General features: G+C 44.4%; 4 protein-coding genes, 1 long non-coding RNA gene, 1 other non-coding gene and 5 pseudogenes across 8 annotated transcripts; 6 read left to right on the top strand and 5 right to left on the bottom strand.

The window, feature by feature from the left end:
- Positions 1-11,199: 11,199 nt before the first annotated feature.
- CLPB (caseinolytic mitochondrial matrix peptidase chaperone subunit B) lies at positions 11,200-172,568 on the bottom strand. 3 transcript variants are annotated; one of them, XM_036325093.1, is made up of 17 exons: positions 172,085-172,487; positions 168,338-168,389; positions 135,013-135,099; positions 118,527-118,630; positions 111,668-111,757; positions 87,372-87,500; positions 54,634-54,731; positions 40,801-40,915; positions 31,193-31,270; positions 29,733-29,788; positions 23,490-23,534; positions 22,974-23,135; positions 15,879-16,035; positions 15,050-15,123; positions 14,779-14,898; positions 14,490-14,594; positions 11,200-14,077 (listed from the first exon to the last, which is right to left on the bottom strand). In XM_036325093.1, exons 1-17 carry the CDS (start codon positions 172,485-172,487, stop codon positions 13,829-13,831), a joined length of 2,124 nt encoding a protein of 707 aa, XP_036180986.1. In that variant the 3' UTR covers positions 11,200-13,828. The 3 variants fall into 3 exon arrangements, with proteins under 3 accessions (XP_036180986.1, XP_036180987.1, XP_036180988.1); XM_036325094.1 differs by lacking the exon at positions 31,193-31,270 and having other exon boundaries at positions 172,085-172,568; XM_036325095.1 differs by lacking the exon at positions 111,668-111,757 and having other exon boundaries at positions 13,829-14,077.
- On the top strand, positions 69,079-69,189 carry LOC118665613 (annotated as a pseudogene).
- LOC118664694 (small nuclear ribonucleoprotein E-like) lies at positions 76,159-76,616 on the bottom strand. Its single transcript, XM_036325096.1, has one exon. It carries the CDS (start codon positions 76,532-76,534, stop codon positions 76,256-76,258), a length of 279 nt encoding a protein of 92 aa, XP_036180989.1. The 5' UTR covers positions 76,535-76,616; the 3' UTR covers positions 76,159-76,255.
- On the top strand, positions 93,165-93,873 carry LOC118664084 (annotated as a pseudogene).
- LOC118664696 lies at positions 133,615-144,650 on the top strand. Its single transcript, XR_004970390.1, has 3 exons — positions 133,615-133,726; positions 140,541-140,613; positions 144,583-144,650. It is a non-coding gene; the product is annotated as an uncharacterized LOC118664696 (long non-coding RNA).
- A 1,064-nt stretch (positions 172,569-173,632) lies between the features above and the next one.
- LOC118665649 lies at positions 173,633-173,739 on the top strand. Its single transcript, XR_004970726.1, has one exon. It is a non-coding gene; the product is annotated as a U6 spliceosomal RNA (small nuclear RNA).
- Positions 173,740-186,177: 12,438 nt separating this feature from the next.
- Positions 186,178-186,389, bottom strand: LOC118664691 (annotated as a pseudogene).
- A 19,468-nt stretch (positions 186,390-205,857) lies between these two features.
- LOC118664690 lies at positions 205,858-206,676 on the top strand (annotated as a pseudogene).
- A 659-nt stretch (positions 206,677-207,335) lies between these two features.
- Positions 207,336-212,155, top strand: LOC118664687 (T-cell ecto-ADP-ribosyltransferase 2-like). Its single transcript, XM_036325092.1, has 4 exons — positions 207,336-207,404; positions 208,357-208,437; positions 208,779-209,478; positions 211,760-212,155. Exons 2-4 carry the CDS (start codon positions 208,375-208,377, stop codon positions 211,834-211,836), a joined length of 840 nt encoding a protein of 279 aa, XP_036180985.1. The 5' UTR covers positions 207,336-207,404; positions 208,357-208,374; the 3' UTR covers positions 211,837-212,155.
- An 8,334-nt stretch (positions 212,156-220,489) lies between these two features.
- Positions 220,490-223,472, bottom strand: LOC118664282 (annotated as a pseudogene).
- Positions 223,473-233,447: 9,975 nt separating this feature from the next.
- LOC118664272 (UL16-binding protein 6-like) lies at positions 233,448-247,512 on the bottom strand. Its single transcript, XM_036324228.1, has 3 exons — positions 247,508-247,512; positions 245,153-245,307; positions 233,448-234,055 (listed from the first exon to the last, which is right to left on the bottom strand). The coding sequence occupies exons 1-3, from the start codon at positions 247,510-247,512 to the stop codon at positions 233,538-233,540; spliced, it is 678 nt and encodes a 225-aa protein (XP_036180121.1). The 3' UTR covers positions 233,448-233,537.
- Positions 247,513-247,844: the final 332 nt, after the last annotated feature.

The raw sequence follows: 247,844 nt of genomic DNA, 5'->3' as shown, positions 1-247,844 counted from the left end.
ACTAACTTAAGACAAAATAGAGAGTTAGGGTCTCTTACTCAAGTTCCAGGCCTGCGTTAGTTCACAGAGTTCCTTGAATGAAGGCAGGTTCACTTGAGGAAGGATAAATGTTAATATATTCCTTTCAAGCTTCCCCAACGGGACCTGTAGTCATTTTCCAGGGCAATTATGTTTCCCAAAAAGATATGTTGAAGTCCTTGCCCCAGGTACCTGTGAAATAGAGACCTTATTTGAAAATAGGTTCTTTGCAGATTATACTGGATTATTATAGGCCCTAACCCAATGACTGGAGTCCTTATAAGAAGAGGGAAATTAGGCCATGGACACACAGAGAAAACACCATGTGAGGATGGAGGCAGAGGTGGGAGTGATGCAACTGCAAGACAAAGAATGTCAAGGATTACTGGTAGCCTCAGCGGGTCGAAGAGAGGAATGGAATAGAGTCTCCCTTAAGAGCCTCCAGAAGAAACCAACCCTGCCAACACCTTGACTTTGGACGTGTTTTCTAGACCATGAGAATACATTTCCATTGTTTGAAGTCACCTAGTTTGTAGTACTTCGATACGGCAGCCCTAATAGAATAACTGTGCCCTTGGGGATTGTTGACATTGGCTCTAATGCCCGAGTTGTAGTTGGTACAGTGGAGGCTTATGGAGTTAAGTGATAGACTTTTTGATTCCAATTGACCTCACAGTACAGTCCTTAAACCCATTTCCCCATGATTTCTCCAGTTTTGGATTATATAATTAGACTAGGAATATTCAACAAGTGGCAGAATATGACTCTAATCCACAGAATGGGACTATTATGGTTGAAAAGGCTTCCTTACTAACAGAATTACAAACAAAACCAATGTATTGCTGGGGGAAATGCAAGACTAGCATAACCATCAAAGAGCTGAAAATTCAGAGGAGGTGATTCCTGTTACCAACTTAACTCATCTGTCTGGCTCATGCATAAGTCAGAAGGGTTGGAGAATGACAGTGGATTATTGAAAGGTTAAGACATGTGATGACTCCAATGATACTGCTGTTCCAGAGAGAGTAAAACAAGTGTCTGCCACCTATAATAAAGTTAACTTGCAAATGTTTTTTCTTTATTTCAATAAGCAAAGAAAGCCAGAGGTAGTCTTGTTTAACCTGGCAAGGGCAGAAGTACACCTACATCATTTTGCCTCAGGACCATGTTAACTCTCTGCCTCTGTGCCACAATTTATTCCACAGGGACTTTGATAATCTTAGCATACCATAAGTCATTAACACAGTCCCATTATCTACACTAATAAAAGAGAAAAATGGTAATTGGTGTACGGCGCTACCCTTTTCATTGGCTAATCAGGGCTATATGCAAATTAACTGCCAACTGAGATGGCAGTTAACTGCCAACAAAGATGGCAGCTAATTTGCATATGTAGGCACAATGCAGGGAGGCGAAAGGGAAAGCAGGAAGAAGCCCCCTGCCGCTGACAGTGATCGGAAAACCAGGGGGGAGCTAAGAGGTAGGGGGCAGGGCAAAGGCGGCCCTGGGGCCGCCTTTGCCCTTCCCCCCAGCCATGATCGGAGAATCAGGTGCCCTTGCCGCCCTGGCCAGTGATAGCAGGAAGTAGGGGTGGAGCCAGCGATGGGAGCTGGGCACAGTCGAAGCTGGCAGTCCCGGGAGCTAGGGGTCCCTTGCCTGGGCCTAAAGCGGAGCCCACGATTGTGGGGCCGCTGCCACTGCGGGTCCCCGCTGCCCGGGCTGGACGCCTCTGCCAGAGGCGTTAGGCCTGGGCAGGGGCAGAGCCTGCAACCACGGGGAGCTGGGGATCCCCTGCCCAGGCCTGACACCTCTGCCGGAGGCCTCAGGCCTGGTCAAGGGGCCAATCCGGTGATTGGTGATCGGAGCGTGATGAGGGTCAACTCCTCTGGCTGAGGCATCAGGCCTGGGCGGGGGGCGGAGCCGGGGATTGGAGGGATATGATGGTCCCCTTGCCCAGGCCTGAAGCCTGGGTCAGAGGCGTCAGGCTTGGGCGGGGGGTGGAGCAAGCGATCAGAGGGAGATGGGGGTCCCCTGCCCAGGCATGATTCCTGGGCCAGAGGCCTCAGGCCTGGGCGGGGGTCAGAGCCAGTGATCGGGGGGAAATGGGGGTCCCCTGTCCAAGCCTGACACCTCTGGCGGAGGCGTCAGGCCTGGGCAAGGGGCCGATCAGGCGATCGGAGGGTGATGGGGGTCGACGCCTCTGGCCAAGGCATCAGGCCTGGGCAAGGGGCCGATCCTGCGATTGGAGGGTGATGGGGGTCAACTCCTGAGGGCTCCCAGTATGTGAGAGGGGGCAGGCTGAGCTGAGGGACACTCCCCCCCCCCACCCAGTGCACGAATTTCGTGCACCGGGCCCCTAGTAATTATGATAAAATGCTGACAAAACCTAAAAAGCAGGAAGTATCAGGTACCCTGAATATCTTAGTCAGTTGGCCTGGTCAATGTTTGGGATTTTAGCCATTCTGGTATGTGTGCAGCGGTATCTCGTTGTCTTAGTTCATAATTCCCTTATTACATATGATGTGGAGCATCTTTTCATATGCTTATTTTCCATCTATATATCTTCTTTGGTGAGGGATATGTTTAGATCTTTAGTCTATTTTAAAATCAGGTTTTCTTGTTGAGTTTTAAGCGTACTGCATGAAAAATTCTTATTATATAGGATAGTTTCTTCCCATTACAGTAACTTTGCATCCAGCTGGCTTTTCCTGGCAATTAAATATCCTATATAATAAAAGCCTAATATGCTAAGTGTCCAGTCATCTCTTCAACCAAAGCGTAATATGCTAATGATATGCTAAGGCCGCTCAACTGCTTGCTATGACGTGCACCGACCACCAGGGTGCAGATGTTCTGACTGGTAGGTTAGTTTACTGCTGGGTTCTGGCTGATTGGGACTGAGAGAGACGGGCTGGACACACTCTGGAGCCCTCCTGGGCTGGCCAACTTTCCGCATCCCTCCTTGGCCCCAATCGTGCACTGGTGGGGTCCCTTGGCCTAGCCTGTGCCCTATTGCAATCCGGGACCCCTCAGGGGATGTCAGAAAGCTGGTTTCGGCCTGATCCTGCAGGCTAAGCTGAGGGACACCACTGGTGCATGAATTCGTGCACTGGGCCTCTAGTCAGGGATAAAAACCAAACCATAAATTATGCCATAGGAAGTTTATTGAGTAATTTGCTTTTCCAGCAAACACTTGGTAAACATCTATGTCTAAGTATGCCCAGGTAACCAGTTTTGTAATTTTAACTGTTAAAATATGACTTTTTTTGATACAGCTCTATTAGAATGTAGTTAAACTTGTTTTGTTGTTTTTAGAGCAGCTTTAGGTTCACAGCAAAACTGAGTGGAAAGTATAGAGCTCCCATAATCATCCCACACCCTCCCTAATATCAACATCAGCATCAAAGAGGTACATTTATTTCAATTTGATGAACCAATATTGACATCATTATCAACTGAAGTCCATAATTTACAGTAGGGTTCACTCTGCTCTGTGTTGTACATTCCATGGATTTTGACAAATGTATGACACATACCTACTATTATCTGTTGTACAGAATGGTTTCCCTGCCCCCCAAATCCTCTGTGCTCCACCTATACATCTGTACCCCATCAGGCTCCTGGCAACTGCTGTTATCTTACTGTCTTCATAGTTTTGCCTTTTCCAGAATCATACAGTTGGAATCCTATAGAATGTAGCCCTTTCAGATTGGCTTCTTTCACTTAGTAATAGGAATTTACAGTCTCTCCATGTCTTTTCACGGTTTGATAGCTCATTTCTTTGTAGCACTGCATAATATTCCATTGTCTGGATGCACCACCATTTGCTTATTGAACAATATCTAGGCTGTTTCCAATTGTGAATAAAGCTGCTCTATAAATATTTGTATGCAGGTGTTTGTGTGAATGTGAATTTTCAACATATTTGGGTAAATACCAAAGAGCATGCTTGCAGATCAGATGGTAAATGTTTAGTGCTCTAAGAAACTGACTGTCAAACTGTTTTCCAAAATGGCTATATTATCTTGCATTCCCACCAGCAACGAATGAAGAGTTCCTGTTGTTCCATGTCCTCGCCAGCATTTGTGTTGTCAGTGTTTTGGGAGTTTGGCCTTTCCAGTAGGTGTGCAGTGGTATCTCACTGTTGTTTTAGTTTGCAATTCCCTAATGACATATGATGTTAAAAGCATCTTTTCATATGCTTATTACCATCTGTATCTCTTCTTTGAAGAGGTATCCGTTCAAATCTTTTGCCCATTTTGTAATCTGGCTGTTCTTTTTCTTATCGTTGAGTTTTAAGAGTTCTTTGTATATTTTGGATACCAGTCCTTTATCAGACATGTGTTTTACAAATATTTTCTTCCAGTCCTGGATTGTCTTCTCATTCTCTTAACATTATCTTCAATACATTAAAAAAGTAACTACTTTCTAAAAGATTTTTTCTTTAAATTGAGATATAAAAATGTGTACAATTCAGTGGTTGCACAAAGTTGTATAACCAGTACTCTGTACTTCCAGAACATTTTCATTATTCCAGAAAGAACCTCCCGACCCATTATCAGTCATTCCCACTTCCTTCTTCCCCCAGTCTGTGGCAACCACTAATCTTCTCTCTTCCTGTATGGATTTACGAATCTGGACATTTTCATACAAATGAAATTACAATATGTGCTCTTTGGTAATTGGCTTCTTTCACTCAGCATGTTTTCAGGGTTCATCCATGTTGTTCATGAATCAGTATTCCCCTTCTTTTTATGGCTGAATAATATTCCATTGTATGGATATACCATATTTTGTGTATTTATTCCTCAGTCTGATGAACATTTGAGTTGTTTCCACTTTATTTTTTTAAACCATTTGTGTAGCAAGTTTTTGTGTGGATGTATGTTTTCATGTCCTCAGGTATATACTTAGGAGTGCAATTATATGTCCGTTGCTGAGACATAAGGAAACTGTTTAATCTTTTCAGGAACTGCTAGACTCTTTTCCAAAGTGTTGCATCATTTTACATTCCCACATTCTCCACATCCTCACTAATACTTATGTCTTTTTTTTTTTTTTAAATTGATTTTTAGAGAGAGGAAAAGAAACATCAATGTGAGAGAAACATTGATCAGCTGCCTCCTGCATGCCCCCTACTGGGGTTTGAACCTTGAAATCCAGGCATGTGCCCTGACAAGGAATCAAACCAGCAACCTTTTGGTGCATGGGACAATGTCCAATCAACTGAGCCACACTGGCCAGGGCTTACTGTCTATCTTTTTTATTATAGCCATTCTATTGGGTGTGTAGTGATATCTCATTGTGATTTGATTTGCATTTCCCTGTTGGCTAACTGATGGCTTACTGGCCATTTGTATATCTTCTTTGGAGAAATGTTTATTCAGAGATTTTCCCCTTTTTAAAATTAGGTTGTTTTTTTATTGTCAACTTGTAAGATTCTTTACTCTGGATACTAGACTGGCCAGAGGAAGATGGGGGTTTTGGAGGAAGTGCACTTACTGTTGTTAAGATTTAGGATATGACCACGACATAGGTGACTGAAGTGGACAGGGACAGAGAAATAGTAGAGCAGGGTGTTGGATAAGTCATTTGTGGAAAGTTGAAGCCACAGGAATGATGACGTGTTAGGGAAGAGAGAAAGTGATACGAGACTATAAAATCTTTCTTGAATGAGTGACAGTCACTGATAGAGCATCAAAAGAGCTGAAGAATCAAACTGCTGACTTTTTTTTTTTTTTTTAAAGTGGAAAGTAAGAGAATCACAGAGAAGCAGTGGGGGACTCTCTTCCTGGGTCTGACCATAAAAGCAGCATTGCATTATGCACAATGGTTTGGGGTGACATCTGATTTATATAAAACTGAATAGTTCCAGGTATAAACTCCCTTTCTACCTCAAATATGAAAATATTGAATATGGAACCAAGAAAAAGAAAGTTCGACACAGCTGGGCTTGAAACAAAAATATGGGAAATCCCAAGGTGCCAGACATGAATGGGAACCCCAAAAGTTAGGGTGTGTGTTGACGGCAGCTAAATTTACTTATCTCTAGTTTGCATACTATCAAGATGAGATTATAGTTACTGACAGTAGTACCTTGTATCTGCAGAGTCTATATCCAGAAAACAACAGCTCCATATGGGTTCACCTAACATTGTACTGTAACATGACTTTAATTTTATTAAATTAAAAATGCTGTTGAGTCTAATTGGGTTTGCATTGAACTATATATCAATTCAAAGATTGACACTGTAATGATATTGTCATCTTTTCCAAGAACCTGGTATGTCTTTTCATTCTTCAGATCTTGTTTTATGCCCTTCAATATGATTTTCTTTGTTAAAGTTATTAAGTATTACATAATTTTGAATAGGTAACACATTAATAGGATTCAAAATTTAATAGTGTAAAAATGAATTCAGTGAATTTTCCCTTCCATTGCTATCCCCTCTCTACCCAACTCTCCTCTCTTCCAGAGGCACTTTATGTATATATGAGCAAATATATATACCTATTTGTTACAATTATTATGAATGGAATACTTTCTTTTGTACTGTTTCTGGTTGATTATTGCTAGGATAGAAAAAAGCTACTGATTTTTATGTAGTTATCTTTTATTTAGATACCTACAACATTTCCTTAGTAATTCTAATAAGTTTTACTGTAGTCTTTTGGATTTCCTAAATATAATTTATTATTTTCCAATATTTATACCAATTAGATTTTTTTTTTTACCAATTAGATTTCTTAGCTAATTGCTTTTACATGCATTTTCAAAGCAATGTTGAATCTTGTCTTATTTCAGACTTTAACAGAATTAGCTTTAGTATTTATAGTTAAGGATAATGTTTGCTGTTGTTTTTAAAAAATATTTTTATTGACTTTAGAGAGGAAGAGAAAGGGGGATAGAAACATCAATGATGAGCCCTAGTTGGATTGATTCAGTGGACAGAGGGTCAGCCCAAAAACTGAAGGGTCCTGGGTTCAATTCTGGTCAAGGGCATGTACTTTAGTTTGCCTCCTGCACGTACTTCCGGTCGGGGCTCGCGCAGGAGGTAATCAATCTGATGTATCTCTCTCACATTTATGTTTCTCTCTCTCTGTCTCTCCTGATCCCTTCCACTCTCTCTAAAAATCAATGGAAAAATATCCTCAGGTGAGGATTAAAAAAAAATTAAAAAAGAAAAAATATATGGAATATTTTTTCATATTTTCCCATGGTTTGAAGCAGTTTACATATTAATTAAAAACTGCAAATTATCTATTTTTTTTGGTGTTCACTTTGTGATAATTAATTGAACTGTATACTTGTGATCTATGCACTTTTCCATATATATCAATAAAAAAGTTTAAAATAAGAAGACAAAAAGGATAAAATTTTAATCACCTTTCCAATTTCTTCTTTGGTAATTTGTCCATTCAAACAATACCTTGGGCCAGTGTTTGCTAGAAAATTATCTGTTTGCCCTGTTTTACATTTGTTGCCATAGAACACTCCTACAATTATTTAAAATTCTTCCATATATATATATGGTTATGTCTGATTTCTCATTCCTAATCCTGTTTTATTCTTTTGTTCTTTTCCCCTTTATTAGGCTAAGACAGTTTTATCTATTTTACTGGTGTTTTCAAAGAATCATTTTTCTATTTATCTTTTATTATTACTTATAGTTTCCTACTTCATTAACTTCAGGTTTTATCTTTATTACTCTATTTCCTATATTATTGTGGTTTAAATGTTTTTTTTCTAAATTTCTAAAACTATCACTACACAGCTTTGAGCTTTTCTTTTTTTTTTTTTTTTTTTTTTTTTTTTTTTTTTTTAATTAAATCTTTATTGTTCAGATTATTACATTTGTTCCTCTTTTTTTTCCCCCATAACTCCCCTCCTCCCAGTTCCCGCCCCACCCTCCGCCCTCACTCCCCACCCACTGTCCTCATCCATAGGTGCACGATTTTTGTCCGGTCTCTTCCCGCATCTCCCACACCCCTTTCCCCCCCAGGAATAGTCAGTCCATTCCCTTTCTATGTCCCTGATTCTATTATAATCAACAGTTCATTCTGTTCATCAGATTATTTATTCACTTGATTCTTAGATTCACTTGTTGATAAATGCATATTCGTTGTTCATAATTTGTATCTTTACCTTTTTCTTCCTCTTCCTCTTCTTAAAGGATACCTTTCAGCATTTCATATAATCCTGGTTTGGTGGTGATGAACTCCTTTAGCGTTTCCTTATCTGTGAAGCTCTTTATCTGACCTTCAATTCTGAATGATAGCTTTGCTGGATAAAGTAATCTTGGTTGTAGGTTCTTGGTATTCATCACTTTGAATATTTCTTGCCACTCCTTTCTGGCCTGCAAAGTTTCTGTTGAGAAATCAGCTGACAGTCGTATGGGTATTCCCTTGTAGGTAACTAAGTTTCTTTCTCTTGCTGTTTTTAAGATTCTCTCTTTATCTTTTGCTCTTGGCATTTTAATGATGATGTGTCTTGGTGTGGTCCTCTTTGGATTCCTTTTGTTTGGGGTTCTCCGCGCTTCTTGGACCTGTAAGTCCATTTCTTTCACCAGGTGGGGGAAGTTTTCTGTCATTATTTCTTCAAATAGGTTTTCAATATCTTGCTCTCTCTCATCTTCTGGCACCCCTATAATTCTGATGTTGGTACGCTTGAAGCTGTCCCAGAGGCTCCTTACACTATGCTCGCATTTTTGGATTCTTTTTTCATTTTGCTTTTCCGGTTGGGTGTTTTTTGCTTCCTCGCATTTCAAATCATTGACTTGATTCTTGCGCTCCTCTGGTCTGCTGTCTGGAGTCTGTATAATATTCGTTATTTCAGTCCGTGTATGCTTAATTTCTAGTTGGTTCCCCAATATAAGATCGAGGGTCTTATTAGTTTTCTTGTAGATCTCATTAAGTTTATCGGCAGCTTCTAAACAGTTCTTGAGAGACCTTAAAAGTGTGGTTCTGAACTCTATATCTTCCATTGACAATTTTGTCCTGTTTCTTTGTCTCCGCATTTTGTTATGCTTCCTTGGTGCACCCCCTAGTGGTCTTTGTTCGCAGTCTTATAGTTAAATCTTGATTGTTGTAGCTAATTCCAGGGAGGGTTTGACCTCCAGGCCAAGTGGCTATGAGAATCAGCTGTGTCAGCAGTGAGAGAACTTCTGTCCTCTAGGGAGGTGCTAATCTAGCCTTTGCCTGAGGCTATCCGGTCGCACAGGATCAACAGGGTGGGCCGGAGAGAGCAGTTATGGCGGCTCTCAGTCCTGTCCCCAGGGGCTCTGCCTCTCTGAGTCCCAGCACCCGCTGCAAAGCTCAGAGAGAAAGCTGCACTCGCTCTGACCGAAGTCAGACAGTCCCGCTTCTCCCGTTTGAGTCTGGGTCGCTAAAGACTCGCCCGGATCTGGAGCTCAGAGTCTGCGACTCCCTCCCGATTGAAAACGCCAACCGCGCCCTCCGCCGCCAGCCCGCTCGCGCACTCCACACCTCAGAATTTGCCTTCAGCACTGCGCCTCCTCTGAGTGTCCGTATGCGTTTCTCTTTCCTCCTAGTTGTAGGACTTCCACTCAGCCAGCGTTCCTGTGGTTCTGGGTGATGTCCCTTCCGTTTTTTGGTTTCACTTTTGAAGTAGTTGTTCAAAGCAGCAAACTCCGGCGTTAACCTATGCCGCCATCTTGGTTCCGAGCTTTTCTTTTTTGAATAAAGGTGCTGGTGTTACATTTTCATCTCCCAGTCCAGCCTTATGCATTTCAGGATAGTCAATAAGGCAGGGGTCCTCAAACTACGGCCCGCGGGCCACATGCAAATACAAATATTGTATTTGTTCCTGTTTTGTTTTTTTACTTCAAAATAAGATACGTGCAGTGTGCATAGGAATTTGTTCATAGTTTTTTTTTAAACTATAGTCCGGCCCTCCAACGGTCTGAGGGACAGTGAACTGGACCCTGTTTAAAAAGTTTGAGGACCCCTGCAAATAAGGTATCTGGGTCTTAATTTGCCCCATTTGTTCTGGGGGTCCATCCTGGCAAGTCCTACTGCCTGGCCACAAGCACATGCCAAATAATTGTGTGCTCAGTGAACAAATAACACTGTTCTGTCCTGCAACCTACTATAAGACCTGTGCCTGCCACAGGGTCCACCATTCGCCCAAATACCTGGAGCATCCATCACATGCTGACACTGTGCCAGGGGCTATGAATAGGACAGTGAGCTGAACAACTAGTGTCTGCCCTCTTGGACCTCACATTCTGGTGACAAAGAGACATAAGACAAGTAAGGGAGCTGAATACTGCATAGGATGCCAAGGAAGCATAAGATAGGGTCCAACATCACCAAGGAGGTCTAACTAAGAATCCCTAGAAGTGTTACTTAAGTTCCTCAGAAACTGAGGGTCTACTCCAGCCGTGGGCAAACTACGGCCCGCGGGCCGGATCCGGCCCGTTTGGAATGAAAAAAACTAAAAAAAAAAAAAAAGACCGTACCCTTTTATGTAATGATGTTTACTTTGAATTTATATTAGTTCACACAAACACTCCATCCATGCTTTTGTTCTGGCCCTCCGGTCCAGTTTAAGAACCCATTGTGGTCCTCGAGTCAAAAAGTTTGCCCACCCCTGGTCTACTCTGTCCCCGATCCTCTTTTCAGAAAGGTGGCCATTGGGTTTTCTTGTATAAAAGTTACCTGGTTTTGCCCTAGCCAGTTTGGCTTAGTGGATAGAGCATTGGCCTGTGGACTGAAGGGTCCCGGGTTCGATTCTGGTCAAGGGCATGTACCTCACTCGGTTGCAGGCTCTATCCCTAGTAGGGGCCATGCAGGAGGCAGTCAACTGATGATGTTCCTCTCTCATCGATGTTTCCATCTCTCTATCCTTCTCCCTTCCTCTCTCTCTAAAAATAAATAAAAACATTTTAAAAGTTACTTGATTTTGAGTTATATGCCTGCTGCTCATGGCCATAGTTCATTGAACCAAGGGACTGACAGTCAAGCAAAATAATTTTATCTAACACAAAACAGAATGAAAAGAGAAGAAACAGAGATAGCAGGAGAGGAAAAGCAGAATAAGAATAGTAAAGTCATAATAATGGCAGTCACAAACTATGTGATATTGGATTGGAACTGTAGGTATCAATATGAATTCATGTTTTTTAAATAATATACAGATACAGAGACATGGCAATAAAATCAGATGTGTGTGATGCATGTGTTAACATACATACATTTATTTCATAGTTCTGTGTGCTGAAAGGGCCTAGAAGCGACGACACTCCAGTAGCAATGAATACACCTAATGCCCAGATCTTGGTTTTTAAGTATCATTCTCGAATAAAAGGAACCAGGTGCTGCTTGGAGAAATGGCTGATGTTAGGGCTGGGACAAGAAAAATATGAGTGAACTTGAAATATCTTGTGGTGCCAGAAAGTAAGGAAGTGCTAAAAAAAAAAAAAAAAAAAAAAAAAATGATGGGGGCAATGCTGAAACAACACAGGATCCAACTTTACAGAGTTCAATGGCCAAATCTAGGCCTAAAAGAGCAACAAAAGAAACTTTGTATTAGATTATAAACCATAGAAAAAAACAAATATCTATTAGTTTATACTGTTATAAATTATTGAATAAATGGGAGGAAAGAGACAGCTCTTCCTTATAGTAGAATGCCAATTAATAAATATATTAATAAGGAAATATATTAATAAGGAAACAGGAAGTCATCATTAGGCAAATAGAACATTAATACTTGCTGTAAGCAAGAACCATCGATGGGCCCTGCTGGCATGGCCGAATGTCGACCCATGAACCAGGTCACAGTTCGATTCTGGTCAGGGCACATGCTTGGGTTGCGGGCTCAATCCCCAGTGTAAGGCATGCAGGAGGCAGCTGATCAGTGATTCTCTCTCATGATTGACGTTTCTATCTCTTTCTCCCTCTCCCTTCCTCTCTGAAATCAATAAAAATATATTTAAACAATAAGAAACATCAATGGATGCTAAAATCAGGAGGGAAAATTCTAAGGGTAAATAAGGCATTTGCATGGCTTCAAAGTATCCCCTCAGAACACCCTTCCTAATTTCAAAAGAGAATCTGTAATTTTACAGTGGAGAAACTTGATGCATACCACCTCAGCCATGTGATCAAAGTTAACTTTATCCCCTGCTGGAAGGCACTGAGAAGGGCGCACTCTTCCTGGGGTCCTTGTCTTGCCAAAAATGTAGACCCTCAATCTAATCATGTGAAAACAGTAGATTAACCAAATTGAGGGACATTCCTCAAAATAACTGACCTGGACATTTCAAAAGTGTCAAGGTCATGAAAGTCAAAGAAAGACAGAGGAACTATCATAGGTCGAAATAGATGAAGGAAACATGACAACAAAATGCAAGGCAGGACCCTGAACATGCCTTAGATCCTGAACCAGAAAAAGAACATCAGTAGCAGAATTGGAAAAATTTGAATGTCCACAGATTAGTTAGTAGAACTGTATCAATGTTAATTTCCTGATTTTAATAATTATACCATGGTTTTATAAGATCTTAATATTAGGAGAAGCTAGGTGAAGGTTATACATTAATTCTATTATTTTTGCAACTTTCTGTAATTCTAAAAATATTTTAAGGAAGGGAAAAAAAAAGGACAGCAGTCACTGAGGTAGGGAGCAGCAGACATAGCTCCTTGAGGGGCTAGATAATGATTGTTAGAGCTCACATCCTGGCTTATGACTGTCTTCTACCCACCATATTGTTATGACATTCTTCCATCACACGAGGGACTTTGCTTCCTGCCCCCATTTTCTGCTTCCTGAAAGAGACGCGCTAACACCAAAGGAGGGTTCCAAACGGCCCTGCAGGGAGAGGGTGACCACCAATGGGGACGCAGATGATGCCCAAGGACACAGCAGGCCTTGCTGTGCTCCGCTAAGCTGAGGCTGAAACAAAGGGGACAGTTTGCAGCCCTTCTGCTTAGTGCCTAACATGCAGACTGCACGGGGGAGCTGTTTATTCCAGGCTAACTTAGCTGGGACAGCAGTGTAGATAGGGCTGAGGCAGACCCCATGATCTCTAGCTTTTCCCCTAGAGCTCCCTAGGGTCTATGTTGTTAGTCTCCTGAAGGAGGTCTCAGAGAGTTGAGCTTACTTGGATCATTTGGCATTAGAGTCCCAGAGCAGGCCAGTGTGGTGACCCAGTCAGCCTTCCTCCTAGAAGTGCTCTACATCGGCTAGTTCCAAGGCTGGAAAAACCTGGTCTGGCCTGACCCCAGAACACAGGGTGAGAAGGAACAGTAGCTATGATATGGCAGTGGAAGGGGGAAGGGTTCTAAGGGTCCCTTTCCCTTGGAATTTTAGGGCATGGAAAAGAGGTAGTTACAGCCTCAACTGAAGAACCTCTGTGCCTGAGCCTCTGTACTCTTTCTCCACGCTCTGTGGAGACATTCTGAGGGCCAGCAGAGGGTGGCAGGTCATAGTCTGCCCCTGTCTTCTTCCAGCCAGATCTGTTCTTAGCTGCCATACTCTGAGCTTCCAGAGAACACGATCAAGTTCCAGAGACTATGGGGCATGGAGATCATGCTGAAGGACAGAGATAAGGGACCTCCTCTCCTCTCTGCTTGAAGGAGGTGCAGGGGCAGCTCCTCCTGGAGACTGTTAGCAAGCTTTGGACCCACAACAAAGGGGGCAGGGGAGGGGTCTTGCAGGGGCTGTGAGGAGGTAAGAGGCTGGGGGGAGAGGAGTAGGAGGTATGAGGGGAAGGTAGGTCAGTTGTCATGCCACAGCTGAGGGGCCTTTATTGGACGTTGAGGGCACTAGGCAGGTAGGTAGATGCTAGAGGGTGTGGCACACCTTCTCAGGGTGTAGTGGTGCCCGGATGTCCAGTTTGTGGGTCTTGCTGTCCTTATCGATGATCTCCAACCGCAGTGTGGGTGAGCGCTTCTCAGCCTGGGGTGAGGGCAGATCAGGGCTCTTGAGTAGCTGCTTGTCTGAGTCCTCCACAGTGATACGCAGAGTACAGCCCCCTGGCAGCAGGTCCTGTTCATAGGCGGCTGCCAACTGGTTCACCACACGGCGTTCTACCTGCAGGTCGCAGGTGAAGTGGTCGTCACTGCTGAGGCCTGGGCAGGCCTGTGGCCTGAGCCTGAAGGTCAGGCTCTATCGCTTACTATTGTGCCTTTGCTTGGCATGAAGGCCAGCCTCTATCATTACTGCTAGGACAAGCACTTATGCTGAGCTTCAGTTTTCTCATCTGCAAAGGGCTAACACCACAGCTTGCAGGATTGTGCTAAAAACTCAATGTCAGTTTCTAAGGTTCCCAATACAGTTCCCCATCCCTGTAGGGGTTACCCTCCAAAACAGGGTTTGACTTGATCATCCTGTGTTTTTTATTCCATAAGGGCATCTGTTCTGGGTAGGAACAATTCCAGGCTGGGAGCCCAGGGACTGGGTCTAGGGGTACCGGGGAGGGAAGTGTGGAGGCACCTGTGCTCACCTCATGCTTGATGGAGCGGGCGCCATAGTGCACATTGTAGCCATCAACCAACACGTCTGCCACCTCTCGGTCCCAGAGCAGTGTGATATTGTGCCTTTGCTTGGCCTGAGAAAGGTCCGACAGGAGTATGTCTGCATGTGGCCGAGGGCTTTCCATCTCTCATGCCTGAGGCCTGTGCCTGTGAGAGACTATGTGCCCCAGGGCCACTGGCCACATACCACCTTTTGGGAGGTGGTGCTCCCAGTGGGAAGATATCCCATCCCAACCCATGGGCAGTCCCCACTCTTACTCTCTTGGCCCAGAAGTTCAGTTCCTTGTTGACTAGCTGGATGAGCTCCGAGTGGCAGAAGGGGAGGAAGTAGACGATTTCATTGATTCGTCCCAAAAACTCATCCCTCCGGAAGTGAGCCTGCAGAGCCAGATAAGGAGTGAGGTCAGTGACAGAGATGGGGGTAAAGGCAATTACTGGACTCCAGTGGAGAAGATATGGGGGCTTCCATAGCTTAGGCCAAGGGGATCCCCCACCCAAGGCTCCAGTGGGAAGGACAAAGGCCTCTTACTTTCAGGATGGGCCGAATCACGTTCTCTTTGAAATTCTTTGATATGGTGATCTTGTCACTAATTTGGACATCCCCTGTAGAAACAGAATCATAAACTGACTACTCCCCACACCCAGGGGCTTTGGGAGATGTGCCAGCCCCTTGACCTCGTCCATGAAAAGAGCCCCGGTCCTGTCCCTGATGAGCTGTGTGATCCTGGTCAATGCCTCAGGCTCTCTGGGCCTTGGCCTGGTCTTCTTACTTGAACAGTGAGAGGACTGGTCTGGGTGCTTTCTGAGGCCCTACCAGCTCTTATGTACCACAAAGCCTGGGGTTCTTACCGTGAAAGTTGTGTGACAAAGGGAGGGAAGAAGAGAGTCAGGATCAAGATTTTAGTTTTGACTTAGAAGAAGGGGGGCAGGAGGGTTCAATTCCAAATGGAAAGGTGACTTCTGTCTGGTACACTCTTCCTTTCCAGCACTCTCCAGCCTACCTACCCAGGAAGGCTCCTCGGCTGAAAAAGTTTGTGTCCATCTCCATAGTTTCTGTTAACTAAGGGTCCCTTCAGTTCCCCAAGACCCTGGCCTCTTCCTGGTCCTTCACCTGGGGTGCTCCATCCATTCCTCTGTCTGGGACCCTCCTGTCACCTGAGACCTGGGGCTTTATAGAGGAAGTAAGGGCATTGTCTGTCTCCCTCTATATCTGGTATGGTGCTTGGAATCTGGTCACTGCCAGCTACCAGGATCCTCACCAAGGCCTAGGACCCCAATGCCATCCTTGCCCCCAAGAGATGTGCTGGTGATCTGGGCACTTGCCCAGTTGCCTAGATAGCCCAGGCTATGTGCCATACCAAGGTTCTCGGCGATACGGTTACGGCTCATCTCCAAAGCTTCCTGCCTCAGCTGCAGTGCGTGCTGTGCGATCTCATCACTGGCCACATTGGAGGTCATAATGAAGATGGCGTCCTTGCAGTCGATGGTTTTCCCTTTTCCATCTGTCAGCCGGCCCTGGGAATGAACAGTGACTGTACAGTTAGGGAGCTACAAGACCGAGCACCTCTTCCAGGAGGTCTCTCCAGAACCCATGTCTCCCCTACCCCTGGCAGAGTCAGCTGCTTGCTCCCTGGATTCTCTGAGCACTGTTCTCGCCCTCGGTTGCAGTGCTCACTACCCTGGGCTGCAACTGCTTCACGTACTGAGCACCTGCAGTGAGACGCCATTTGCTGTGTCAACAGTCAGGGTACCTAATTATCCCTGGCACCCAGAAGTCAGCTTGATTTCACATGCACCCATCCAACACACTGTTCTGGAAGCCCACTCTAGTCCAGGCTCTGTGTTGGGGCACTGGGGACCCACTGAGCCTTTGACATGCTCCCAGTCTAGAGGAGTGACACTTAGGAAACCAGTAATGACAAGTCAGTGCATTAAGTGTCATCACAGGGAAAGCCCAAGTTGCTGTAGTTCAGAGGAGGGTATTTCACTGGGCCACTGTGAAGATGAGATATGGTCATACTGAAGAATATTCCTTAGTTAACCAAGCCGTGCAAATTTATTTTTCACTTTACCCACATCTGTCTTTATTAAAACTGTGCAAATGTTGTGAAATGTTATTACTGTAGCAAACACATATATATTTGTTGAATCAAAATGAATAGAAACAGAGAGGAATAGAAAATAATGTTCTTCCTTTAACCAACATGGGAAGTTTCCTTGGAATCTTTCTTTCTAGAAGTGACATAAAAGAGAGCATCTGTACTGGAGACAGATGCACCAAGGAAAGAGAAAAGGAGCAACATCAGAGGAAGAGACAGAAGAATAAGGAAAGTATCGGTCATTTAGTTCAAGGGCAAGGAGCTCCACCCACTCAGCAAACCTCACATCTATCACCGTAAGCAGCACTTTGCAGTAGAACAAAAGCAATGATCAGGATCTCACTGAGAGGCACTGATGGGCATTTCTGCCATAGGGACCTGCTTAATGTTTCCTGTGTACTATTGCACTCCACCCACCAGAAGCTCCAAGAAGGCAGAGGCTGGATCTTGTTCTCGCTGGGTCCTAGAACAGTGTTTGGTGCATAGTTAAGTGTTCAGTGCCTGTGTGTGAAATGCCTGAATCCTCACAACCCCTACAGAGCAACTGAGGCTCAGGGAGGTTAGGTAACTCATTCAAGGTCTCACATTAGTAAACTCTACAGCTGAGGCTCAAACTATGTGATCACAGAGACACGCCCTTCCTTCTGCACCAGTCTACTGAGGTCATACGAACAGTGCTGGATAAATGAGGCTCCATGAAATTTTCTTTCCCTAAGTAAAATTTTCTCAGAATTCTGCCAAATTTAGTTTGCATCCTTTGATCCTTGCTGGAGAGAAACAACTGAGACAAGTGTGGGAAGAAGGAGACCTGCCTGGGATTTCCTCTGGGTTACAGACAGAACGTAGCTCCTACCAGGCCAGATAACATGACTCAAGAGGACAGACAGGTCTGTGGGCTCCTGCCTGACCCAGCCTCAGCTGGAAACCAATCCTCAAGCATTTTCCTTTCCCTGTTGCCCTGACTCAAAGTCAGCCCCTGCTTCTAAAACCAAAGCAATGGTGCCCTAGCTGGTTTGGCTTAATGGATAGAGTGTCAGCATGTGAACTGAAAGGTCCCAGGTTTGATGCCTGGGTTTCAGGCTCAATCCCCAGAAGGGGGCGTGCAGGAGGCAGCCGATCAATGATTTTCTCTCATCACTGATGTTTCTATTATCTCTTTCTCTCTCCTTTCCTCTCTGAAATTACTAAAAAATAGAAAATCTACACTAATAAAAGAGAAACATGGTAATTGGCGTATGACCGCTACCCTTTTCATCGGCTAATCAGGGTGATATGCAAATTAACTGCCAACTAAGATGGCGGTTAACCGCCAACAAAGATGGCGGTTAATTTGCATATGTAGGCACAATGCAGGGAGGCGAAAGGGAAAGCAGGAAGAAGCCCCCTGCCACTGACAGTGATCGGAAACCCAGGGGGGAGCTAAGAGCCGGGGGGCAGGGCAAAGGCGGGCCTGGGGGCCACCTTTGCCCTGCCCCCCAGCCATGATCGGAGAATTGGGAGCCTTTGCCGCCCTGGCCAGTGATAGTAGGAAGTAGGGGTGGAGCCAGCGATGGGAGCTGGGCACGGTCGAAGCTGGCAGTCCCGGGAGCTAGGGGTCCCTTGCCTGGGCCTAGAGCGGAGCCTGTGATAGCGGGGCTGCTGCAGCTGCGGGTCCCCGCTGCCCGGGACGGACGCCTCAGCCAGAGGCGTTAGGCCTGGGCAGGGGCAGACCCTGCAACTGCGGGGAGCTGGGGGTCCCCTGCCCAGGCCTAATGCCTCAGCCAGAGGCGTTAGGCCTGGGCAGGGGCAGAGCGGGAGATCGCGGGGAGTTGGGAGTCCCCTGCCCAGGCCTAATGCCTTGGCCAGAGGCGTTAGGCCTGGGCAGGGGCAGAGTGGGAGATCGCGGGGAGCTGGGGGTCCCCTGCCCAGGCCTGACACCTCTGCCAGAGGCCTTAGGCCTGGGCAAGGGGCCGATCCGGTGATCGGCGATCAGAGGGTGATGAGGGTCAACTCCTCTGGCTGAGGCATCAGGCCTGGGCGGGGGGCGGAGCCAGCAATCGGAGTGGGCTGGGGGTCCCCTGCCCAGGCCTGAATCCTGGGCCAGAGGCATCAGGCCTGGGCTGGGGGCAGAACCAGTGATGGGGGGAAATGAGGGTCCCCTGCCCAGGCCTGACATCTGGCAGAGGCGTCAGGCTTGGGCAAGGGGCTGATCCTGTGATTGGAGAGTGATGGGGGTCAACGCCTGTGGGTTCCCAGTATGTGAGAGGGGGCAGGCTGGGCTGAGGGACACTCCCCCCCCCCTAGTGCACGAATTTCGTGCACCGGGCCCCTAGTAATAAAATAAAATAGAAATATTAAAAAACAAAAACAAAGAACCCCAAAGCAATGGTCCTCATAGGCAATATGGGAAGGAATGTGCATTGCCTGAGCACCTATTGCATGCTGGCCATGGTATTGGGTGCTTTTCAGCCTCACTTTACACTAGCCCTTGGAACAGGCCTCTCAGAAAGTGTTATTTCCAAGGGGGTCTATTCAAAAGGGGCCTTGTGATCTAAGTCCCTGCTCACTCTCCTGTCCCTGCCTTTGGATGGGACAAGGGGAAGGCAAGGGAACAAATGGATATTCTTGAGCTTTTGCCATTAGTTTTATTGCTTATAGGTTATAATACGAGAGAATCCACTCCTTAGTGGGGACCAGGTCTGCATGAGTATGTGACATGCCCAGGTGCATGCATACGACACTATATGTTCACAGTCATTCCTGAGGACTGAGTGCACACACTGCTGCACTGGCCAGAGCAATAACCAGCGATGATTTCATTCTGAGATCAAAGCTGTGCTCATAACTGGGCCTGAAGATGGGTCCCAGGTGGATCAGGGGAGCAGGTGCAGTGTATGACTGACCCAAGGGTGACTTCATGTCTCTGTCCTCAGAGTCCTTGGCAATAAAGATGTGTCCCAAAGAGGGAGCTGTCACTGTCCCACCTTTCAGCAATGACTGGAACGCTCACACCCTGGGTGGGGTATGAATGCTCATCCCAGGGCTCCAGGGGTGGTTTTTCCACTGCTTGTCTCTTTGAAGGGAGGAGCAGAGGGTGGGCTTTTTGAGGGCCAGTCTCTTCCTGGGACTGTGGCTCTGTGCCATAGGGGTCACGTGGGATGTGACCAGATTAGTCCTGCTTGGTGCTTTGAAGAGAACAATAAATTCTGCTTTTCTAGGCCCAGGCTTGGGAGAACTGGCAGGGTAGGAATGGGGGGTTTCCCTCATGCCCCCAGACTGGATTAGGTGCCCTTACAACTCACAGCACTTGCTTCTCGTAGTGCAGCACTCATCATAGTTCCCTGAACTGCCTTTTGTTGCTCGTCTCCCCCACTCATTCATGAATACCGAGGCAGGGACTGTGTTTGATCTGTGTCCCTTCTGCCCCATAATGAACCACAGTCTCTTGTTTTGCTCTATCAATTCCCCCTTTGACTCTTCCTGGTAGGTGCAGGCTCTGTTTTAGCCCTTTCCTCTTCTCTGCACACTGTATTCTCCCTAGTTGAGAGATCTCATCCCTTCCCTTAGTTTCCATTACCCTGTCTGTGCTGGACTATTCCTGAATCTCTATGTCTAGTACATACCTCTCCTATGCTCCAGACCAGCGGTTAACAACTGGTGGTCCGTGGACCACTGGTGGACTGTGAGGTCCGAAAGGTTGGTGACCGCTGGTTTAAGGAAACCTTTGGAGCAATGGTCGCCAACTGGTGGTCCGTGAGGTCCAAAAGGTTGGCAACCACTGCTCCAAACCTCTCCAACTGATGAATGACCACTTAGACATCTCTATCTGGCTGTTCCTCAGGCATTGCCTTTTAACAGTACTAAACTCAGCTCTCCACCTTCCTCTCCAATTTACAGCTCATTTTCCTGCATTTCCTGCCTCAGATGATAGTAGCAGCAGCAGTCCAGTCATCCAGGCCAGAAATCCAGCCACTGATCTCCTTAGCTCCGCCTTCTCTCTTCCCATCCAATCACTGAGCCCTGCACAGTGACCTCCTGGTAATTCTCCCCATCCCAGGGTCCTGCTTTAGACAGGCCTCCCAGCTCTGAACTCTTCAATAGTCTCCTCGCTGCCCCCTTCTTCTTTCCTTCCTCTCACAGCTATCAATAAGAACTTCATAAAGTGAAAACCTGACCATGTTTCTCTCTTGCTTAAAGTTTTTAAAGGCTCCCTATGATCCACCAAATAAAACTATGTTCCTTTGCCTGGCATTTTAACTGGCCCCAGTCTATCTAACCCACCTCATGTCTACTATTCTGTTCTCACTTTCCTCTGCAGTCAAGCAGTATGAACTGCCGGTCCCTGGGTATAGCAGGCTGCCTCATGCTCCCTATGCTTCTGCACATCTGATGTCTGCTGCTGGCCCTTCTCACCTATGTTCATCTGGCAAACACTTATTCATCCTTAGAAGGTTTGCTTAATCACGTTAGTCACAAAGCATTTCCCGTGATGTTGTGGGCTCTGGCAATGGTTGGAGTAGGACAAGGTCCCTGTCCTCAAGGGGCACAATGCATATATCTGGCTAAGCAAACTCGGATGGCAGCTTTGGTCAATGGCACCAAGGGCATAAATATCAGAAACTGCAGTGGGCTAGTAGAGGCTGCAGAAAGGAATTATCAACTCCCAAAAGGCCGTTGTGGAGTGACAGCAGGGGAGGGGTGGACAGGGTTTCCATGTGGGGCCAATTGTATTTCAGTCTGCAGTTGCCTTCTGTCTTTCTGGGCCAAGGAGGCCATCAGAGGTACCTCTCCAGGGATGGCAGAGGCCAAACCGGCTGCTGGATTCTCCCTTCCTGTGAATGCTTCACTGCTGATCTACCTCTTTCTTTCGGTCCCAGTGGCATGGAAGTTATTATTTAAGCTGCAGGAACTGAACTGCTTGGGTTCGAACCTGGATTCCCTCTTTCCAGCTGTGTGACCATGGGTGAATTACTTATCTCACTTTACTTCAGTTTCCCCATTTGTTACATGGAGGCAGTAATAATATCTATCTTCCTAAGGTTGTTGGGAGGATTAAAGGAATTGATACATGTACATTTTCAGAACAGTGCCTGGCATACAAAGTACAAAAATATCAACTATTATCACATGTCCTTTCCACCTGTCTACCAGGCAGGGAGCTCCTGGAGGGCAGGTTTGGTGCACAGCTGACTATCTGAATCCCATTGAGTCTGGAACAGAGCAGAAGGTTTTAGGGCACAGGCATAACTGAATTTGTGACATTTGAAGGACTGGTCTTCATTCAACAGCAGAAGTCTGGGGATAGGGAGTAGCTGAGAAGCTAGGAAGACCTCAACAAAACTCGGGCAGGGGCAAGGATGCTAGGCCAGGTGGGGAAGGTGGTGGGAAGCTGTGGGGACATTTGAATGTGGGTCTTCTTGACTTGGTACCTGATCTACTATTTGGTCCAGGGGGAGTTCCTTCATGTACCTCATCTAGTGCAGTTGTGACAGGGGAAGCAAAACTCTTTCCTGTTTCCCTAGGGCTAAGTAGAAAAGGTGGGTAGAACTCCATGTGGCAACATGCTGGCTAATAGAGCTTACGTGAGGGAGAAGAGAAGGCTCATCCTGGTCTGCAGTCCCTGGAAAAGGTGGAGGTCATCCCCTTCAGATAAGCTCTCCCTCAAGGTAAGGAGCGGTACAGAGGGGAGAACTGGGGCTCTAGGGTCAGATGTATTTGCAGCTCAATCCTGGCTCCTCCACACAGTAGCTCTGTGGCCTTGGGCAAGTCATTTATAACTGCTGAACCTCGATTTCTTCATCTGTGAAAACTGAGATTGTTTCTACCTTGCATGGCTATTGTGATGATTAGTGATACCATCTGTAAAGTCTTTAGCACAGCCTGGTATATAGAATGTGCTGAATAAAAGGGCTTCTTCTTCTCATTTAGAATTTACTCCACGTGTATGTGTGCATGTGTGTGTGTGTGTGTGTGTGTGTGTGTGTGTGTGTGTAGTGGGAGGGAGATGCTGTCTCATTTGTGATGAGCCTGGAGCTCCTTGGAAGAGGTCCATGAGCCAGAAAGGTTCTTGAGCTTACTTTGGATTCAGCCTTCCTGTATGTCACATGAGGTTCCTGATGCCTGAAGATGAAACAGCTGGAACTACAAGTTCAGGTCTTTCTCTCCTGGCACCTCTGCCCCATTCTGTTTCTCTGGAAGGTAGCCTGGGCCTTCGTCCAGAGAGGGAGTGAAACCACATCTGCTAAGTGCCCAAATGTACACATGGGGGAGCAGCAAGATGAGGAATGATCTGACAGGCCTCTAGGCCCTTGGTTCCTACTGCTCATAGACCCTCATACCTAAGGGTGTCCCTTCCTCCATTCCGGCCCATTTCACCTCATCAAACAGCTGTAGCATGATGGTAAGCACATCTGGATGGGCCTTGTCCACCTCGTCAAAGAGCACCACGGCATTGGGGCATTGTTTCAGCTTCTTGGTCAGCTGGCCACCCTCCTCGTGGCCGATGTAGCCTGGTGGGGACCCAATAAACTTGGCCACCTAGGGGAAGGAAGGAAACATGTTACAAAGGCCTTTCCATGCTTTGAGTTTCCAATTTGGGGCAAGCATAAGAAGATGGCTTTACATACAATGTTAAGACTGCCTATCTCAACAAGGAGTGTCAGGCTGAATCCTGGGGTGGCAGGAATCCTGCTATGATGGGAGAGCAAATAGATCTTTCCTATGCTTGTTCTTCAGAGCAAATCTTATGCAAATAGGCCAGTGACCCTGCTGTACACATATGTCCTCAAAGGACAAATCCCAAGGCTGCTGGAATTATCTCAGGCTCAAATGACAAGCCACATCAAAATTCTCAGCCCTGCAAACCACACTTCACCGAGGACTCTCACTCACCTCATGCCGCTCCTGGAACTCAGACATGTCCAGCCTGATGAAGCCCTGTGTGGAAACAAGCACGAGTCCAATCGGCAGGAAGGCAAATACCCACAAGCTTTCAGACCACACCAACTCAGGACCTTCCATCCCATTCTTGTATGTTCTTTCTGGCTCCTTGCCTCTTTTTCTGTCCACTCAGTCCCTACATGATTCCATTCCTTACCATAACGAACCAAGTCATGTCCCTGTCCTTCTAAATTGGGCCCAGAATGTCTCCTTTCTCAGGCAGGCCTCTACTGGTCTGATTACCACATCATCCACCCAACCTCCCGTTCTGCCATCCATTCCACATTTCCTGAAGGCATCCGTGTGTGCTGAGCACTGGAACTACAACAGTTTAAACAAGACTTGGTCTCTGTCCTTGAGGGGCACCCGTTGAGTAGGGTGGGCAGACATGGACAAAGTCAGTCACAATCAGCGTGGATCATGATGACATGGAGGGGAGCGACCAGAGGGCTGCATGGTGCCCTCACATTTGCCAGTCATTGTAGGCACATGCCCTTTTAGTTTACTTTTCTTTTAAACAAATAAACCTTTTTATTTATTTACATTTCTTTATTTCATCTAAAGGCACCCATAATGTAGCTTGCAGCCTTTCTCTCACCACTGCTGGGCTAGGGGTGATTTCCAAGGAAGTGGTCCCCTGGGGTGAGGCCTGACCATGATTAGCCCTGGAAGAGAACACTGGGTAGTGTGGCATTTGTGAGCCAACACAGGCAGAGAACACACCCCTTTTCATGAAGACTTTAGGGAGTTATAAAGGCATTCATGGGTGCCGTCCATCCACCCATACAGGGTACCCCACTCTCTCCCCAGGCTCCTCTCTTGCTGGCACATGCTCCTGTCTGAGAGAGCACACTCATTAACCTCATGTCTCTTGAGAGCTGGGGATGACGGGTGCCAAGGCCCTGGGAGGGTGGTAGCTATATTTGAAATGCAGGCCTATTCTAGCTCAGTCTTTGGTCTCAAATTCACTCAGTGATGTACTTCTAGTTTTTTCTCTGTCCTGTCACTCTGTACCCAAGGTACGGGGTGGCAGAAAGAGCCCCAGGCTGGCAGCCAGGGGCCTGCTTCTAGTCTCAGTCCTGCCACTATCTGTGTGGCCTTAGGTACACTGCCTCCCCTTTCTGTGCTATAGTTTTTCCTGTGTAACACAGACCCTGTTTCCTCTCCTAGTCTTGCCAGGGGCCTGAGGAGAGGACCTAACCCAGAGGCGGGAAAGGCCTGGGAGAGTTATTAAGGTCATGTGGGGGTGATCCCTGCTATCTAAGCACATGGGACTTAGCCAGCAAGCATTTTCAGAAGGCCCAGACAGCTCAGCCAAGAGAAACAGGCTTCAGGAAGGGTGGGAAGATGGACATGGGGAAGCTGGGAGTGCTGCCCAGAGGGAGCAATGGGCCGGAAGCCATGAGATGGGTATCTGATAATAGCTCACAGTCATTTACTATGGGTGCTTACTATGTGCCTGGCAAGTTATAAAGGGCTCATAACATTTTCAAGTCTGTGAGGTAAGCACTATTATCATCCCCATCTTACAGATGATAAAACTGAGTCACAGATTTAAGTAACTTGCCCAAGGTTACTCAAGCTTGACAATTTGGCTCCAAGTTTACACCCTTAGCCATTTATTCTACTGCCTCATATTTCTGGCTCTGTCAATCAGTTGGGCTGTTGGCAGTCTTCATCTGAAGGGTTCTGAGTTTTGTGCCCAGATATCAATGTCCCAGGATACTGGGAGTATAGACTAGGGCAGGGGTGGGCAAACTTTTTGACTTGAGGGTCACAATGGGTTCTTAAACTGGACTGGAGGGCCGGAACAAAAGCATGGATGGAGTGTTTGTGTGAACTAATATAAATTCAAAGTAAACATCATTTCATAAAAGGGTACGGTCTTTTTTTTCAATAGTTTTATTCATTTCAAACGGGCCGTAGTTTGCCCATGGCTGGACTAGGGCTTACTTATGTCAAGTGATCTGGATTCTACTAAATTGTTAAGTAAATTTGAACAAGCCTCAGGGCTTGATTTTCTTGATTGAAATAATTTTGGTTTCATATGAGCTTAGCTTAGGGTTATCTAGAAGTGAGGCAAGGATAATGACAGTAATATCCAACCTGTATTGATTGCTTACCAGGTGCTAAGAATGTTGTTTATCATTTTATTTCATCTCATTAACATTCATAATAATCCAATGAGATAGGCACCATTTTAAAACCCATTTTGCAGATGAGAAAACTGATGTAAACTGAGATCCTGGCCAACTCCACAGAGCAGTTTAGAATTGGGATTTGAACACAGGCAGCTGGACTCAGATTCATGCTCTGACCCCTTTGTCATTCTGCCCTATAACTGCACATCTTTACGGCTCCACCACTCTATTTCAGGATGAGATCACAGAAAAGCATTAAGGTTTTTTCTCTCTCAAGGATTATTAACCCTAATAATGGGAGTTAATAAAGCTGCTCAGTTTGGGAGGCATAGTAGACGCTAATGAAAAAATAAGCTCATGGATCTGATAAAAAATTATAAAAATGTGCGAACAATGCCTTGCGAGGCAGCCAGGTCTAGAGCTATGAGTGACTTTTTATAAATGAGGCAACTAAGGATCTGAAAGCCAGAACTTGAATTCAAGTCACCGACTCCTAAGCCAGTGCTCATTTCATTTTGTTAGGCCACTTTAACACTGGACCCTATAGTGACACTTCCTACACACCACTCGTTGGATTCTGGAGGTATCAGATAGCTTAGGGTCCAGGGCTCTTGGATTTTGAAGGTCTCAAACATGCCTATTACCTGGCCATAGAATGTCTATGCTAAATGCAGAATCTGTAATCAGGGGTTCTGCAGAAGCACTACCTGTGATTTAAAAATAAAACACAAGAATATGATAGGATTCTCATGCCTCTCATCTCCCTATGCATCATAGGGACAAACTGAAAAGTTTACACTTTAGCCTCCTATTGCACGTGAGAACAATGATATTGAGAGAAGAGCTGAGAGACTGGCCCTGGCCAGTGTTGCTCGGTGGTTAAAGCATTAGCCTGTGTACCAAAGGGTAGCAGGTTTGATTCCCAGTCAAGGGCACATACCTGGGTTACAGGTTCAATCCCTGACCCAAATCGGGGCATGTGCAGGAGGCGGCCAATAGATCTGTCTTTCTCACATTGATGTCCACCCCTCCTCCTACTCTCTCTAAAAACATCATAGGGGCCAGGCTGGTGTGGCTCAGTAGTTGGGCATTGACCTATGAACTAGGAGGTCACGGTTCAATTCTTAGGCCACACGCCGGGTTTCCAGCTTGATCCCTGGTGGGGGTGTGCAGGAGGCAACCAATCAATAATTCTCTCTCATCATTGATGTTTCTCTCTCTCCCTCTCTTTCCTCTCTGAAATTTAAAAAAAAAAAAAATATATATGTATATATATAAATATATTTTTAAAATATATTTTATTGATTTTTTTTACAGAGAGGAAGGGAGAGGGATAGAGAGTTAGAAACATGAGAGAGAAACATTGATCAGCTGCCTCCTGCACCCCATCCCCGCCACCCCCCGGGGATGTGCCTGCAACCAAGGTACATGCCCTTGACTGGAATCAAACCCGGGACCTTTCAGTCCGCAGGCTGACGCTCTATCCACTGAGCCAAACCGGTTAGGGCAAAAAATATATATATTTTAAAAAATCATAGGGAAAAATACCCTCAGGTGAGGATTAACAAATAAACAAACAGAGTTGAGAGACTGGATTCTGATTTTACTTCTTCCTTTAACAACTGATCTTGGACAGACCCCTTAATGCTATAGGTCAGTTTTTGCATCTGAAAAGTGGGTCTGATTTAGCATCTATGCTGTTTTCCTCATAAGATCAAATAAGACAGTCAATAGGGGACTGATGTGGAAAATATGAGGTGATGAATAAATACAAGACAAGGGAACAGGCATTTACTATGTGCTAGAGCCTGAGCTCATTTGATGCTCTGACAACCTCAGACAAAATACTAGACAGTCTCACTCTGAGACAAGAGAGCTGAATTGTATAGGGATAAAGTAACCTGACAAAACAGAATTGGAACCTGTGCCAAGAAATGACTGGCTCCAGAACCTGGACCACCCAGCCCACTGCCTCCAAGGGGTGATGGCGTTACTTCAGTCTCCTGGGTGAGGCATGCGTTGAACGTGCCATCAGAACACCCTGCACTGTTGCAAACATGCCTCCAACTGAAGTGATGCTCCAAGTGAAAAATGACTTGCATCATCAGTCTTTCCACAAGCCCCCTCGCCTTTCTACACCAGCAAGTCAGCAGATACTTTCCTTCTACTTCCACTGTGTATGAAGACACATTAAGACAGCTCGGATAAGGAGATTATAATTTGTAATTAAATATTAACCTTTCTGACAGTATTAAAATTAAAACACTCAGAATTCTTCATCCCTAATCAGGTGGTTCCTGCCTGTAACTGCATCTTCCCTAATAGTCTTGCTAGTTTATGGCCCTTTCCAGAGTGCTAATTGTTTCAATCGCTGCCAACCTGATGAATTGTCTTAAAAATGCTATTTCAGTTGGAGCACACTAGCATGTCATGTGCTGCGTCTTGCCTGCCTGCCTGTCAAGTGGGTCCGCTCTGGGTTTGGCTGAGGCAAAGCATAGCTACTAGCAGAGGCAGGGAGGCTTAGAAGGCTTCAGCCAGTTATTAGGTAGAAGGAGGCCATGGATGCAGCTCAGGACACAGCCTGAGTTACCTTGTTTCTGTGGCTGCCAGGCCCTCAGGAAGGTGGCAAAGGGGCAACTAGGTCAGAAGCAGGACAGGAGGTGCCCAGGGCTCTGCTGCTGGGGTAGTTTGGCTGGCAAGGTCTGAGCAATTCTTATCACTTCAGCTGGGGAGGCGTTCCACAGAAATGAAGCAAGGGCACCTGGGGTCGTGGGCACCCACCAGTGGTGGGCAGGGGGACCTTAGCCTCCACACTGGGAAGGCTGGTAGAAGAAAGGAGGTTTGGCCTTCATTAAAATGTTCCTGCAGTCTCCAAGAATCGCTCTCTCTGGCATTTCTCTCTGCATGAACGTACTGCCTGTCAGCACAGAAAGTCAAACTGAGCAGGCCTGGGAAGCCAGAGTCTGAATGAGTAAGGGATGCGGTGGTCCTCTCCTGTGGAGAATCCAGGGCTGGGGAAAGGGGATTGTGACAACCCCACAGCTGAGACATAAGAAATCTGATTTGCCCTGGCCAGTATGGCTCAGTGGGTTGGACGTCATCCCATGCACGGAAAAACTGCTGGTTCCATTTCTGGTCAAGGCACAGGATGAGGTTGCAGGCTTAATCTCCAGTAGGGGGAGTGCAGGAGGCAGCGGCCGATGTTCTGCTTTCACATTGATGTTTCTCTCTCTTTCTCTCCCTTATTCTCTGTAAAAATCAATAAAAAACCTTAAAAAAAAAATTCTTAAAAAAGAAAAAAAAAGAAATCCTATCTAAAAGCTCATGTGGGATGGAGAGAAGCAATAAGACACCCCCTTGTTCCTACTTGTTTTCTCCTACAGGCCCCAGGACTCCCTCTGGCGTGGCCTTGATGCACAGTAATGGTATGTTTCTACAGCTGTTTCCTTCTCCAGACCGAGTTCCTCAGGGCAGGGAAAATGTCAAAATTAACGCTTTTTTTAAGGAACTAGTATAATACCTGGCACAGAGTAGATGCTTGAAAATATTGTATGGATGAATCTCACTGGGTTCTCCCATGTGCCCCAAGAGTCAGGGCAGGGCAAGGAGTAGTCTTTTTATTTCATAGATGAAGAAACTGAGGTATAAAAAAGTTGGATCACTTGCCCAAATTCCTGGAGCAATTGGTGGCTGAGTTGGGGCCAGAGGTGAGGCCTGCTTCACATTCCAGAGCCCCTTTTTTTTTTTTTTTTTTTTTTTTAGAAAATCCTCACCTGAGAATATGCTTATTAATTTTAGAGAGAGGGGAAGGGAGGGGGGGGGAAGAGAGAAAGAGAGAGAGAGAGAGAGAGAGAGAGAGAGAGAGAGAGAGAGAGAAGGAGCGAGAGAGAACCGTATATGGGAAGACACTCCGACCAACTGAGTCACACCGGCCAGGACCAGAGCCTATCTCTGATTGGCTATTGTCAGATTCAGGGAGTCTAGGGTTTTTTGGGCTAGCAGGAGTGACAAGGTCTCAAAGGCCTGAAGATCAGGCCTAGGTCCCAGTCCTTACCTTTTTGGCATCTTTGTGCATGTATTTGGCTGTCTGCTTGGCCAGCTCTGTTTTTCCTAGTAAGAAAGAAGGGAGAGGAATTGGGTTAGGACCAGATAACTATCTCCTGGAATGAAATGTTAGAAAAGTATGGACACTGAAAATCATATGTTTTATGGATGGAAATGTTGACCCTTGGAGAGGGTCAGTGACTCTTACAAAGTCACCAAGGGAATTAAAGGTGAATGAAGCTGGGACCAGAATCAAAGTGTGAATTGCACCTTGATTTTCCAGTGGATGAGGACTGAGGCTTTTTCTCTAGAGCAACATCCTAAGAGTGGGAGGTTGACTCTTATAATTCAGAGCCAACTCGTCCTTTGAAGCTCAGCACAAACCTTGCTCCTCCAGGAGCACCCTGCCTCCTGGCTCACTGCACTGCATGTTCTCTAGACACCCATGATCTTGCCAGCAGGCCTGGAGCCACCGACCAACTAGAGGTAGGGAGGGCACCTCTCCTTAGCTTCACAGACTTTGTAATATAAAGAAAGAATGACACTACCCAAGTGGTGGCTCTGAAGGGCCATTTGGTAGGATGGTCAAGCCTTTGGAAGTCACTGTCTAGATAGAAAGTCAAGTTCTATAGCAGTGGTTCTCAACCTTCTGGCCCTTTAAATACAGTTCCTCATGTTGTGATCCAACCATAAAATTATTTTCGTTGCTACTTCATAACTGTAATGTTGCTACTGTTATGAATCGTAATGTAAATATCTGATATGCAGGATGGTCTTAGGCGACCCCTGTGAAAGGGTCGTTCGACTGCTGAAGGGGTCGCGACCCACAGGTTGAGAACCACTGTTCTATAGTATCGTGGTGAGGTGGTGGTAACCTTTTTTGGACCCTATATCTGAGGGAGATGTAAGCCCACAAAAATGCTGAGGGAAAGAGGCGGCAGTGGCAACAAAATGCATGAAATTCCCCAAGTCAATGCAGAAGGTAGTGGAGCTAGGGAGTAAGGGGTGAGAATGCCTTAGCCTAACTGGCTAGAAAAATACCCAACCCGTTTTACTGTATCCAATTTTGCTATGCACCTAGCACTGTATTGGTCCTCGGGGACTTTCTTTAGCTTCCTAGCAGGTTATGTCTCAGGTTATATTGAATAAGATTGATGTGCTGGGCAGTGAAGCTGGTTTAATTGTACCCAAAGGCCAGCCTCAGGGGATGTAGAGTGGTTGGAGCAGGGCTACCAGGCCCCACAGAGCCTGGCCCTCCAGGTGAATTAGGCCCCGCACCCTAGCTTCCAAAGGGAGGGGCATCCTTCCAGCTATTCCTGCTGTGACAGATGACCCTCTTGTGGGCTCTGTAATTTGGAGGCAGTTGTATGGGGAGCTGGAGTTGAACTAGAGGTGGGTGGCCTGACCCTGGCCCACAGCAGCTGAGGCTCCCTCAGTTCCTCTCCCCCCTGGCTGATCTGCTCCCATTACCTATTCCAGATGATCCCAAGAAGAGGAAGACCAGAGGGTGTTCTTCGTCATACCAGCCATTCTCCTTCCTCCGGATCGCTAGGGCCAACACACAAGACAGGGGACGGGGAGGGAGGCAGATAAATCAATGACACAAAAGGCAGGATAATTATCACTAAGTATACAATATGTTTTACTGCTCTGCGCCCACTCAAAGTCCTCACTACCATTAGTGCTGCCTAATCTGATTAGCTGGCAAGGCCCCTAGAGATACCTAATCAGGTTAGCATGGATTTGGAAAGCTGCCCAGAGCAGATTTCGGATAAAGTTTTCCAGGATGAGCACTCAGCGTTGCCAGGGAAACTGAAAGGCGGGTGAATGGAGGTGAGGGGGCTGGGGTTGGTGACGGAGAATTTGAGAGGAACTTTAGCTCTCAGCTGGTTACCCATCTATAACCACTGGTGGGAGACTCGCCTGCCTCCAGTGCAAATGGGAGAGGCAGGAGCCCACAGCAGGCCCCTGGGGATCTGGGGTGTGAGCTCTGGACTCTTTCCCATTTGGGAAAACCAAGGTCTGGTCTGCTGTCTGGAAATACAGTCAAACGCACTTTCTGGAAGCCAGTTAAGTAGTGGAGCTCAGGGCATGAAAGGGTGAGCCATCTGGTTAACATCTCCACTAACCATGGCCTCCAGGGGTTTGGGGTGGGACAGAGATGGGGGGAATGGAATAGATCTGTACCAGGTTCCCTAGGGGCGCAGCTCTGCTAGAACCAGACCTGACCTCTCCTCTCCAGGAGGAAGTATTTAAGGGTAAGGAAATTACATGCCCAAGTATAGAGTGGGAGAATCAGACTCAGAAGTATCCTCAAGTATAAAAGCAGGAGGCAGAACTATCAGAGGATGAACAATTATTGAACAGACTATCTACTAGGCACAGTTGGAAAAAATCAACATTTTATTACTCAAAACCTACATAAAGAATTTCCAAGAGGAAATTATCAGCTCTATTATTCTCAACAGGAAACTGAGGTAAGAGAGAAAGAGATCTGCCTATGGTACACAACTAGATTACTAGTTGACTGGCAGAGATGGAAGACTTGCTTCTCTCTCTTAAACTGGTCCTTTTGCGTCACATAGAGCTGCTTAAAGAAGCAAGCATCACTTTGGGTTACATTAATGGTTACATGGCAGTCAGAGCAGGAGGGGATAGAGTGCTATGCAATGTCAAGGTCAGTTTGCAGATGGAACAGCATGTATGGTCTGGTCCCCAGAGAGACAGGGGGAGATTAGCAAAGGGATATATGTCAGAGGACAAGGCCCAGAATCTAAGTCAACTGAAAAAAGAGTTGATGGCTTTAGGGATGTGTCTGCCAGTCTTGAGGTGTAAAGATCCTAAATACTATATGTATGGTATGTATGATCCATATGGTTGGGTTTCAAAGAAGAGACTGCAGAAGCCAAGGAAGGCTTTTGGAAGAAGTGGGACTGATGATGTACCATGGAGGCTGGGTAGGATCTGGAGAGCAAAGGTGGCCAGCATGACAGAAGTGGAGACAGGAACACACATGAGCAGCAGTGGGTGGGGTCAGATTACAAAGGTCTCAAATACTAGGAGCTCAGGTCCATGCTGTGGTCTTTCTTTCTTTTTACTTTTTCTTTTTTTTTTTCTGTGGTCTTTTTCATGTCAATCTCTAATGCTGCTACTTCAAATACTTTCTAGTTCTGGCCTCAGCAGAAACAGGTGGAAACTGTGTGACTTATGGAAATCAGACTAACCACTTTGCCTGCCTGGGAGATGCTCCCTGAAAAATCCCGAGGGGCCCGAGAAAACACCATCCGACCTCTCCCCTGGGCTGGGTCCAAGGCATCACTAAACTAACTGGCCCCATGTTCTGTAAGGCCTGGCTCTCCAGGGACCCCAGAGCCTCACAGGTACCTGAAGGCTGAGGATGAAGGGGAGGAGTCCAAGCTTGGCTGAGAGGGAGTCCCCAAGTGTCCTGAATAAAACAAGAACCCAGGGGTGGGGCTATTTGGAGAGGTAGAGATATTATAAAATGGCAAGGCTAGACTTTTGCAAACACTAGGTGTTGATGTCTGTTGGGGTGGTGGTGAAAGGGATCATCTGAAAGGAGTCAAATTCTTCTAAAAAATGGCTGAACTGAGAATCTAGGTTGAAAAGAAGCTGAGCATAAACTGGGTTCAGGCTTCATGAGGTATCTGGAGAGGAAGAAGTGTCCAGGTATGACTTAGGTGGCCTGGGGCTCCCCAGGTGTCATGCACCTGAGGTTCTGATCTGGACTTCTTTCAGGGAAGCTGTCCAGCCCGCCGAGAACTGCACACTACAGGGCGATGCAGTTCTAACACACCGAGGAGAATGTGCAATTGGATTGTGCCTGCGGCCTTCTTTCCTCCTTCTTTTCTAATAATGCACCTGGGAGAAAGCTCTTTATAATGCCAGGCAGACCCCTGCACAGCTGTCACTGGTCAATTCTGCCAGACCCAGGGCATGAGTCTGGGGTGGACTTGATCTGGGCCTCCTGTGAAACAGGAGAAATGCCAACCATTAAACAATTACAACTCTGGATATTTCTAATAATATCTGAAGAGAAAAACGGCCAAGCAGATGGTGTCCGACAGAATGAAAAATGGAAGCAGCTAGGAAGGACTGAGGAAGGTGGGCGCCAGGAGGTGTGGTAGGCAGGGTGGCTGAGGACAAGGCTGGGACAGACAGAGACCTGAACAGGCCCATGTAGGATGCGGCCATAGGTACTGGCACTCTCACTGTGAACCAGCGAAGGCAGCATCTCACTCTGCCAACACTTCATGATCTTTAAAGAACTTCTGTAGACAACTTCATTTGAGCCTCCTTATGAACCTATGAGGCAGGCAAAGCAGGGAACTCTATAGATGAGTTAATATGTACAAAGAAGTTACACAGGTAAATAAATGAAGACCTTGGGCTTTACCCCCAGCTCTGGCTATCTTTTGAGGAGTTGAGGGAAAGCAGTTGGCTTGCCTCAGCCACAGCATCTCCTCATACCCTTGCCTCACCTGGAAAACTGTCTGGCTCGAGCAGCCATTCAACACAGGGTTTCATGAGCCTCTGTCCCCTGACCTCTGCTCCTGGGCATGAGATGATGCCAGGGTCCCCTTTATTGGCTGGTCTCATCCCTGCAAGCAGGACCAGTGCCAGTGCCTCCTTGCTGGGTTCTTCCTACCAGATCACCTGCTCCTGGCCATGTCCACTACTACTGGACCCTCTTAAAACTTACCTGCAACAACTCTTTTTGATGAACTCCACCCACCCACATTGGCCACCTTACTCCTAGGGTCTGTATTCTCTGATCTGTGTTCATCTAGGGCAGCAGTTCTCAACCTGTGGGTCGCGACCCCTTTGGCGGTCGAATGACCCTTTCACAGGGGTCGCCTAAGACCATCCTGCATATTAGATATTTACATTACGATTCATAACAGTAGCAACATTACAGTGATGAAGTAGCAACGAAAATAATTTTATGGTTCACAACATGAGGAACTGTATTTAAAGGGCCAGAAGGTTGAGAACCACTGATCTATGGGGTGGCAGGTGGAGAAGGTAGGAGTTACAGGAACTAGTTTGGAGCCTTGACTCTGCCACTTAACTAGTTGATTGACTTTGAGTAAAACAGTCCCTTAAAGCCTCATTTTTTTTTAAAATCTATAAAATGGGAATACAATACATAGTCAACCCCACACGAAAATTAAACAAGTTAATGATTATGAAAGCATTCTGTAAATTGCAAGAAGTGGAATAAGAGTAAAAATAATGGTAGTCATAGCGCAGCAGCGGAAGTAGCCACTACAGCTTTAGTATTTTATAGATATCTCTTTCCTCCTTAGAATAAGGAGAAGCAGGTATTATCTCCATTTTGCAGAAGAGGAGAATGGGCTCAGAGAGGGGCAGTGTAAGGGGTTTCATTACCTGTGCCTTCATATCCAGGGGTAGGGTGTGCTCCAATCTCACTGTGCATTCCATGGGAGCAGTACCAGGAGTCACATTTCCAAAGGGATGTTTGGGAATAGCCTAACAGTGGCATAATGCTTGAGGACTAAACAAATTAATCCTTGCTCTTTCTGGAGCTACAAGAGGGAAAGAATAGGTACTTTATGCCCACTTTACATAGAAGAGTGAGCTTGGATCTAAGAGTCTCCTATGGCTTCAAGTAGTTATTACTACCCCTGGGTGAAAAGGCTCCTGCTCTCTTCTTAATCCCTCTCTGGGAGCTTATCCATTTGTTCAGAAAATAAACTCTGCGATGGGTGCTGGGGCACCTACAAAGAAACCTAAAATAAGGTCTGTGTCTTTTTTTGTTTTGTAAATTCTCAACTGAGGATACCCGCCTCCCGACCCCTCCCCATTGATTTTTAGAGAGAGAGAAAGGAAGGGGGAGAGAGAGACACACATGGATGTGAGAGACACACATCGATTGGTTGCCTCCTGCATGTGCCCGGAACAGGGCTAAGGATCGAACTTACAACCCAGGTACATGCCCTTGACTGGGAATCAAACCCACGACCCTTCAGTGAGCAGCTGACACTCTAACCGCTGAGTGTGGAGGTGGAACTATAAGCAGTTTCTAAAGTAGTCACTACCACCCCACAGCTCAGAAATGACCTGGATAGTTCTCAATTCAGAAATAGGACTCCAAGGGAGGCCCCAGGGCTTGGGCAGATTATGTTTTGGATTAGTCAAAGAGGGAAGTGAAGCATGAGATAGGAGGGTGCACCTACTGTGTGCCAAGTGGCTGATGCTGAGATTCTGAGTTCTGGCCCAGCCTCAGCACAGAAGAGCAGTTGGGATAGTAGTGCTTCCCTGAGAGAGTTCAAGGGCTTCAGAGTCAACTGCGACCAAGTGCAATAGGTACTGGGGACAGGCATCCGGAAAGAGGGAGCTACAGGGAAGCTTCCAAGTGTGCTGGCTCATCTGCTGCCCAGAGAAGGCTGTTCAGAGCAAGTTTGGGGAATAGCATGACCACCGGAGGGGTTGAAGGTCAAGTAGTATGGGTGTTGTAATGAACTATTTCACCACAGTCACATTCCCAGTATGCTTGTGAACTACTAGAGAGCAGGTGTACAGCTTCTCCTTTCTCAAAGCACGTCACAGAGATGGACAAAGGGCCATATCAAATTAATTAATTCAACAAACTGCACTAAGCATCTACTTTGAACAGGGTGCTGTGCCAGAAATTGTGAAAACAAAAACAATTCAGCCATGGTCTCTGCCTTCAGAAGTCTACAGTCTATTATTGCTCCTGAACTGAGTAAAAGCCAGCCAGAGTGTGGGAGAGAGGCAGGGCTGGGGTGGGGAAAGAACCAAAAGAAAAGGAATTCCACACAGATGGCAGCATCAACAAATGAAGGCAGATCAACAAAGCATGTGCAGGAAAGCAAAAGCGGCTAGGGTGGCTGGTGGCATCACTGGTGGATGCAGGGCAAAGTGGGGCAACAGCAGGGGTGGGTCTTGTGTGCTGGGCTAGGGCAACAAGGGCCACTCAAGGGTTTTAAACAGGGGGGTTTGTTACAAAGCTCACTCCAGCTGCGAAGAAGCAATTATACTGGAAGAAAAGGAAGCAGAGAGGCCAGTGAGGCAGCTACTGTGTGGTTCAAATGCTGAGCTGGAGCAGTGGTATTAAGAACAGAGGAGAGAGGCCAGATTTAAGATGCATGTAAGAGGCAGAATGATAGAACTTAATATTTGATGAGGGAGGGAGGGGCCAACAAAACATCTAAGTTTTTATTTAGGCGGTGCTTTTACTGAGACAGGAACACAGGAAGTGGGCAGGTTGAAGGAGGGGAGCAGAGTCTAGCGCTGAATGTGCTGAACAGACAGCTAGTTGCCTTTCTGAAGAGGATGGTGGGAAACAGAGGCTCTGGAACTCCCAGGAGGTCTGCCCGATAGGGCATCCCCACCTACCCCATGACCAGGAACAGCTCTGGATTCTGGAAGGAAAGCCTTGCTTTCAATGCGAAGCCTCTGGCTTATGGTATGTAGGTTGGCCCTGCTTTGGCTCCAGTGACCCAAGAAGACCAGAGAGGCCACAGGGGCCTGGTCTGTGGGGCTGGTGCGTTATCTCCACCATTTGTAAGGTGGTAACTGCGCGCCAGCCTTGCTAGAAAAGCCCTGCAGCTGGGGATCACACTGATAAATTCACTGTATTACTTTGCACAAATCAATATCCCAGCACTTACCAGGGGTTGATGTGACCGAAATTGGTTTCAGCCAATTCGAGAGGGTAATAAATGGCCATTTATCAAATCAATTCATTCTGCGGCACTTCTCTGGCTGCCCATCCTCATGGTACCCCTGGGTGCCAGGGTCCACCCAGCTAGTCCCTAGCACACATCTGACACTAGCCTAAAGGACCAGTGAGGCCTGGCCTAGCCTCTACATCTGCCTCCCATTCTTGTACCTCCTTCAGTCTAGAGGTCCTGAGGCACTGGCTGCTGCCTGCCTACCACAAACCCTGACCCAGAGAGTGCCTCAGGCTCCACCTGGGTGGGTAGCTGGGCATTATCTGGCCATTATCAGTGTGATCCCCAGCTTTAGGGCTTCTAGCAAGGTGCGCACATAGTTACTGCCTTACAAATGGAGGTGATGATGGCTTACCAGCCCCAGAGCCCAGGATCCAATTGCCTCTGGCCTTTCCGGAGTCAGTAGGACCATGACAGGGTCAACTTACATACCACAGGATAAGGAGCAGGGCCTCCCTGATCTGAGGCAGATTTTAGGTGACAGAATGGAGCTTTGGATAGAAGAAAGCACTGAGGGCAGACATTCTAATAGCCCTTGGGAGGTGGGAAGCTGAATCATCTACTCTTGCTTGGGTCCACTCAAGGGGAGGCAGAGGGGTGGGCAGCAGAGGTCTGTAGGACTAGGGAACGACACCAGTCTGGGGCTGGGACTAAGGGTCAGTCCCAGCTTGAAGGAAACAGCTGTGGGCCTGACCTACAGAGCACAGTGCCCATCCCTAGACGGTCAACATCTTAAGGACAGGGACTAGGTTTTTATTCAGTGCTGCCTGGCACACTGGAAAGAGCTTTAGAATCAGGCCGTCTGGATCTGCTCCCCAGGACACAGGCGAGGAAACTGATGCTCAGAGAAGCAAAGTGACTGGCCTGAGTGACACAGCTGGTAACTGCTGACCTTGCTATTCAAGCCCAGGTTGGTTGAAGTCTTCCCATCTCTCTCTCTCTCTTTTTTTTTTTTTTTAGTATTTGTATTGATTTCAGAGAGGAAGGGAGAAGGAGAGATAGAAACATCAATGAGGAGAGAGAATCACTGGTTGGCTGCCTCCTGCCTGCCTCCTGCTGGGGATCTATCCTGCAACCCGGGCATGTGCCCTGACCGGGAAATGAACTTTGATCTCCTGGGTCGTAGGCTGACACTTACCCACTGAGCCACACCGGTAGTGCGAAGTCTTCCTATCTCAATGTCCTTCTCCTCTCCCCCCAACTCTTACTTCTGGGAGCTTCATATCTTATAGGCTTGAGAAGCAAGAGGTCAGAGGAGCAGGCAGCATGCTGGTAAAGGGCCGTGTCAGAAGCAGAGGGAAAATACTATGATGGCAGTGGCAGTTCTGGCCCAAATGCACAGGAGACTCCAGCAGGAGATGCTCTCTTAGATCTCTGCCCAGGTAATCTATCTCTCCATGGGCTAATCCTTGTCTCTCCAAACCCTGAGAGCTCCCAGCATCTCCCGTCCTGCCACTTCAGACACAATGTTGACAAAGAAGTGGGAGGTTGCCACCTCTAAGGTGGTAGCTGAAGGTGGAGGGCAGCTTGGTGAGGTTTGGGCCTGAGCAGTGGGGCCTTGTATATTCAAAAACTCTTTCCCTGGCTCCTGTGTCAGCAGGAAGCCTTCTGACCTCTAGTTGTGAGGCAGCTCTGATCATTGGGACACCCTTTTTTTTTTAAAGGTAACTTTATTATTATTTTTTTAAAAAAATGTTTTTATTGATTTCAGAGAGAAAGGGAGAGGGAGAAACATCAATGATGATTGCCCTAGCCAGTTTGGCTCAGTGGATAGATCACTGGCCCACTGACTAAAGGGTCCCAGGTTTGATTCCGCTCAAGGGCACATGCCCAGGTTGTGGGCTCAATCTCCTGTAGGGGGCGTTCAGGAGGCAGCCAATCAATGATTCTCTCATCATTGATGCTTCTATCTTTCTCTCCCTCTCCCTTCCTCTCAAAAATCAATAAAAAAAATATATAAAAAGAAACATCAATGATGAGAGAGAACCATTGATGGCTGCCTCCTGCAGGCCCCCTACTGGGGATTGAGCTGCAACCTGGGCATATGCCCTGACTAGGAATCGAACCTTGGACCTATTGGCTCATGTGTTGATGCTTAACCATTGAGCAACACTGGCCAGGCAGTAGACACTTTTATCTGCTGATCAGGTCAGGCCCCTGACGAGGGGCTCATGGCAGCTACATGAGTCCCACTGGTATATGTGAGAATGATGAAGATCAGGCTGGGCTCTGTGTGTCACAGGGACAACCACCTTCACTTTTCAATTACTCCTCTAATTGGTTTCCTAGCACTGAAAATGCCACCCTAGAATATCCCAGAGGAGCACCACAAGTTCAGCCTGATGTCTCCTTTCTCAGTGAGAAGAACCTGGTACTTTCTTTGGCAGTTGCTGCCAACAAATACTTGGAGAGAAGAGGCAGCAACACATGAGTGGGACTGACTGAAACAGAGCAGAGCAGAGTTTTTTAAACTTGAGCTGAGCATCAGAATTACCAGCAGGGACTGTTAAAACATGGGTTGCTATGCTCCATTCCCAGTTTCTGATTCCATAGGTCTGGGGTGAGGCCTGAGATCTGCATTTCTCACAAGGTCCCAGAGGATGTTGATGATACTGATTTAGAGACCATGCTTTGAGAGCCTGCCTTTGGGGATGTCCCCTTTTCTAAGCTGGGCATGGGTTCTGCTGCCCTTGCTGCCTTCGAGATCACCCTCAGGGAGTCATGTATCTGGGTCAGAAAACAATGGAGAGGCCACCATCTTTAGCAGACCCTAGTCCTATATTTCTTTCCAGTGGGTTCGGCATGGGCAGGAGGGCTATTAGATTAGGGGTTATACCAGTGGGTAGTCTGGCTCCCAGGGGTCAAAGTATGGGACATAAGACTTCTGAGGTGAAGAAGAAAGCACTCAAGACTTGTTCAGGATGTTTTATCTACAACTGAGGCAGTGGCAAAAGACGAAAGTTCTGGTTCTGGCTCAGCTGCTACATTACTAGTGATGGACAAGCTCTCATTCCTCTCTAGGTCTGTTTCCTCACCTGAAAAGTGGGGGCATGGGGAACAGTGGACCAGATGAAGGTCAGAGTTAAGTTGTAAACACAGGAAAAGCAGCCTTGAGCAATTATTTAAGTGCTCTGTGTCTCAGCTTCCCAATCTGTAAAATGGGGACTTAATGGTACCAACCTCACAGGAAGGGAGGATTAAATGACAGAACACATGCAAAGAGCTTATTACAATGCCTGGCACATAGAAAGTATGTCGAAAAGTGTTAAGTTATAATATGCAATATGGTTATGGTGACATCAGGATGTACACTTCATTGCCAGCATCTTCCATGCTCACCTGCACCCACTGTGGCAATGGCACTCTCCTGGCCAATGATGTGCTCCTTCAGCCGCTGCTCCAGTGGGAATCGGCGCCGCTCCTCAGCTTCACGCTTCCGCTGCTTCTCCTGGTACTGTGGGGAGAGAGCAAGGTGCTCAGGAGTCCGGGCCCAGCAGCATCCTAGTTTTATTCTATCCCTGACCTAGGGGATAAAACACAGGCCTGGCTCCCCAGGGGTCAGGATTCACAGCCCTGGCTCATGACCCCTGGAGGCCCAGTCCTCCCTCAGTCCTCTCATTCTACCCCTCACCCCATCTCCTTACCTCAGGTGGCCACTGCTCAGAGTGCTGGCTAACTCTGCTAGTAAAATAAGTACTACTACTAAATTAAACCTTGACTCTGAAGTCTGACAAAAGACCTGGGTTTGAATGCTAGATTTATCACTGACAAAATATGCTTATCACCTGAAGCAAGTTACTTCACCTCAGTTTTATCTATTAATGAGGGATTAAACATGATGATATATACAATGTGCCTAGCATCATGGCCGGCATGTAGCAAGGCTCAGCAAGTATTCTTTCCACTTACTCTCTTGAAAACCTTTTTGGTTTTCAAACCAGAGCTATGAACACCCTCCACTTCAATGATACTGCATTTCGCATTTCTTTCTTTCTTTTTTTTTTAAATATATTTTTTTATTGATTTTTTACAGAGAGGAAGGGAGAGAGATAGACAGCTAGAAACATCGATGAGAGAGAAACATCGATCAGCTGCCTCCTGCACATCTCCTACTGGGGATATGACCGCAACCCAGGTACATGCCCTTGACCGAAATCGAACCTGGGACCTTTCAGTCCGCAGGCCAACGCTCTATCCACTGAGCCAAACCGGTTTCGGCGATACTGCATTTCAATTAAACACAATTATCCAGCAATTGCTATGTGCTGGGCCCCATGATGGGAAGGTGGGGCGGGGAGAAGGAAGAGAACTGTGCTCTGCCCCCTGGGAGGTTCTAGTGATGCTGAATATTTGGCATGTGCTGGCCCTGGGCGTGGTCCATCTCAGTAAAGGCAGAAGCTCCTGAGCTTGGTCACACTGCGAGGAAGAAGAGGAGAGCAAGGACTTGCCCTCAAGGAGCTCAAAGGCGGGCCGGGGAGGTGAGGCAGGGTCTGTGCACAAATATTGCTCAGGCAGAACCATCCAATTTCCTCACAGTTCTAAAGCATGCATGCCCATTCCTAGCCCTGTGCCTATCACTACCACCTCCTCCACCACCACCCCCAAAAAACAAAAAAAACCTCCAACTACTTGAAAACAAGTTTGTTGTATAAGCCTGTATTCTAAAATCAGTGATGAGCTCCCTGAGGGAAGGCACTATTTTTCACTATTTCTAGCACAAGTCCTGGCACAGTAGAGGCATCTAGTGAATGACTGCAAAAATGAATTGAACCCGCCTCTCCCAGGCCTTCACCACACTATTGTCTGTGTCCATGGGGTATGCATACATGACAATATAAAGAGGACCTAACAGCTAGACTGGGTGGTGTAGGAGTACAGAAAAAGAAGTGAAGGATACACAAAGTATGGAACATTTTTTTGGGTGTAGGCTTCCTGGGAGACGGGAAGCTTGCAGAAGCTGGAGTAGTGGGCTAGGTGGAAGTTGTGGGACTCTATGGAGACCAGCGGGGAAGGGCGAGTGCATGGGTACCATGAGAAAGCACTTATGGCAGCTGGGGGCAGGGGAAGAAAGCAGGTCTTGGAGTAGAGAATTCAGGAGGCTCTCTTTCCCTCAGACCTCTAAACACTGACAGATTTCCAGAAAGCATGCTGCCAAGGTAAGGCCCTGTCACAAAAGTTGTGGTTGCAGATTGCTCTTGCGGGCAGAGTGGATGAAAAATACCTGCTGCTTGGGCAGTGTTTTCCTGTTACGGTAGTGACCTTGACAGAAGTTAAAAAAAATAAATAGCAAACAATCCAATTTTGGTTGTTGCTATCAGTCTGTAACTGAAAGCTCCCATCAGTCCTGGGGTTTCATGTGGAGCAATAATTCGGCGCCGATCCCAGTGGAGCGACGCTTGCCGGTTGGAATCCAGAGTGTCACTGTGCAGCTCCCTCAGGCGCCACATACATCACCTGGCTCTGACGACTCCAGTCATATATCTGCCTCCTCCTCCTCCTCCCTGCCCACCCAGTCCCTCTCAGCACGCGGTCCACTAGGCTAGAAGGCTCTGATGGTGAGAAATACACAGGCCGGCTGGTACAGCTCCAGCTGGTGCACTGGCCGGCTTACAGTCAGTCAGGCAGACCATGGAAGGAGCTCGAAGCGATGGAAACTGGTCTCCACTGGTTTGTTGGGTGTTTTCTCACTTCTCCTCAGTGATGGGTATCCCCACCTCTAGGCCTTTTGCTCACTCTGCTCCCTCACCACAGAAGTCTCTCCACTCACACCCACCTCCAAGTGCCTTGGTGATCTCAGCTTCAATACTGTATTGTCTAAGAACCCTCTTGTAAGACTTCCTGCCTGCCGCAGGCCCTGTGGAGCACTTATTTGACTGCCCGTTTCTCTCTTTTCTAATCCATAAAGTTCTTAGTGACAAAGACTAAGTTGTATTCTTCTCTATAGCTCCAGCACCTAGCACAGGGCCGGGCTCACAGAAAGAGTCAATACATGTTGCCAACTAATGAGACAGCAACCATTTGTGGACTAGCTTCTGCATGCCAGGCACTGTACTCAGTGTTTTATACACAGCATCATATTTTTGTTTCCTCTATTTTATTCTTTAAAAAATTTATCTTTATTGTTGAAAGTATTACAGATATGCCTTTTCCCCCCATTGATCCCTGCCACCCCACCCCCGCCCCTCCCAGGCCTTCACCACACTATTGTCTGTGTCCATGGGGTATGCATACATACACATATAAGTTCCTCAGTTAATCTCTCCCCATCCCCACCCTCACCTTCCCTCTGAGATCTGTCAGCCTGTTCCATGCTTCTATGTCTCTGGATCAATTTTGTTTATCAGTTTATTTTGTTCATTAGATTCCATATGAGTGAGATCATGTGATACTTATCTTTCTCTGACTGGTTTATTTTGTTTAGTATAATCCTCTTCAGGTCCCTCTATGCTGTCTCAAAGGGTAAGAGATCCTTTCTTTTTTACAGCTGCATAATATTCCCTGGTGTCAATAGCACAGCTTTTTAAAATCCACTCATCTACTGATGGGCACTTGGGCTAAGATTTACAATCTTAGCTATTGTAAACTGTGCTGCTATGAACATAGGGGTGCATATATTCATTCTTCTTTTTTTTAAAAAAAGTATTTTCTTTATTGATTTCAGAGAGGAAGGGAGAGGGAGAGAGAGATAGAAACATCAATGATGAGAGAGAATCATTGATCAATTGACTCCTGCACACTCCCTACTGGGGATTGAGCATGCAACCCAGGCATGTGCCCTGACTGGAAATGAACCTGGGACCCTTCAGCCTGCAGGTCAACACTCTATCCACTGAGCCAAACTAGCCAGGGCTCTTCTTTTTTTGTTAATCCTCACCTGAGGATAGTTTTCGATTGATTTTAGAGAGTGGAAGGGGGAGGGAGGGAAGGAGAAAGAGAGAAAGAGAAACATCAGTGTGAGAGAGACACACTGGTTGGTTGCCTCCTACATGCACCCTTGCACCCTGACTGGGGATCGAGCCTGCAACTAAGGTAAGTGCCCTTGACAGGAATTGAACCTGGGACCTTTCAGCAAGCCGATGCTGTATCCACTGAGCCAAATTGGCTAGGGCCATATATTCTTTCTGATTGGTCATAGCATCATATTTAATCCTTACAGTTGTCCCCATCTGAAGTTTGGCTCCTCCTTTGGCTCACAGTGGCGCAAGGCATGTGGCGCAAAGAAACTTTGCTCCAGGCAGACCTGAATTCAAACCTCACCTCACCTACCTACTAGCTAGCTGACCCTGGGGCAGTTAATTTACCTCCTTGAATTTTATTTTCCTCATTTATAACATGGTGCTGGTATTCATACCTAACTTGCAGGATCCTTGGGGATGTTGGTGGAGATTAAATGAGATAGTGTATACAAAGCACCTGGCAGAGTCTCTGGCACACAGTGAATGTGTATGTGGAAGTGGTATGTAAGAGACTCAAGGGGAGGAGAGCACAGTAGCTGGCCCTTGGAAGGCCTTTGATAAATGCTACTTCTCCTTCACTGCATTTTGATAACTAATTATGTAACCCAGTGCCATTTATTTATTTATTTGAACTCTTTATTTACCAAAACTCTTTAAAATAATGTAATCTGTGTGGAGCTCCATACATAAAGAGAATGGTTGCTCTGGCTCAAGTAGAAGCCAGGAGCTAAGTCCACTTGGATGCCCCCACTGCCCTGGAAGTGGCCCCTGACTCCTTCCCCTAGGAGCCCGACAGGGCAAAGTCCCAACAACAACAGGGGTCCGAGGACACCTACTATATGGCTCATCTCTGCCTATCAGTTTTCGTTACGTGGTACAGAATTCCTCCATTGATCTGTGGGGCCTCAGAGAACATATCTTTTTCCTTTGCTGCATGCCAAGCCTAACATGACTTTGTCACCACTTTGTTGATTTGGGTACACTGTTCATGGCCTCCTTGTCTTCTCCAGGGAAACATTTCTACTTCCTGTAACTCTTCTTCAGAGTCATGATTTTAGGCTATCTTAGAATTCCTGTTATTTTCTTGGGCAAGGAGAAAGGGTCCTTAACTTCTACGGGGGTCAGAGTGGGGAAAAGTTACACTGTGATTTGGGTGGTTTCTCAGGAGCTTTCCAGATAGTCCTGGGAAAGAGTTAACCTACAGCCTAAATCTAAGCATGTCTCAATTCTCCACCAGCCTGGTGGAGATATATGAACTCCTAAATATCTATTCAGAAAAACTTTTGAAAATGCAGAATTTTGGATAAAAATGTACAGGATACTGAGATTAAACCAGATAGGTTACAGATTCATTCTCTTTTCCTAATGCTTAGCACAGGCTTTGTATAAAAAAATGTACTGAATGAATGACTTGTTAACTATATGAGCCCAGGCTTGTGAAAAGCTAGCCAGTGGAAGAACCTAGGAAAGGAAAATACTTGGTTTGCATATACTCTTCTTGGGAAAGAGGAGAGAGGGGAAAAGGCACTTGGGAAGGGTTCCATAAATAGGGACTACTATTGTTCTTGGCTTTTTGAGGAAATGGGGAGGAAGGGACTAAGGTCAAGGCCGTGCTTTGACAGGGCTCCACAAGAGAAGATAAGTAGGTGACCCAGCCTACAGAAGCAGAGGGTACTGGGCTGAGAGGCACTAGGAAGAAGCCACCCAGGAGCGCAGGAGTGGGGGAGTGATCATCTTCTTAATAAAAGCCATATGCAATTAGCTTCAGAAGCCCTCACCTGGAGCCAGAAGCAACCAGCTCCCTATGCTGCATCTTGGCTGGATATTTGCTGCCACTGGTTTCCATCACTCTTGATTTAACATGGCACCCCTCCTGGCTGTGAGTGCATTTACAGGAAAGGGCTGGGAGGCCGAGGCAAAGCCTAGTTGGGCTCGCTCAGAGGTGGGGAGTGTTACAGGGAGAGGGGGTATGTCAGGCACCATTACTGTTGGACATCCCTTAGAGAAAAGGTCTGATAATGAACCTGGCAGTGTGTTCACTGAGAGGGTAGCTGGGGCGGGGGTGGCAGGCATAATGAGACTCTGGGCAAGAATGGGATAGGTATGGTGGAGGGAAGAGAAGAGAGGCCAAGCTGCAGTTTGCCGCTCATGAGAGTTCAGGGCCACAGAACATACTGGCTGCTCACAGACTCAGATATGCCCTATCCTCCTGGCTCCTTGACTCCAACACCAGCTCACATCATAGCTATGCCCATCACAGAGAGTTGGGTGGGGAGGTCAACAAAAGGGACCAAGGGGCAACAGATGAGACTAGGGAGGGTGATGATGTAAAGAACCCTGAGTGGGAGGAATGACGACAAGGTGAACTCAGGGGATCCAACAAAGGAGCCTAAGGGATGCACAGCAGATGAAAGGAGACGGGAATGAAAGTTTCTTGAACTGGCTCATAAAGGACACATTCCTGGAGAGGAAGACTGGGCACAGAGCAGGCATCAGTCCCATCAGACTTGGTCATCACTACCATCAGTATCTCGGACTCCATTCTCCTCTCTTCCAGACCATCCTCCTGTTGCTGCCAGAGCAATAGTAACATGTAAATCGGGTCATATCACTCCTCTGCAAATAGCTGGGTTGATCCAGAGACAAGACTGGTGAGAGAAGGTTAAAAGGGGCAAGTGAGAAAATGAGTTGTGTTCTTCTCAGTGCATCAAACCAGGAGGCACCTGATACTCTGTATCCTATAACTGGTGACGTTAACTTTGATCACTTGGTGTGGTTGGTGCCAGGTTTCTCCTCTATCATTTTTCCCTTTGTAATTAATAAGTATCTTGTGGGGTAAAAATCTGAGGCAATGTAAATATTCTGTTATTCCTCAAACTTCCATTCACTAGTTTTAGCATCCATTGGTGATCTTGCCTGACTTGGGACCAGCTGTTCTAACCTTGCAGCCCTATGAAGTTCAGAGGATTTCATCCCTCAAAAAAAAAAAAAAAAAAAAAAAAAAAAAAAAAAAAAAAAAAAGGAGGTAAAGTAAATTAAAGCAAGGTTCCACTGGTAGCAAATAATAGAGACAGAACACTAACGGTTGTAGCCTGACTCCAGCTCCTGCACTTTCATCCTGGAGATAAGACCTGTTCCCTGCCTTCAGGGAGTTCAGAGTCTATTCAGGGAAATGAGACTTAAAACACAAATTTCCTACCTCTACTTTTAACACAGGACTTCCTAATGAATTTATTGAAAACAAACACCAGACGGTATTCTTGCCAAAAATGCATAATCTGAGTTAATTATAAGGAAACCTTAGATAAACCCTAATTGAGGGACAGCCTACAAAATAATCGGTTTGTACTTGTTAGAATGTCAAAGTAATGAAAGACTGAGGAACCGTTCCAGATCAAAGAAGACTAAAGAGACACTGACAACTGAATCCAACTTGGGACCCAGGATTTTCTTTTCTTTACATATGTTTTTATTGATTTTGGAGAGATAGAAACATCAATGAGAGAGAAACATCGACTGGCTGCTTCCTCTATGCCCCCTACTGGGGATTGAGCCTGCAACCCAGGCATGTGCCCAGATCAGGAATTGAACCGGTGACCTTTCGGTTCATGGGTCAATACTCAACCACTGAGCCACACCAGCTAGGCAAATTTTATTTTCTTGTAAAGAGAATTATTGGAACAACTGGAGAAATCTGAATAATATCTGTAGAGTAGTTGGGATCAATATAATGCTCTGATTCTGAGGCTTGTACTGAGGTTATGTAAGAAAATGTACTTGTTTTTTTTTTTGTTTTTTTTTTAATTAATATATTTTATTGATTCTTTACAGAGAGGAAGGGAGAGAGATAGAGAGTTAGAAACATCGATGAGAGAGAATCATCGATCAGCTGCCTCCTGCACATCTCCCACTGGGGATATGCCCGCAACCCAGGTACATGCCCTTGACCGGAATCGAACCTGGGACCTCTCAGTCCGCAGGCCGATGCTCTATCCACTGAGCCAAACCGGTTTCGGCTACTTGTTTTTTTGAAAATTCATATAAGTATTTAAGGATAAAGGGGCTTAAAATGTATTATTTACTCTCAAATGATTCAGAAAAGAGATATAGCTCTCTCTATATATTTATGCATATTTAAGTAATAAAGCAAGTGTAATAAATGTTAATGATTGGTAATCTGCATGAAGTATTATAGTAAGTCATTGTACTCTTTTTTTGAAATCATGTAAAAATAAAAGAAAAAGAGCCCAGTATAATTTTACCCTTGGGGAATGGGGAGTACTGGAAGGGAGTAGAAAGTGAGCTTCTGCGTGCTTGTAATAGTTTATTTCTTGACTATTACACTAATATTATGGGTACCTTATACGAGTATATTTCAATAAAAAGTTTTTAAGAAGTTAAAAACAAAGGAAGGACAAAGCCTGTCCCCATAAAGCAAAGCACTGTCTGGCCCATAGTAAACCTGTAATGAAGGTCAGATAGTGTTTTCATCCCCACAGGACTAAGCACAGGGCCAGGCACCAGCACTCAAAGTGAGATGCGTAGCAGGGAGCAAGCTGGAAAAGGAAGGGAAGAAATCCCTTTTCACCCTAAACCAGAAGGAACATAACCCTCCTACCCTCCTGCATACCTCACCCCTTCCCTCCTGGAAAGCTTTCTTCAGCTCTGATGGGAGCACCCAGGCTCGAAGCCTTGAATGGGGGGCCCAGGGGAGCATTGCATCCCAAGCTACCCCTGAAGCAAATGAAAAAATATAGACATAGGAAATGTGCTTGTGCTTCTGTCACTGGGATATGCAAATAAAATATATATGATAGGTCTATCTGCCTAATATTCCTGCCAATTCATTCTCTGGGTGTGATTAAAATGAGCAATAAATTCCTCGTGAGTCTCGGTGGAGTGAGGATCTGGGAGTAGAGATGCGGGCTGGCACCAGCACGTCCCCCTCAGCTGAATATTCATCATGGAATAGCTCCCCATATTTTTGTTTTATCTGCCATCATGTGCACAGAGATATATTTCTACCTCTCCTTCGTCACTTAGTTAAGACATGAAAATGGTCTACGCTTTAAGTATTAAACTCTCCATCTAGTGCAGGGGTGGGGAACCTTTTTTCTCCCAAGGGCCATTTGGATATTTAAACATCATTTGTGGGCCATACAAAATTATTAACTTAAAAATCAGCCTGCTGTATTTGGTCAAACATTTAATTAACTCACCCCTAATGCCTTGGCAGGGCCAGACCAAATGATTTTGCAGGCTGGATGTTCCCCACCCCTGATCTAGTGAGATCACAGGCTACCTTCTCTATGAAGCCTGACATGCTCATTCTGCCTGGAGGAGACCCATGCTTTCTTGGAGCCCCACAAAATCTGTGTAGACCCCCTCCCCTAAGGCATAAATCAGTCTGTGGGTATTAGAGCTGGGAGTTCCCGCCTCTCCCCATGTTCCTCACATGGCCCACTCAGGGGACAGGAGCTGGGCTTCATCTACCTCTGGATCTTCTTGGGGGTCCCAAAGAGGCCAAGAGAACTAAGTAAACTAACAGTGAGGAGTAACTCATTTGGACCAATTAAGGTCACAGAAATTTTAGATAAGCAACACCTTTTGAAAGGCAGAATAAAAAAAAAAATAGGCTAATGGATAATTTTAAAATAGGAAAGTCATCAAGAAATAACATTAAGTGAAAAAAGCAAGATCCCAAATGAGGAACTAGATCATAACTCAAACACCTTGAGAGTCACGTAGAAAATATACATATTTGACAGACAAGCACATACAATAGGGAATGGGAAGGCCTGTGGCTAGAGAGTCCACACTCCAACCTCTAAAGCAGTGGTTCTCAACCTTCTGGCCCTTTAAATACAGTTCCTCATGCTGTGACCCAACCATAAAATTATTTTCGTTGCTACTTCATAACTGTAATGTTGCTACTGTTATGAATCGTAATGTAAATATCTGATATGCAGGATGGTCTGAGGTGACCCCTGCGAAAGGGTCATTCGACCGCCAAAGGGGCCACGACCCACAGGTTGAGAACTGCTGCTCTAAAGCATTACATTGACATTTAAAAAAATTCTAGCTGGCAAAATAAAATATGGCTGCCAGTTTGAGATCCTTGGTATATACAAAAAGTCCACCTATATAAATATATATAGGTATGGTCCAGAAAAGGTATAGTATCATAAGAGGAAATCTCTTATTTATATTTCAATAATTATTTGTAACAACTTGATTTTCTCTAAGTCACCTGCTTGCTTTCTTTCAGCTTCAGTTTCCCATCTGTAAAATGGAATAATAAGAGCTGCTTCATATATTTGTTATAGGGTTAGAAAAAATATATATTAGAGCACCTGGCATAGTGCCTGGATACATTGATAAATGGTACTCACTATTATTAAAAATAATTTAAAATATTAATAATGGTTACAAATAGGTAGAAGGACTAGAATGCTTTTAATTGAAATTTAGCTAGTTGACATCTCTTCCAGGAGGCCTCCCTTGGTCTCCCAGGCAGGATCAGAGGCCACCTCTGGGTTTTCAGTGGTGTCATGGTTCGCTTGCCTGTCTCTTTGTCAGACTGTGAGCTCCTTCAGTGTTTCACCATCTGTCTTCTTCCCACATAGCCCAGAGCGTGGCATGCAGATGTCACTTATAAATATGTACCGAATTATTATTATTATTTTTTTAAAATATATTTTATTGATTTTTTACAGAGAGGAAGGGAGAGAGATAGTTAGAAACATCGATGAGAGAGAAACATCGATCAGCTGCCTCCTGCACATCTCCTACTGGGGATGTGCCCGCAACCCAGGTACATGCCCTTGACCGGTATCGAACCTGGGACCTCTCAGTCCGCAGGCCGACGCTCTATCCACTGAGCCAAACCGTTCCGGCAGAATTATTTAATTCTCTTATTTTACCTTTCTAATTTTCTATGATGGGACAGATAGCTTTTATAATTCACATTTTCTGTAAGGAGCCCATATTTGACTACACAGTGGTAGGTGAAGGTGGAAGAGGCTGAGCTGGGTGGCAGAGGATACTGGATGGATAGAAGAGGAGTAAGATAAGGTCAGAGTGGTGGTAACTCATGTTTAGACAAAGAGCCAGGAGATGCAGTCTCAGGCTGGAGCCTCAGCAAGCTCTAGGCCTGAGTCATTACGTTACAAATATAGGGCCTGAACTCAGGAGCAGATGCTGCTCTTACTGGCAGAGGGAGACAGAACCCAGGTCTAACGTAGTGCTCTTCCCCAGAAACTCTGCCTCACAGTTTTGAAGAGGTAGTTTTTGCAGCTTGGAGGAAAAAACCAGAGCAGAAAGAATGGGTGACCACATAGATGCTAAGCAACTGAGAGAAAGACAATGATGCCGACATCCAGGGAGAGCTGAAGGCTAGTTCAGCTGGTTAGGATCTGATTGGAGAGCAGAGCAATCAGGTGGAAATGTTGAGCGGACAGCTAGACATTCCAGATGTAGGAAGTCCGGACCGGATGAAGGGATCAAGTACAGAGAGGTGACAAAAAACAGTCTTCCAGTTGAGAGGCTGCAGAAGCCGAGGGCTGGCTCTAAATGGTTGTCTAGCCTCTACCGGGCAGCTCTGTTAGGGAGCTCCTCTTTGCAGCTGCCACCCACTAAGCTTGGCTCTGTCCTAGCTTTGCTGCTGAATGAATCTCCTCCCCTCCCACCCACAGCCGTTCCCGTGCCTAAGTGCAATCTGTCTTCAGGGCCAGATGACCCTATTGCCTTCAGCATTTTTTCAGGCAGTTCCTCTTGCCCCCTTACTGCCCTCCTTACAGAGACTCTAAGAACTCAGTCTACTCAGAAGGTAGTGTCTGCAGTTGCTCTCTGTGGTCCAGAAGAGTCTGATTGGCAGAGCAATGCAACTGCCATTTGTTAACTGCCTTGTGGCTGACATCAAGCCATTTCTTGGTCAGCCAAATTCTGTTAAGAGTGCCTCAGCAGCTCTAACCCGTCCACATATGCTGGCACCAAGCGGCCCATTCTCTTGCCTTACATGACCAGAACAGAGCCTGACCTGTATCACATCACCTGACAAATAATTTGTATTCTTAGCCAAGTGCAGTGCTTGCTCTCAGGGGACAATAATTAGGCCTGAAAGGGGAAATTATGACTGGGACGTAGTCCCCAAGGTTATCTGAAACATGCTTAGGGATTTCCTTAAGGCACATGGGAAAGCTGACTTGACTTCAGGGGCTGCTCCTAGGGGTAGGAAATCTGAACAAAGGGAAGGAAGCATTTGCTCTATGGAATTTCTGCTCTTTGCTGGTCCCAAGTGCCCCTTGGAATGTGCCGTGAAAGCCAGTCCACCTTCCTAACTCCTCTCATTCTCCGGAGGGAACATTGCAAGATGGTCTCCTAAGGATTCCAAGGAGATAAGCTGTGGTTAATGCTGGTTACCAAGTATTTCCAGTTCTCCCCCTTCTAGGCACATGGTAAGTTCACTCTTGTCTCCTTTCGATTGGGCAGGAACATGGGATTAGTATGTCCAGTGAGTTGTGAGTGGAAGTAGAGGGTCCTATTTCCAGACTGTGCATTTAGCTGCAGTGCAAGATCTTCCAGAAAATTCTTTTCCCATGCAATCAGCATCGTTCCACAGGATGGATGCTCTGCACTCGGGTCCCTGAGTGCCTGTAATGAGCAGAGCACATACTCCCTCCCCCCTCTCCTCCCGACCCACAATGAACATGCAGTGTGAGGCAAAAATAAATCTTTGTTCTTTTAGACAACTGAAATTTGGGGTTGTTACAACAGCATATGTTTATCCTGACTGGCAGACAGACAATCGTATATTGAATGGAACTTTAAAAACAATTTATTCCAATGTTTTCATTTCACAGAGGTAAACCAAGCTTTAGTGAGGGAAAGTGCTAGCCCAAGGTCACCCAGTCAGTAAGTGATGGAGCTGGGATCACAGCCTACATCCTGTCTCAGTGCAGTGACCTAAGTGCTTTTTCTCAAGGCAGAGAGTATTTGCCACTAGGTGGGACCTGCTACACTGAATCATCTCAGGGCACTTTGCCAACAAGAGACTCCATGATGCTGGAAAGAGCATAAGACAGGGTCAGGAACCAGGTCTTCCAGTTCCAGTCCGGTCACTAAACTTACTTTGTCCAAGTCTATTAATTTCAGTTTTGATGCTAACTTACTCTGGGACCAAAGGCAAGCCACATCACACCCCTGGGCTCCAATTTCTCTAGAAGTAAAATGAGTCATTTGATTTCAGAGTTTAAAATGTTTGCCCCACAGCAGAGCCTCCAAGGAGGCTGCTCAGGAGGGGAGGGATAGGCCAGGAAAGGAGTAGGTCTGCCTCTCTTTCAACCAGAACAGCTCTATTTTCCTCTGACTTATTTGGTTTGGCTTTGGCATGATTTCCCATCACTGGACTTGATGATTTCTGAGGTCCCTGCCAACTCTGAGATTTGTGATTCCAGTTCTTGGATTGTGCCAAGTAGTTCCTAAGCTACAGCTTGGTGGCTGGGAAGAGTCTTTATTTTATTTTATTTTTTTAAAAATATATTTTATTGATTTTTTTACAGAGAAGAAGGGAGAGGGACAGAGAGTCAGAAACATTGATGAGAGAGAAACATCGATCAGCTGCCTCCTGCACACCCCTCACTGGGGATGTGCCCGCAACCAAGGTACATGCCCTTGACTGGAATCGAATCGGGGACCTTTCAGTCCGCAGGCCGATGCTCTATCCACTGAGCCAAACTGGTTACGGCTGGGAAGAGTCTTTAGGGAGTTAGAAAGTTTGGGTGAGAGGATGAAATTAAGATGAAGGTTTGCGGGGAGGTCTCAGACTGTATATGGTTCTCTAGAGTGTGTGTGAAGAGGAGGGTCAGAGAATGGTTCTAGAGGAGGGGTAAGGAGAGGATTGCCTGATGAGGCTATAGAGTACATGAGGCCTGGGCTGAAGGGTTTGTCTCACTAGCTCCCCTCCCATGAAGAGGAACGAGGAGGTCCGTCATCTCAAAAATTAAATTTGATGGTTAATCCTCAGAAGCAAAAAGTGGTTCAGGCTTCTTCCTGGTTACAATAGGAACAGTTTCCTATTCTTGATGAGACTAGGGGTTGGATTTGTTTTCAACAGACAATAATCACCTAAGGAAGTGTGAAGCCTGACATAATTTAATGAGTGAAAGATTAAATGCCTCAGAGTGCCCACAGGCCTTCTCCTTTCTCTGAGACTTACCTTGGCCTCAGAAGTCCTTAGAAGCTTCATCACTTCCCCTTCTCGGGCATAGTCCAAGGGTGTGTGTCCCATTTCATTCCTCTGTAGGGGGTTGGCTCCTGGCAGGAGGAGGAGAAAGAGGTTGTCAGAGGTGGTCAGAAGCTCTGTGAGCAATCAGTGAGATTGAACCCTGATTTTATTGTCAGGAATGCCTGTGGAAATGTAGAGCAACAAAAACTTAAGACACTGTAGAATGGTGGGAAGAACATGTCAAGTTCCTCTGAGAGGAGAGTTCTTAGCCTTCTCTGACACAGAGGTCAGAGTATTGGGGCTCCCACGTGTACAGAAACATACCACACACACTACTACACATACAGATGTGTTACACACAGGTGTAACACACAGGTGTGCTGTGCACATACAAATACACCAACTGAATATGCCAACAAATGTACCAAACATATAGATTACTTTACCCCAATGGCCTTAGTCATTAAAATACTCCCATTATGTCCTAGTTGGGTAGCTCAGCTGGTTAGAGTATCGTCCTGATAGACCAAGGTTGCGGGTTCAATCCCTGGTCAGGGTACATACGAAGAAGCAACCAATGAATGCATAAATAAGTGGAACAAAACAATGTTTCTCTCTGAAAATCAATAAATAAAATCCTCATGTTATCCAACACATTCATATACAGATGAATAGTCATTCACAAAAATCATGTAAAAGGGTTCCTTTCTAGAGCACAGGATGTCCCAAAAAACAATTAAAAGGCTCCCTTCTTTCTGCTCTCTGCTCCCCCGCTCCCCCTTTTTTTTTTTTTTTTTTTTTAATATATTTTATTGATTTTTTACAGAGAGGAAGGGAGAGAGATAGAGAGTTAGAAACATCAATGAGAGAGAAACATCGATCAGCTGCCTCCTGCACATCTCCTACTGGGGATGTGCCCGCAACCCAGGTACATGCCCTTGACCGGAATCGAACCTGAGACCTTTCAGTCCGTAGGCCGACGCTCTATCCACTGAGCCAAACCGGTTTCGGCCCGCTCCCCTTTTTTAAACGTTTTACTTTTTAGGTTGTATTTATTTTATATTTTATTGACTTTTAGAGAGAGGAAGGGAGAAGGATAAAGGGATAGAAACCTTGATGAGATGCCCACGCTGGTTTGGCTCAGTAAATAGAGAATCAGGCTGCGGACTAAAGGGTCCCAGGTTTGATTCTGGTTAAGGGCACATACCTAGGTTGCAGGTTCGATCCCTGTCCCTGGTCAGAGTGCATGCAGGAGGCAGCTAATCGATGTCTCTTCCCACATCAAGGTATCTCTCTCTCTGTCTCCTCCCTCCCTCCCATTCTCCAAAAATCAATGGGAAAATCCTCGGGTGAGGATTTTTTTAAAAAAGAAAAGAAACTTTGATGAGATGAGAAACATCACTGATCCCCACTGGGGATGGAGCCTGAAACCTGGGCATGTGCCCTGACTGGAAATCGAACCAATGACATCTTGGTTCCTGGGTCGATGCTCAATAGGTGAGCCACACCAGCTGGTGGGCCTCTCTCTCTCTCTCAATGCTCTTTTCTCTCTGGCATTTCCTGCCTGCCAGAGTCAGCAGAGTCCTCTGGAAGGGTGTGGCCATCCCCAGCAACCTGGCTGTGCCAGCCCAGGTTCAGTTCGAGACTCTTACCAATACTAGCTGTTGGTGAGTGTGTGCTTATAGGCAAGCTTCCTTCCAATCATTAGTTCCTGTGATTTGAAGACAAAGTATGACAAAAAGAAGCTGCTTGCCTGGGGCCATCCATCTACCTTCTCCCTCTTTTAAGTGCCAGCAGCTGTCAAACCTGTATACAGTGTTTACTGTGTGCAAGGCTTGGCAGTTATGGAGGAAAGGCAACTCCACCCCGAGGCTGTCAGAAGCTCTTTTCCAAAGCCCAGGTCTGAGCACCTTACTCTCCTCTTCAAAAACTGTTCATTCCATTCAATTTGGCAAACTTTAAATGAGTGGGGCTTGGGGACACAGAAGAATCACTGGCCCTGCTCCAAAGGCACTCCTCTCAAGGCAGGAAGAGAGAAACATGAGAAGAAAGCTGTGCCTTGAGCACAGCAGATGGTTAAGAACTATGTGTTAAATGGAACATTCCTTGATCTTTCTTGGTAGGGAAGTGTTGTCTAAGAAGTAAAGAAAGGTTAAGACGCAGTCTCTGCCATAAGAATGGAACTGGCTGGCTGGGGACACTAAATACCCAGGTAAGGCTGTCAGTGTGTACTGCCACTGTTTGTTAAAAATCACCCTTTCTCGCCGAAACCGGTTTGGCTCAGTGGATAGAGCGTCGGCCTGCGGACTGAAGGGTCCCGGGTTCGATTCCGGTCAAGGGCATGTGCCTGGGTTGCGGGCATATCCCCAGTGGGGGATGTGCGGGAGGCAGCTGATCGACGTTTCTCTCTCATCGATGTTTCTAGCTCTCTATCTCTCTCCCTTCCTCTCTGTAAAAAATCAATAAAATATATTAAAAAAAAAATCACCCTTTCTCAATCCCAGACTGTGGAAACATTTATATCATAATATAAAACCATTCCTATGGAAGCTCTCTGCTTCTTAAAATCCTATGTACTTATTAGCAACAGCAAACATTTATTAAGCATTTACATGTGGCTGTCTGCCTGGGCTGCAGAGGAAGAGGTTTAGAGGAAGAGGGGAAAGGGGCAGAGTGCAGGAAGTAAAATCCAGGCCAAGGAAACTTATTATCAATAACACAATTAATACTTTTATACACAATCCTATTTTCTAATAGGAATTGTTACAGAATATTCATAATTTTAAACTGAGATATAATTCACATACATTTTTAAAGTATACAATTCAGTGATTTGAAATATATTTACGAAGTTGTAAAACCATTACCACTATCTAATTCCAGATCATTTTCATTATCTCAAAAATAAACCTCGTAATCATTATCAAAGGCTACCCCCTTCTCCCCATCTCCCTCATCCCCAACAAACAGTGTCTACTGTCTCTATAGGTTTGCCCATACTTGATCTTTCATATAAATAGAATCATACAATGTGTGGCCTCTGTATCTGGTTTCTTTCACTTAGCATAATGTTTTCAAGGTCCATCCATGTTGTAGCATGTATTACTCACGCTACCACATGAATGTAGTATGTACTCCATTCCTTTTTATACCTGAATAATATTCCACTGTGTGTATGTACCACATTTTGCTTATCCATTCACTAGCCAATGGACATCTGGGTTGTTTCCCCCTTTTAGCCATTATGAATGCTGCTATGAACATCTGTGTACAAAGTCTTTACATGGATATATGTTTTTATGTCTTTTGGATACATATCTAGAAGTGGTAATAATAGCCGCTGGTATTTACTAAGCACTTACTGTATGCCAGGCACTGTGCTCTGCACTTTATATATATTATATCATTTAATCCTAACAACCATCCTGAGGGTTAGAAATTAAAATGCTAAAGACATGGAAACTGGGTACAGAGAACTGAAATAGGTCACAAAGTTGGTTATTTCCTTAGTCCAGGAGTCAAACCCCCTCCAGAATTTTTTTTTTTTAACTCCAATTCTCCACTCTGCCATCTGGGCGGCCAGGACACATCCCTGCTGAAAAATCCTTCAGTGGCTTTTCACTCCTTACAGGATAAAGTACAGCCTTCCTAGTGAGGAGAGTGTTTTCGGCAGCCTCAAGGGGAGGCTCTGTCACTAGATATGGGCTGGAGTGGAAGGGTGATGAGGGAGAGGCCGAGAAGAAAAAGACAAGAGGGGCAAAGAGAAGAGAAATGGAAGAGGGGGAAAAAATGGGAAAGAGAAGGGGAGAGGGAAAGAAAGACAAGGGGAGAGAGGAAGACAGTGGGAGAACTGAGGGTGAGATTAACCGCTTCAAACAAGTGCTGTCAGTGATCTATATTTGCTTACAGAATGAAAAATGTGAGCCATAAACATTGGCCACCGAGTAATTTCTAGTAGAGCGGTGTCACTTCTCATAGAGAATGGGATGGGGACAGGTAGGACATCCCTGCACCTGGGCCGCCGGCACAGAGATGCCTTTGAAAGCGGTGCTGGGCCTGTCCCTAGACCAGGAAGCTCTCAGCCAGGCTCCACCCCAGCCACTTCCGAGGAGGGAAGCCAGTAGAGTTTCCCCAAGGTTCTGGAGCCTCAGGGTAGTGCGTCTGCTCCCACTTTAGGAAGGCTGAGGCAGGGGCACCATGGATAATGTCCATCTAATATTAGCCCCCAGCCCCCACACCCTTGCTCTGATGCTCTGACTTGACTAATTGCTGTAATAATTGATAGAACCTGACTTCTACAACTGATCGATTTCACCTTCACGACCAACGGCCACAAACCATTACACTCCAATAAATAACCACGTTGGGCCTCACCCGCCTGCCCTCTCTGGGGGCATCAGGATGGCCCGTGCCCTGGCCTGACCTCCCCTTGCCTCCCACCCAGGGCCTCTCCAGGCTGAGCAGCTGGTCTAGAGGGTCAGGCCTCTGGGAGCAAGTGAAAGGGCTGGATGGAGGTGGGGAGTGCTAATCGCAGGCCATCCGTCACCTCCCACTGGCTGTCTGGGGTTGGGGCCAACACCTGGAGCACCCCAGGCAGTCTAGTGCAGGACCCCCTCCCCTCCCCTCCCCGCTCTAGATTAGTGTGTCCCAGCTTATAATATTTGATAAATAGCAGACTGGCTTCTTGGCAGCACTGCTGCGGCTGCGCTGCCCGCTACAGCTGTGGAAGGTCACTCATTGGGGAAATATGTTTCTGTCAGTGGTATTGAAAAAAGTTTAGTGGAGTGACAGGCCTCAATTTTTCAAATTTTATTAACTCCATCCTCTTAACCATTTGTCTTGAATTCCTTCAGATTCTGGGGGATCTGTCAATAGGGCTTGAGCCAGAAAGGTAGGGTGTGGTGTGGGTGCTCATGGGTCCTGGCTGGCAGGGTGACTGGCTTGGGTCTTATCACCCAGGGCAGGGTAAGGCAGTGGAAATTGTGTGAGTGAGAGAGAAGGCTGGCCCGCTGGGGCCCAGCAAGCCCAGTGCTCTTCTCTGGCACAGCACCTGCCTTTGATTTGACACAATCACAGACTTCCCAAGAGGAAAAAGACATTAATAGTGAGCTCTCCCAGCTCCGTAAGAAGTGACTCCCCTCTTACATCCAAACAGGTGGTCACCTGGCTTCCCTGAATGTGCCTAGAACCAAGTTCCAAGCTCATGGTCCTTCAAGGAGTTTCTCCACTAAACTAAGGGTATATCCTTTTCATATGAGCCCTAACCTCTCTCTCCAGCCCCACTCCCACCTTGGTCTTCCTGTAAATACCTATTCATTTTTTAAGACCCAGTCAGGTTTCTCCTCCAGGAAAGTTTCCTTGTCTTCCTACTACCCCAGGTTTGGAACCATCCTTTGTGCTTCCATGGGCCCTTCTGCCTCTATCTTACTGCACTAATCATGCTGTGTTAAAATTGTCTGTCTGCAACCAAGACTTGGAGCTCTCAGAAGCTAGGGACCATGTCTGATCCACTGCTTATCCTTGCTACCCAGCACATAACAGGATTCCGTAACATTTACCAAACCAATGGACTTTTTATAGGTGTTATCTTCTGAGGCCACACACAACATGGCTGTTCTTTCTGCCCCAGAAAAGCTTTCTGACTGCAAGTGTGTGACCATGCCAAAATCCCCAGTCTCTTTACTGGTCCTAGATACCTCTCTGCCTGGGTGGCAGATTAGGTCAGGTTAGACCAGCCGTGGGCAAACTACGGCCCGCGGGCCAGATCCGGCCCTGTTTGAAATGAATAAAACTATTGAAAAAAAAGACCATACCCTTTTATGTAATGATGTTTACTTTGAATTTATATTAGTTCACACAAACACTCCATCCATGCTTTTGTTCCGGTCCTCCGGCCCAGTTTAAGAACCCATTGTGGCCCTCGAGTCAAAAAGTTTGCCCACCCCTGGGTTAGACTCTAACATTCTTGATGCTCTGTGGGTGGGAAATGGTTGGAGAGAGAGGCCCACTTGCCCTTCCTGACAAGAGTGGTGAAATTGGCGGGGGGCGGGGGGGGGGGGGGCACGGGGTGGGGGAAGAGGAAGGTTTCACATCTTCTTAGTGCTAAGCTGGGGGCAGGGTGGGAGAGGAGGCCTGCTACGCCCTCCTCCCTTGACACTACCCTATCCAGGCCCTCTGTCTACCTCTGTGAATATCAAAGATGATAATCTGTATAAGAGGGCTTTAAAAACACACACAACAGAAACTGCCTTATACAAATATCTTAGGCCATTATTATCAATAATATTGACATACTCACCCCCCACAGCTTTGTTATCTCCTCCCTGACTCTGTCCTCCCACCCCACGGTTCTAATGCAGTTTCCACGACTCACCTGCCCCTACATGCAGCTGGCTCCCAGCCCTATAAAAGAGGACTGGGCAGGGAGCCGGTGGGGGTAGGGTCACTACTCCCTGGCTGTGTGATCTAGGGTATTGCTTCTCTTCTCTGGTGGTAATGATTGCTGCCCTGCCCACCTCTAGGGGTTTCCTTTGGACTGAATAAGATAAAAAGCTCAAAAATGATTGAAAAAAAAGGATCGTATGGGCTGTACAATGTCCTTTGTAATCACCCACTCTCCCTTTCTATTTTGACTGCTAGCTCCTTTACCACCTTCATTCTGATTTTCACTATTTCAACAATCTGCTTACTATCTCCAATTAGATGTTTTTATTGAATATAAGGGAAATCTTTCCTATGATTAGAGGTGCAGAGCAAGCTATTCTTTTTGGTTGTGAGCTCTCATCAAGGAAGCAGTCAGAGTCAATAACCCACCACATCAGAGAAGCCATGCACCTGCCCTGTCCTCACACTGTTGTTTGGGCTACCCCTCATGCCTGGAACCCCATCCCCTGTCTCCTGATTACGTATTCTTCAAGGGCCCCTCTCTGAGAAGCCTCCCCCATGCCTTCAGCTCTCAGTGTTCTACATCTGTCCCTGGGCTCCTGTTGTCCTTCCTGTTACTTCCCTTTCCTGGGAATTCATCCCAGTTTATAGTTAGTCTATACGTTAGCTCCTCAGGTCAGAGACGGACCAATTTCCCTCTGTATTCCCAGAGTCTGAAGGTGAGAGAGAAGAGCTCTGACCATAATGCTGCAAGAAGCACAGCAGAACTGGGAATATTGGGAACTGGGAAGCCCAGTGTCCTGATGGCTTATCCTGAACTTTTATCATAGACCACACCACTGAGCAGTCTTAATATATGTACACACAGGTACATGTGCACCTGTACCAAGTCATGCCTCATGGTAACCAATAACCTTTACTGGGCAGTTTATGTGCCATACCCTGTGCCAACTACTTCCATGCATTTAATTCTTAATTTGGTGAACAAAGGTATTATTTTTTCCACTTTACAGATGATTTAACTGAGTCTGGGAGAAAAGTAAGGTGAAAGGAAATGGGCTAACATTTGTTGGGTATAGGCTTTTATTTTTTTTAAATATACTTTATTGATTTTTTATAGAGAGGAAGGGAGAAAGATAGAGAGTTAGAAACATCAATCAGCTGCCTCCTGCACAGCCCCTACTGGGGATGTGCCCACAACCAAGGTACATGCCCTTGACCGGAATCGAATCTGGGACCCTTGAGTCGGCAGGCCGATGCTCTATCCACTGAACCAAACTGGTTAGGGCATGGGTATAAGGCTTTTATACACAGTGTCTGAATTATTCATCATACAAAGACTCTGAGAAAATAGAGGTTCAAAGACCTTAAATAATTTGCCCACAGTCACACAGCAAATAAGTAGCAAAGCTGAGATTTAAAGCAGGAATTTATTATACTATTCTTTTTGTAGATGCTTGGAATTTTACATAATAAAAAGTTGTTTGCTTTTTAAAAAGAAGCCAGGTCTGGCTTTCCACTACATAATGCTATCTTCCAAAGGCTTAATGACTCAAAAAGAGGGGAAAATAATCTTTATCTTCCAGGGTGCTCAGATGCTCCAAAGCCAAGATAGGGGGGTTTCTAGAGGTAATTTTGGGATAGACAGTAGAAAGGGTACAAAATGGAACTCCTTTTCCTCCCATCAGAGCTTCCCTTTCTGGGGCCAGATGAATTGTGACCCACATATATTGAACTCTCAGAAAGTCACCCAAAGTCCTAACTCTCCAATGGACATAGTAGGGTAGGATCAATTGCCTCCAGGTAGGCAGATTTCTAAAGTTCATGGAACAGAGAGCTACTGCCTCCTGGCTGGATCCAGTCATCTCATAAAAACCCACTGAACACTGAGGCTGGGCCAGGAGCTGGATACACTGTGGAATCAGACTGGTTCTTGCCCTTGAGCAGAGCCCAGACTGGTGGGAAACAGACAGGGACAAACAATGATAAAACAGTGTGATGTAGGGGGACAAGAAGATAAGGATGATGACCCACCACTACCATAAGAGAGCCACAGATTGTGTAGTTGAGGAGATGGGAAATCATAGCATTACCTGGAGAAGAGCAGAAGCAAGCACTAAGACAAAAAGACTGGGGACGCCTGGGGCAGGGAAGGTTAAAGACCAAAGTCATAGAGTCTATGGAAGAGCATGAACTAGAACCCATGCCTTCCAATCCAGGGCTCTTCCCATCCATCTGCACTGTCCTGGGCCACCCTTCCGAGCTTTCAGTTCCAGTGCTGACCTGAGGACTGGGCTACACTGGGCTATTACTGTTCTCTTCAGTGGTGCCAAACTCCCCTTTGCCCACCACTCAGACCCTACATTCTGCAAAGCCCAGCTCCAATTCCCATACCTTTAAGTTCTTTTAGACCACACCTGTCTATATGGATCAATTCCTCCTTTGAACCACTAAAGCACTTATATGACAACACACTTTTCATACATATGTGTCTTGTCTCCAGAATCAGAGTGTGACTAAAGATGCTTTGTGAATGCCTAGGAAAGGAAATGGTGATGATGACTAGGCATCAGGATGGTTTTACAGAAACCAAGTCATGTCAGACTAAACTCATTTCCTTTGTTTATCAGGATTACCCATTGGCGCAATCAGGTGCAGTTAGGGCAAATGTGGGCTTCATCAGACATTTCATGGAATGTCTCAGGACAACCCTGAAAACACGATGGAGAAAAGTGAGCTGGATGCTAGGACAGTGTGAAGGGTGAGTGAGTGACTAGTGGACTAACCAGACCTGGGGCCAGGGTAGGGAGCAGGTGGAGGGAACAGCAGGGGGAGTAGAGGCAGTGGCAGTGGGGTGTAGTGACTGACAGACCAGAGGTGATCTGGAAGGAAGTTTCCAGTGGCAACAAATACGCTTGGTCCTGTTTAGCTTGTTTATCCCTGACACAGATTTTCACAGTGATGTTCTGTTCCATATGATCTGCAGATATCAGATTAAGGTGGGAAGGGTACCAAGTAAACCTGGTGGAAGATTGACATTAAAAGCTGAAACCAATGAGATGAAAATTAATGGAGATAAATGGGCTTTGGAAGAGAGACAAAGTAAAGATTGTTTTGGGAAGAGTGATCAAGATAGAAAAGAGTTTAGAGCCATGTGAGAACAATGGCTTAAGGAACTGGAGCTGCAGGCTGGAGAAAAGATAGCTCAGGAGAACATGACTGCATTTTCAGGTACTCGAAGAGCCAATGGAATGTGGAATAGGGATTAGATTCATTCTACATTAAGCTCAATGATAAAATTAAGACCCTGGGAGGCAGATTTTGGTGGAATGTAAGAAATTTCTAACCATGAGAACATCCAAAGATAGCAGCTCAGCAACCTCAGGAACAAATGAATGCCCCAGCACTGAGTGGACGATCACTTGGTAGGTCTGCTACTTATACATCAGAGGTTTTCCAAGATTATTAATTTGTGTTTGTTCATTCATTCAAAGATACCTTTTGAGATCCCGCTATGCATCTGGTACCGTGCTAGGAGCTAGGGATTAAAAAAAAAAAAGAAGACACTGTTCCTGCTCTTGAGTAGCTCCTGATCCTGCTGGGAGGAGATGGAAAAGTTTATTTCAAGGCCTGTACCTTGATTACAGGCCTCAGCACAGAGAAGGTTGGCTTCAGTTTAGGTTAAAGCATTCTTGTGGAAATTCAAACATATATTTGGCTATTAAAGGCCATAAAGAGTTTAATCAAAGCCAAATTACGTGTTTAAACCAACGATTGGCTGTGGGGATAGAAGTGTACACTGAAACACAGTTTGTGATTTTTTTGTGCATGATATTTTGCTCTGTCTGAATTTGGTCTTTGGCTGGGACTTGTAAGACAATCTGTAGGTACATAAACAAGTGGCTGTGGTGTCAGGGTGAAGTGATTTAGCCAGCAGGGCTACCCAACTCTCCATTTCTTACCCACCCTATGGGGACTGCTTCAGCACAGACATAAACATGCTCCTGCCGTTACCTTATTGCACTCGTCACATGGGGAGGCTAGAAGGCTTGATTCAGGGATATGATTGGATTTTAAATCCCAGTCTCACAGGATTTTAATTACTGGTCTGGGGCAGCAGGGATAGGCGCTGGCTGCCTTTGGATGGAGGAGGTCGATACGCCACTCCACAACATATTGAGCCACAATGCCTGCAGACTCTATTGCTCTATTTAATCATCTTTTGCAAAATTTACAGTGGAACAGGAGAGATCAATACGAAATTTATCACATTCTCTTGTAAATATGAGCCAGGAAAGAGTTCCAGGCAGTTTGTTACTGAGTGGGAGGGAACATGTCTGTGTACAGCTGGGCATTAGGAGATGAGACAAAATCCATTTTTCTTGGCATAAGCTACAGATGCTCAGCCAGTTCCCCTTAAGCCTGAAGTCAAGTTCAATGGAAGAACACGGATTCATTCATTCATTCATTCAACCAGCCAACCAACATTCTGGAGCACCTGTTTTATGCCAGATCCTGTGTAGGCTCTGGGGATACCGACTGGAATTCTGCTCTTAAATTCTGTTCACAGTCACAGATATACCATGAGAGCTCCACTACTTACCAGTTGTGGAACTTGGGCAAGTTACTTAATAGCCTAGTGTGCATTTGTTTATAGGTAAAAAGAGTATCGAACTCAGAGTCATTTTAAGTATTAAAAGACACAAAAGCTTTAGTGCAGAGCTTGATACATATAGTAAGAACTCAATAAATGATAGCTATTGTTATTTTTACTATATTTGCCATTATTAAGCATTCCTTCCTACAGTGTCTCACCAATAGTATATGTGTAAAAATGAGGTACTGAGCAAAGAGCCAGCCACCCTATCTAGCAGACAGTTCTTGTCTCCCCAGGCCCACTTGGAGAAAGGATGGTGAAAGATCCATGGCGGGCTGAAGAGACTTGCATGCTGGGTTAGACAACTGGCCTCATCTCACAGGTACTGGGAACTGCTGAGGGTTTTCAAACAAGGGAGACAGGGTTTTACAGGCTAGAGGCTGGTTTGAAGGACAGCCTGGAGATAGGGAGATCAACTAGAAGGCTGTTAACACTAGTCCAGATGAGATGATCAAGTCTGAATTTGGTGTCCTCTGTGGTGGGGACCGAGGAAAGAGGTTGGACTTGGGAGAAAAGTCTAAGAAAGATGGACTTAATGGAAAGAGAAGGCAAAGTCAACTGACTTACTTCTAATACTCTAGAGGCCCAGTAAATGAAATTCGTGCACCACAGGGAGCGGGCCTAAACTGTCAGTCGGACATCCTTAGTGCTGCTGCAGAGGCAGGAGAGGCTCCCTGCCACCCGGCTGCCCTTGCTAGCCTTGCTAGCCGTGAGCCCGGCTTCTGGCTGAGTGGCACTCCCCCTGTGGGAGCGCACTGACCGCCAGGGGGCAGCTCCTGCATTGAGCGTCTGCCCCCTGGTGGTCAGTGCACGTCAGGGCAACTGGTCATTTGGTCGATTTGCATATTAGCCTTTTATTATTAGGATTTTTGTTTGGGTGACTATAGATGATGGTGCCATTGGAAGAAAGACTGAGGAGGGCTGGGTTTGGATACACTGAGTATGAGATGTCTACAGAATATTAAGCACCAGCAGAGTACTGGAGACATGAAAATGACCAGTTTGCTCTACGACAAATATGCAGGCCAGTCTAGTTAGAAAAGAGATGGGGAATAAACATTCAAAGATACTTCACATACAGAATTAGGTGGGGAAAAGGGCAAAAGCAAAAATTCCTGCCAAGGATTTCTGTTCAATGCAAACCTAAGGTAGGGCCTCCTAGATGAGGGATAATGCTCTAAATAGTAAGTGACACAGGCACTGCGAGTATGAGGATTATCAGCTCAGTTTCATTTTGGGCAAGTTTCCTGGAAGTCATGGGCTTTCAGAAGGCCAGCCCCATTTCTCCCTCTCCCCACAATCCAGCACAGACTGTCCCCAGAGGTGGCAGCAGGCTCTGTGACCAGAAAGCAACTGGAACAATTGTTAGTAGCAAGGGAAAGGCTCTGAATAAAGCAGAGTTCAAAGTGGACTATAATAAGTGCCTGGGTCCCTGGGCTTCAGTAATCCCCCACCCCCTCCTACAAATGACAGCTGAGACCAAGGCAGCAGAGCCTGGGGTCTGGGCTGAATTTAGCAGTCATAATTATACTGCTGACGTCTGGGGCAGAGCCACAGTCTCTGCAGAAGGCGACAGCTTTTGTTCATGCACTAAAAACACAGCATCTTCAAACATGCTAATCTCATGTCTGCTTCCACCTAACAACATTGAAGGGAGGCTGAGAAAAGGGCACACAATGCCCACACATCTGGCTAATTCAGTTACAAGCCCAATCAATCTTGATGGGTTGTCTATAAAACACCAGCCACCCCAAAGGACTGAGCTGACCAGATGTTTTAGCTTCTGTTGACCAATCCTAGCCTAATGTCCATAAGCAGGGAAGAAGAGTTATCAAGAGATGGCTTATGCTTCTACTTACATGTCTATTCCCAAAGTTACATAAAGCCTTCTGCTTGGATAAGAAGAACATTAAAGCAGTGGTTGAGCCAGGCTCATTGGAATACTAACATATACAGACTTTCACTTGGACCTTAAGGAGGACAGCAGGTCTTATTTACAGTTGGCTTTGAGAACGCTTACAGAAACAGAAACCAACAAAATATATTTGCTAACTGCACTTCCTAGTATAGAGAGAATCAGGAGTATCTTTAACTATGATATCAAATGCCACAGGTGACAGTTCTGGGCACAGGAACTGTTCATCTGCTGATGTCTTCTTTTCAAACCCCATCAAGGTTGAAGGAACTGTTCCCCTCCCTCATAAGACTGTTGCTTTTTTTAAAAAAACACCAGAGGCCACTGCTAAGAAGGACTCCTTCAATCAATGCTTTATGCCCAACCACAGCCACCAGTCACCAAAAATAAAAGTGGAAGAGTAGTGGGAGATTAGGAGAAAGAAGAGGACAGGGAATAGACTTGTAGTCTATACCAAGAGGACCATTTTTCACCCAGAGCTTCTTGCTGGTGCTAATGATTCCTTTTTTCCCCCCCAAGAGTGTTTTTCCCTAAATAATTCTAAGGACTTTACCATGTTTGTCTCAGAGTTGTGGCTGCATCACAAACCAGATAAACAGACTTGGGTAAAAGAAACCTCCAATTTTTTAGACATTGGTAAGAAAAAAAGCACAAGTTAAGAATGAGGTCTTTGTTGTGATAGCCTGTGCCTAGAACAGTGTCTGTCACTCATAGGAGTTTACTAAATATTTGCTGGCTGAATAATTATGCCCCAGTTGTGATGCGGCTGGGCTGTGTTCTGTCAATTTGTTTGCCAGGAGAGGCCTTCTATTGTCCCTGGCAATACTACTGGACAAAATCACTCGGAGATCAGGAGAATCTTCTTTCAGCCTGAATGAGCAGAGAGGAAGTGGTGTTTGGTGAGAAGGGTATGGACCTCATTACCACACCCAGCAACCTCTTCTTCCTTTTCCTCATGGCTGCAGTAATCAGTGCTGCTGACCAATCCTGCCTCCTATTAATTCTTTTCTACCTTGGTTTCCATTATATACACTACCTATGACTTTGTCTCCTTTGCAGGTTCCTATTCATTCTTCTGTCCCAATTTATGGGTGATACCCACGACTGAGTCCTCAGGCCATCCCTCTCTGTACGTGTTCTCCTTTAAAAAGTAGTTCCAATTTGTACAGTTTAAACTACTCTAATGGTTCTCAATCCTAACTGTGTACTAGGATTATATGGGAAGTGTTAAAACTATATCAATCCAAAGTGGGAGAAAAATAGTTGCAATGTATATCACAGATGGAGGGCTAATATCCTTAACATGTGAAAAACTTTTAAAAAATCAAGAGAAAAACAAAGACCAGAAGTCCTAGAGAAATGGGCAAAAAACATGACCACAAAAGGAAATATAAAATGGCTCTTAAATATATGAAATGATGTTCAATTTCACTCATAATAATAGAATCAAACTAAAACTACATTAAGATACTACATCTCGATGGCTTCTCGGCCTTTTGGCTAAGATCAAGTGTAGTATCTGTTCTTATCAGTTTAATATCTGATACGTCCTCTATCCGAGGACATTAAAAAAAAAAAAAAGATACTACATCTCACCCTGACTGGTTTGGCTCAGTGGATAGAGCGTCGGCCTGCGGACTGAAGGGTCCCAGGTTCGATTCCGGTCAAGGGCATGTACCTTGGTTGTGGGCACATCCCCAGTAGGGAATGTGCAGGAGGCAGCTGATCGATATGTGTCTCTCTCATCGGTGTTTCTAACTCTCTATCCCTCTCCCTTCCTCTCTGTAAAAAAGTCAATAAAATATATTATTAAAAAAAAAAAAGATACTACATCTCACCTATAAGATTACAAAAATCCAAAAGCTTGACAATACACTCTATTGAAGAGGCTGTGAGAAAACAGGGACTTTCATACATTGCTAGTGGGAATGCAAAATGGAACAATTTCTATGGAGGAGAAATTCACAGTATCTAACCAAAGGACATATGCATTTACCCTCTGACCTTAACAGTGAAGACACATGTCCAATAATCCCCAAATCCTATCTAATAAAAGAGAAACATGGTAATTAGCCGTACATCCGCTACCCTTCCCATTGGCTAATCAGGGCAATATGCAAATTAACTGCCAGCCAAGATGGCGGCCGGCAGCTTGAAGCTAACATGAGGCTTGCTTGCTTCAGTGACGGAGGACTCCAACGTTCCCCGCCTGCCTTGCTGGCCTCTTAGCTTGCAGTCTGAAACATTGTTACAAATATAGAAGCTAAAAAAACCCCAGAAACCTGCTTTCAGCCAGCTGGGATCTCAGAGCTGGAGTTGATACAGTGTTTCTATTATAGAACCCAAACAAACCAGATACCTGCTTTCAGCAGCCGAGGCCTAAGAGCTGGAGCCAGAGCTAAAGCTGGTCCAGAATAAAAAAAAAAGATAAAAAGGAGAAGTTGGGAGCTTCAGTCACCCCCAGCCTGAAAACAGCCCTCAGCCCCTCACCCAGACTGGCCAGGCACCCCAGTGGGGACCCCCACCCTGAAGGGTGTGTGACCAGCTGCAAACAGCCATCATCCCCTCATCCAGGCTGGCCAGGCACCCCAGTGGGGACCCCCACCCTGATCCAGGACACCCTTCAGGGCAAACCAGCCAGCCCCCACCCGTGCACCAGGCCTCTATCCTATATAGTAAAAGGGTAATATGCCTCCCAGCACCGGGATCAGCGGAGCCGTGAGGCCTCCCGGCACCGGGATCAGCATGACAGGGGGCAGCGCCCAAACCCCCTGATCGCCCTGCAGCTCTGTGTGTGACAGGGGGCGGGGCCACAACCTCCCTATCCGCCCTGCTCTGTTTGTGACAAGGGAAGGTGCCCCAACCCCCTGATCGTCCCTCCTCTGTGCGTGACAGGGGCAGCACCCCAACCCCCTGATCCGCTCTGCTCTGTGTGTGACAGGGCGGTGCCCCAACTCCCCTATTGGCCCTACTCTGTGAGTGACAGGGGGGAGCTCCTCAACCCCCTGATGGGCCCTGCTCTGTGCGTGACAGGGGGCAGTGCCCCAACCCCCCAATCGGCCCTACCCTGAGTGTGACTGAGGGTGGCATCGCAACCTCCCAATCCTCCCTGCTCTGTGTATGACAGGGGGCGGCGCCCCCACTTCCCAATTGGCCCTTCTCTGAGCCCGACCAGGGGCTGCACCTAGGGATTGGGCCTGCCCTCTGCCACCCGGGAGCAGGCCTAAGCCAGCAGGTCGTTATCTCCCGAGGGGTCCCAGACTGCGAGAGGGCACAGGCCGGGCTGAGGGACCTCCCGCCCCCGAGTGCACAAATTTTTGTGCACCGGGCCTCTAGTATACATATAAGAGGTTATTAATTTATCACAATTTGTAACTGCAAAATATTGGAAACCTCAATGTCCAAGCATAGGACATATAGCACATACACAAAATGGAGTACTATGCACCTGTGAACAAGAATAAGAAAGATCTGTGAACTGATATTGAGTGATTTCCAAAAAACATGGTTAAGTGAAAAAAAAAGGTAAACTTCAAAATAGCATATACAGGTTACCTTCTGTGTAGGAAGAAAGGGAAAACAAGAAAACATACATTTGCTTATACAAAGAAACATAGGAGGATAAACCAGAAAACAGTAAAACTGTTATCACAAGGGGTTAGGGCTCACTGAGGGGAGCAGAAAAAAGTTGAAAGGAATATAAGAGGAAGTCTTACTTCTCTGAGTATATCTTCTGTAGTTTTTAGTAAAAATTAATGTTCTACATATTCAAACAACAAAATTAAAACAAGGATAGGCAGGGGAGAGAAATTCTAAAACTGAAAGCAAATTAACAAATTTAACCCAAGTGTATTTCACATGAATAACATAAACACACCAAAGGAGGGGAAAAACCACCTAAGTAACTTATGAACCTAGTATTTGAGTATATATAACCTTCGACACAGTAAAGATGAGGACTGCAAACAAATTCTGACCTGAACTGTTTTTATTTTTAAAATATACCTTTATTGATTTTAGAGAAGATGTGAGAGAGACAGAAACATCAATGATGAGAGAGAATCACTGATTGGCTGCCTCCTGTACGCCCCCTACTGGGGATTGAGACCTCACCTTGGGCATATGCTCTTGACCGGAATCGAACCTGGGACCTTTCAGTCTGCAGGCCAACACTCTATCCACCGAGCCAAACCAGCCAGGATGACCTGAACTCTTTAGAAGGTTTGTTTTCTATGGGTGAAGCAAGTGTGAAGTTTTTTTAGATGTATTATGAAATTAAGCAAATGGGTAAATGAATCAGTTGCTGTATGCAGTCAGCATTTTCACTATGGAAGAAGGGACATAATACGGAATGTGTGAAGACAAACAAGAACCCTGTAGGGATGGACTGGAATGGGAGGTATTCATGCTAAAATATGTATGCGCATATGCATATGTGTGTATATGTTTATCCAGGTATGTGTACCCTGTGATGGATGTGGATACATCTATTATAATAAAAGTGTAAGATGCTAATTAGACCAGATGTCCTTCTGGACATCCTTCCGGACGACCTTCTGGATGAAGCTGGGACTGGAGGGAAGCCTGGGAACCGGGTGCCTGCCTGTGGCTGGAGGGAAGCCCGGGTCCCGAGTGCCAGAGGGAAGCCGGTGCTGGCAGCTGGGGGAAGGAAGGCCTACTCTTGCACAAATTTCGTGCATTGGGCCTCTAGTATGTATGTATGCCTGTATATATTTCTTGGCTCTGTCAACAGAAGGGGTAATGACCATACTTGGTACTTAGGTTTCAGGGTAATACAACTGACCACTTAAATGTTTTAGGGATCCTCAGAGAAATGACTGATTCCAGGGGAGCAGCAAGGTGGATATGAGATAAGATTGAAACATTTTGTTATGCTAAAAAATATGGAAATGCTAAAAAAAAATGATAGGGAAGGGTAAGCTTCACTGGCCAAATATGAGATAATTTTAGCACCACCATAACAAGGCACAGTGATGAATTATAGAACATTAAAGCAAGAGTATTCACGGGCACATTGACATTAAATAGATAAATAGGGAAGACGGGTTCTTGCTTACTACAGATGTCAGGTGTTAACTGATCATTGTGAAGTGAGTGCTGGGGTTTGGAAAGTTATAAAATATTCATCTTCCAACAATTATATAAAGGTTGGTTCAGGAAGGAACCATTAATGGATGCTGGGTTCAGGGAGACATTTTAATGAGGAGCAGGATATTTGCATGGCTTTAAGAGTGTCTCCCCACAGACTATTCATTAATTTCAAGGGAAAAAGTAATAATACTGGTACAATGGAGAAACTAGACAATATTTAGGTTAGAGATGGAGGGTGGGAATAAGACCTTTCGCCCAAAACCCCCCTTTATTTAAAATATATTTTTACTGATTTCAGAGAGGAAGGGAGAGGGAGAGAGATAGAAACATTAATGATGAGAGAGAATCACTGGTTGGCTGCCTCCTGCATGCCCCCCAATGGGGATCAAGCCCACACCTGGGCATGTGCCCTTGACCAGAATCGAACCCGTGACCCTTCAGTCCGCAGGTGTCTCTCTATCCGCTGAGCCAAACTGGCTAGGGCCTGAAAACCCTTTTGAATTTTGTACTAGGTACAAGTATTAACTATTCAAAACAGAAAGGAAAACGTTTATAAAATATCTCTGAGAGTGTAGTAAGCAGAATAATGGCTCCCCCAAATATATCCACATTCTAAGTCCTGGAACCTATGAATATGTTAAACTACTCGGCAAAGGGGAATTAAAAGTTACAGACAGAATTAAGGTTGCTTATTAGCTGACTCTGAGATGGGAAGATTACCTTGGATTATCCAGGAGGGACAATGTAATTACAAGGGTCCTTCTAAGTGAAAGAGGGAGGCAAAAGAATCAGTGTCAGAGTGATGAAATGTGAGAAAGACTTCACAACTATTGATGGCTTGTAAATGGAAGAGGGCTATGAGATGAATGTGGGCAGCCGCTAGAAGCTGGAAAAGGCAAGAAAACAGATTCTGAGTTTCCAAAAAGGAATGCAACTCTGTAGGCACCTTGATTTTAGTCCAGTTAGACCTACTTCAGACTTACCTCCAGAATTGTAAGATAATAAATTTGGGTTGCTGTAAGCTACTAAGTTTGTGATAATCTGTTTACAGTAGTAATAGGGAAGACACCTAAAAAATTTACAGTGGTTGCCTCTGAGAAGGAGAACCAGGAATGTGGAATGAAGACTTCCTTTCCACTATATTATCCTCTGTATTGCTTGAAAAACTTTTTTATCTTGTACATATTTTAAAGTAAAAATCACTAAGTCACTAAACAGTCACTTCAGGAGCTCTCTATTCACTTCAAAGTTAAGCATAAGTCCTTTGTCTCATCCCCAAGGCCCTCCACACTCAGGCCTCACTATCCACATTCCAGTAGGTGGCCAGTTCCTTCCAGGTCTCTAATGTGCAAGGCTCATTTCTGTTGCTTTTCACCTGAAAGCTTTCCTTCTTCCCTCTGCCTGTTTGAATTCTCTCCCTTTCGGGGTCTGCCTTCAGTCCCCTTCCTCCATGAAGCCTTCTACAACATCTACACTGATCTTTCTCCTCATTCATTACACTTGCTTATTCTGTCCTTTGCTTACATTTAATTTAGAGTCCTGTTACCTACCATCCAGCGCTGTTCTCAGTGTGCTATGTGTATGGGTCTCTTCACCAAACTAGCTCACTGAAAGAAGGACCTGTATCTTTTTCTTTTCCACGATGCCTACTGCCTACTTATATAGCATTATGGAAAAGAAAACTTTGCAGAAAGCCAGAAAAGAAAAGATTTTTTCAAAAAGTACAAAACACCTTTCCAGAGAGAACAGAGTCCCAGGGACCCAACGGCACTGCTAGTTGACTTCAGCAGAAACATCCACCCTGGAAAAACAGTGAAACGGGCTCTGATCAACCTGAGAAGTCAATCCAAGTTCCTACTTCCAGAAGACACCCAAACCTCTGATCCATACCTGTTGTACCCATCAGTTCAGTGGGTTTCTAGTCCAGCCTGACTGAGGCCAAGTTCAAATACAGTCTTGGACAGTGCACTTTTTCAGCCGACCCAGGTCGTCTGGCCAGCACTTCCCTCCACAGCGGGTTCATTACTTCAAGGGAGTCTGAAAGATTCCTGAGGTAGCAAGCCCTCTTCTCAAATAATTCATTTCTAAAATGATGTTCAGGAAGGGGCCTGTGGCATAAACCTACAGAGAGCACCTCTGCTGTGTTCCAACCAGGACACTGCCAGGTCTCTGTGTAGAGGAAGAGAGCACATATATGCTAGAAACAAACTCCTTTTGAGAAGGGTTCTGGCCCATCTAACCCTGGGATGGGCCTTTGCTGCTATTTGCAAGCCCAGACCTTCAGACTGATGCTCCCCTCCTTTAAGCTACGGTGTTGCCCTTTCTACGTGCATTCTACCGAGGAGCACATGCTCTGGAGGGGCATGAGTGGGCTGGCAAAGGGCAGCTGGTCCTGCCTTGGGAAATCTGAATCCTTTTCAGCTCTGTTTCCAGGCCCAGTGCAGGTGGAGGAGAGCGAAGGACACAGAACAGACCTGGCCCAGATGATGCTGACCTCTCCCTCACCCAGGGGAAACTTGGCCTCCAGCTGCTACTGTTTGGCGGTGATGAGGTCATGCCGGATACAGGCAGCTCATCTGAGGACTGCTTGGAGCCGATTAAAGCCTTGATGAAATGTGGGTGCCTGGATGGCAGGAGGCTCTGGAGAGCTTGGGCTCTGGTGACCAGGCACTCATCTCTAACTCAACCAAGCAGTGACTCATCTATGTCTACAGTATCTGGAACACAGAAATGCCTTTCCCTGGGGGTTAGCAAGGACAGTTTTCAATCTGCACTGGGTAAAGGGCTAACTTAGGCCAAGGGCAGAGGATAAAACTCAGGTCACTAAGGGCCCCTTTTAGCCTGGACCTACTGCATGGACTGCAATTAAACACCATAGAACCTCTCCATTCCCCACAATGTTCCCAAATGGATTGCTGGGTCAAATGACTATTGGCCATCCCTCTCCCTGGGATTTTCTCAAGTTAAGTGATATGCTAACATCTATAGGTCTCAACATATATGCCATTTGCTCAGGGAAGACTCTACTCTTCCTTAATATTTGTCTAAATGGTAATTAGCTAATAAAATTGTATTTATTTGTCTAATGTCTATACTCTGCCAGACTTTAAGCTATACAAATAGTACAATAAATACTTGTTAAAGTAAAAACAGGTAATCAATAAAAAGACCAATATGGGTAAGAGAAAGTTTTACAGATAGGTTTTAAGTAGTTTTCTTTAAATGGGAACTAATATACAACAGAAGGATTCCTCTTATCTGCCACCTTAGCTATGTGGTCTAAAGTCCTCCTGGCTTTACAGCCTGCAACTAGTGATCCTTCCAAACCAACCTTTTCTGGTTTGGAGTGGCAGGAAGAATGTTTTTCTTTTACTTTTCTTTTTTTAACAAAAACAATTCAACATCATTTATTGTCATCTGGTGGTAACTCAAGGATATTGTAGGCCAATATGAATAAATGGGTAAGAAATATTCTCCCAACAAAGGACACCAAAAAACACAAACTGTATTGCTTCTCAGTAATTCCTCACTTCATCAAGTCATTTCTAGGTGGAGACACTTTGGAGCAGAGTAATATTATCTCCTTTCAGCATGATCCGACCTAGTTGTTTTCTTGACTTTGTTTTCGAATGAATCTCTTCTGCATCATCTAATACGAGGTTCATATATTCATCAAAACCAATGATACAGCCTTCTATCCGCATATACACTTGCTCATAAAGCCACACCTGAATCCGAGATCTATTTTGCAAGTATCTGAAGATGAGGTTGATGGACTGCACCATCACCTTCTGCACCTTTTGGCCCTGGCCACGGTACGCCATGGTGGAAGCTAACAAAGACCACACTAAGCCGCACGCTCCCTCGGAGCCACTTCTGGAATAAAGAACCGGAAGCGGAAGTGTTTCTTTTTCTTTTTAACAGCTATACTGAGATATAATTTACATACCATAAAATACACCCATTTAAAGTACACAATTTAATTTCTTTTAGTATTTTTTCAGAGTTGTAAAGCCATCATCAACATACTCTAATTTTAGAATATTTTCATCATTCCCAAAAGCAACCTTGTACCCATTAGCAGTCACTTCCCATCATCACAACAGACAACCACTAGCATGAAGAGTTTTTAGCTCTGTATCCAAACAATAGGAGAAAATCTTTAGTGTTCAATCATCTGACATGATCTCCTCATCAAATAGATGAAAAAAGTGATACCAGAGGGGGGAAGATCACAGTCCCCAATACTGCATCCTAATGGTAGTGCTTTGACCTCTCTGCCATGCAGCATGACTATGTGCCCAAACTATATACCCACTGGACTTTAAGCTACTTGAGGGCAGAAGATATATTCTACGCATTTGTCTTCCCTCCCTGCCCAGAAGTACCATTATTGCAGTGATGCTTAAACTGTGGTCTGTGTTCTGGTGCCAGTTTGTGAACTTTGCTACCAGTCCTTGATGAGATAAGAAAAGTAAGTAAGTGTTTGAAAACTTTTATAGTGACTTAGAGTAATTTTATATCATTGAACCTAATGATATATTTGGGCCTGTATTTTGTATGCCTTTTTAATATATAATTTTTCTAATTAATTTTTATTGGATTTTATAAAAGTCCTAGAGGCCTGGTGTATGAATTTGTGCATGGGTGGGTGGGGGGGGAGCCCTCGGCCAAGCCAGTGATTGGCCAATGGGGGCCGACCTGCCGGGGGAAGGAACTGCAGGAGGGCTCCAGGCTGTGTCCGGCCCTCTTGCCCAGTTCGGATTGGCCGGACCTCAGCAGCAAGCTAACCTACCGGTTGGAGCATCTGCCCCCTGGTGGTCAATGCATGTCATAGTGACTGGTCAAGTGGTCGACCAATTGGTCAGACACTTAGCATATTATACTTTTATTATTTAGGAAGGGTTGGTTCATAATAGACTGCAAATTCAAACAGCAGCAAAAGATACAGGTCTTTCACAGATTGTTTGAGAAGCATGCCTTAAAGCCGTGGTCAGCAAACTGCGGCTCGTGAGCCACATGCGGCTCTTTGGCCCCTTGAGTGTGGCTCTTCCTAAGCCTTAGGGGTACCCTAATTAAGTTAATAACAATGTACCTACCTATATAGTTTAAGTTTAAAAAATTTGGCTCTCAAAAGAAATTTCAATCGTTGTACTGTTGATATTTGGTTATGTTGACTAATGAGTTTGCCGACCACTGCCTTAAAGCAATCCATTCCCCACTCTCTTTTGTGTCTCCTTTTTCCTCTCTGTTTCCTTACATCTTTTGCGCTGGTTCCTCCACTCATGCTTACATCTGAAATGTACCTTCTCTCACTGTGTGCTTGGGCTGCTTCAGCTCTACCCACTCTGCGGACCACTCACAGACTCTGCCAGCTTCCTCCACCCCCAAGTGACTGATAACTCTTGAATTTTCATGCCTAACTTAGAGTCCCTTCTTTCCTGGGCTTCAGACCCTTTACCCAACTGCCTGCTACACATCTCTACATAAGTGTCCAACAGGTTCCTGGATTGGTCAATGGCTATTTACTTTTATATTTATTTAAAAAATATGTTTTTATTGATTTCACAGAGGAGGGGAGAGAGAGAATGAGACAGAAACATTGATGAGAGAAAATCATAAATGGACTGCCTCCTCCATGCCCCCTACTGGGGATCGAGCCCACAACCTGGGCATCAAGCCCACAACCTGGGCATGTGCCCTCACTGGGAATTGAACCCTGACCTCCTGATTGATGAGATGATGCTAAACCACCGAATCACACAGGTCAGGTGGTCAATGGCTATTTATTAATCACCTGCTACATGCCAGCTGTGAATTCTGTTCTAGAAGCTGTGAATACAGCAGTAAAGCCCTAGCTGGTTTTGCTCAGTGGGTAGAGCATCGGCCTGCAGAGTGAAGGGTCCTGGGTTCGATTCCGGTCAAGGGCACATGCCCGGGCTGCAGGCTCGATCCGCAGAAGGGGGCATGCAGGAAGCAGACAATCAATGATTCTCTTTCATCATTGATGTTTCTATCTCTCTCCTTCTCCCTTCCTCTCTCTGAAATCAATAAAAATATATTAAAAAAACGAAACAAAAAATACAGCAATGAAATAAAGAGACAAGGTCTCTGTGCTCATAGGCTTACATCCCAGTAGGGGAGAGATAGATGATAAACATGTAAACAAATAAATATGATAATTTTAGGGACTGATCAGTACTATGAAGAAGATAAATAGGGTAACACGATATAAATTTGACTGGGGGAGGTACTTTTATTAGGGCGGTCAGGAAAGGCCTCATTGAGAAGGCGACATTTGAGTTGAAACCCAAATTCCCAACGGGGAGAGAATGTACCCACCGATGGGAGAGGTAAGTACAAAGGCCCTCCGATGGGAAGGAGCTCAGTGTGTCGGAGGGACAAGAGAAGGACAGTGTTACTGGAAAATAGAAGACACGGGGAAGAGTGGCTAGAGGTAAGGTTGCAGAGACAGGCAGGATCTAGGTTACAAAGAGCTTGGTAGGCTCTTGTAAGGAGTATGAACCATTTTAGTTTCATTGGGAAGCCAATAGAAGGTTTTAAGTAGAAGAATGATAGCATTTATGTTTTAAAAAGATCCCTGTGGCTGTTATTTGGAGGATGGATATAGGGAGACAAGCGTGGAGATGATGAGACTAGCCAGGAGGCTGTGGTGATCATCCAGGAGAACTGGATCATCATCCTGAACTGCATGAGAGTTAGGGCAATGGAAGTGCCAAGAAGGACATGGGTTCAACATGTACGTTAGAGGTACAACCGACAAGACTTACTGAAGGACTTGAGTGGGAGTATAAGGGAAAAAGAGAATTCACGGATGGCTCAAGATTTGTGGGCTGAAAAACTAGGGAGATGATAGTATCATTTACCAGTACAGATGTGGAGAAGACTTGGGAGATGTCAATTTTGGGGGGAAAACAGAAGTATATTTTGGCCATGTTTACAATGAGACTGAGGAAAGAACAGGAGCTGGGGAAGTGAATTAAGTGGATAACAACCATTCTTTTTGAAGACTTTTACCATAAAAGGATGAGGAGCAGCTGGAAGCGCATATGGATTCAAAGGAAGTTTTTAATTTACTTTGTTGTTTAAGATGGGTGATATTGAAGCATGTTTTATGCTGAAGGGAATGAGCCAACAGAGAGGAGAGAATAGATAATGAGGAGAGATGGGGGTTAACTGGAGGAGCAAAGTCCTTGAGAAGCCAGAGGAAACAGGAGCTCAAGCCCAAATGCAGGGTTGGTCTTAGGAACTTTTTCCTGTGGAGGAGGAAGGCAGAATACAGAGTATAAATGCAGGTAGGCTGATGGAGGTGAGGGTGGGAAGGTGAGGTTGTTCCCTTCTGATTGTAATCTTTTTCTCTATCAAGTATGAGGTGATATTAGCTTGGGAGTTGGGGAAGGAGAATACTGGAGATTTGAGGAGAGAGAAGGTATTAAAAAACTGTCTTGGTCCAAAATAAGAGAGTGATCTTACTCAAAAAGTGTAGTGCTATGGTTGGCAGTGCTGAGATTCATGGACATAAATGCAAAGTGAGTTTAGTTAGTATGGTTGTGTGATTTTCTTTCTCCAGCAATATTCAGCTTTTCAGATACAGACATGAAGTAAAAAAGAAAATGAGTTTAAGCAGAGTAAGCATTTCATCAGGTGTGTACAAAGGAAAGAGAAAGAAGCAAGGGAGTAGTTAGAATGCTAGACCATGGAATCTAAAAGAGGGAGGGAGGGAGGGAAAGAATGTTCAAAACAGAACTGGTCATTTCCCTGTACCTTCATTCTACCCATACCTCCTCCCAACACTCCTTACCTCAGTACAGGCACATGCCATCTACATAGCCATCCAATCCAGAACCTGGGTCTCTTCTTGACTACTCCTTCTCTATCACCATCTGACCCTACTGATTCTATGCTTAAATCTTTCTGAGACCATAACTCTTCTCTCCTTTCCCACTGTCTTGTTTTAGACCTCATTTAAACAATTATAATAGCTTTAAACTAAGTATTTTCCCTTTCTCCAATCATGCCCCTTCTAACCCATTTTTTTTTTGTATTTTCTTTCAAGTATAACATATATACAGAAAAGTACAAAATATACATAAGGCGACAGCTCAATGAATTTTCACAAGATGGATATACCCGCATAACCAGCACCTGGATAAAGAAACAGAACATTAAAGCACTCTGGAAACCCCTCCAAGTCACTACTGTGACTTCTTACACCACTGGTTAGTTTTGTCTATTTTGAACTTCACATTTAGGTGCAGTTAGGCTTCCATGTCTAGCTTGTGTCCAGAACATCAGGTTTGTGAGATTCATCCATGCTGTACAGAGCAAGAGTTCGTTTGTTCTCTCATTCACTCAATTTATTATTCCATGTATGAGCATTCCATAATTTATTATCTATTCAAATACTGATCAACAATTTTGAAACTTCTAAGCTTTCCTTAATCTTAATGGCTCCCACTGTAGGATTAGGTCCAATATCCTTAGTTGAGCTTGTATTACAGACCTTCATTATTGGCTCTTGCTTTCCATTCTTTCTTTCTGACCCTTCTAACCTAGCTCTTCTGAACTGCCTGTAATGTGTTGAATAAAGTGCGCTACTTCATACTCCATACCTCTTGAGCATGCTGTTCCCTTTACCTTTCTCCCTCACCTATTGGTAAACTCACAATCATCCTTTAGATCCTAGTGCACATATCATCTCCTACATCATGCTTCCCTGCCCTCCCCAGAGATTTAAAAGGGATTTCTTTGTGATCCCTCAGTACCTTCTATACATCTCCATTAACACACCAGATAGCAATTCTTTGTTCAAGTGTCTGATTTCCTCAGTGAACTATGAGTTCCTTAAGGGCAAAGACCATGTCTGGATCATCTTTATTTCCCTGGTGCCTAGTGTGGGGCCTATGACAGGAAAGATGGTCAGTAAGTATTTGAAAAATGAATGAAAAGACTTGCCCAGGGGCTATAAAGGATGCTGGAGCTGGAAGGCGTTCTTGGAATCAGCTACTCCAACTTCTCTATTTTACTGATGAAGAGAAAGGATTTGTCGAAAGAAAAAAGATTTATTGGTGGCAAAGTCAAAACTTTGTATTTTCAGCCCAGGGCTCATTCCCCACTTCTGCACTACTGGCAAGAATCAGAGATTTGAAGTTTCCACAGAGGACAGACGGAGGCAAGCCAATTCCCTCAACATCTGGCAGTGCAGCCAGATGGACAGACAGTGAAGTGGAACAAGAAATGGAATTCTAAGTTTGCAGCCGGACAACAAACTAACAGGCTGTTAAAGGAGATGTCAGCACTGGAAAGGATCTTTGCCCCAGAGGCAGGGATGATGAGGAATTTAAGCACTCATTTGATGATGGCTGGTTAACACTGACAATTGAGCCATGTGCAAGGAAGGGGGGCAAGGAAGAGCCATGAAAAGTAGGCAGGAAAGAGGATTAAGGGATGCCCTGGGAAAAGTGGTATTAGGTTTCATAAATCTTAAGTTTTTCTGAGGTGATGAGCACTGATGGCTGAAAAGGCAGCATCAATGTGACTATAAAGAAAAGGAATCTAGCAGCAAAGAGGTGAAGCTCTTAAAAAGCAGGGTACACTGACACTAAGAGCAAGTGGGCTGGGAAGCAAAGATACCACACTTCCAGTGATATCCAAATCTCCAGTGGCTAAGAGATGTATCAGTGTATCCAGACATGTACTAAGCTATGTGCAGGGCATTGTGGCAAAGGAGGTAGGGACAAAAAGACAGTTCTGGCCCTGAATCTACCTCAGTTCAGTAGAGGGGGACTAGATCCAAATCCCATGGAACAGGGAAGACTTCAGATGTCAACTGGAATTACAGCTGGGGACTGACGGGCAGAAAAAACTCCACCAGGCTGAGAAACAGTCTTAAAGGGAAATGAGAGGCAGAAGGACCTGGGGAGTAAAGGTACTGAGGTGAGGACACTGAATTGACATTACAGTGGGGCAGGAGTATCAGGGCAGCAGTAGGGAAAAAGTCAGGTGAGGGTCAGACTAGGACAACTCTAAAACCAGGTTAAAAAGTTAGGATGGGCAGTATTCATTTTTTTTTTTTTAAACAAGTGAGCACTGAGTGTTTTGAAGTTAATAACAGATATTTCATATAAAATTCCTACTCTGTAGAACCTATATATGTCCTAATCCTGACAAAACCTTAGAAGGTAGGTGGTATCACTCCATTTCCAGATGAAGAAAGAGAACCTCAAAGCAGTCCTGGCTTGCCCAGGACCACAAAGCTGTGAAGAGGCAGGGCTGGTATTTAGACCCTACCTTCACAGTTCATGCTCTTTCCCGGCAGTCTTTCTCAACTGGGATTTCTCCTTTGAACTACATATGATAAACTATTTGAATAATGATTTTCTCAATTCTCCCGAGAATGATACATAAGTAGTACCATCTCAATGCCTGGGAGAAAAGTTAATTCCTTGTATACAATGGATGCTTTATAGCTCAATTCTTTGGGGGAACCCTGGCCAAAAAGGCTGTCATGATTAGTGATATGTTTTAGGAAGATGGATCTGGCAGTGGGGTCCCATGCACCTTAACAGCTCTGGAATTATTAGGATGAGTTCCTCCCCACCTTCCCAACCATCCTGCGTCTTCTCTCCCTCCTCTATCCCCTCCAACATTTTCTTGTACCTGGCAGTCAAGTGCTAAAGCACAGCCTTCCTGCTCTAAGCCAGCAACACAAATAGAAGCAGCATCTTCAGAGCTGAAAACCAAAGGGGCCTGTGCACCCACGTTTCTATGGAGGTCAGGGGTAGAAAACCGGCACTAGTGAATTCAGAACCCTTCCATAAAAATCATCTGGCAACCTCCCATTACACTTCCAGATAAAACTAAGCATCCCCTCCTCTGAGAAGCTTTCTGTAACTGACTCTACCTCCCTGCTCACCAGGCAGGCGCACCAGGAGGTATTTCCTCCTCTATGTCCCCAGAGCCCTTGTCCAGCCCCCTACCAGCCCCCTCTCCAGTGTCACTGGCTGTTTCTGTATCTGTCTTCTCCACCAGTCTCAGTCTCTCACGACAGTTTGCTTGATCCATCTTAGGATGCCCTGAGGTACACGGTCTCAGAGATGGCAACTAGCTTACCCAGAGTCACATCACAGTGCTGAGACTGAAGCCCAGGTGAGTCTGACTCCCAAGCTGTGTTCTTTTCACTATATTAGGGGCCTTCTGAAGAGGAAGTGCTAAGCGCCTGGCCCAACACTAAGATTCAGAGGCGGTGCTCTCAGAGTGGACAGACCACCAGAAGAGGCCTCAGGAGTCAGAGGCTCTAGATGAGAAGAGAGAGAACATAAAGGTGACTTAAGTAGGGGGTGGGGAGGGAGGTTGTGGGCAGAAACAGAATTAAGAAGCCTTCAGGTAGGATTATAGGCTTCAAGGAGGAGAAATGGTATCATAGCTGCCAGGGTGACAGTCTGATTTCTTTTTCTTTCTTTTTTTTATTAAATATATTTTTATTGATTTCAGAGAGGAAGGGAGAGGGAGAGAGAGATAGAAACATCAATGATAAGAGAGAATCACTGATCAGCTGCCTCCTGCATACCCTCTACTGGGGATTGAGCTTGCAACCTGGGCATGTGCCCTGCCTGGAAATTGAACTGTGACCTCCTGGTTCATAGGTCAATGCTCAACCACTGAACCACACCAGTCAGGCCAGTCTGATTTTTTTTATATAATCACTATAGGCCCAGTGCATGAAATCGTGCACTTGGGGGTGGTGTTCCCCTCAGCCTGGCATTGCCCTCTCACAGTCTGGGAGCCCTCGGGGGATGTCCAACTGATGGCTAGGCCTGCTCCCCATGGCAGTCAGACATCTTTAGTGCTGCTGCAGAGGCGGGAGAGGCTCCCATCACAACCGCTGTCCTTGCCAACCATGAACTGGCTCAGGGCTTCTGGCTGAGCGGCGCTCCCCATGTGGGAGTGCACTGACCACCAGGGGGCAGCTCCTGCATTGAGCATCTGCCTCCTGGTGGTCAGTGCATGTCATAGTGACCGATTGTTCTGCTGTTTGGTTGATTTGCATATTAGCTTTTTATTATATAGGATGGAGCATGGAGCAGAGGCTTTTACAGTCGTTATCACTAACCCTCATGCTATCACCATCATACTTCTCAGGTGTTATCTTACAGACAAGAAAACTGAGGCCTAAAGAGTTAAGGTAATATGTCCAAGGCAATACCTGTGGTAGGGTGTGGGAGCTGGGATTCAAACCCAGGTTGGCCTGACTCTGAAGACACCCTTTCTATTACTCTACATGGCCTCCAAAGGGGTCAGAGAACTTCCCACATTATCACACTGCTGAATGGATCTCCTCCCAGCTCTCTCATGGGTACTGCTAAGTCAGAGTTGGTCAAGAAAAGCTGCCCCTCCAGCTCTAACTCTCTAAAATCCGGGGACCCTAAATCCCTGTGGACTAAGCAATTTCAAGGACAAGGGTTCTGTGTAGACTTGGTAAACACAGGCTGATCTCCCAGAGAGCACGTCCATCTCATTTGCTGCAGCAAAGCCGGTGGCAAATATAGGTTAAGAAAAGTGGATGGTCAGGAAGGAAATTCTCCTGCTTTCCCTGAAACCCTTGGAGAAGGTCAACTGAGGTCATAAGACTTTAGAAATGTTACTGGCAACAGCCCCCAGGACAAGGGGGTAGGATCCTCCCTCTCGGTTGGCTGGTCACACACACAGGCTAACCAAGAGAGGTCAAGGGGGGAGGGAGGTCATAAGTTGGCAGGCCTGTAGCCCTGAGTGATGGCCACTTGTTCAGATCAGGAAGGGAGAAATGAGTGGGTTAATGGTTTTGGCCCTTGAGGCTGGGAGGCTAGTGCAGGGGGTGTAAATGGAAGCTGGGTAAAAAGGCAGGTGGGCAAACTGTAAAAGTGGGGGCAACAGGCATCTGTTCCAAGTCAACAGGCAGGAACCATGCCCTTGAAATGATTCAAAGGGCCAGCCTTGGCCTGGGGGGAAAGGGGGACACTTCATAAAAGGCCCGGCCTCTTCATTTCAAAGGTATTCGATCTGGAAGGCTGGAGAGAGGGTCTCTTTTTAGAGTGAATCCCTGTCTGTTTGGGGGCTGAAGGCAAGCGGGAAATGTAAACCACTGGACAATGGCTGGGGGTATTGATTAATTTTAAAGCATGGCAGAGGGAAGCCCCACAGTGAATGCTCCAATTCTTAGCTACAAATGTCTCGCCAGAGAGCTTTCCAAAGGACAAAGTGAGTAGCATCCTGCTTGGGGATGTTTTCTGCTTCTGAGAGCACTAAGTTTTTGCTCCAAAAGCTTCAATCATCCCAGGCACTGTTACCACAATGTATATGCCCCAGACCAAGGCACATCATGGGGTAGGTCCCTTGTAGGCTGGGGGTTTGGGCCAGGCCTGGGTATTAAGCCAGTGTGGTTGGATTTGGGGGTGTTGGGCCAGCAGGGTAAAGTCTCTGGGACGAACAGAACTGTATTTGAAAACTGAATTTTGAAAGTGATTGGGCTGAAGAGGACAGTTGGCAGAAGTTACAGAAAAGAAAATCACAGCTCATTTAAAGATAGTTCAAGCAGTCAAAGAAATGAACTAAATGGATACCTAAAATGAAATGGACCCCCCAGGGAAGAAACAGAATTCTCCCAGTTCTTGACAAAATCCAAGGAAATGCCATCCAGCCAAATACTGGAGAGGTTTGTGCCAGGAGGAGAGTGAGTAGCCCTGATGACCTCTGAGGACCCTTGCAGCTTGTAAGTTCTATGAAGAATGATCCCTGACAAGTAGTCCCTTGTGTGGGTGTCTAGCCCCAAAGATGGTCTCTAGCCCCACAAAAAGTGGCATTGAGAGCATAAACAGGCAGTCATGTGCCATACTCAGGGGCCTGGGCACCACACATCCTGGCAACATGCATAGCTCCCTATCATGAAAAGAGACTGCAGTGGGATAAAAGAAAGTAGTATGAAAAGTGACTGCTTGTGAAGTATCAGGCAGGGTGGAAGATAACACTGCACCAGATTTGGATAGGAGCAGACCAGCCTGAATCTGGAGATTACACATACTGTCCCTCCATTTAAATCAATGCTCTCTCAAGGGAGGGTATTCAATCATTCAGCAAATGCTTATTGAGTGCTGGCTGTGTGCTGGGTACTGTGCTAGGTGCTGGGTTTGCTGACTTCAGGGAGCTCAGAGTCAAATTAGGGAGAAGACTACTGAAAACATAAGAACAATGTCAGATTGTGACAAGTATGAGTTTAGACTGGGGTGGGGGTAGAATCAAGGAGGATGTCTTTGAGACCTGGGTTAACAGGGATGTGAAAGTCCTCCCCTTTGTCTACTAGCCCTGCGTTAGAGGTCATAGTGGAGAAGAAAGGACACTTTTGGAAATTGCAACAAACAAGACTCGCAGAGCATGTGCAGACAGGCAGGATGGTCTGGTACAAAACACAGGTAGGCAAAGATGTTCCACCCACACGAGGTCAAACCACATGTACACACTGCCCCTCTCATTAAGTACTGCTACCCTCAAAGCAATTCCAGCCCTGGGAGGGTAACAGGGCTATGGGCAAGCATGGCATTTCCAGAGTGGAGAGGTTGTCAAGTGTCTCTCTCTGCCAACCCCCACCCCATTCATCCATGCTCTTACCTCCATCAAGCAGCTCCTTGACGGTGCGGTAGTCGTCCGCAAGAGCAGCATAGTGCAGGGCTGTGCAGCCCTTGAAGCTGGCGCGGTTGTTCAGCCGGTTGTTGAAGTCATCTTCTCGGGTGACCAGAACTGGGTGGGGAGAGTAACACAAACCCTTCTATTAGCAACAAATGCTCTGAGCCACCAATTTCACCATCTTTCTCTTGGCATTTTAATTTACTCACTCACCCATTTATCTACTTGCTAAATATGCAATGACACCTATTATGTGCATGGCAATCTGTGCCAGGCAAGAGAAAGTAAAGCAGAGCTCAGTTAGTTCCACAAACATTTACTGACATTTATTACGTAGTAGGATTCATTTGGGGACACAGAGTGAATCAGACATGGTCTCTGACCTAATCTGAAGAAGGAGACAGAGAACAAACACATGTTTATTGTATTATTTGAGATAAATACTATGTTAGAAGTATAACAGGATGATATAGAAAGCCAGAGGGGAAATTAGCTCAATTTGGGAATGAAGAGAGGATCTCAGATGTCCAGAATCTTGAAGGGTGAAGAGGAGCCATCCAGGTGAAGAAAGAAGGCTGGGGTAAGAGAGGGAACCAGTGGGGCAGGAGACAGAGGCTGTTCTTTGCAGAACAGTAACATATCCCTCTGCTCTGAAGATGTTTACAACCTAGTGAGTGTTTGATATTATTTTGTGATGACCTTTTATAATTTATAAAAGCCATTAAAATTTTGAAACTACAGAAAAATACAAAGAAGGGATCAATATTTCTGCAACTTGAAAAACTGCACTTAATATTTTGGTATATATCTATATATCTATATCTATACACACACACACACACACACACACACACACACACATATATGCATATATATCCTATAGAATTGGAATTTACTACATTGCAATTTTGTAATATGCTTTTTTACCCTTAATAAATGCACTGTGAACATGTTTTTAAAGGTAAGATTAAAAAGTATTTCATGTGATCAAAGAACCAAAAATCCTAGGCTCACTCTAGTGCTAGTATTCATGACTCTCCCTCTCCAACTTCATACTAAATAACCTAAAACCAGTTCTGTCACTTTTATAGGACCCTATGGGTTGGGTGACCACACACATCCGGGACGAACCTGGTTTATGCCTGTTGTCCTGGACAGTCCCAGTCTGGAAAATAAATGGGAAGGTTACTCCACCTCTGAGGTCCTCCCTTGGGACCTGAGACCCAATAAAACAACTATAATACTTAGGTGATGGGGTTTCTTTCTGCCCCAATTATCAGAGTAACTGTTATGTTCCCTCCTGAACTGATTTCATTGGAAGTGGAATTTGGGTCCTACCTACCTGAACCCCCTTCTCTAGCCCAGAGCACAGGGTCTTCAAGAGGTAGGTTCCTCTCACCTCCCAACTGGGTAAGGGGGTGTAATTCAGCCAACAGGTAACCTTGCCTAGGTAGTTAAAAGCATCAGACAATTCCTGAACCATTCTTTTCCAAGTAAGTGGTATTAGAATAGTGTCCATGCATTTTTCCCTCCCTTCCTATTTAAAGTTCAAAAAGCCAAAGACTGTCATGCCTTCTCCTAATACTAACGGATCTCATTTACTGACCTTTTTCTACTCTGTGTCTGGCAAGGTAGCTTCACACAATCTATTTAATTCTCATAACTATCTTATATAGTGGGTATTATCATTCTCATTTTATAGATGAGAAAACTGAAACACAGAGGTCACACAGCTAATACAGGGGTGAGCAAAAGTAGGTTTAGAGTTATAATACAAATAAATCATATAATAATTAATAAATACTAGTACAAGAATAAAATCTGTGTTTCATGTACTTGCAATTATAAACCTACTTTTGCCCGCCCTTGTACATGGTTGAGTGAGGATTAGAACCCATGTCTAATCTGAGTCTTTACTCTTTCTCTCCACCATATCATGCTGGCATCCTAATTTTGCAAATGAGCAAATCAGATCCCAAAGAAAGGAGCTCAGAGCCTAGATGTCTTGACCCAGCCTTGACTCTTATTCTCCCTCCTTTTCCTGCTCAGGTGAAGGTGCACCATACTTTCTGCAGAACTTGCCTTAACAGGGAATGGCCTGAGATTTGTAGCTAGCTTAGGTGGGAGTATTTCAAATGTTTGGCCAAAATGAAGTTGGTGGAGTATGCAGCTGAGACTAGACCACACTTCCTTGTGGCCTATGGACTCAATAGTCAATCAGCAATTCTGCACCAGACAGAGGCTTCCAGACCGATAACTTCCTCCCCTCCACACCTGCAGTGTTATCTGACCTTTCCTGGAGTAGAGAGAACAGGAAGAAGGCCTCTGAGCAGCTAACACATAAGTCGCATATGCATTTTTCCCATAAGAGAGCCCTTTAGAGACCTAACTCAGAGAGATTACCAACTCTTAGTGGCAAACAGTCTTATCAAATAATAGTAAGTGATCTTGTTTCCAGCTCTCTGCAGATTAGGAGAAGAAAACAATAAGGCTGGGGAGGAGGCTTCATAATCAAGCAGACTGATTACAATCAAGTGGTGGCCAGGCAAGGAGGGAAAAGAACAATAAAAAGCTAAAAAGAAATCCACAGAATACTGCACCTGAAAAACCCCTAAGGGCACCACTGAATTGCCCATAGGACATCAACTGCTGGATACAATAATGAACCTGAAGAAAAGTGATAGTTGGTTCAAGAAAGCAGGAAGGGTATAATCCATTTTACAAAGAAAACACACCATTCATTCAACAAACAACACTTAATGAGCACCAATGCATGGTGGTAGCTGCTGGAGGTATACTAATGAATAAGAGTGTAATGCAAACTGGACACCAAAGCTCAAGCAAGCTTCTTCAGCTGGCAATGCTCTGTGCACACTGTCAAGCATCGGTACTGGGAAAGCAAAGCTGTACCTGACTCCATGAGAAAAGAGCAACTAGAAGCTCCACATTTAGTACTTTTCTAGATAGCTCTGTGTGCCTTTTCCCGTGACTGGTTTATTTAAGTCTGTATTCTCCAACTGAAGTGAACTGTAACTGAGGAAACCAAGATGGCAGCATAGGTAAACACTGGAAATTGCTGCCTTGCACAACCACTTCAAAAATACAACTAAAAGACAAAATGGACATCATCCAGAACCACAGGAAGGCTGGCTGAGTGGAAATTCTACAACTAGAAGGAAAGAGAAAAAAGCACACTGAGTCTCAGAGGAGGTGCGGAAGTAAAGTGCAGAGTTACGGAGTCGCACGTGGAACAGGTTAGTAACTGAGGACACGGTTGTCTTTTTCAATCTGGAGGGAGTCTCAAGCTCCTGACTGCTCTGAACTCCAGTTCCGGGTGAGTCTCTGGGGACCCAGACTCATACGGGGAGAAACTGGACTTTCTGGCATCGGTTGGAACTCGAGGGTGGCTTTCTCTCAGAGGTGCTTGCAGCGATTACCGGGACCCTGGGGGGGGGGGGGGCTCTTAGGGTAGGACTGAGGATCAGCCACAGCTGTTTGCTCCGCCTTGTTGATTCCCTGAGACCCCACTCCACCCAAGCTGTGAGCAGAGGCTTTTGCATATGAATGCCCTGGCCCTTTGCAATCTGAAAATTACCTAACAAACTGCAGCTGAGTCAGAGACCCAGCACTTCCAAAAGAAGGCCCAAGGCCCCACAGCAGCTTGCATTGTTTCACAGCTGGGCCTCATCTGAGCACCTCCAAACCCCAAAGAAGAGGAATCTGCAGATCTTTCCATAGCTCCTGCTGGGTAGCCTCAGGCAGAGGCTAAATTAGCACCTCCTTAGAGATCCAAGAGCCAGTGTACCCAGTGGTCAGAGTGGGACCATCCAGATTACAACTCCTCAGATCCATAAGGGACACACTCAGGGGGCAGACTCAGTGAGCACCAAAGCCCCACTGAAGCAAGTCTTGCCCCATAAGGGTGTCTCCAGCACAGTTCTCCCACTGTAGACACAGCTGACTCTCACAGCCAATTGGCCTGGAGGTCAATTCCTCCCAGTGATACCTATAACAATCAAGGCTTAACTACAATAAGACTGTGCACAAAGCCCACAAAGGGGTGCACCAAGAGTGTTCACCTCAAGTAATTGGGGAGGCTAAGCCACTGGGCCCTATAGGACACCTAGCACACAAAGCCACTCTACCAACACAGGGAAGCATAAAAAATGCGGAGACAAAGAAACAGGTCACAAATGACAGAAATGGAAGAAAGCAAACTACTGGATATAGAGTTCAAAACCACACTTATAAGGTTTTTCAAGAATTTTCTTGAAACTGCTGATAAATTTAGTGAGACCCTCAAAACAAACTACGGCCCGTGGGCTGGATCCGGCCCGCTTGAAATGAATAAAACTAAAAAAAAAAAAGACCGTACCCTTTTATGTAATGATGTTTACTTTGAATTTATATTAGTTCACACAAACACTCCATCCATGCTTTTGTTCCGGCCCTCCGGTCCAGTTTAAGAACCCATTGTGGCCCTCGAGTCAAAAAGTTTGCCCACCCCTGCCCTAGAGGATATGAAAAAGGACCAAGTAGAAATTAAGCATACACTGACTGAAATAAAGAATATTATACAGAGTTCCAACAGCAGACTAGAGGATCGCCAAGAATCAAGTCAAAGATCTGAAATACGAAGAAGCAAAAAACACCCAACCGGAAAAACAAAAAGAAAAAAGAATCCAAAAATATGAAGATAGTGTAAGGAGCTTCTGGGACAACTTCAAGCGTACTAAGCCGAATTATGGGGGTGCCAGAAGAGAGAGAGCAAGATACTGGAAACCTATTTGAAGAAATAATGAGAGAAAACTTCCCCTACCTGGTGAAAGAAATAGACTTACAAGTCCAGGAAGCACAGAGAACCCCAAACAAAAGGAATCCAAAGAGGACCACACCAAGACACATCATAATTAAAACGCTAAGGGCAAAAGACAAAGAGAGAATCTTAAAAGCAGCAAGAGAAAAACAGTTAGTTACCTACAAGGGAGTACCCATACCATTGTCAGCTGATTTCTCAACAGAAACTATGCAGGCCAGAAGGGAGTGGCAAGAAATATTCAAAGTGATGAATAGCAAAAACCTACAACCAAGATTACTTTACCCAGCAAAGCTATCATTCAGAATTGAAGGTCAGATAAAGAGCTTCACAGATAAGAAAAAGCTAAAGGAGTTCATCACCACCAAACCAGTATTATATGAAATGCTGAAAGGTATCTTTTAAGAAGAGGAAGAAGAAGAAAAAGGTAAAGATACAAATTATGAACAACAAATACACATCTATCAACAAGTGTATCTAAAAATCAAGTGAATTAATAATCTGATGAACAGAATAAACTGGTGAATATAATAGAATCAGAGGCATAGAAAGGAAGTGGACTGACTATTTTCAGGCGGGGCGGGGGTGGGGAAGGGGTGTGGGGGGTGCGGGAAGAGACTGGACAAAAATCGTACACCTATGGGTGAGGACAGTGGAGGAGGGGTAAGGGCTGAGGGTGGTGTGGGAACTGGGTGGAGGGGAGCTATGGGGGGAAAAAAGAGAAACAACTGTAATAATCTGAACAATAAAGATTTAATTAAAAAAAAGAGAGTCTAATGCAAGAATCATACCACTGAACAAATTATATAATATTTTCACAAGTGCAATTATAGAGCCATACTTAGGGTGCTTACCATAAAAAGCAGACAAATTTAGGAAACACAGCTGGATTATTCAGTTCAGAGACAAACGTCACCAGAGTGCTGACTCATAGCCTGACTATTAAGAAATCATAGGAGGGAATGGCAGCATCCAGGGGGTAGGCTCTGCCTCTCGGCGAGCAGGCCGATCAGTAGGGGAAGGAGTGGCAATGCTTCAAGATGCACGCCTGACACACCCTCAGAGCTTCAGGCCTGGCCCAGGCTGTTCCTGCAGGGCATCCCAGTGCCCGGAGCCTCCACAGCAGCACAGTGGCAGCCACCTACAAGTACGTGAACTTGCGAGAGCCCTTGATGGGCATGAAGTCAGTGACTGACGGGGCAGCTCAAACCCTTCTGTGGACTGAACTCATCCGAGGACTGGGCATGACCCTGAGCTACCTTTTCCGGGAGCCAGCCACCATAAACTACCCCTTTGAGAAGGGCCCGCTGAGCCCATGCTTCCATGGGGAGTATGCGCTGCGCCTATACCCATCCGGGGAGGAGCACTGCATCGCATGCAAACCTTGCGAGGCTGTCTGCTCGGGCCCCGGCCATCACCATCGAGGCTGAGCAGTGAGCCGATAGCAGCCGCCGGACCACTCGCTATGACATCAACATGACCAAGTGCATCTACTGTGGCTTCTGCCAGGAGGCCTGCCCTGTGGATGCCATTGTCGAGGGCCCCAACTTTGAGTTCTCCATGGAGACGCATGAGGAGCTGCTGTACAACAAGGAGAAGCTGGTGAACAATGGGGACAAGTGGGAGGCCGAGATCGCCGCCAACATCCAGGCTGACTACCTCTACTGGTGACGCTGCCCAGCTGGCCCGTGGCCCCTGCTGCCAATAAAGAAGCTCTGACCTCCACAAAAAAAAAAGGAAGGAAGGAAGGAAGGAAGGAAGGAAGGAAGGAAGGAAGGAAGGAAGGAAGGAATAAATCATAGGAGGGCCCTTGCTCACCTCTGAGGTCTCATTTCTCACCATCCCTTTCTAATTTTTTTTTTTTTTTTTGCCTCTGAGCTTTTGCAATTACCATTCCACCTACTGGAACATCTTCTCCTCTTCCATACCTTCAGTTGGCTAACTCCAATTCATTTTTAGGCCTCTGATTAAAAATCAGTTCTTCTAGTGATTCTTCCCAAGTTCGAGATAGTTACTACTCCTAAGAGCTACCCAGCACCTTAGACATCTTCCGATTAAGTATTTATTACATTCTATTGTAATCACCTGTTTTCTTGACTATGTTCTCCACTAGGCAAAAAGCTCATGAAAACAGAAGTGTGACCATTTTCTCTACAGTTGTGTCCCCAGTACGGTATCTGGTCATAAATACGTGCTTGATAAATATTTGTTGAACTAGCAAATTAAATACATAATTCATAAACAAGTTCTGATGTTACCTTGTTTTGGGATGATAATAACGTCAGCCAACAAGTATTTAGTGGAGGCACTAGTGTAGTGGTTCTCAACCTTCTGGCCCTTTAAATACAGTTCCTCATGTTGTGACCCAACCATAAAATTATTTTCGTTGCTACTTCATAACTGTAATGTTGCTACTGTTATGAATCGTAATGTAAATATCTGATATGCAGGATGGTCTTAGGCGACCCCTGTGAAAGGGTCGTTCAACCGCCAAAGGGGTCGCGACCCACAGGTTGAGAACCGCTGCACTAGCGTGTGGTTGTTAAATAGGTGAGCTCTGGAACCAGACCACCTATGTTTGGATCTCAGTCCTGAATTTGCTGACTGTAATATTGGGTAACTACCTACCCTCTCTGTGCCAAATTTCTTTATCTGTAAATGGAGATGATACCAGTACTCTCCCAGGGATACTGTAAGGATTAAATGAGACACTATGAGTAAAGGGGCTTGGAGCAGCCCCTGGCATACAGTACCTCTCAGTAAATGTCAGCTATTATCTTTACTGTCTAATCTTGTGCTTCCAAAGTGTATTCTCTCTGTGAAAGAGGTCCATTTGGGGAATCCTGCACACACCATTCCCCTCAGAAAGGCACAGTTCTTAGTTAAGAACCATCTGTTCAATTTGGTGTCACTCAGCAGTTCCTGGTTTTGACAGCCTCTCTCCACCTAACCCTTATTAAAATCCTGCAATGCTGGTGTTCCACAGAACACTCTTTGGAACTGAGTAATACATTAAAACCTGTAAGTATTTTCACTTATTTATTTCAGAATAATCTGTGAGGAGTAAGTTTACTCTCCCCATTTTACAAGTAAGGAACTGAAGTTGAGAAGGGCCACAATCAGCTGGTGGTCGAGCAAGGCCCGTTTCATGCTCTTATCAATAATAATCTCTCTCCCCCAATTTGTCCCACATCATCTTGCTGAAATCCCCAGCTCATTAGATTTCATATTCTATTCTTTCAAAGGTGGAAAGTTGTGGGGAGAAGTAGGTACAGCACACACCCTCACACGCTTACCCCCTCCACTGAAGAAAAGTACACAAATCCACGGAAACTAAAGTGACTCATTCAAGACTGGCTCACCAGCTGGCCACCACGGTCGTATTTTGTGGCCCCGAGTTTACAGGTGGTCCTCAGCCAGTGAATCATACCCTTCCCAACAAAGACATCTACTAGCCTGTCTCCAGCACTGGGAAGATGGGCTTAGGCTCCTGCTTCCCCTCCAAGCCACAGGGAGAGTGACAAACCATCACTTTGTTATCCTTCTGCTCTCACTTCTGACTTTTTTTTAAATTTTTTATTTATTTTTTAATTTTTTCTCTTTTCTTTTTTTTTAATTAAATCTTTATTGTTCAGATTATTACATTTGTTCCTCTTTTTTCCCCCCATAACTCCCCTCCTCCCAGTTCCCGCCCCACCCTCCGCCCTCACTCCCCACCCACTGTCCTCATCCATAGATGCACAATTTTTGTCCAGTCTCTTCCCGCATCTCCCACACCCCCTTCCCCCCCAAGAATAGTCAGTCCATTCCCTTTCTATGTCCCTGATTCTATTATGATCACCAGATTATTTATTCACTTGATTCTTAGATTCACTTGTTGATAGATGCATGTTTGAAGTTCATAATTTGTATCTTTACCTTTTTCTTCTTCTTCCTCTTCTTAAAGGATACCTTTCAGAATTTCATATAATACTGGTTTGTTGGTGATGAACTCCTTTAGCTTTTCCTTATCTGTGAAGCTCTTTATCTGACCTTCAATTCTGAATGATAGCTTTGCTGGATAAAGTAATCTTGGTTGTAGGTTCTTGGTATTCATCACTTTGAATATTTCTTGCCATTCCCTTCTGGCCTGCAAAGTTTATGTTGAGAAATCAGCTGACAGTCGTATGGGTATTCCCTTGTAGGTAACTGAGTTTCTTTCTTTTGCTGCTCTTAAGAGTCTCTCTTTGTCTTTTGCTCTTGGCATTTTAATTATGATGTGTCTTGGTGTGGTCCTCTTTGGATTCCTTTTGTTTGGGGTTCTCTGCGCTTCCTGGACCTGTAAGTCTATTTCTTTCACCAGGTGGGGGAAGTTTTCTGTCATTATTTCTTCAAATAGGTTTTCAATATCTTGCTCTCTCTCTCTTCTTCTGGTACCCCTATAATTCGGATGTTGGTACACCTGAAGCTGTCCCAGAGGCTCCTTACACTATCTTCGTATTTTCGGATTCTTTTTTCATTTTGCTTTTCCAGTTGGGTGTTTTTTGCTTCTTCGCATTTCGAATCTTTGACTTGATTCTTGCGCTCCTCTGGTTTGCTGTTGGGTGTCTGTATAATATTCTTTATTTCAGTCAGTGTATGCTTAATTTCTAGTTGGTTCTTTATCACAACATTGAGGGTCTCATTAGATTTCTTGAGGATCTCACTACATTTATCGGCGGTCTCACCAGTCTTTTCGAGGGCCTTACTAAGTTTATCGGCAGCTTCTAGACAGTTCTTGAGAGACTGTAAAAGTGTGGTTTTGAGCTCTATATCTTCCATTTCTGACATTTGCGTCCTGTTTCTTTGTCTCCGCATTTTTTTATCTTTTCTTGGTGCACCCCCTAGTGGTCTTTGTGTGCAGTCTTGTTGTAGTTAAGCCTTGATTGTTGTCAATACGGGGGGGGGGTGGTGGTGATTTGACCTCCAGGCTAACTGGCTATGAGAGTCAGCTGTGTCTGCAATGGGAGAGCTTCTGAGCTGGATCTCTAGGGCGGTGCTAATCTAGCGTTTGCCTGAGGCTATCCCGCAAATGGCTCTGCGCAGGGCTTGGGCGGGGCGGGTCCCCGGGGGTCTACAGGGCGGGCCGGAGCGAGCAGTTATGGCTGCTCTCAGTTCCGTCCCCAGAGGCTCTGCCTCACCGAGTCCCAGCAACCGCTGCAAACCTCGGAGAGAAAGCTGCCTTCGAGTTCCGACCGAAGCCAGACAGTCCCGCTTCTCCCGTTTGAGTCTGGGTCCCTAGAGACTCGCCCGGCTCTGGAACTCGGAGTCTGAAGCTCCCTCCCGATTGAAAACAACAACTCTGCCAGCCCGCTCCGCGCACTCCGCACCTGAGTATTTCACTTCAGCACTGCGCCTCCTCTGAGTCTGGGTATGATATTCTCTTTCCTCCTAGTTGTAGAATTTCCACTCAGCCAGCCTTCCTGTGGTTCTGGATGATGTCCGTTCCGTCTTTTAGGTGTAATTTGAATTGGTTGTTTGAGGCAGCAATCTCCGGCGTTAACCTATGCCGCCATCTTGGTTTCTCCTCACTTCTGACTTTTTGATGTTGCAAAGTCTATGCCTAGGTGCCATGGCAAGTATGTGCCTGAGAAATACTCTGTAGGATTCCTTAGCCTCAGCAGTGCCAAGAGTCAGCAGAAGTGAAAGTAGTACCTGAAGCCCTTCATGCAGCCCTGGCCATTCCTGAGCTGAAACTGCACCCCCCACTCCCCCCGCCCCCCGCCCCGCAAAAAACAACAACAACACTAAAACCAAAACCAACCAACCAACCAACCAACCCCACTACCTCCCACGATGAGAAACAGTGATTTAAAGTAAAGGAGTCATGGACTCCTGACTCTTAGTTTTGCCATTTACTTTGGGTATGATACAATGGGTATGATAAGCAATAATTTGAGGAACACTAAATATTTAAATATTATGAGAGTCAAATGTGATGATAGGCTTAAAAAACATTACCAAAACATTTATTAATGCTGCTTTCTCCCTTGGGTTAGACACTAGGGACACGGAGATGACTCAGACATGGCTCCTGTCCTCGCACTGCTAAGTCTATTGGGGGAAATTCTGATAAAAGGTATATGAGGCAAGACGGGTGGTCTCCAGATAACAAAACATTTATTACTTACTGCTGCCTTGTGCAGAGGAAAGGCAACCCTAGATACAAGTCCCATTCTCTCAGCTCAGTCTCTACCTGCCACTCCCAGGGGCTGTGCAATCTAATGTCATGGAGTGTCCAACAGTGCCCTGTCTTTAAAGATGTGAGCACGTATCTTTGTGAGGGAACCTCTACAACTAATATGACAAACTCAAGAATAACCCCTTACATTTGTGCAGCATTTTACAGTTTAGTGCGTACTACAATGCAATCATTCCCTACCCTCATGACAATCTAGGGCAGATGGGCCAAGTTCTATTCTCTATTGAGCAAGAGATAGAGGTAAAGAAGTTAGGCGGCCTGCCCAACTCGCACTGCTAGTGGGTGGTGAACTAGGACTAGACCTCAATCCTACCTGGCTCCGTCCTCCATTCTGCATAGTTTCTGCAAGTGTCCACAAAGTCAAACCTCACATAACCCAGGGTCACCTAAGCTGGCTTGAAGCTAAGGGACTAAGCTAAATTCTTGAGTCTTGAGTATCTACAAGGTGTTTTTTTTTTTAAATTATTATTATCATTTTATTGCTTAAAGTATTACAAAGAGTATTACATACGTCTCCTTTTTTCCCCCCGCCCTTGACAATCCCCTGGCCTCCCCTACCCCCAAGTGTCTTATGTCCATTGGTTATGCTTATATGCATGCATACAAGTCCTTCGGTTGATCTCTTACCCCCACTTCCTGCCCCCCAACCTTCCCCAGCCTTCCCGCTGTAGTTGGACAGTTTGTTAGAGGCAGCTCTGCCTCTGTATCTATTTTTGTTCATAAGTTTATAATGGTCTTTATTATCCATAAATGAGTGAGATCATGTGGTATTTCTCCTTCACTGACTGGCTTATTTCACTTAGCATAATGCTCTCCAGATCCATCCATGCTGTTACAAATGGTAAGAGTTCCTTCTTTTTTATAGCAGCATAGTATTCCATTGTGTAGATGTACCACAGTTTTCTGATCCATTCATCTACAGATGGGCACTTAGGCTGTTTCCGGATCTTAGCTATGGTGAATTATGCTGCTATGAACATATGGGTGCTTATATCCTTTCTGATTGGTGTTTCTGGTTTCTTGGGATATATTCCTAGAAGTGGGATCACAGGGTCAAATGGGAGTTCCATTTGTAGCTTTTTGAGGAAACTCCATACTGTCTTCCATAGTGGCTGCACCAGTCTGCATTCCCACCAGCAGTGCACGAGTGTTCCTTTTTCTCCACATCCTCTCCAGCACTTGTCGTTTGTTAATAGACATTATGACAGGTGTGAGATGGTACCTCATTGTTGTTTTGATTTGCATCTCTCGGATGATTAGTGACTTTGAGCATGTTTTCATATGTCTCTTGGGTTTCTGAATGTCCTCTTTTGAAAGGTGTCTATTTAGGTCCTTTGCCCATTTTTTGATTGGATTGTTTATCTTCCTTTTGTTAAGTTGTATGAGTTCCCTATAAATGTTGGAGATTAAACCCTTATCGGTGATAACATTGGCAAATATGTTCTCCCATGCAGTGGGCTTTCTTGTTGTTTTGTTGACGGTTTCTTTTGCTGTGCAGAAGCTTTTTATTTTGATGTAGTCCCATTTGTTTATTTTCACTTTAGTTTCCAATGCCCTAGGAGCTGTATCAATGAAGAAATTGCTTCAGCATATGTCTGAGATTTTGTTGCCTTTGGATTCTTCTAGTATTTTTATGGTTTCCCGTCGTATATTTAAGTCCTTTACCCATTTTGAGTTTATTTTTGTGTATGGTGTAAGTTGGTGGTCTAGTTTCATTTTCTTGCATGTATCTGTCCAATTTTCCCAACACCATTTATTGAAGAGACTATCTTGACTCCAATGTATGTTCTTGCCTCCTTTGTCAAATATTTTTTTTAAATTAAATCTTTATTGTTCAGATTATTACAGTTGTTCCTCTTTTTCCCCCCATAGCTCCCCTCCACCCGGTTCTCCTCCCACCCTCCGCCCTCACCCCCCCCCCGCCACTGTTCTCATCCATAGGTGCACAATTTTTGTCCAGTCTCTTCCCGCATCCCCCACACCCCTTTCCCCTGCAAGAGTAGTAAGTCCACTCCCTTTCTATGCCCCTGATTCTATTATAATCACCAGTTTATTCTGGTCATCAGATTATTCAATTGATTTTTAGATTCACTTGTTGATAGATGTGTATTTGTTGTTCATAATTTGTATCTTTACCTTCTTCTTCTTCCTCTTCTTAAAGGATACCTTTCAGCACTTCATATAATACTGGTTTGGTGGTGGTGAACTCCTTTAGCTTTTTCTTATCTGTGAAGCTCTTTATCTGACCTTCAATTCTGAATGATAGCTTTGCTGGGTAAAGAAATCTTGGTTGTAGGTTCTTGGCATTCATCACTTTGAATATTTCTGCCACTCCCTTCTGGCCTGCAAAGTTTCTGTTGAGAAATCAGCTGACAGTCGTATGGGTACTCCCTTGTAGGTAACTGACTGTCTTTTTCTTGCTGCTTTTTAGATTCCCTCTTTGTCTTTTGCTCTTGGCATTTTAATTATGATGTGTCTTGGTGTAGTCCTCTTTGGATTCCTTTTGTTTGGGGTTCTCTGCGTTTCCTGGACTTGTAAGTCTATTTCTTTCACCAGGTAGGGGAAGTTTTCTGTCATTATTTCTTTAAATAGGTTTTCAATATCTTGCTCTCTCTCTCTTCTTCTGGTACCCCTATAATTCAGATGTTGTACACTTGAAGCTGTTCCAGGGGCTCCTTACACTATCTTTGTGTTTTTGGATTCTTTTTTCATTTTGCTTTTCTGGTTGGGTGTTTCTTGCTTCTTCGTATTTCAAATCTTTGACTTGATTCTTGCGATCCTCTAGTCTGCTGTTGGAACTCTGCATAATATCCTTTATTTCAGTCAGTGTATGCTTAATTTCTACTTGGTCCTTTTTCATATCCTCTAGGGCAGGGGTGGGCAAACTTTTTGACTCGAGGGCCACAATGGGTTCTTAAACTGGACTCAGAAGAAGGAGCTGCGGCTGTGTTTCCCGACGTTGCCATGTTAACACTGCTGCTGGTGAAGGAGCAGAGGGGAGAGCAAGAAACCCTCCGCTCTTTCGGCTCCGCAGGCTGGATAGAACAGCCGAATGGGCCGTATCCGGCCCGCGGGCCGTAGTTTGCCCACGGCTGCTCTAGGGTCTCACTAGATTTCTTGAGGGTATCACTACATTTATCGGCGGTCTCACCAGTCTTTTTGAGGGTCTTACTAAATTTATCGGCGGTTTCTAGGAAGTTCTTGAAAAACCTTAAAAGTGTGGTTTTGAACTCTATATCCAGTAGTTTGCTTTCCTCCATTTCTGCCATTTGTGACCTGTTTCTTTGTCTCCGCATTTTTTATGCTTCCCTGTGTTGATAGAGTGGCTTTGTGTGCTAGGTGTCCTATAGGGCCCAGTGGCTCAGCCTCCCCAATTACTTGAGGTGGACACTCTTGGTGCACCCCTTTGTGGGCTTTGCGCACAGTCTTGTTGAAGTTAAGCCTTGATTGTTGTAGGTATCACTGGGAGGAATTGACCTCCAGGCCAATTGGCTGTGAGAGTCAGCTGTGTCTACAGTGGGAGAACTGTGCTGGAGACACCCTTATGGGGCAAGACTTGCTTCAGTGGGGCTTTGGTGCTCACTGAGTCTGCCCCCTGAGTGTGTCCCTTATGGATCTGAGGAGTTGTAATCTGGATGGTCCCACTCTGACCACTGGGTACACTGGCTCTTGGATCTAAGGAGGTGCTAATTTAGCCTCTGCCTGCGGCTACACAGCAGGAGCTACGAAGAGATCTGCAGATTCCCCTTCCTTGTTTGGGGTTTGGAGGTGCTCAGATGAGGCCCAGCTGTGAAACAATGCAAGCTGCTGTGGGGCCTTGGGCCTTCTCTTGGAAGTTCTGGGTCTGTCTGGCCAAGCTGCAGTTTGTTAGGTAATTTTCAGATTGCAAAGGGCCAGGGCATTCATATGCAAAAGCCTCTGCTGCAGCCTGGGTGGGGCAGGGTCTCAGGGAATCAACAGGCTGGAGCAAGCAGCTATGGCTGATCCTCAGCCCTGCCCTAAGGGGCCATGTGTCTCAGTGTCCCGGTAATCGCTGCAAGCACCTTTGAGAGAAAGCCACTCTCGAGTTCCGACTTCTGCCCGCTGCCAGACAGTCCAGTTTCTCCCTGTATGAGTCTGGGTCCCCAGGGACTCACCTGGAACTTGAGTTCAGAGCAGTTGGGGGCTTGTGACTCCCTCCCGATTCAAAAAGACAGTTGCGTCCTCAGTTGCCAGCCCTTGCCATCTGCGCCTCTGTACCTCTGCACTTCTGCACCTTCTCTGAGTCTCAGTGTGCTTTTCTCTTTCCTTCTAGTTGTAGAATTTCCACTCAGCCAGCCTTCCTGTGGTTCTGGATGATGTCCGTTTTGTCTTTTAGTTGTATTTTTGAATTTGTTGTGGGAGGCAGCAATTTCCGGTGTTTACCTATGCCGCCATCTTGGTTTCTCTCCTTTGTCAAATATTAATTGAGCATATTGGTTCAGGCCGATTTCTGGGCTCTCTATTCTATTCCATTGATCTATATGTCTGTTCCTGTGCCAGTACCAGGCAGTTTTGAGAACAGTGGCTTTGTAATACAGCTTGATATCTGGTATTGAGATCCCACCTGCTTTGTTCTTTCTCAGGATCGCTGCAGCTATTCAGGGTCTTTTTTTATTCCAGATGAATTTTTGGAGCGTTCGTTCTAGGTCTGTGAAATTGAGTCTTGAGTATCTACAAGGTGTTTTGTATCTACAACCACATTCAATCCTCACTACAACCTGAGAGATGGCCACCCTACTGTCCACATTGCAGGCTGCTTCCTCACCCTCTGTGGGCACTGTCAGCTCTGCATGTTGCATTTGTCATCAGCCAGAGGATGGGGCAAGAGGGAGATTCCCTGTGTTGGGTCAACATGAAACCATCCTTGGAGAGTGTAAAGCCTAGCCAGCCTGCTTTCCTCTCCAAATTCTACCTGTTATTTAAAGCCCAATTCAAGGCCTCCTCTTCCAGGAAGTCCTCTCCCCCCAGCACTGCCCTGGATAACTGTCACCTTAATTATGTGTACTCATCTACCAGTTAATTATATATTATCTTACAACACCTCTTGTAATATTTTATTGTGTTAAAATTTTCCTTCTGTTTTGACTCCCCAAGGCTCCTCATTGATGACAGTAACTAGCACAACATTTTTTGTATGTACTTCAGGCAGCATCACTTCAGTTCTTCATGCAGCTTGAGACTTCATTCATCTACCTGCCTATAGGCACACCACCCCTGGCACCGCAATACAGAAAGTGCTATGAGAGGCATGCATGCACAGGGTCTGATGGCAGCACAGATGGCACACGTGTCATGTGGCTTGGGGAGGAATCTCCCAGGAGAACTGTTCTAAGGATGAAGGGGAGCTTGACAGGTGGCGAGGGGAAGAAAAGCATTCCAGGACAGGAAGTATCATTTGCAAAGACCAGAGGGTAAAGACGGTATTGCCTGTTCGTTCATTCATTCAAGAAACTGGGAGTCCTTCGGTGAGCCTGGAAAGCTGAGTGAAGGTGGGTGGAGCATTAGGCAGAGATGAGGTTGCCCAGGAAGGCAGAGGCCTGATCTTGAGAGGGGTTCGGACTCTATCCGGAAAGCTATGGGCATACAATTGTTTTTGTTAACAAATTAAGCAACATGGGGAACAAGAACAATAAACCAGGAGACAAGAGAACTGGGTTTAAAAATGGCTTTCACTAATTTGGTATGTGTCCCAATCCCTCTGTGATTCCCTATTTTTAAAATGGAGTTTTTCTACACCAGTGTTTCTCAAACTTTTGTGGGACCCAGCTGATGTGGCTCAGGGGTTGAGCATTGACCTATGAACCAGAAGGTCACGGTTCAATTCCTGGTCAGAGCACATGTCCAGGTAGTGGGCTCAGTCCCCAGTGTGGGGAATGCAGGAGGCAGACAATCAATAATTCTCTCTCATTGATGTTTCTTTCTCTCTCCCCCTCTCCCATCCACTCTGAAATCAACAAAACTATATTAAAAAACAAACACAACCACTTGGGTAACTTGTAACAAAACACTGAATCTTGGGCCCCCACTTCAACAATTTAGATTCAGCAGGCAGCACCTGGGAATACACATTTTAAAAAGCCCATTGTGTTGTTCCCCCAAGACTCTAATGTTCTGTGAGGAACACTAAACAGATGTAAGACTGGCCAAACCTGCCTGATCCTGTTCTAAGAAAGCAAAGGACGTCTGGGCACCAGAACATTCTTCCCAAGCCCCATGTTTACAAAGTTAGACCCAAGCTCCCAGGACACCAAGCCTTGCGATGAGACCTCCAATATCTCACTTATTAGCTCATCTCCCTCCAAAAATCCCAGGTGGAATTAGGTCCTTCTACACAATACACTGCAGTCTGTTTCCTCATTCACCCACTAAACATTTTATTAAGTACTTTGTACAGGCTGGGCCATGGGGATAGAGAATGGGCTCTACCCTCAAGAGCATGTAAATGCTACAAATAGTATAAAATAATCTTTCTTTTATAAAGTATCTCTGAAAGGAAAGAATTCAGAATTTCGAGTCAGAGAGACATGGATTCTAATTCTGATGACTTTGGAAAATTACTCCATCCCTCTGGGCCTCAAATTTCTTATTGGTAAAATCAGGACATTAGTATCCATTAATTGGGTTACTGTGAAAATTAGAAATGATGGACTATAGTGAGGGGAACAGGAAGTAATTGGCACCTAGGAAATGGCAATTTTCAAATTAACGTATCTCTCCTGTCCTGGAACCCATAATATCCACATTCTTCTGTTTGACTTTCAGAAGCTTCTCATTCCTGGTCCCAGTTAATTTCTCAATATAGACTTTCAATTCCTCCCCTCCTGCTGGTTGAGGCTCCCAAAAGAGGACTGTGGTGATCCTTCAGTGAGTCCTCAGTGGGCAGCACTGTGTTATTAGAAAGAGCAGAGAGGTCACAGTCAGTCAGCCTGGGAAGCAAAACTCACCAACTGTGTGACTCTGATCAAAATCCTTAACATCTGTGAGACTTTGTTTCCTCACCAGCAAAATAAGTAATATCACCAACCTAATAACATTCAATGATAAACCCAATTAAGAAATGCACACAGGATCTGAGCAGATATTTTTCCAAAGGTATTTTTGGAAAATACAAATGGCCAAAAAAACCACACATAACCCACAAAAAGAAGCCCAACATCATTAGCCAACAGGGAAATGCAATTCAAAACCACAATATACCATTTCACATCCATTAGGGTGGCTAAAGTAAAAAAGACAGGCAATAACAGGTACTGGTAAGGATGCAGAGAAACTGGATTCCTCATACATGGCTGGTGGGAATGTAAAATGGTGCAGCCACTTTGGAAAACAGTCTGGCAGTTCCTCAAAAGGTTAAACACAGACTTACAATATATAATCCAGCAATTCTACTCCCAGATATAACGCACCCCCCCAAATGAAAACATTATGTCCACACAAAAACTTGTACACAAACATTCATAGCAGCATTATTCATAATAGCCAAAAGTAGAAACAACCCAGATGTCCCTCGACTGATGAATGGATAAATAAAATGTAGCATAGCCATTAATGGAATATTATTTGACTATGAAAAAGGAATAAAGTACTAATACATGCCACAACATTTTTTCTTTGCTGTTAATCCTCACCTGAGGATATTTTCCATTGATTTTTAAAGGGAGTGGGAGGGAGAGAGAAAGAGAGAGAAACATCCATGTCAGAGAGACACATTGATTGGCTGCCTCCCGCACACGCCTGATCAAGGCTGCCTCCCGCACACGCCTGCAACTGAGAAACATGCCCTTGACCAGAATTGAACCTGAAACTCTCCACTCTATAGGCCGATGCTCTATCCACTGAGCCAGGTTGGCTAGGGCATGTGCTATAACATTGATGGACCTTGAACACATGCTAAAGAAAGAAGCCAGTCACAAAAGAACACATGCTGTATGATTCCATTTATATGAAATGTCCAAAGCAGGCAAATCTATGGAGACAGAAAGTAGATTAGTTAGTGATTGTCAAGTTCTAGGGAAGTTGAGAGATAAAATGGGGAATGATTAATAATGGGTATGGGATTCATTTATGGGGTAATGAAAATGTTCTAAAACTAATTGTGGTGATAGCTGCACGACTCTTGTGAATATACTATAAACCACTGCATTATACACTTTAAGTGACTGAATTGTATAGCTTGTGAGTTAAATTTCAATAAAGCTGTTACATGAAAAAATGTATATAAGGAACTCAGAAAATTACTTGGCATGTAGTAAGGATTCAATAAATGGTAATACATTTATTATTGTGCCCTTCCCTCTTCCTGATGCCACTCTAACTCTGGCCAGAATCACCACTAACACTAACACTGTAGAATATGGCAGGCTCACTGCAGGAAGCACATTTCATACTCAGCAGAGGTCACAGGTGAGTCCTGAAGGCTAATAGCCCAAGGACTAAGAGTCTTCCTCCAATACCCATATGGCCTGAATTTATTGAACACTTATTATGTGACAGGTATTGTGCTAGGAACTTCACAACTATTTTCCTCACAAGAACCATACATGTCATTATTCCTATTAATGAAGAAACCAGGACTTGGAGAGGTTATGCAGCTTGTCTCACGTCACATCAGTAGTTAATGACAGAGCTGGTCTGTTCAACCCAAGGCTTGTACTCTTTTTTCTATACAGTTTCACTATTCCTTCCTTTTATTTATCTATGTTTTACCCATCCTTTACAATTCAAGCAGCCTGACTTTTACTGATCTCCCTCTTCTGTATACATCCAGGTAATGTATAGTCTACATCAAATTAGTTAACATTTTCTTTTACATAGTCTTAAGTGTTCTCAGATTGCTTCATGTGTATACTCTTGAACATGGCAGGTGTTCAATAAATACTTTAGTGAATGGTTATTAAGCTGTCTCCCCAAGCAGAAAACAGGTTCTGGAAGGATAGATACTGTGTCTTACAGATCTCCTTATCCTTCATACAGAGAAGGCACTTGTGGTCAACTAGGCTGGCCTATGGCTGGAAGACCAGACCTTGCTTGAAAATGGTTCTTACAGACACCATGCTCTCTTGCCAATGGACTGGAAGGTTTCTCCTTAAGAAGAGGACCCTGCTCACCTCATTATTACCTTATCATAATGTAGCATGGGAGGTGGCACACTATGATAAGGTAATAATGAGGTGGCATAGTAGGAGCTCAAAGATTTGATGAGTTGAAGAGAAGACTGGCTCAACACTTACTCCAGCGGAGATACAAGTACAGCTTTTCCATAAGAACCCCAAGCCTGTCTTCTCTCATTCTCATAAAAGGGAAGGAGGAGAGCAGAAGACTGACCTAGAATTTTAACGGATAGGCTGTTGACCCTGTCTGTGGTCCTGGCATCCTCACGGACCCAGAACCCTCTTTTGACCACAGACGTAGGTGGAGCTTTCCAGAACCCACGTTTCACCTTCACACCATCAAATTCAAAGATGTTCAAATTTCGAATTGTCTTAAAATTGCAATTTTATAGTTTGTTTGAATCAGTATCTAAATCAGATTCTATTATTGCTATTGATATGTCTCAGAGATAGTAAAAATATGCCCTGGCCAGTGTGGCTCAGAAAAGTTGTGGGTTTTATTCCCAGTCTGGGCACATACACAGGTAGTAGGTTTGATCCCTGGGGTTGTGTACGAGAGGTAACTGATCAATGTGTCTCTCTCACATCAATGTTTCTCTCCCTCTCTCTCTCTCCTCCCTCCCTCCCTCCCTCCCTCCCTCCCTCCCTCCCTCCTTCCCTCCCTCCCTCCCCTCCCTTCTACTCTCTCTAAAAATTAATGAAAAGCAATATCCTCAAGTGAGGATTAACAATATATATAGCCGGGCCAGTGTGGTTCAGTGGTTGAGCATGGCCCTATTAACCAGGAGGTCACAGTTTGATTCCTGGTCAGGGCACACGCCTGGGTTGCAGGCTCAACCCCCAGTAAGGGGCGTGTGGGAGGCAGCCGATCAATGATTCTCTCATCATTGATGTTTCTATCTCTCTCCCCCTTCCTCTTGAAAAAAACAAAAACAAAAACAAGCAAACACACTCACACACACATATATATGGGAGGTGGGGAGAAGTGGATGGGGAGTATAGCGGAAACAACATTGGCCATGTGCTAATTGTTAAAGGGAATGATAGTACATGGGAATTCTTTTATACCATTCTGACTACATTTTTAAAAATCCAAAGATAAGGCAAAGTGTTACTCCATTAACTATAGACCCATCAACACCCCATTTGAACCTCTTCTACTTCCCATCTCTCCTAACAGAGAGGTAACATGCTAGAATTGCCTTTGATATGTCCTATAATTACTCTAAGCTCACATTCTCCTCACTATCCCTGCTCCAGAACACCCCCCCCCCCCCCCCCCCATCCAAAGCAGTATTATTTCCACTCCAGGGATCCTCTAGGCAGGGCTGGCAACAAGAGAAAGGAGCCTGCTCTCTTTGCCTCTCAGCCAGCTCTGTTACTTGGTTGGCCAAACTAGGTCCCTCTGCGCTTCCTTCTCTACACCTGCTTACCTCTCCTTCTGCCTTTTCTTCAAGATGTTAAAAACTTACAATAAAAAACAAATACAAAATGCTGTAATTAATAGCCAATTCCAAGCCAACCCAGCATCTTTACTAATAAACCTCAACACTTGCAAAAAGAACAATAAATTCTGTCCCTCTCTGGTTCTGAGGTGGTCTCTTTTATACACTCTGTGTGTGTGAGTGTGTGTGTGTGTGTGTGTGTGTGTATGTATGTGGTAAGTGTGTGTACATATATATTTATTTCCCTTTATTTCCCATCCAGGGAGGGGCAGAATAATGAACTGCGTGCGTCAGGGAAGATGAATCTGAGATACTAGGGAGCAGTGCAGTAAAAAGATTAAAGTGTTATTATTGTTGGGTTTTTTTCCCCCATGGTCCATTGTGACAGCTCGACCGTCATCTGTAAAAAATGTCTCAGCGAGAGATAATCATCGGAAACTCAATAAAGCGTCAGGGGGAGCCTCAGCCCCCATCAATCATTGGGTGCCTGGAAAATTTCAGCCCTCTGTCTCCCTTCCTGCTATCCATATAAATGTCTCTAATATATTTTGTGTGGTATGTGGGACCCATCCTTGATTTGGAACTTTTGATGAAAAAATATTTATACACAAAATATGTAAATCAGTTAAAAATCACAAGACTAGTTCTTTGCTACCCCATCCCACGTTTTCTTATTTTTATAAATGCATCAAATTTATTCTTTTTAATAAAACATGTCAACTAGTCTATTTCCCTCTCCTAGTCAAATATACAGGTTTGGAGGGCTAGAAGGATGAACACAATTAACCTACTCACTGATACACTTAATCTTGTAGTTGGCCAAAAGGCCTGATGGATTGACAGTGTTCATCTTGGTGACTCTCTAGTGGACAGCACTGCTGAGAAATGACATGTAGAACCATGGCCCTGGAGGTGCAACAAGGCTATGACAATGATGAGGAAGAGTCAGGGACATTATAAAAAATAATAACTTGCCCAAACAGCTTTTGGCCTGGCAGATACCCAAGCTTTGGACAAGCCGGAGTTGACTACGAATAGGGGGGGGTGGGTGGGGCGGCGGGGGGGTGGTGGTGGGGGGAGAACAGACTGATATGGTTGCTGGAGACAAGAGCAGGAGACAGTTCTGCTGATGTTTGACATTATCTCTGGGCCTCAGTGTCCTTTGGCGCCTACATCATAGGGTTGTAGCACTTGGTCTTACTAAATGTTGCTGTTGCTGCTAAAGCTATCACCATCAGCGTCACTGTACGATCACCTCCCCAATTCTCCACCCTGGAAGGAATCAGTGCCCATGGTGCCCTATCCTATAGGACCTCCGAGGCTCTTTCTATCTGAAGGACACAAAGTCTAAGCATTTGATCTGGTCCCAGTTTACTAACTGCTCCTTACTCCCTAAAATGAATCTTTTGCTGTGTGGATGCTTCACCCTAACAAGTTCACTTGCTGGCCTGAAACAATTTTTCTGTTTCCTGCCTTTGAATGTTTTGGACATCCACACCTCTTCTCTGGTCACACCCAACTGCACCCACCTGCAGGCCCTCCATAAAACCTTCTTATACTTCAAGACTCAAATACCATTTTATTTTCTTGACTGCTTCAGCCAGAGATTGTCTTCTCTAAATTCTAGTCGTTCTTGTTATCTGTACCTCTGACTGAATCCTTGCTGAATAATGTCTCGGTCATGTCATTAATCTTAATTATTGTTAATCACTGTTCTTGCTAGCACCTTACATTTGCATAATACCTTGTATTTTCTCAAATTCTTTCATAAGTACTTCAATTTGATCTTTACAATAAACCTGTGGTATAGGAAATATTCTCTACAGATGAGATAATCAAGGTTCAGATGGATAAAGAGAATTACCCAAGGTCACACAGTCAGGCGATGAACAGCCATTCCTTGGACTCTAAATAATGTTGGCCTCTTTCTGAATAATAGGTTGTTACCACTGAAAAGCATTTGGAAGGCTGTGCCAAAGACTCTGAAGTTCTCATGAAGTTCCATGAGTGTATGATAAGGATAATGATGATGATGTAAAAACAGAAATTTACAATGATTCCTTCTATGCTCTGGTTTTAGGCTAGGCATAAATATATTATCTCTAACTTTCCCAACAACCTTTATTTTACAAATAAGGGGACAGAGTCTCTGAGAGGTACACAAAATTGCTCCAGGTTCGCAGCTATTGTGTTCTATACACCCATAATACAAGGCATAAGCATAGAGCCTCTCTAGGAGTAAAGCTTAAGTGGCAAAATAAGGTCTCTTCCAGGGAAGAGAAGGTACAGATGAGTTTTTAAAGCTTTTCAAGCACAAGGCCACAATTAACATCTATAGCCTAGCTCACACTACTCAAAGAGTGGGGACTTGTTAGAAATGCAAAACCTCAGGTCCCACCCCAGACCTACTAAATCAGAATTTCTGGGCGTTGGGCCCAGGAATCTCTTTTAACAAGCTCTCTAGATGACTCTTATTTTCTTGGAAGCCGTATTACTCCCATCTGAGTTTGTACTCTCCCAGGGTGTACATTTTCTCTACTGTGACTGAGTAGGCTGGGCATGCAGTGGGTGCTAGGTGGTTAACTTAATACTAAATAGATGAGCTAGAATGAGACCACTCCTTGGCATGTTCTGAGAGGGGAAGAAATATTAGAGAGCAGTTCCATTACCGCCAGTGGGGACTCTTAGCCAACTCCTGAATTCCAGGGCACCTGTCCACTGGTTTGTGATGCTCCAGCTTGCACCGTCCTGTCCCCCATCTAAAGACACAGAGATGGGAGGTCAGCCACAGCAGGTGAGGACCTCCAGCCCCTGGAGCTGTGGGAAGGAGGCCACTTGGGCTGATAGGGATGATTATGGCAGGTCCAGCCTGGAAAGCCAGGCCCTCTAGCCCAGAAGGGCCCTATGCCAACCCAGTTTCTGTACAACTCATCTTTATTCAGCTGCCACTTGAAGCTGAGAAGAGAATCTGATTTATAGTCTGCTCTGGCCACGTTTCTGCCGTGTTTTATTGTTTTAATTGTACATATGAGAGGCACTCAGAGTGCTCGCTTGCATTTCTGACAGCCCCAGACATCCAATGTTTATAACAGTTACTTACAAGCAGCCAGCGGCATCCCTGGCTGGGCGACTTGTTTTCTGTTACCACTAATTTACTGCCTTGTCTACCTGAGGATTGCGGTCCACCACCCATCAGCCAGCCACAAGTGGAACTCTCCTGAAGTGGGCATGCGTGGGGCTCAGGCACTGAGTGGTTTGAGGCCAAGATCAAGGAATGAGTTGGTAAAGCAGCAGCTGTGATCTCCATGCTCCCCTCCACGTGTCCTCTCTGTGTGCCTTTGCTCAAGCTGTGTCACCTGCTTAGAATCTTCTTTTTTCCCCTCCTCATCACCTTCCAAAGCTCAGGTCAAATCCCACTACTTTTAAGTACATTACTTGCTCTGAAGGTGAGCCTACAGTTTCTAAAATCCTAAAGTCACATGGCTGACATGGACCTTGGAGGCCATATAACCCAATGTTTCAGGACAAGAATACCCTCTACAAGCAGTGGTTCTCAACCTTCTGGCCCTTTAAATATAGTTCCTCATGTTGTGACCCAACCATAAAATTTTCGTTTCTACTTCATAACTGTAATTTTGCTACTCTTATGAATCATAATGTAAATATCTGATATGCAGGATGGTCTTAGGCGACCCCTGTGAAAGGGTCGTTCGACCACCAAAGGGGTCACGACCCACAGGTTGAGAACCGCTGCTGTACAGAATCCCTGATGTATAGACATCTAGCCTCTGTCAGTGCCCCCTTGAGTGGTGAGCTGCTCAGTACCTCTAAGGCAGGTACTGAGCCTGCAGTACACTGAGCCAAAACCTACCTCCATCAAGAAATTCTTCATTAAAGGTCGCTATGCTTTATATGTGATTATTTCTAGTCATCCTAACAACCCTACAACATAGGTATTGTTATCCCTATGATACAAATGAGAAAACTGAAATTCTCTCGCTGAAGATCACATAGCTAGGGACAGCTTAGATGACTGCCTGGCACCAAAGCCCAACCTTTCTCCAGAACACCATTGTGCCTCTGAATATGCCACTTTAAGGGCTGGAGAAAGGAACAAAACAGCCAGGCCAACAAGATTTCTATGCCAAACAGTTCTGCATTGCCTAGACCAGCAAACCTACCCAGAAATATGAACACTGACAGGGTGGAAGATACTGTGATGTGCCTAGCTGAGCAGGCTCCTTATTAAAGAGCAATGGCCATATGTAAAACAGAAGCATTTCACAAGGAATGGGGCAATCAGTTACAAAGTCTCAGCAAAGAGGGCACAAGTTTCTTTTCTCTCCAGGCTATACCTATTCTGAACAGGCAGAACAGATATAGAGCCTCTTTGAGAGAATATAAGACAACTTCTCCAATGCCCTTTGGTACCCTTATCTGGGGACCAAATATATTTCCTCTTCACACCTTAAATGCTGGTCCCCTGAGTGACAGACTTCTTTCCTTGGGCAGTTTCAATCACATCTATTGTTTTAACTCTCCAGCAAATGCTGGTGACTCCTAAATCCCTATCTTCTGCCAGACTTCTCTAAACTCCAGATCCATACATCCAACTATTTACCCAAATCAGAAGTTGAGGTGTCACCATGGAGGCTTCCTTTTCCATCAATTCCCACATTCTACCGAGAACTCAAGCTCCTCCTAATATTTTTCTAAAATCTATTTTTCCATTCCCAAAGATCACTTTTAGAAAATCCCCAGAAATGATAGGTGCATTTTGGGGGAGAGGAGCTTAGCATCTCATCCAATTCTCAAAGGGGTTCATCATCCCATAAAGGTCAAGAGTCACTGCTAATCTCTCTCCTCCAATTCATCACCCATCTAGTCAGGATGGCCCATCTAAAATGCAAATGTAAACTGAGCATAACCTGCTTAAAATCCTTTGATGGCAGAAAACAGTATGAGCTTCTTAGAACTGCCTTACAAAATCCTTTCCATGTGGAACCCCAATTTCCTCTCCACTCTTACTTCTTGCTATTCTTCTCAGCAATGTGACAGAGGAGTCTACCTGTGTCACTCACCCATCCCATGTCTCTGCATATGTTGCTCCTTCTGCCTCGCAGGTTCATCCCTCTTAGTCTGCCTGGCAACTTCCGACTCATCCTTAAGGCCAATTCAAAGTCACTTACCCTGTGACACTTCCCAGACACCAGCCTGCTGTGAGGTAGAACTTATCTCTACCTATATCAGCGCTACCTACATCCTGTGTACATCTACCTTTGCATTTACCACTCTGCACTGTGGTGCCTTGTTTATGTCTGTCTTACTTGACTGCGAGCACTACTGAGGGGCTAGACCATGTAAATTCATTTTCGTATTCCCAGCATTTGGCAGAGTGCCTGATACTCAGTAAATGCATGCTGGATTATAAATAAATAAAACTAATAAGCAATTACAACTGTAAAACACTTTACAATTCACACATCACATATTTATCTCTTGATCTGCACAATATGATATGATAGACAAGGGATATATTATTGGGTTTTAGGGAGGTCTTGCCAAGGTCACAAATTACAACTTAACCACCTCCTTTTAGCACTGAGCACAGGTTGAGGCCCACAGAAATATCATTTAGAAATTTGATGGACTCTGTTACTGTCTCTATGCTCCAATAGTGAAGGACTGTCCATCTTTCTTGAGCATGTGACCTTCCTGTGAATTTGCCTAGACACACTCTGGGCAAGGGGCTTGCACCTCTTGTTCTACTCTACCCTCTTCCACATTCCCATAAGTCAGGTAACTGCCTGTGAAAAGGTCAGTCCCATCTGAAGAAAAGAGAACAGGAGGATTCATTTGTTTCTGTCTATTTCATCAAAGAGAATGACCAAAAGCTGGGTATAGTGCTTGCATACAGTAGGCAACCAATAAATACTGGTTAAATGGATGAAAGAATGAAATATCTATAAATGGAAAAAGGAGAGGAAAATATGGCTAAGAAGGAACTAAAGGCCCTGAGATGATTTGAAAGGACTATCACTCCATAGAGTCCATGAATTTGGATAGCAGAACACATCCAAACTGACATGCCAGGGAAAATCAGCTGCGCGGCCAGAAAACTGTGGTAGGCAAGGGTAGTCTGGAATTTTTTTAAAAAGTGCACAGAGGGGTCAATCTTGTAAGCTACAGAACAATGAGTTTATCAATGATTCCTGACAAAATTTCTAGAGTGTATTTTTTTTTTTTTAAAACAGTTCTTAAACACTTAAGTACCAGTATGGGTTCCCTAAGGAGGAGACCAGACATTGCCAGAATTACCTAACATCCTCCTGAGAAAGGGTTCCTGGGCAAGAAATATGACAATTGCCAAACATATTTTTATTTTAGCAAGAAATCTGAGAAAATCTCTTTAAATTTTTGTGGACATGATACAGAAATGAAGCTAGAAAAAAATAAAGTTTGGAAGATTTATAGTTGTGAATGTCAAATGATGCTTCAAATTTGTCCTAACCAAGTGCTCTAGGGTTCTATACTTGAATATAGTCCTTATAAACATTTTAATCAAAGACTAGCATGTAAAGTACATGATGGCAGGAATCCTAACTCAAGTGCCTAAAACAGTGACTGCTAGATAGACATGTAATTAATAAAAAATTTTCAGTGGACTGAGTGTCATCCACACACCAAGGGGTCACTGGTTCATTCCGTCAGGGCAAATGCACAGGTTGTGAGCTTGATCCCTGGCGGGGAGTATGCAGGAGGCAGCTGATAGATGTTTCTATATCTCTCTTTCTCTTCCTTCCTCTCTTTAAAATCAATAAAAACATATTTTTAAAAAAATTTAAACTATTTTTGAATGAATAAATAAGTCCATAGAAAGCCTATTCACTAGGCTCTGGCCAGGTGGCTCAGTTGATTGGATCATCATCCCATACACCAAAAACGTTGTGGGTTTGATTACCGGTCAGGACACATACCTAGAATGTGGGTTTGATCCCCAGTCAGGACACATAGTGTCAGGGAGTTTACAGGAGGCAACCAATTGATGTGTGTCTGTCTCTCCCTCTCTCAATGAAATAAATAAAAACATATCCTTGAGTGAGTATTAAAAAAATTTTTTTTAAAGGAAGCCTATTCACTAATTTTGTAGGTCATACAAAATAAGCTAAGATACTTAAATTTTTTAGCTTTATTTCATGATATTTATAATAGCCTTTCCCAATATTTTTGTTGTCTGTCTATCTATCTATCTATCTATCTATCTATCTACCTACCTACCTACCTACCTACCTAGAATGTAGGCTAGCTAACATATAAGAGCTGAAAAGGTACAGGAGGTTGACAAAAAAAAAAAAAAAAAAAAAAAAAAAGAAAAGAGGGAGGAGGGAGGAAAAGAAGTAAGCATTGTTCTAGGCACTATTGAATTAAACAGGATCCCTGCCATCATGTATTTTATATACTAGTCTTTGATTCAAATAGAAAGAGGGAAAGGGGGGAAGAAGGGGATGGAGGAAAAGAGGAAGGAAGGAGAAAATACCTAGAACAGGCATACTACAGCCTATGGGGCAAATCCAGCCTGTTGCCTATTTTTGTAAATAAAGTTTTATTGGAACATACCTATGCATATTCAATTGTGCATTGTCTATGGCTGCATCCGCACCACAATGAAGAGCTCACAAAGCTTAAAATGTTTACTATCTGGCTTTTTGCAGAAAAAGTTTGCTGACCATTGATCTACAATATTGATTGTAGTACCAACCAGGACAGAACTATAAAGCACAAAGGTACAAAACAAAGACAGAGGGTGGAGATCATACAACAGCAGAAGTTGGAATAGATGGCTTCACAGCTCTGATATTCTATGAAATAAAAAATGCTTACTGAGCTCTGCTAGGATCCTGAGAACATGTGAGAAGGCACTCAAATAATCCCTTCCCTTCTTCCTGGCCCTCCCTCTCAGCAAATGCTCCTTCTTGCTTTTTGGTAAGAGCATCTGAACAGAAGACAGAGCTAAAGCAGGCAGCAAAGCTGTGTCTGAGTGAGAAGAAGACAGCCCATAAGTGGAGTCCCTCATATCAAACTGCAACTTAGGGCAAATTTGGCACTCATGAAATTCTCCTCTGCTTGAAACATAAAGTGAAGATAATTCCTCCAGTTCAGTGGGGATTCCAAAGAGGCATAGGTCACGGTCTACACATGGAACTGTCAGCTGAGGAGGAAAGAAAATACATGGGCAGATGAGAGTTCAAAAACCATACAAAAGGCCAAGATTTAAAGAATATTCAAAAGAGCAGCTGAGAGCAGGTTGCAATTATTGTCAAGGACAGGAAAGGCTCTGTGAAGGAACTAGCTGCAGAATGGAGTTTGACAGAAGTAGTGGCATTGCAGAGGTGAAGAGGCGGGGAAGGGCGACTTCACACTTCATCTGGGCAGCAATGCTCTGATGCTCTTGACATTCCCCTCATGCTGCCAATTTGAGGAACACCCACATCAGCTCTGACATCTCTTGCTCCCATTGGCAGAACCTCCCTCCAGGTCAATGTTCTGATCCTTAGGCAGTCAGCATGGATATCTGTCCTCCTGGCATCACTGCCAACCTTAAAGCAGCCACTTGCTCAGCTGCCCTGTTGCTAGAAACTGAGAGGAATTTCAGCCTCTGCGAGTGGTCCAGGGTAATGGCCAGGAAGTGGGGGGACAGTCTAGATAAGCAAAAACTCAAATGTAAAATATTCATTTCTGACTGCAGCCAAAGCAACCTGCCATTTTCTCGACCCCACTTTGGAAGAACTACTCACCAGAGACAACACAGACTGACTTGCCCAGGTCCCCTCCAATAGACACATGACCAAGCCCTGGTACAGGTACACACTGCTGCTTTCTTCTGAAGAAGTCCAAACAACCACCTACACAACACTCCAGGCAGACACCGATGACTACCCCATTCTATAAGCATAGGCATCGAGGCACAGAGAAGGTCCACTATTTGTCCTGGGTCACACAGTAAGTTGAGGGGCCACTGCCCTCTGGGGGATTGTATTTTACATACAGGAGAAGGAAAAAAAGCAGTATTCACAGTAGTATTGAAGGATTTCTGAGGCTGAGGAAACAAGTAAGGCTGCTTTCTAGTTCTGGGAGAGGGAAAGTTTACAGGAAATAGAGGAGGAACAAATCCACATTCCATGCAGTTGCCTTAATTATTTTATGGAAAACTGCTCCACTGTCCTCTCATCTGAGGTTCCACAGGCTGAGGTGCTTTTGGGAAAACAGCAGTGGAAGGTTCCCCTCACACTCATTCATGAAGTCAGGCCTCTAATTTATTCCCTAAGACTTCTTAAGTGACATAAATGATAGAGCCCAAAGGGGCTGTGATAGCCATCTGTTCCAAGATTTTTGGGTTCTCCATGAGTTTCCAGAGGATAAGGGACTTGCAGGCCCTCTCTGAGTTGCTGGTAGAGCTGGCACAGAGCAAGGTTGCTTGGAAGCCACAGGGAGGAGAATGCTCAGAACAGCAGAGTAGCCCGCCCTTACCTTCCAAAGAATGGATTCCCTGCTCCTTGGCAGTCTTGTAAACACTGCTGAAATTGTCTCCAAGGTTTGGGTCAGCACCAGCAGCAAGCAGGACCTGCACCACACTGGAAGAAATCAGAAAGACACAGTGTCAAAAGCAGGAAAGACCCAGGAAGTATGATTCTGAAGCATGTTTGAGGATTAGATTTTGCCTTTACTCATGAATGACACAGTGGAAAGAACATTAACTCTGCAAGTGTCAAAGGCAGAATTAGAAAAGTTGGCCCTGAAACTTACTAGCTGAGAGGCTCTGGACAAGTTATTTAACACCTCTCTAAGGCTCAGTTTCCACAACTATAAAAGACAAAGTGTTTATTCAACATTACTTATCCAATGCTATGTTCTAGTCCAGGGGTGGGCAAACTTTTTGACTCGAGGGCCACAATGCGTTCTTAAACTGGACCGGAGGGCCGGAACAAAAGCATGGATGGAGTGTTTGTGTGAACTAATATAAATTCAAAGTAAACATCATTACATAAAAGGGTATGGTCTTTTTTTTCAATAGTTTTATTCATTTCAAACCGGCCGGATTCGGCCCGCGGGCCGTAGTTTGCCCACTGCTGTTCTAGTCAATGTTCCAGGTGCTAGGCTAATGCTGGCTCACTTATTTGCTGAATGGATGAATGAATTTCAGTAATTCAAACACAGTCCTCGGAAGTAAGTAGAGAACCAGAATCCATCTCCCACGTAGCTGAGTTCTTTCACATCTGATCTAACATGGTCAGGTGAGTCTCCTATGTCTACTTACCATACCTAAAAGGATCTCCTGGTGGGCAACTGTCACAGGTAATTTATTCAGGATATGGATTAAGATCCCAAAGAGAAATGAAAAGGGTCTTTAAAGCAGCTAAAATCCATGTCTAAAACTCATATATTTAATTCATAGCAAAATCTGCCAGGTTCTCACATGGAGACTATTTACTCTTAGTTTACACACAATTTGGATAGGATTGGCATTAGTCTTCCTGTTTCCCAGAAGATTAAAAGCCAAGAGGGTACAAAAGGGTTGTTACAGATAGGTAAACTAACTGAAGGCAGTGAGAAATAATATCTGATAAAGAGGTAGTGTGGTACAGAGTTTAAGAACATTGGCTTTAAAATCTGGGGCAATCTAAGCAACAACATGAATAATGACAGCAATGGATTACAACCCACTGAGTAAAATAAGATTTCAGGAGTCCATATTGAAAATAATAAGTCAAAGGGGGAGAAGGGAAAACTCTTCCTTACTGTAGAAAGTAATAAATGTTGACGGAAGGGTGAAATTAGAAAATCATCATTTTGCAATGCCATTTTATCAGGGATAACAAGAATATCTAGTTCACATGGCTGTGTTAATCTACGTAAAGTGCTTAGAATAGGGACTGACATATAATAAGTGCTCAACAAATGTTAGTTATTACTTCTATGTACCTGGCCCTGTGGTTAGGCTGTGGGGAAATCAAGAGAAGTATGAACTAAGATACTTAAATTGGGAAGACAGTATGCCATTTTATAATAAGCATACAGAGACTTGGGTTCAAATCAAAGCTCTATCATTTACTGACTATGGTTTTGGACAACTTAGTACACCTCTGAAGACCCCATTTCCTTACCAGAATAATGGGGATAATGATGCCTCCCTTGTAGGTTGAGATAAGTATGTAAAACTCCATGATGCCTAGCACATAGAAGGAGTTGCACAAATATGAGCTCTCATCCCTTTGTTCATATAATCCTAGTGGTAATAACTTGAGTCTGGGCCAAAGTACACACCAGATTTGTACTTGACCAGCCCCAGGATTCATGCTGATATAGCCCTATATTAAGAAGGCAGCTCTTCTATATTCTGCACAAGTTAGCTTGCTTTAAAATCTAAGACAGAAGGGTTTGTCGATCTAAACTCAAAGGGACATAATTTGGTTAATCCTCAGCTGTTGTATCCAATCATTGTTCAATCACACCCCCTTCCATGGCAGGCTGTCCCTCCAGGCAGCTAGTGTCACTAACTGTGCTACCTGGGCCTCTTCAGGTTCATGAGTATTGATTCTATCTGTCCAATTTGCAGGCTGTAAGACGTGTCCAAGCAACCAAGTATGCTGTCCTTGGCCCCAGAGGGCAGACAGTGGTCTGGCAGGATGGGGAGAGGAGAGTGACTAGACTCAGCCCTGGGGCTGCTAATACAATCAAAGGGAATGGGCAATTCACTTCACAAACTTGAAGGCCAAAGAGGGTAAGCATCTAAGCTAGTAACTCATTCTGCAACCTCAGAGAAGATTCCCTTCACTTTTAATAAAACTCAAAAGACAGCAGACCCACTGTGGGATAGAGCAAGGATTAATGGAACCGTGGCTGCTCAGTGGCCAAGAGCGGCACCAAACACCTTGCCAGATGGCTAGTAGGCTTTTCATTTAACAGCCATCACGTACATCCAACCCAGAGCTCCACAGGGATCAGGCCATTCTTGGAGAAGCCAGACCAGATCAGGCTGGAGGGCTACATGACTATGATGAGTTTTGGTGACCAAAAGAACTTCATGGACCTGTGGGCTGCAACAGGGCAGAAACAGAGTAGGAAACTAGCCAGGTGAGAGAAAGCTAAGGCAAGGCTAGAAGCGCCAAGAATTTCATAGTCAAAATAGAACCACGGGGACAAAAACCAGGCAGCAGAGATGTGAATCTGAGAGTCAGAAGCCAAGTCAGATGGCAAGGACTGGAAACAGGCAAAAATAGTAAACCACAAACAAAGTAAGGAACGAGAAACCAAGGAATACACTGGTACCACAGGGCAAGGCAAACGAAGCAGTAACCTGGAGCAGTAGTGAGGAGACTGGAAATGAAGTGATTTCTGCCTCTGACATTTTTTGCTGAAGTAGAAACAAATCCCCAAATTTAGAATTGCTTTTGGGAGAAGGTGAATTCCATGGGGAGATGGGGAGTTGGCCCACCTGGATGAGAAGAGGAGTACAGGGTTAGCCATAAAATTAGAATCTGACATCACAGAGGGAGGCAGGCCCTGCTATTCAAGGTGATTCACCAGAGGACAACTGCAGCCTCCCCTCTGTTCTGGTGCTGGCATACTGGCTGACATTTTGTATTTTAGGCACTATGCCTTAAATTTAAGTAGCTGGTACCAAATGGGCTATGGTGTATGAGCTAGACTGTCATAGTTTTAACATTAAAGGGGCAGAGGACACCATGAAAACATCTCCACTCAAAGGAATTATACTGACTACTCCACAGGTATTCACTGAGCAAAGGCTTAAGAGTAATTTCTTCCAGCCAGCTCTGGTGCTCTGTGAAAAGATGCCTACCAATGCCAATATCAACCTCAAAGGCTAGAGATAATATCCAGATGCACTATTTCCCTTACTAAATGGAGAAATCAAAAAATGTTGATAGTAGCCCAAGAGAATGGGGGTTTGTCCTTTAGTGATTTGGCTCTAGCAACAGTGCTTGCCTTCGTGTGGCCATCAGAATCTGTTCTGTTCTTATCTCCCCATGAGTGAATTGACGCACCAAAAGGACTGAGCCATGCAAACATTGAAGGTGAAGTTTGTGGGGGATAGATACCACCAAGCTGACAGGCTCACAGTAGAGCAGCAACAGGACAAAGCTAGCCATGCTGGAGCTGGGGACAGGCAGGCAGGAGAATGCAGGTCCAGAGAGCCCAAGACCACAGCAAGTTACATGTGTGAGTAGGATCAGTAGGCTTTGATTCTAGGCTGAGAGCTTTTTTCTCTCTGCCTTATTTCTACTGCCTGCTGGTACAAGTAAATATTTTCTCAAGGGTATAGTGTATAGCTAAGTAAGAGGAAGACAGTAACCTAATAATGAAAGCTGACATTTGTATATACTTGTTATATGCCAGGTGCTATTTTAAACACTATATATATTTTAACACATTTAATCTTCACAACAATCCTATGAGGTAGGTTACACATAAAACTGAAGCACTAAGAGGTTAAGTAACTTGTCCAAAGTCATTCAATAGTAAGAGGTGGAGGTGGAAACAAACCTGGCAGTCTTTCTACAAAGTCCATGTTCTTATCATCCGCTATATTGCCTCTCACTTCTCTATATTGACTCCCAGGTAGCTGTCTGTAGAAGCACTTTGTCTCAACTCAGTTTTTAGCAACCCAAGAGAAAAATTAGGCAAACTTATAGTCAATTCCCAGAGGAGAAAGCAAACAAACAAAAAGTATATTAAGAGATAGCCTCAAGCTCATTAGTTATTAGATAAATGCAACTTAAAATGAGATATCACTTCAAATTCATCATATTAACAAAAGTTAGAAAGCTGAAAAATGCCAAGTGTTGGTGAGGACATAGGGTTCTGAGACTCTTCATGCACTGTCAGGGGAGAGACTGGTGCAGCCATTCTGGAAGCTAATCTTATAATACTTTTGTCAAATCAAAGTACCTTACCCTATAGCCCAGCACTTCTCCTTCTGAGTATAGATATCCCAGAGAAATTCTTACACAGGTCCATAAAGGGCAACACACAGGACATTCAGCACAGCATTCTGTGGTAGTGGGGAGCTGCAGACAATCAAGTGTCCATCACTGAATCACCAAGTTAAATGTGGTAGGCACACACTATGAAACATGATGCAGCAGTTAGAAGAAACAGGCTGGATATACGTGCAGCAACATGGATAGATGATTTTTAAAAGGCCCTATTCCCTTTCCCCTTCTATTATCATTAATTGAACCTAGCAATCTGATTATTACTTCAGGGAGTCTCACAACTGCAGAACTTTTGATTGCTAAGCTGATAGTGATCTTGGAGAATTAAGGATCTAGTGAAAACAATGAACTACCCGAGCATTAGCTATCAGATGTGCCACTCCGCCTGCTGAGGGCGTCCCTCTGCTTCAACTGGCTAGTCCTCATTCACTGGCAGGGCTCCTCAGTGACTGTCACCAGCTCAACTGAGCCTTCTCTGTCTTCCAGGCTGGATCCACCCCCTTACTCTTTGTCTGCACAGAACCCCGTACTCACCCCTATGGCAGGTGACCCTCATCCCAGGATATTGTCATTTCCTATTTACTTTTATTTGCCTTTCTCACTAGACTATCAGGTAAGGGCCATGTCTCAACCTTCTTTCCCAGCTCCCAATAGATGTTTCCTGAATGAGTGCATGAATAAATGAAGGAGGAATAAATAAAATCATTAACTTATTTGGTGGGAAATGGAGGAAAAAGGTGTAAAGCAACTGTCTCAGCCCTACCCAGCCCTCTCCCACCAAACGAGGCCACAGGCAGCTTAGCTGTGGAAAACCTCCATCTTCCTCTCCTGAGCACCAGCCCCTTCCTGGGCTACAGGCAATTCCCAGACAGAGCCGAGGAAATGAACAGGACAGTGGCCCCCACATGGCAGTTCCTGGGAATCCTGGAACTCCCTCTGGAGCCACAGCTCCCATGAAGCCCATTTTAATTTGCTGATCAGGCTGTCAATGAGATTAGAGGCGGGAGCACATGTAGGAAGGTTGGCTCACACTGACCTTGATGAGCTCCCACTTTTAGGGCAGTGGGATGTCACAATGCATGGGAGGACAGCTACATTGATCGATGTTAAGGCTTTCTGCTCTCAGTGGCCGGAGGGGTTTGGGGTCAGCACATTGTTTAAGAAAGAGTGAGGAAACCTGTGGTGTGAGCTGAGGCCTATGCTGGGCCAGGCGCGTGTCAAAGACGGCTGGCGAGCAGCTGGAGTTGGTGAAGCAAGAAGGGCAGTGATCCCAGCTCCAGGTCATCTCCACACAATGTTGAGCTTCAGGAGAAGCTCCGCCAACTCCTCCTCCCTCTACCCCCCACATCCAAAGCACAGGGTCACTGTGATGAGTGTCATGGGTCCCAAGGAGAAGACAAAGAGTTGACCTATTCTCAGCCCAGTGCACACTTCGATGAGGGGAGGAAGCAAAGAGGTCACAGCTCAGGAGGTTTGCTGGAAAGTCAAATGAGCTGTGTCTCATTTGGCCTACTGGCTAGTCAGGAAATCAGGGTGGCCAGACCAAAGACAAATGGCATGTATTACAAATAGAGGTCCTGCGGCAGTGGGCATGAGCTGGGGGTGAAGCAGTTTTCTTTTTAAAGCCAGCTTCCTTAGGCAACTAACTAAAGATTAGGGGGAAGGCAAGGTACTTGTGTAGAAAATGTGCCCAAATTTCCTTAAATGAGGATAATAATCTTTTGTTTACTTCCCTCAAAAGGTAAAGATCAGTAATCATAATAAAGTAGCCACAGTATATTAAGCACTTTACATTCACTATTTCAGATCCATATAACCAACCACTTGCAATGAGGTACTAGTCTTATTTTATAAATGAATAAACTGAGGCTCAGCAAGACAATATGAGTTACCCATGTATACACATTAAATAAGCACATGGCCTGGCTAGTGTTGCTCAGTGGTTGAGCATTGACCTATGAACCAGGAGGTCATGGGTTCGATTCCTGGTCAGGGCACATGCCCGGGTTGCAGGCTCGATCCCCAACAGGGCGTGTGCAAGAGGCAGCTGATCAATGATTCTCTCTCATCACTGATGTTTCTATCTCTCTCTCCCTCTCCCTTCCTCTCGGAAATCAATAAAAATATATTTAAATAAGCACATGAACCAAGATTCAAATTAAGGTCTGTCTGGGGCCAAATCTGGTGTACACTCCCCTAAACCACACTGGCTTTCATCCATTCAATCTTCCATTGGTCTGTTGTGTTAACCCATAGTTACTGAGCCCCTACTATGTGCCAGGGACAATGATATTTTCAGATAGTAGTTAAAGTAAAACAGAGCATAACAGCTAGCCATGAAAGGAAATCCAATTCAGATGGAGAAGATCAAAATCAATGATGGACCCAGACAAGATGAGATAATTTGGGGTAAGGCTCAAGAAAGGCATGACACATTAAGCAGAGGGCCACGAAATCAAGATCAACCATCACAGGATTTCCAGGACAACCCCAGTTCCACGTCCTCAGCCTAGTTCTAAATGCCCTTTCAACCTGTAGTTAAAAAAACCCTTCCATGTCTTTCACCTGATGGGCCAATTTGGTTAAGCTCTGGTTGTTAGGGATTCTTACTATAGTACGAGCCCAGACTGGGGTCTCTCTAGGCAAATGACCCTTGAGTATAATGGGGCTGGTTTATCTCTTATACACTGGACAAAAGTAACAACAATAAGAGAACAAAAAAAATTTTTTTTTCCTGTGGTTTAACTCTTTTCTTAGAAAACCCAAAATACTAATATCAGCAGCAGATACCTACTATATGTACTATGTGCTAGGTACTGCACTAAGTAGTTTTGTGTGTATTTTAATCTTAGCAACCAACCTACACTGAGGTAAGTGCTATTATTCTCATTTTGCAGATAAGGAAACAGAGCTAATAAGAGGTAAAGTTAGGTTTTAAACTCAGGCAGTCTCCTTCCAGAGCCCTTGTTACTTACTTACTATGTCACACACAACTGGATGATGTGCTCCCCAAAGCAGGGACTGTGCCTGACCATGTTTCCTTGCACACAGGGCCTAGTACATATATATGTTCAATCAATTCACTTCTGGGGCCTTAACACTGCACTGTTGATGCACATGTTGAGTTTTCAGTCAGTTCCTAGGCTTTACATGCTAGTATTGTTAAGTTGGGTCTCTCTCAATCTGAATTTTACAGTTGGATATTCGTTTTAATTGTGACTAAAACACTCATCCCTGCTCATTTTTATCAGGATAGATTTACCCACTGCTCTAGCCTACTGACTTCTTTTTCATGTCCCCAATTCTTTCATCCAACATAATTGCTACCTCTTTAACCTTCATTTAATCTGTCAAATTGATAGGCATTTATCCATGGTCTCAATGGAATCAGTGATACAACTACTGAATACGACAGAGCCCCGTGGCTCTGATGTCTCTAAAGAATAATGCAGGGGTGAATCATATCACAGTCCCTAGAAATGAAAGATCTTTCCCCAAGCAGCTGAACTGGGTGCTCTCCTGATACCCTGGATCCCAACTGATACTCTCCATGGAGAGAGCGGTGAACACAGAACCCCAGGACAGGATGCAGCATTGGAGAAGTGGGGGAGGGGGAACACACCCTGAAGTTGTCATGTTAGGCAAATGAGCTGGCACTGCTTTCCAGGGAGCAGTGTCTTGGGTTGCCTGAGGTCAAGGCATGTGCCTGCCAAACTAGAATTGGGTGCATGTTGGAATTGGAATATCATTACTACAAAACACGATTATCTTGAGCAACGATTCCAAATGGGATTAGAAATGACTCCTTGTTACTCAGAGATCATCAGCCACAGCAGCAGCGGTGGGTAGGAGAAATGTCAAGCTTGGCACACTTTTCTGGGGGGCATGGTGCTGGCATCCAGGCACCTGGCCAGCACCCTCACCCACCCTCCCTTGCTGGGAAATACTGGGCACTGTCCTGCACTGGGCAGGTGGCCACCTGGGACAAGAGCCAGCACCCATCAAAAAGCCCTACTCTGGGGTCCCATGTTCTAGGGGCCAAGCTTCTCAGATAAAGAGGACTAAAAAAAGAATCTCCAAAGCCCTCCAGCAGTAATAAAAATAATAATAAAAGGCAAACCACTACTACTACTAACTAAAGTAGCAAACCATTACCAAATGATTCCTATATGACAGGCACTATTCTAAACACTTACATATATTTACAAATTTATACCTCAAAATAGCCCACTGAGGTAGATCTATTTATCATTTCCATTTTATGGCTGAGTAAACAATCACAGATAAGTAAAAGAATTTGCCAAGGTACCTAACTAGTAAGAGAAAGAGCTTGGATTTGAACCCAAGTAATCTGGCTCTAGCGCTCAGAGCTGTACCACGTGCTAGACTGTCACAGCCTGAGAGGAACATGGTCAATGATGGACAAGGCCTTTCCTTCACACTTCTGGTCTCCAGACCCTGTCAGTTCTCCTACTAGCTCTGGTACACTCCTACTTTCTCACCTTTGTGAACCTATGCTCACAATGGCCCAACTTCCAGAAATGCTGTTCTTACCCTCCACCTTTAACGATCAAAATCATGTTCATCTTTCAAGATCCACCTCTTGTGAAAGGGCCTCCTTTCAAGATCTCCCCTCAGCACTCTAGGTGATCTTCTCTGGGGCACTGACCACATTCTGCCTCATTTAAAGTGAGACTTGTTTTATCCCTTTTCTAACTGTCAGCTTTTTGAGACAAGGAGAGTGGTTTGTTTGTTTTTAAATTTCTCATTATCATCCAACACATAGCTATCATCAAGAAACTCTGACTGAGATTATTTGACTCCTGGTCCCAGCAACTGTTGGTCCATCCCATGGTTTTGCTGCCTGCCCTTCCCTCCATAGGCAGTCCAGTCTAGTGGAAAGAATAAGGTCTTGGGACTCAGAGACCTGGATTCAAATCCTGACTCACTTACTAGACAACTATGAGCATCTCTGAACTTCATTTTCCCTATCTGTAAAATAGGGATAATAATTCCTCCCTTTTAGGATTGCAGTGAGAATTACAGACTACATGGGAAGTGCTTAACATGGGCCTGGCACACAGAAGGCACCCAATCATCCACAGCCATCATCATTACTACCACCAGGTGATCAGACAGCATAAAGCCCAGCCTCCTCAGGCTGAAGGAAGCACCACTCTGCAACAAGCAGCCAGACGAAAAATAGGCTGGGAACCCTGGGAAGAGGCTATCGGCCACTAAGGCAGGAGAGACCTCTATGTGATCAAGCCCCCTAAGAACTTGAAAGACAGGTGTAGGAGTGTTCTACCTCCTCTGTCTCTGGCCAGCAGCAAGGACAGAGAGCCTTCCAGGGAGATTGCCCCTAGTCCAGCTTGCAAGACCAGCACTGGCTCTTTGCTCTAAGAACACCTGTGGAGTTGGTCGCACAAAGGCCTGCAAAACCTCTCCTGCAGGACAGCAATCTGGCTTGGGCTGCTGGGTTCTTAAAGATAGGGTTTAATGCCCTCCTCCCCTTAGTAAGGTGGAGGGAAAATAAGCAAATGCTAAAAATAAATGACTGCTGTGCGAGGGAATTAAATGGTCTTTAGCCAAGGATGGTAGCATTTTAAAATTAACAAAGCCCAGGTACCACATCCAGGAAGGCCTTGGCAAATGCGTGTTATCCACTCATTAGCTCAGCTCCTCAGGGACGTTGGCCAAGCAGGGAAGGCAGTGCCGGGAAGCAGTCCTTCCGATGCTGATGAAATGCACTTCGGGAGAAAAGGCAGGAGGAGGGAGGGAGACTCATGTGGGGAATTTCAAACAGTTCTGCTGGAGCTTTGTGCTCTGCCTCAGGGTCTCACCTTCTCTAAGGCAGGGGCTTTCAAAGCAACCAGCAAGGCCAGGTGGACTCAAATCTGAATCTCCCGCCACCCATTCTTTGGGGTTGTTTGGTTCCTGAGGTACCATAATGGCCACACTGTTTAGGTGATCTCCCTGCTTGGCAGTCCAGGGACAAGTTGCCCAAGAATGATGTGGGATGGGAGGCAAGCTTTCAGTCCTGTACCCTGCACTTTCTCCTTACTATAAAGAAGAATCATATTACGCTTTGTGAATTTATACAAGCCTACTCTATACCACGTGTAAAGTGAATTTATCATTTCATTATTCATCAGTAATTATACTTCATGACACCAAGAATCGTGTGAATTCACAAATATTCTCTCTTAACAATCAAAACATACAGTACTCTAATGTGAGATACAGCAACAAGAATTCCAGGTGGTCATAAACAACAGAATTCATTTTGACACTACAACATGTATTTTCAGTATGCCACTAGTCACAATTAATAATGAAAAATAGAGAGGGATGACCTTTTTAAAAGTTTTTTTATAAGTCAGTCTATTAAAGTATCAATTATCATAGTAAAACTTACCCTTTTAAGATGTACAATTTGATGAGATTTGGTTGTATAGCCACCACCATAATCAAGACTTATAATATTTTTATCACTCCAATAGGAAAGACTTTGGGCCCTTCCTCCCGTTCCTAAACACTTACCTGATTTCGGTCCCTAAACTACTTCTTTTCCAGACTGTCATATAATTGGAATTAAAGTAGGTAACTTTTTGTGTCTGGCTTTAAGTTAACACAAAGCTTTTAAGATTTGTCCATGTGTTGCATGTATGAGTCATTTGTTTTTTATTGCTGCATAGTAGTTTACTGTATGGATGCACCATAATTTGTCCACCCATTAACCAGTTGATGGATATATGGGTGATTTCTAGTTTTTGGTGATTATGAATAAAGCTACTTTAAATATTTACATATAGGCCTTTCTGTAGATGTATGTTTTTATTTCTTGTGGACAAGTACCTGGGAGTTGGTATTACTGGATTGTAAGGTAAGAAACTGCCTTTACCTTTATAAGAAACTGCCAAAGTGTTTTCCAAAGTAGCTATACCATCATGCACCCCTATCAGCAATGATGACAATTGTTCTGCAACGTTGTCAGCACTTCGTATTGTCAATTTTTCTAAATTTTAGCCATTGTAGTTAATAGGTATGTAGTGGTATCTCATGATTTTAATTTGCATTTCCCTAAATGACTAATGCTGAGTATCTTTTCATGTGCTTTACCATCCATCTCTCTTTTTAGTGTCTGCACAAATCTTTTGCCTATTAAAAAAAATTGAGTTGTTTGTCCTTTTCTTACTGATTTATAAGAGTTCTTTATATCTTCTGGATATCATTCCTTTATCAAATGTGTTTTGACAGCTTCTTTTTTGAGGAATTAGAAATTATAAGGATCTAAATCATACCATTTTCTTTCTAAACCACTATCCCCTGCATATACATGGATAAAGGGAATAGGAAAGACTTAAACTTTCAATTTACAAATACCTAGTGCTACTGGACAGAGGATCAAACAATACATTCGGTACCTGCTAAAACTCATGAGACTATTTTTACTTCCACTATAAACTCAACCAACATTAGGTTTTAAGGAAAGCTACATCTGGAGAAATGGCTCTCCTATAAACAGCTTTTGACCTCCCAGGCTCTGCACCTCCCAAAGCCCTGTTCTGGTCTGCCAGGCTCCTGGAATGGTCAACAGTCGTCACACTCCATTGCTGGCCATTGTCCACTGGGAAAGGTAGGAGGCTCCCAATCCATCCCTCAGTGGAAGAGCAAACAGTGGAGCCTGTGGCTGCTTGGACATCAAAGTTGAGCAAACAGGCCTGGGCAGGCCCTGCCTCTCCGCCTATACATCCTGCAAATGCCGTATGAAGGAGCTTCCCTGAGGGGGGTGATGACTTTCAGCTTGCCATAGCGCACATCAAAGTTTGCACCACACACGAACTGGGTGCATGGGTTCGAATCAAGTCGCCCAAAAGCGGATACTCAGCCATTGTATCCAGTTTTAATCCTGTGTTTTCCCAAGTAATTAAGCCTTCTTGCTTATGAACTTGTGACTAAGTAAAGCATCACTGAGAGGTTGTAACATCAAAGTGCCTTCCACCGTCTGTCCATGTTTGATAAAATTGGATTTCTTTCCCTTCTTAAACAAAAACTAATTGAATTTAACTCAAGGCTGGGTATATTTGCACGAGCCGGTAAAGGCTATGCTAATTCACAGTGATCATCCTGGGACCCTGTGGCTTAGCCTTTAGCTGGACTGGGTCAGAGTACAACACAGAATGAGGCACCCAGACTCAGGTTAAATAAATGCCTGTGGCATGAGGCTTATGGAGAGCGCACTGTGGATGGAGAGGGCTGGCAAAAGGATTTTCCTAGTTAGAAGGTTGGTTAATCTTTGGCAGAATGGCTACTGAAGACAATGGCCATCACATTATTCAAGTCCTTGATGTCAGCAGTCCCAGTAAGCTTAAGGCAAAGGTTGTAATGCTTATTATCTGAATCTCCTCATAGCCTGGCACATTAGCACCTGACACAGTATAGTTTGAAAAATATTACTGGATGCATGAAATGATAATATGAAGGAATGTCAGAACAAAGTTCCCCTCTCCTGAAGAACCAAACTCTCTGTCCCTTGTTTGCCATGCTCATTGGAGAACTCCAATCTAAATTAATACTTGATTTCACTAATTATTTGATTTACAGTGAGTGTGGCATGGTCCCATTTTTGTAAAATTACACATACACACAATGATCAGTCTCTAGATAGAGGGAATTCAGTTCACTGCTACTTTCTTCTTCTATATTATTTTTACAAAAACAATAAACCTATTTTCGGAAAAGAAAATCTCTGGTTCAATCCTGATACAATTATCTTTCCTTTTACCAATATGATTTCTGATCTTGATCCAGTTTAACCCTCCTGTGTACATTTATATTTGTATTTTAATTTACGTCACCTCAAACCCTTTTTGGAAATAAAAGGAAGAAATAAATTATAAATTAAATTCTCATATAGACTTTTAAAATTTTTGTTCTATAGCACTGTATCCTCTATTCAAACTAAAATAAAATAGTACTATTCAAAATTAAATAAGATAACAAATACATACATAAATAAAAGTTCACATGAAGTTAGTCTCCTTAAGAATAGAGACTATTCTGTTTTATGTCCCTAAGGATTTAACATATTAAGCAAGTAATCACTAAAGGCAATAAAGCAGTTAAGGATGAAATGATTAGGCTACTTTCAGGATCTCTCCCTTGAACTTGGACTGCCAATATTCTAAAGATGACGATTCTCGGCTTTTAGCCTTGAATCAAGGGCTACCCCTCTACCTTCCCTTCATCCAAACTCAATTAAAAGGTGGTGGCATTTCAGGCCTGGCCAATATGATTCCAGAGGGTTTGGTGACTGGTTAGATTAGCATCAGCACACCTCCAATAAAGAAAAACTTTATTGGTAGGTTGTGCTGGTTATGGAAGTGATAATTCTTCAGGACTATTCCCAGGACGCCTTACCAACGGGCCTACTCACTCTTATTAATGTACTCTTTAGATTCCCTTTTACCAGATTCTACTTTTCCTTTTTTCCATAGCACTTCTTACCTTCTAATATATTATGTGGGTTACTTTGCACTATATTTGTTTATTGTCTGTCCCTGCCTCTCTCTATTCAGGGACCACCATCTGTATAGAAATAAGCTCTATGAAGGTGGGGATCTTTGTCAAGAACAGTGCCTGGCAAACAGTAGGTGTCCCCCAAAATTTGTGATATGAATAAATAAACCAACCTGAGAGTATGCTATTTTCACTAAAAATCTGTCTTCTCTGGGTACTGGAAGAACGAGGAGGGCACAAAATGAACACTTAATACACCAATAATTAGTTCTAGGAACCAAAGCAAATAAATACAAGCCAACACTCTCACTTTGCTCAATGAACATCACTGATGTGCTAATGGCCCTGGATAAAGACAGGCCATCAGTTAAACCAACAACTCATTAGATTCAGAAAGAAGTGTCCCCAAAGCACATTGCTACTAGCTATCTGTTCACTGATTGACAGTACTCTTAAGTATAGTGTATTTGCAATTCTGTTCCAATATTGAAAATATACTACACATAAGGGCACACTCCTCCCCAACCCCTTTTCTTCACCACTGTCTGTCTCTTACAGATGGAGACACCTGCAAGCTGGGAAAGACTAGTGGGTAGGGTAGAAGTGGTGGTAGGTGGAGTATCAGTGGTAGAATAAACGTGCATTTTTGCATAGAGAGGTCTATGTGAGCTGAGAATAGCAACTCACCAGTTGTAACCTAGAGCACATATATTATTATCTCATTTGATTCTCATGAGCACATAGCGAGAATCTACTCTGCTGCCAGATTCAGTTCTCTCACACCCTCTGCTTCGATAATATCCTGTTCACACTGCTCTGACACCACTGGTTACACTATACTCTCTCTACCTGCATTAGGCCATGAGCTCCCAAGGTCTCTGATTACCCAATGATTAGCACAGAGTTTGGCTCAGAGTAAATACTTACCAAATGTTTGTAGAAATGATTAATTTCAGGTGGAGAAACGATGTCCATAGAATTCTGAAACTCAACCAAGGGTCAGAACCAGGACTAAACTCCAGGTCTCAATTGCAAAGTCCACTTACATCAGTTTTTCTTTTAAAAGACTAAGTGCTAGGAGCTAGAGGCAAATAAGGAAGTGGAGTGCTGATCTTGAGCCTAAGAATTTCCCCATGCTGAGAACAAGTTCACAACAGAAGAGCAGAGAAGAGAGACCTATCTCAAGTACAGGTAAGTCTTTCAGGCAGTCTGAGGCAGTGCCACCCCTATATTATAAAATTCCTGTTTTGTTGGTTTCCATCACATTTATGACCTTTCCAAAGGTGGTTAAGACCGGCACATAAAAGCCTTAAAGGTCTGCTGGAAGGGAAAATTAAAATTGGTACCTCCAACTATCAATTACAGTGGCTACTACTAAAGTAGATCACTCTCTTTAAAAGCATTTATTTTTGCTCTTATTTAATCAATTATTTTGCACATTCACAGTTAGATAGTGGGATGGAAAGGCAGCACTCAACACGAGCTTGGGATCTGGCAGAGGGAGGCAGCAGTGAGGTATATATAGTAAAACACACAGACTTTGTAGGCTGCCAGACCAGGTCCTAAATCCTGTCTGTGTAACCTTAACACATTGTATACGGGAAACGTATTTATACGTTTTACTTATACGTTTTACGTTGACTGGTAGTAGAGCACGGGACACGTATTAATACGTTTTTTATAGACTAGCCGTAGAATGCGGGTAATGTATAAATACGTAAACTAAAGTTATCGTAATTTTACCGAACGTTGCCATTTGCGCAAAAAATTAGCAAAAATGGCCCACGCCACCTGTTAGCGCGCGATTAAAAACTACCCACAAACAATGTTTAAACAAATCATTTTATCTCTTTGGGCTTCAATTTTCTTACCTCCAAAATGAGAATAACATATATGTTGTGGGGGTGGTTGTGAGAATTAGCGATAACTCTCTACACAAAGTAGACTATTTAGATCTTTACACAACAGCTACATTCTAAAGGAATGGGCAAACAGGTAGGAAAATAGCATGCCTCCAATGGGAGGGCAGGAATGCCCCCACCTTCTCCAATTTCCAAAGAACCTCCAAAGAAATAGCCCAGAGAAGCCCTCAATGGGGACAGATTGTCGACTTCTCAACACAGGTAAATGGTGGATAACTCACACAAGTACACTTAACTTAATTGCTTATGACAGGCTTTCTTTCTTTTTTTAAAATTACATTTATTGACAGGCTTTCAAACATTTCGTTATTTCAGTAATGCAAATGACTTATCTAAGGTCACAAAGTCAGTGAGTTGGAATTCACAGCTATATCTTCTCTCTCAACATCTCCTACATTTTCCATTGCACTGGGTACAAATCAATTCCTTAAGCTGAGTTCACCTTCCTGCCTCTGGAGAAGACAGCAGCACGACAGGCAAGGGTGAGAGAGGATTCAGTAATGTGATCTGCAGAGATCTGGCTAAGGAAGCCCTGTGTAAAAGGAGACCTCCTACCTGTCGTTTCGGCTGATGGCTGCCACCATAAGTGCTGTCCAGCCAAGTTTGTGCCTTGCGTTGACATCTGCACCTTCCGACAACAGCCTAGAAAGAGAGAAATATTTTCAGTGTACGGCTTCCCATGGACCTAAGAGTGAAGAAATGAGATAGCCAACAAACAGGAATAGAGGCTTTTGAGAATTCAATATCCATCCCAGCACCTCTAGCCAGTCTCCCCAACTCCAGGTTTTCTCTCTCTCTCTCTCTCTCTCTCTCTCTCTCTCTCTCTCTCTCTCTCTCTCTCTCTCTTCCCTTAAAGGAGCCTGCCCCTTGCTGTTATTCTCCCAGCCTTCTGAAAAAAAATCTGCCTTCCCTACCTTCGTACCCTGACACTCCTCCTCCCTCAGTCCAGAATGCTCTCTCCCGCTGCCTCTATGCCTGTTCTAATCCCACTTTCATGCCATGGGATACAATCCTGACTGAGGACTCGCCCTGAGAAGGCTTCCTTGACTCATTCAGTCCACAGATCTCTCTTCCTTCCTTAGAATTTCCCCGTGCTTAGCACCAAATGCCCAGGGACACTTCTTATCTAAGTAGTTCCTAGATTAAAAAAGGATCACTCTCTTCCTTTCTCTGTATGGTGGCTGTTTGAAACTTGGAAATTTTTTAACCCAAGGAAAGATGGAAACAATGATAGAAATGCTAAATTAGGTTTCTAGGAGGTCCACAAGAACTTATTTGACTCTATATGCCAGTGCCTAACATGTAGTAAGGGCTCAATAGCTGTTGGATAAATTAACTAACACAGGGCTATAAGTATACTACTAAAAGCCTGAATCCTGGGTCCTGGGAACAGAGGGGCTCTACAATGTGGAAGTGGATAGAGAGAAGGGGAATAAATAGACTCAATCCTGAGCACATACTACAAGTAGGAACTGCCTTCAGAACTTTACATACATGCTCTCATTTACTCTTTGCACAAGCTTAAGGAGATGATACTAAGCTCTTTTCATGGATGGCGTAATAGTGAGGTGAAATGACACACTGAAGGTCACAAAGCAAGTAAAAGGGCAGTACAATGACTGAAATCCAGGTCAACAACGGCTCTACAGCCTGAATCTTTCTCACCTGACCACCCTTCCTCTATTCTAAACCTGATTCCATGTCACATGTTAGACAAAAAACTAAATTGACTCCAGCAAATCCACAATATGTGCTGGATTCAATGCTAGATTCTGGGATGAGGAAAAGGCAGAGGGTCTACCCTAGGGAACTATACAATTTGGTTGTGGGGAAGGACTCAAGACAGTAGGAAACCAAAGCCTATAGTGTGTGGAACCCACCAGTAATGCTATAGGAGGCCAGGAAGGAGGGGACCAAAAGTCAAGAGTGATTCACCAACAAGGCAGGGACTGCTTAGGAGGAAGGGGGGAGGGTATTTGGGGGAACTGGAGGCTGACTCCTCTTCAGTGGGTTCTAGATGAAAGGGCACTGACAGAATCCAGAAGCTTGGAGTTGAGTCCTGGTACCATTCTTGTGTAGTAAATGATCCTCTGGATCAAGCCAAATAAAAACTCGGTGCGGTTTAGTAAGCAGGTGACTAAGGCTTGGGAGGATAAAGTGACACAAAGCCTGAGTAGGGAAGACAGACCAACAAGCACATACGTATACATCAGATGAGTGCTATGAATGGGGACTGCAGGTTGCAGGTGCACAACCAGGGAACCTAACCCAGTCTAGTGACCCAGAGGTCTCTCTTTGGAGGTGATCATAGAGCACTAGCCAGACAAAAGGAGACGAGGGAGGGGAGGGAGTGCTCCCGGTAGAGGTAAAGCCTCTAACCCAGAGAAGACAGCATGGGGTACATGAGGATCTGAAAGAGGTTTGGCATTATTGGGGCACGCAATGTAAGGAGGGAGTGTCAGGAGAGGAGGCTGGGAAACCCTCATCTCTCATGCCTAGTTTGGAGGATTTCTTCTGGGCCTCTTACCATATATACTGTTAAACTTATTTTATGCAGGAACAATTTTCTATGGCCAAGAATGCTAAAGAGGCGAAATCTTGGGGATGAATTTTCTATGAGACAAAAAAAACCACACACGAAACAACTCTTGTACAAAGCTTCCTTCCTAACTTACACACCTTCCCTAGTGTGCAGGCTACGTGGTGCTGTGGAGAGCCCAGGGTTCTGAGAAGTAAAAGACTGGAGTCTTGGATCCTTGATTTTGATCAGATGGCCTCACTTCTCTGCTCCTCAATCCAGAAGACTAGACTATTAGGACCAAATCAGAGATCTGTGAAGGGAAAGACTTGAACTGTGCCTTGAAGAACGGAAGAGTTTAGAGACAAGGGATGAAGTGCAAGGCAGTCAAGACACAAGGAATGGGATACTACTCAGAAGCAGGGAAGCAATGTGAAGGTATGTTCAGAGACAATCAGTTAGACCCATCTGGGTGACAGTTCACAGTAGAGAAACAGCTGCTGAGGTATTCAGGGCCAACAACAGGGCCTCAAACCCAAGCTAGGAGGCAAGGCCGTGGGCATAAACCTTTTTTGAGTTATGCACTTCTTTTAGAATATGATCAAAGCTGATGGCTCCAGAAAAGTGTACAGGAGCGTACAACCCCTCCACCCCCACCACACACACACACACACACACACACACACACACAATTTTTTTACATACAATGTCCAGGGGTTCACAGGTCCTCATGAAATAGTGGACTCTAGGTTAAAAACCTAAAGAGCTGCCGAAACCGGTTTGGCTCAGTGGATAGAGCGTCGGCCTGCGGACTGAAAGGTCCTGGGTTCGATTCCGGTCGGGGGCATGTACCTGGGTTGCGGGCACATCCCCAGTAGGAGATGTGCAGGAGGCAGCTGATCGATGTTTCTCTCTCATCGATGTTTCTAACTCTCTATCCCTCTCCCTTCCTCTCTGTAAAAAATCAATAAAATATATTTAAAACAAACAAACAAAACCTAAAGAGTTGATAAATGCCTGACATGTGTGCTACTGTCCTGCATTCCTGCATCTAAGTCAGAAATCACAAATCTCTCCAAGCAGTTCTTTCCTGTGGGGCCTCTGAAAGACCCTCAGAATCCTCAACATTGGTTCCAATCAACTACCATCGATCAACTGAAGCTGGCAACAGAGAGGAAACCTATTTGCTATACCTTAGACTCTCAACATAGGGAGTATGGTTGTCATTGAAGGTTTTGGGGCAAAAGAAATTATAAAATTACCCTAATAGCTTAAGCAGGCTGAATCTGAAAGGGAAGAGAGTAGAAAACGGGGACAAGTAGACCAGTTTGGAGACTGTTCTAATACAGACCTAAAGAGATGAGCTAGGGCAGAGACATGAGAAAGCAGGACATGGCTAGGAGAAACAGCACAGCCAGAATCCCTCATGCCTTTAGTGGGCCAGTGATCCGTGTTCCCCTGCCTGGCTGGGCTCAGAGAATTCTGAAAGCAGCACTGCTCTGGAGACAGAGCCTAAAAAAGAAGATTGAGATGCCTCCTCCTCCTGCCCCTTGAGGGCTGAGTGTAGTGTAACAAAAAGAAAAAGGATGAATAAAGGGCTTTGAATAAAGACCGGAATTCAAATTCTGGTCCAGGTGAATAACCCTGAGCAAATCAATTCTGAGTCTCAGTTTTCTAACCTATCAATTAGGGATGATAAACTCTAATTTACAGCGATTGCAGCATAATGCCTGGCATATAGCTTGACAGGTAATTTCTACCTCCCACCCTATTCTACTTCTAGTCCTCTGAGGGAACAAGGTGTTCTGGTCTCAAGCCAGTAATGGGAAGTTGGCCAGTACTCAGGGGTTCTGAGACAGGGTCACATAGGACCACCTAGATAATTCAACCAGGCTGGCTCTAGGCACTCCTGTGTTAATTTATACAACAAGCATGTGCACTGACATGCTCTGTGTCCAAGCATATGCTAGCTACTGACAAGGAGACAAAACAGAGGTTCTTGCTATTTAGGACCTAAGCCAATCAGGCTTTTATTTTATTTTTTAAAAAAATATATTTTATTGATTTTTTTACAGAGAGGAAGGGAGAAGGATAGAGAGTTAGGAACATCGACGAGAGAGAAACATCTATCAGTTGCCTCCTGCACACTCCCTACTGGGGATGTGCCCGCAACCAAGGTACATGCCCTTGACCAGAATTGAACCTGGGGCCCTTGCGCCCGCAGGCCGATGCTCTATCCACTGAGCCAAACCGGTCAGGGCCCAACCAGGCTTTTAAATCTATACTAATAAAAGCCTAGGTGGCCCTTGCACACGACATCGTCACAAAGTGGCCGCCACAAGATGGCCATGCGCACAGCAGATGGGGCCCAGCGCCGCTCTGTGCGGTGAGGCCTGGGGGTCCCATGGCTCTGCACAGTGAGGAGGCCAGTCCTGGCGTCTCTGCCGCCTCACGCAGAGGAGGCGGGTCGTGGCAGGAGAGGGCAGTTATGGGCGATCAGGCTGGCAGGGGAGCGGTTAGGGGGCAATCAGGCAGGCAGGCAGGCAGGCGGGCGAGCAGTTAGGAGCCAGCGGTCCCAGATTGCGAGAAGGATGTCCCAGATTGGAGAGGGTGCAGGCCAGGCTGAGGGACACTCCCCCCGCCACAAAATGCACGAATTTTGTGCACCAGGCCACTAGTATATATATAAAGAATAGTCCTTGCCCTAACCAGTTTGGCTCAGTGGATAGAGCGTCAGCCTGCGGACTCAAGGGTCCCAGGTTCGATTCCGGTCAAGGGCATATACCTTGGTTGCAGGCACATCCCCAGTAGGGAGTGTGCAGGAGGCAGCTGATCGATGTTTCTCTCTCATTGATGTTTCTAACTCTCTATCCCTCTCCCTTCCTATCTGTAAAAAATCAATAAATATACTAAAAAAAAAAAAAAAAAAAAAAAGGAATGGTCCTAGCCAATTTGGCTCAGTGGATAAAGTGTCAGCCTACAGACCAAAGGGTCCCAGGTTTGATTCTGGTTAAGGGCATGTACCATGCTTGCAGGCTCCTCCCCAGCCCAGGCTCTGGTCGGGGCTTGTGCAGGAGGCAACCGATTGATGTGTTTCTCTCATATCAATATTTCTGTCTTACTCTTTCTCTTCCACTCTCCCTAAAAAAAAATGGAAAAATACCCTTGGGTGAGGATTAAAAAAATAAGTAAATAAATAAATAAATAAAGTCTGAAAGTTTCACACACACACACAAAAGACTACATATGTGTGTGTGTGTGTGTGTATATATATGTGTGTGTGTCTGTATTTATTACTTTTTTCACAAATTGCACTTTAAGATATGCTCATACTGCTAAGTATACAATTCCATTTTTTAAGCTGCTAAGTAATTTTCCATGCCACATCCTATCAGATTTTCCTTCTCTGCTTTCCCATCTCCACAAGAGTAATGCTCAAAGAACATCCTCTTGCATGTGCCCTTTGGACATGTGTATTTCCCTGGAGCATGCACTCAGAGTGAGATGCCTGAGTTATAGCGTTTACATTACTTGGCTTGACTAATTGTGCCAACATCCTTTACAGGATAGCTGCTCCATCTACCCTTCCATCAGCAGGACAGGGGTGCCCCTGTGTACCACTCTCCCAGCCAACACTTGTAAGTAGCAAGCTTCCTAGCACTGCAAGTCCAACTGGTGTAAAGGATCTCATATTATTGTTTTAATTTACATGCCTCTGATTACCGACAATTCTGGGCTACTTGTTATATGCGTAATAGCATTTTTGGGTCTCCTTTTCTGTACACTGCAGGGTTCTTTTAGGAAGAGGAATTGCTGGGAGAGCGGGCTCCCCTAAACTTGCTAATTCTTTCAATTAATAGAGCTGAAAGAGCAAAGGACTGAGTCAGGAGACCTGGGTTCTAGTTCTAGTTCTGCCACCTTCTACTCTTACAACCTAGGGGAGTCATATCATCTCTCTAAGCTTCAAATTCTTCATGGGTCCACTAGGTTTTTAGGAGGTGACAGTTCAATCTGAGGGAAAGGGCTCCACAAACCTGAGGGATCATTCAAAGGCGACAAATCTTAGTGTTCTTCAGTGCGACTCAGCTTTTGAGCCCTACCCAGCTTCCTTATTGAGCATCATTTTTTGCAGCCTCTTGGGGCTGAGGCATAATAGAAAAAGCAATGACCCTGAAGTCTAAAAGCTGGAGTTCAGATTCTGGCTCTGTCACTTACTAGCTGTGAAATGGGGGATATTAATCCCCATTGTGCAAGGTGGTTGTAGGGATTAAAAGAGGCAGGAATGATGGCACCTGGTCGATCAAGGAAGGATCAGAACAAACATAAACTCCACCAAGAATCAGCCCAAGTACAAACAGCTTTTCCAGTTTAGGAGCTGGGTGGGCCCCTCGGCCTGCTCCCTACTTCCCCTCCGGGTATACAGTAGCCCCGAAAGTTTGGATTTCCCAAACCCAGGTCTCCTCCATTTCATTTTGTTGCTTTGCAAGTGAATGCCCAGCAGGCAGTTATTTCAAAGTCCTGGGCCAGCTGGGCGGGTGGCTGCCTGCTGAGAGTGGCTGAAAGGGCCTCTGAGGCCTAAGAAAGTCACCCTTGGTCTCCCCTATGATTTTCACCAATGGACAAAATGCGGCAAGTGAATTAATCTCTTTTAAAAAGAGCAATGCTTGTGACAGAGCACGGTGTCTCCGAAAAGGTTAGGATTCCATCATCCCAGAGATGATGAGTGGAATGCTTAATGCAGGTTGCCACTCAGGGTAGAGCAGCTTGTGTCCAGGAGCTGGGAGTGGGGGTGGGCACTGCAGGCTTTTCTGCACTGTAGAAGGCCCTTCCCTAATGAACTAGGTCTCCTGCTTGGCAGGGCAGGGGTGGGTGACACTAACTAGGGGTGACCCAGGACAGTAGATAAAGAGACCACACTAGTAGTCCAGAGTTGAATTCCAACTCTTGTACAGCTTGCAAGTGGTAGAGCAGGGCAGGAAAATAAGCAGGAGAGACCCCAGTTCAAATGCAGACTCTGGCACTTGCTGGTGGGTAGCTGTGGATGAATGACTGACTTAGCCTTTCTGACCCTCATTTAGTCCCCTCATCTGAGTAACAGCTCCTGGCACTCTGAGCTTGTTTCCACATCTGTTGAAAAACATAGAAGACTGCCAACACTGCTCCATATTCACACAGGGGTACCATGAAGAGACAATGAGACAAAATCTGTAAAAATACTTGATATGCAATAAAGCAATGTACAAATACAAGAGCCTATGCTATTATCGTTTTCAAATTAGTGTCTACCCATTTTAAGGACATAGATATATGAAAGGTATGCATAGAACTTAGAACATAAGTCCTCATATTTTTCTGTGGATTGATAATGGTCTCAAATTCCCTGGTAAGGGCTGCAGTAGAATAAGGATTTGTTAGCCCAAGAGCTGAGGACTTCCACAGAAGAGTAACAAATCAAAGGGAAAACAAATCTGCTCCGATCTCTGAGATCCAAGAGAGTTCTGAAGGCTACAGACCGAACAGGCAATAGTGATTACCTCTGATTGGGGAGGGAGAGGGGGAATGAGGGAGCCACACTTACTTCTTGCTATGAAGATTTCTGTATTAAGTTTTATTTTTTGTAACAATGAGCATACTATTACTTTAAAAAAACACACACAAAACTTTCTTAGGAAAAAAATAAAATGTATTCTTTCTTCCTCTACGAAGTCTTCCCTAAGTCAGCCTTGATGCTGACACCGTGTCTCTGCTAACCTGTATAACAGTTCTCACAGTTTCCTTGTCTCCCTCCCCCAGTAGCAGCATGGTCCACCAATATGTCTGTCTTGTGTTGGAAGTTACTTGTTTTATACTTGCGTGTCTTACTCTTCCAAAGAACTTAGGTGCCTGTGTATATGTAGAAGGTGCGGGTGCAGCTTCTCACTCTCAGGGCAGAGGAAACTTAGACATAAACCTGGGCTAGAAGCCCAGTCACGACCCTCTCAGTAACTAGCCACATGATTCTGGATAACTCTCTCTGAACCTTACTGTTCTCTGCAGTAAAATAAGGGAACTGAATTAAATGGTCCCTCAAGTCCCTACTGGTTCTAAAATCTTAGGATTCTAAATAGGTGTAGCATAAAAATTGAGAAGTGGATTCCTAGCAGACATAGGCATCAGCAAGACTTCCAAAGAAAAGACAGCCCCTCAGGCTTGCTGTATGGAGGAGGGAGGGGAAGTGTCCCACAAAGGATATGGGGCAGTTTTGAGTTATTCTGGCTAACCAGCTTGCTTACTCTGGAGAGGGAGTTACCACTTGATTTTTCTTCCTCCTCCTTTACAACCAATCAATACAAAGCGGCCACTGAACTTCAATTGTGCATTGTTCCAACTGATTTCCGGATCCTTCGCAATGGGCCCTCAGCTGCAGCTGGGGAGGGGGCTGATGGGTTAGGAGCCTTGTCCCACCTGCATCAGAGGCCTGGAAGCAGTGAGCCATGCAGACTCAATCATGATCACTATCTAGGCAACACGGCCCTGGCTGGAGCCTCGCAGAAGGTCCTGTTTACAGTAATAACAGCACCAGGCCAGGCTGTCTGAGCAGAGGCAAGGCGCCTGGGGCTAGAATCCACACAGAGCCTCCATCTGTGCCTCATCTACCCAGTCAGCTGGGCTGGGAGGGGCGGGCAAAGTAGGAAAGGCGGTTTCAGACCCCAGCCTGGGCCAGCCACTTCAGGCAGGGTTCTGGGGCTCTAACTCCACAGACACAAGGCCTCTCAGGCACCTTTTGCATTTGCTACTTGAACTGAGCATCTCTCCTTCAAGGTTCAGCTCAAGACCCTTCCTCTAAGAACAGTGGTTCTCAACCTTCCTAATGCCGCGACCCTTTAATACAGTTCCTCATGTTGTGGTGACCCCCAACCATAAAATTATTTTCGTTGCTACCTCATAACTGTAATTTTGCTACTGTTTTAATCGTAATGTAAATATTTGATATGCAGGATGTATTTTCATTGTTACAAATTGAACATAATTAAAGCATAGTGATTAATCACAAAAACAATATGTAATTATGTATGTGTTTTCCGATGGTCTTAGGCGACCCCTGTGAAAGGGTCGTTCAATCCCCAAAGGGGTCGCGACCCACAGGTTGAGAACCGCTGCTCTAAGAAGCTCTCTAGAAGTTCTCACTCCAGTGAGTTGGCCTGTCCCAGTACTGTCATGCCTGGGCTACTTGAAAGGGAAGTGGGTGGGCAGTGAGGGGGGAAAGGACTGGCAGCACCTATGAGTGCAGGCACAGGGTATAATGTGCACTTTAAACTTTCTGGATTTGAAGAATGATCTGCAGCCATCAATCCAATCCAATCCAACTCTTCCTTTTATACATACAAATATGGATGAGGTTCAGAAAACATCAGCCTTGGAATAGACTGCTCCGGATAGGAGCCTGCACCTGTCTCTTCCAGGCTGGGTGACTGTGGGCAGGTCATGTTAACCCCTCTGAACCTCATGAGCCTGCCAGACTTACCTAACAAGGGTGTTGAGATGACCAAGGGAAATAATGTATGTGAAAGCACTTACATTTTCCAAATGTTAGTTGTCACTGTTACTATTGTTCTATCTGTTCAAAGGTGCCAAGGAGGAGCTACAGAACATCAATGAATACTGCTGAATTAAATGGAATAAAGTCCAGTGTTGGTGTAACCATTCTTTGTCCCATCTCTCTTATAGATTCTAGCAGGAACTTGGCACACACTAAAGTGTATAGATTATTTTTTTAGCTTCTTATTTTGAAATGATTTCAAACTTACAGAACAATTACAAAAATAGCACCGAAAAACTCCTCATATACCCTTTACTCAGATTCTTAGTTCATTTGGCCTCATGTGCTTTACCAACTCCTTCCTATTTTTTCCTGGACCATGTGAGGGTTAGTTTCAGATATTATCCCCCATTACTTCTGAATACTTCAGCACGTATTTCCTAGTTCAAGGACATTCTCTTATACAATCACTAACCAATAATGATCAAATTCAGAACAGTTAACATTGATAAAATGTTTATCTAATATACAGCCCATATTTAATTTTTCCAATAATCCTAATAAGATCCTTCATAGCAATCTCCCTGCCCCATGATCCAGATATAAGCCAGGATCAATACTGGAATAAAACATTGCATGTGTCTTCAGTTTTTTTCATCTAGAATAATTCCTCAGGCTTTCTTTGATTTTCATAATAATGATATTTTTATAGAGTAAGGCTAGTTTGTAGAATGTCCTTCAATTGGAATAACAATTTTTTGAAGAACTACTTCCTGTTATTCACCCATTCATTCCACAAACATTTCATGAGACTGGTTATTATAGGACTCTGATCAGGATACTAAGGGCACTTCGATGAATTCTGCAGTGTCTTTGACTTCAAGGTGTTCACTGGACAACTACACACCTGGCAAACAGCTAAAATACAAACAAGGACCCTGGAAGAAAGTACCATGAGTGTAGGTCAGAGCAACAGAGACACAGGGACGACTTCCTGGAGTCAAAGGCATGAGCTGTGCCAGAAAGGGTGGCTAGAAGCAGATTGCCCTAATGATCTCCTGGGATCTTCTAGGAAACATCTCTGCTTCCCCAAGCGGTGTGTGCCATGGCTGAGATTCAATAAAACACGAAAACCAACAATATAAGGCCAGAAAGTGGAGGGGGTAGCCCAGAGCACCCTCATCTGGGTACCTCTGCCCAGGGCTACATGCCACATCCCAGTTAGCAGCTGCCTTGGTGACAAGAAGCAAAGCCTACATAGGCAGCTGAGAGTGGGAAAGGGCCATGGGCGCCACCTACTGGCTCCAAAGCAGGGCTCTCTAGGCTACTGTACAGGGCAGCTGGGCAGCTACCAGGAAGCTTGTCACACTATGGCATTGAGACACAGAGGGGGCTCAAAATTCTCAAATAGGGTTGGCATGTGAGCCACCACTGCCGAGCTCCAGAATTTCATGAGACTTTCAGTAAAGAATAGATTGTCCAAAGTCAACCACAATACCTGGCCCCTACACAGTGGGGGCAAAGATTTGGCCTTCATTAATTCAGGTTCATTCCAGTAACAAAACTTAAGTAGCCTCTTCTTGAAGCCAGCCTCTGTGCTGGTCACTGAGATTAACTGGATACGGTCCTAGCTTACAAAGAGCTCCCAGCCAGAATTCGGGATAGGAAAACGGGACAAGTAAGTACACAAATTAAGTTATTAAGTATCACAGATGCTCTGAGAGCTGCTTGCACCGGGTCAGTGAGCACACAGCATGTTTGGCTCTTCATGTCTTGCAAAACTTTTGAATGGTGGAATTCAAAAAAAGCTCACATTTCTTGAGTAGCCTACTATGCATCAGGCACTTAACATGTGTGAGCACATCTGATCCTGTGATTAGAGAAGGAGCTGAGTCTTACACAGGGTAACTGATTTGCTTAAGATTACATAGCCTGTAAGTGGCAGCCTAGAACGGGAGCCCATGCTTCCTTTACTGAACCATACTACCTTCCAAGGCACATATCCCATCTTCTTCCCTCTTTCCTATATACGCTTGGGGCCAGCGTGTGACATGTATCTGATGGGACTAACCAACTAACAGAAAATGATAAAGGAGGAAAAGCCTTAAGTGAAAAGAAAGTTATCTGAGGAACGGAGATATTCTTTGATTAGATCTGCTTTCTAGAACCTTCCCCTTGAAGAGACCTTCACCTAGACTCAAGATGAGAAAGGCCCAATCCATCCCTCCTCCTCCTCTCCCTCCGTTTCCCCCTCCTCTCTTCCTCACATGGCAATACAATGCTTTAAAGTGGTCTTGCCTTTAGGTTAAACAAATCCAACCAAGAGGTTACAGAAGTACAGGAAGCCCTGGTTCTCAGTAGCCTGGGCTGACTGCAAACTTAACAAAATCCAGGAATACAATGCAGCTGCCAAGAAAGCTAATGCAAGCTCAGACCATATTAATAGCATCATAAAATCTCTAATAAAGGGAACACTGTCCTACTCCTCACAGTGTGGTCATGCCACACTGCAATTCAGAAGAGGTACCAAAACTTTGTGGCCATTTCATTAGAAAATGAGTAGGATGGTGAGAAGACTTGAAACCACAGTTCAGGGAACCAAGGCTTATTTGGCTCGGAGCTCTGTCTCCTAATATTGAAAGGTCTGAACAGGAAAAGGGAGCAGTTGTAGTCCTAGAGGACAGAGTGGGGACCAAAGAGGGAGTTGTAAAGGGACCTAACTACATAACAGCAGCCTACCATGTGTCAAGTGCCATGCCAGGTGCTTTTACAGAAACAGGGTGGGGCAAAAGTCGTTTACAGTTGTTTGTATGGAAAATAATATAATAATTAATAAATAACAATATAAGAATAAACTGTTTCATGCACTCACAACTGTAAACCTACTTTTGCCCCACTCTGTATTGATTTAGAATTCATCACAAGATAAAATATTTTTCTAATTACAAAGTGCCTTTGCTTACATTATTCCAATTGCCCAGAATGTCTTTCCGCCAAGCTCCTTGAATCCAAATATTACCTACCTCCAGGCCCAGACTAAATGCCACCTTGTCTATGAAACCTTAACTTTTCATATGTACTAATTACAATTTTCTTACCAGTTGGCAAGTTCCTTGAAAGGCAAAGATCATCATGATACAAACTTTATGCTCCTTAATGCTGAATGGGGCATACTGGTCATAATGGGCCTTATGGATGAATATATGCCAAAGAAGATACAGAAATGGCCAATCAGCATATACTAGTAAAAAGATGCTCAACATCATTAGCCATCATGGAAATGCAAATCAAAACCACAATGAGATATCACTTCACATATACTAGGATGGCTATAATAAAAAAGATAGACACTAAAAAATGTTGGCAAAGATGTGGAGAAATCAGACCCCTCACATTCACTGCTGTGAGAATATAAAATGGTATAGCCACTTTGGAAAACAGTTGGGCAGTTCCTCAAAATGTTAAACAGAGTTACCATAGGACCCAGCAGTTCCACTCCTAGATATCTCTAGGTATCTTTTCAAGATATGGAAATATACCTTCACACAAAAACCTATACACAGATGGTCATAGGAACACAGGAATGTTCACAGCAGCATTAGTTGTAATAGCCAAAATGTGAAAACAAAAATGTCTATCAATTGATGAATGTATATGTGGTATATCTATACAGAGAATATTATCAGCCATAAAAAGGAATGAAGGACAGATGCCTGCTATAATGATGAATCTTGAAAACATGCTAAGTGAATACCTGACACAAAAGGCCACATATCAGATGATTCTATTTACATGAAATGTTCAGATAGGCCAGTGGTTCTCAACCTTCCGGCCTTTTAAATATAGTTCCTCATGTTGTGACCCAACCATAACATTATTTTCGTTGCTACTTCATAACTGTAATGTTGCTACTGTTATGAATCGTAATGTAAATATCTGATATGCAGGATGGTCTTAGGCGACCCCTGTGAAAGGGTCGTTCGACCGCCAAAGGGGTCACAACCCACAGGATGAGAACCGCTGAGATAGGCAAATCCAGAGACAGAAAGTTGCTTAGTAGTTGCCAGGGTCTGGGGGAGGGGGAAACAAGGGAACATTCCTATATTCCTATGAACATTCATGTACAGGTTTGTGTGTGAATGTATGTTTCCATACTTCTGAGGCAGATACCTAGAAGTGGAACTACTGGGTCCTATTGTAACTCTATGTTTAACATTTTGAGGAACTGCCAGACTGTTTTCCAAAGTGGCTACACCATTTTACATTCTCACAGCAGTGAATGTAAGGAGTCTGCTAATGGGACTGGAGTGTTTTTTGGGGGGTAGGTGATGAAAATGTTCTAGAGTTAGTGGTTACGGTTGCATAATCTTATAAAAAACTAAAAACTGAACTGTATACTTTAAAAGGGTGAATTTTAGGGTTATGTGAATTCTCTCTCAAAAGGAAAAAGAATAAATGAATGAATACATGCTTGATCAATCAGAGTTTTCTTATCCTTCAGGAGGCAGAAAGTGCCTTAAACCCAGAGGTGCCCAGCTATTGGCAGGATGTTGCCCATCAGAGAATCTAAAGAGGGAACTTGAATGATGCCAGAGACGAAAGTGCCTTGGATCCTGTCTGACCCATACTGGGAAGGTGGGGATGGATGGGGCTGTGACTGAGCCCAAATGGGTTCTGGGAAGGTTCCTGCCCAGCCTGCTAGACTCTCAACCCCTGGAAATTCCAGGGGCCTCCCCTAATTATCTGCTTCATATCCTGTTTCTGCTCACTGTACATCTGCAAAGGCTGACCAAACACAGAGTTCCCAGGAGGCCTGGGTGCTATCCCCCCAAAGAAAAGGCATTGAGATGGAAGCCTCAGCTCAGCCTCAGAGAGGATTCTTATGCAGCCTCCTGGCTCCCATCCACATGAATGGAGAATCTTGGAGACCAGACAGCCTGCCCAGCTGCTGCACCCTGATGCTGAGTAGCCTCTGGGGAACAAACAGGATTTCATTTACCCACTCAATCAACTGGCCAGACTCTATCTGTACTATGTGCCTTCTGGGTGCCCACTCAGCCTGTGATAGCACAGCCTAGGTGAGGAGACACAGATATGAAGCAAGTGAGGGAGAAGACAAGGAGGTAAAAACTAAACATGATACTGTGTGGCTCAGACTTTAAGGCCTCGGGAATTTTGATAAGATCGATCAACATGGGTTAGAACAAGCTGTGAACTGCAGTGAGAAAAAGCACATACCTTGAATTCATGTGGGCACTAAATCTGTCTGAGCCTCAAGTTGTCTCATCTAGATAAGGGGCATAATACAATCTCTTTTGCAATACTGCAGCAAGGAATGAAGATAATGCAGTATCTAATACTCTGCCTCACACAGAGTGGGTATTAAATACAGCTATTACTACTAGTGAGGGTGAGCTTTCTGGAAGAGAAAGGGCAATAAAGCCTAAATAGGATCTAGACAGACAGAAGTACAGGGGTGGAGTTGGAAACACTGCAAAGGCTCACAGGTAGGAATGATTTACTAAGCGATATGTATGGACAGTGAGAAGCCAAGTTTGACAGGTATGGGGGTTCTTGGGAAGTGGGGAAAGGCCAGGCTTGGCTGGCAAGTGGGAGCAGGAATGTCAATGAAGAGGAGAGTTGGGGGAGGACAGATAAGGGATCTAGTTTTGACCGTTTATTTTCAGGAACCTTGTGGATTTCCAAAAAGGCAAATAAAAATGGTTCTCCCTTTAGCTAGAAAACATCTCCCTGAGCCTGGAAGAGTGCTAAGGAAATTGAGACCCAGGCAAGCCTCTCTGTGTTTCTGACCTCACAGCCTCCTCATCTGTGAAAAGAAGTGGTGGGCCACTTCCAAGTGGGCAAATTACTTAAGGAAACAGATTTTCTGTTTCATCATCTGTGAAATGGGATTATATTACTTGCAAAGTTGTGAAGATTTAGTTATTAGAGCCTCACATAATGCTTGCCACAAAAAAGGCATTCAATAAACATCAGCCACTAATAATATTTAAGTTATTAATATATTTCTTTATAATATTTTATTATATATGCATAGAAATAATATATATAAAATAATATACAAAACTTTAATAAACATTAAATAAAATTCTGGATATATGTGGATTCTTAAAAAAATAAAACTAAGCGTAATAGGCTTGTGTTTTGTTTGCTTCACTTTAATATACACTGAGTGGCCAGATTATTATGACCACCTGATGTCTGTAGGCAAATTAGCCGTACACTGCATCGTATAGGATATGGAAGCCCAAGGCCTGTTCGAAAACCTTTGCTGTCTGCAGTTACCAAGATAAAAAGTCTTCAATTCGCACAGGAACACAAGGATTGGACAGTCGAGCATTGGAAAAAAATCACGTGGTCCGGTGAATCATGTTTCCAGTTGCATCATGCAGATGTCAGAGTGAGAATTTGGCGGAAAGAGCATGAAAGCATGCACCCCACACGCATGAGTACAACCCTTCAAGCTGGTGGGGGCAGTGTTATGGTTTGGGGCATGTTTTCCTGGCATGATTTGGGCCCTTTAATTCGTGTGGAACAATGTCTGAATATCACAACATACCTTAGTATCGTTGCTTATCAGGTTCATCCTATCATGTTGATGGCATATCCCAATGGAGATGGCTCCTTCCAACAAGACAATGCGCTATGCCACAGTGCTCATATTGTGCAGGAGTGGTTTCAAGAACATGAGGGAGACTTTACCTTGCTCAGGTGGCCCCCACAATCACCAGATCTCAATCCAATTGAGCATTTGTGGGACGAAGTTAAAAGAGTCATCAGGCAGCTGGTTCCACAACCATCAAATCTCACAGAACTGGACAGTGTTATTCATCAGGCACGGTGTCAGATTCCTCGCATCACCTTTCAACATCTCGTGGAGTCAATGCCAAGAAGAATCACCGCAGTATTGAAGGTAAAAGGTGGCCCAACGAAGTACTGATGGGGTGGTCATAATAATCTGGCCACTCACTGTACATTTATCATGTGGTTCATCGGTCTGGGGATCTCTGAATGCCCACAATAAGAGTTTAAGAAAATGTGGAGAGTAAAAACTGAATACTCAAAAAATTCTCTCCATTACCTTAATTTACTTTGCTAATAGGGGGCCAAAACCTTATATAATTAGCAACACTCAACAGCAATATCTACGATATACTGAGCATTAGATATGTGCTAGGTACAGCACTCAGTGGTTTTTAAAAAAATATATATATTTTATTGATTTTTTACAGAGAGGAAGGAAGAGGGATAGAGATTTAGAAACATCGATGAGAGAGAAACATCGATCAGCTGCCTCCTACACACCTTCCACTGGGCATGTGCCCGCAACCAAGGTACACGCCCTTGACCGGAATCGAACCCGGGACCCTTCAGTCCACAGGCCGACACTCCATCCACTGAGCCAAACCGGTTAGGGCACTCAGTGGTTTTTAAAATGTAATCTTCTCATTTAATACTCACAGCAGAGCCAGTTGGCCTGGAGGTCAAATACCCCTAGTATTAACTACAACAATCAAGGCTTAACTACAACAAGACTGTGCACAAAGACCACTAGGGGGTGCACCAAGAAAGCATAAAAAATGCGGAGACAAAGAAACAGGACAAAACTGTCAATGGAGGATATTGAGTTCAGAACCACACTTTTAAGGTCTCTCAAGAACTGTCTAGAAGCCTCCGATAAAGTTATTGAGATCCTCAAGAAATCTAATGAGACCCTCAATGTTGTGATAAAGAACCAACTAGAAATTAAGCATACACGGACTGAAATAACGAATATTATACAGACTCCCAACAGCAGACCAGAGGAGCGCAAGAATCAAGGCAAAGATTTGAAATGCGAAGAAGCAAAAAACACCCAACCAGAAAAGCAAAATGAAAAAAGAATCCGAAAATACGAAGATAGTGTAAGGAGCATCTGGGACAGCTTCAAGCGTACCAACATCAGAATTATAGGGGTGCCAGAAGAAGAGAGAGAGACCAAGATATTGAAAACCTATTTGAAGAAATAATGACAGAAAACTTCCCCTACCTGGTGAAAGAAATAGACTTACAACTCCAGGAAGCGCAGAGAACCCCAAACAAAAGGAATTCAAAGAGGACCACACCAAGACACATCATAATTAAAATGCCAAGAGCAAAAGACAAAGAGAGAATCTTAAAAGCAGCAAGAGAAAGAAACTCAGTTACCTACAAGGGAATACCCATACGACTGTCAGCTGATTTCTCAACAGAAACTTTGCAGGCCAGAAGGGAGTGGCAAGAAATATTCAAAGTGATGAATGCCAAGAACCTACAACCAAGATTACTTTATCCAGCAAAGCTATCATTCAGAATTGAAGGTCAGATAAAGAGCTTCACAGATAAGGAAAAGCTAAAGGAGTTCATCACCACCAAACCAGGATTATATGAAATGCTGAAAGGTATCCTTTAAGAAGAGGAAGAAGAAGAAAAAGGTAAAGATACTAATTATGAACAACAAATATGCATCTATCAACAAGTGAATCTAAGAATCAAGTGAATAATCTGATGACCAGAATAAACTGGTGATTATAATAGAATCAGGGGCATAGAAAGGGAATGGACTCACTATTCTTGGTGGGGAAAGGGGTGTAGGAGATGCGGGAAGAGACTGGACAAAAATTGTGCACCTAGGGATGAGGACAGTGGGGGGGTAAGGGCAGAGGGTGGGGTGGGAACTGGGTGGAGGGGAGCTATGGGGGGAAAAAAGAGGAACAAATGTAATAATCTGAACAATAAAGATTTACTAAAATAAAAAAAAAATACAGCAATGGTGTGAGATACATCAGTCATCATCCCACTTTGCAAATGAAGACTCTAAGGTTAAAGAGGTTAGGAGCTTTCCCAAGGTCATGGTGCTAGCAAATAGCATGGCTGGGATTCACATCTTGGTGCTAGCAAATAGCATGGCTGGGATTCACATCTTGTTTTCTTAAACTCCAAAGTCCTTACCACCAGGACTCCTGCCAGTGATATAAAAGCCTATTGGGCAGACCCACTGACAAAGTCACAAGGAAAGAACCACTTACTGTCTTACTTAGAAGAACTGGAACCCTTGCTCAGAAAGGAGGAGAGGGAAGGAAACAGGATGCAGAAGAGTCTCAAAAGTTCAAAAGTGAGGTTTTCAGAGAAGGCTTTTCAAACAGGACAGGGGCAGACAGGAACTGTGAAGCAAGCAGCTAAACTGAATGTTGTAAGCCCATTACCACATTAGCCTGACTATGGATGAAAAAGCTGCCACATATTAAACTGGACAAGTTCAGGGAGGCCTGCATGGTGGCCTAACAAACTCAGAGACCGAAAGTACCCACAGAGGATGGTCTGAAAAGAAAACTTTCCCACTTAAGCAAGTCATAGCAGGGAGTCCTGTCCTAGGCTTGTATCTTTCTTGACAAAGGTCAACCTTTACCTTAACTAAAATCAGCTACAGTCTTTTTTGCATTTACAATAACATACCTTTGGAATGTCAGAGTAACTTCCTTTTTCCAGACCCCTCAGGGTACCATCTTCCATCAGAGCAAGAGACCACAAAGCCCCTTATTCTTATTGTTATGGTGTTAACTGTTAAGTATCCTTTACCCACCTATGTAAAAGAAGTATGTGTCTATTCATTTTACTTTTCATCCAATCCCAGAGATCCCACCTCTTTGCTTTCTCCTGCCTCCCTAATTTATCACCAATGAATTTCATAACCCTCTTATGTCTTCCCCTTTGATTCTGATGTATAAAATAAATGGTAAAACTGACATTTTCCCAATCTGTTGTGATTTTGTTTCCTGGCAACTGTCCTCAGTTTGGTTCGAATAAGCTCATAAGAATTCTTACAGGTATGGACATTTCTTATATTGATAACTGTTTTCTCTTTCAAATACATTTTTATTGCTTTTTAGAGAGAGGAAGAGAGAGGGAGAAACATCCATGTGAGAGTTATAAACAGCAATTGGCTGCTTCCTACATGCTCCCTACGTGGGATTGAGCCCACAACCTGGGCATGTGTCCTGAGAGGGAATCGAACTGGTAAACTTTTGGTTGGTTAGAGTGTCATCCACACACCAAAAAGTAGTGGGTTCCATTCCCAGTCAGGGCACATACCTAGGTAGCAGGTTCAATCCCTGGTTGGGACGCATATGTTTCTTCCTCACATTGATGTTCCGCTCTCTCTTTCTCTTTCCCTTCCTCTCCCTCTTTAAAAAAGAATAAATAAACATGTCCTCAGATGAGGATTAAAAAAAAAAAAAGATACTTCATAGTGGAGATCTCTGAGAAAGTTAAGGAACCACTAGTCCAAAGCCACACAGTCAAGAAGCAGTAGGGTCAACTAGAGGCTCAATCTCAGGGCTGGGCTCCACTTCAGAGACATGTCTCCTCTCCCCAAAACTATCCAGTAGGCCCCACTGTTCTCTGCTCCTGGACATGGCCAATCAATCACATGACTCTCCTGGGTTTCTGGGCAGTTGACTGGCTGCTTCCACAGCTCACCTATCCATCAAGTTCAGAAAAAACTGCTAATCCCATCTCCCCCATTTGCCTTCCATCACCAGGGAGCAAGCGAGCAGGGACCATGGAAAAGGTGCAAGGCCCTGGGCCACAGTACAGAACTGTCTGTCTGGTGAAGGCCCACTTGAGCAAGCCCTGGTAATTCAGTGTGTGATCTGAATCCTTTACATGAACTCAGTTTTCTCTGCAGAGCTTAACATTAGGAACTCTATTTCAAAATTCTCAGTGGGAACCCCGTTAATAAGATTTGAAAACTAAGACTCAAAAAGGGAGGTTCCGCCCTGACCGGTCTGGCTCAGTGGATAGAGCGTCGGCCTGCGGACTCAAGGGTCCCGGGTTTGATTCCGGTCGGGGACATGTACCTTGGTTGCCGGCACATCCCCAGTGGGGAGTGTGCGGGAGGCAGCTGATCGGTGTTTCTCTCTCATCGATGTTTCTAACTCTCTATCCCTCTCCCTTCCTCTCTGTGAGAAATCAATAAAATATATTAAAAAAAAAAAAAAAAAAGGGAGGTTCCATGACTTATTAAGGGGCATAGGTCCAGTTAGTAACTGTGTCAGAAGTGGAACCCAGGTCTTCTAATCCTGAAAATCTTGTATTCTTTCTGTAACATTATGCTGCCTTCCAGCATCCCAGCATTCAAAAAGCCTGTGTGGGTTACACCCTAGCATTCAGAAAATGGTGTGATGATCTTAGAAGACTCTCAAGACAAGGACCAAATTATAAGAGTGATGCCAGACAGGCCCTGACCTTTGGTCTAGGACAGCAATTGTCAACCGGTGTGCTGCAAGAATATTTTAAAAATTTATTTATTGATTTTAGAGAGAAAGAGTAAGGGAGAAAGAGAAACACAGACTTGTTGTTCTACTTATTGATGCATTCATTGGTTGATTCTTGTATGTGCTCTGACCAGAGATGGAACCAGCAACCTTGGTATATTGGGACAACTCCCTAACCAACTGAGCAATCCAGCAATACCTGACTATATAGTCAGGAGCACTGACCTCTTTTCCCTTTGGCTGTCAAATAAAAAAATGACAATAGCCAACACAACAATAGCTGTCTAGTGTGAATGAATCAAAACTGTATTTTGTCAGAAAGGCAAAAATATTTTTGGTGTGCTGCAGAATTTTAATAATTACTTTATGTGTGCCATGAGATGAAAAAGGTTGAAAATGGCTGATCTAAGATACAGCTTTTGTTTCAATCTACTGCAACCCACAAGGACACATTTACATATTTACTGGTTAAGAAAACTGGATGTTTTGGTTGCTCTGATGCCATCATTAATATCTTCCCATTCCACCAAAATTATACAACAATCGATAAACAGACAGCCTCTCTAAGGTCCCGAGACAGCCAAATGTATTTAGCAGCCAGGGTTTTTGTTAATTAGATAAAATCCCTGGATCAATGTGCAGAACATTTACCTATGCCGTAACTAAGCACATTCAGGACACCTTAATCCTGGCACATGGACAGCAAGTGCCTCAAGCCCCAAGCTGAGGGATCGGGGGACAAGTACCAAACCAAGCCATTATTGCAAATCTAAAATAAATGTGTTTTAGCCTTCAACAAAACCCAACCCTTTTTTCTTTCCTGAACTACAAACCAAATCAGACTTTTTTCCAAAGGCATCTAGTAAACAAGTTTGAGCTGGTATGAAGTCCTTTAGTTTCTGAAATCATCAAACCAGAAATCAAAACAATCTCTAGCCCAGCAAGTGTGGCTCAGATGGCTGAATGTCATCCCACCCACCAGGAAGTCACTGGTTCAATTCCTGGTCAGGGCTCCTGCCAAAATTGTGGGCTTGATTCCAGTAGGGGGTATGCAGGAGGCAGCCGATCGATGTCTAATGTTTCTCTCTCATTGGTGTGTCTGTCTGTCTGTCTGTCTGTCTCTCTCTCTCTCTTTCTCCCTCCTTCCCTCCCTCCCTCCCTCCCCCTCCCTTCTCTTACTGAAATCTCTTACATAAAAACATATTTAAAAAACAAAAACTCTAAAACTGATGCAGATTTTGAGAAGCAGCATGGTATGTATAGTGAGAAAAGTAAAAAAGACCCATACATTCAACTGCCTAGTTGACATCTCCATTTGAATATCTCACTGACATATTAAATTCAGCATGTTCAAAACTGAACTCAAAATATTCTTCCCCCAACCCAGTCTGCCTCCAACATCTTCATCTCAGTAAATGGCAATAGCATCTGGGTAGCTGATCAAGCCAGATAACGGAAATTCATTCTCAAAACCTTCTTCTCCCTAATCAATCATATCCAACGCTATTCATGCAGTCAACATCCATATTGAGTACCTACTATGTAGCAGGCCCTGACAGTGTTCTAACCCATCACTAAGTCCTCTCTAGCTTACTTTCTCAATTTCTGCTACTGACATCTTAATCCAAGTCACCACCTGCCATCATCCTCTCCAGTCTGTACTACTCCAGTCTTTCTGCACCTACCACAGCTCTCTATCAATCTTTTCTCCATGGAGCAACCAGAGTGATCTTTTAAAATTACAGACCTAGATCATGTCACCATGTCTTGTTCTCTTCTCCATGGAGCAACCAGAATGACCTTTTAAAATTACAGATCTACTTCCAGACAGAAAATCAACAAGGAAACAGCAGCCTTAAATGACACACTAGACCAGAGAGATAAAATTGATATTTTCACTCCAAAACAGCAGAATACACATTCTTTCCAAGCGCACCTGGAGCATTTTCTAGGGTAAACCACATGTTAGGACATAAAACAAGTCCCAATAAATTTGAGAAGATTAAAATTATATCAAGCATCTTTTCTAACCATGATGGTATGAAACTAGAAATCAGTTATAAAAAACAACAACACTGAAAAACACACCAACACCTGGAGGTTAAATAACATGTTACTAAGTAATAAATGGGTTAACAATGAGATCAAGGAAGAAATCAAAAGATATCTCGAGACAAATGAAAATGAAAATACAATGACCCAAATTCTATGGGACAAGCAAAAGCAATCCTAAGGGGGAAATTCATAGCATTACAGGCCTTCCTCAAGAAACAAGTAATATCTCAATAAACAACCTAACCTTATACCTAAAGAATCTAAAAAAAGAACAACAAACAAAGTCCAAAGTGAGTAGAAGGAAGGAAATAAAGATAAGAGCAGAAAGAAAAGAAATAGAGTCTATGATGATGGACAGAGAATTTACTGGGGGTGGTGAATACACAATACAGTGTACAGATGATATGTTGTAGAATTGTGTACCTGAAACCTGTATAATTTTGATAACCAGTGTCGCCCCAATAAGTTCTAAAAAAGAAATAGTCTAAAAATATACAAAAGATTAATGAAACCAAGAGCTGATTCTGTGAAAAAATAATCAAGACTGATAAACCTTTAACCACACTTATCAAGAAAAAAAGAGAGAGGATTCAAATAAATAAAATCAGAAATGAAAGTTAAAAACTGACACCACAGAAATACAAAATATTATTTAAAAATATCACCCTAGTGGTTAGAGCATCAGCCGCAGATGGAAGGGTCTCAGGTACGATTCCTGGTCAAGGGCACCTACCTCGGTTGCAGGTTCCCCAGCCCCTGTAGGGGCTCGTGTAGGAGGCAACCAATCAATGTGTCTCTCTCATGTTGATGTTTCTCCCGCCCCGCCCCCCCTTACACTCTCTCTAGAAATCAATGGGAAAAAAATCCTTGGGTGAGGATTAAAAATAATAATAAAAAAATAAATTACGAACAACTATATCCCAAAAATTTGAACAACCTGGGAGATGTGGATCAAGTCCTAGAAACATACAATCTTCCAACACTGAATCAGGAAGAGTCAGAAAACGTGAACAGGCCAATTACAACCAATGAAATCAAAGCAGTTACAGAACAAAAAACTCCAAACAAACAAAAGTCCTAGACTGGATGGCTCCTACATTCAAAGAACTAACACCAATCCTTCTCAAACTATTCAAAAAAGTTGAAGAGGAGGGAAGACTCCCAAGCTCATTTTACAAGGCCAGCATTATCCTAATTCCAAAACCAAATGAAGACACTACAAAGAAAATTATAAGGCAATATCCCTGTTGAACACAAACGCAAAACTCCTCAGTAAAATATTAGCAAACCAAATCCAGCAACACATTAAAAAGATCATATGCGATCAAGTGGGATTTATTCTTGGAATGCAGGTTGGTACAGTATCTGCAAATCAATTAACGTCATATACCACATAAACAAAATGAAGAAAAATCATATGATCAAATCCACAGATGCAGAAAAAGCACTTGATAAAATCTAGCACTCATTTATGATAAAATTATCAACAAAGTGGGAATACAGGGAACATACCTCAACATAATAAAGGCCACATATGACAAACCCACAGTTAACATCATACCCAATGGGCAAAGACTAAAAGTGTTTCCCTTAAGATCAGGAACAAGACAGGGATGTCCACTTCCACCACTCTTAACACAGTATTGGAAGTTCTAGCCACAGAAACCAGACAAGAAAAAGAAAAAAACAAAAAGGCCTGGCCAGTGTTGTTCAGTGGTTAAGAGTGTCGGCCTGTGCACCATAGGGTCACAGGTTTGATTCCCGGTCAAGGGCATGCACCCAAGTTGTCGATTCAACCCCAGCCTTGTCGGGGTGTGTGCAGGAGGATGTGTCTCTCTCACATTGATGTTTCTCTCCGACATGGCCCCCCTCCCCTTCCACTCTCTAAAAATCAATGGAAAAAATATCCTTGGATCCTGGGGATTAAAACAAAGAAAAGAAAAAGAAAAAAAAAGACATCCAAATTGAAAAGGAAGAAGTAAAACTGTCATTATATGCAAATAACACGATACTATATATAAAGAACCCTAAAGATAACACCAAAAACTACTAGGACTGATAGATGAATTCAGTAAAGTTGCAGGATACAAAATAAGTATTTGGAAATCTATTGATTTTTATACACCAACAATGAACTATCAGAAAGGAAAACTAAGAAAACAATCCTATTTACAATTGCATTAAAAAAACCAAAAAAAAAAAACAACCACCTAAGAATAAGTTTAACCAAGGAGGTAAGTGACCCATACTCAGAAATTATAAGATACGGAAGAAATTGAAGAAGACACAAATAAATGGAACTATATGCCATACTCATGGATAGGAAGAATTAACATAATTAAAAAGTCCATACTACCCAAAGCAATCTATAGATTCAACACAATTCCTACCAAAATACCAATGGCGTATTTCAAAGAACTAGAACAAATAATCCTGAAATTTATATGGAACCACAAAAGACCCCAAATAGCCAAAGCAATCTTAAGAATAAAGTTGGAGGTATCATGCTACCTGATATTAAACTATACTACAAGGCCATAGTAATCAAAACAGCATGGTACTGGCATAAAAACAAACATATAGATCAATGAAACAGAATAGAGAGCCCAGAAATAAACCATGCCTATTTGGTCAATTAATATTTGACAAAGGAGGCAAGAACATAAATGGGGTCTATTCAACAAATGGTGTTGGGAAAATTGGACAGATACATACAAAAAATAAACCAGACCACCATCTTACATTGTATATAAGAATGAACTCAAAATGGATTAAAGACTTAAATGTAAGACTCAAAATCATAAAACTCCTAGAAGAAAACATAGGCAGTAAAAGCTCTGACATTTCTCTTAACAATATTTTTTTCTGATATATCTCTCCTCAGGCAAGGGAAACAAAGAAAAAAATAAACAAATGGAAATACATCCAACTAAAAAGTTTTTGCACAGCAAAGGAAAACATCAATAAAATGAAAAGACAACCCAATGAATGGAAGAATATATTCGTCAATAATACATCTGACAAGGAGTTAATATCCAAATTGAAGAACTTATACAACTCAACAGCAAAAAAAACCCCTAAACAATCCAATTAAAAATGGGCAGAGGACCTGAATAGACATTTTTTCAAAGAGGACATGCAGCTGACCAATAGATATATGAAAAGATGTTCAATGTCACTAAGATATGCAATATCACGTCACAACAGTCAGAATGGCTATCATCAATAAATCAACAAACAAGTGTTAGCAAGGATGAGAAGAAAAGGGAACGCTTGTACACTGTAGGTGGGAATGCAGATTGGTGCAGCCACTATAAAAACAGTATGGAAGGTCCTCAAAAATTAAAAATGGAACTGCCTTATGATCCAGCAATTCTACTTCTGGCTATACATCCAAAGAAACCCAAAACATTAACTGGAAAGAATATATACACCCCTATGTCCATCACAGTGTTATTTACAATAGCCAAGATATGGAAGCAATCCAAGTGCCCATCAATAGACAAGTAGATTAAAAAGCTGTGGTACATATATACAATGGAATATTACCTGGCCATTAAAAAAGAATGAAATCTTACCATTTGTGATAGCATGGATGGACCTAGTGGGTATTATGCTGAGATAAGTCAGTCAGAGAAAGACAAATGCCATATGATTTCACTTATATGTGGAATCTAAAGACTTAATGGATTAAAGACTTAAATATAAGACCCAAAATCAAAAAACTCCTAGAAGAAAACATAGGCAGTAAAAGCTCTGACATTTCTCTTATAAACGAACAAACAAAACAGAAACAGCCTCATAGATACAGAGAACAGACTAATGTTTGCCAGAGGAGTGGTGGCTTAGGGGACTGGGTGACAAACATGAAGGAATTAAGAAGTACAAATTGGTAGTAACAATAGTCACAGGATGTAAAGTACAGCATAGGGAATATAGTCAATAATATTGTAATAAACTATGTATGGTGCCAGGTGGATACTAGAAATATTGGGGGGTGGAGGATACTTTGTAAAGTATGATTAACTAACCACCATGCTGTACCCCTGAAACAAATACAAAATAATATCAAATGTAAACTATAATAGAAAAATGAAATTAAAAATAAATAAAATTACAGATCTAAATCATGTCACCATGTCTTTCTCTCTCTCTCTCTCTCTCTCTCTCTCTCTCTCTCTCTCTCTCTCACACACACACACACACACACACACACACACACACACACACTGGCTTAAAATTCTTCAATGGTTACCCACTGCTGTTAGTAAAAATAAAACTAAACATCATTAACATGGCTTACAGAACCAATGTGGTATGGTCCCTCCCAAACACAACCTCTCCAGTCCCTTCAATCACTAACCTATTTTGTGTCTCTATGGATTGTCTATCTGGGTATTTTATATAAATTACATAATATAATATGTGGTCTTTTGTGCCTGGCTTCTTTCACTTAGCGTCATGCCTTTAAAGTTCAGTCATATTGTAGCATATATCAGTGCTTTATTCCTTAGCATTGATGAATAATATTCCACTGAAGAGCTAGATCATGTTTTTTATTTATCCATTCGTTAATGGACTTTGGAATTATTTCCCTCTTTGGGCTATCCTATATAATAATCGCCTAATATGCAAATTGACCAAACAGCAGAACGACCACTGGAACGACCGGTCGCTATGATGCACACTGACCACCAGGGGGCAGATGCCCAATGCAGGAGCTGCCCCTAGCCCACAGGCCCCAGGCTGGCCAAGGCAGGTGCCAGCAGGCCCCGCCCTGGCAATCGCTCTGCCAGTCGTCCCACAGATCGGCCCTGATCACCAGCCAGGCCTAGGGACCCTACCCATGCACGAATTTCATGCATCGGGCCTCTAGGTATGAATAATGCAGCTAAAAAATAATGCTGCTATGAACATTAATATACAAGTACTGGTATATACTGGTATACTAGAAGCAGACTTGTTGTGTCATAAGGTAACTCTATGTTTAACATTTTGGGGAAACACCAACTGAATTCTAAAGCAGTCAACACCATTTCACACCCCCACCAGCAATATATGAGGGTTCCAATTTCTCCACATCCTCATACACTTGCTATTACCTGTCTTTCTGATTATAACCATCATAAATAGGTATGAAGTGGTTTTAATTAGCATTTCCCTAATGACTAATGATGTTGAACATCTTTTCACATGCTTATTTGTCATTTGAATATCTTCTTTGGAGAAATGTCTAATCAGATCCTTTGTCCATTTTTAAATTGGATTATCTTTTTTATTATTGAATTTTAAGCATTTTTTATATATTCTGGAAACAAATCTCTTATGAGATATATGATTTGCAAATATTGTCTCCCATTCTATAGAACAGTCTTCATTTTCTTGAAGGTATCCTTTGAACACAGAACTTTTTAATTTGAATGAAGTCCAACTTATCTATTCCTATGTTTTCTTCTAAGCGTTTTATACTCTTAGCTCTTATGTTTAGGTCTATGATCCATTTTAAGTTAACTTTTGTGTATGGGTGAGATAGGGCTCCAATTGCATTTTTTTGTACATTGATATCCAGTTGTCCCAGCACCACTTATTGAAAAGACAAATTGTACTAATTTTGAAATACATATTATAACTGCATAATCAGTCATCTAGCTCTCAGTTAGACTGTAAGTACCAAGAGGGCAGGGACTGAACCAATCTTGTTCACTACTATATCTCCAGCACTCAGCCTAATGTCTAGCTCCTAATAAGCACTCATAAATATTGGTTGAAATAATAATTTTATTATTAATAATAAACACTCTACAGTTCTATGCATTATAGGCATTATCATCTTCCATGTTATTTAATTATTTAGGCTCATAGAAGTTAGGCAATGTGTGCCTTGTATTACTGGTTCTCAATTTTTTACTCAGATGCTCCCTCCTCACCTAGGAAGGGAGTTAGTGAGCTCCTCCAGGGCAGGGATTGCTTCTCCTTCCTCATTTTATTGCCATTGAAACAAATTCAATTTAGGGCTAGGCACAGGGGCAGGCTAGACAGATGAGCAACTGTGGGACAAATGGACAATGCCCTCCAGGACCAGGTCCCTGCCTATCCTCAGTCCCTCCTAGGCTAGAATGTGATCCAGCAACAGTATGTAATTTCCCCCTCTCCATCACACAACCTCCTAGGCTGTTTCTTACCTTGGTGATGCCACTCATGCTGACCCCTTTGCCTGGAATGCATTCCCTTTTCTATTTGCTAAGCCCAACTGATATTTTAAGACTCTAACTAGGTGCCATTTCCTCTAGGACGCTTTCTCTGGTCCCCCAGATTGGTCAGGGGCACGGTGTGGCCTCCTGTCTCTCAGCACTGACTATACTATGTTGTTACAGTCTTTCCTAGTCTCCTTCTTCAAGGACAGGAGTCATGGCTGGTCAGTTGTCGCGTGTCAAGCATATGACCCAGCATGACCAGTGCTCAGTAAATTTTGTCAAATGAACAAATAAATCCTGGAGAGAAAGGGCAGACAGTCTGAAGTCCAGGTTTTATACCATCAGGCTTCTTCATTAGAAAATATTTGGGCTCAGGAAGGGGTAAATGGGAGGAAAAGGGAGACATCTGTAATACTATCAATAATAAAAATATATATATATATTTAAATAAATAAGTAAATAAAATGAAAATTTTGGGGCTGACAAACACCCGAGTTAAGGACTCAGCAGAGGCCCAGCTCCCTGCCGGGAGAAGGGAAATGGGTAGGGGTGTTGTCTTTCACCCAAGTTTGTTCTGAAAGAAATGTGATCTCCTTTAGAAGAGGAAGAACAGGAGGCCTCACTTCTCCCAGCCCTGATAGCTCCTCACATGGCTCAGCCTGAGCCTGGACAGATGTGCCTTCAGTCTACCCTGTGCCCTGGTTTCGGGTGAATAGTTCCTCAGTCTAGAAGCCAGGCTCAGGTTTAGGCTAAGCCCAGGAACAGGCCACCTGCTCATGCTGCTGACAGGTGAAACAGGATCCAGGACCGGTTTTCACTTCTGAAGAGCTGAATACACAAGGTTTAAGTGCCCCTGGAGAAGGAAGAAAGGAAGAGAGAAGAAGGGAAGAGGAAGGATCCAGCCTCCCTCTCATATAGCCAATGGGAGTATGGAAATTAGACTCTGGGCTGCCTGTTTCAGAAAAGTCAGTAAAAAGCAACTTTCCCTGAGTTCTGCTGTGTTAGAGAATACGGGAACTAACTGTCCCTGCCATGGGGAGGCACACAATACAGTGGCTTAAGGTGAAGGCTGGCTTGCAAACTTATTAATATAAAGAACAGAGCATGGCAAGTGGCAGATACTGCCGGGTCCCGTTAGCCAGGCAAGCCCAAACCACACACATTTACCTAGCTCCACATAAAGCAGGTCAATAGTACCTGCAGGTCAGGGCATCTATCCAGAGCTCTTGGCTTGATCATCTCAAACTCTATGAGGATTCCTGACCTGTTCCTAATTAAGTCAGCATGTGAACCTCGCTGGTTTTCCTGTTTTCCTGACATTCAGCCCTACTTCTCTCACCTAACCTCCAACTTCGCTTCTAGAAAAGGATTCTCTCCTACATGCTGGCACATCCTTTCCTAGATGACACTCATTTTCTCCCAGCCCAGGAGGTGTGGGGCAAAGGAAGCGGTGATCATACCCAGCTGAGAGGAGTCAAGGAAGGTCTCACAAGGAACGCAGCACTTGAGCTGAACCTAGAAGGCTAGATTTAAGCAGAGGATGAGGAACAGAAAGTAGGGAGGGCCGAGGGTCCAAGATCTATAGCTTCTCGAATGCCCTTAAGAAGAGAATGAAGCACCTTCCTCCTGAGCAGAAGAGCCTCAGGCTATTGCCCTTCATTATCCTGAGCTCTCCCAAGGCTCTGGGTCTGGGGATGGTAAGGGAACATCAAGGCAGAAACACACACAGCACAGAGCCACAGAGAGGTCAAGGGGGAAAGAAGGGTAGAGGGCAATATTGTTCACCAGATCTGTTTTATTCCAAATACTATATCACTGACCACACTGATCATACACATGGTGACCCAACCATGCATAAACTGTGTAAGTTTTTGGTTTTTAATTGAGAATGACTCTATCCTGCTATAGGCAGGTCTGTTGGGCAAAGCTAAGGCTAGGACAGGCAGAGGAAGAAATTAAGAGTAGTGTGAAGCACCTATGCAAAGTCTAGGTCATAGAAAAGTTGAATAAAGACCTGCTTTAAGAATTCAAGAAAGTTTCCTTCCAGCAAGGATGATCTGCCTCTCACCCTCACCTCTAGGCTTAGCTCTATTAGCAGGAATAACTGTAATTGGTAGGTTACATGTCTGTTTCCTTGAAACCAGGGCCAGGGTCACACACATACCCATCTCTAGTGCCTAGCAAAGGTCCACTCATTCTTTCATATGCAGGAACTGCTTGGGGTTAGAAGGAGAAGAATGTCCTAATTCAGGCCTTCATCACCTTGAATTTATCTTACTAAAACAGCCTTTTAACAGATCTGCTTTTAGCCCTTGCCCAATTCAATTTACCCTTCACCCTTCTGAATGGCCCTAACTGGGCAATTTCCCTGCTCTAAACTTCCCATGTCTCCCCAGTGATCATAAGATAAAAATTCGAAACTCCTTCATGGGCATTCCAGAGCTTGTACATTCCAGCTTCTCTCAAATCATCTCCCTCTTTCCCAACCCTGCAACTCTGCACAAACACCACCTTAGCAGCAGCATTACACCAGGCCAGCAGCCAGCCAGCATCTTCTTCCCCTGCCTTTGCTCCGTTTGTCCCCTGCTCTTTGCTTCTGGGAAGGAGGGGGGAGAGCGAGAGGGAGACTCTCATGCTGAAGGGCAGGGTTCCACACAAATGGTGAAGAAAGATTCTGAGTCATCACAACCAAGAGAGATGGGCAAGAGGAGGCAGGGGGAAAGCAGGCTAGAGACTGGAGACACACATGAAAGGTCCCTACAGGCCAAATCCACAAAGACAAGAATGAATGTTGCTGAATCACACATGCACCATAAATCCCATCACTTTTTCTTTTCTTTGGGCAGGTGATTAATTGTTTTAGAAAAATGTTGAAAGAGCTAAAATAATCAACACATGGGGGCTCAATGGGATAGGGCAAACTCAGTCTGCCTGGCTGATGGCAGAAAGGTGGAGTCACAGCATAGCTGCTCTGCAATTGCGCTGCCTACAGTGGGTTGCCAGAGAGAAGCAGAAGCCTGGCAGCCCTTAGCAGTTACCAACAGGTGATTCCAGGGTCAGCACAAGCCTGAGAGGAGGGGGCTTGGCCAGTCCCACACCCACCCCCTCCTTGGTACTGCAGAAGGAAGCGAGGCTCATCTGTTTCTGGGGGAATGAAGATGCCACGCACAGCCTGCAGTTATGAATGGCTCTTATAACAACAAGCTGACATCTGTGCTCGGTTTTTAAGATGCATCATTGCATGTTTATTAAACTATTGCTCTATCATATTTATTAAGCTACGAAACAACTCCCAGCCCATACTTCCAAAAGTGGTTTATTAAAAACTAAGCCTTGAACATTAATACTCAAAAGCACCCTTGAGAATCAATAATGCTGCAGATAAAATGAAAGGGAATCAAAGCAGTAAGTCTTGGTGGGGGCTGTAGTTGCCTTTCAACACTTTCTCGTATGTTCAGGCAGCTGGAGTGGGGAAGGACATGAAGAGTATGTGGAACTGGGTGCAGGGCTAGCCACCCCAAGAACCAGACTTCCTGTCTAACATGTGGACTTGGCAGTATGGAAGGGGGAGTGTCCTATGGCCATCTAATTCTATGCAAGGGAGGGGGGGGGCAAGATTAGGTCCAGTGAGTGCCACTAGTTTCATCAAGAATAAAACCCCTGCCCCCTAGTCTCATACTGATGCCCTATGCTGGCCCAATCTGAGCATCCATCCCGGACACAGACTCTGCCCTGCTCCTGGTACCAGGCTGATCTCTAAGTTGAGTCCTGCCCCTGCCCAAGAACAAGCCTCAGATCTAACAGGCCAGTGGTCATTAGGGGCCCAGCTGAGCAGGGAGACTGGAGAAACGCAATCAGCCCATGAGCAGAGGCCCATCATGTGCACCCCAGGCTTTTCTAGCCCCAGAAAACGTGTCAGAAAGGTATCTTCCAGCTTCTTCCCAAATCCCCAAGCCTCTCCATGGGTGCCCACCTGCACCCCATTAAGGCAACAAGCACTAACACCTGGCCAGTTCTACAAAGAAACAAGAACAAATTACTGTAGAAGATGCAGTGAAGAACCCATAGGATGCAAAGGGGACTACAAACAATGCCCTGTGAAGAACAAAACAGTAGAAGGATTCAGGAGCGTTTGGGGTCAGAAGAAAGGAAACACAGAGCTCCAGAAGGAAGCCCAAGTGACTAGGCGACTACAGAATTTAATTCCCAGCTTAGTGTGAGATTCCTCCAAGGCAGCCATCTTCTGTGGGGGAGAACAGGCCTGGGGTTTGACACTCACCTGCTGACTTCTTGAACATTGTTGGCTCGAGCAGCTTCCATCAGGGCTGCATCTGTAGAGAGACAGGGCGCTGGTCAGACCTACTCCTCAGGTCAGCTTAGAGGGCCCAGTAAAACAGTGAAAGTAGAAGCACTTCAGAAACATGGGCTTTAGCAAGAGAAATAATGCCAAGATAGAGGCATACCTCAGAAATATTATGAGTTCCGTTCTAGACCACAGCAGTAAAGCACACATCACAATAAAGTGAGCCGTACTCTTTTTTTGTAATGAATACTTATCTGAAGCACAATAAAGTGAGTGCAATAAAACAAGGTATGCCTGTAGGTACAGAGAAGGCTAATCAGCCCATGCCCACATGTTAACTTGTCTTCCACATCTATTACAGAGCCAAACTCTTTTTTTTTATTATTATTATTAGTTAAGGTATTACAAATGTGTCCTCATCCCCCCCATTAACCCCCAACCTCCCCACCGCCGCCCCGCACACTCATGCTCCCATCCCCCTGTTGTCCATGTCCATTGGTTTGGCTTATATACATGTATACAAGTCCTTCGGTTGATCTCTTCCCCTTACCCCCGCCCTCCCCTACTTTCCTTCTGGGGATTGATAGCCTGATCGCTATTTCTCAGTCTTTGGAACAGAGCCAAACTCTTACCTCCTCTCATCACACAGGTGATCCCAGGACAGGGCTAGCACAAGTGCTGCCAGTGAATGATAAATGCTCACTGTGCGAATTCCTTCACTCCCCTCTACTAGTAGCTATCAAGCTCTCTGTTTTACATGATTATCATTATCAGTCATTCCCCTACCTTGCCCACTTTCTCTCTAACTCATTTCTTAGCCTAGTTTTGAATCTTGATGTCATAGGTCACACATCCAGAGGGAGGGTCAGGATGGGGAGGAGCAGGAAGGGGTGTGGGCCCTTCTGAGAGCAGAGAGAGCGCCAACCAGGAGTCGGGAAGCCTGGCTTCTACACACTCTGCCCCCTACTCACCATGTGCTGTGGCAGCCTCTTTCCCTCTCGACCCCAGCCTCCCTGACTGTAAAGCAGAGGCAATAAAACCCTTGCCCTGCCAGCCTCACAGGATGCTGAGAAAATGAAATGATGGTTGGAAAATCTGCAAACTCCCCAGTGCCAAGCCCACCAAAGCGAGACCCAAAGCACAGGGTTCAGATCTTTAGGAATTACCTAGCAGAAAAGCTAAGCTGGCTTCCCCTGGGCAGCCTGCAGGCTGCTGGCACCACCTTGTGGCCACAAAGAAAACTTGTTTAGCTGGAAACAAATCTCAAAAGACAACGGAAGCACTTTCTTTCTTTCTTTCTTTTTTTCAAATACCAAGTGCCTGGGGAGTCCTCTGTGCCCAGCATGGTTCTGAGATCCATTATTGAACACGGGACGAACTCAGGCCCAGTCCTGCCTCAGAGAGTTCTCAGTCCAGCCAAGAGACTGACCCACTGCAACAGGAAGAGGCATTGGCGCAGGGGAGAAAACGGGATCTGGACATACACAGACATGGGCTCCCACCACACCTCTGCCATTTACTTGTTGTACCACTTGGCCAACTCAGCTAACCTCCTGAGCTTCAGTTTCCTTATCCATACAACAAAGATAATATAGCCACCTGAACGAGCACATGTAAACCAGTTCTGTGGTTCAGACATTAGTGCCTCCACCCACCAACCACAGACTACAGGGCCAGGTCTTTCCTGGTTATCTTCCCTAAGCACATGCCCAGACAGCCCCCAGCTGGAAGGGAAACAAGCCTTCTTCAGAGATGGCTATATTTTCTCTTCCCTCCCTCTGCAGAAAGAATTGGCTTCTGCAAAGTCACAGAGGAAAAGAAGAATGAGGCGAGATTAGAACCCAGGCCTCCTGGCTCCTACAGGGTACAGTTTCTATCACACTGCACTGAGGGCCTGAGTTTACAACTCCACGTCAGGGGACAGGGTAGCCAGTAAGTCAGATGGTTGGAAATGATCGTGGTTTTGGTCATTATCTCTTTTGGTAAGTGGACTCTGGTTTCCTTGCTGGGGTTCACATGCCACAAAGTCCAGTCTAGAGCCCTTCTAAAAGGCAAGACTTGGGACACCTCCCCCTAATACTTCTAAACATACTGGTCTCAGGACATTCCCTGAGCTCATGGCTCTCCAAGGCCTACGGAGACATTCCAAACCACACTGCATGACATGCAGGCCCCACTCCATCTGCTCTCACTTCACCCTAAAGACCCCCTGTTCTCCAGCCAGGCTGGCCACTCTGCCAGCTCCTGCACACACCATGCTAATGTGCGACTCCCACATCCTTGTTCCCTGAAGCCTCTGCATGGAATACACTTACTGAGTACCTACTAAGTTCCAATACTATGGTGGACAATGTGAAGGTATTAAAGAAAGGAGCTGGTATCAACCTGAAAAAACCTCATGGAGGTCACAGTGAGACATTTTCATCTGTTGTCTCAGCCGTCAGAATGCAAATTCAAATTCCCCATCCTCCAGGGATCTCCAATCTTCCAGGAAAGCTTTCCTGACTCTGTTGGTCCTCTGATCCCCCAACTACACATAGTCAGACCACTCACCAGACCCACAAGCCTAACTGCCTGCAATGTCTCCTTAACTAACTTTGTGCCCAAAACTAGATACACTGAGAGTATCCAAAAAATTGCGGGAAGTGATAGAATCATAGCATGCCTAAGCTAGAAGAGCCCTTAGAGCCCTACGTCAGCATCCTCATACTGTAGGATGAAGAAACAGAGGACCAGTGAGGAGGAGCAAGAGCCCAAAGTCACAATGGGAGTTAGAGGGAGAACCAAAACAAGGCCCCAGCTGTGCTTACTCCCAGCCCAAGGCCTTGCCTTTACAGCTGCTGAGTAAACAGATGTCAGGGCAGCCCCCCTTACTCCAGTCTCAGAGCTGGGAATGCATGTAATCCATGGACGCCCTGCCTCAGGCTCCCCCGTGAGGAACAACTGAGTCCCTGAGTGGTTGGACTCATGTCTGGCTCTCTGCCTGCTCTCCCAGTACCTGCTGAGCTCCACGCACCCAGGTGAGATGCCCACCTGGGTCAGCCAGCCCCCATGGTTACTTTGGGTCCCTTACAGAGCCAACTTCCTAGTCTTCCTTCTCCTGCCAACTGGCCCACATGGCAAGATCTCTTCATGCCTGAGACCAGGCATAGCAAAACCCTGATGGACAGACCCAGGCTGCTGAACGCCAAGACAGAGAAAATAACAGCACTGTAAAAGTACTGAGAAGTAACCCTTCGCTGTATAAGTGGGAAAACTGAAGCCAGAGAGGTGCAAGCGATGAGCGGTGGCAAAGCTGGCAACTGAAACCAAGTCTTTTCTTCTTAGGCCATCTGAGGGGGTAAACCTCTCTAAACCATTTAGCGGTTGCCCTCAAAACACACCGCAGTTTCCCCGAGACCTCTCAAAAGAGGAATCGGGCCAGGCAGAATATTCGAGAATTAAATGACCATGCTCTAATTTTAGAGGTTTAGTCCGATGCTCCCTTTATACAGATGGACAAAGTGATGCCCCAAGAAGGGAGGCGGCACTACGCTGGAAATGATGCAACTCGGAGGCACCGAGCTCTCCCAGTGCAAACTCTACCCCCGTGACAATGTCTGGGTCCCTCCAGGGCTGAGATTCCGCTGCTCTAAAGCTATAAGCAACTCCCACCCTCCAAAGACAGTCAAGGCACTCCTCCCGCCTCTCCCTTCCTGGACCCCAGGTTGTCCCGATAATCACCCTTGTTGGACGGGCTCTTGCTGTAACAGTGAACCACCAGCGCCGTGGCCAGGGCCCACATGCCCAGTCTGCCTCTGGTGGGGACCCCATTCCAGCAGTTCTGTCCGGGGAGTGTGTCTTCGGGGCCAGGAAGGCGTCCCCATGTGGCGGCTGCGAGGCACTGGGTCTCCGTGCGTCTTCCGTGGCGCCCCCCGGTGGCTGCCCCTCTTCGGGTGAGCGAGGCCAGCGATGTTCCAGGACGCCCCCCGATGGCCGCCCTTAGCCACTGCGGCTCCCCGCAGCCCCCGGTGGTCACACTCCGGCCGGAGGGACCTCGGGGGCTCCCGAGTGATGGAGACCTAAGCAGATGGAGGAGGAGCCGCGGCGCCAGCGCTGTTCTCCTTAACACCAGGGCCCCCAGCATCGTGACAGCTGCTTGGATAACCCCCTGGTGCCGGCCCCTGTGCTGGCCACGTCCAACATGGCTGCCGCGGCGCGTTCGAAGACGCCGCGAACAGGGTGGAATTCCGCACTACCTCACGGGAGTGGTAGTCCACAGCTCTACGATAGCTTTCCGCAACTGGAGGACGAATAGACTACAATTCCCAGAAAGCTGTGGAACTTGCGTCACAATGACTGCCTATTTACTGGAGCCCGGGGCATGCTGGGAAATGGAGTTCTGGCGGGGGGCGTGGTAAAAAAAGCAAATACCTAGGTGGGGCGTGGGATTAAGATGCGAATCCCAGAGTATAGTTCAAACACATAATTCAACTTCTGAGTAGTGTAACTTGAACAGGGATCTTCTGCAGACACTTTTTATGAAACGTATGCTTATTTATTTTAGTCTGTTTTTGAGATAGCTTTTCAAAAAGATGTCTAGGGTGATGGGTCCACTTGAACTAGGAATTCCTGTTAGTATATTCCTACACAGACTTCCTTTCGGTTGAAAAGTTGGCACCTAGTCTTGCTTTCTCACTTGTGTTATTTGTTAACGGACTTTCACATGGCTATCACATTTTATCCTTTGGCAGCTGCGTGCGCGAAGCTGGGGCAAGGATTATTTCCACCTACAGGGAAGGGGATTTAGGCTCGAAAGTGAAGTAATTTGTCAATAAATTAAATAAAGCTCAAGTCTTCTGATTCTGAGCCTAATCCTCTCCATGAACACCTCCTGTGCATCCTGGCCCTCTTTTTTCAGACTGAACTCACAGGCAGGCAAAGGCGGAAACTCTTCTTGTCAGTCTTTTCTCTTACTCGGGCACTTCCTGTGGATCTCCACCCAAACCTCACGTTATCAGAGCCTTCCCTGAGGATTCTGTTTCAAATAGCAATCCCTGCCCTGACCCATTTGGCTCAGTGGATAGAGCGTCAACCTGCAGACTCAAGGGTCCCAGGTTCGATTCCGGTCAAGGACATGTATCTTGGTTGCAGGCACATCCCCAGTGGGGGGTATGCAGGAGGCAGCTGATTGATGTTTCTCTCTCATCAATGTTTCTAACTCTCTATTCCTCTCCCTTCTCTCTGTAAAAAATCAATAAAATATATTTAAAAAATAAAATAGCAATCCCTGTGCTCGCTTGGGCAGCACATATACTAAAATTGGAACGATACAGAGAAGATTAGCATGGCCCCTACTCAAGGATGACACGCAAATTCATGAAGCATTCCAAAATTTAAAATAATTAATTAAAAATATAATACAATAAAATAGCAATCCCCTTCCCCCTATCCTTCTTATCCTAATTTTTTTCCACAGCATCTACCAGCTGATGTACTAAATACTATGTATTTGTTCTATTGTCTTTATCCATGATACAGGGACTTTGTTTTTTCATTCATATCACTCCATCCAGAACAATGGCTGGAACAAAAAGGTTCTCAATAAATATTCCGTCAGTGAATGGATTACTCTTACCTTATTAGCGTGGGGGGATGAATATGAGATTTAGAGTACAGGCAGCCCTGGATTGCAATTTTGACTCTTGCATTTACTACATGTGTGATTTTGGACAAATTTCTTTACCTTTCTGATTGTTGATTTCCTCATTATTATCAAAGATAATACCTACCTTCAAGACAGTTGCATGTATTAAATGAGAAAACATGTTAGACCTATGTTAAATGAGATAATACGTAGACCACCACCATCCCTTGCTCACAGTAGGTCTTCAAGAAATTGTGACTATCATACTACCTACTCTAGGGGTGCACTGGATTCCCTACTCTAAACTTTTGTTTTGTTTTGTTAATCCTGACCCGAGGGTATTTTTTCCATGGATTATTAGAGAGAGTGGAAGGGAGGGGAGAGAGAGAGAGAGAGAGAGAGAGAGAGAGAGAGAGAGAGAGAGAGAGAGAGAGAGAGAGAAGGAGAGAGAAAGAGAGAGACAGAGAGAGAAATCAACGTGAGAGAGAACACATAGATTGGTTGCTTCTGGCATGTGCCCTTACCAGGGCTGGGGATCAAACCCAAAAGCCAGATATGTGCCTCTGACCTTTGATGGGGAACCTAACCCTCCTCCCTTCTGAACGCGGCTGACACTCCAACCACTGAGAAATACTGGCCAGGGCCTCTACTCTAAACTTCTTGAGGGCAGGGATGGAGTTTCTCATTTCTCCATCCCTTTGTAAGACACTCAGCAAGTAGCTGTTGAATAAATGAATACATATTTTATAATTATTTAATAGCCAAAGCATTTTGACCTCCCTATTTTAAGAGATTCCCAAGATATCCTGTCTTGTTAGCCACTCTATTCACTATACCAGCCTCACTTTCCCTGTATTCTTAGAATACTTCTGCCTCCCAATTTAGGGTTGGTCAGAGCAGCAAGAGTGGTCTCTGAGCTACCACTACCAGGTGAGTCAAGATAGTGCATCTGAGTATTTAGGTAAAAGTCACCAGTAATAATGTGCTGAAGACACATTCTAGGGGTCCTTCAGTTTACTTAGTACCGCATAATTTTCAAAGTACAGACCCATTGATCCTCTCATTTGATTTTCACAAATAACATCTATAAAGGGTGCAAGGCAGGGTTAAATCACTATCAGCATTTGGTAGGGAATACTGAGAGGTTAAATGACCGTGTCTGGCTGAGTGGGAAGTATGGGAATAACTATTAGAATCAGCCAGGACTCAGAGTGGATTCTAGATCTTCAATAACCAATTCAAAAACCCCTAGGTCACATTGCTAACATTTTAAAAGATCTTCAACTCAGGGTGACTTCCTTTTGGTTTACATAGGAAGCAGGAATTTATATCAAGTTTCAGTTACCCTACCTTGGCCCTGAGCTTCTAGCACTTGGGTTGGGGGATAGAGAACTCCAGTTTCATTTAGTTTATAATGAGGTGACTAGGGGATATTGGAGTGGGGTTTAGGAGAAGGCAGAAAGTGAAGGGTCAATGAATGCAGTTTCTGTGGTTACCCACCTCTGGAGTAGAGTCAGAGGTCATTCTGTAGGCTTCTGAAGAAAACACTTCCCTGAAAAACAAAACAACACACATTTTAAAACAAATTACTAAATCATAGATAATGAGAGCTGGGTTTTCCTTTTTTGGAGGAAGAAGTTATAAATAAGGAAAAGAGAGAATGCTAAAATGAACCTTCTGGTATTGGATTAGAATTAGGGGTATCAGTATAAACTCATCCAAGCACTTTACACAAACAGAAGTTAGTAGCTACTGAATATTGACTGTTTATTCTGAGGCAGGCACCTTTTTTGAACAAGCTCGCCTACTCCTTACATTAACCCTTGAGTTAGATACTGTTAGTATTCACAGTTTTGTCTGACTCAGAGCCCAAAGGTTTAGCCATTACACAGTTTGCTTTTCGGAGGAAGGAAACGTGTGTGTGTATGTGTGTTGGGGTATGTGTGGAAAATATTCTGCATTATTTTTTTTCTCAAAAACATTGCACACTTTCCTGCATAACAAATAGAAAATAGTGAATCTAATTTAATATTTTCCTGATGATCAAGGTTATTGCTATTGCAACAGATTTTTTTTTTTTGGTATCATATTGCAAATGTAGAAATCTTAGACTCTAATCCAAACCATGCTTGGAAAATATTTTGCTAAAAAATTCTCTTATCACCTTCTTTTCTTGTCATCTGTGTCCTTCCCATAGAATCAGAGTGTAGCATGTGGCCTCTGGGCAGAGCAACATAGCTACTTTTTACATTAAGAATAAGAATTGTAGCCGAAACCGGTTTGGCTCAGTGGATAGAGCATCGGCCTGTGGACTGAAGGGTCCCAGGTTCGATTCCGGTCACGGGCATGTGCCTGGGGTGTGGGCACATCCCCAGTGGGAGATGTGCAGGAGGCAGCTGATCGATGTTTCTCTCTCATCGATGTTTCTGGCTCTCTATCTCTCTCCCTTCCTCTCTGTAAAAAAATCAATAAAATATATTTTTTAAAAAAAGAATAAGAATTGTATTTATGATAAACCTGCCATTTTATGTAAGTGGTGGAAAGATGAATTATTTAGTAAACAGTGTTGAGACAGCTGGTTGGCAAATTGGGGAAAAAATTAAATTGGATTTATATCTTACACCTTTCACCAAAATAAATTCATACTAAATCAGAAGATTTAAATGTGTGCGTGTGTAGGGGGGGTGGGGGGACCAGAAAAATGCTAAAATAAAACATAAAGTAATTTTTAAAAATAACAAGTAGGGAAACTTTCTAGGCATGACACAAAACTCAGAACCCACAATAGAAAAGATTGGTATATTTGACTCTACAAAAAACAATTCTGATGGGAAAATGTCATAAACAGTGAAGAATACAATAGACTAAGAAAAAATATATTTGCATCACAGTGGTGAAGGGCAGAAATACAGAGAACTCCTATAAAATATGAAAAAGACCTAGAATACAGAAGATAATGGACAAAGGCAACACCTTTGTGCGCAGTAAAGAATGGGGCTCGCAGGGGGTGAATTAGAAAAAGGGGCCCCCGTGCAGAATCTGTGGCTCGGTGAGCAGTGTGCAGCCAGGTTTCAGTTTCCACCTCCACAAACTGCATGTCCAAACTTAGCAGCCCCCAGCAAGGGACTTGACCAAGGAGCTCACAAGAAAACAACAAACAAACAAGCACAACACAAATTATATTTAAACATATGAAAATATGCTCAACAACATCTATAATAACAAATGTGCAAATTAAAATGGTAATGATCCATATCTTGCACTATATACAAAAAATGACTTCAAAATGAATTATAGACCTAAATATAAAACCTAAAATTCTAGAAAAAAATATAGAGAAAAATCTTTGTGACTTTGAGTAAGGCCCACCTCAAAAAAAAAAAAAAAAAAAAAGACAAATTGCACTTCATCAAAATAAAGAACGTTTGCCTCAGAAGCCTCTGTTAAGAGAATGAACAGACAGGCCACAGAAGGGGTCACTCTGAGGCATATCAGGTAGAAACACTATCAAGGCACAGAACACATGTATTGTATATAATCACTGGTATTATTTGAAAACATATACATATTTATATTTTTGTTGTCATATATATTTAGGATAGCTCTGGAAGGATAATAAAAATATCTGTCCTTGGGGGAAGGGGGAATGAAATGGGACTGAGAGATGAGGAAAAGAAGTAGGGAGGGAGGGAAAGTTTTTCTTTTCACTGTATATAATTTTGAATTTTGTATCATGTGCATATATTTCTTATTCAATTAAATCAACCAATCTCTATTATTTCTATATCAAATTCACTTTAGGTTAATTTTTGGCACCAGTTACTGGGAGTACTTCTAATCTCAGACCGCCACATTATTTTTTCTCACATAGAAACACTGACATCTTGTGGATTTTTAAGATAATGCTGCTATTAAAAAAATCTATTTTATAAATACAGTTGACCTACACTATTATATTCGTTTCAGGTGTACAACATAGTGGTTAGACATTTATATACTTTACTAAGTGATCACCCTGATAGGTCTAGTACCCATCCCACACCAACATAGTTATCACAATATCATTGACTATATTCCCTTTGCTGTGGTACAGGCACTTTGGAAAACAGTTTGGCAGTTTCCCATACATTTAAATATAGTATAAGACTTAGCAGTTCCACTCCCAAAAGAAATGAAAAGTTATGTTCCCCCAAACAAAACAAACAAACACCCTGTGAACATTAATAATGGCTCTGAAAACATGACTATATTGTTGGGAATGATTGATCCTAATTATCCTGCTGAGCTAGAGTAGCTGCCACAAAATGAGGGCAATGAAAATATCTAACAGTGAGGTTCAGTGGTGTCTCTCGGTGCTTGCATGCCTGGTAATAACGGTGAATGAGCAATTGCAGCAACCAAGAGCTCAGACTCCTGAGGGATGAAGGTCTGAGTCGGCCTACCACGCAGGCAAACTAGATAAGGGGAAGCCCTAGAATGGGGGTAGATAGAGGAGAAAGATAATACTAATTGCCATTTTAGGGCAACTATCAGAATTGTAGATTGTTTCAATAATCCTTGTCTATGAAATCTGTTATCGAGGTTGCACTGGCTACTATCTTTAACAGAATGTGGGATGCAAGGGGATCTCAGTGGTGGAAGGAGTGACTGTCCCAGAGCCCATGGTGCCGGGTGTTGCATCTCCTTAGCTTACCTCTGATTTGAGCCATTAGTGTGGCTGACAGTTCTTTGTGATTGTGAACTCACCTTGAGATGACAGCATCCCACCTCAAGCAGGAACCTGCTTACATCATCATTTAATATTTTCGTTTTTTTATATTTAGTTTCTACCAGAGCCCAGGGGCAAAGATTTGCTTTTCAAATGGAGAATAGGCAGCAGAAAGGGGTATAGTTTTACTTCAGGCGTCTATGGGTTTGCACTGTGATTCTTCTACTGGGTTTGAGGGAGGCTTCCCAGTCTCTTTTGCTGCAGACACGCCCCTTACACTTGAGTCTGCTGGATCTCAGACCTAAGCAGGAGGGCAGCATGAACAACTGTGATCTGCTGCACAGTGTTTTCTGGCTCTGGGGCCCAGTCATAACTGGCAGCCTTGGGACCACTTGGTAAATGGGTTTTAGCAACATGCTCCAATGTAGTATATGTCCAAAATCCAAACAGCCCCACCAAGTCCCAAAGTAGTATATGTCCAAAATCCAAACAGGCCTACCAAGCTTTGTGCCTCTTTATTTATGACTAGAGGCCCGATGACCAAAAATTCGTGCAAGAGTAGGCCTTCCTTCCCCTGGCTGCCGGCACTGGCTTTCCTCCGGCACCTGGGACCCAGGCTTCCATCCTCCTGCCACCTGCAGGCACCCGGGACCCGGGCTTCCCTCCCTCCGGGCCGCCCGCAGGCACCCAGAATTGTGAGCGGCTTCCCCTGGGCTGGGCCCCAACTTTGTCAGGAAGGATGTCCAGAATGACGTCCGGTCTATCCAGTCTAATTAGCATATTACCCTTTTATTAGTATAGATGGTCAATGCAATGTGAAGCAATCTGCCCCTTGTTTCAAAAGCTCTATTTCAGCCCAGCCAGTGTGTCTCAGTGGTTGAGTGTCGACCTATGAACCAGGAGGTCACAGTTTGATTCTTGGTCGGGGCACATGCCTGGGTTGTGGGGCATGCAGGAGGCAGCCAATCAATGATTTTCTCTCATCTTTGGTGTTTCTATCTCCCTCTCTGTTCCTCTCTGAGATCAATAAAAATATTTTTTTTAATTTAAAATAAAGCAAAGGCTCTATTTTAACGTGCCCTAGACAATTGGAGCCCTAGAAACTTCATCTGTGCATCAGATCCCTGAATGTACACAGGGTTTATCTCCCATTCTCTGGAATGCATGTGTTTTACCAAGAAATCTAGGATGCTTGCTACTTCCTGCGTAGGTCCAATTAGCATATTGTCATCAATGTAATAGTCCAACATGATGTTCTGAGGGCTATCAAAATTTTCAAGATCCCCTCAGGCAATATTATGCCAGAGAGCAGGAGGTTGACATAGCCCTGAGGATAAAGGAATACAGCTGTCATGCCACACAAAGGCAGATTGCTTTTGGGCTGAAAAGAAAACATTTCCCAGATGCCCCGGTTTATATTGACTTGCTCCAATAAAGATAGCATATCCAGGTTGCAGCTGAAATTGAATTCGGTACCTGATTACCTTTCTAATACCCCGTAGTCATTCTCCAAAATCCATTAAGCTTTTGCATCTGCCAAAAGGACAAATTAAATGGGATTGTAGGAGGAATAACTACCTTGTATCTTTTAAGCTCTGTTGGCAGTGCTAACGCAATTCCCTCAGGAATGCATTAACTATGGTGATGCAAGTGAAGAGGAGGGTTTTGTTTCCTCAATAACTGGAAGACATAGGTCTGGGCAACCATAAGGTGGTAGAAGTAGGAGCCCTGATCACCATCACTCCCAATGACCCGTGTAGAACTCATGTTTCCTGTCCCATAATCTTAGGCTTTGACAAGTTCCTATTTGTGTGCGCACATGTGTCTGTGGGGGTGTGCGTGTGTGTGCAGTGGTGTATTTCCACTGGGGAACTTGAGGCTGTGACTGTGGTTTGGCCACTCTGGGACCCTCATGCTAGTGGGCCAGCAGACAAAAAAGACATTGCAGTCCTGGCAGGGTAGTCCACCCTGATTCACATGAATAGTAAGGGTTGCCATTTCATAATGGATAAAGAGAGTGTCTGGAATTTAGGTGATTCATGGGGGCATCTGTTGGTGCTTCTCTGCCCAGTGACAACTTAAAAAAAAATATATATATATATACACACACACACACACACACACACACACACATACACACACACACACACACACACACACACACACACATATATATATTATTGATTTTTTTACAGAGAGAAAGGGAAAGAGATAGAGAGTTAGAAACATTGATGAGAGAGAAACATCGATCAGCTGCCTCCGGCACACCCCCTACTGGGGATGTGCCTGCAACCAAGGTACATGCCCTTGACCAGAATCGAACCTGGGACCCTTCAGTCCTCAGGCTGATGCTCTATCCACTGAGCCAGACCGGCCGGGGCCCCAGTGACAACTTTTAATGGGTAATTGCAGCAACCATGGCCTGACAAGAGCAAGACTAGGGGGCTGAGGTCTGGACAACCCCACCAGGCAAGTAACCTAGATCAGCCAATGTGCTGACTGAGGGAGAGGAAAACCTGGAATGGTTGGTAGAGTAGAGAAAGGATGAATACCAACTATGACCCTAGGCAAAGCTGTAACGAAGGGATGCAACTTGATTTCATAGCCTCTCTGCAAAAAAAAAATTATGCAATTGGCCATCAGCTTGAAGAATTGGATTTAAACTTTTCGTCTTGGGGAATAAGTGAGAACATTTTTTTCTCACATAAGACCCAGATATAAATAGACAAAACAGATCTAAGTGGTGTAAGGTTTGTACAAGATCCAGTTAATTTTACCCCAGATATGCTCAGCCTGCCTTGCCCACTCCTCTCTTGGGGACCCCAGCTACTTACCCTATTTTCTGGCTAGACTGGCTCCAGGAATGGCTTATTTCATTCCAGTGGTCATAGCCATGGCCGCCATATCTCCCAGCTCTGACCTCAGCCTGCCGTTTGGGTTCAGGCATCAGCACAGCTTCTATCACATCCACTGCCATAGCAGCCACCGCAGCTCCAGCACCAGGTCTGACCTGACTGGACACAGGGGCCTCTGGCTTCTCTAGCGACTTCCCAGAGTGGTCAATTATACAACCTGCAGGTCATAAGGAATAACTATCCAGTGGAGAGGATTTTGACCAATGAGAGAATGAACAAGGGCAGTTCTCCACAGATAAATGGCTTTCTTCTTCTCCCCCTAATGAATTGTTTTTAGATGTGATGGTTCCACATCTATGGAGGGGTTTTCTGAGCAACCTCACTGAATATTCTTGTGAAGAAGGTACCAGCTCAGTAAAGCACCACCTTGCAGGTGTTCTTCTGACTTCCCTGCCTGACCACCCCTTTTCCCTCACTTTTGCTTTCTTCCCAATAAGGGATCAGCACATAGCCTTTGCCTCAGGCTGGCTCTGTGTTCTAGGAATTCTGGGTTAGGAAGGAGGTGTGGTCAGGGCACATGAATAAAATATTTGAAATTGAAATTGTGGTGGGATTGAAGTTATTGTAATGACAAGGTCTCAAATATAACCATGGAAGGGCATGGCTTAGATAGAATGGACAGACATCAAATCACTCCAACACAGGAGAAACCAAGATGGCGGCATAGGTAAACACTGGAGTTTGCTGCCTTGAACAACCACTTCAAAAATACAACTAAAAGACGGAACGGACATCATCCAGAACCACAGGAAGGCTGGCTGAGTGGAAGTTCTACAACTAGGAGGAAAGAGAAAAACATACCGAGACTCAGAGGAGGCACAGTGCTGAAGTAAAATACTAAGGTGCAGAGTGCATGCGGAGCGGGCTGGTGGCTGAGGGCGCAGTTATCATTTTCAATCAGGAGGGAGTCTCAGGCTCTGAGCTCCAGTTCCGGGCGAGTCTCTAGGGACCCAGACTCATACGGGAGAAGCGGGACTGTCTGGCATCGCTCAGAACCCTAGGGCAGCTTTCTCTCCGTGGGGCTTGCAGCGATTACTGGGACACTGAGAAGCAGAGCCTCTGAGGGCAAGACTGAGAGCAGCCATAATTGCTAACCCCGCCCTGTTGATCCCGGGGGACCCGCCCCACCCAAGCCCTGCAGGGAGGCTTTTGCTGGATAGCCTCAGGCAAAGGCTAGAGTAGCACCTCCTTAGAGATCCAGGAGCCAGGAAGCCCAGAGGTCAGAGTGGGACCATCCAGTTTGCAGCTCCGTGGAACCATAAAAGACACACTCAGGGGGCAGACTCAGTGAGCACCAAAGCCCCATCGAAGCAAGTCTAGCCCCAGAGGGGTGTCTCCAGCACAGAAATTCTCCCACTGCAGACACAGCTGATTCTCACAGCCAATTGGCCTGGATATCAATTCCTCACAGTGATAACTACAACAATCAAGGCTTAACTACAACAAGACTGTGCACAAATCCCACAAGGGGGTGCACCAAGAGTGTCTACCTCAGGTAATTGGGACACTTAGCACAGAAAGGCGCACTATCGACACAGCGAAGCATAAAAAATGCCGAGACAAAGAAACAGGACACAAACAATAGAATTGGAGGAAAGCAAACTGTTGGATATAGAGTTCAAAACCAAACTTTTAAGGTCTTTAAAGAACTGTCTAGAAGCCGCCAATAAATTTAATAAGGCCCTCGAAAAGACTGGTGAGACCGCCGATAAATGTAGTGAGATCCTCAAGAAATCTAATGAGACCCTCGATGTTGTGATAAAGAACCAACTAGAAATTAAGCATACACTGACTGAAATAAAGAATATTATACAGACTCCCAACAGCAGACCAGAGGGTCGCAAGAATCAAGTCAAAGATTTGGAATACGAAGAAGCAAAAAACACCCAACCGGAAAAGCAAAATGAAAAAAGAATCCAAAAATACGAAGATAGTGTAAGGAACCTCTGGGACAGCTTCAAGCTTACCAACATCCGAATTATAGGAGTGCCAGAGGATGAGAGAGACCAAGATATTGAAAACCTATTTGAAGAAATAATGACAGAAAACTTCCCCTATCTGGTGAAAGAAATAGACTTACAGGTCCAGGAAGCGCACAGAACCCCAAACAAAAGGAATCCAAAGAGGACCACACCAAGACACATCATAATTAAAATGCCAAGAGCAAAAGACAAAGAGAGAATCCTAAAAGCAGCAAGAGAAAGAAAATCAGTTACCTACAAGGGAGTACCCATACAACTGTCAGCTGATTTCTCAACAGAAACTTTGCAGGCCAGAAGGGAGTGGCAAGAAATATTCAAAGTGATGAATACCAAGAGCCTAAAACCAAGACTACTTTATCCAGCAAAGCTATCATTCAGAAGTGAAGCCCAGATAAAGAGCTTCACAGATAAGAAAAAGCTAAAGGAGTTCATCACCACCAAACCAGTATTATATGAAATGCTGAAAGGTATCCTTTAAGAAGAGGAAGAAGAAGAAAAAGGTAAAGATACAAATTATGAACAACAAAGACACATCTATCAACAAGTGAATCTAAAAATCAAGTGAACAAATAATCTGATGAACAGTATGAACTGGTGATAGTAATAGAATCAGGGACATAGAAAGGGAATGGACTGACTATTCTTGGAGTGGGGAAGAGGTGTGGGGGTGAGGGAAGAGATTGGACAATGATCGTGCACCTATGGATGAGGACAGTGGGTGGGGAGTGAGGGCGGAGGGTGAGGTGGGAACTGGGTGTAGGGGAATTATGGTGGGAAAAAAGAGTAACTAATGTAATAATCTGAACAATATAAAGATTTAATTAAAAAAAAAATGGACAACAAGTTCATGGAGAAGAAAATATGAAGGAACTTAGAGCCCAGAGCACTGGAATAACCATCAAGGTAGGTAAGGAAGTCCCCGAGAATGATGTTGGAGTGTTGGAGAGAGTGATCCAGGAGCTAAAATCTTCAAAGCATGGGGGAGGGGAGTAGAAATGCTACTCCCAAGTTACCAGAGGGTTGTGGATAATATGGTCCCTTCATGTTATGGAAGCGAGGGCATTGGGGACAAGCAATGAGGAACAAGGAGAACATGGAACTCTCCTCCAAGCCCAGGGATACCAGGGCTGTAGGAGAGCAAGCAACTATCTCTTGAGAGGGTTGCAAAGAAAGCAATATCCTCAGACGAGAATTCCACTCCAGAGCAAGAAGATGAAGAGCACATTCCTAAAAAAAGAGTGAGGATCCAGAATATTCTAGATAAATGACCTTGAGCTCCAGGGCACAGGAGATGAGGAGTGATGGCAGATAGGGTCAGAAAAGGCGAGGTACAGCTGAATGGGGATGAGAGCAGGGAATGAGGAGGACTTGGGTGACCGGGCTGCATGCTGAAAGCAAAGGGGCCCGCTGAGACTCATCCTGATAGGCCCAAGGCAGGGAGTCATGAGCAGCTGCAAGTGATCAGGAGAGAGGAATGTGAGCTCTTGCTCAGAGCATGCACATCTGGGCTTCCCACTCGGCCCTACTGAAGGAGGCATGGGGTCCTGCTCTGAACACACGAGCTCCTCCCTTGTGACTTCTGTGGACAGGGAGTTCTTTAGGAGAACAGACATGTCCTCTTACTCCAGCTGAGTGGGGACTAGCCGCCTGCCGGTCACCATGATATGAGCACTGGATGTTCTCTTCCCGTGAGATCTTGCAGCTGCTGAAGTTAGGCCAACCTGTCTGTTTTGTCACTGTCCTGTGGTTCTGCCTTCTGGTAAGGGCTGTTTTCTTTGCTTGCATTTGGTGTATATCTACGTACTTCTAAGACACCATGAAACTTAGACAAACCTCCACATCCATTTCTTTTCATTCCTGCACCTATTTTACATAACTCTGATTCCTTATCCTCTTTTGGAAGGAGTCTATTTTTAATTACCCACTGTTCTCTTTTTTCTGTTACTCTGACTCCTTCTTTTACCTTAACTGACTTTGTACTTTTTTTTTTTTTTTTTAGCTTGTTCAGCCTGGCTCCCACTTTTCCCAAGCAGTATACAAATTTCTCTCCTTCCTGTCAGAAGGACTTATACACAATAACCTGAGTTTACTGACATTGCATTTTATCTCTATTAATTAACCTTGATGCCATCCTCCTTCTAATATAGATTTCCTCTCTGCTCTAGTGCCCACCTACCATTTCTCCACCTTTTACTTATATTTTTCCATCTCCCACAGCACTTCTGCCTCATCTAACAAGTTACCCTCACTTTCTACCATTATTTCCCACTTTCCACAAACATCTGCCTGCCTTTTATAAATATTTCCCATGTTTTACCTGTGTCTTTCTAGGATTTCTTTTTTCCCTAAGCCTATTCCTATAGTTTATATTCTGGGGTTTGGCCAAAATACCACCGCTTGACTCGCAAGTGTGGGCTGATCAATATGTAAAACTTTAAATCCGTAATATTGCAAACTACTGTGTACCTTTTTGTCCCTGCTTCTACATTTTTCTTAACATGACTTTTTAAAAACAAGCATCCATACTGGGGGGAGCGGGGGGAGTGAAGGGAGGAGAGGGCTGGACAAGGGGAAGGAATTCTGCTCTATTGGTAATAAAGCTCCAGGTTCATCCCATCATGGATTTCATAGTTCCCAGAGAAATGTGGTGCTTAAAAATCGTGTCCCACTTCTTTAGTGCGATCTTGTTCCAACGGGTACCAATTTGTGCTGCAATCAAGGTCCCCATGGTGCCATCAGCGTTGCACTTCACACGGACCTTCTTCCGCAGACTGCTGTTTCAGAAAACCTCGGTCATCATCCCGACTGGAGCGCGAATCGCCTAGGACCTGCGGACACCACAACCTCCTCTCTCGAAAGCAGAGCCAGGGCCCTAGTGTGCACCTGTACCGCCAACTTTTAGTTCCTTTGTGAAATCTCCCCTCTAACAATTTAGGATTAATAAAAGAGCTCACAGTTCTTTTAACAGACTTGACTAGTTCTGATTCGCTGAGGCCATTGTTTCCCTCTGTGGGGTTCATGTAGGTCCCTCTCTGGCCACTCAGCCCTGTTTTTAGGCTGGGCTTTTTGGCTTTGTCAGTGCTGCCCAGGTACCTCTCTAAATGCGTTCTTGCTTTCTTGAATGAATGACGGGATTTTCCAGGCTCAGTCTGAAATGCTTCCTACGTCAAGAGATGGAAGCAGTTTGTTTCTTTCCAGAATCTTAGCTCTTCTTCCAGGAGAAAAGTATTAGAGTCAAAATCTGGAGCTAGGGGCGCACCCTGGCTGGTGCCCCCCCTCAGCCGGAAGAAGGCAAGTGATACTAGAGTTTTCTCAGGCCACTTTGATGCCATAGAAGAGTTTCCTTTTCCTGTTGGCTTCCCCCCTCCTTATTGAGAAAGTATGAGCCAACTTCACCCCTTTTTTCAGCTGCTAATGTTTCCATTTTCCCACCAACACTGCAAAACTGTCAATCAGAAAGTTAAACATCAATAAATAAAATTACAAAGTCTATGCCAGGTAAGAATATTTCTGTTTTATGCAAGAGCACACTATAAAAGGACCCCCAACCATTCAGTACCGCCTGGCTTCTTAGCAGGAAACCCTGTGCATACTCCCTTCAAGATGGATGCGACTCACCCGAACATGCTGGTAAAGGCTGCTCGGGGCCAAGGCTCAGCTCTGCAGCTCTCCTTTCCCCCGTCCTGGGGAACCCTCAGGAGGTGGTTGAGATGAAAGGGTCTTCCTAATGGGAGGGATGCAATAGAAATCAATCACACTGATCCAAGGATGACCAGGGCTCAGATATTTCACAGGACCCTCTCTATTCCGCCCCGTGCCTCTCTTCCATCTCACCCAGCACTCTCGCACATCCCAGCTGAATCCGCCTCTCCCTAAACGTTACCAAAGATTTCACATCAGAACAGGGGCACTTACTATTATTCGTTGGTTTATTTCTCTTAAGATTTAGTTACGGTCTGATATTCATTTGTCTCAATGATTAAATTTTGCTTAAGGACATAAGTTTAGTAAGTTAGAATATACTTCTGGCTGCATCATGTTGACGAATACAAAATGATTTCTCATCCTTGATACATTCCGAGGCAAAACATACTCATCATTTAGATTCGGGACATTGCCTCTCTATTAAGGGAAAGGAAAAGTATCTGAAGAAAAAATTCCCATACATAGGATGAAACTGGCTTCACCTTTTAATTTTTATTTTGAAATGTTTTTATTGATTTTAAAGAGTGAGAGAGAGAGAGAGAGAGAGAGAGAGAAACATGGATCTACTGCCTCCTACACGCCTCCTACTGGGATTGAGCCCACAACCTGGGTATGTGTCCTGACCAGGAATCCACTGGCAACCTCTTGGTGCATGGGACCTCACTCAACCAACTGAGCCACACTGACCAGGGCGCTTTACCTTTTTAAATGCAAGCCTTGCCGAAACCGGTTTGGCTCAATGGATAGAGCGTCAGCCTGCAGACTGAAAGGTCCCGGGTTTGATTCCGGTCAAGGGCATGTACCTGGGCTGCGGGCACATCCCCAGTAGGAGATGTGCAGGAGGCAGCTGATCCATGTTTCTCTCTCATCGCTGTTTCTAACTCTCTATCTCTCTCCCTTCCTCTCTGTAAAAAATCAATAAAATATATATTTTAAATGCAAGCCTTCAGACAGATAGAACTTTATGAAGTATTCTTACCCAGAATAAAGTGAATATTTGCCACAGAGAGCTGCTGTTGTATAGCACTATTCCCTGTTATACTTGGGTGCTTGACAGATGTTTGCTGGATCAGGTGCATATTGGGCTAGAGCTGTTTTTAAATACCTTTTGATCAGGCCACTAGAGCACACATTATGCAGGTAGCATTAAGTACTGTTGGCTGCAGGGAGACGGGGTCTGGGAGGCTAAAAATAGGTAGTTTGTTTGGGAGATGCAGGGGCCCTTATTCTTCATAAGTGTGACATTTTTCTTAAAATTTCTTAAAATTTACTGTTACAGAAAGTTTGGAAAAGGGAAGGAACAATTATTAGAGTTGACATACTTTTCAGTTTTACTTAAGTTGGCTCTGGTTCTGGATTCATTTAAAAGGTCACTGTAGCCCTGGCCACATGGCTCAGTTGGTGGGACCATCATCCCATGCAATGTGGGTTCAATTCCCAGTCAGGGAACATACCTAGGTTTCGGGTTCAATCCCAGATTGGGGCATGTATGGGACGCAATTGGTGGATGTCTCTCTCTCTCTCTCTCTCTCTCTCTCTCTCTCTCTCTATCTATATATATATATATATATAGAGAGAGAGAGAGAGAGAGAGAGAGAGAGAGAGAGAGGGCCCGGTGGGGGCGTCCCTCAGCCCGGCCTGTGCCCTCTCGCTGTCTGGGATCCCTTGGGAGACAACGACCTGCTGGCTTAGGCCTGCTCCCGGGTGGCAGAGGGCAGTCCCAATCCCTAGGTGCAGCCCCTGGTCAGGCTCAGAGCAGGGCCGATTGGGGAGTTGGGGCGCCGCCCCGTGTCATGCACACAGCAGGGCGATCTGGAGGTTGTGATGCCACCCTCAGTCACGCTCAGGGTAGGGCCGATTGGGGGGTTGGGGCACCGCCCCCTGTCACACTCAAGGCAGGGTCAATGGGGAGGTTGCAGCGCCACCCCCTGTCACACACAGAGCAGGGCCAATCAGGGGATTGGGGCGCCGCCCTCTATCACTCACAGAGCAGGGCCAATTGGGGGTTGGGGTGCCACCACTCTCACACTCAGGGCAGGGCCGATGGGGAGGTTATGGCTCTACCCCGTCACACACAGAGCAGGGCCCGTGGAGGGGGGGGGTGTGGGGGCGCTGCACCCTGTCACACACAGAGCAGGGTGGATAGGGAGGTTGTGGCCCCGCCCCCTGTCACACACAGAGTCGCAGGGCAATCAGGGGGTTTGGGCGCTGCCCCCTGTCATGCTGATCCCGGTGCCGGGAGGCCTCACGGCTCCGCTGATCCCAGTGCTGGGAGGCATATTACCCTTTTACTATATAGGGTAGAGGCCTGGTGCACGGGTGGGTGCCGGCTGGTTTGCCCTGAAGGGTGTCCTGGATCAGGGTGGGGGTCCCCACTGGGGTGCCTGGCCAGCCTGGGTGAGGGGATGATGGCTGTTTGCAGCTGGTCACACACCCATCAGGGTGGAGGTCCCCACTGGGGTGCCTGGCCAGTCTGGGTGAGGGGCTGAGGGCTGTTTTCAGGCTGGGGGTGACTGAAGCTCCCAACTGCTCCTTTTTTTCTTTTTTTCTTTTTTTATTCTGGGCCAGCTTTAGCTTTGAGGCTTGGCTCCAGCTCTTAGGCCTCCGCTGCTGAAAGTAGGTTTCTGGCCTTTGCTTACAATGTTGCGATCCTGCTGGCGGACTAAAGCGGGTTTCTGGGTTTTTTTTTAAGCTTCTATATTTGTTACAATGTCTCAAACTGTAGGCTCAGAGGCCTGCAGTGGCAGGCGGGGAACATTGGTTTCCTCCCTCACTGAAGCAAGCAAGCCTCATGTTAGTTTCAAGCTGCTTGACTGCCAGCCGCCATCTTAGCTGGCAGTTAATTTGCATATCTCCCTGATTAGCCAATGGGAAGGGTAGCGGTCGTACGCCAATTACCATGTTTCTCTTTTATTAGATAGGATATATATATATATATATTCTCCCTTCCTCTCTCAAATCAATAAAAACATATCCTCGGGTGAGGATTAAAAAAATAAATAAAAGGTCACGAACAGGATGCTCAAAGAAGATTATATATAGATACTCTCAGTGCCCTGCCTATATCTTCCTCAGACAACCATCTCAGTACCTGATATATCTCTGTACCTGAGGGCTGTTCCAGAACCACAGAAAGCTGTCTCACTCACCCACACTCAGCAAGCTGGAAGTGCTGGGGATGAATACTTCCTGGATCAGCCCTGGGCCCATGACTGATGAGACCTGGTGTAAAATACCCCAGCTCCCCCATCTCTCTAGTGAGATGAGTCTGAGGTATGCTCTGTACCCTTTTCTAGTTGGTCTTTGACAAGTTGGCTTAGGAACATACCCTTCTCTGGCTGCCTTCCCTTCCCTGTGTCACTTCTCTATCTCCCCTGTAGGTGGCCCCTGCATCCCCCAAATAAACTACCTGCACTGGAATTTTGCAGTAGGCTGGCTATTGAGGGAACCCACACTGAGAAACTTTGCCTGGCTGGTACAGAGACTGGTCTGGGATTGAGGGGAAAGTGGATACATGGGTGGAGGAGGGGCAATCTGTTTAAGGACTTAGAGACAAGACTGAGAGGTTAGACTCGACCAAGGAGACCATTCATGCGCTGGGTGATATTTGAATATTTTTCTTAAAATGTATTTTTTCACATTTGATGTATTAAATCCTAGGTTTCTACAAGTATTGCCGTTCTCATTGAGTTCTGGCTAATGAAATCATGCTGAAGTCAGAGATTGCAGCCTTCATATCTATTAGTTGCCTATAAAAAGAAACTGTAGAGAGAGAAATATTAATAAGGTGTAACAGAGATGAAATTCAGAGCGATGAAGCCATTCCCAAGACCTTGTTACAGAAAAGTGAAGGCTGAGAATAGACTATAGCTCTCATGAATAGACTCCCATGGGGCCTTGACTTAAGAGTTTAATTCGTTCCGAGACCAAGCTTGTTAAGGAGCTCGTTAACTCAAATTACTCTGTCAACTCAAAGCAAAAAATTGGCCAAGAGACAGCTGGTATCTCAAAAAACTTGTTAGTCAGGACACTTGTAAGTCAAGGCCCCACTGTATAGCTCTTGGGATTTTTATTTGTAGTCATCCTGTTCAATATATTCTAGCTTTGTAAAGTTATCTGGAAAGTCTCTTTAAAAACACTGGGTCTTCGGTGAGGTCGGAACGGCCCCAGTGAGGTTGAAACGGCCCCGGTGAGGTCGGGACAGCCCTGGTGAGGTTGAAATGGCCCCGGTGAGGTAGGGACGGCCCCAGTGAGGTTGAAACGGCCCTGGTGAGGTCGGGACAGCCCCGGTGAGGTTGAAACGGCCCCAGTGAGGTTGGAACAGATAATGGGGACCTGTATAGACTGATGAACAGGGGTAGATGCAGAGGCAGAGCAGCATTGAACAGACTGTCAAACTACAGTGGGAAGCCTGGGGAGGGTTTGCGGGGGTGGGTTAAGAGATCAACCAAAGGACTTATATGCATGCATATAAGAATAACCAATGGACACAAGACACTAGGGGGTAGGGCCAGGGGAATGTCAAGGTGGGGGGGGGGGGAGGAGACATATGTAATGCTCTTTGTAATACTTCAAGAAATAAAAATTATTAAACAAAAACAAAACACAAAAAAACACTGGGTCTTCACCCTGGCTGTCCTGGCTTAGTGGTTAGAGCAGTGGTTCTCAACCTTGGCTGCACATTAGAATCACCTGGGAATCTTTTTAAAATCCTGATTTCTGGGCCTCATCCTCCGGAAATTCTGTTTCTTTGTTATGGGGTGGGGCCACAACATTAGTAACAAAGAAACAGAATTTCTGGAGGATGAGGCCCAAAAATCAGGATTTTAAAAAGATTCCCAGGTGATTCTAATGTGCAGCCAAGGTGGAGAATCACTGGGTTGGAGTGTTGGCCTGCACACCGAAGGGTCAAGGGCACATACCTGGGTTGCCTTCGGGCTCGCTCCCCACCCCGGGCGGGGTAGGTGCAGGAGGCAACCAATCAATGTGTCTCTCCCACATTGATGTTTCTCTCTCTCCCTCCCTTCCTCCCTCTCTCTCTGAAAAGCAATGGAAAAAATATCCTCAGGTGAGGATTAACAAAAACATTGGGTCTTCAAAATTTTAATATAATTTCCTATGGTAGAAAATCTTGAATCTCAAAGCATTGCATAATAATTGGTTGTCATGGGAAACTGCATAACTGTGACTGGTGTCTGTAACTCCTAAAGTATATAAATAGCCTAAACCCCTTTGTTGTGCAGAAAGGACTCAAAATTTCATATTTGACTCTTCTCATTTAGGCCCAGAATAAAATTTATAAAGTCAGCGACTCTTTGTCCTAATACAACACATTTGGGAGATTTAAATTAGAAATTTGACAAATCTATCATATACCCTCTGCTTTGCAGGCTTAGAAACATGGATCAATCTTTTATTGAGGTATTTCCCTTGCTACAAAAGTTCAGAGACATAGAATCATCTTTTGTGTGTGGACTCTTATTAGTCAATTTCACAGAGAATGCTGTATTAAAAACACACAGAATAACTCGGTTCGTTAATTCAGCTGGAACTCTTTCTGCAGAGGGGACTGGATATTTATATTCTCTGGTCAGGGCACTTTTGCCCAATAGGTAGGCTACCCAAGGAGTCAAATTACAACCAGAAAATTGCCTGGCACGCATGACTTCAAAACAAAGGGAATTTGATCATTTGAAAGGTTAATGACTTCACATTAAGTTGGGGTGACACTCTTCCCCTGCTCCCAGGAAAATTGAATGCATATTTTGTGTCTATGGAATGTGAAAGGGCAGTAGAGAAATGGAAGGAAAAAAACACACAAACAGAATAAGTGAATCAATGATTTCCATGGAACAGCCCTCATGGCCTAACTTTAGCAGAGCTAGAATTCCATCAAAATTAACTTTCCGTTCAAAGCCTTCCATATTATTTGACAAGAGCTATTCGGCTTCTCAATCCAGGGAGGGAAGTGTTACACAATTCGTAGAGGCTCTCACACCAGGTGCCTGAATATTCATTACAGTGGGCCATTTGCCTCAAATCTTTTTCTCAACAAATAGCTACTCATCCACCTTATTTTAGGGAAGAGGATCAATTGTTTGACATCAGAATCTTCTTGAGAATTTCTATTAAAGAATATGCTTTTCATCCATGTGAAGATGAAGTGCGAATTCCAGGCTACAAATGTTGGAATGTCAACATTTTTTTAAAAGATAAAGAGAAATACTACTAAATGTAAACAGTAATTTAAAAATTAACCTTAAATATTATTTTACTATATGCCCAGTGCACGGAATTCATGCACTGGGGGTGGAGGGGGGAGGGCCCTCAGCCTGGCCTGTGCCCTCTTGCAGTCCAGGACCCCTCACTCTTTACCAACCGCTTTCTTGCTGCTCCCTACTGCTCAGCTCGCTGCTCCTTAGTGCTGCCTTGAAGGCTCCCGCCACCACCACTGCACTTGCCAGCTGTGAGCTCGGCTTCTGGCTGAGCTGCCCTCCTTCTGTGGGAGCTCACTGACCACCAGGCGGCAGCGCCTATGTTGAGTGTCTGCCCCCTGGTGGTCAGTTCATAGTGGCCAGTCATTCCACCGTTTGGTTGATTTGCATATTAGGGTTTTATTATATAGGACTAGTAGCCCGGTGCACAAAAATTTGTGCACTCGGGGGTGAGGATGAGGAGTGGGGCCAGACCCCTCAGCACGACCTGCACCCTCTGTCATGTTCCGGGACCCCGGCCACTCCTGGCCTAGGCACAGGCCAGGCTTGGGCAGCCTGGCTCCCGAGGCCCCATTTTATCAAGAGAACAAAGTTGGCGTTAGTTACAACCCTCACAGAACCTAGTACACTGCATCTGTGCATACAACTGCCTCGTTCATGTGCCTGCTTCGCCCTACTGAATTACTAACATCTTCAAGACATAGCTCTGTCTTATCTTCAGATATATGCAAGAAAATGAAACTAGACCACCAACTTACACCATACACAAAAATAAACTCAAAATGGATAAAGGACTTAAATGTACGACAGGAAACCATAAAAATTCTAGAAGAATCCAAAGGCAACAAAATCTCAGACATATGCCGAAGCAATTTCTTCACTGATACAGCTCCTAGGGCACTTGAAACGAAAGAGAAAATGAACAAATGGGACTACATCAAAATAAAAAGCTTCTGCACAGCAAAAGAAACCATCAACAAAACAACGAGAAAACCCACTGTGTGGGAAAACATATTTGCCAATGTCATATCTGATAAGGGCCTAATCTCCAAAATTTATAGGGAACTCATACAACTTAACAAAAGGAAGATAAACAATCCAATCAAAAAATGGGCAAAGGACCTAAATAGACACCTTTCAAAAGAGGACATTCAGAAAGCCAAGAGACATATGAAAACATGCTCAAAGTCACTAATCATCCGAGAGATGCAAATCAAAACAACAATGAGGTACCATCTCACACCTGTCAGACTGGCTATCATCAACAAATCAACAAACGACAAGTGCTGGAGAGGATGTGGAGAAAAAGGAACACTTGTGCACTGCTGGTGGGAATGCAGACTGGTGCAGCCACTATGGAAGACAGTATGGAGTTTCCTTAAAAAACTGAAAATGGAACTCCCATTTGACCCTGTGATCCCACTTCTAGGAATATATCCCAAGAAACCAGAAACACCAATCAGAAAGGATATATGCACCCCTATGTTCATAGCAGCACAATTCACCATAGCTAAGATCTGGAAACAGCCTAAGTGCCCATCAGTAGATGAATGGATTAGAAAACTGTGGTACATCTACACGATGGAATACTATGCTGCTCTAAAAAGGAAGGAACTCTTACCATTTGCAACGTCATGGATGGAACTGGAGAGCATTATGCTAAGTGAAATAAGCCAGTCAATGAAGGAAAAATACCACATGATCTCACTCATTCATGGATAATAGAGACCATTATAAACTTTTGAACAATAATAGATACAGAGGCAGAGCTGCCTCAAACAGATTGTCAAACTGCAGCAGGAAGGCCGGGGAGGGTTGCGGGGCAGGAGGTAGGGGGGTAAGAGATCAACTAAAGGACTTGTATGCATGCATATAAGCATAACCAGTGGACATAAGACATTGGGGGATAGGGGAGGCTAGGGGACTGTCTAGGGCGGGGGGATAAAATGGACACATATGTAATACCCTTTGTAATACTTTAAGCAATAAAAATTTAAAAAAAAACAAACAAAAAACAAAACAAACAAACAAACAAACAAACAAACAAACAAAAAGACATAGCTCTGTCTTATCTTGCTTCAACTTCAGTGCCTGGCCTGGTGCCATGGACCTGAGAGGGTTTGCTGAGTGAGTGAATAATGAGTTAGTGAATGAGTGAATGAATGAGCGAGTAAGTGAATGAGCAAGCAGCTAAGGGGTGGGAACTTCTGCCTCGTTGCCACGGCAACATGGCAGAAGTTCCGGCCCCACTCCCGGCTACCCGGGAAAGTTCCTGCCCTGCTCCCAGTGGCCTGGCACCCCTCTCCTAGCTGCATACTGAATTACTAACATCTTGAGGACATAGCTCTGTCTTATCCTGCTTCAACTTCAGTGCCTGGCCTGGTGCCATGGACCTGAGTGGGTTTGCTGAGTGAGTGAATAATGAGTGAGTGAATGAGTGAATGAATGAGTGAGTAAGTGAATGAGCAAGCAGCTACCAGTGGGGATAGTTCGCACTCTGCTCTGAGCTGCCTGATGCCAACCCGGGGAAGTTCCCGCCCTGCTCCCAGCGGCCCCACTCCCCTCTCCCAGCTGCATAGTTTGTGCAGGGCAAAGGCTGCCCGGGTGTGCATTTTGGCAAATCAGTGCATTAGCACCTGCCAGCCTGGGATCCCAGCAGAGGGCCGTTTGTGGGCATGGTCAGTGACAGATTGGTGCATTAGCACCTGTAGGCCGGGTATCCCCCCTGGAGGGCTGTTTGTGGGCGTGGCCAGTGACAGATCAGTGCATTAGCACCTGTCCGGGGATCCCCGCTGGAGGGTCATTTGTGGGCGTGGCTGGTGGCCGATCCACCGCCAGCCCTGGGTCTGTTCCCATACGGGCCACCTGCCACCCGGGTGGCAAATAGCAGGCCCGGATGGCAGCAGGGCAGGCGGGATGGCACTGTCCCCCCCTGCCTGCAGTATGCAAATTAGCCGCCATCTTTGTTGGCAGTTAACCACCATCTTGGCTGGTGATTAATTTGCATATCTTGCTGGTTAGCCAATGGGAAGGGTAGCGAAGTTACAGTTAATTACCATGCTTCTCTATTATTAGATAGGATAGGATATTGAATGTGAACTGTAAGTAAAAAATAAAATTTAAAAAGAACCAAATACAATTTTATTTTATTTTATTTTATTTTATTTTATTTATTTACTTATTTATTTATTTAATTTTTTAAAAATATATTTTATTGATTTTTTACAGAGAGGAAGGGAGAGAGATAGAGAGTCAGAAACATCGATGAGAGAGAAACATCAACCAGCTGCCTCCTGCACATCTCCTACTGGAGATGTGCCCGCAACCCAGGTACATGCCCTTGACCGGAATCGAACCCGGGACCCTTCAGTCCGCAGGCCGACGCTCTATCCACTGAGCCAAACCGGTTTCGGCATAATTTTAGAGCTGAAAAATTTTTTTTTTTAATTAAATCTTTATTGTTCAGATTATTACATTTGTTCCTCTTTTTCCCCCCCATAGCTCCCCTCCTCCCAGTTCCCGCCCCACCCTCCACCCTCACTCCCCACCCACTGTCCTCATCCATAGGTGCACGATTTTTGTCCAGTCTCTTCCCGCATCTCCCACACCCCTTTCCCCCCCAAGAATAGTCAGTCCATTCCCTTTCTATGTCCCTGATTCTATTATAATCACCAGTTCATTCTGTTCATCAGATTATTTATTCACTTGATTCTTAGATTCACTTGTTGATAGATGCATATTTGTTGTTCATAATTTGTATCTTTACCTTTTTCTTCCTCTTCCTCTTCTTAAAGGATACCTTTCAGCATTTCATATAATCCTGGTTTGGTGGTGATGAACTCCTTTAGCTTTTCCTTATCTGTGAAGCTCTTTATCTGACCTTCAATTCTGAATGATAGCTTTGCTGGATAAAGTAATCTTGGTTGTAGGTTCTTGGTATTCATCACTTTGAATATTTCTTGCCACTCCCTTCTGGCCTGCAAAGTTTCTGTTGAGAAATCAGCTGACAGTCGTATGGGTATTCCCTTGTAGGTAACTGAGTTTCTTTCTCTTGGTGTTTTTAAGATTCTCTCTTTATCTTTTGCTCTTGGCCTTTTAATTATGATGTGTCTTGGTGTGGTCCTCTTTGGATTCCTTTTGTTTGGGGTTCTCCGCGCTTCTTGGACCTGTAAGTCCATTTCTTTCACCAGGTGGGCGAAGTTTTCTGTCATTATTTCTTCAAATAGGTTTTCAATATCTTGGTCTCTCTCATCTTCTGGCACCCCTATAATTCTGATGTTGGTACGCTTGAAGCTGTCCCAGAGGCTCCCTACACTATCCTCACATTTTTGGATTCTTTTTTCATTTTGCTTTTCTGGTTGGGTGTTTTTTGCTTCCTCGCATTTCAAATCATTGACTTGATTCTTGCGCTCCTCTGGTCTGCTGTCGGGAGTCTGTATAATATTCTTTATTTCAGTCCGTGTATGCTTAATTTCTAGTTGGTTCCCCAATATAACATCGAGGGTCTCATTAGTTTTCTTGTAGATCTCATTAAGTTTATCAGCGGCTTCTAAACAGTTCTTGAGAGACCTTAAAAGTGTGGTTCTGAACTCTATATCTTCCATTGACAATTTTGTCCTGTTTCTTTGTCTCCGCATTTTGTTATGCTTCCTTGGTGCACCCCCTAGTGGTCTTTGTGCGCAGTCTTATAGTTAAACCTTGATTGTTGTAGCTAATACCAGGGAGGGTTTGACCTCCAGGCCAAGTGGCTGTGAGAATCAGCTGTGTCTGCAGTGAGAGAACTTCTGTCCTCTAGGGAGGTGCTAATCTAGCCTTTGCCTGAGGCTATCTGGCAAATGCCTCTGTGCAGGGCTTGGGTGGAGCGGGTCGCACAGGATCAACAGGGTGGGCAGGAGAGAGCAGTTATGGAAGCTCTCAGTCCTGTCCCCAGGGGCTCTGCCTCTCTGAGTCCCAGCACCCGCTGCAAACCTTGGAGAGAAAGCTGCACTCGCTCTGACCGAAGCCAGACAGTCCTGCTTCTCCCGTTTGAGTCTGGGTCCCTAAAGACTCACCTGTATCTGGAGCTCAGAGTCTGCGACTCCCTCCCGATTGAAAACGCCAACCGCGCCCTCCGCCGCCAGCCCGCTCCGCTCCGCGCACTCCGCACCTCAGAATTTGACTTCAGCACTGCGCCTCCTCTGAGTGTCCGTATGCGTTTCTCTTTCCTCCTAGTTGTAGGACTTCCACTCAGCCAGCGTTCCTGTGGTTCTGGGTGATGTCCGTTCCGTTTTTTAGTTTCACTTTTGAAGTAGTTGTTCAAGGCAGCAAACTCCGGTGTTAACCTATGCCGCCATCTTGGTTCTCTCCTGAAAAATTTTTAATATATATATTTTTAATTCTCAACTGAGGATGTTTTGTTTTGTTTTTAAATATATTTTATTGATTTTTTACAGAGAGAAAAGGAGAGGGATAGAGAGTTAGAAACATCAATGAGAGCGAATCATCGATCAGCTGCCTCCTGTACACCCCCTCCTGGGGATGTGCCCGCAACCAAGGTACATGCCCTTGACCAGAATCGAACCTGGGACCCTTCAGTCCACAGGCCGATGCTCTATCCACTGAGCCATACAGGTTAGGATGAGGATGTTTTTAAAATTGATTTTTAGAGAGAGAAACATCCATGTGACAGAGAAATACCAGTAGGCTGCCTCTGTACCTGCTGACCCACCAGGATCTAACCTAAACCCAAGTATGTGCCCTAACCTAGAACCTAACAGGAAATCCTTTGGTGTACAGGTTGAGACTCCAATCAATTGAGCCACCTGGCCAGGGTAGATCTAAAAAATAATTTTTAAATGTACCTCCAGGCCCTGGTTGGTGTGGATCAGTAGCAGTGGTTCTCAACCTTCTGGCCAATTAAATACAGTTCCTCATGTTGTGACCCAACCATAAAATTATTTTCGTTGCTACTTCATAACTATAATGTTGCTACTGTTATGAATCATAATGTAAATATCTGATATGCAGGATGGTCTTAGGCGACCCCTGGGAAAGGGTCGTTCGACCGCCAAAGGGGTCGTGACCCACAGGTTGAGAACCGCTGAGTTAGTGTCCTTCCACGCACCAAAGGGTCATGGGTTCCATCCCTGTCGGATTGCTTGGGCAACTGATCAACGTTTCTCTTTCTCTTTCCCTCTCTCTTCCTCTCTCTAGAATCAATGCAAAAAACACACATATCCTCAGTGGAGGACTTAAAAAGACAAAAAAATGCTGGTTTGGTTCAGTGGATAGTGCTTCTGTGGGTTGGATTCCAATCAAGGGCACATACCTGGGTTGCAGGCTCAATCCTGGGCCCTGGTCAGGAATTCAGCAAGAGGCAACCAATTGATGTCTCTCACATTAGTTTCTGTCTTTCTCCCTCCCTTCCACTCTCTGTAAAAAAAAAAAAAAAAAATCATTGCAAAAATGTCCTCAGGTGAGGATTAACCAAAACAAACAAACAAACCAACACCCATCCCCACTGTGATTATTGAAGGAGCATGTGTAGTATTTGTTGACTGAACGGGAAGGGATGGGACTTTGCTTTCTAACTGTTTCAGAAATTCTGCAAGCCAGAGGGTTTATTTTTTATTTTAATTTTTTATTGATTATTTTAGAGAGAGGAAGGGAGCGAGAGAAACACTAGTGTGTTGTTCCACTTATCTTGCTCTCTTTGGTTGCTTCTCGTCTGTGCCTTGACCAGGGATCCAACCCGCAACCTGGCTGTATCAGGAGGAGGTTCTAACCCACTGCGCTGGGGGCTGCCTGTCGGGGCCCCTCAACAAAACCCCTCTGGCTGCCCTGGCCCCTGCTGTGGGTCGGAGCTCCTCTGCCAAAGCAAAGGTTTGGGTTTCATTCTGTCAGGGCAGCTACTTAGGTTCTGGGTTTGATCCCGGGTCGGGGATGACTGCTGCTCAGGAAGTGACTGAGGACTGTTGAGGTTCATGTGCTCTAGTCATTCATTGGGGATCTGGGGTTCCATTGCCGACATGGCCAACTCTGATACCCACAACCGGCGTCCTCCATGGAGGCTTCAACCATGGCAGCTGCGTGGCCTCCGCCAGCATACACATCCGCATGGGTAGGTGTCCCTCCTGCGAGACTCTCGCCAGGCCCTGCTGCTGCACAGTTGCCCCGGGAGGTGGATTTCTGGGTTCCCAGGGAGAGCACCTTCCGTGCCGGACTCCCAGGGAGAGTGGGGTCCCGGATCCAAAGCACTTCATTCCGCCTCCCTTCAGGGCCCCCGGGCCTGAGTGGAGCACCTGTCCTGCGCAGAGCTCGGAGGGGAGAGCCGCCCCAGGGAGGCCTCCTAGCTGGGTGCTGAGAAAACGAAACTGGAGCCCTTCCCCCTCCAACCCTGTTGTCTTCGGTGTAGAAAGGGACAGATGAAAGCCACAGCAGCCTTACTGGGGCACCTTTAAGTGAAGGTGTGTTTTTTTTCCGATGAAAATAAGTTTATTGTATAATCAATATTGTGTAATCGTTGTTATCTGCACTGAATTATCTGCTGGGATGTTTGTGCTTTAGGGTATGTAAACACATTTTATTTTATTTGATGCTGTCTCACATCCCCCGGCCTCCTGCCGCACCCAGCCACACCCACTTGCTCCAGTTGATCCTATGCTCCATCTGGTTACTGCGAGGGCAACTTTGCATATTCCTTCATTATATATCCTATATAATAAAAGGCTAATATGCAAATCAACCGAACAGCAGAACAACTGGTCGCTATGATGCACACTGACCACTAGGGGGCAGATGCTCAAAGCAGGAGCTGCCCCCTGGTGGTCAGTGCACTCCCAAAGGGGGAGCACCGCTCAGCCAGCAGCCCTGAGCCAGGCTCACAGCTGGCAAGCGTAGCGGCAGTGACGAGAGCTCTCCCGCCTCCATGGCAGTGCTAAGGATGTCCAACTGCTGGCTTAGGCCTGGACATCCCCCAAGGGGTCCCAGACTGTGAGAGGGCACAGGCTGGGCAGGGGGATCCCCTCCAAGTGCACGAATTTTGTGCACTGCGCCTCTAGTATAGATATAACAGTGTTATGCAAAGAGCTGAGGTCTGAGAAAACCTCAATGTATTGCTTACTGATACCAAAGAAATAACAAGAAAGACTGGCTGTGAAAGACATGGGTTTATTAGGACTTAAATGCACACCAGTGGCGGTTGGCTGGTAAAGTTTTCTGTGCCTCAGGCTTTCTCAGTACAAGGTTAAATAGAATACAGAAAACAAAAGAAAACAAGGCATGCAGGGGACTTGGGGGTAGGAGGGACATGCTGGTGCCAGAGCTGTGTGAGATCTAAATGCTAGCTGTGCCCTAGCTGGTTTGGCTCAGTGGATAGAGTGTCAATATGTGGACCAAAGGGTCCCGGGTTCGATTCTGGTCAAGGGCACTTACCTTGGTTGCAGGCTCCTCCCTGGCCCTGGTCTGGATGCTTGCAGGAGGCAACCAATCAATGTGTTTCTTTCACATTGATATTTCTCTCTATCTTTCCCTCTCCCATTCTCTCTAAAGATCAATGGAAAAATATCCTTGGATGTCTCATTAACGGTGAGATTTAATGCTTCAATAACAACTTTTAGTTTACTCTGTAAATAGTAGTGGAAGAAATTTTTAAATTTCTTCTTTTTAAGCTTAAATTTACTTCTAAACACCATTCTTTTTGGCTAGTGCTCATTTGTGTGTATATATGCAAGTTTTACTTTGGACTTTATTAGAACCAGTGGCTCATAAAATATTAGCTTGTCATATGAATGAGTTTATATGAGACCTTGATTATATCGTGAAAAGCTAACTTATCAAGTAATTAAAGTATGCTCCTTTATTGAAAAAGCAAAGTAAGCAAACTTACACATTTGACCCATGAAGTACAAATGCACCCCTCCCCCAGCCACTCTGCAGAGCAGGCTGGGTGGGGGTCTGAGGCATTATATGTGCCTCTATCTTAAAATTCCGCTGCTGAATATTCTGGTTTAGCTTAAGAAGTATCCAGCAACCTTGTTCTGCCAGGCTTGGAGACTGAAACCTCAGGCTTTCTTGCTCAGAGTAAAATGGCCCTGGGCCTCCCCCTTCTTTCTTTTCTCCCTTCCCCCTCCCTTTCTGTATTAACTATTTGCTCTGTCCTAGGCAGGGGGGAGATAAGGGCTTTTTATTACAGGCAGACTAAAAATTAACTAGTGGTCTGACCTTTGTTTAAACTTTCTTGGGACTTTTATGACCCTTTTACAATTTTTGTAAATAGTTAACTTTAGAACTTATTTCTCTTTTAACATTTCTCTTTTCCTTCTCATCACATATGCAACCTTCACAAATTTCACACTTTCAAATTAGCCTTCAAACCTTCTATGTCCTTCAAAAATGCATAACCAGCCGTAGCCGGTTTGGCTCAGTGGATAGAGCGTCGGCCTGCGGACTCAAGGGTCCTGGGTTTGATTCTGGTCAAGGGCATGTACCTTGGTTGCGGGCACATCCCCAGTAGGGGGTGGGCAGGAGGCAGCTGATCGATGTTTCTCTCTCATCGATGTTTCTAACTCTCTATCCCTCTTCCTTCCTCTCTGTAAAAAAATCAATAAAATATATGTTTTTTAAAAATGCATAACCATTCCACAGCCCTTCCATTAATTATTTCTACTCTAATAATCTTTCTGTCATACCTTCAGCAACTTGTACAGACCTTTTCTTTCTTTTTTCTTTAAAATGTATTAGAATTCTTCACTCTTAGGAACCTTAATTTTTCAATGATAACCAAAAAGTAAACAGGCAACATTTCTTAGACTGACATTTATCAACACACTTTAAACACACTCTTACCTTCTTTTTAAAAAAAATATATTTTATTGATTTTTTACAGAGAGGAAGGGAGAGGGATAGAGAGTTAGAAACATCGATGAGAGAGAAACATCGATCAGCTGCCTCCTGCACACTCCCCACTGGGAATATGCCCGCAACCAAGGTACATGCCCTTGACCGGAATCGAACCCGGGACCCTTGAGTCCGCAGGCCGATGCTCTATCCACTGAGCCAAGCCGGTGAGGGCCACACTCTTACTTTCAAGAAAATATACATTCAACGAAGTATAAGAGATCTTCTGTAATAAAAACTAAGAGCAGGTTAATTAAAATGTACCTAGCAATTAATGTTTCAATATTTTATGTTATTTTAAATATTTATCATTTAACCCAGCAATGCTCCAAAGCCTTTAAGTTATCCAAGACTTTGGAAAATTATGTACAGGCATATGCGGCTGAAGAAAAGGTGAGGTGGGGAGAGAGCAGGCTCAGCAGCCCATTCCCAGGCCTCTAGTGGCTTGGATTTAAAACTGTCGACTTTTTCCTTAGAGATAATATGCTAAGGTTTGGGTGATAATGAGAAAAGAATGAATGAAGGTATTTAGTAAGATGCAGTGTAGAGGTGAGGTGGCTAATGGCTGTGAGACTAATCCACCAACCCCATAATAGAGACTGAGGAGCGGACAAGGGTCCCAGCAAATTCGGAGACGGCAGAATAAATGGCCCAGTGGCCTTCCCTTCCGCACCGTGGGCAGGGGGTCTCGGGTTTGAGCAGGGCTTGGCTCAGTGTCCTTCCTTGTTGCATTTCAAGCATGGGCCCGGAGGAGGTTTAGACCCTGACTTACCCTTGGTTGGAGGACCGGCACTTGGTTTGGGGTTCATGAGAGTAGTGGCCAGGAGCTGGAAGGCCTCCTTCTGGGCCTCAGCCTTGGCCTGACTTGTCTTTGTTTTGGGATTTGGGTCCCTTTGTCTCTATCATTAAAGACCTTAAAGGTCAGGTTAATGGGCTCTTTTTGAGGGGTTTGTGGACCTGTGTCTATTTTTTGAAGTTTATGGTGTGTGTCAGGAGCTGACTATAATAAAAGCATAATATGCTAATTAGACCGGACGTCCTTCCGGATGAAGCCGGAGTTGCCTCTGCCAGGGCTGGGGCACCAGCAGCCTTAGCCCGTGGAGCCCCTTGCATGAATTTTGTGCATTGAGCCTCTAATTGGGATATAAAATGGGTGTTCAGAAGAAGGGTTTCCACTGGGGAGGTGGGGTCTAAGGTGGTAAATTTCTGTAGAGGAGGACAGGAGGACACAGATGTGGTGCCAGGTCAGGTCATGGGCTGGGTCAGACACTCAAATTCCTTAGTAAAGGTGGTCAGGTCAGTGGAAAAAGACCTGAGTTGACTCAATCTGTGTGAGGCTGGACATAGAGAATGGGATGTGGACTCAGACGATGCCCTCAATTCCAGCTGCCTCCCTCGGGAGTGGAATTGGCGTGAGAATAGAAGAGGCTGTTGAGGAAGGCAGACTTTGGGTGGCCTGAGAACGAGTGTGAGATGGGAAAGGCTGTTTGAAGCTCATGTTCTCAGGATTTGGGCTCTCAGGGAGTGGGGGAGAAGGTGGTTAGGAGGGTCTGGATTTTGGGAATCTACTGCAGGTGAGGGAGAGGAGGGAGTGGAGGCCAGTGGTCTGCTGGGTCAAAAGTAGATTCAGAATTAGAAATGTTAGGGGTAAGATGTTTTGTGTGAAGGAGAAAGAGCTGATAGGTAGAGCAGGACTGAGAGGGAGGATTGGGACTGAAGGGTGAAAAAAGGGCTGACGTAGGGAATCTCTGACCATTTTCCAATGCAGTGACAGCAATGATCTAAATTGCTTAGTGTGTTAAAATTGAAAGTGCTGTTTGCAGGTCTTTGAGGCTTATCTAGTTTATGCTGTGGCCAAACAGTGTTACAAAATAAAATGAGGTGGCTGAGCATGATCTCCCGTGAGTGTGCAGAGGGAGTGTAGCGTGGAGAGAGGAAGGGTGAGTGACAGACCACAAATCCAAAGGTGACTGTTTAGGGCAGGGGTTCCTGCTGCTAAACAAATCACCATGAGAAATGAGAGGTGGCCCTCTGGACTGGGCGTCCCCAATCCAGAAGGACCCAAAGCCAAATGGCTGAAGAATCTTCTGGCCTAGCACACTAGGACTTTTGAGATGAGAGACTTCTGAGAAGTCAGTGAGAGAGAGTGGGCAGAAGACCCGGGATGAGGGCAATTGTGGAATGTCACTCACCTAGAGAAGATTGGCTGGTGTGGGATGGAGGGTCAGCACTGGAGAAGGAGAGATTCCCTGTCCGGTGTCTTCCTTGGCTGGCTGGCTGGGGTTGAGGGGGGATCCCCATAAAGAAGGGAGGCCTGATTGAGGCCGGCAATTGAGTCACCCAAGTAGGATTCAGAGGTAAGCCCAAGAAAAGCTGTCGCTGCCTACTGCTAAGTAGAAAACTCGGGGTGACCAAAGCCGGGGCGATGGCTCCCCATCCCCATGGAACCCTCCTGGGTCTCGGCACCAAATGTTAGCCAGCAGGAGGCTGATGAAGGAGCTTAAAGAAATCTGCAAATGTGGAATGAAAAACTTCGGTAACATCCAGCTTGATGAAGCTAATTTATTAACTTGGCAAGGGCTTATTGTTCCTGACAACCCTCCATATGCTAAGGGGGCCTTCAATGCCACAACCTTTTGCGGCGGGGGTTCAGTATCTGAAGAAGGGGCCGATGCACAAATGAAAACATTAGACAAGAAATATGAATTTAGAAGGCATGGGGGGCGAGGTGGAGACCTCTCTCTTCAAGAGGCACACTGAAACCTGACCTTATCTGCTTTTTATTCAGTTTTAGATACACATCTTGCCCTCAGTAAAGCACGACAAACAGGTACTTTGAGGCTATTAGGCCAGGAAGTTGCTTTGAGCCATCAATATCTCAACACAGCCCAGCTAATGTCCAAGGTCCATCGGCCTTCCACGTTCCTGCGTGCACTCTTATGACAGTATTAGGAAAGCGGTGGCTTCCCGCACTTCAGAATGGAAATCAACTTTCCAACAGACTACCCATTTAAACAACTGAAGATTACATTTAAAACAAAGATCTATCACCCTAACATCGATGAAAAGGGACAGGTCTGTCTGCCGGTAATTAGTGCTGAAAACTGGAAGCCAGCAACAAAAACCAAGTAATCCAGTCTCTCATAGCACTGGTGAATGAATGACCACCAGCCTGAGCACCCCCTTCAGGCTGACCTAGCTGAAGAATACTCTAAAGACCGTAAAAAATTCTGTAAGAATGCTGCAAAGTTTACAAAGAAATATGGGGAAAAGTGACCTGTGGATTAAAATCTGCCACAACGCCCGACTGGTTTGGCTCAGTGGATAGAGCGTCAGCCTGCGGACTGAGGGGTCCCAGGTTCGATTCCGGTCAGGAGCATGTGCCTTGGTTGCGGGCACATCACCGGTGGGGGGTGTGCAGGAGGCAGCTGATCGATGTTCCTCTCTCATCGATGTTTCTAACTCTCTATCCTTCTCCCTTCCTCTCTGTAAAAAATCAATGAAATATATTTAAAAAAAAAATCTGCCACGATTCATTCCAGCGAGTGTGAGCAGAGACCCCGAGCAGAGCATTCAGACACCCCGCAAAGCAGGACTCTGTGGAAAATAGACACAGGCCACCACCTGGCATTTGCTTGTGGCAGTTACTAACTTTCTACAGTTGTCTTAATCAAAAGTAGTCTTAGGTAACCTGTAATGAAAGGATTAAAAATTTAAGAAAAGAAAGCTACAGTGGGGAGATAGATATCAGGCATGATTGACTTTAGCCACTTGAGTTTTTAAGTGTCATTTTCCCCCCTCACATTGAAGTAGGGCAATCTGTTCCTAAAGCCTACACAAGGTTCTGGACAAAAACCACACAATAAAAACAACAACAAAAACAAAAACAATACAAAACCACAAATCTAATCTGAAACTGAAAGTATATCTCTCTCCCACATAAAAAGGCCAGAGCACTGCCTTCTCAGGCACTTCTATCAAAGACAGACCAGGACCAAGGATCTCCAGGAAATCAGGTACCTGATAACTCAGTTCTGGTCTCTGAAGGGGAAGGGTCTCTGAGTGTGAGGACCCCAAGAGGGGCACTGAGGAGAGAATGGTGTTTGGATGGGACTGGAAGACTATCTGAAGCCAGAGGTGATTCCTACAGTGGCAGTTATTCCAAGAGCCAAAGCCACAAAGTCAGTTCTGTGTAAGGAACATTCTAGATAGGGAGGTGAGGTCAGACCTGGCAAATAGGGAACCATATCGAAGAACAGACATGCTGTCTATCCATCCCTCTTTAACTTAAAACCTTAATCTTAGATTGTGCAATTTATATCCCAGAATCCTGATGCAGTACTGTTGGTCCCTGTGTCTCATGGTCACTTGTGCAAAAGGGCTCTCCTGCTTCCTATGGTTAGTCAAGCCTAGATCTCCAGGTCAGAATAGGAATATACTTATTTCCCCCCTTCCCCACACCAACTTCTACCTTTCCTTCAAACCAAGAACCCCCGCGAAAGCTTCCATGCATGTTAGCTCCCCTGATAGAAGTAAAGGCTGACAACATTGAGAGATGTTCAGAAGTATTGACTTAAGTTTGAGCCCCAGATTAACAAAACTTTGAGATGATCTTAAAAAACACACACAACTGACACATTTGTGAAAGGACTCATAGTAAATTTTTTAGGGGGAGTAAAATGTCAGGGCTTGTGAAGGATCCACTAAACTGTGGTCTGTTTTTCTCACTGGCCATCTGAGTGACACCCTGCTCTGCCTATGACCAGGATTAACTGTTTCTTTACCAGCTCCCTACTGATTCACTTCTCCCTGTGTGCAGGACCCAGGCAGAAGTCCTGGTTAGCTGTGCAGAAAGCAGAGTATGCAGGACTGGGGCTCCCAGATTTGCAGTAGGGACCGAGTCATCAGCACACTCACAGTGGAACTAATGTTCACACCTCACTTTCATTATCTTATATTTTTTTGCAGTTAGTTTTGAACTTGGAGATGACTTCTCTTCTAGCCACAGCAGTTCGCTTTTTGATCCTAACTCCATGGCTAACACAACAGGTAATATATATCACCCCCTCCAATCTGCATCCTGCTGACCGGCTTTTCCCTCACATCTTTAAAAGTATAGAGTTCCCACAGTTGAGTCTGAGGGCAGAGCCATTTAGAGAGCATGAGTCTGAAAAGATTATTTTAAATATCTAGAAACAAAACAGAGTAACAAAGCCTAGTTTTTCCTTTTTACACTACTCACGGTATAAGATTGTCTTCATGTGTGTACCATACATGAGAGCTATGACAGGAACATGTCGATTTCATGCTAAGCAAGAAGTCCAGACTGTGGGCTCTGGGCGCATCCAGTACTTGCAAATGGGTCCAAGAACACTACCTCTTCTCTACAGGTGACCGGCCGGGTACAACCAGCTAATACATGTTGGCTAGACATGGCTGATGATGCGTTTGATGATCAGTATGACGGCTGTATTAACGAAATGGAGGCTAAAGCACCCCAGCTGTTAGAAGAAGAACTTAAAGTGAATAGAAATTTAAATGCAGAATGGAAAAAGGCAAAGACAAAATGGGAGGAAATAAAGAACAAAATAGACTCATCAAAACAACTCAAAGATTCCCATGGAATAGCTCTAGTCGCCTATACTGGAGATATTGGAACAGAATTTAACAAAGCTGTCAGAAACTTCCATCAAAATACAAATAAGTTTCAGTTTAAAGCCTTCCATTATTATTTGACAAGAGCTCTTCAGCTTCTCAAGCCAACGAATTGTTATACAGTTTATAGAGGCTATAAGACAAAGTGTAATTACATTGGAAAAGGAAATGTACGTTTTGGCCAAGTTGCCTCATCATCTCTCTCTGAAAAAGTAGCTATAAATTTTACTGACAATCGTAAGGGAACACTGTTTACCATCAGAACCTGTTTGGGTGTTAAAATTGAAATGTTCTCTTACATTCCATCACAAAAGGAAGTGCTAATTCCAGGCTATGAAGAATATCAGAATGTCATCCAAAATAACAATGACGTTTCACTTGACAGGCCCAAAATATCTAAGAGTAACTACAATTGCTTCTATATCAACAGCTCAGGTGAGTCTGGGACTGTGTCCCAGGTGGGAGTGGTGGGGACATCCTGGAATAGAAGAGGGAGTTCTCTGCTACCAGAAGCTACCAGGGCAGAGAACAATGGGGCCTTCAACCAATTGCTGATGAGTATTAGGTCCCTAAAAATACAGGGCTGATATCCTGGAATAGAGAGCAGCTCAGGCAGTTCCTCGTCCGGCCATGCTCTTAACGTCCCTGCTGTGCAAAACGGTCAGAAAGAACTGCTGGACACCAGGAAACATGAGTTTTGGAAACTAATATGTCAGGTGGTATAGGAAAGGTTGGGAGAGTTGGGAGACCTGTTCTCAGGCAGGACAATACAGCCACTGCAGTAATCCTGCCAGGAGATGAGGGTGCCTGAACTGAGCAGGGGGCTGTGGGGATCAAGGGAAGCTGGGGAACTGGTGTTGTCTATGAGATATTCTAGGAGAAAGACAGGAGGGGCAGTATGGTTAGAAAATAGGATGGTGGGCCTTGAGATTTCCAGTGTCGGTAGTTTTCAGGTTGTGAGTTGTTTGTAGGTCATTTCCATAGCAGAGGTTGGTTATATTGAAGAACAGGTGAATAGTGTTGGAGCTGAGGAAATCAAAGAACTGAAAGAGTTTGCACCAATAGTAGACCACATGCACAGGATGATACCTAGACTTATGAAGGTTAGAGATGGTAAAACCATCAGTGAAGGCATATGAGTGAAGACATAACAGTAGTGGCTGAAAGGCTGTTTACCTGTCCAGCCCTGTGATGGGTGAGAAAGTGCCACCAAGGGTTGCTTCCACTTTACCCAACCTTTCCCAAGGTGTCCTGGCTCTCAGGTTTCCTAGCATTTACACCTATCATTCCTTCTGGCCTGAGATCTCTGACTTCATGTCGTATTTCATCCAATCTGAGACACTATCAATTTAGTAAAGTAATTATCTTTCACTAGCTCAGATATCACTTCTAATTCTAAGGCTTCCTTGATACTCTCAGGCAAAATTAAATATTGTACCATGCTCCATGCCATAAGTTCAGAGTCAGACAACCTTACTGGTAATCCAGGCTCAACAAAGATTAGTTCTGTGAATTTGAACAAGTTACCTGAGCAATCTATGTTTCAACTACCTCATCTGTAAAATGAGGATACAAATAGTAATACTTCAGTAGTGTCTGTGAGAATTAAAGAAGTTCTTAACTTATCTCCCGGGACATCGGTATTGCTTAACAAATACTCTTCTTTTTTTTGCCCCCATGGAGAACCTTGTATGCATCTCAGCCATACGTTCACCATCTCTATGGTAATAATTTGTTTACAGTCTGGTAATCTCTTTAGTGCCAGAGACTTTGTCTTCCTGCTTCCTCTGCACCCAGGGCCTGTCAGTAATGCCTGGCTTTAATCAGGGCTCCAGTAGTTGTTGCTGAAGGAAGTTAGGTTTCATTGAGATGCCAGGGTCCAGCCAGAAGTGGATCTGAGCTGCAGAGGGACTGAGTATTCAGCAAGTTTCAACCAAATTAGTCGTTATGCTCTGAAAGGTTGCTGGAAACAAGAGAAAAGTTTGAGGTAGAAAGGGACTGCAGAGAATGATTACTGGGGGACTCTGAGCTTTTACCTGTAGAAATTCTGAATTTGGAGCAAGCCTAATACAAACAGGACAACCAGGAAAACAATCCTGCAGAGGAAAGGTGCTGCGCTCCCATCTCAGGCGCAGTGCTTGATGTTCATTCAGATTCAGGCAGACTGAGCTGAGACCCCAGGAGAGGAGGCCAGATCCCACCCAAAGACAGAACTCGTATTAACACTAGACTAGAGTATATATGTTGCTGCAAAAGATGTATGTTCATGAGGTCCCGACCCAGAAACATATTCCTAAGTGGACAAAGACAAACATGGAGGGGCTCCCACAGTGGCCAGGGATCTGCAGGGCCCATGTCGGGAAAGCCTTTCTTACTGAGGCACATGTGGCTGGCAGCACAGGGGCCTGAGAAGTGGGGATGGGAGGGTGTGAGGGGCCCATAGCCCTGAGAACTCAGTCCACTCAATGTGACCTTAAATTCAGAGACCCAAAAGGATGTGTTCTCACAGTCCACTCCCTCTCTGATATTCCTGGGTATTTCAGGAGCTGCTGAAAGGCAAAAGGAGATTCTAATTGCTGGCTAAGTAAAAGGAACTCCTCAGGCTCACACTGGTGGTGTTTTGATCCTGGGGGGAAGCTTGAAAAGTCTGGGAGGCACATGTCTTAAGAAACACCATAGAGAAACCAAATCTTTCCTTCTCTTCCTCCCACTGCAGGAACAAAAGAAAGTTCTGCATTCATTCTGCTGCTGCCTGGCCTCCTGGTTCTGAGGTTCCTCCCTGCTGAGCTGTAACCTTGCCCTTCCTGGTGCCTTGGTCTACATGGTGCCAGTGACCAATTCCAGCATGTCATAATTTCAAGAGTTTCATCAAAAGGTTGATGAGACTTGGGGACTCAACAGGGTTGAGTCACACATGTAGTCACCTGTTGGGAATGGCTGAAGGCATTTCCCCAAACTTGAAAGGATACATTAAATTGATTGTTGCTGCCGGACAGTTAAAGGGCAACTTAATCTGCATGTTATTGCCTCCTACTGGCCAAACACCTGAACAGTTGTAGGCTAATTCCCCCATTCTGACAATGGACTCTGTACTAAACCCTGACCCTTTGAAGTGTATATCTCTGCCCCACCTCAGGACAAATTGTGTTAATAAAAAGCATGGGGTCCTGGGGACAGGGAGAACCTAAGACCTTAGACTTAAGACCTTAGATCTTAGCTCCTTTAGCTAAGCTCCACTGACCCCCAATGCCTTTCAAAATTATATTTCATCTCCGGACTCTTTTACAGTCTCTGGATTCCTATGTCATCTGCGCACAGCCTCTTCTCCAGATTCCTGAACCCTTCTTGATGCTGGGACAAGAACCCAGGAAGCATGGGGTATTGGGAAGGGAGGGACGCAGGGTCTGTGTGTGGCTTATGTTAGTGCTCATATCCCCCAAGACATCTAAGGGATCTTCTAGGTCTAAACACAAAAGTATGCTTCCTGTCTCCAAATGCACTTGCTACCTGAGATAAGTCCCTAGTCTCTCGACACTTCGCTGTGATTAAAAAGCAATGCTTTTACACACTGTCAGCAGGAAAGGTCTTTAAAATGCAACTTAATCTTGATGAATGTTATAATCTAAAGCAATAAACCACTGATAACCACACCTTGCTTTTCTATGACTAGATATTACTACTAGCTGTATTCTTTGCCCAGGAAATTCTCCCAGATCATTAGATGTGATGCTGGCATTTTCACAGTTGAGAAGCTTCATGCCTTATACTTCTCACAAATATCCTTGAAGCCCTGATTGATTGAGCCAGAAATACCAGAGCTGTGTTAGATAAATCCTCCCTGCACCACCCCACCAGAAACCCAAGCAGTCACCAAGCCCTGTCAACTTAACAATAGCTCTCTATTGATTGGGGAAGTATTTCTTAAGACAAAAAAAAAGCATAAGCTATAAAGAAATTTTTTGACATAATAACAACAATATAACTCTAATGTATTGGGTACTTACTATGTATTAGGCACTCATTGTTCTCCATTGTTCTAAGCACTTAATATGTTTAGTCATTTAGCCCTCATAATAACCCTATAAGGTAAGGTGTATTTTTCTCCAATTTAATAATTGAGGCACTGAGGTTATGTAATTCACTGTCAAAGAATAAAACAAAGGTAAGGAACAAGGGAAGGGAATAGACTAGGGAGAGGAAGGGGGTGAAGTGTTAGGAGGGGTTATTCTAATTAAGCAGTGAAAACTAGTACTCCTCATAGGATAGAGTCCATAGGTCTGCACATAATTGGCTACAATAAATCCTAAATTCTTTGCAGTTAAAATCTGGCATACAGCCCTAGCTGGTTTGGCTCAGTGGATAGAGCGTCAGCCTGCGGACTGAAGAGTCCCAGGTTTGATTCCAGTCTAAGGCACATGTCTGGATTTCGGGCTTGATCCCTAGTTGGAGGTGTTCAGGGGGCAGTCAACCAATAACTCTCTCTCATCATTGATGTTTCTATCTCTCTCACCCTCTCCCTTCCTCTCTCTGTGAAATCAATAAGAACATATTTTTAAAAAATCGGCATACAGTCCTGGCCGGTGTTTCCCAGTGGCTTGGGCATTCTTCTGTGCATGGAAAGGTTGCCAATTTGGTTCCCCTTCGGGACACATGACCAGGTTTCGAGATGGATCCCCAGGAGCGGGGGTGCAGAAGGCCACTGATCAATGTTTCTCTCTCTCTCCCTAAATTAAAAAAAAAAAGAAAATCTGGCATAGAGGGGTCATTAAAAGTTTATGATCAACCTCAGCAGAAAGAACCACTTTGATGAAATAAAGCATCCATTTTATGTCTGTTGATCTCCTAGTTGAAAAAGGCACATTGTTGCAAAACACCTGGGGAATAAATAAAGCAGAACCCTATGTGATAAATGATGAACAGGCAATATTAGAAGGATATAACTTCCTTCTTTCCCCTTCCTCCCCCAATTCCAAATCACAAACAGCAGCTAATTGTATAACCTCATCTGTTCTAGCCAACCCCACTCTGGCCCTGACGACTTCTGTTATTACTCTTGTTAAGAGTAATTCTAAAACTGAAAGGGACCATAGGAAATGCACATTCATACCCAGAATGCTTTCTTCCTTCTGAGCATGAGGATTCTCAGAGACCCATGGAGATCAAGGGTCCACAAGTTAGGATTCTGGCAAGACTTTCAGTCAAACAAAACCAACATCCAGAGGACACTCCACAAGGGTGAGGGTATGAGCTGCTGGAACAGAATCAGTAGTTGGTCCACACCAGGGAGCTGGGAAGTGAAGGCCCTTCCTTCCTTCCTTCCTTCCTTCCTTGGAAGACACACCCTTGGCCTGTGCTGCAGGGGAGGCTGAGCTCATTAAAATACAAGATACTGACTCAGCAGACACCAACACTATTCTCTTAGAATTCAAACAACTAAGTTGTTCCAGATATTTCCTTAGGAAACGGCAACATGAGAAACGTTCCGGAGATTCACTGCCTAAGTGTTTGTGTGCAGGAGAAGGTAGAGGGGTTCTCACCCGCAGAGCAGCGTTGTGTAGGGATTGGAGAGGTGGTCAGTGCACCTCATGGTGATGGGTCAAGCGGTCATTCTGGTCAGTCTGCTGTTATGGTCGCTGGGCTTTTATTATATAGGATGCTCTCAGAACCTGCCTATATCTTCCTCAGACAACAATCTCTGTACCTGATATATCTCCATACTTGAGGGCTGTTCCAGAACCACAGAAAGCTGTCTCACTCACCCACACTCAGCAAGCTGGAAGTGCTGGGGATGAATACTTCCTGGATCAGCCCTGGGCCCATGACTGATGAGACCTGGTGTAAAATACCCCAGCTCCCCCATCTCCCTAGTGAGATGAGTCTGAGGTATGCTTTGTACCCTTTTCTAGTTGGTCTTTGACAAGTTGGTCTTTGGCTTAGTAACATACCCTTCTCTGGCTGCCTTCCCTTCCCTATGTCACTTCTCTATCTCCCCTGTAGGTGGCCCCTGCATCTCCCAAATAAACTGCCTGCACTGGGATCTTGCAGTAGGCTGGCCATTGAGGGAACCCACACTGAGACACTTTGCCTGACTGGTCTGGAATTGAGGGAAAGTGGATACATGGGTGGAGGGGGGACAATCTGTTTCAGGACTTAGAGACCAGACTGAGAGGTTAGACTCAAGCAAGGAAACCATTCATGCGCTGGGTGATATTTGAGTATTTTTCTAAAATTTACTTTTTCACATTTGATGTATTAATTACTAGGTTTCTACAAACATTGCAGTTCTCATTGAGTTCTGGCTAATAAAATCATGCTGAAATCAGAGATTGCAGCCTTTGTATCTATTATTTGGCTGTCAAAAGAAACTGTAGAGAGAGAAATATTATTAAGGTGTAACACAAAGATGAAATTCAGAGCGATGAAGCCATTCTCAAGACCCTGTTAGAGAAAAGTGAAGGCTGAGGATAGCAGTCACAAGACTATAGCTCTCATGAATAGACCATAGCTCTTGGGATTTTATTTATAGCCATCCTTTTCAATATATTCTTGCTTTTTAAAGTTATCTGGAAAGTCCCTTTAAAAACACTGGATCTTTACCCTGGCTGGCCTAGCTCAATGGTTAGAGTGTTGGCCTGTGCACAGAAGGGTCTAGGGCACATACCTGGGTTACCAGTGGGTTCGCTGCCTACCCTGCGGGGGTGGGTACAGGAGGCAACCAATAGATATGTCTCTCCCACATTGATGTTTCTCTCTCTCTCTCTCTCTCTCTTCTCCTCCCTCCCTCTCTCTCTGAAAAGCAATGGAAAAAATATCCTCAGGTGAGGATTAACAAAAAACATTGGGTCTTCAAAATTTTAATATTATTTCCTATGGTCGGAAACCTCAAATCTCAAAGCATCTACACTAATAAAAGACAAAGATGCTAACTGACCATACCTTCGCTATGCCCATCAGCCAATCAGAAGAGTATGCAAATTAACCCAATAAAGATGGGCAAGACAGCGCCATCGGCCACCCACCCCACCGCCATCCAGGCCTGCAATGTGCAACCCAGCGTGGGTTCTGGGCCTGCCATCTGCAACCCGGGGAGTGGGCCTAAGCCAGCAGGTGGTTTTCTCCTGAGGGGTCCCAGACTGTGACAGGGCACAGGTCGGGTTGAGGGACTCCGCCCCCCTCACCCCCGCCAGTGCACAAATTTTTGTGTACCGGGGCCTCTAGTCACATAATAATTGGTTGTCATGGGAAACTGCATAACTGTGACTGGTGTCTGTAACTCCTAAAGTATATAAATAGCCTAAACCCCTTTGTTGTGCAGAAAGGACTCAAAATTTCATATCTGGCTCTTCTCATTTAGGCCCAGAATAAAATTTATAAGGTTAGTGACTCTTTGTCCTAATACAACACATTTGGGAGATTTAAATTAGAAATTTGACAAATCTATCATATGCCCTCTGCCTTGCAGGCTTAGAAACATGGATCAATCTTTTATTGAGGTATTTCTCTTGCTACAAAAGTTCAGAAACATAGAATCATCTTTTATGTGTGGACTCTTATTAATCAATTTCACAGGGAATGCTGTATTAAAAACACACAGAATAACTAGGTTCGTTAATTTAGCTGGAACTCTTTCTGCAGAGGGGACTGGATATTTATATTCTCTGGTCAGGGCACTTTTGCCCAATAGGTAGGCTACCCAAGGAGTCAAATTACAATCAGAAATTTGCCTGGCACGCATGACTTCAAAACAAAGGGAATTTGATCATTTGAAAGGTTAATGACTTCACATTAAGTTGGGGTGACACTCTTCCCCTGCTCCCAGGAAAACTGAATGCATATTTTGTGTCTATGGAATGTGAAAGGGCAGAAGAAAAATTGAAGGAAAAGAATAAACCAGAATAAGTGAATCAATGATTTCCATGGAACAGCCCTCATGGCCTAAGTTTAGCAGAGCTAGAATTCCATCAAAATTCACATAACTTTCAGTTCAAAGCCTTCCATATTATTTGACAAGAGCTATTCGGCTTCTCAATCCAGGGAGGGAAGTGTTACACCATTCATAGAGGCTCCCACAAAGGTGCCTGAATATTCATTACCGTGGGCCATTTGCCTCACATCTTTTTCTCAACAAATAGCTACTCATCCAGAACATTTGATGGATTTTTTGGTCCAGAGTCTTCTCTTCCATGGATGATATTTGGATGGACACTGATAGTGTTTGTCCTTGTGGTTCCTTTTTTCTATAAGCATATCTAACCAATAAATCTTCTGGTGGACACTTTCTTTCTATAGATATTTTTAATACATTTACCCAGTCCAGATCGGCATAGATTCTTAAGTATGGGTCTATGAATAGGAGAACTAAGATTCTTGGGTTCCTGAAAATTGAATGCATATTTTGTCTATGGAAATTTTCTCCAGGGAGGATTCATAGCTTTTATCATCCTCCAGATAACTCCCTTCATCTCTCATGAAACAAGAAGACCCCTGGGGTAGAGTCTGACTAGGGTCTGTTAGTGATTACGGATCCTAAATTGGAAGAATATTTTTTAATCATAAGGCTAAATCAAAGCCATAAATTTAATTCTTCATAGGGAAGTTTGTGTGGGTTCATGATACATGTTTCATATATGAGCTCTGTGGCAGGAATGCATGAAATTTCATTCTGAGCAAGAAACCTATTCTGTGAGTTCTGAGTACAGACATGGCCAATAACACGGTTGATGATTGGCATGTGGGCTGTACTGAAGAAATAGAGAAAAAGTCACCCCAGGTGTTAAAAGAACTGGAAGCAAATAAAAAATTTTTTAAATTGAATGTAAAATGGCAGGAAACACACACACACACAGAATAAGTGAATCAGTGATTTCCATGAAATAGCTTTTTTGGCCTAACTTTAGCAGAACTAGAATTCCATCAAAATTCACATAACTTTCAGTTCAAAGCCTTCCATTATTAACTGACAAGAGCTATTGAGCTTCTCAATCCAGAGAAGTGTTACACAATTCATAGAGGCTCTCACACCAGGTGCCTGAATATTCATTACTGTGGGCCATTTGCCTCACATCTTTTTCTCAACAAATAGCTACTCATCCACCTTATTTTAGCGGAGAGGATCCATTCTTTGACATCAGAACCTTCTTAAGAATTTCTATTAAAGAATATGCTTTTCATCCACGTGAAGATGAAGCGCAAATTCCAGGCTACAAATGTTGGAATGTCAACATTTTTTAAAAAGATAAAGAGAAATACTACTAAATGTTAACTTTAAAAACAGTAATTTAAAAATTAACCTTAAATATTATTTTATATGACAGAGTTATGCAAAGAGCTGAGGTCTGAGAAAACCTCAGTGTATTGCTTGCTGATTCCAAAGAAATAACCAGAAAGACTGGCTGTGAAAGACATGGGTTTATTAGGACTTAATGCACACCAGTGGCGGTTGGCTGATAGAGTTTTCTGTGCCTCAGGCTTTCTCAGTACAAGGTTAAACAGAATACAGAAAACAAAAGAAAACAAGGCATGCAGGGGACTTGGGGGGCAGCGGGGACAAGCTGGCACAAGAGCTGTGTGAGATAAAAATGCTAGCTGTGCCCTAGCTGGTTTGCCTCAGTGGATAGAGTGTCGATATGTGGACCAAAGGGTCCCGGGTTCGATTTCGGTCAAGGGCACGTACCTTGGTTGCAGGCTTCTCCCAGGCCCTGGTCAGGGTGCGTGCAGGAGGCAACCAATCGATGTGTTTCTTTCATATCGATATTTCTCTCTTCCACTCTCTCCAAAAATCAATTGAAAAATATCCTCGAGTGAGGATTAAAAAAAAGCAAAACAAAAACAAACACAAAAACAAACCCCAAAAACCCGCTAGCTGTTTTTCTGCAGTTGTTTACAGTCCAGGCTCACATCTAGAAGCAGTTTCTATTGGGCCGTTTCTTGATTGAGGAGCTGGCCACACTCCCAAGTTCTCACAGTCTGCTTACAGATGGCCTTCATCATATTCCCACGGGGTGGAGCTTGGGAAGGGGCCATACAGACAGTAATTTCAACTGCTTCTCCAGTGGCTCAGGTGAGTCTTGGACTGTGTTCCGGATGGGAGTGGTGAGGCCTTCATGAAATAGAAGAAGCCAGAGGGCAGAGAACAACAGGTCCTTCAACCAGCTGCTGAAGAGTATTAGGTTCCTAAAAAGACAGGACCGATATCCTGGAATAGAGAGCAGCTAGGGCAGTTTCTAGTCCAGCCAAGCTCTCACCCTCCCTGCTGTGCAAAAAGGTCAGAATGATCTGCTGGGTTCCAAGGAACATGCGTTATGGAAAAATACCAGAATGTGTGGCAATGGAAAGTCAGGGGGGTCAGAAGACCTGGATCCAGGCAGAATGGAGTGGCTACTGCGTTAAAACCTGGGCAAACATGCCGGTGCCTGAACTGAAGCAGTGCTGTGGTGACTGAAGGAGGTCAGGGAACTGGTGTTCTCTATGAGTTGTTCTAGGAGAAAGAACCTGAGAGCCGGGTGGGAGGGGAGTATGGTCAGAAAACAAGAGGATGGAGCTCAAGATTTCAAAGGTAGAATCATTAAAAACTTTGATTAGATTCTGGAATATCTCCATGGAAATGTGCTCTGAAATTTCTCTAAAAAATAGAAGCCTTTTGCCCGGCCAGCGTGGCTCAGTGGTTGAGCGTCAACCTATGAACCAGGAGGTCATGGTTTGATTCCTGGTCGAAGCACATGCTCAGGTTGCGGGCTTGATCCCCAGCATGGGGCGTGCAGGAGGCAGCTGGTCAATAAGTCTCTCTTATCATTTCTCTCTCTCTTTCGTCTCTCTCTCTCTCTCTCTCTTTCTCTCTCTCTCTCTTTCTCTCCCCCCTTTTCCCCCCTTTCACTTCCTCTCTGAAATCAATTAATAAAGAGAAGAAGCATTCTAAAGACAAAAAAACAGAAATCAAAGCTTTCAGTTTCAGAAACTATTTTCAGTTTTAGAGGGACTGTGAGTTTTTGCAAGGAGTCTAAAAAATGTCTTTTAAATTCACATCAGGCCTTAATGGGAACAAGTAAGTAGGCCAGCAGAGGAGAGATGCTACCCAACATTTGAATGTAATGATTACCACCAGACACTGGTAAAGAAGCTAGATTTCATCAAGAGTCAGAAAAACAATTAGCATATGAGTAGGACAAATAGTTCACAACTTTGGTCAGAGAAAGAATTTGTTGCAAATAATAGGATTTCCATGAGGTCAGAGCCAGAGACACATTCATGGGTAGAGAGACAAGCACAGAGGGACCCCTATGATGGCCAGAGGCTCTCTAGGCCCCCACAGGAAAGGTCTCTCTTTCAGGGAGCTGCATTCAAGGTGCCAAGTCACTCAGAGCTGAGGACTTACAGCCTGAAGAGCCAAGACCTAGAAGCAGGAGAGACTAAGTTGCGCATCAGGCTTGCCAGCGCAACTATCAGACTCTCAGGTTGGAACTTCCAATAGAGAGGACAAGAACCGAAGGACAATGTCCTTGGGATCTTCCAAGGTGTTGCAGGATTTCCTGGTAGGTGAGAGGGTTTCCAGCTGGGAGTCCAGAGGAGTGGACCTGAGAGCCCCTCTGCCTGAATTACTGGTTGAAGTATGTTGCTGGAAAGGTCTAAGAGGCCCATGTTCTCAAACATTTCTTCCCTTTCCAGGTACACGAGAAGGTCCTGTCTTCCTGGTTCACTTTCCTGGACCTGCTGAACAATAGTCCTCACCTGGTTCCTGATTTTACATTGTCTTCAGTGTAGAGTCTATATAAAAGGGAAGGGTGGGGGTCTGACTGCTTCCTTTGTTATGCCAAATATTAGGAGGCATAAGTAGAATCTTTTCCTTGGTTCACAGTTACTGCTTTTTTTTTTTTTCTACATAGAAATCCAACGGATCTCTGAGTTGTACTACAAGATTATGTGATCTGTTTTGAGAATTACCAGCAAATACAACATATATTGTTTAAGTCCTTCAGAATGATTAACAGCTGTATACACTGTCAGCAATAGTATTAAAGATATACATATATAAAATAATTATAAATATTATAACTCAAAGAAATAAATGATCTATAAAAATGTTTCCCCTTCTGTGACTTTATTTATTTGCAATTATTATTGTTTTATTTAGGCGCATATTGTTTTAAAAGCCTCCCTCTTACTAAAATTCAAAAATATCCCATCCTGTCTTGAAAACATTAAAACAGCTTTGTAAAAAGTTATCCATCAGAGTCAGGTTAAAGATTGAATTTATGGTGAATAATTAGTAAAGGTAGTTGTGCCAATTCATTTTGCTACCCATGAGTCTGGCTTGAAGTTATATTTGTGGGCTAATAAACATTTTACACTTATTTACTAAGGCTATGTTAAAGTCTCAATGTTTTTATGAAGATGACCCCACTGATCTTTGATCACTGGGGGCATGTGCATTCAGTGGTATTTCTGGAACTAAGAGAATTTGTGCTAAGTTGGGTCCCATTTCTCACCCAGTGAAAGATTGGCAATACTAGCTTATGTGGCCAGCGGAAGACATGTGATGTATTTAGCCTAACTCAAAGCTATGCATGTAAACAGAGATAGGCCTCTGCCATAATCAGTTAAAAACATGCTTACATACTAAATGCCTTCAGTGGTTATAAAAAGTTTATGTAAGCGAGACAACCTAATATGAAAGTGGTTAAATTGTTTTCAATTGGTGTCATCTACTAAGACCTGCCTATGTCCATTGGTGCAAGTTGCCAGAGGTGCCCATGAGCAAATAAAACAACATATGTATTTAAAAAATCCCAGATAAATAAGTAGTGCTAAAAAAGAATAAAAATTAAATATTAGTTTTGTGGTTAACAGTAATGAACAACCTTTGATAAAATAGTCCCGGTGGGGAAGAAGAAGAGCTTTTGTTCATTTTTAAATGGCCGCCATGTTGAAACTTGGCTTCTCATAGAAAAATTTTTTAAATTTTTTTTTATTGATTTTAGAGAGGAAGGGAGAGGGAGAGATAGAAACATCAATAATGAGAACGAACCATTGATTGGCTACCTCCTGCACACCCCCTACTGGGGATCGAGCCCGCAACCTGGGCATATGCTCCTGACCAGAATCAAACCTGGGACCCTTCAGTTCACAGGCCGATGCTCTATCCACTGAGCCAAACCAGCTAGGGCTCTCATAGAAATTTCGGTCTCCTTCACTCGCTTTTTATTAACCAGGTCATTATGCTTTGTGATGGCAGCTGTCACCTCGTTCGTGGCCCTTGCTTGGTAAACTGATGTCCAAATTTAAGGATCCTTGAATTATCCTTGAGCATCTGGGCAAGTTCCATCTCTACAGCTGTTCCCAGCTGCTGTCTCTGGTTATTGATCTTTCTGTCAAGGTGTGGTTTTCCTCTTAGTGCCTCTACCAGGGCCATGATCCCAGCTCCAGTTTTAAAATTGGATTTAATGTTTAGACTTTTCAAGGTCTTGTTTACTTTCAGCTTAAATACAAAAGCAATTGCCATAGGGTCATGTCAAGTTCAGCCAGGCTGAACTTCCTGACATGGGTGTTGGCCTCTAGCAGTGGTTCTCAACCTTCTGGCCCTTTAAATACAGTTCCTCATGTTGTGACCCAACCATTAAAGTTATTTTTGTTGCTACTTCATAACTGTAATGTTGCTACTGTTATGAATTGTAATGTAAATATCTGATATGCAGGATGGTCTTAGGTGACTCCTGTGAAAGGGTCATTTGACCGCCAAAGGGGTCGCAACCCACAGGTTGAGATCCGCTGCTAGAGACTTTGCAGATTCCTTCAGGGTTGGAATTGGAATGTTCTTAATGTTGTTGAGATTAACTTCTTGGAAGCTGGGATCGTTGGCTTTCATCTGCTGCAGACTTACTTCCACATTTGTGGGGCTGGGTGGTCCTCACATACAGGCTTGACCTTTTCACCTTTGACCACATTTCTCACGGGCCCTTTGCCACCTTTACTGTTGGGTATTCTTCATCAAACTTTGGGTTATTGAGCAAATTGTGTACTCTAAGAACAGCTGCAAGATTGTAGAGTTCAGTGTCGGGGGCACTGGCCAAAGTTTCTTCCAGTTCTGGATCAAGGGTTACTTTGTCTTCTTTACGCATTTCTACGGGGTTTTCTTTGGGGATAAAGACTCTCTCTTTATTTTCTCCAGTGAAAGGCACAAAGTCTTCCCTGTCTTTCTGTTCCAAAGCCTCCTTCTCCAGGTACATGAGGAGGTGCTCACAGCCAAATGGTCCGGTGGCAGCTTTCTGTGTCTGGTCTTTCTGTCGGAATCCAGCTGGTAGCAGGGCACTCTTGGGATCTAGGTCATCAAGAACATTTTCCAAGTGTTTCAGTTCCTCTTCTGAGAGTTTTCCAAAAAGCTCATCTTCATCAATGTTCTTATATTTCTCCAAGTCGTTTTGGAAAGGGAGTGCCATGGTTTCTTAGATGCCTTTCTCTTGGGCAGCGCACATTTAAATGGGCCAGCTTCCTGAGACTTCAGAATGCCTTTGTGCACCCATCCCTGAACCGGAAGTGGGAGACGTCAGTTGGTCAGCTCCCAATTTAGTGGGGCCAGGAGCAGGTCCCCTTTCTGTCACTAGAGAATCCTATAGGCTGTGTTAGTTCCTGGGTAGGGTTTTCCTGACTTAGCTAATCCTTTAGCTGTACAGGTAGTAACAGCTCCTGTGGAAGGCTTTTCACGGCTTTTCTTGATGCCCTGAATGCCCAGGTAAAACTCTGAAAATCATCCCAGACCAGGATGTACTGATGACCTCTGTGCTCTTGACATTTTGGGTTGGGTAATTCTTTATTGTGGGGAGCTGCCTTGTGTAGTATAGGGCATTTGTCAGTAATCCTGGTCTCTACCCACTAGATGCCAGTAGCACCCCAACTCCAGTTGCAACAAATGTCTCCAGACATTGCCAAATGTCCTGTGGGGCAAAATCGCCCATCAGGCTTGCCAGTGCAACAATCTGAGATTATTGAGAACCACTACCTTAGATACTTCCACCTCCTTGCTCCTGGACACCTAACTCATCATAAAGTCCTGTTGACTATACCTTCTTGAATTATCTCTCAAATCTAGTCCCTCTGTTCAGTCTCCACTGTTCCTGGTCTTTTAAGGAAATACACAGGGGTGTTCTACTGTTTGGATGGAACAACCCTAGAGCACGGTATAATCTGAGGCTGAGGCTGCAGTAGCTGATGGCAGCCATGGGGTGGTATCCATTCAATACCAACTCTGGAACCTAAGAGTGCACCCAGGGCTAGGACACAGCTTTAGGAGGAAGTGAGTGGAACTTGGCCCAGGCCAAGTCAATAACACTATGCACCTTCTATCTAGGCGTACCTGCTGTGCACCAAGCACTGCAGAAAATGCTTTACCCATAACAATAACAATCATAGTTAACTTTAATTGAGCATTTACTCTATGCCAGTCATTGGCTTCTGTGCATTCAAGATTATCTCCTTGAATGCTCACAAAAATCCCATAAAAATAGATATATTCATTTATTTATTACTAGAGGCCCAATGCACGAAATTCGTGCAAGAGTACACCTTCCTTCCTCCGGCTGACAGCACCGGGTTCCCTCTGACACCCCGGACCTGGGCTTCCCTCGCAGCCCCAGCTTCGTCCAGAAGGTTGTCAGGAAGGACATCTGGTCTAATTATCATATTATGCTTTTATTATTATAGATCCCATGTTATAAATTAGAAAACAGACACAGAGAAGTTAAGAAACTTGAAAATATTCACATTTAGTTCTTCCCCAAATGTTCAATAAATCCATTTAATTAGTAAGTACCTACTTGGTGTCACTTATGCAGTCTAGTAGGTATGAGGTAATATTATCAACCCAATATTATGGAAGAGAAAGCAGATCTCAGAATGTGAGGGTTGTAGTCCAAGTCTGCCCAGCTTACTAAGTCACTATTTTAATTCAGAATTACCTCTCTGATTCTAGCACCTTCCACTGCATCCATATCAGAACACAGAGAGAGGGACCCCTAGGCTGTGCCTCCTTCCAACCTGTCTGCTCTGCTGGTCTGCTACACAGTAAGATCCTCTCGTGCATCTCCTGTGGGTCAGGCATTGTTCTGGGCATCTGAAGGTGAAAAAGACAGACCCAGGCCTGGCTTTCATGGAGCCTACAGCAAAAGGGGAGAGGAATGGCAGGAAAGACAGTTGTTTAAAAATCTTATTCCAGAAATCATTAAGTACAGCTGTGCTCAACGCTAAAAAACAAACAAACAGAAAGTTGTGAACAAGCCAGCCTTGCATCGGAGCTCAGGGTGGCTTCCTGTGAAGAGACATTTAGGCTGATAGTATGGGGTGTTCCCAAAATCCACGCAAGGTTTGAATTTTACACCATTTGTGCCGTAAAGTGTTGCCAACGAACAAAAAAGATAGCGTGACAGCTGACAGTTCAGGGTTATTAAAAATGGAGCGCTACATGAAGTAACAACACGTTTTCATTGTTGAGCAATATTTTAAAAATAATGAAGGTTTGGCAGCTACAGGGTCGCAATTTTCGTGCAAAATATGGTCGGAATAGTGATTTCACTTCATCAACTGTGAAGAGATTAATTTAAAAATTTAGGGAGACTGGATCAGTTAGTGATCTTAAACACTCTGGCTGTCCTTCAACAAGTCGTTCAACACAAAACATCGCAGCAGTTTGTGAGAGTATTGCTGAGAGTCCAGGGACATCAATTCGGCACCGTGGTCAAGAATTGGACATTTCGAGAAGCTCTCTACAGTGTATTCTCATGAAAGGTTTGCATCTTCATGCTTACAAAGTTCAATTGACTCAAGAACTGAAGCCTACTGACCACGCACAGCGAATAGAGTTCGTTGAATGGGTTATGGAACAACAAGTGGATGCTGATTTTTCTAACAAAATCATCTTCAGCAATGAGGCTCATTTTTATCTTGATGGCTTGGTCAGTCGACAAAATTTCACATTTGGGGTTCAGAAAATCCACGAGTGATTGTTGAGAAACAAATGCATCCACAACGTGTTACTGTTTGGTGCGGATTTTGGGCTGGAGGCATCATCGGACCATTCTTCTTCGAAAATGCGGCTGCTCAGGCAATAACAGTTAATGGTGCTCGCTATCGCGACATGATAATCCATTTACCCGATATCCTATTCCATATATAACCCTATACTGTATGCTTTATGAATCAATAAAAAATTTACAATTTTTAATTATAAACCTGTGTTTTCTATCAAAATTACTTCTTAGGTGAATTTTGGGACACCCTTTAGAAGACTGAATAGCAGTTAATAGAGCAGTGAGTCAGGGAGGAACTATCTATTGGAATGAAAAGGCCTGGAGGCTGGGAAACAACTTGGCATTAATGGTCAGAAAGTGGAAGGGTAGTAAAGTAAGGATAAATAACAAAATCCTAACTCACAGAGATAACCACAAAGTGATCATGTGCCTTGTCCTAACTGCTTTTGGTTACAAGCATGGACTCTGGAACCAGAGGACCTGGGTTTGAATTCTAGCCTCTGCTCCCATGTATTGATTGTGTGACATTGGGTAAGTTCCACCTTCTCTGTGCTTCTGTTTCTTTGTTGTTTTTTTTGTTTTTGTTTTTGTTTTTTAATATATTTTATTGAACTTTTACAGAGAGGAAGGGAGAGAGATAGTGAGAAACATCGATGAGAGAGAAACATCGATCAGCTGCCTCCTGCACATCTCCTATTGGGGATGTGCCCGTAACCCAGGCACACGCCCCCGACCGGAATCAAACCTGGGACCTTTCAGTCGCAGGCTGACGCTCTATCCACTGAGCCAAACCGGTTTTGGCTTTGTTTGGTTTTTAATCCTCACCCGAGGATATGTTTATTGATGAGAGAGAGAGAGAGAGAGAGAGAGAGAGAGAGAGAGAGAGAGAGAGAGGTGAGAGACCGGGGATTGAACCCAAAACCTAGGTATGTGCCCTGACTGGGAATTGAACTGGCAACCTTTTGGTGTACAGGATGACACTCCAACCAACTAGCCAGACCTCTGAGCCTCTGTTTTATCATCTATAAAATGGGAGCAAAAATTGCCCCAATCCTTTAAGGCTGTATGAGGATCAAAAGAGTTGATACAATTAAAGCTATTAGGAGAGCACGTGGTAAACGGCAACTGCTACTCTTATTATTACTCTGGTACATAAAAATGTATACCCTACTTTCAATTCACTTTCAAGTAAGCATCTCTCTATTTTTTTTTCCCCTGTTCCCAGTCATAAAGGGAAACTTTATTGAGGCCCCAGGGTTTTAGGGTTCAGGCAGAAGGTTGCCTTGGCGGGGGGGTGGGGGGGGTAGGGGGGGCAAGAAGGTAGTAGAGGGGTCTTAATCTTCTTGAGGCCCAGATTGTTGGTGTAGCCCCAAGAAGACAGTGCTGGTGGGGGGAGGGTGTGGCAGATCATGTTATCACAGTTGCACTTCTCAGTGAGCTAGCAGAGGGAGGGCTCCATGATGCCACCACATGCAGGGTGGGCTCTTTCTGAATAGTATAGTCTGAGAGAGTGCAGCCATCTTCCAGCTCTTTGCTCACAAAAATCAGACTCTGCTGGTCAGACAGGATGCCCTCCCTATCTTGGGTTTTAGCTTTGACACTCAATGGTGTCACTGGCTCCACCTTGAGGGTGATGGTCTTGCCGGTCAAGGTCTTCACAAAGATCTTCAGCTCTGCCTCTGCTGGAGAGGCTGCTCCATTGCCTCATTGAAGAGACAGAGGATCAAAACTTCTTCATAAATGTACATTGTGGTCCCTCTGGTGTGGTTCAGTGGTTGAGCACCAACCCATGAATCATGAGCCAGGAGGTGCTGGAGGCTAATTCCAGCATGTCATAATAAATGTAAGAAGTTCATCAAAAGGTTGATGGAACTTGAGGCTTCAGCAAAGCTGAATCATATTACCTGCTGCTGAAATAGCTGAAAGCATTTTCCCAAACCTGAAAATCTGCATATATTATTGCCTGCTGCCAGGCAGCTGAGCGCATTTCCCCCAACCTGATAATTTTACTGTTTACCAAAACTTTACCTTTCATATGTATATCTGCTTTGCTATGGGGCAAAATGTATGAATAAAAAGCTCTGGGTATGGAGATTCGTGAAACTTAGTCACTAGAACTAAGCTTCCTCTTACTCCCCCAAAATGCCTTCCAAATTTATATTTCATATCTAGTCTCTTTATTAATTTACTCACAGCCCCTTCTCCAAATTCCTGAACCCTTCTAGATGCAGGATAACACCACAGCAGGAGGTCACGGTTCAATTCCTGACCGGACTGCTCCAGCCACAAAATAAGCAGTGGCCCCCATGAAATAAGAGGAGAAACAGTCCAGAAATGAAGACAGTGAAGACGCCTGGCCATGCTAACAGTCATTAGCTGTGCATTGCTGCAGGTCGCCAGGACCAAAACCAGAGAAGGTTGGACCTGCATTGCCACCGTTCGTCCATTATCCAGAACTGAAATATCATTGTTGACATATACACATAAGGAACTTTTGGACATTGAAATTGGGATTCAAAGAACTGTTGGCTCAGAAAGAAACTACTGCAGGCTAATTCCTTTAATGTCTGACAGCAATTTAAAGGGACTTGATAGAACTCTGTCCTTTCCATTGAATTTAAAAATCTTAAAACATACATTCTTGTTAAATTTAAAAAATCAAAAAGGGTGAGATGCTAGAAACCAATTCCAGCATGTCAGCAAGGCTGAATCATCTGAAGATGGCTGAGGGCATTTCGCCAAACCTGAAAAGGATGACCGCTTGCTGCCAGACAGCTGAGGGTATTTCAATCTACATGTTATTGCCTCCTATTGGCCAAATACCTGAACAGCCATAGGCAATTTCCCCCAATCTGACAATGGATTGTGTATACCAGCGGTTCTCAACCTGTGGGTTGCCAATCTGTGGGTCGCGACCGCTTTGGGGGTCGAATGACCCTTTCACAGGGGTTCCCGAAGGCCATCGGAAAACACATATATAATTACATACTGTTTTTGTGATTAATCACTATGCTCTAATTATGTTCACTTTGTAACAATGAAAATACATCCTGCATATCAGATATTTACATTACGATTCATAACAGTTCATAAATTACAGTTATGAAGTAGCAACGAAAATAATTTTATGGTTGGGGGTCACCACAATATGAGGAACTGTATTAAAGGGTTGCGGCATTAGGAAGGTTGAGAACCACTGGTGTAAATGAAACCCTGGCCTTTGATGTGTATATCTCCATCTTGCTTAGGACAATTTGTGTTAATAAATAGCAAGGGGTCTTGAGATAAGGAGAACTTGGTTTCTTTAGCCAAGCTTCTCTGACTCCCCATAATGCCTTCCAAAATTATGATTCGTCTCTGGACTATTATTTTACGCACAGCTCTTCTCCAGATTGCTGAAACCTTCTAGATGCTGGATTAAGACCACTGGTGTTACCTGCCTAAATTAGTTAGAATGGGGAGATAAGATTACATCTAATGGCCTGGTCTGGGTGGTGTCAGTGACCTCTTCTCTGGCTAAGCTGTTAAATTCTTGGTTTATGGCCCTTGTAAACTGGGAGTATTTAGGAAAACAGATTATTGCCTAAGGAAGGGGCAGTGACTTAATTATTGGCTAACAAGAATGTGCATTAGGATACTGGTTAACTAAGTACAGGTTGCCCCCTGTATTCTTTCACAATTAAGAAATAAAGATGACAGAGAACCAAGATGGCGGCATAGGTTAACGCCGGAGTTTGCTGCTTTGAACAACTACTTCAAAAGTGAAACCAAAAAACGGAAGGGACATCACCCAGAACCACAGGAACGCTGGCTGAGTGGAAGTCCTACAACTAGGAGGAAAGAGAAACGCATACGGACACTCAGAGGAGGCGCAGTGCTGAAGTCAAATTCTGAGGTGCGGAGTGCGCGGAGCGGGCTAGCGGCAGAGGGCGCGGCTGGTGTTTTCAATCGGGAGGGAGTCGCAGACTCTGAGCTCCAGATCCGGGCGAGTCTTTAGGGACCCAGACTCAAACGGGAGAAGCAGGACTGTCTGGCTTCGGTCAGAGCGAGTGCAGCTTTCTCTCCAAGGTTTGCAGCGGGTGCTGGGACTCAGAGAGGCAGAGCCCCTGGGGACAGGACTGAGAGCCGCCATAACTGCTCTCTCCGGCCCACCCTGTTGACCCTGTGCGACCCGCCCCGCCCAAGCCCTGCACACAGGCATTTGCCGGATAGCCTCAGGCAAAGGCTAGATTAGCACCTCCCTAGAGGACAGAAGTTCTCTCACTGCTGACACAGCTGATTCTCATAGCCACTTGGCCTGGAGGTCAAACCCTCCCTGGAATTAGCTACAACAATCAAGATTTAACTATAAGACTGCGCACAAAGACCACTAGGGGGTGCACCAAGGAAGCATAACAAAATGCGGAGACAAAGAAACAGGACAAAATTGTCAATGGAAGATATAGAGTTCAGAACCACACTTTTAAGGTCTCTCAAGAACTGTTTAGAAGCCGCCGATAAACTTAATGAGATCTACAAGAAAACTAATGAGACCCTCGATCTTATATTGGGGAACCAACTAGAAATTAAGCATACACGGACTGAAATAACGAATATTATACAGACTCCCGACAGCAGACCAGAGGAGCGCAAGAATCAAGTCAATGATTTGAAATGCGAGGAAGCAAAAAACACCCAACCGGAAAAGCAAAATGAAAAAAGAATCCAAAAATGCGAGGATAGTGTAAGGAGCCTCTGGGACAGCTTCAAGCTTACCAACATCCGAATTATAGGAGTGCCAGAGGATGAGAGAGACCAAGATATTGAAAACCTATTTGAAGAAATAATGACAGAAAACTTCCCCTATCTGGTGAAAGAAATGGACTTACAGGTCCAGGAAGCGTGGAGAACCCCAAACAAAAGGAATCCAAAGAGGACCACACCAAGACACATCATAATTAAAATGCCAAGAGCAAAAGATAAAGAGAGAATCTTAAAAACAGCAAGAGAAAGAAACTCAGTTACCTACAAGGGAATACCCATACGACTGTCAGCTGATTTCTCAACAGAAACTTTGCAGGCCAGAAGGGAGTGGCAAGAAACATTCAAAGTGATGAATACCAAGAACCTACAACCAAGATTACTTTATCCAGCAAAGCTATCATTCAGAATTGAAGGTCAGATAAAGAGCTTCACAGATAAGGAAAAGCTAAAGGAGTTCATCACCACCAAACCAGGATTATATGAAATGCTAAAAGGTATCCTTTAAGAAGAGGAAGAGGAAGAAAAAGGTAAAGATACAAATTATGAACAACAAATATGCATCTATCAACAAGTGAATCTAAGAATCAAGTGAATAAATAATCTGATGAACAGAATGAACTGTTGATTATAATAGAATCAGGGACATAGAAAGGGAATGGACTGACTATTCCTTGGGGGGAAAGGGGTGTGGGAGATGCGGGAAGAGACTGGACAAAAATCGTGCACCTATAGATGAGGACAGTGGGTGGGGAGTGAGGGCGGAGGGTGGGGCGGGAACTGGGAGGAGGGGAGTAATGGGGGGAAAAAAAAGAGGAACAAATGTAATAATCTGAACAATAAAGATTTAATTTAAAAAAAAAAAAAAAAGAAATAAAGATGAAACATTTTCCTGGATGTTAAAGACCAAGTCTCCAGATTAAAAGGGTCCACCAATTTCTCAGTATAAAGAATTAAGAAACCCACATGTAGACATATCAATGTGAAATTTCAAAAAACAGGATAAAGAGAATATTCTCAAAGCTTCCAGAGGGGAAGGAGAATAGGGGAAACAAATGCTTTCCAAAGAATACTTTGAATCCATAATTTTATATCCAGCCTGTTAGGTCGCCGAAGGAGGAATGCACAAGGCCAGAATGGTGAGGGATTACAAATTTATTTGATCATCTGCATACCAGGTGGCTGAGCTCCAGCACCCAGTGACAGGAGTCGGCAGCTTTTAAAGGACTTTGGCTGGCTTTTTCTGGGCGGAGAGTTCTTTGTGCATATCCGGAGGGGAGATAATGGGATGTGGTCATAGCAAGTGAAATGTGGTCTTAGCAAAGGGGAATGTCCATAGTGAAATGTCCAAGTTCCCGGGGGAGGGGTATTGATTCAATTCTTTGATCAGACCTAACATTCCAGCCTTTTTGTTTTATGGAATAGGACGAAAGTCATGTCATCCGTAGTTACTTCCTGATGAGAGGGGACATTGAGATTATAGGGGGATGGATGGACGTTGATAGTAGTGGGCTGGACAAGTTGTCATAGCAGCATGATTTCCCCAAGAGACTGGTTGGTGAAGGCTCAAAAACGGTCCTGTTGAGTGACTTGGGAGGTAAAAGCTGGTCCTGAGGCTACCACAGCGTCACTTGTCTAGTTTCGCTGCTTTTCTGGGCCTGGAGCTAAAATACAACTGAGACCTGGATGTTATCTTTAGGGAGGAAAAGATTAGGAGTGTTAGTTGCCTGACTAGCTATTTGCTAGGGTTACTACTATTTTTTTTTTTTCATTTTCATTTATTTCTTCTTCTTTTTTTAAAACTTTTTATTAAGGTATTACAAATGTGTCTTTATCCCCCCTTTGTCTCCTCATCCCCCCAGTCTTGCCCTCACCATCCCTTATGCTTATATGCATGCATGCAAGTCCTTTGGTTGATCTCTCCTCCTTACCCCCACCCTCCCCTACCTTCACTCTGAGGTTTGAGCATCTGACCCATGCTTCTCTGTCTCTAAATCTGTTTTTGTTCATCAGTTTTATAGTCCACAAATGAGTGAGATCATGTGATATTTATCTTTCTCTGACTGACTTATTTCACTTAGCATAATGCTCTCCAGCTCCATCCATGCTGTTGAAAATGGTAGGAGTTTCTTCCTTTTTACTGTGGCATAGTATTCCATTGCATAGATGTGCCAAAGTTTTTTAATCCACTCATCTGCTGATGGGCACTTAGGCTGATTCCAAATCTTAGCTATTGTAAATTGTGCTGCTATAAACATAGGGGTGCATATATCCTTTCTGATGGGTGTTTCTGGTTTCTTGGGATATATTCCTAGAAGTGGGATCACTGGGTCAAATGGAAGTTCCATTTTTAGTTTTTTGAGGAAACTCCATACTGTTCTCCACAGTGGCTGCACCAGTCTGCATTCCCACCAGCAGTGCAAGAGGGTTCCTTTTTCTCCGTATTCTCGCCAGCATTTGTCATTTGTTGATTTGTTGATGATAGCCATTCTGACAGGTGTGAGATGTTACCTCATTGTCGTTTTGATTTGCATCTCTCGGATGATTAGTGACTCTGAGCATGTTTTCAGATGTCTCTTGGCCTTCCTTATGTCTTCTTTCGAAAAGTATCTATTTAGATCCGTTGCCCATTTTTTTTTTTTTTGTCATTTCAAGGGACCTACAACTTCATTTCCTCTGTAGAATTACCTTGTGTGCTTAGGGGACACAAAACTTGTTGAAGCCACTTCCTACAGTCTCCAGTTAGGTCCTAATAAGGAGATTGGTCGTAGCTCTGTCACTTGCCAATGTTTGCTTTAACAGTCTGCCTTCACCGTGCAGCACTGTCCAGTGTCCATTCTCTGAGTCAAAGCAGAGAGATATCTGTCCATCCAGTCCAAACTCCCAGGATGCAGTGGTGAGTACATTGGATTCCTGCTCACACATCATGCTGCCCTGCAGGGAGAGAGGACCGCTGGTTGCAGGAATCTCTGCTTTAATGTCCAGCAGGGTCTTCTTGAGCTCTTCCACCACGTATTGCAAAGCGTCTCTCTGTTCACTCCAGGCCTGTGTGGCATTCATCTCCAGAACACTGATGAGTCTGACCTTGTCGCCACCACAGGTATAATGAAGAAATGTGTTCCCATTGACCTGGCCTTGAATTTCACACCATGGTTGTCCATTAGGAGTGACTGTGAATTTGTAGCTGAGAGAGTGCACCGCTGCTCCCCATCGAGCTCCAAGGCAGACGCAGCTCCCTCCGCCTGTGACCTTCAGGCCTCCTCACTTCCAACTCTCCCATTTCCCATTTTTTGATTGGGTTGTTTGTCTTCCTTTTGTTAAGTTGCATGAGTTCCCTGTAAATGCTGGAGATTAAACCCTTATCGGAGATATTGTTGGCAAATGTGTTCTCCCATGCAGTGGATTTTCTTGTTGTTTTGTTGATGATTTCTTTCGCTGTGCAGAAGCTTTTTATTTTGATGTAGTCCCATTTGTTTATTTTCCCTTTAGTTTCCATTGCCCTAGGAGCTGTGTCAGTGAAGATATTGCTTCAGCACATATCTGAGATCTTGCTGCCTGTGGATTCCTCTAATATTTTTATGGTTTCCCGTCTTACATTTAAGTCCTTTATCCATTTTGAGTTTATTTTTGTGTATGGTATAAGTTGGTGGTCTAGCTTCGTTTTTTTGCATGTGTCTGACCAAGTTTCCCAGCACCACTTATTGAAGAGACTGTCTTGACTCCATTGTATGTTCTTGCCTCCTTTGTCAAATATTAATTGAGCATAGTGGTTTGGGTCAATTTCTGGGTTCTCTATTCTATTCCCTTGATCTATAGGTCTGTTCTTGTGCCAGTACCAGGCAGTTTTGAGAACAGTGGTTTTGTAATACATCTTGATATCTGGCATTGAGATCCCTCCTACTTTGTTCTCCTTTCTCAGGATCACTGCAGCTATTCGGGGTCTTTTTTTTTTTTTTTTTTTTTTTTTTATTCCAGATGAATTTTTGGAGAGTTCTTTCTAGATCTGTGAAGTATGCCATTGGTATTTTAATGGGGAGTGCATTGAATTTATAGATTGCTTTGGGTAGTATGGACATTTTAATGATGTTGATTCTACCAATCCATGAACACGGTATGTTCTTCTATCTGTTTATGTCTTCCTCTATCTCTTTTTTCAACGTGTTGTAGTTTTCTGAGTACAGGTCTTTTACCTCCTTAGTTAAGTTTATTCCTAGGTATCTTAATTTTTTTGTGCAATGGTAAATGGGATTGCTTTTGTAATTTCTCTTTCTGTAAATTCACTATTGGTGTATAAAAATGCCATAGATTTCTTGGCATTGATTTTGTATCCTGCTACATTGCCAAATTCGTTTATTAAGTCTAGCAATTTTTTGATAGAGTCTTTAGGGTTTTCTATGTACAGTATCATGTCATCTGCGAATAAGGACAATTTTACTTCTTCTTTTCCAATTTGGATGCCTTTTATTTCTTCTTCTTGTCTGATCACTATGGCTAGTACTTCTAGTACTATGTTGAACAGGAGCGGTGAAAGCGGGCATCCCTGTCTTGTTCCTGTTCTTAAGAGAAATGGTTTTAGTTTTTGCCCATTGAGTATGATGTTGGCTGTATGTTTGTCATATAAGGCTTTCATTATGTTGAGGTATGATCCTTCTATTCCCATTTTGCTGAGTGTTTTTATCAGAAAAGGATGCTGGACTTTGCCAAATACCTTTTCTGCATCAATTGATATGATTATGTGATTTTTGTCTCTCAATTTGTTTATGTGATGTATCACGTTTATTGATTTGCGGATATTGTACCAGCCTTGCATCCCAGGAATAAATCCCACTTGGTCATGGTGTATAATTTTTCTAATGTAATGCTGGATCTGGTTTGCTAGAATTTTGTTGAGGATTTTAGCATCTATGTTCATCAGGGATATTGGCCTGTAATTCTCTTTCTTTGTGGTGTCTTTATCTGGTTTTGGGATTAGGGTAATGCTGGCTTCATAGAAAGAGCTTGGAAATGTGCCTACCTCTTGAATTTTTTGGAATAGTCTGAGAAGGATTGGTTTTAGTTCTTCTTTGAATGTTCGGTAAAACTCTCCTGTGAAGCCATCTGGTCCAGGGCTTTTGTTTGCTGGAAGTGTTTTGATTACTGTTTCAATTTCATCAGTAGTTATCGGCCTACTCAGGTTTTTTTATTCTTCCTAATTGAGTTTTGAAGCTTATATTTTTCTAGGAATGTGTCCATTTCATCAAGATTGTCCAGTTTTTTGGAGTAGAGTTGTTCATAGTATTTTTTTTACAATCCTTTGTATATCAGTGGGGTCAGTTGTTACTTCACCTCTTTCATTTCTGATTTTGTCTATTTGGGTCCTCTCTCTTTGTTTCTTGGTGAGCCTGGCGAGAGGTTCATCAATCTTGTTTATCCTTTCAAAGAACCAGCTCTTGGTTTCATTGATCTTTTGTATTGTTTTTTTGGTCTCTATGTTGTTTATATCTGCTCTGGTCTTTATTATTTCCTTCCTTCTGGATACTGTGGGCTTTTCTTGTTGCTCTAATTCTTTAAGTTGCAAGGTTAGATTATTTATTACCAGTTTTTCTTGTTTTTTGAGGTCGGCCTGTAGAGCTATGAACTTCCCTCTCAGGACTGCTTTCATTGTGTCCCATAGATTTTGGATTGTTGTGTTTTCATTGTCATTTGTTTCCAGGATGCTTTTTATTTCTTCTTTGATCTCTTTGGTAACCCAATCATTGTTTAATAGCATGTTATTTAGCCTTCGAGTGTTTGATTTTTTTCATTGTTTTTATTGTAGTTGATTTCCAGTTTTATGCCATTGTGATCTGAGAAGATGCTTGTTATGATTTCTATCCTCTTGAATTTGAAGAGACTGCCTGTGTCCTAATATGTGGTCTATCTTTGAAATGTCCCGTGTGCACTGGAGAAGAATGTATATTCTGTAGCTTTGGGGTGAAATGTTCTGAATATGTCAATTAAGTCCATCTGATCTAGTGAGTCATTTAGGATTGCTGTTTCTTTGCTGCTTTTTTGTTTAGAGGATTTATCCAGTGGTGTCAGTGGGGTATTAAAGTCCGCTACTATGACTGTATTGCTATCGATCTCTCCCTTGATATCTTCCAGAAGTTGTTTTATGTATTTGGGTGCTTCTGTATTGGGTGCATATATGTTTACCAGAGTTATATCTTCTTGTTGAATTGCTCCCTTTAGTATTATGTAGTGGCCTTCCTTATCTCTTGTTATGGCCTTTACTTTGAGGTCTATTTTGTCAGATATAAGTATTGCAACACCAGCTTTTTTCTCATTTCTATTTGCCTGAAAAAATTTTTTCCATCCCTTCACTCTCAGTCTGTGTGAATCCTTTGTTCTGAGGTGGGTCTCTTGCAGACAGCAAATATATGGGTCATGTTTTCTTATCCATTCAGCTACCCTATGTCTTTTGATTGATGCATTTAATCCATTTACATTTAATGTTATTATTGATAAGTACTTGTTTATTGTCATTTTTATTCTTAATGTTTGTGTTTCTTCTAGCCTTTCTGTTTCTTCTTTTTACAGCAGTCCCTTTAGCATTTCTTGCATTGCTGGCTTGGTAGTAATAAACTCTCTTAGGCCTTTTTTGTCTGTGAAGCTCCTGATTCCACCTTCAATTTTGAATGATAGCCTTGCTGGGTATAGTATTCTTGGATTCAGTCCCTTGCTTTGCATCACTTTGTATATTTCATTCCATTCCCTTCTGGCCTGGTGTGTTTCTGTTGAAAAATCAGTTGATATTCTAATAGGAGCTCCCTTGTAAGTAACTTTCTGTCTCTCTCTGGCAGCCTTTAAGATTCTTACTTTGTCGTTGGTGTTTGCCAATTTAATTATGATGTGTCTTGGTGTTGGTCTTTTGGGGTTCATCTTGTTTGGGACTCTATGTGCTTCTTGGACTTGCATAGTTTTTTCCTTGCCAATACCAGGGAAGTTTTCTGTCATTATTTCTTCAAACAGGTTTTCTATTCCTTGCTTCTCTTCCTCTCCTTCTGGTACCCCTATTATACGAATATTGTTTCATTTTGTGTTGTCCCAAAGCTCCCTTAGGCTCTCCTCTTGCTTTTTAAATCTTCTTTCCAATTGCTGCTGCGTTTGTGTGTATTTTACTACCTTGTCTTCTAATTCACTGATGCAGTCCTCAGCCTCTTGTAGTCTACTGTTTAAGCCTTCCATTGTGTTCTTCATTGCAACTATGTCATTCTTCATCTCCTCTTGGTTCTTTTTCATGTTGGTGACATTCTCATTCAGCTCCTTATAATTCTCATTGAGTTGTGTGTATTTGTTATCCAGCCATTTGAGCATCCTTATAACCATTACTCTGAATTCTTTCTCTGATAAGTTGCTAGCCTCAGTTTCATTTAACTCCCTTTCTGGTGATCTTCTTTTTCTTTCCTTTGGGGATTGCTTTTTTGCCTCCCCATGTTTTGCTGTAATGTTTTAATTGTAGATCTGATTGCTTTGCTACCCAGGTTCTTTTGGGGATGGTGCTACTGGTGTGATCTCTCAGGTCTCCTGGGCTTGGTAATCTAGCTTAGCTCCCTACTTGAGCTATTTGGGTTCTCTTGGTGTAGGCCTGTGAGCTGGAAATGCACAACTGCGGTGTCTAGAAGTCTGCAGCAGCCGTGGAGGGGGGTGTCCCAATTTTTGCTATCTTATGACCTTGAAGTCATGCGTGCCCAGAGGGGACTCACAGTGGCACTGGAAAAGCACACAACTGTAATGTCCAGAGTTCTGCAGCTGAGGGGTGGGAAGACTCAGTTTTTGCTGCTGCACCTGTGGTGGATAGGCATGCGCTCCCAGTGGTGGCTCACAGGGGCACCAGTGGTGCGTTTTCCAGCGTGGCTTACTGAAGCACTTTGAAGGGCCCTGGCACTGAAGCCACATAATTGAGGTATCTGTGGGCAGGTATCCAGAGTGATTGAATTCAGAATATCTACTGCCAGGGGGAGTGTGTCACTGTTTGTTCAAGATCGCACCTAGCCAGGGCTCGCAGCAGCTCCCAGGAGCGCCTGGTGGTTAGATGGGCTCTGGGTGCCTGCTCCTTGGAAATGCGCGACTGTGGTGGTGAGATTGCCGGCACAGAGCTCTGACACACTTTGAGGAGCCCTGGTGCTAAAGATGCGCAGCTGGTTGTCTGTGAGCAGTTATTCAGGAAGAGGGAATTCAGAATTTCTACTGCGAAGCAGCGCGCCCTTGTCTGTTCAAAATCACACCCAGCAGGGTTTCACAGAGGCATCCAAGAGCTGCCTATGGAGTGGTGTGCCCTGGAAGTCTGTGCGCTGGAAACCCGCGGATGTTGAGACACCCGAATGTGGCATCCAAGTTCTGCAGCTGGGGAAGGGGAGTTGCACTTACTGCTGTGGGAGCGGTGGACCTTTGGAGGTGGAAGTCTCAGGTCCGCGGGTCTGTGGGTGGGGCAGCAGGGTTTTGGCTGGAGTGGCTGCTGGGTCAAGGGCAGTATTCAAGGCCTGTCTGGGTGGTGGTGCTGCTGAGTTCCTAGAAGAGGCCGCTCTCCCCTTCAAGATGGTGTGGGCTCCATGCCCGAATCCCGCAGTCCAGGGAGTACCGCAGCGGTGGTAGTCTCTCCCTGTCCCAGAGAGCCTGGTCTGCCAGCCTCTGCTGCTCCTGCTGGATTTAACTGTCCCTCACTCACTCACACACACAACACACACATCCACACACTCTCCTTTTATCCCCTCACTCACTCACTTCCTATCCCTCACCTCCTTCCTGCCATCCGCCATCTTTTTCTATCTATTTCTTCTTTTTTTTTTTTTCCTAGGGTTGCTATTAAAGGGTTTTTTTTTCTTCTGCCTGATTTTATTTATTAACAGTGTGGGAAAGGGTAGGATCTATTTCCAGCCAAACTTAGTACTTTAAATTTCCTGAGCTTATAATCTCACATTCACTGGCTTAACTTCTTTTTACTGCACTTTAATCTTTGCTGTTTTTACTTTTAAACCTTAAATTGCTACATTAAAGACTTTTTCTTTCTTTCAAACAGAGCACCAACTTGGTTGCCTTCCAGAAAAATAGGTGGGAGAGAAACATGCTGGTTGCTACTGCAATGGATACATCTCACGTAAAAGTAATGTGCTTTTTACTTATGGTGTCTCACTAATGGTGAGATTTAATGCTTGAATAATAACTTTTAGTTTACTCTGTAAATAGTAGTGGAAGAAATTTTTAAATTTCTTTTTTAATTTTTTTAATTTTATTTTTTTAAATTAAATCTTTATTGTTCAGATTATTACATTTCTTCCTCACCCCCCCCCTAAGCTCCCCTCCACCCAGTTCCCACCCCATCCTCCACCCTCATTCCCCACCCACTGTCCTCATCCATAGATGCACGATTTTTGTTCAGTCTCTTCCCGCATCCCCCTCTTCCCTTTCCCCCCCAAGAATAGTCAGTCCATTCCCTTTCTATGCCCCTGATTCTATTATAATAACCAGTTCATTCTGTTCATCTGATTCTTTATTCACTTGATTTTTATATTCACTTGTTGATAGATGTGTATTTGTTGTTCATAATTTTTATCTTTACCTTTTTCTTTTTCTTCTTCTTCTTAAAGGATGCCTTTCAGCATTTCATATAATACTGGTTTGGTGGCGATGAACCCCGTTAGCTTTTTCTTATCTGTGAAGCTCTTTATCTGACCTTCAATTCTGAATGATAGCTTTGCTGGATAAAGTAATCTTGGTTGCAGGTTCTTAGCATTCATCACTTTGAATATTTCTTGCCACTCCCTTCTGGACTGCAAAGTTTCTGTTGAGAAATCAGCTGACAGTCATATGGGTACTCCCTTGTAGGTAACTGACTGTCTTTCTCTTGCTGCTTTTAAGATTCTCTCTTTGTCTTTTGCTCTTGGCATTTTAATGATGATGTGTCTTGGTGTGGTCCTCTTTGGATTCCTTTTGTTTGGGGTTCTCTGCGCTTCCTGGACTTGTAAGTCTATTTCTTTCACCAGGTAGGGGAAGTTTTCTGTCATTATTTCTTCAAAGAGGTTTTCAATATCTTGCTCTCTCTCTTCTTCTGGCACCCCTATAATTCGGATGTTGGTACGCTTGAAGCTGTCCCAGATGCTCCTTACACTATCTTCGTATTTTCAGATTCTTTTTTCATTTTGCTTTTCCGGTTGGGTGTTTTTTGCTTCTTTGTATTTCAAATCTTTGACTTGATTCTTGCGATCCTCTAGTCTGCTGTTGGGAGTCTGTATCATATTGTTTATTTCAGTCAGTGTATACTTAATTTCTAGTTGGTCCTTTATCACAACCTAGAGGGTCTCATTAGATTTCTTGTAGATCTCATTAAGTTTATCGGCAGTTTTTAGAAAATTCTTGAAAAACCTTAAAAGTGTGGTTTTGAACTCTATATCCAGTAGTTTGCTTTCCTCCATTTCTGTCATTTGTGTCTTGCTTCTTTGTCTCCACATTTTTTATGCTTGCCTGTGTTGATAAAGTGGTTTTCTGTGCTAAGTGTCCTCTAGGGCCCAGTGGCTCAGCCTCCCCAATTACCTGAGGAGGACACTTTTGGTGCACCCCCTTGTGGTCTTTGTGCACAGTCTTGTTGTAGTTAAGCCTTGCTTGTTGTAGTTAACACTGGGAGGGAATGACCTCCAGGCCAATTGTCTGTGAGAATCATCTGTGTCTGCAGTGGGAGAACTTCTATGCTGGAGACACCCCTCCGTGGCAAGACTTGCTTCAATGGGGCTTTGGTGTTCACTGGGTCTGCCCCCTGAGTGTGTCCTTTAAAGGTCCGAGAAGCTGCAAACTGGATGGTCCCACTCTGACCACCGGGCACACCGGCTCCTGGATCGCTAGAGAGGTGCTAATCTAGCCTTTGCCTGAGGCTACCCAGCAAAAGCCTCCCTGCAGGGCTTAGGCTGGGCGGGTCCCACAGGCGAGCAGTTTTTGGCTGCTCTCAGTCCTGCCCTCATAGGCTCTGCTTCTCAGTGACCCGGTAATCACTCAAGCACCTCCGAGAGAAAGCTGCCCTCGAGTTCCGACCGATGCCAGACAGTCCAGCTTCTCCCATCTGAGTCTGGGAGACTCGCCGGGAACTGGAGCTCAGAACCTGAGACTCCCTCCCGATTGAAAATGACAACCGCGCCCTCAGCCGCCAGCCCACTCCACGTGCACCTCTTTACCTTAGTATTTTACTTCCGCACCGCACCTCCTCTGAGTCTCAGTATGCTTTTCTCTTTCCTTCTAGTTGTAGAACACTTAGCCAGCCTTCCTGTGGTTCTGGATGATGTCCGTTCCATATCTTAGTTGTATTTTTGAAGTGGTTGTGCGAGGCAGCAAACTCCGGTGTTTACCTATGCCGCCATCTTGGTTTCTCAAATTTCTTCTTTTTAAGCTTAAATTTACTTCTAAACAGCATTCTTTTTGGCTAGTGCTCATTTGCATATATATGCAAATTTTACTTAGGACTTTACTAGAACCAGTTGCTCATAAACTATTGGCTTCTCATATGAATGAGTTTATATGAGATCTTGATTATATCGTGAAAAGCTAACTTATCAAGTAATTAAAGTATGCTCCTTTATTGAAAAAGCAAAGTAAGCAAACTTACACATTTGACCCATGAAGTACAGATTGCCCAACACCCCCAGCCAATTTGAAAAGCAGGCTGGGTGGAGGTCTGAGGCATTATGTACATTCTTATCTTAAAATTCCGCTGCTGAATATTCTGGTTTAGCTTAAAAATTATCCAGCAACCTTGTCCTGCCAGGCGTGGAGACTGAAACCTCAGGCTTTCTTGCTCAGAGAAAAATGGCCTGTAGCCCCCTTTTATTTTATTTTCCCCTTTCCCCCTCCCTTTCTGTATTAACTATTTGCTCTGTCCTTGGCAGGCTATAAACTAGTGGTCTTGCCTTTATTTATTATTACAGGTAGGCTATAAATTAACTAGTGACCTGGCCTTTGTTTAAACTTTCCTGGAACTTTTATGAACCTTTTACAATTCTTGTAAGTAGTTAACTTTAGAACTTATTTCTTTCTTTTAACATTTCTCTTTTCCTTCTCATCACATATGCAACCTTCACAAATTTCACACTTTCAAATTAGCCTTCAAACCTTCCATGTCCTTCAAAAATGCATAACTACTCTAACATTCTGTCTTTCTGTCATACCTTCAGCAACTTTTCTTTCTTTTTTCTTTAAAATGTATTAGAATTCTTCACTCTTAGAAACCTTAATTTTTCAATGATAACCAAAAAGTAAACAGCCAACATTTCTTAGACTGACATTTATCAACACACTTTAAACACACTCTTACTTTCAGGAAAATATACATTCAGAAAGTGTAAGAGACCTTCTGTAATAAAAACTAAGAGCCAGCTAATTAAAATGTGTCTAGCAATTAATGTTTCAATATTTTGTTATTTTAGATATTTATCATTTAACCCAGCAATGCTCCAAAGCCTTTAAGTTATCCAAGACTTTGGAAAATTATGTACAGGCATATGGGGCTGAAGAAAAGGTGAGGTGGGGAGAGAGCAGGCCCAGCAGCCTATTCCCAGGCCTCTAGTGGCTTGGATTTAAAACTGTCAACTTTTCCTTAGAGATAATATGCTAAGGTTTGGGTGATAATGAGAAAAGAGTGAATGAAGGTATTTAGTAAGATGCAGTGTAGAGGTGAGGCGGCTAATGGCTGTGAGACTAATCCACCAACCCCATAATAGAGACTGAGGAGTAAACAATGGTCCCAGGAAATTTGGAGAGGGCAGAATAAATTCGGAGAGTGGCCTTCCCTTCCGCACCTGGAGCAGAGCCTAGGTGGGTGTCTCAGGTTTGAGCAGGACTTGGCTCAGTGTCCTTCCTTGTTGCATTTCAAGCATGGTCCTGGAGGAGGTTTAGACCCTGACTTACCCTTGGTTGAAGGACCGGCACTTGGTTTGGGGTTCATGAGAGTAGTGGCTAGGAGCTGGAAGGCCTCCTTCTGGGCCTCAGCCTTGGCCTGATCTTGTCTTTGTTTTGGGATTTGGGTCCCTTTGTCTCTATTATTAAAGACCTTAAAGGTCAGGTTAATGAGGTCTTTTTGAGGGGTTTGTGGACCTGTGTCTATTTTTCAAAGTTTATGGTGTGTGTCAGGAGCTGATCTATAATAAAAAAAAAAAAGTGTAATTAGACCAGACGTCCTTCCGATGTCCTTCCAGACGAAGCTGGGGCTGTTGCTTTGAGGGCCAGGGCAGCAGCCAAGGTGGCAGCCTCGGCCCTCGGAGCCCCTTGCATGAATTTTGTGCATTGAGCCTCTAATTGGGATATAAAATGGGTGTTCAGAAGAAGGGTTTCCACTGGGAAGGTGGGGTCTAAGGTGGTAAATTTCTGTAGAGGAGGACAGGAGGACACAGATGTGGTGCCAGGTCAGGTCATGGGCTGGGTCAGACACTCAAATTCCTTAGTAAAGGTGGTCAGGTTAGTGGAAGAAGACCTGAGACGCCTCAATCTGAGTGAGGCTGGACATAGAGAATGGGATGTGGACTCAGACGATGCCCTCAATTCCTGCTGCCTCCCTCAGGAGTGGAATTGGCGTGAGAATAGAAGAGGCTGTTGAGGAAGGCAGACTTTGGGTGGCCTGAGAACGAGTGTGAGATGGGAAAGGCTGTTTTGGAGCTCATGTTCTCAGGATTTGGGCTCTCAGGGAGTGGGGGAGAAGGTGGTTGCTGGTTAGGAGGGTCTGGGATTTGGGAATCTACTGCAGGTGAGGGAGAGGAGAGAGTGGAGGCCGGTGGTCTGCTGGGTCAAAAGTAGATTCAGAATTAGAAATGTTAGGGGTAAGATGTTTTGTGTGAAGGAGAAAGAGCTGATAGGTAGAGCAGGACTGAGAGGGAGGATTGGGACTGAAGGGTGAAAAAAGGGCTGACGTAGGGAATCTCTGACCGTTTTCCAATGCAGTGACAGCAATGATCTAAATTGCTTAGTGTGTTAAAATTGAAAGTGTTGTTTGCAGGTCTTTGAGACTTATTATCTAGTTTATGCTGTGGCCAAACAGTGTTACAAAATAAAATGAGGTGGTTGGGCATGATCTCCCGTGAGTGTGCAGAGGGAGTGTAGCGTGGAGAGAGGAAAGGTGAGTGACAGACAACAAATCCAAAGGTGACTGTTTAGGGCAGGGGTTCCTGCTACTAAACAAATCACCATGAGAAATGAGAGGTGACCCTCTTGACTGGGTGTCCCCAATCCAGAAGGACCCAAAGCCAAATGGCTGATGAATCTTCTGGCCTAGCACTAGGACTTTTGAGATGAGAGACTTCTGAGAAGTCAGTGAGAGAGAGTGGGCAGAAGACCCGGGATGAGGGCAATTGTGGAATGTCACTCACCTAGAGAAGACTGGCTGGTGTGGGATGGAGGGTCAGCATTGGAGAAGGAGAGATTTCCTGTCTGGCGTCCTCCTTGGCTGGCTGGCTGGCTGGCTGAGGGTGAAGGGGGAACCCCGTAAGGGTGGGAGGCCTGATTGAGGCTGGCAATCAAGTACCTGAGTAGGATTCGGAGGTAAGCCCAGCAAGAGCTGCCTCTGCCTACTGCTCTCCAAGTAGCAAACTCAGGGTGACCGAAGCTGGGGCAATGGCTCCCCATCCCCATGGAACCCTCCGGGTTTCGGCACCAAATGTTAGGTCCCCGAAGCAGGAACACACGAGGCCAGAATGATGAGGGATTGTGAATTTATTCGATCAGCACCCAGTGACGGGAGTCAGTGGCTTTTAAAGGATTTTTGGCGGGCTTTTCCTGTGCAGAGAATTCTTTGTGCATACCAGGAGGGGAGATAATGGGATGTGGTTGCAGCAAGTGAAATGTGGTCTCAGCAAAGGGAATAGCCATAGTGAAATGGCCTGAAAAGCCAGTTCCCAGGGGAGGGGTATTGATTCAAATCTTTGATCAGACCTAATACAGCCAAACAAAATCAAGTGTGGAATAGAGTAGAAACATTTTCAGACATGCAAGGAATTGTACCTCTCATATCCAAGTTCCCTAAAAGCAAAGCTTGAAGCAAAGGGTTATATATAGACCCTTCTGGAAGTTGGGACCCAAACACAGGCCCTTGACCCAGCTGCAGAATTCTGCCTCCTTCTGAGTGATAGAGGGAGTGTAAGAGGGGAAATGGGGAAGCCAACACAGGGATGGATTACTGAGTTGTCCACCACAAGTGACTAGTCATCTTAGAACCTTTATGAAATGCAACCTAATTATAGCCATCAAAAGCAAGAAAGGGGAAAACATTTATCTACTGTATACAAACAGAACATAGCTATTATTTTTATATTTGACAAAGCTTCCCATGTACTTCAAGTATATTAAATAGGCCTAATTAATTTAAAATTTATGTTTTATAAGGAAGGGAACAAATTCTGATGTATTCCAGGGACCCACTGGAATAACTCAAAGCCATTTCTAGGTTAAAAAGAGTCTTAAAATTTAAACACTGGCAGGTAGGAGAAAGGCTTTTTGTTGCATCCTTTTGGTAACTCCTGCTACTGAGACAGTACCTGACTTCTTTTGTCCGTTTTCATATTTAGAACCAAATAAGTAGCCCTGGTATTAACTAACAAAATAATTTGCTCCCCACTGTCAATTGTACCCAGGGCGCCTGTGGGGAAATAACAATTGGTTTTGAAAAATCAAGGGGAGCTCCTGGGTCTCTCACTCATCATCAGAATTACCCGTCTAGCCCTGACTGGTTTAGCTCAGTTGTTAGAGCATCAGCCCACAGACCCAAGGGTTGCAGGTTGGATTCCTAGTCAAGGGCACATACCTCAGTTGCAGGTTCCCTTATTTAAACACTACCCAGTGGCAGTGTTTAAACAGGGGAACCTGCAACTGAGGTAGGCGCGAGTGGCAGGCAATCAACCTTCCCAGTGTTTAAGTAGGGTCGCGTGTGGCAGACAATCAATCTATGTGTCTCTCTCATGTTGATGTTTCTCTCTCTCTCTCTCTCTCTCCATTTCTACCACCTCCCTCCCTTACACTCTCTCTAGAAATCAATGGAAAAAGTATCCTCAGGTGAGGATAAAAAAAAACACACACACACATACACACCACTCTGCTCTACCATCTGTCTACATGCTTCTCCTTTTCTCTCATTTCTCTTTTTTCTATCTCCAGTTCCCTTGCTGGGTTTGGGACAATCCTTTTTCCAATGCCCTTCCTCCCTGCAATATGCACACTGACTCTCACTTAGAGGTCTTTTTCTTTCATATGCCTCTGACTTTTTCTTTTTTTTCACTTCCTTAGTTCTTTCCCTTCTTGCTTCTTCCCTCTTCACAAATCTACAACTTTCCTATTACCTTTTAGTTGGCCTCTTCTTAACTCATTCAGAAATAACCAACTTTAGAATACCCTATTGTCTCCATATATATCAAAATATATCTCCATACCTTATACCTTTTATTACCAAAACCATATAGTTTTTTAAATTGAATTAGAATTCTTAATTCGTAGAAACCTTAATTTTCAGTGACAACTAGCAATCTTTAGATTGGCAAATTTATGAATCATTTTATAACTTCTAGAAACAGGTTTTTTCATTGGCAAATACACTCATATTTTCAAGAGACATAACAAAATATGTGAACCCTCTTTTTTAAACCCAGGCAAGACAAACATATATTTTATGTTAATAACTCTAAAAGACATCAACCAAATTTAAACCAGCTTTAATATCAAATATTTTCCCTGACCGCATGATACTAAAAAACAAACAAAAAACATTTGGGACAGTTTTATTTATTTTTACCACATACATAAACAGTATTACTCATAATTGTAGAGAAGGCAAGATTTTTCATTTGTCCATGACAAGTTTTAAGAAAGCTGGAGTGGGAGCTCGGCTGGTGTGGCTCATGGTTGAGCTTTGATCTATGAACCAGGAGGTCACAGTTCGATTCCTGATCAGGGCACATGCATGGGTTTCAGACTCGATCCCCAGTGGGGAACGTGTACTCTCTGTCTCCCTTCCTCTGTCTAATCAACAAATATGTGTGTGTGTGTGTGTGTGTGTGTGTGTGTGTGTACACA

This window comes from Myotis myotis, unplaced genomic scaffold (assembly GCF_014108235.1).
Source record: "Myotis myotis isolate mMyoMyo1 unplaced genomic scaffold, mMyoMyo1.p scaffold_m19_p_10, whole genome shotgun sequence".
NCBI lineage: Eukaryota > Metazoa > Chordata > Mammalia > Chiroptera > Vespertilionidae > Myotis > Myotis myotis.
Note: the sequence above shows the minus strand (reverse complement) of the source record. Positions and strands in the feature narration are given on the sequence as shown.

Excerpts from the sequence above, each read along its gene's own strand:
- LOC118664694 (XM_036325096.1), bottom strand. The coding sequence starts at position 76,534 with ATGGCGTACCGTGGCCAGGGCCAAAAGGTGCAGAAGGTGATGGTGCAG.
- CLPB (XM_036325093.1), bottom strand. The coding sequence starts at position 172,487 with ATGCTGGGGGCCCTGGTGTTAAGGAGAACAGCGCTGGCGCCGCGGCTC. Across the intron at positions 118,631-135,012 it reads GCCATCAGCCGAAACGACAG|TGTGGTGCAGGTCCTGCTTG; the intron begins GTAGGAGGTCTC and ends GATTTCTTCCAG. Across the intron at positions 29,789-31,192 it reads CTTGGGATCATCTGGAATAG|GAAAAACAGAGCTGGCCAAG; the intron begins GTAATGGGAGCA and ends CTTTCTTACTAG.
- LOC118664687 (XM_036325092.1), top strand. The coding sequence starts at position 208,375 with ATGACTTCTCTTCTAGCCACAGCAGTTCGCTTTTTGATCCTAACTCCA. Across the intron at positions 208,438-208,778 it reads CTCCATGGCTAACACAACAG|GTGACCGGCCGGGTACAACC; the intron begins GTAATATATATC and ends TCTTCTCTACAG. Across the intron at positions 209,479-211,759 it reads CTTCTATATCAACAGCTCAG|GAACAAAAGAAAGTTCTGCA; the intron begins GTGAGTCTGGGA and ends CTCCCACTGCAG.
- LOC118664272 (XM_036324228.1), bottom strand. Across the intron at positions 234,056-245,152 it reads CACCAGCCAGTCTTCTCTAG|GAGGCCTGAAGGTCACAGGC; the intron begins GTGAGTGACATT and ends GTTGGAAGTGAG.